Source organism: Sinohyriopsis cumingii, chromosome 15 (assembly GCF_028554795.1).
Source record: "Sinohyriopsis cumingii isolate HCF-2022 chromosome 15, ASM2855479v2, whole genome shotgun sequence".
In the NCBI taxonomy this organism is placed as follows: Eukaryota; Metazoa; Mollusca; class Bivalvia; order Unionida; family Unionidae; genus Sinohyriopsis; species Sinohyriopsis cumingii.
In genome coordinates, this window is record NC_142975.1 from 50567434 (window position 1) to 50842321 (window position 274888).

At 38.2% G+C, this 274888-nt stretch overlaps 1 protein-coding gene and 1 long non-coding RNA gene across 3 annotated transcripts; one reads left to right on the forward strand and one right to left on the reverse strand.

Annotated features, from left to right (window-relative positions):
* Positions 1 to 48393: 48393 nt before the first annotated feature.
* LOC149781783 (uncharacterized) lies at positions 48394 to 192004 on the forward strand. Of its 2 annotated transcripts, none has more exons than XR_016414784.1 (5): positions 48394 to 49226; positions 56512 to 56635; positions 127933 to 128091; positions 181517 to 184766; positions 188393 to 192004. XR_016414784.1 is itself a non-coding variant. In XM_089935943.1 (5 exons), exons 4-5 carry the CDS (start codon positions 181987 to 181989, stop codon positions 188400 to 188402), a joined length of 2616 nt encoding a protein of 871 aa, XP_089792069.1. In that variant the 5' UTR covers positions 48394 to 49226; positions 56512 to 56635; positions 127933 to 128091; positions 181517 to 181986; the 3' UTR covers positions 188403 to 192004. The 2 variants fall into 2 exon arrangements, 1 of the variants encoding a protein (XP_089792069.1); XM_089935943.1 differs by having other exon boundaries at positions 181517 to 184592.
* Positions 68232 to 76037, reverse strand: LOC149781784 (uncharacterized). Its single transcript, XR_016414527.1, has 3 exons — positions 75639 to 76037; positions 74785 to 74933; positions 68232 to 68667 (listed from the first exon to the last, which is right to left on the reverse strand). It is a non-coding gene; the product is annotated as an uncharacterized LOC149781784 (long non-coding RNA).
* Positions 192005 to 274888: the final 82884 nt, after the last annotated feature.

A 274888-nucleotide genomic window follows, 5' to 3' on the forward strand; every position in this document is an offset into this window, starting at 1 on the left:
ATGAAATTGTTGACGGGAGCTACTGCTTCAGTGTCTATATCACCTCCTACCTTATCTAGAACTTTGACTTTCAGGTACAAGTAACTGCTATTCAGATCGATGTAATCTTCGGGCTGTCCTTTGATTTCAAACTCGATGGGAGCGGAATCGGCCAATGAGGAAACGGGATGAAATTCCACCCATTGGGATTCTTGCATGGTCATCATGGTGGGGGGCATGGCAAACAGATCCAGTTCCGTCTTGGAACAGGCGCAAGACTCTCGGTGCATCATTTTTTTTGTTGCTGTGTCTCAATAATCGAAAACGTCTAAGTCTCGAACGGTTCTTCTTTTCTTGGCCTTTCTCGCTTGAAGTCTGGTGAAAGGGTGTTTTCTTCGTCGTCTCTTTCTGCCTTGTCCTTGCTGAATGCCTGATTCGGTAGCGTGCAGGGCATTTATAGGTGTGTCTCGTCGTCCCAAAATGTCTTTGCCCGTTTGCAGCAAGACATTTTTGTCAGCCCTCATGAAGGCTTCTTTAGGGTTTTGTTTGTCGATGATGACATTTTGGAGAAATTCTTTGCCTTGCGTCAGTGCCGCATCTTTCAAGGCGTGCAATCCGCGTGTCACCATCGGTTTCAACACCGGGGCCACCGAACGAAAGGCCGATTTTAACATGTCTCCTAAACCGTGTCCTCGCTGTCGTGCAACCCCTCGGTACACTGGATACATGACTTACTTACGAGTCGTGAGAGAACCGTTTTCGAAAATGGAGTTTCACCGTGACTTTTCCTTTGGTGAATAGAATATTTTGTCCCAAATCTCCTTTTATAGCAATGTTGACCGTGTCCAAATACGACTTGCTGACAGGCAAATAGTGAGGATGGACAAATTCGCGGTGGACGTGGTAAGTGTTTCCACCTTCCTCGTCAGCGTTCGCGGCAGAATCCACTTTGAAAGGAATGACACGCAGTAACGGCACAGAGGTGTGTCCCACCACGTTATACTCCACCACATCGGAGTACACGAACATCAAATTCAGTCCTTGGTTCAGTTCTACCGGGGTACGAAAATACTTGGCAAAAGTATCGTTGTCAGAAATGACTAGTAATTCGCCTTTTTGTTGTTCTACTATCTTCTTCAGGTTCATGTCACCGCCCAACATGTCAAACAATTCAGGACAAAATAAGAAAGATATTATTTTAGGCCCCTCAGGAAATTTTATCAGGAAGCGACGAGCTGTTTTGTGGTACTCCAGGGTGACACTTTTTTTGGTACTTTCCAAAGCTTTCAGAAACACACCATTAAACCTGGTGGCTATGGTGTTGACCAAATGTTGACCACTGAAATAATAACCTGGGGGAATGAACAAGTGATAGTCGGTCCAGTTTGGATTTTCTTTGTTACGGGTTTTCTTGTCATATTTGCTATGGGTATCCATCCACTGTTGCACTTGCTCGTCATGAACTTGCACCGTAAAAAAATTTTGATTGGGAAGGACATTGAGGACTTGGGTCGGGTGAATCATTTCTACCAAAGCCACTTCCCAATGGGCTTCGTGATCTAAGGGGATGGCTTGAGGTAATTTGGCCGTGTAACAGCACAACGTGTTATTGGGAAACACCTCCATGGAACTGTCACTGGGTAAGGTCAAGTAAAATTGGTTTTCGTGACTCATAATTCTAGAGTTCTGTGGCTGTCCGAGGGGATATTACTGGACGTCAGAGGCGTGTCTCCGCCCAAAATGGGGTTCTAATTGTGGTTGGAGTGGTGACTGGCACTGGCACTGGACACAAGGTTCCCGTGGTTCCCGTTCGAGGAGAATTTCAGGGAGGGATTGGGAAGCAGGTAACCGATGCAACTGCTCAATAAAATGGTCCACAATTGTTTGTCTCCTTGTTGCAAACTCAAATTGGCGATGGCTGCCCCGATGACACAATACACCACGAAGATTTGGCAGAAAAAGACGATTTGCGTTTTAGGCACACGTTCTCCACACCACACCCACAAGGGTTGTTTTTGTAAATCTTGCACAGAAGAACTAGGTGAAGAAGGAGTGGTCGACGTAGCTGCGTCTGCTGTGTGAAAGGGCATGATGGTCACTTCTTCTTTTTATAGTCGATGACTTGCGAAGCGTCGATCCAAGAATCGAAACTGGGTGGATATCCTTTCCAACGTACTTTGACTTCTTTGACACGTCGTTTGCCCACTTTACGGGTTCTGCGTTCGAGAATGCTTTCGATATCGTACACGTCGTCTTCTTTTTTGGTGACACGTTGTAACTCGGGTAAATAAAACGTTCCTTTGAGCACTTCTCCGTTCATGTCTTCCAATTTATAGACGGCAGGATGACGGCCATGCACTCGTCCAGTGACGCGAAACAGTTCGGTCGTCCAGTTAGGTAAGTAACCTTTGTCGAAAGTGCGTTTGGTTTTGCCAATGCGCACCCAATCTCCTACGGTCAACTCTCCACTTTTCTTGGGGACAGCCCTCGTCGGGGACGTACCAAACAGACGCTCAAACACCAGCACTTCGTTCTCGGGAGTCACGTCTTGCGGGGCACGTCCGATGCTTCGATGGTAAGATTGGTTGTACGCTTGCACCAGGTGCGGTAAGATGTCGATGTACTTCAGAGTGTGGTGATGCGTAAAATATTTCCACATGCGTTCTTTCAAAGTGCGTTGAAAACGTTCCACGATGCTGGCTTTGGTTTCGGGATTCTCGGTGGTAAAAAAATGAATGTCACGTTTCTTTAATTCTTTTTGGAAAGCTTGGTTCAGAAATTCGGTGCCTTTGTCCGTTTGCCATCGAAGAGGGTGACGACCGCTTTGTTTCAACACCCGTTGTAGGGCTCGCACTAACTCGCTGCTCGATTTGGAAGTCAAGGGCACGACCCAGGCAAATTTGGAAAAGACGTCGATGACACAAAACAAATATTTGTAGCCGCGATTGTAGCTGGCCAAATGAGAGACATCGGCTAAATCGGCTTGCCATTGATGATCGATGCCTTCCACTCGGGTGCGACTTCTGGCAAACTTGCGTCGAATGGGTTTGTGTAAAGTGTAGGTAGCTTGTTCTTGTAACCATCGTTGCACTTGAGGTAAACGGAGACTTTTCAGTCGCGTTTTGGCAGCACGATACAATTTTTGAACTCCTGCGTAACCTGCAGGATGCGAGGGATCGTAGTAAATGCTGGCTAAGACTTTTTCCATTTTGTTGGTGTGTTAATAAGTCACCCACTCTTCGGTGATGCTACTTTGGGTGGGTCGAAAGGGTGGTTTGGAAACGGATTTACGTGTCCGATGGGCTACGGGAGTAGAAGTCGAAGGTAGTGGTGGAGGTGGAGGTGGCAATGGAATGGCTTTGGCTTTCTTTTCTTTTTTCACTTCTGGTTTCCCTTCTTTCTTTTTCACTTCTGTCGAAGGAGGCGTGCACATCATCTTTTTAACCCAAGCTTTCATTTCTTCTCGTTGGGGTGTGGGGGACGGGGTCAACAAGGATGCTGCAATCTTACTCGAAATGGGAGCTGCTGACGGTGTTTGAAACACTTCGCGCATCTCTTCTTCCTCAGGTCTTTGTGGGGTAGCATCTCTGGTGACCCTTGGGGATGGTAGTGGTGGTGGTGGTAATGATGATGATGATGGTGCTGGACTTTTCATCAAGGTCTTAAAATCTTTTAGAGTGGGTAAAGCTGTTTCGTCTAAAGCTTTCTGGTGAAAGAGTTGCAGTCTTTGCAAGAGTTGACCGTACTTTTGCGATTTTTCTGTTTCGGACAAATCTTGGCGATCCATCAAGGATTGCAATTCGTGTTGTAACTGGGACATCTCGCTCAAATTGGGATTGGGAGGTAAATGCGGGGTGCGTTGTTCTTGCCACCGATGGTATTCCATCCATCGTTTGTAAGGCACTAAAGCTAGTTTTCGTCCTTCCATGGTGTTGTCAGGGGTGGATTCTGAGATCTTGGGACTTCCGAGGGCCTTTTTATCTTGCTCCCACCAGTCCTCCCAACATGGTTCCCAAGACTCCTTTCAGTATGGGGCCTAACAAGAGAGGTAAAATGCCTCCACGTTGGACCAACATCTTCTTTTTTTGACGAATGGGAATTTTCTTTTGAACCATTTTCCGAAGAACGTGACGATGTTTGCCTAAACATTGTTTCTGGTGTTTGGACAAAGGGATCGTGCCTTTCAAAACGTTCAAACAACATTCGCACACGGTATCGATGACCTCTTTGGAGGCCGTTTGAATGAGTTTTTTTCGTAGGGGTGGAGAAGCTTTGGACAGGACAGATAACATGTCCCCATGTTTGGCTAAACGTGGTGGTAGTCCTTTCCTTTTCTTTCCTTGGGGTTTTCTGGAGGGTGACATCTTTGCTTGTGGGTTCCGGGACATTCACCAAACAGACACTAACGTCGATGACTTAACACACACCCTTTTATCTTTTTTTTGGGACTATCGCTTTGTCATAAAGGTGACAATGTTTTTCCCAAAATCGCCAAGGAATCCTCCCCTTTGTTGACGCCTCTTTTTCTTGGAACGACTGTGTCTTTTCTTAGGGTAACGTCGATGCTTGGCGAAGCGCTTTGTCGGATGACGCGTCTGCCTTTGTCTCTTTCTTTTTTGGCTTCTTGGAGGTGACATCTTTTACAAGTTCACTGATACCCCTACTTGGTCACAGGCCTTTTTTATACTGGAACGCGTCGCCACTGATTGTCTTTACGGCGTATCAGTTTGAGGACAGGCATGACACGTCGTGCAGGGGTACGCAACGGACTAAATCGAGCCAGTTCTTGCTTGGACAAATCCAGTAAACTTTGTAACATGCCCGATCTTTCATGGACTTTGATTTTGGGAGAAGGTACTTTGTGAGCAGCAGCCACTGCCGCTAAATTGGAGGGTCCTGCCACTGGGGAAGTTCTTTTGGGGGTCAACGTCTCCAAGTACTCTTCAGTTCCTGGTGTCATCAACGGAGAAGTGGACAAACGTGAGGATGCCGGAGACGCAGTCACTGCCGTGGCAGGTCGTGGTTTGCGAGTGTAAGGTTGCGTCCTGGCCGAAGTGCCTCTCTTGCGACTAGTTTTCTTCTGTGGACTTTTCTTTTTCTGGGGACCTTTTTTCTGTTTCTTTTTCTGGGGGCTTCTTTTCTTTTTCCGGGGTGGTGTCTGGTCAGAGGAGGGTCCTGCCACTGGAGAAGTTCTTCTTGGGGACCTGGTCTTTTTCTTTTTCTTCTTGGGACTTCGTTGGACTTTTGTGTTGGGGATAACTTTGGGGGCATTAGGATCCCATCTTAAGAGTGAGCGAATGATGACCCCTCCTAGAGTACCGCTCCCTCCAGGTTTCAAAATGATTTGTTTTTTGGTTTGAGTGTCGATGCGGGGATCGGCCAGTTGGACCAAAGCGACTTTGTTTCAATCGAAAAAGCGTTTGGTTTGATGAGGAATCTGAATGATTCCTTGGAGTAATTGACGTGCCGTCACCGTGAACCATCGTAAGACTTCTTTGAGACTAGCTTCTAAGACACGGGCTCGTGTTTGTGGATTTTTTTCTCGACTGATGCCATACAAGGCACGAATCAATTTGACGGGAAGATGCGACTGAAGGGACGTCATGTTCACACTGTGTGAGACAGACGAAAAAGGGTCTGAGGTTTTTATAGATTTTTTTATGGGGAGTGAAATGAAGTCGAGGACGGAGACGTGTACAGGACAGGCCCTCCGTCTTGGCACCAGTGGTGAAACAAGCGGGTACGAAATCGCAAATCCTCGGGAATCGTAGGTTTCAAATCGACGAGTAAATAGGCGTGTGGCGTTTGAGTGGCATCGTCGTACGCCTGAGTCAGCCAAGGCGTTCCTAACTGTTTGGCTAGGACTTGCACTTGCGATTTATCTCGAGGGCTTTTAAACAAGACCACGTAATGCGCATTGAGACTGATGGTGCGATGGGCTTTACTTTGTTGAAACAAATTTTGGGTGATGTAAACGACACTGGCATTACGGTGATGCCCTTTGCGCGTGAACCACAATTTAATTTCTTCTTCGTCTTCTCCTAACATGTCGTCGAAAATGACCAAATGGGTTTGACGGGAGTCAGAGACGATGCCGTCGTCTTCTTTAGGAATGCCTTCCACAAACACGATGGAATCGCCTTGACTTTCTCGCAAGAGGCTGTACGCCGATTGCCACTCTTTGTAACACCACACGATCCGTTGAGGTGACCGATCGATCAAATGATGTTTATGTTCGATCAAACGTTTGACGAATTCGGTTTTGCCTGAACCGCTAGGTCCAGCAATGAGCACGTTAAAGGGATGGAGAAGATACAAAGCCTCCCAACTGGCACGATCTAAGTGTTCGTCGATGACTTTGACAGTAAAGGAAGAGGGAGCAGAGACAGTAGAGGTAGCCATGGTGTGAGAAATGTCACTTGTGACACGAAAACAAACAAGACAAGAGTTTATATACTTTTTCAGAACACGTTTATTGAATGTTCTTTTTTCAAACATGAATACGAAAGACAAAAATACATAAAAGCCAAAGGCTTAAGTACAAGGATAAAAGGCACATGATAACTATGAACGTGGAATAAACACAAGTGTCTGTACAACAACATGTTTTGGGTAATGTTCTAACCAGTTCTATAGTAGGGGGTAAGGTCACACAAGTGTCCTCCCGAAAGGGTCTTTCAGGCCACGACAGTCCTGTCCTGGGTGACGGGTTCTTCTGGCACCGTCACTAACACGGGTTGAAAAGTAACTTTTTTCCTTGAACAACTCTCGTGCATACTGGGCCACTTCTTGGGTCCAAGCCTCAAAACCCCATTCTTTCCAGGCACGGACATCTGTCCAATGGGGATGTAAGTCACAAGCTACACACACATCGTCATACACGTCTTGGGTAGCTAAAAGTTGACGAATCTTTTTTTCCTGTTGAGGTCGAGAAGTATCCAGATGAAAACGCAAGGCTTTGAGCAAAAGGAGTTTTTCGTGACCATTTAAGGCCATTGAGGTGGTAAGTACTGATCGTAAAGAGTCCACAAAGAATCGGCTGGTAAACGAAATCCCAGAAAACAAGTCACTAAGACACACACCACTTGTCGTCCCAAATTGAATGGATACAGTTCTTGTAATAATCGATGGTAATGATCCACGGTTTGAATATGGTCATTGAATTCCTTCCACGGAATCTGTTGGATGATATGTGACATAATCCGTGGCATGGCAACTTGATTTTATAGTGTCTTTGTTTCGGAAGCAATAAAGGTAATTTCTAACCAAACACGTTCGTTCTCCAGTAGGGAATTTAAATGTTACATACTGTAACTGAAACGTCAGAGTTTGTCTAGATGTTTCGTCTTTTTCTAAGCAGATTCCATGTAACAAATGTTGGTAATCCTTTAACTCGTCTTCCTCAATACGTTGCAGTAAGTGAATCTCCAAGTAACCAAAATTACGAACGTCTGGCCCATCATCATCATCATTCATATACTGAAAGTATTCAACAAGGTCTGACCAGTGAAAAAATTTCTGACGAATCAGTCCTCTTATACCATTCAGGTACCAGTGGTTAAAGATCTGGTGACGTAACGGATGCAATTGTTCTTTACGTTTCACTTGTATTTTCACCAGCTCTCGGTAAATCCTTTCTCTCAACTCCTCAGGCAAGCCCAAAATGTTCTCTTGTAAAGTATCCATAAGTATATACACTGTTTTTGGAATCGTTGGGTGGTGGCCAATAGCCTCGTTTAACTTTGTGCCTAATGTAATATCCACTCATAATCAGTCTTCTTGTACTTTGGAACATAGCATAATTTAAAAACGGACGAATCACTTTGAGTTTGCGTTTCACTTGTATTTTGATCAGTTCTCGGTAAATGCGTTCTCTCAACTCCACAGGCAAAGCACGAATGTTCTCTAGCAAAGTATCCATGAATAGGTCATACTAAATCCTCTTTGGTCTGACACAAGAAATGTACTCTTTGCACAAACATGGTTTTACTTCAGTGTCGAATTTAAATCGTTGAGTCACTAATCTACACATTACAATTCGTTCAGAAGTTTCCTCTTTCACTAAGTTGACATTGCGTTCAAGATGTTGATAATTCGTTAACTCTTCCTCTGGAATTCGATGCAGTACGTTTACAATGATGTAGGTAGAATCGTCCATACCAAACCAATCCTTTTTAAAACTAGAGGATCGTTGATCAATGTCTGTCCGATGGAACACTTTCAATTGAATCAATCCTTGTATAGCCTTCAGGTACCAGTGGTTCAAACACCGGTGACGTAACGGATGCAATTGTTCTTTACGTTTCACTTGTATTTTGACCAGCTCTCGGTAAATGCGTTCTCTCAACTCCACAGGCAAAGCACGAATGTTCTCTTGTAAAGTATCCATGAACAGATTATTATGGTAAGAAGTTACTTCAATGTCTCGGTCCCACTAAAGGTAAGTAATGACAATTCGGTGACCATCGAGCATGTTCTACGTAGGCCGAATCTTGCGGTTCCCAGTGGTGAAGTGACACACCGCAACTGAAGCACTTGACTTTATCTCCTTCGCCCAAGTAGAAAAATCCGGCTCTGGCTAATTCTTCGGGGGTCGGTCCTCCCAGATACTTAGGCCATTTTCCTTTGAACGATTGAAGACGATTTTCGAAGTCGCAGTATTCCGACAAACGCACAGGGAACGAATATTCGTTTTTCACAGGTTCGTTTCGATGAGGGTTGGGTGACAGGAACAGGAGTTTGCTCAGGGCTGGATGACATCCGTAGGGAGGTAAACGTGAAGGTGAACATTCCCCTTTAAAACGAAACCCAGTAAAATGTCCAAGAGGACGAGCGGCATCACTTTCGCATCCCTCAGGTTTGACACGCACAGCATCACTTTCCATGATAGGGGTAGGGACACTAAAGTTCCCATGATGCTTTACGGCATCGCTCAGGTCACAACGTACAGCATCGGTCCCATCGCAAGGCTCACAATCGCACTCGTCTGCAAACTCCGTTACGCAATTACAATGGTAACCACATGGACAATCGCAGTTTCCTTCCGGACATTTTCCGTCACAATGCCTGGGTCTTATCCATCCAGTATTAGTCACACTAGAGGAAGATACAACTTTTTTACAATCCCCAAACTGGAACGATGTCTCTTTCAAAGTATTCATCTTGTTCGCTCGGTCTTGGTAGTCACAATGAACTATCGATCTTGCCTAGGGTTCCATTTTATATACAGACCAATACCGACGTGACCGTACGGTAAGGTGAAATGATTGGGAAGTCGAACTCGCTTCTGGTATACAATTTGATAGACTTTTTCCAAGGGCCGACTGACGATGTGGTGAGTGGGTAAACGTACAATCTTGTTCGGTTGATAGGTGGTCACTTTAAAGTTTCCATCCTCTCCCGATTGCAAGGCTTCTTTCAATACCCCAAAATTGACCACTCGACTGGTACGATAATTCAGAGTCAGTCCTTTCACTTTGCACGTCGTGTGCAGTTCTCCTTGTTTGTCACGGTATTCGTAGCCGTAATTTTTGGGACCGCCACTGACGAAACTTAGAATCTTGTCGTCGGGATGCTCGTCTGTCCAGGCTCCTAAACGGTCTCCTTCGATGTTAGGGTGATGTTGAATCGGGTGATGGATGTAAATGCAACTGTCCGTGTCAAAGTACAGGACGCGTTCTTCTAACAGTTCTAAAGCTTCGTACAATTTTAAGCGAGCATGGGCTGTCACGTAAGCCGCAATGATGACATTTCCAAAAGGGTCGTCTTGTACAAAGTCCAGATCTTCTTCGTAATTGACCAAGATTAAATTCTCTCGAACAACGTCCACGTGTTTCATGTATTTGGTTTTGTCGTGAATCATCTGGAAGTAGCGGGAAGGTTCTGTCAAATATTCCGTCTTGGGTAAACACGGTCGTTGTGCCATTTTACCCCACAAGCAATTTAACATCACTTTGGCAAACGATCGCCTGCCTTCGTTTTTCTCGATGTGGTCTAAAGTGATGCCTTCTTGTTCGTAGTATTTCTCTTTGAATTTTATTTGGTCTTCGGGAGTGTGACACCAGGAAGGATAGCCGCTGGCTTCTTGCTTCAGTTTCAAAAAGGCATCCACGTAGTCGGCGAAAATGCCTTTCTGAGTAGGGTCACCCTTGCGGTATTGTTGTGTCTTGGGAAAGTGGCAAATTTCGTACACTTCTAACAGTTGGTATCCCATGTCCAGAGCTTTGAACAATTCTACGCTGACCCAGGTTCCCGTCAAGGCACGTTCTTCCTGGGTGTGCTGACAAGGTTGGTCTTGGTTGCACGTTTCGGCACAAGTACGGCACAAGGGAAACATCAGTTTGCCTTGACAATGGTGAGGTAAGACGGGATGGTATAGGTTCGTGGGAGGCAAAACTTTACACTTGATCAAGCCTTCGTATTGTCGAATGTTTTTCAGGTCAATGTGTTCCGTCAGCAATTGCGGGTGCCCTACAGGAAAGCGACAATATTTGCACACGTAGGGATACAGCGAACACACGTCCAAGTATTTGATTTCTTCTCCTTTCTCTTCGTCGGCTTGGTACAGCAAACAGGTGGCATTGGTCCTTCCTCCGTACAAACTATCCCTCGGGTTCAGCGGGTCCATGAACTGGTAACTTTTCACGAGGCGTTTAAACTCGGGATCGGTTTTCATACGGTGATCGTACTCGTGTTCCCACATTTCCACCACTTGGTATCCTTGCTGTTCTAACTTTAGGCGTCGCTGACAAGTGTCCTGGTACAAGTCTTCCATGGTTCGTTGTAAAAACTGATTTTTAGTGTCACGGTCAGGGTAACAGACGGGACATCCGTGAAATAAGCAACCGTTAAACTCGTACACGATCTTGGGGTTTTCTAAGTCCCAGCCATCGACCGAATACGTTCCGATGGTGTTTTCGCCCCCTCCGTTGCGGGCATGCTGAATCCATTTGTCTTCCTTGTCGCACAAGTAATGTAACCAACGTAGGGCTTTGACCGAGTATTGACGTTTGACATAGTGGGTCGTTTGAGGACTGATGACAGCCACGGTGTTTTCAGGCATGAATCGTTGTCGATACACTAAGGAACACGCTTTGGCAATGGTGCAAGCTTCTTTCAAAGGATCGACCCCTCCGTGTTCCATGAACAGTTCTCGAAATTTTCCACAGCAACGCCGTAAAATGTCCACGTCGGAACGACAATACTTTAGCATTTCTTCCTGAAAGTCGAAAGGGTCCGAGGCGTGAGCCTGGTACCAAGCGTAGAAAGCTTCTCGTTGTTCGGTACGCATGTTGTCGGGGTCGTAATAGTGAGCCTCAGGTAAATGGGGTAGAACGGCGTGTTGATTGGCTTCCGTATTGAAAAAGTGTGGAAAGTACCCTTTAGCCATTTCTATCATTCCAAACGTTTTAGGCATTCGACTCAAAGGCATGGCCAAATAGCTCATCGAATCTTTAAACTGTACTTGTCCCACTTGCATGAAAATGATTTTGGCTCCGTTCAAAGTCACTTTAGGACGCTCGGTGCCTTGTTCCGTATAGTACCTCAAAAGAAACTGTCCATCGTATCCGGAGAAATTGTGAGCCATCACCGTGGCATGACGATGACAATCTCCGTAACTTTCGATGTCCTCTTGGCTCCACGTCTTGTCGACGGGGTCTAAGACCCATTGGGCAAAATCGGCTAACGTGTTCGGCCCCCGAAAGATTTTTTCACGCCCTCCGGGAATCTTGCTGCAGTGAGGGCAATGACTGAAGATAGGTTCTTGAATGCACTTCTCGCACGCTCGATGAGCCACGCAGAAATTAGGAATGTGAATGCCGGTTTCTTGCATGCATTCGAAATCGAAAAAGATGAAATTGCCTTTCTTCTTGTGACCGTCCTCTTTCTCTGGTGGGGGTTGGTATTTTTGCACGTAACATTGGTGTTCCAAGTCCACGATGTGGTGACAAATGTGACATTTTTTCTTTCCTCGACATACGTGTGCCTTGGCAGCATTGGTACATATGACTTGTTCACACGTAGGGCACAATCTCAGGAGTTGACAAGCACATTTCTTCTGTGAACCTTGCGTTTTCAGATGTTGTTGGTAACAGGTAGGGCTGACAAACGTGCGCAGACAAGTTGAACAAGGCACTGGTTCTTCGCTCAGACAGGGTGAAGAGGCCAAACATCCTGAGCATTTCAATCCACAATGCTTGTGTTGCTCTCGATTATTATAACCATGGTCACATTTCTCACAGTAATAACCGTATCCCAGGAATCCGGTGATACTGGTAATGGTATCGAAATGGTCATCGTGATGATAGACATGAACGTATTTTCCGTCCTTAAAATCTTGCCCTCGAAACAACAGAGGCCCGCGCACTTCTTGAGGGTGCACTTTCAAGGTGTATCGTGGAGCTAGGGCATCTTGCAATTTTTGCATCTCAGGAATGCCACAGGGTGTGTCTTTGGACAGACCAGCTTGTTGCAACAGGAGTTCTGCTTCGTTTCGTTGTTTGGCTCTGTCCGATTGTCGAGTAGTTTTCCAGGTTCTTTTCCATTGTACATTGTCGTTCTTGTTGGCATAGGTTCGTCCCACCACGATGGCACGGGCTAAACACATCTGGTCATGAGGATTGTGAATTTGGACAAGGCTACGCTTAATGCTGCGAAGGTCGTTCACCAATAACATGTTTTTGCGTCCGGTCCCTTGAGGAGGAGAGACGTGGGTCATGTCCAATGTGGCTTTTCCATCGGTGATGTCAAACTGGTCATTAGATTGTTGCACGTGTTGAATCTTGTCCATGACTTTGGAAGCGGTCAATTCTGCAGGGGTGCTAAACTCGATCCAAACAGGGGATTTCAAACCGTCGTGTTGTATGGAAAGTCTCAAGCGATCGTCTTCTTTGGGTTGACATTGTTGCTTGAGTGCAGTGAGCAAAGAATCCCACACCTCAGTAATGAACACTTCTGCTTTCTCTAACGGCACTTCAGCCTTGAAATCTTTAAACTTCACTGTGTATTTGTAAGCCGTGGTTCTAAATTTTCTAGAGGAGCGCTTTTCCGTCTCTCGAATGGAATAGTACTTTTCAGGGTTGACTAAGGGTGGTGAACTTGGTTTAGAGGGTTCTGATTCTGGTTCACTCATGTCCTCTTCAAAATCACTGGCATGAATTTGTGCCAAGATTTCAGCCCTGGTACGAGGCGATAGATCACGTTTCTGCCTCTTACTTTCTTCTTCTTCTTTCTTCTGGAATGAATTAGATCGTTTCATCTTGAAAGCAAAAAGTCAAATGACTTAAGTTCAAACACCATGAGCTACTTTATAGTCATAGCAGACCAGCGTATATAAAAGGGTGTGTGTCTTGACCTTTCACTATTCATTTCACTCTCAAGCCGAGCACAACGATGGAAGAGACTAACCAGATGGAACGTTTCGTCAGAGCTTTGCGAGGGGTCATTAGAAAATTCTCTTCAGACCAGCCTACGGACTACTCTCCTTCCTTTCGAGATAAAAGTCAAGATACTTGCTATATCTGTCAGAAGAAAGGGCATTGGTCTTCAGAGTGTCCAGACCGTCAAAAAAGAACAAAAACAGGGACTAAAAAAGACAAAAGTCAAGATACCTGTTATTATTGTAAAGAAAAAGGACATTGGTCTCCAGATTGCCCAAAAAAGAAACAAGAGGAGTCAGAAGAAAAGAGGGATTCTTCAGAAGAAGAGAGGGATTCTTCGGAAGAAGAGAGGGATTCTTCAGAGGAAGAAGAGGAAGAAAGAAGACAATTCTATTTACAAGAGGCAAAGAAACAGGAGAAGAAAAAAAGAAGAAGGGAAGATAATGATTAAAAGACAGTGAAGAAATTTAAAAAAACAGAGAGACTAAACAAGGAGAAAGAAGAAGTCAATGAACTTTTTATTAAAGTGTTGTGTTGTGAATTGTGAATTGGATTGTAAAAAATGGATAAAAGAATAAATTAATGATATAAGGTAAGTGTCTTTGAGTTTTGATTTTAAAATAAGAACGTACACTCACGCACTCATACACAGACACGTACTATAAGGGTAAAATGGGTGGGTTTTTTTTGAGTTATTGGCAAATTGAAATTGTATTTCTTTTCGAGAAATGTGGGTGGCCCTGAAAAGGGCCTTTTTCTTCATAGTGAAGCGGTGAGTTTAAGCAATCAACTTTAACTGCCTTAAGCCTTTGCCACGGCCAAGGCCTACTTCTGGACTGCGTAATGTTGATGATGATGATAATGATTGGGTTGAAATCACTAAGGGTGGTACGGTAGGCTTAGTCACAGGGTTGACGTGTTTAGCTCGGGAAGGTCGTATTCTCTTCGGTCGTAATAAAGAAGTCTGATACATTTGTTTCAGACTTCTTAACTCCGCTAAAATGTCCAACAGTACCGTGACCGTTTGATTTTCACCCTCTTGTTTCTTTGCTGCTACCTCTTCTTGCTGTTGGTGCTGTTGTTTTTTTCTTACCTCTTCTTGCTGTTGCTGTAGGAGAAAAGCTTGTTCCGCTTCCTTTTGTTGTTGTATAAATTTCTCCAATTCTTCTTTCTGTCTCTGTCTAAAATTCTCCACTTGCGATAATGAAGAAGGTAACGCAGGTTCCGGAACAAATTCTTGCGAGAAGAGAAAATCCACAAAATCCCAATTCACCTCTTCTGAAAGTAAGTCCGGGTTCCCTTGGGCAGTCTCCCCTGTTGGTGCAGCCCAATGGATCGTTTTCTGAGTTTCCGTCATGTTGAATCACTGTCGCATAGATTGACTGCACACAAGCGCTAGCGAATCTATATAGACCAACAGACGTCACAGACTGCTTTCTTCGGATTGGATGCGGGCTGACTGAATTTTGTAACGCGTGTTCGGATTGGTGAATGAACTCAATCCGTTTCAATCCTACCTGTACCTATAAATAAGCGCAGTTCAGTGCATTGATTCACCTGTTCTCGTCGCTTCAAGATGTGGACCGATGTGCAATCTTCTACGCTTGTGTCTTCCATGATGTTCCGGACGGACATGCTCATGTATGTCCGATCCAAATGGACCGTTGTCCACAGGACAAACACCAGCCTGTGGATACGTAGGATCTACGTCGAAAGACAAGGATGCCTGAAAAGAGTCCTGATTTACGGACCAACAGTGAGACGCAGCCTAAGGACAAGAAGAAGACCAATGCGGTGCCCTTTATGTTAATGAATACATTAACATAAACCCAAAGGCCCTTTTCAGGGCCAGCCATATTTCTCGAAAAGAGATAGCCTTTCCATTGCCTACCCCTTTTTTAAATTTAAATTTAAATTTAAATTTAAATTTAAAAAAAAACTTTTTAAAAAAAAAAAATCCCATGTTCAATTTCCCTTGACGCTATACAGTCCCACCCTGTTTAAATTCCTTTGACGCTATACAGTCCCAATTCCCATGTTCAATTCCTCTTGAGGCTATATCGTCCCACGATTTTTCTCTGTTAAATTCCCATTGAGGCTATATGTTCCCACGATTTTTCTCCATGTTAAATTTCCATTGAGGCTATATGTTCCCAAGGGTGTTTTTAATGCTAATTCCCATTGAGGCTATACTATCCCTATTCACTACTTATGGGGGTGGGGGGTGGGTCTGACGTAAAGTTGAAATCTATAACATTTGTTACGGGAAAGGGCCTGTTGCAGTATAGAGGTTTTTACCGCAGGATTTATATCATTTTTAGTCAGTGTTCCAGACATTTCGCCGGGAGTAACGACTATCAGTGTTTAACCTGATCATAATTAACCCTAATTAGTTAACTGGTGTTTGGTTCATAGTTTACTGTTAATAATAAACTGATGTTAACCAGGCATTACCTTAACTAATCGAAAACCTACCTTGGGTGCCGGTAACCAGGGTTAACAAGATGTGAATGGGGACCGCCGGTTAAACAGACGCAATCACGACTTGCATGCGCCCTCCAACCCCATCGAAAATCATTACCCTATCGGACAGGATCATGATGATGACCCTGTACTGGGCCGCAGAACCGTGGTCAATACCACTGAATATTAACGTAAGGTCGACGACCGAATTCTTGATCACGACCATATGTTCAAGGTTGAAATAGTAGATGGGACTGAGGTCCTTAAAATCCTGCTGGCTGATCTGGAGACTCGTGCTGACGTTTTGGTGGAGATCGATGAAGTTCATCAGCTGGTGGTGGACACATGTATTATTTTTGCTGTGTGACCTTGCTTGATGTCTTCCGCGGGCACGTCGTGTAGAATGACAGACCTGACGCCAACATTGTCAAAAATCATCGGATTTTGATCTCTCTCTCTCTCTCTCTCTCTCGTACTTGCATGACCATATTAACTAAAAAAGTTAAATTCCCAAGTATCACCGGAAAGACTTACACATAACCATATAAATCCTGTACAATTTACAGAAAGCATACAGTATGAATTAAAATTTTCCATTGTAAAACTGATGCATTATTATTTTCTGGGTCTGTACATTTCCATAGCCGCTCCTTGCATTGGTCTAGGAGTAAAAGACAATCAACTTTAAAATGTACTTTACTTGAATAGCAGAGTTTCTCTCTCTCTCTCTCTCTCTCTCTCTCTCTCTCTCTCTCTCTCTCTCTTCTCTCTCTCTCTCTCTCGATGTATTTTCCAGAGCTATAAATAAGTATCTTTCGGGCATTTACTCCATATTACTGCGAACTGATTTGCCACGACAATTCGCCGTTTACTGTTAGATCCACCACGTTAGTGGTTACAACATGAAAGTACAGCTTGCTCCAGTTTCTGTACACGAATTTAAACAGGCACGCCTCATCTTCTAGCTCCGGTATCAATATCGTCATTAAAATTGTCGCCTTCTCAAGCGTCACACTACCGTTGTTGGCGCGAGGAGGGGCTTTCACTGTAGACACCGGGTGCTTGCCAAAAGGAATCGTTGTCGTAAATTGGAGGCCTTGTCGCGATGGTGTGCTTGGCACTAAGGATGAATTTGTTCATATCGGGGCAGAAGCCAAATATATGTGCCAGCTCGATGGCAGTTGGAAAGCAGCCGTTAGCACCCACCTGTGCCCAGGTGAAAATCAGACTTGAGTAATGCTGCTATTACACTGTTTACAGCTGTAAAGTCTGCTGCAAATGAGAGCTGGGCCAACACCCTGGTCTCCCTCGGCACAGCTTTGGGATGCTCTGTTGTGTCCTTCACAAACAGCATCGAGAGTCCGCGCTGCCGACATAGTCGTCGATGTAGCATGCACGCTTCATGAGTTTCCGTCTGTGATATAGCTAGCCGAGTTGAAAAGAGACATGATAACGCTATAAACAAAGTCGACCTTATAATTAGCATCGTACAGAGGCGCGCCGTACATATTTGTGAGCCTTCCGACGAACTCTCATGTCAAACTCAGGGTCGGAAACATCCTAAAAAGCTGCCGTTGTTGAAAGTCCAAAGGTGCGGATGCCTCTAAAAGCGTCTGCGACACAGGTCAAAACAAAAGACAATGTAGGTAGCCAAGGCGACCAGCTGTGTTGCGGACGCTTCGAATGCCGCCTGCCTGTTTGAAACGTGTTATTCCACCTGTGATGACGTACCGCCTTAAGGAACGACATTAATATCCGTAGCTGGCGTTAGTGCGAACTGGACTATCCTTTATTAGTGTTTTTGCGGGTTTATTGCAAGTAATCTGACGTTTGATACCAAAAAATGTACGCAAATCATCGGACCATAGAGGCACATGGAGAGAGAGAGAGAGAAACTCTGCTGTTCAAGTAAAGTACATTTTAAAGTTGATTGTCTTTTACCCCTAGACAAATGCAAGGAGCGGCTGTGGAAATGTACAGACCCAGAAAAAAAAATGCATCAGTTTTACAATGTAAAGTTTTAATTCATACTATATGCTTTCTGTAAATTGTACACGAAATATATGGTTATTTGTAAGTGTTTCCGATGATACTGGGGAATTTAACTTTTTGAGTTAATCTGATCATGCATGCCAAAACCCCATTGTGGTAGTAAAACATAATTTCGAAGAATGCTCCGGATCTTTTCGGAAGACATTTCTCAATAGCAAACGGTACAGATTGTATTTGATTTTTGATGTTCTTAAGTTAATAGTGAATCTCTAGTGACCTTACTTTTACGTTGTCGTATCCATATTTCAATTTACTCCAATAATAATAATAATAATAATAATAATAATTTGCTTCGTTCATTCGTGTTTGAACTATACCGTTATCTTATTTTATATATTTTGGCTTTGCATCAAAAGTTATTGTGAATTAATTGCTTCGATCAGAGCTGTATCTGGCCCAGAGTGTCAGGGCATTTCGATCTTTACCACACTCAGAATGTAATACCGACATCCTGTGGTGTACTCGTTTTGGTAATGTAGGCATACAACCCCGTAATGGACGGGTTGTTGACCATTTTGGGTGAGTTGCTAGGTTCACCGTTCCTCAAATGTTTTACTGGTGTAATTACATATGAATAATACTGTTTATTATATATTTCATAATGATATATTGAGATATATCAGTGGCAGGAAAATGTTATCACCGCAGTGGAGATATCACTTGCCACAGCAGTAGCGGTAAAATCGGAGTAAGACTTTTGCGACCTATAATACTTAAATTAACACACACACACACACACACACACAAATAACTCTGTAACCATCAGTTTGCAAACGCTCATCGTGTACCGAGAAAAAATAAAATCTATTTTAGTTATAGATTGATACAATATCAGCTTAGATTGCAAATCTATATCATTTTAAGCAAAATATTTATGGAATCCGTTCTACGCGTAGAACCTATAAGCTGACACATGTCCCGTCTCTGATACACTCGTACCATGCTTCCTATTGCGGAGTGGCGGAGATTTTATTTTTAAATATTTGTTCCGCGTGGAGAAATGTGGGATATTTAAATATTTTTACCATTTTTTTTCTCAAGCATCTTTAAAAGCGGAGAGAGTTTCAATGTACATCAAAAAGTTCTTACCAGATCGGACTAAACTAGACAGTAAATTATTGTTTCTTTTTGTAATAAAAATACCACAACCCCCAACAAACAAACAAAACAAACCCCAACATATTTTTTTCTCTTTTCTATCGTTCATGTCCTTTGACTACTGGTGAACTGTAAAACGAGACATTGGCGAAAGTGAACAGTTTTGCTGCTCTAGCGCAAATCGAAGGCAACCGCTCTTGTTTTTAATGCAAGCTTATAGTTTCTATCAGCTTGGCAGCCGCAGCAATTAGCTTTTGATCCACATAACTGGTTGGGCTACGGGTCATGCTTATAAATCCGATACATACCAGATATTTTAGGTTTGCCATGCGCAAGTAGTTATCTGATAATTACCGATATATATTTAGAAAAATAAAATATCCAGTAATTAACGGAATGAGAGCTTGCGAAAGCGGCGAGATTACGGACAAACCTGGCACAGATACCTGCCATATCCTTCATGATAGAGGCGTCCCACCTAGTGTTCCACATATAGCGACAAGCACATGGATACATGGTAGCTCAGCAAACACTTGTATCGTTCGAAGGACTCACCGCTAACTGGTCAGTCGCGGATTGTTTGCCGGTGTCCCGTCCGGAATGGCACACTGACTGGCGCTTATGGCAGCAGGCTTGTAGATCCCGGTCAGTGGACGACATGTGATTCCCATCAAACTGTTCACGGATCTCCTTTACAGCTCGCTCTATTTCTCTATTTCATCCAGGATGGAGTTAATCTCCTCATCTCTGATACGATTATCGAGAAGCGCACTTGACGTGGTGCTCGCGATCGTGTTGAACTTTGATTTCGCTAATACTCTGAGTACTGCGTGCTTGGAATTGCCTCGCTCGGCAGTCCTGTTCAAGGGACGGGGTGCTCGGTGGTCCATCTGGTATGCCTATTTTGAAGCGTTCCGTCTACACCTGACTCCGAACTGTTGAATGTTTCACAATCCATCATATTTCTTACAAAACTAGCGTCAGAGCCGCCGTAAATTCGGAAGGAACTGTTTCTCGCACTTCCATCCACTTGCCAGCCGAAGTCATTAGAATGGCTGAGATGTTTACATGGTTATTGCCTACCCATGATCATGAAGCATGCTAGCGTACATCAAGGACTGGCGCTTTCGCCAGGGACTATGCTAATAGAGCCTTCTTCTCTGACGTTCGCCGATTCGTTAGATTTGAGTTTTGTGCCATTGCTTCGACGCGACATTTAATATTCTTTTGAAGCAATAACTTCTATTGACAGTGAAAGCCGAGAAAACAAAAGTTGAATTATATCTGTATCAAGCTGAAAAACCCATGTCATTGAAAATGTGTAGTTTTCGACATGGTACACTTCACGCAGTGTGGTTGTCGAAACCAGAACACTGGCAGTTCTATCTCCAGTTACTGTTATTCAGGCCAGCTGCTTTCTTGTAGTAGAGCGGAGGATGGGATGAACATATCTTTCAAAGTCAGTACACTTGTACTTATCATTTAATTTTAGCTGCACGCTGGTGCCACATTGCCTTGACTAGTAAAGCGCCTTATGTACCCATCCACTTGAGGCTTAAATGTTTCATCGGTGCTGACCATGAATACCACACACGGACCCTTCAACGTTCAATCCTTCACATGACATTGGGCGGCTTTCCATTATTATCATTGTGAAGAAAGAAGCTAATGCCGGCACATTGCTATGACTTCGGCCTATCGCGCTTTCAACGCTCCATCTTCTGCCGGCTGAGCGTCGTTTGGCGTGCTACGTAATGTGCGTTCTGCTCCAGGGGAGGTTCCCTGAACACCCTGATGCATTGCATTTTCAACCGCAGACACTAAAAATGTCCTCTTGTTTTAGTCCGCATTTATGGAAAACGGACATTGTTCAACAACACTCAATCGAAATTAACCTGAGGCACTTTTTAATGTTGAACCGCCAACTGATTCACAAAAGACAAAAAAAGGCAAAACCTATACCTTTACGATTTTCCATATATTTGTCTCAAATTACTGCAGTCAATACATTATGCCTGTCCTGCGTATGCGGAACGCCCGAGCAGAGTGCTGGCTGAAAGCTTGGTGGCACTTTGCCATTTAATATTGCAAACATGTACTGTATAGATAATGTCCTATGTCAGCAACACACACCTGCGTCTATGAGGATTTTGCTTTCTGCCGGCGCCAATTACCACTAGGTTACATTTCAACAGGGTACCTTGCGACAGGGTAGCGATCTCTCTCTTTCTCTCTCTTTCTCTGCCGGCACCTGACTTTGCACCCTCTTTTCATCCGCGATCTCCGAGCATTCCTTAAGCCAGACGCCATCTCACCAGCTGCTATGATGCCCGCCACATCAAACACTGCCAGACGACTCGTGTTTTGTGCTGAAACGTAAAACCCCTTTTTACATATGATTTACGTCGACACTCGAAGAATTTAGGTCGAATGATGTGTCACTAAACATCACGAGGTCTTCAGGACGGCTTGCTTGTACCCGATCGCTGTAATAGCTCAGTTTCGGCCTTGTGGTGCATTTTGTCACGTTGGTCGTCTCCACCAGCAAAGCTCAACAAGCTCTAGTGACCTGGGCACCAGAGCGTCTGTCCGTTCTTTCGCCGCTCCCGTTTCTTTAGTCAAACAGCTCGTTCACAGGTCGGATTCTAAGTCCCAAAATGACCCGGTATTTAATTCGTACTACATCAGGTACAAGCATTTAAAGACACTCACTGGATTGTCGTAGCTTGTCATCCTGTTTTATGCATTTTATGAGTTTTGAAGATCGAACTGGGACATTTCCAGCTTCACAGCTGATAGCATCGTTATGACTGCTTAATGTCTCGTCGCCAGGTATAATGTCAATGACTACTGCAACATTGGATTTAACAGGAAACTCTACTTCTATATGTATCTACTTGACGTTTGTCACAATTACTATTTTCTCAAAATACAATGTCCCTAATGGAAATTGTTATCAAACTGTACACAAAATTCGTTTCTAGAATTTGTATGGTTAGAATGAAGGCTATATCTGCAACTCAACCCAAATAAACAAGTTTTCAAAAAATGACATTAGTAATTTAGGCTCAAACTCATACCCTCAATTACAGACAAAGGTCAATCACAATGAATTCCAGTGGTGTTCCGATTGAATGTGCTGATTTGACAATATTCTTAACTGTGCTGATGTACTAACAATCCTTATGGCTTACAATGATATAATCCAAAATGTACTTAAATGATTTCACAACAAGATAAAATAATGTTTTAATCGGAAAGTCAATAAATACTTTGTAATTTAAATGAATAATTTAAGTAAATAAATCCTCTAAAATTATAAATGAACACAGCTAAAAGACTGATTCAACTACAGGTATTGCAACATGAATGACTAAGTATGATGCAGAAACACACACACACAAAACACACTATATGTTCAATCGGAACACCAGTGAAATTCATTCTGAACAATCTATAACTTGAGCGTGTGATATAACCTTTACGCTATTTGTTCTATTGTCAGACCAAGTACCTCGTGCAAAGAGTATCAGGAGCGGCCGCACGTAGCGACCGGCGGCACTGAGCTAAAAAAAACACAGCGTTTTAAACTGTAGGTCACATCATACCTGTCAGGATTGGTTGCGGTACAGGTACGTTATCAACTTAGGGGACAGGCAGCATCAGTAGAAGTAGCGAATAGACTTCACTGTACAACAGAGGCGTAGCTATGATATTTTGCGCCCGGGGACGAACTATAAAATTGGCGCCCCAGCCCCCTCCCCGTTTAATCACATTTTTGAATATTAACCTTGTTTACTTATTATAATGTAACGTTGTAAGCCTCATTTTGGCGCCCCTGTACCTTGGCGCCCGGGGACATATGTACCCCCCTGCCCCCCCCCCCGCTACGCCTCTGCTGTACAAAGCTGTCTGCTAATGGATGGCGCGCTTTTAGTAGTGTCGACATCTACAACGAACTGGCGACCGGCCGATGCGCGACTACAACGCCAACAGCATTATTAAGCTAGACACGTCCGGCCAGCACTAGCCCGGCCATATCCTCTAATAATATACATGCACTGATTACAGCGCTGCAGATGATAGCGTGAGCTCGAAGCTTCGACGACCACTAGGTGCAGCCTTCAGGCGTTTTGACTACGTTGCAGTGACCATGATGGGGGTGGGGGGGAGCGGCCTATGAGGTCGCTGGCGGACAGTCAAAAGCAGACCCCCTAACCTGACTTCCTAGATGACCCGACCTTTTCTAGCTGAATCAAGCAGATATTGACTACTTTTATCCGACGTTATGGCGCTTACAGGACGGGTGATCTTGGTTTTAATGCGCGAATAATGCTCGAGACGGGTAGACTCATCAAATTACTTGATGTTTATGTCGCGCTCTGCCACGTTCTGATCTTTGCTCAGAAGGTCTAAATCTGCCACCTCCCATAGCTTGTCCATCAGGCAGTATACGCTGACATTTTTACTCACAGCTAGGCCTTCAATATATTTTGTGTTGATATTGGAGGTGCTGTCGTTTTCACGGTCGTGTTGCAAAATGGCGGGTATGCATACACGTATGCACGTCCCTTCCTCCGCCGTAGGGTCTCTCCATTTCTCGGTAAGACGCATGCTTGACAGGAAGATGATTAAATCTGTGTTCTGCCTGTAAATAACTGACAGCCTGGACTCCTTGTTGTTCCCAGTGTTTCAGGTATCCCTTCGCCTTCCGTCTGAAACACCTGGTTGAACGATTGTGCGTGTCGTCATAAACTACATACATGCCTCCCGGATTTCTATCATTGTTACACTTCGTTTTATGTGGCGATAATCCTGAAAGCTCATAAGCTTCAGTCGCCAAGTCCCCGGGATGGGAAATGGGAGGACTGACGTCAAGTTAGAATCTATGACATTATCAGGAAAAAGACCTGTTGCAGTGTAAAGTTTTTACCGCAAGATTTACATCATTTTTAGTCAGTGTTTCATGCGTTTTGTTGCGAGTGACGCCCTCCAGCGTTTCACCTGATCATCTTTAACTCTAATTAGTTAACTGATATTTGGTTCAGAGTTAACCCGTTAATAATATGCCGATGTTAACCAGACTTAACCCCCACTAATCTAAAACATATCTGGGGTACCGGTAACCAGGGGTTAACAAGATGTGAATGGGGACCGCCGGTTAAACAGACACAATCACGACGTGCATGCGCCCTCCAACCCCATCAAAAATCATTACCCTATCGGACAGGATCAAGATGATGACCCTGTATTGGGCCGTAACACCGCGGTCGAGACCAGTAACTATTAACGTAAGATCGACGACCGAATTCTTGATCACGACATACGTTCAAGATTGAAATAGTAGATGGGACCGAGGTCCTTAAAATCCTGCTGGATGATCTGGAGGCTCGTGCTGACGTTTTGGAGGAGATCGATGAAGTTCATCAGCTGGTGGTGGACACAGGTAGTATTGATTTTGCTGTGATCAAACTTGATGCCTGTTGCGTTCTCGACGTGTAGCATGACCAAAATTGTCAAAAAAAACCATCGGGTTTTGATTTGATCTCTCGTTCTTGATGTATTTTCTAGAGCTATAAACAAGTGTCTCCGGGGCATTTACGCCGTATTACTGCGAACTGATCTCCATGAAAATTCGCCATTTACGTTTAAATCTACTATGTTAATGGTTACAACATGAAAGTACAGGTTGCTCCGGCTTCTGTACATGAAATTAAGCAGACTTACCTCAGCTTTCAGCTCCGGTATCAATATCGTCATCAAAATTGTCACCTCCTCGAGCGTCGCACTTTCGTTGTGGACGCGAGAGTGACCATATCCTGTAGGCACCGGGTGCTCGCCAACGGCATCGTTGTCGTAAATCGGAGGCATCATCGCGATGGTGTTCTTGGCACTAAAATGAACTTGCGTATATCGCGGCAGAAGCAAAGATATCTGACAGCTTGATGACATATGGAAAACAGCTGTTTGCGTCCACCTGTACCCAGGTGAAAATTAGAGTTTAGTAATGTTGATATTCCACGGTTCACATCTCTAGGGTCTGCTGCATATTAGAGCTGGGCCAACACCCTGGTGTCTCTCGGCACAGCTTCGGGATGCTCTGTTGTGTCCTTCACAATCATCATTGAGAGTTCGCATTGTGGGCATAGTCGTCGATATAGAGTGCAAGGTCCAGGATGGTTGACGCGATGTCGCTGAGCTGAGAAGTGTTTTCGTCATGTTTCTGTCTATGATATAGTTAGCCGAATTGAAAAGAGACATGATAACGCTGTGAACAAAGTCGACCTTATAATTATCATCCCACAAGAGTCGCGCCTTCCTTTTTTTTGTGAGCTTTCCGACGAGCTCTTTGAAGTCCTCGGACGGCACAAAATAACGACACTTGTCTTGCACGCTGATCTCAAACCTAGCCCTCAGGTAAAGCTGGAGCTCGTCATAATAGTAAAACTATAGGTCGCGAAGCACATTGACCCTCATGTCAAACTCAGAGTAGGAAACATCCTTAAAGGATGTCGTTGTTGAAAGTCCAAAGGACGGTGTGGATGCATTGCCTCTAAAAGAGCTTGCGACACAGGCTATAACCCAAGACAAGGTAGGCATCCAAGGCGACCAGCTGTGTTTCGGCCGCTTCCAATGCCGCTTGCCCGTTTGTAACATGGTGTTCCACATGTGCCGATGTCCCGCCTAAGGAACCAGAGTAATAGCCGTAGCTGGCGCCATTGCGAACCTTTGGGTTAATAATACAACCCCAATCCGAAGTAACTGGTGGAAATCAGGCCCACTGTCAGCCCGGACAAAGGGAAGAAAGTACACCTTTTAACTTCATGGGATAAAAAAAAAACCTCACAGATTTGATGGATAAAAAAATAGAAAAACCATGCAAAAAATTTATAACGCATTATTGTTTTCTAACAACTACACTTACAGACCTCAGGGAAGGACGGGGGAAACCCACACTAAATACACTTTTAGAAAAACAGGATGTCATTTCTATGCTCTAACCAGCCATAATGCTGGGATGGGGCTAAGGAATGTCAATAAAGCCATTGCGAACTGGGCTTTTCCTTAACGGGAGGGGTCATTGACTGCGGCTTTGGATTGTGACGGCCGGTAAGACCAGATGGAACAGGAGACCCAACTGCTGAACTAGCGATATGCTTGATGGCCTCATTGGCTTACCCAGTTATGGGTTCTCCAAACGTTCGCAAGATAAGTTTTGCCTAAAATTATATGATAGATTTACGATCTGATCTGAGGTTCTATCAATCTATATCTGAAATGGATTTTTCTATCAGTACGTGACAAGCCTGTCCAAAAAGGTTGTTATAGGTCTTTTGGGGGTGGGGTGGGTGTTAATTTAAGGAAAAGGGGCAATAATCTCCTTTTTCTTTTTTTCTTTACCCTCTCTCTACAGGACGAATCTTAAAATGTGTCAAAACTGTTGACCATTGAGACCTTTAAAAGTGTAATTTGTGTAATCAACGAGAAGGCTCCATCAAAAATGAATAAACAAAGATAAACACCAAACAGCAAAAGTTAAGTTTCAGATATTAACTTTGTAGAGTTTGTTTTCCGCATGAATCGTGTCAAATTGTCAAAAGCTGAACTTACCTGTTGCTATTCGATATTTTGTGTCATCCATACATTATCGTATGCAAGTTACACTCAATGACAACCGATAGACATTTTTAAGAAAAAACTCTTCATTGCATATTGTGATACAATTGTTTAAGTAGCGAACACAATCATAATCATGTCAGAAGACAATGGAGACATCAAGCATTGATTAGTATCAAATACGAACCGAAATTTGTATCCAGTCTTTTATCGAAATAGATTACACGCTTGCAAACACACAAAAGACACCTCTGAATACCGAAATAAATCCTTAAAACATGTCGTTTAATGATAACGACGCCATGAATTCAGTTGGAGCAGTAGATATAAGGAAATATTACTTGTAAGTGGACAGATTTTTCATTGTTACCTGTGGCTTCGCCACTCCTGATAATACAGTGTTTGCACTTTACTCGTGAAAGATTTCCTTATATCCACTCAAAGAAGTAGATATCCTCAGATTGAACAATTATAATAAGGAAATAATATTCGCATTACCGTCTTCTAACACAACATATTTAATTTAAAAGATAGCAGGGCAGGAATTTAACATCGGGGTAATAGGTTTAGAACTTGGAGAATTCATATGTATGTATGTATGTATGTATGTATGTATGTATGTATGTATGTATGTATGTATGTATGTATGTATGTATGTATATATGTATGTATGTATATATGTAAGTAGTAAGGTGGGTCACCCTAGCCTCAATGGGAATTATCATTACAGAGACCCCTGGGTCACTCTAGCCTCAATGGAAATTTAACATGGAGAAAAATCGTGGGTCACTCTAGGCTCAAGGGGAATTTAACATGGGAAAAAGTCTTGGGTCACTCTAGCCTCAAGGGGAATTGAACATGGGATTTTTTTAAAAAATTTTTTTAAAATTTAAATTTAAATTTAAATTTAAAAAAGGGGTAGGCAATTGAAAAGTCATTCTCTTTTCGAGAAATATGGCTGGCCCTGAAAAGGGCCTTTGGGTTTCTTCTAACACTTCCACTTCTTCAACCATCTTCTCACTTTTGTCACTATTCCTGTCTTCTTTTTCTCCTTTTCTGGCATCCAGTCAGGATGACCTAGAGCTCTAAACTTTTCCTGAACTTTTATCCAATTCTGATTCAACCTCTCAAACTCTGCCTGTTTCTTTTTGTTTTCCACATCTTTTCTTTCTTCCCTCCATTTCTCTTTAATCTTCTCTACTTCTTCCTCCATTACTTTTCTCATCAGATCTTCCCCTTTCTTCACCTTTTCCAATCCCCATTTTACATTTCTCCACTCTGTCCAGTACAATATTTTTTCTAGGAAGCACCGGACTTTGATGACATTATCCAGTGCTTCCTTCAAACTTCCCACTCTGAAGTAAGGTGGGTTAATGAAGCCTCTTGACTTATTGACTTCTTCTTCAATCATCCCTGCTATGATATCTCTTGCTGTCTTTAGGCCTTGAACTTGACTCGTTACAAAGTCTTTCATATCTCCATGCCTCCATTCCTCTTCTATTCTTCCTAAAACATATTCTACATCCATTATCCAGAAATAGATGTCTCTCAATAGATTAAATAGAACTGATACTTGAGTCATTTTGTCTCAGTTATTCCTTAGAATGGTTCCAACATCAAACTTAGTGGGTTCTTATACTTAAAGCGCGTACGTGAAGGAAAACATCCCCCTAAAACATAAAATTGATCTTACCTAGATCATGACCAAACAACGCGCGGACGTGAAGGAAAACATCCCCACTTTTCTCATTTCATATAATAAAACCCAAACTATACTCTCCACATACGCTAAGAAACAATAAAGAAACTACTATTCACACAAACTTTACTTGAGCAGTTACAAACACAAACACAAACACTCGCACTATTAATAAAGAGTTAGTGTTTATATTCACACTACTCTACCTACACACATTGGCAAATTGATCGTTATTTCTTTTCTTGAGTATTGGGTAGCCCTTAAAAGGGCTGTTTTTTTGAACTCCAGATGCACCTATCTAATGATGGCACCTTCCTGGCCTGGCGCCACACACGCATCTTCTTCCCCAGTCTCCTTTCACCTTTCTTCTGGAGAGTGCAGAGGGAGGATGATTCGCTTCAACACCCCAATCCTCTGTCTCGGGAATATTGTACGACATCCTCTCTCCTATTTTCTTTTCCTCCTCTTCCCTCTGTCTTCTCTCCTCCTCTTCCTTCTTTATTCTTTCCTCTTCTACTATAGCCTCCGCGGCCAGTTCATTTAACAGGCGCCTGACATATTCCAGATGTATCTGGAGTTCAAGAAGTTTGCTTATTCTGCTATTCATTTTTGGTGTTGATCAATCAACAAGGGTAGTTAGACTGCCGAACGAGTTTCAATTTATAGTGAAAGCGCGGACGTGAAGGAAAACATCCCCCTAAAAACATAAAATTAATCTTACCTAGATCATGACCAAAAAACAATGCGCGGACCTAAAAGAAACACTCACTCACTTTTTAATGCTACCCATAACTATTTTAAAATTTTTTATAAATCACTTCAATAGACTATTTACATACGCAAAGCAATCTAACCCCAAATGTACACCTCAAACACCAAAAAAAACATGATTTTAATCTACTATCCACACCAACTTACGTGAGCGCTTACAAACACAAACACCCAAACTCACAAACACATACCCTCACATTTTTTAAGAAAGAGTTAGTGTTTATTTTCACACTACTCTACCTACACACATTGGCAAATGGATAGTTATTTCTTTTCTAGAGTATTGGGGTAGCCCTGAAAAGGGCTGTTTTTTTTTTGTTTGCTATGGCAATCTTTTTTTGTTTCTAAGAATGCGATGTCCTCTGAGGATAGACTTTCTGGCGATAGGTCTGCTTCTTCGGAAAGAGAAGAAGAACTCTTTGGTGTCGATACGACAATCGACAAAGCCTCTGTCAGCTTCAGGTTGCTGCTGCTACTGTTGTTGTTGTTGCTGCTGTTGCTGCTGTCTCTGAAGTCTGTACTTCTCTGTCCATTCTTCTTTTTCCCTGTTCATTTCTTCTCTGAAGAGCTCTTCTATCAGGTCTTCAGTGACTTTTAACATTCTCACATTCTCTATTTCTTCTGGCTTCAGTATCAGACTGTGTCTGACCCTATGCAAATTCACGTAGGCTTCGTTGAGCTTAGCTAGTTTGGAGCACATCTTCTTAGGAGGATGAGTCGACAATGGATGGTTAGACTGGAAACAACCACGGTTCTTAAAGTCAACGCGCGGACGTGAAGGAAAACATCCCCACACGGTTTTCGAGCCGCAACGTTCAGTGAGTGTCATGAGAGGGATAGTAAGAAATCAAAGAGCATCAATCCAACATTCTTATAGCTAAACAAAAGACAAAGGCATTTTTTTTCAAAACACAACATTTTTTATTCAAAAATCACTTAACACTAAACAACAACTCTAACATTTTTAACAATAATCCAACAATATAACATCAAACAATTTTTTCAAATCACAAACATTTTTTTCTCAATTGACAATCTACTTTAAACAGGGCTGACAACGTTGTGAATGAAATTGTGATTTCCACTGTTGGAAATCATTAGGCCATTGATGGACACTACGTTTCCTAGCTTGAGACAAAAGATAAGCATAATGGTCACAAAACCATCGATCTACTTTCACATCGTTTCTAGCAGAAGAACGAGGATCAAAATGAGTCACTAAATGTTCTAAGGAATAGTCCAGGCTGCGATGATGCAGAAAATACACACAGTACTGTCCACACACCAAGGAATCTGTGCCTTGTAATTTCACGTTATTGAATCGGGTAGTCTGAGCATTTCTTCTCATAAAGTCAATGATATCGTCTTCCAAAGGGGGCAATCTGTACGAATCGAAATATTCCACACATCCTTCTTGAGGAAAGTAGACGGCTACCCAGTGGGTTCCTGGGAGATGACTGTCGTCCGTGTTGATTACGTAAGCTTGATGGTCTTTAGGTTTGCGATGAGGGAGTTCATCTTTAGCACAGACGACAGGATTCCAAGAAGCCGTATACGAACTGTGGTTCAAAAGGTAATAAAGTTCCCAGGTATCCATGTTTTGTGTGTGCTTTTTTTCTTCTTCACAGGTAATAATAAGTCGTCAATTCGATCCTGACTTTTTGCTTGAAAATGTCTGACGAATAAACGGTTATTCGTTCTGTTTCCTCACTCTGATTCAGGAGAGCTTCGATACGATGGATCTCTTGAGTGGTTAATGGTGGACAAGAATGTTCACGCAAGTCTTTATACCACTGATGCAACACGTCTTTGTTCGAGATAAGACTCCAAGCTTCGTCCAGATACTCGTCCAATTTTTCTTCTTGACTCAGCATCAGGCATTTATCGTGTTGAATTTGACTGGGATGATCGTTTTGACATCCATAGCAATTTTTCTTGATCAATTCCGTCATTTTGTCGACCAAGTGTTTGGCAAAACAGGAGACTAAATGGGCTTCTTGTTCTGGCCATCTCGACTTCATCATGATCACTTCTTCTTCCATAGTTTTCTCACATTTCATGTCCAAAGTTTCTCCACTAGGTAAAGAGGGATAACAGTCTTCCATGGCTTCTAGTAATCTAGAATGACTTCTCTCAAACTGTTGATTTCTATGGTATTATCGAATTCTGCATACAGGATGACGTTCACCGTTTCATCAGGGTCTCGGTCTTTAAACTGAATTTCCACACGAATCTGGCCGGATTTTATAGGGTGGAAATGTCCCTCGTCGCTGCCTTGGTCTGGAGTGAAATCAAAAGCCCACAAAGCATAGCCTCATGCATAATCCTCGTACGTAATACCGTGACTGGTATTGGTTCCTAACTGTCCGGTGGCTTCGTACAGGGACAAGTACGAGCTCAAATAATTCTTCTTGGTAAAGTCAGGTTCAAACGGTCGGGTACACAAGGTTTTGCCATCGCGACTGACTTCGATTTTGGACACGCCAAAGTGTTGAAAGTAGAAAGGATTTTTTTCGGCAGCTCCGTTGAAGGCTGTATTCTCGACGATACCAACGATCAAACGTTTGGGTAACTGTCCTTGGAACAGATGATCTTCGATCATGGATCGCTGTCCCTTGGGAATGGTGAAGGTTTTCACTTCCACGCGTCGTATGGGATACTTGGCGGTCGTTCTGCTCAACGTCTGACTGATGTCGTTTCCCACTTTAGGTAACACTTCCACACGGCGTACGTAGAGTCTGGCTTCTTGGATTTTGGTTTTGTAACCGTCACTATCAGCCAATAAATGGAAAGCGGTACTGCTACGATTCAGTCTCAGGCGGACATCCACCCCGTTCAGCAAATACTTTTCCTGCAACCACATGTCCAAATGCAAACGATCCATCAGTTCTAAACTTGTGTCGATTCCCGTGATTCTCTTTCTTCGTTCTACAAATCCATCATTGTTGTCTTTCTTTTCATCAGTTTCCAATATTTCAAACTTGGTAGGTTCTTCAGCTTCCAATACCACACAGGCATTGAGATGAGTGTTCTTGGCATCTATTCCGTACGTCAAGAGATTTTCCAGGTAGGCACGATAAGGGTAAGTATCCATGCTGCTACTGACCAGTCTGTTATTCAAGTACAAGTCCACTCCACTGAACAAGGAATGCATGAAATTGTTGACGGGAGCTACTGCTTCATCGTCTATAGCACCTCCAGTCTTATCTAGAATTTTGACTTTCATGTACAAGTAACTGCTATTCAGATCGATGTAATCTTCGGGCTGTCCTTTGATTTCAAACTCGATGGGAGCGGATTCCGTCAAAGAGGAGACGGGGTGAAATTCCACCCACTGGGATTCTTGCATGGTCATCATGGTAGGTGGCATGGCAAACAGATCCAGTTCCGACTTGGAACAAGCGCAAGACTCTCGGTGCATCATTTTTTTTTTGTTCTTTCTCAATAATCGAAAACGTCTAAGTCTCGAACGGTTCTTCTTTTCTTGGCCTTTCTAGCTTGAAGTCTGGTGAAAGGGTGTTTTCTTCGTCGTCTCTTTCTGCCTTGTCCTTGCTGAATGCCTGAGTCGGTAGCGTGCAGGGCATTTATAGGTGTGTCTCGTCGGCCTAAAATGTCTTTGCCCGTTTGCAGCAAGACATTTTTGCCTGCCCTCATGAAGGCTTCTTTAGGGTTTTGTTTGTCGATGATGACATTTTGGAGAAATTCTTTGCCTTGCGTCAGTGCCGCATCTTTCAAGGCGTGCAATCCGCGTGTCACCATCGGTTTCAACACCGGGGCCACCGAACGAAAGGCCGATTTTAACATATCTCCTAAACCGTGTCCTCGCTGTCGAGCAACCCCTCGGTACACTGGATACATGAGTTACGAATCGTGAGAGAACCGTTTTCGAAAATGGAGTTTCACCGTGACTTTTCCTTTGGTGAATGGAATATTTTGTCCCAAATTTCCTTTTATAGCAATGTTGACCGTGTCCAAATACGACTTGCTGACAGGCAAATAGTGAGGATGGACAAATTCGCGGTGGACGTGATAAGTGTTTCCACCTTCCTCGTCAGCGTTCGTGGCAGAATCCACTTTGAAAGGAATGACACGCAGTAACGGCACAGAGGTGTGTCCCACCACGTTGTACTCCACCACATCGGAATACACGAACATCAAATTCAGTCCTTGATTCAGTTCTACTGGGGCACGAAATAACTTGCTAAAAGACTCGTTGTCGTAAACGATGGGTAATTCGTTTTTCTTCATCATGGCCATTCTCATGTTCATGTCTCCGCCCAACATGTCATACAATTCAGGACAAAATAAAATGGACATGACTTTACTTCGTTCAGATTTCATCGAGAAGCGACGAGTGCTTTGTGGTACTCCATGGTGACACTTTTGTTGACATGCTCCAAAGCTTTCAGAAACACGCCATTAAACCTGGTAGCTATGGTGGTGACCAAATGTTGACCACTAAAATGATACCCTGGGGGAATGAACAAGTGATAGGTGGTGTACTTTTGATTTTGTGTACGGGTTTTCTTGTCATATTTGACATTGCTATCCATCCACTGTTGCAATTGTTCGTCATGAACTTCCACATCAAAAAAATTTTGATTGAGAAGGACACTGAGGACTTGGGTCCAGTGAATGATTTCTACTAAAGCCACTTCCCAATGGGCTTCGTGATCTAAGGGAATGGCCTGAGGTAATTTGGCCGTGTAACAGCACAACGTGTTGTGGGGAAACACCTCCATGGAACTGTCACTGGGTAAGGTTAAGTAAAATTGGTTTTGGTGACTCATAATTCCAGAGTTCTGTGGCTGTCCGAGGGGTTACTGGACGTCAGAGGCGTGTCTCCGCCCAAAATGGGGTTCTGGTTGTTGTTGTTGGAGTGGTGACTGACACTGGCACTGGACACAAGGTTCCCGTGGTTCCCGTTCGAGGAGAATTTCAGGGAGGGATTGGGAAGCAGGTAACCGATGCAACTGCTCAATAAAATGGTCCACAATTGTTTGTCTTCTTGTTGCAAACTCAAATTGGCAATGGCTGCCCCGATGACACAATACACCACGAAGATTTGGCAGAAAAAGACGATTTGCGTTTTAGGCACACGTTCTCCACACCACACCCACAAGGGTTGTTTTTGTAAATCTTGCACAGAAGAACTGGGTGAAGGAGGAGTGGTCGACGTAGCTGCGTCTGTGTGAAAGAGCATGATGGTCACTTCTTTTTATAGTCGATGACTTGCGAAGCGTCGATCCAAGAATCAAAACTGGGTGGATATCCTTTCCAACGTACTTTGACTTCTTTGACACGTCGTTTGCCCACTTTACGGGTTCTGCGTTCGAGAATGCTTTCGATGTCGTACACGTCGTCTTCTTTTTTGGTGACACGTTGTAACTCGGGCAAATGAAACGTTCCTTTGAGCACTCTCCGTTCATGTCTTCCAATTTATAGACGGCAGGATGACGGCCATGCACTCGTCCAGTGACACGAAACAGTTCGGTCGTCCAGTTAGGTAAGTAACCTTTGTCGAAAGTGCGTTTGGTTTTGCCAATGCGCACCTAATCTCCTACGGCCAACTCTCCACTTTTCTTGGGGACAGCCCTCGTCGGGGACGTACCGAACAGGCGCTCAAACACCAACGCTTCGTTGTCGGGAGTCACGTCTTGCGGGGTACGTCCGATGCTTCGATGGTAAGATTGGTTGTACGCTTGCACCAGATGCGGTAAGATGTCGATGTACTTCAGAGTGTGGTGATGCGTAAAATATTTCCACATGCGTTCTTTCAAAGTGCGTTGAAAACGTTCCACGATGCTGGCTTTGGTTTCGGGATTCTCGGTGGTAAAAAAATGAATGTCACGTTTCTTTAATTCTTTTTGGAAAGCTTGGTTCAGAAATTCGGTGCCTTTGTCCGTTTGCCATCGAAGAGGGTGACGACCGCTTTGTTTCAACACCCATTGCAGGGCTCGCATTAACTCGCTGCTCGATTTGGAAGTCAAGGGCACGACCCAGGCAAATTTGGAAAAGACGTCGATGACACAAAAGAAATATTTGTAGCCACGATTGTAGCTGGCCAAATGAGAGACATCGGCTAAATCGGCTTGCCATTGATGATCGATGCCTTCCACTCGGGTGCGACTTCTGGCAAACTTGCGTCGAATGGGTTTGTGTAAAGTGTAGGTAGCTTGTTCTTGTAACCATCGTTGCACTTGAGGTAAACGGAGACTTTTCAATCGAGTTTTGGCAGCACGATACAATTTTTGAACTCCTGCGTAACCTGCAGGATGAGAGGGATCGTAATAAATGCTGGCTAAGACTTTTTCGATTTCTTTGTGTTTGTGTGTTAATAAGACACCCACTCGTGGAGGATGCTACTCTTTTTCTCTTGGGGTACTTTCTTGGATTGCAATGCTTTGCGTGTGCGACCGGCAATAGGTGTTGAAGAGGAGGATGTCTGAGCGGGGGATATCGGTTCTTGTTTCACTTCTGTCTTCACTTCTGTATTCACTTTCTTTTTCTCTTGTGATGAAGAAGGGGTGGCCATCATCTTTTTAATCCATCCAATTCTGGAGGTAGGTGGTGTTGTTAACTTGCGTACTTTTTCTGGTGGAGTTTGAAACCCTTCTTCTTCTTCTTCTTCTCCTTTTTCTGTCTTGGTCACTGGTACTGGTGGTACTGGTACTGGTGATGGTGCTGGACTTTTCATCAAGGTTTTAAAATCTTTCTTTGTTTCGTCTAAAGCTTTCTGGTGAAAGAGTTGCAGTCGTTGCAAGAGTTGACCGTACTTTTGCGATTTTTCTGTTTCGGACAAATCTTGGCGATCCATCAAGGACTGCAATTCGTGTTGTAACTGGGACATCTCGCTCAAATTGGGATTGGGAGGTAAATGCGGGGTGCTTTGTTCTTGCCACCGATGGTATTCCATCCATCGTTTGTAAGGCACTAAAGCTAGTTTTCGTCCTTCCATGGGGTTGTCAGCGGTCGATTATGAGATCTTGGGACTTCCGAGGGCCTTTTTATCTTGCTCCCACCAGTCCTCCCAACATGGTTCCCAAGACTCCTTTCAGTATGGGACTAACAAGAGAGGTAAAATACCTCCACGTTGCACTAACATCTTCTTTTTTGACGAATGGGAATTTTCTTTTGAACCATTTGGTGAAGAACGTGACGATGTTTGCCTAAGCATTGTTTCTGGTGTTTGGACAAAGGAATCGTGCCTTTCAAAACGTTCAAACAACATTCGCACACGGTATCGATGACCTCTTTGGAGGCCGTTTGAATGAGTTTTTTTCGTAGGGGTGGAGAAGCTTTGGACAGGACAGATAACATGTCCCCATGTTTGGCTAAACGTGGTGGCAGTCCTTTCCTTTTCTTTCCTTGGGGTTTTCTGGAGGGTGACATCTTTGAGTCTTCAGGAGCACCAAAAAAAACCACTGATACCCTACTTGGTCACAGGCCTTTTTTATACTGGAACGCGTCGCCACTGATTGTCTTTACGTCGTATCAGTTTGAGGACAGGCATGACACGTCGTGCAGGGGTACGTAACGGACTAAATCGAGCCAGTTCTTGCTTGGACAAATCCAGTAAACTTTGTAACATGCCCGATCTTTCTTGGACTTTGATTTTGGGAGAAGGTACTTTGTGAGCAGCAGCCACTGTCACTAAATTGGAGGGTCCTGCCACTGGGGAAGTTCTTTTGCGGGTCATCAACGGAGAAGTTCTTGGTGTGATCAACGTCTCCAAGTACTCTTCAGTTCTGGGTGTCATTAACGGAGAAGTGGATAAACGTGAGGCTGCCGCAGACGCAGTCACCGCTGTGGCAGGTCGTGGTTTGCGAGTGTAAGGTTGCGTCCTGGCCGAAGTGCCTCTCTTGCGACTAGTTTTCTTCTGTGGACTTTTCTTTTTCTGGGGACTTTTTTCTGTTTCTTTTTCTGGGGGCTTTTTTTCTTATTCCGGGGTGGTGAGAGGAGGGTCCTGCCACTGGAGAAGTTCTCCTTGGGGACCTGGTCTTTTTCTTTTTCTTCTTGTGGCTTCGTTGGACTTTTGTCTTGGGTATAACTTTGGTGGCATTAGGATCCCATCTTAAGAGTGAGCGAATGATGACCCCTCCTAGAGTACCGCTCCCTCCAGGTTTCAAAATGATTTGTTTTTTGGTTTGAGTGTCGATGCGGGGATCGGCCAGTTGGACCAAAGCGACTTTGTTTCGATCGAAAGAGCGTTTGGTTTGATGAGGAATCTGAATGATTCCTTGGAGTATTTGACGTGCCGTCACCGTGAACCATCGTAAGACTTCTTTGAGACTAGCTTCTAAGACACGGGCTCGTGTTTGTGGATTTTTTTCTCGACTGATGCCATACAAGGCACGAATCAATTTGACGGGAAGATGCGACTGAAGGGACGTCATGTTCACACTGTGTGAGACAGACGAAAAAGGGTCTGAGGTTTTTATAGATTTTTTTATGGGGAGTGAAATGAAGTCGAGGACGGAGACGTGTACAGGACAGGTCCTCCGTCTTGGGACCAGTGGTGAAACAAGTGGGTAGGAAATCGCAAATCCTCGGGAATCGTAGGTTTCAAATCGACGAGTAATAGGCGTGTGGTATTTGAGTGGCATGGTCGTACGCCTGAGTCAGCCAAGGCGTTCCTAACTGTTTGGCTAAGACTTGCACTTGCGATTTATCTCGAGGGCTTTTAAACAAGACCACGTAATGCGCATTGAGACTGATGGTGCGATGGGCTTTACTTTGTTGAAACAAATTTTGGGTGATGTAAACGACACTGGCATTACGGTGATGCCCTTTGCGCGTGAACCACAATTTAATTTCTTCTTCGTCTTCTCCTAACATGTCGTCGAAAATGACCAAATGGGTTTGACGGGAGTCAGAGACGATGCCGTCGTCTTCTTTAGGAATGCCTTCCACAAACACGATGGAATCGCCTTGACTTTCTCGCAAGAGGTTGTACGCCGATTGCCACTCTTTGTAACACCACACGATCCGTTGAGGTGGCCGATCGATCAAATGATGTTTATGTTCGATCAAACGTTTGACGAATTCGGTTTTGCCTGAACCGCTAGGTCCAGCAATGAGCGCGTTAAAGGGATGGCGAAGATACAAAGCCTCCCAACTGGCACGATCTAAGTGTTCGTCGATGACTTTGACAGTAGAGGAAGAGGGAGCAGAGACAGCAGAGGTAGCCATTGTGTGAGAAATGTCACTTGTGACACGAAAACAAACAAGACAAGAGTTTATATACTTTTTCAGAACACGTTTATTGAATGTTTTTTTTCAAACATGAATACGAAAGACAAAAATACATAAAAGCCAAAGGCTTAAGTACAAGGATAAAAGGCACATGATAACCATTAACGTGGAATAAAAGCAAGTGTCTGTACAACAACAACATGTTTTGGGTAATGTTCTAACCAGTTCTATAGTAGGGGGTAAGGTCACACAAGTGTCCTCCCGAAAGGGTCTTTCAGGCCTGTCCACGACAGTCCTGTCCTGGGTGACGGGTTCTTCTGGCACCTTCACTAACACGGGTTGAAAAGTAACTTTTTTCCTTGAACAGCTCTCGTACATACTGGGCCACTTCTTGGGTCCAAGCCTCAAAGCCCCATTCTTTCCACTTACGGACATCTGTCCGATGGGGATGTAAGTCACAAGCTACACACACATCGTCATACACGTCTTGGGTAGCTAAAAGTTGACGAATCTTTTTTTCCTGTTGAGGTCGAGAAGTATCCAGATGAAAACGCAAGGCTTTGAGCAAAAGGAGTTTTTCGTGACCATTTAAGGCCATTGAGGTGGTAAGTACTGATCGTAAAGAGTCCACAAAGAATCGGCTGGTAAACGAAATCCCAGAAAACAAGTCACTAAGACACACACCACTTGTCGTCCCAAATTGAATGGATACAGTTCTTGTAATAATCGATGGCAATGATCCACGGTTTGAATATGGTCATTGAATTCCTTCCACGGAATCTGTTCAATAATATGTGACATAATCCGTGGCATGGCAACTTGATTTTATAGTGTCTTTGTTTCGGAAGCAATAAAGGTAATTTCTAACCAAACATGTTCGTTCTCCAGTAGGGAATTTAAATGTTACATACTGTAACTGAAACGTCAGAGTTTGTCTAGATGTTTCGTCTTTTTCTAAGCAGATTCCATATAACAAATGTTGGTAATCCTTTAACTCGTCTTCCTCAATACGTTGCAGTAAGTGAATCTCGAAGTAACCAAAATTACGAACGTCTAGTCCATCATCATCCCCAAACTGAAAGTGTTTAACAAGGTCTGACCAGTGAAAAAATTTCTGACGAATCAGTCCTCTTATACCATTCAGGTACCAGTGGTTAAAGATCTGGTGACGTAACGGATGCAATTGTTCTTTACGTTTCACTTGTATTTTCACCAGCTCTCGGTAAATCCTTTCTCTCAACTCCTCAGGCAAGCCCAAAATGTTCTCTTGTAAAGTATCCATAAGTATATACACTGTTTTTGGAATCGTTGGGTGGTGACCAATAGCCTCGTTTAACTTTGTGCCTAATGTAATATCCACTCATAATCAGTCTTCTTGTACTTTGGAACAGAGCATAATTTAAAAACGGACGAATCACTTTGAGTTTGCGTTTCACTTGTATTTTGATCAGTTCTCGGTAAATGCGTTCTCTCAACTCCACAGGCAAAGCACGAATGTTCTCTTGTAAAGTATCCATGAATAGGTCATACTAAATCCTCTTTGGTCTGACACAAGAAATGTACTGTTTGCACAAACATGGTTTTACTTCAGTGTCGAATTTAAATCCTTTAGTCACTAATTTGCACATTGCAATTCGTTCAGAAGTTTCCTCTTTCACTAAGTTGACATTGTGTTCAAGATGTTGGTAATTCGTTAACTCTTCCTCTGGAATTCGATGCAGTACGTTTACAATGATGTAGGTAGAATCGTCCATAACAAACCAATCCTTTTTAAAACTAGAGGATCGTTGATCAATGTCTGTCCGATGGAACACTTTCAATTGAATCAATCCTTGTATAGCCTTCAGGTACCAGTGGTTCAAACACCGGTGACGTAACGGATGCAATTGTTCTTTACGCTTCACTTGTATTTTGACCAGCTCTCGGTAAATGCGTTCTCTCAACTCCACAGGCAAAGCACGAATGTTCTCTTGTAAAGTATCCATGAACAGATTATGGTAAGTTACTTCAATGTCTCGGTCCCACTAAGGGTAAGTAATGACAATTCGGTGACCATCGAGCATGTTCTACGTAGGCCGAATCTTTCGGTTCCCAGTGGTGAAGTGACACACCGCAACTGAAGCACTTGACTTTATCTCCTTCGCCCAAGTAGAAAAATCCGGCTCTGGCTAATTCTTCGGGGGTCGGTCCTCCCAGATACTTAGGCCATTTTCCTTTGAACGATTGAAGACGATTTTCAAAGTCGCAGTATTCCGACAAACGCACAGGAAACGAATATTCGTCTTTCACAGGTTCGTTTCGATGAGGGTTGAGTGACATGGGCAGGAGTTTGCTCAGGGCTGGATGACATCCGTAGGGGGGTAGACGTGAAGGTGAACATTCCCCTTTAAAACGAAACCCAGTAAAATGTCCAAGAGGACGAGCGGCATCACTTTCGCATCCCTCAGGTTTGACACGCACAGCATCCCTTTCCATGATAGGGGTAGTGACACTAAAGTTCCCATGATGCTTTACGGCATCGCTCAGGTCACAGCGTACAGCATCGTACCCATCGCAAGGCTCACAATCGCATTCCACTTCCGAAGCCTCACACTTGAATTGTGCCTTTCTAAACAACTTGTTCTGTGTTTCTCTGAAAGTATTCATCTTGTTCGCTCGGTCTTGGTAGTCACAATGAACTATCGATCTTGCCTAGGGTTCCATTTTATATACAGACCAATACCAACGTGACCGTACGGCAACGTAAAGTGATTGGGAAGTCTCACTCGCTTCTGGTACACGATTTGATAGACTTTTTCCAAGGGTCGAGTGACGATGTGGTGAGTGGGTAAACGTACAATCTTGTTCGGTTGATAGGTGGTCACTTTAAAGTTTCCATCCTCTCCCGATTGCAAGGCTTCTTTCAATACCCCAAAGTTGACCACTCGACTGGTACGATGATTCAGAGTCAGTCCTTTCACTTTGCACGTCGTGTGCACTTCTCCTTGTTTGTCCCGGTATTCGTAGCCGTAATTTTTGGGACCACCACTGACGAAACTTAGAATCTTGTCGTCGGGATGCTCGTCTGTCCAGGCTCCTAAACGGTCTCCTTCGATGTCAGGGTGATGTTGAATCGGGTGATGGATGTAAATGCAACTGTCCGTGTCAAAGTACAGGACGCGTTCCCCTAACAGTTCTAAAGCGTCGTACAATTTTAAGCGAGCATGGGCTGTCACGTAAGCCGCAATGATGACATTTCCAAAAGGGTCGTCTTGTACAAAGTCCAGATCTTCTTCGTAATTGACCAAGATGAAATCCTCTCGAACGACGTCCACGTGTTTCATGTATTTGGTTTTGTCGTGAATCATCTGGAAGTAGCGGGAAGGTTCTGTCAAATATTCCGTCTTGGGTAAACACGGTCGTTGTGCCATTTTACCCCACAAGCAATTTAACATCACTTTGGCAAACGATCGCCTGCCTTCGTTTTTCTCGATGTGGTCTAAAGAGATGCCTTCTTGTTCATATTATTTCTCTTTGAATTGTATTTGGTCTTCGGGAGTGTGACACCAGGACGGATAGCCGCTGGCTTCTTGTTTCAGTTTCAAAAAGGCATCCACGTAGTCGGCGAAAATGCCTTTCTGAGTAGGGTCACCCTTGTGGTACTGTTGTGTCTTGGGAAAGTGGCAAATTTCGTACACTTCTAACAGTTGGTATCCCATGTCCAGAGCTTTGAACAATTCTACGCTGACCCAGGTTCCCGTCAAGGCACGTTCTTCCTGGGTGTGCTGACAAGGTTGGTCTTGGTTGCACGTTTCGGCACAAGTACGACACAAGGGAAACATCAGTTTGCCTTGACAATGGTGAGGTAAGACGGGATGGTATAGGTTCGTGGGAGGCAAAACTTTACACTTGATCAAGCCTTCGTATTGTCGAATGTTTTTCAGGTCGATGTGTTCCGTTAACAATTGCGGGTGCCCTACAGGAAAGCGACAATATTTGCACAAGTAGGGATACAGCGAACACACGTCCAAGTATTTGATTTCTTCTCCTTTCTCTTCGTCGGCTTGGTACAGCAAACAGGTGGCATTGGTCCTTCCTCCGTACAAACTATCCCTCGGGTTCAGCGGGTCCATGAACTGGTAACTTTCCACGAGGGGTTTAAACTCGGGATCGGTTTTCATACGGTGATCGTACTCGTGTTCCCACATTTCCACCACTTGGTATCCTTCCTGTTCCAACTTTAGGCGCCGCTGACAAGTGTCCTGGTACAAGTCTTCCATGGTTCGTTGCAAAAACTGATTTTTAGTGCCACGGTCAGGGTAACAGACGGGACATCCGTGAAATAAGCAACCGTTAAACTCGTACACGATCTTGGGGTTTTCTAAGTCCCAGTCATCTACCGAATACGTTCCGATGGTCTTTTCACCCCCTTCGTTGCGGACATGCTGAATCCATTTATCTTCCTTGTCGCACAAGTAATGTAACCAACGTAGGGCTTTGACCGAGTATTGACGTTTGACATAGTGGGTCGTTTGAGGACTGATGACAGCCACGGTGTTTTCAGGCATGAATCATTGTCGATACACTAAGGAACACGCTTTGGCAATGGTGCAAGCTTCTTTCAAAGGATCGACCCCTCCGTGTTCCATGAACAGTTCTCGAAATTTTCCACAGCAACGCCGTAAAATGTCCACGTCGGAACGACAATACTTTAGCATTTCTTCCTGAAAGTCGAAAGGGTCCGAGGCGTGAGCCTGGTACCAAGCGTAGAAAGCTTCTCGTTGTTCGGTACGCATGTTGTCGGGGTCGTAATAGTGAGCCTCGGGCAAATGGGGTAGAACGGCGTGTTGATTGGCTTCCGTATTGAAAAAGTGAGGAAAGTACCCTTTAGCCATTTCTGTCATTCCAAACGATTCGGCTCAAAGGCATGGCCAAATAGCTCATCGAATCTTTAAACTGTACTTGTCCCACTTGCATGAAAATGATTTTGGCTCCGTTCAAAGTCACTTTAGGACGTTCGGTGCCATGTTCCGTATAGTATCTCAAAAGAAACTGTCCATCGTATCCGGAGAAATTGTGAGCCATCACTGTGGGATGACGATGACAATCTCCGTAACGTTCGATGTCGTCTTGGCTCCAGGTCTTGTCGATGGGATCTAAGACCCATTGGGCAAAATCGGCTAACGTGTTCGGTCCTCGAAAGATTTTTTCACGCCCTCCGGGAATTTTGCTGCAGTGAGGGCAATGACTGAAGATAGGTTCTTGAATGCACTTCTCGCACGCTCGATGAGCCACGCAGAAATTAGGAATGTGAATGCCGGTCTCTTGCATGCATTCGAAATCGAAAAAGATGAAATTGCCTTTCTTCTTGTGACCGTCCTCTTTCTCTGGTGGGGGTTGGTATTTTTGCACGTAGCATTCGTGTTCCAAGTCCACGATGTGGTGACAAATGTGACATTTTTTCTTTCCTCGACATACGTGTGCCTTGGCATTATTGGTAAGTATGCCTTGTCCACAGGTAGGGCACAATCTCAGGAGTTGACAAGCACATTTCTTCTGTGAACCTTGTGTTTTCAAATGTTGTTGGTAACAGGTAGGGCTGACAAACGTGCGCAGACAAGTCGAACAAGGCACTGGTTCTTCGCTCAGACAGGGTGGAGAGGCCAAACATCCTGGGCATTTCAATCCACAATGCTTGTGTTGCTCTCGATTGTTATAACCATAATCACATTTCTCACAATAATAAACATATCCGAGGAATCCGGTGATAGTGGTAATGGTATCGAAATGGTCATCGTGATAATAAACGTGAATGTATTTTCCGTCCTTAAAATCTTGACCTCGAAACAACAGAGGCCCGCGCATTTCTTGAGGGTGCACTTTCAAGGTGTAGCGTGGAGCTAGGGCATCTTGCAATTTCTGCATCTCAGGAATGCCACAGGGTGTGTCTTTGGACAGACCAGCTTGTTGCAACAGGAGTTCTGCTTCGTTTCGTTGTTTGGCTCGGTCCGATTGTCGAATAGTTTTCCAGGCTCTTTTCCATTCTGTCGTGTCGTTCTTGTTGGCATAGGTTCGTCCCACCACGATGGCTCGAGCTAAACACATCTGGTCTTGAGGGTTGTTAATTCGGACGAGGCATGTTTTGGTGTTGCGAAGGTCGTCCATCTTTTTGCGTCCAGTCCCTTGAGGAGGAGAGACGTGGGCCATTTTCAGTGTGGCTTTACCATCGGTGATGTCAAACTGGTCATTAGATTGTTGTACGTGTTGAATCTTGTCCATGACTTTGGAAGGGGTTAGTTCTGCGGGTCTGCTAAACTCGATCCAAACAGGGGATTTCAGACCTTCGTGATCTATGGATAGTGTCAAGCGATCGTCTTCTTTGGGTTGACATTGTCGCTTGAGTGAAGTGAGCAAAGAATCCCACATCTCGGTGATAAACCCTTCTGCTTTCTCCAATGGTACGTCGGACTTGAAATCTTTAAACTTCACTGTGTAGGTGTAAGCCGTGGTTCTAAATTTTTTAGAGGAGCGCTTTTCCGTCTCTCGAATGGAATAGTACTTTTCAGGGTTGACTAAGGGTGGTGAACTTGGTTTAGAGGGTTCGGATTCTGGTTCACTCATGTCCTCTTCAAAATCACTGGCATGAATTTGTGCCAAGATTTCAGCCCTGGTTCGAGGCGATAGATCACGTTTCTGCCTCTTACTTTCTTCTTCTTTCTTCTCGAATGAATAGGATCGTTTCATCTTGAGTGCAAAACGTCAAATGACTCAAGTTTAAACAGCATAGACTAATTTATAGTCATGGCAGACCAGCGTATATAAAAGGGTGTGTGTCTTGTCCTTTCACTATCATTTCACTCTCAAACCGAGCACAACGATGGAAGAGACTAACCAAATCGAACGTTTCGTCAGAGCTTTGCGAGGGGTCATTAGAAAATTCTCTTCAGACCAGCCCACGGACTACTGTCCTTCCTTTCGAGATAAAAGTCAAGATACTTGCTATATCTGTCAGAAGAAAGGGCATTGGTCTTCAGAGTGTCCAGACCGTCAAAAAAGAAAGAAAACAGGGGCTAAAAAAGACAAAAGTAAAGATACCTGTTATTATTGTAAAGAAAAAGGACATTGGTCTCCAGATTGCCCAAAAAAGAAACAAGAGGAATCAGAAGAAAAGAGGAATTCTTCAGAAGAAGAGAGGGATTCTTCAGAGGAAGAGAGGGATTCTTCAGAGGAAGAGAGGGATTCTTCTGAGGAAGAAAGAAGACAGGTGAAGAAAAAGAAACAGGAGAAAAAAAGAAGAAGGGAAGAAAGCGAGGAGGAGGAAGAAGAGGAAAAGAGTGTGACGGTGAAAAAATTCAAAAAACAGAGAGACTAAACAAGGAAACAGAAGAAGTCAATGAACTTTTAATTAAAGTGTTCTGTTGTGAATTGTGAATTGCATTGTAACAATGGATAAAAGAATAAATTAATGATACAAGGTAAGTGTCTTTGAGTTGTGATTTTAAAATAAGAAGATACACTCACGCACTCATACACAGACACGTACTATAAGGGTAAAATGGGTGGGTTTTTTTGAGTTATTGGCAAATTGAAATTGTATTTCTTTTCGAGAAATGTGGGTGGCCCTGAAAAGGGCCTTTTTATTTTGGTGTAGGGGTGAGTTTAAGCAATCAACTTTAACTGCCTTAAGCCTTTGCCACGGCCAAGGCCTACTTCTGGACTGCGTAATGTTGATGATGATGATTGGGTTGAAATCACTAAGGGTGGTACGGTAGGCTTAGTCACAGGGTTGACGTGTTTAGCTCGGGAAGGTCGTATTCTCTTCGGTCGTAATAAAGAAGTCTGATACATTTGTTTCAGACTTCTTAACTCCGTTAAAATGTCCAACAGTACCGTGACCGTTTGATTTTCACCCTCCTGTTTCTTTGCTGCTACTTCTTCTTGCTGTTGTTGCTGTTGTTTTTTTCTTACCTCTTCTTCTTGCTGCTGTTGCTGTAGGAGAAAAGCCTGTTCCGCTTCCTTTTCTCGTTGTATAAATTTCTCCAATTCTTTTTTCTGTCTCTGTCTAAAATTCTCCACTTGCGGTAATGAAGAAGGTAACGAAGGTTCCGGAACAAATTCTTGCGAGGTAAGAAAATCCACAAAATCCCAATTCACCTCTTCTGAAAGTGAGTCCGGGTTCCCTTGGGCAGTCTCCCCTGTTGGTGCACCCCAATGGATCGTTTTCTGAATTTTCGTCATGTTGAATCACTGTCGCATAGATTGACTGCACACAAGCGCTAGCGAATCTATATAGACCAACTGACGTCACAGACTACTCTCTTCGGATTGGATGCGGGCTGACTGAATTTTGTAACGCGTGTTTGGATTGGTGAATGAACTCAATCCGTTTCAATCCTACCTCTACCTATAAATAAGCGCAGTTCAGTGCATTGATTCACCTGTTCTCGTCGCTTCAAGATGTGGACCGATGTGCAATCTTCTACGCTTGTGTCTTCCATGATGTTCCGAACGGACATACCCATGTATGTCGGATCCAAGTGGACCGTTGTCCACAGGACAAACACCAGTCTGTGGATACGTAGGATCTACGTAGAAAGACAAGGATGCCTCAAAAGAGGCCTGATTTACGGTCCTACAGTGAGACGCAGCCTAAGGACAAGAAGAAGACCAATGCGGTGCCCTTTATGTTAATGGATACATTAACATAAACCCAAAGGCCCTTTTCAGGGCCAGCCATATTTCTCGAAAAGAGAATGACTTTTCAATTGCCTACCCCTTTTTTAAATTTAAATTTAAATTTAAATTTTAAAAAAAATTAAAAAAAAAAATCCTATGTTCAATTCCCCTTGAGGCTAGAGTGACCCAAGACTTTTTCCCATGTTAAATTCCCCTTGAGCCTAGAGTGACCCACGATTTTTCTCCATGTTAAATTTCCATTGAGGCTAGAGTGACCCAGGGGTCTCTGTAATGATAATTCCCATTGAGGCTAGGATGACCCACCTTACTACTTATGTATGTATGGCAGTTCCGTGTGTTTCGTGATTTAGTAATCGACAACTATTTCCCTATGATATTTTTAATAGTCATGTATTGGTTACTATATACAGTTTTTAAAATATTGTAGAACCCCTTACCAGTGGAGTAGCTGCTGCTCAAGCATCCTCCGTAACTGCAGGGGTGTGTGGGTGGGGAGAGAGCCAAAAATTCCCATCAGTTTTTTTAATTTTTTTTTATTGAGAGTTGTTCGCATAATTAAGGGTTGCAGAGGAGGGGCATACTTTCTAACCACGCTACTACTCATCATATCCACTTGATTTAAAATCTGTACCTGACCATTAACATTTTCATTTAGATTCCCTCTATTTTTTAAATTAATCCCGTCTTTACTTGGTCAGGGTAATTGGACAGGCAAGGGACGGACGAGGGGGGTTGGTGGGTTGTCTGAGATTTCTTTTGAACCACGATATTTGTTTTATCTCAGAATATTTTGTTTTCAAATAATATTGTAGGTATAATGGGCTATTTTCTTCTTCTATAAATTCGACCAAGAATAGTTTGTTTCAAGACAACTGATGACTGAACTTTATATTTTAAATAATTGTTTGCACACTATCATTAAAACACATATCTCTGAAAAACTGTTTTTAACAGTTAACAAATGACCGGTCCTGAGTTCGTCTACGCTTATTTTGTTTTCTGAAAGAAAAGAAAAAATTGTTTCAGAGACAAAGGCATACAATAAATTTGTCGGATGTGTCTTTACATGATAAAATAACATGAGCACATTTGTGCAATTTCGTTTAGGAATTAGGCTACTAAGCATTAGGGCATTTCAAAATCAAGACAATCACACGCACACACATTTTTGTGTTCTCTATGATAGCACTATTTCAAAATCAAAGCACACGCACACACACAGTTTTGTGTTCTCTATGATATCACTAGTTCAAAATCAATTCACACACACGCGCGCGCACACACACACACACACACACACACACACAGAGTTTTGTGTTCCTCTATGTAAGCACTGTATTGTCCATGCCATGCTCGGGAGAACAAACTATAATCAATGCTACATTAGCACTAACACCCTGCAGGAATCAGATGAAGTAATGGTGATAAATGGAACAGGCTATACTCAGTTTTACAGGTATGGCTTTTAGAAAAATCGCACACGGTAGGTAGAAGTAGGTGCTATCTATGTATCTATCAGAGAAGGGAGGGCTGTTGTTGGTATATACAGCTAACACACATTCAGCGATCAGACTGACAGGCGAAAGAAGATAGATCACCGCCAAGATTGTACTAACTGCATTCCTGGAGTTTCTCTCTCTCCCCCCTCTGCATGACGGGTTGAGTTATACGTATATGAACTTAATCTGTCAGTTTAAGAGGACAGGGTCGCAAGATACATAGATGATTGTTCCTAAAGCAATTGAGTTATTTTGTTTTTTTGGACCCAGTATACCACTGTTGTCAGTGTGATGCCATTCAATCTACGCCACGGTCAAAAGACGAGATCAGACAATTTATGTTAAGTAATAACGTCGCAGTGATCATTATGCATTGCTAAAGATCGTGTTGAGATTATATATGTGTTTTATTTTTACCGTTCTATAAGTAAACAAGACGTTTTGTTTACGGATGTACTTACCATTCCTTTGATCAGCTGAATACATGATGGACGTACCGAACATAATTTACCTGTGGTGAAAGGATTTTGTTGATGGCTTATTCATAGCTGTGGTTTGTTTACGACGTTTTCATGAGATTGAATTGGAACCCGATACATGAAAATGACACCTTGATACCTGTAATTTATGAATTATATCAGTGTTCACTTTTATTCTGCATACAACTCAAAAAATATCCCTGTCACCTTAAGGGACTGTACTTGATGCAAAATATAAATGTTGGGAAAGGTGAACAGAGGAAAACGTGATGCGTTTTATTTAATCCAGAGAGAATGGGATTACAATAGCTATGTAAATGTAAGTATAGATTGTTGAAATGTTTATGTATGTTATACACAGCATATAAATCGCTGATGCAGCTTGTGATTCAAGTGATCAACAGACAATAGAACCAATTTTCTCATAAAAAGACAAGATACGAAAGGTATTTAGTGTAAAGGTATATACATTTCGTGTACAAATTTACTTACATATGACTTTTAGGATTGATTGAATAGATCTAAACCATACACGTAAACAGGTAACTTTTTATGAATATTGTTCATTAATGTTTAGAAGATTGGGAGGTTTAATTGTGCTTGTGATCCACAATTGTGTATTGTACATTTTACTAATGTTCCTTTAAAAAAAAAAAATTCTTCCTTTAATACGAGTCTGATTTTACATTATCACATAATACAATAATTCCAGCCTAATGACCACCATGTTAGTTTCTATACTGATACAAAAATGTCATCACATAATACAATAATTCCAGCCTAATGACCACCATGTTAGTTTCTATACTGATACAAAAATGTCATCACATAATACAATAATTCCAGCCTAATGACCACCATGTTAGTTTCTATACTGATACAAAAATGTCATCACATAATACAGTAATCACAGTCTAATGACCACCATGTTAGTGACTATAGGGATTTAAAATTATCACATGATAGAGCAGTCCTGACCTAATGAACACTGCTAGTGGCTATACATGTAGTGATTGAAAATTATTATCACATGATTCAGGAATCCCACACGATACAATAGTCCCATGTAGTGATTGAGAACCATCATCACCTGATACAGGAATCCCACATGATACAGTAGTCCCATATAGTGACTGAAAATTATTATCACATGATACAGGAGTCGCACATGATCAGGCCCAGCCCTAGGATGTGCAGGGCCCAAGGCAGCAAGCAGTTAGCATGGCCCCAAGCAAAAGAATTGCATTGTGGAGTTGATTTCCTGAAAGCACCAGGTCCAAGGCGGTTGCCTCGTTTCGCCTTGCCCTAGTGCGGGTCCTGCACATGATACAGTAGTCCCATGTGGTGATTGAAAATTATCACATGATACAAGAATCCCGCATGATACAGTAGTCCCATGTGGTGATTGAAAATGATTATCACATAATACATACTTCTGGTCTAATGACCAATGTGCTACTGGCTGTAAGGATTGAAAATTATTATAAAATAATGCAGTAATCCTGTCCTAATGACCATCACACTAGTGGCTATAACGATAGAAAATCATTATCAAATGGTACAGTATTCCCACCCTAATAACCACCACACTAGTGGCTATAGTGATAATAATTTAGTTTTGAAGCATTTTTATTTCTTTAGTAATCACAAGTTTAAAAGCACGAAAGTGAAGGTGAACTTGATATATAGATTATGACCAGTAAATCCTGACCCATTCGATGAATCCAATAAATTTTATTCCCCACCAATGCAACCAGAAATGGTTATTCAGTCAGTCATGATGTAATGTTTTACAACACAAGTGATGCTCACCCAACGATGATGACCTTAAAGCAATAACCCTTGTCAGTCATTAGTAACACTACTTATATTTGCAAGCAGTTGATGTTACTACTTGCAGTACAGAAGCTTGGATAATTGAATCCCATAGTTTGCGGAACAATTCCGTGATCAATTGTCTATGCAACAGACTTTTAAGAAAATCACAGCTATTTTAGAATTGAAGAATGAAATAAAATTGATGTCAGGTCTAACTGAACAAATTTTCTCAAATATTAAACTGTAATAAAATCCTATGTATACATGCCCGTCTATTTGTATCAGAACACACACACACACACAGCTGAATACTACTATTGGGGCCACACCGCTAAAGAGACCACTTTCCTGAAGTCCCAGTAGTGATTTAGCTTGTGTTTCAATGTTTCAATGATTTCTTTTTTACATAGATGTATTAATGAAGACTGTATTTACATTAACATTAATATGGTTTTTCTTCAGTTGTGAACAGTGCTAAATTATATACAAATCTGCCAGAAATGTTGCAATCCATTCATTAATATTATTTACAGTAGTCTAATAATTTCTTATCATTAAATTTTCAGGGTCTATTCTTGATAAAGTGATTTTGAGATCGATGCTGATTTCTACAATATCTCACTCAATAATCGGCCAGCAATGCAACAATCACTCATCATTTCCTACCTCTTGTTTCATCTGTTTACTCATGTATTTATAATTTTCTTCCCCTTTTTTCTGAAGAATGAAATTTCCTTTCATAATATTTATTTCTAGAATAGAACCTGGGTACCATGGAAGTTGCTTATTGTCAACTAGATTTTATAAATTTGTGGAAATTGTGAAGTTGTAAAAATGATAATAAGCAATTTTTCTTTCTCATTTTTTTGAAGAAATATTTTTTCAGCAAATGAATTCAACTTTTGCCATTTTGTTGAACATAAATAGGTTTCACAACACACAGTTTCCTAAATGGCTAACGATAGGCAGCAGTCTTTCTAACAATGTATCTTTAAAATATGATACATTTACATATTTCCAAGGCAAGAAGACTTCATTATCCACCAATTTCAAGACCTAGATCTCCATTGCAGTCCCCATTCCATATCTTTATCTATTGTTGTAATATTGAAAGTGAATTGAAAATGTAATGCCTAAACAAAAAGTAACCCATTGTGCCAAAATTGTTGGTGAAAGGGATTGTTTTACAAATTACGTCAGGCATACAGTATTGACCCATGTCCAGTATGTGCCAGTTGCAAGTTTTATTTGTAAAATACACCTGTAAATCTGGCAGTTTTGACCAGGTGTGTAAGCTACAGTATGCACTTGCTTTTAAGTAAAGTCCATCTGCAGACAGCATAGACCCTGATCTGTCACTGCATGATGAACTAGTAGATCAGGGTCTGTGTTGTTTGTTCTTTTGATTCCTTCTAACAAGCTGCACTGGCTTAGATCTGCTGGTGCATTATGTGATGGCAGATCTGGGTCTGTGCAGTTTGATTTGGACTAAATTTATATGTGAGTATGTATAAGTTTGTTTTTATACTTTGATTTAGTTGCAATTTATGAAGCACAGACATTGAATTCAAAACAGGTATTTCGTTTGAATGCCTCAATTCCACAACTGTGATTTTATTGACCAAGTGCACAGCATCATATTCAATTTCAAATATTGATTGTTCTGTTTGTACCTATAACATTTTATTGTTGTTTCAAGCATGGTACATGGTTTTACACATTACATGATGTATTGGCATGTCAGGAAATGCCTAATAGTTGTTTTCAATTAGATCAAACACATCTTGTAATGTAAAATTCCTGCCATTCAGACATTTCACTGTTTTAAAGTAATATCATAAGAATGTTAAACCACATTTTTTGGCAGGCATTGAAACTGATTTGTCAAAAACAAAATATGTGTGTTTCCAGTTGCCAAATAGTCCCTGTTTTTTTATTACTGACCCTGGCAATTTTTTCCCCCAGGGTAAAAAGAGAAATCAATTGAAAAGTCCCGAAATTGATATATATATATATATATATATATATATATATATATATATATATATATATATATATATATATATATATAATGTGGAGAAAACAAATTCTATCTACCCTAATTTTAAAACAAGCACAGTAGGAAACATATTTTTTGGGCCTTACTTTATCACAGTGTATTTATGATTTATTTAGTTCAACTCTTCTGTTATGTCCAGGCAGATCATTCAGGGTCTATCAGTTAATTTTATATATAATTTTTTAAAAAAACAACACATGCTGTAGACCCGGATCTTCCAATCTAGTATAGCACAGAATATCTGTGTATATAATGTGTGCGGGTACATCTGTGTTTTGCACATACAGTATGTATATGGTATACCCAAAAAAGTGCAGAAAGTAACGTAACACCCCCCCCCCCAAAGTCTATTGTACAGTTTTGTACTTTATGCTGATTTGGTTTCACATGCTGGGATAATTAAATCACATCATTCACAAAATAATTCTAAGATCAATTGTCTATGGATTCTGCAACCATTTAGAAAATTGCATATAGTTCAGAATTAAAGAATAAAATTAAATTTACATGTTATGTTTGGTAAAATATATATGTTTGATACAATTTCTATTTAATATTAATAAATGCAGTGTTACAAAACGCTTTCTACATATATCTAAAATCCATCCATCCATGGCCCATCAATGGATGGATGGTAATAGGTCCCAGAGCATCGCTATAGAATATCATGCTTGGACTGTAAAATCAGGGAGCTATGCCCTTTTCCAGTCATGCATTCATATCTCCTTCCAACCTTCTTGTAAGGTCAGTGTCATTAAAAATCTAGGTAAAGGTTTTGGTTCAAATTATACTGGATTATCATCAGTCCCAAACATGGGGAGGGAGGGATATCATATGCCCCAAACACAGGGACTGACATACGTCCCAAACATGGGGAGTGATGGATATCATACATCCCGAACACAGGGAGGGACATACATCCCAAACATGGGGAGGGAGGGATATCATATGTCCTGGTCACGGGGAGAGATGGATATCATACATTCCAAACACTGGGAGGGATGTCATATGTCCCAAACACTAGCAGTGATGGATCTCATGCATCCCAAACACGGGGAGGGCAGGATATCGTACATCCTTGTTTTGGATATCATATGTCCCAGCATGAGGAGGAATGGATATCATGCATACCAGACATGGGTAGTGATGGATATCATGCGTCCCAAACATGGGGAGGGATGGATATCATGTGCCCCAGACATGGGGATGGATGGATATCACACGTCCCAAGTATGGAGAGGGATGGATATCATATGTCCCAAACATGGGGAGGGAGGGATATCATATGCCCCAAACACAGGGAAACAGGCCTCCTGTATAATTCCATGAAATTTCTTTTTATGGATTAATTATATATATACTACAAATTAGAGTGGATGAAAAATTACCTCAACATAATTTGGAAAGTAAAGACCCCTGTTATTATACATGTTTTCAGTGTTATTAAATTGATTTTGTTGGATACAACGACAATTCTTCACAACTTTTATTTCGTAGGCAAAGCTTTATTGATTGATTGATTGATTTTGTTTTTGTCCTGTAGCTTAATTATGAAATGATGCTACTTATATAAAATTGAATTAGTGGAAATGTAGCACTTTAGAAACACAAGGCTGTATCAACCACCATCTAGGCATGGATGAATCTACATTTGTTAACTGCTAAAAGCAGTTTTTCAGAGATCTGTGTTTTAATGATAGTGTGCTACCACTGGTCAAGTATCTACACCATGTATACCAGCAACTAGACTATGTATACAAAACTCTGCACCCCAGAAGAAAGTTTAAAAAAAAATAACATTCAAAGTCACTGCCAAGTCCAGGTATATTATGATCCTGTTGGGTAGTAAAAGCTACAGACTGCATACTTGCAGGAATTGGTTTTGACTGCTTGCAGACTCTTGCTGCTGTGGCACTGGATGAGTCAGTGGAGTAATCTGTCTGTTTTTAACATTACAGGTTACCAGGTAATATTGTAGCATATGAGGTAACCACAGCATAGAGTATTGATGTACATGCAGAATGTTACATTAGGAGCTGGATCAGGAAACTAGGAAATTTATTTGAGATTTAAGTTTATATAAATATAGCTGTATATGTTGAGTTTTGAATCTCTGATTTATAAATATAGATAGCTTTTTAGGGGGATATATGAAAGTAATAGACACAGAGAAAATTGACAAAATTATTATCATTATTATTGCTGCCATTGTTTTGTTGTTGTCAACTCCGTATTTTGTAGAACATAAAAAAGGCATTAAGATTGTAACAAAAATGACAAATTTGTACAACATGCTACTTTGCTCAGCTTTTTGTTGATTTGGCGTTTTGTGGCACAACAACACAAATAGGTTATGTAGTGCTGGGGAAGTGGGAGTAAAGTACCTTATCAGTGCTATGCAACCAAGGTTGACCTTAATGTAGGATTCCGATAAGTAACTTATGATCATGGTAGCCAACCCAGGTTGATCTTAATGTTGGAGTCAGATCAGTAACTTATCATCATGGTAGCCAACCCAGGTTGATCTTAATGTTGGAGTCAGATCAGTAACTTCTCACCATGTTAGCCAACCCAGGTTGATTTTAATGTTGGAGTCAGATCAGTAACTTATCACCATGTTAGCCAACCCAGGTTGATTTTAATGTTGGAGTAAGATCAGTAACTTATCACCATGGTAGCCAACCCAGGTTGGTCTTAATGTTGGATTCAGATCTGTAACTTCTCACCATGCCAGCCACCCAGGTTGATCTTAATGTAGGATTCATATTGATAACTTATCACCATGGTAGCCAACCCAGGTTGATCTTAATGTTGGATTCAGATCTGTAACTTCGATTCAGATCTGTAACTTCTCACCATGCCAGCCACCCAGGTTGATCTTAATGTAGGATTCATAATGGTAACTTATGACCTTGCTAGCCAACCCAAGTTGATCTTAATATTGGAGTCAGATTGGTTACTTATCACTATGCTAGCCATCCCAGGTTGATCTTAATGTTGGAGTCAGATCAGTTATTTCTCACCATGCCAGCCCACATATGTTGATCTTAATATAGGATTCAGATCAGTAACTTATCACCATGCCAGCTAACCAAGGTTGATCTTAATTTTGAATTCAGATCAGTAACTTAACACTATGCCATCCAATCCAGGTTGATCTTAATGTTGAATTCAGATCAGTAACTTAACACCGTGCCATCCAATCCAGGTTGATCTTAATGTTGGATTCAGATCTGTAACTTATCACCATGTTAGCCATGCCAGGTTGATCTTAATGTAGGATTCAGATCTGCATTCTTTTCATTGTGAGTTCTGACTATGACTCCTATGCCACCATCACTCTTCAACTCCAGTTCAAAGTGTGGAATAAGCTAAGACTACTCATTACAGATTGCAGTGTAATCTGATGTTTATTTTAGATTCTTATTCTAACTCATTGTTATTGTTGCCTTGTTGCCATTTTTAATTTATTGTCACCTTTGATGTTAACCCATCTCACTATGGTTTTAACATGATATACTCTGTAAAACAAGAAGGATATAGATTTTTTTCTTTAGTGCAGAGAACTTGATGATGCAGAATGTAGCCTATTATATATATATATATACATGTATATATATATATATATATATATATATATATATATATATATATATATATATATATATATATATATATATATATTACTTATATATTATATTTTTTTTTCTTTTTTTGTTCTCTCCAGACATTATCATGGAATCGTACCTGGTTTTGATCAAGAACCAAGAACTACATAGGAATTGCTGCATATTGTAACAGGGCATCAGAAAATTGTGAAGGCACATGGGAGTGCTAAAAGCAAACAACAGGTACAGTGTAACTTTACAGTTTTCATATATTGAAGCAATATATTCATCAAATACTTTTTCAGCTGAAGAAAATCAACCATGTTATATTTGTAAAAGGTTTTTGATATCCAGTCTTTTGTCAGTATTTATGACCCATGATGTGTGGAGAGGGCATAAGTGTAACCCATGTCCATTCGTCTTGTCTCTGTCATGTAGCATTATGTAATGGCACTTCATATTATGTACTCAGGTAATGTGTCCTGTACAAAATTTGTTTCCGCTTATGAACTTTTGAAGGATTTCATGGAATGATATAAAATTTGTTATGAGGTTTTGCACTATGAAGACCCCAGTTAAGTATGTTATTTCCCATTTTCCATCAGAATTTATTCTGGCAATGGCCCTAGTTTGACACAGAACTGTTTCCTTGTTTTGTCGGAGCTCAGTGAACATTTTAAGGACATCTTAGATTTGAAAACATATTTGTTATGATGTGGTATTATTAGGATCAAGTTTGATTTTTACTTTCTTATTGCATAATTTATTTTTGACTCAGACCTTTGTGATTTTAATTGCATTATTTTGGTGGTGAAGTCAGGGTGGATCCATTTTACATTTGGGCAAATTAGGTACTCCAATTTAAATTGGCAAATCAGGTATTTCGATGTAAATAGTTCAAAGTATATTTTTCTAATTTTTTTGGATATAATAGTATTAGATTCTTTGATTTTGGTATCCCCATAACAAAACAGTATGTAAATAGATATTTTGTTTATATCTTTGTGTCTTTTTAAGTGTATATTTGTTGCTGTCATCCACTGAAAATAGTGACCTTTATCACTTGAAAGGGTTTGGACAGTTTTTCTTATACTGCATTTTGAAAAACAAGAGATTTTAAAATAAAAAGGAGCAGAATTTTTACTTGTTCTATCCCCACATTACAGAAACCAGTGGGAACCAGTTTACTGGGGTCTGGAAATGTTATACAGGTGCAGTGATGTGTGGCTGAGTAATCACATTAAGAAGGCTAACATGTGTACACAACTAGCTGTTAATTGATTACCTTATAATTACTGTTGTAATATTGAATGGTTATGGACAAATGTGAAATATTTAATGTCAGGTACAACAGAAAAGTTGCCTCCTTGCTCATGATTATTCAAGATTATTATAATTTTCCCTTATAAATATCATAGAGTTCCAAATGTTCAGCTTATACATCACACTGCCTTCATCAGTAAATACTGTTGATCACATGACTTATAATGGTCAGAAAAAAATTAGAAGGAGACAATACTCGGAATAGATGTAACCTCCTTATTGAACATATCTGCACCTTACTGAGACTGTACATCACATATTTTATCTACAGAGGGCAATTTTACCAACAGAGAAAGGGAGCAGTCTGTAACCAACAGTTGCCAATTTATACATGGAGCTTTTGTTTTGAAGAAGCCCTTGGAATAAGTCAGGAACCTACTTTCAGTGTTCAGATATGTGGATGATACTGTGATTGAACTAAATGAACACCATGTGCAGGTGTTCTCAGATCATCACAACTTCATTGCTCCACATATTCAGTTCCCTTCAGTTCAACCAGAAGAAAGTTGCAAACTACAATTCTTGTACATGTGTATACAAATAAATGATGATGGATCAACCCAAGTCACTGTGTAAAGAAAACCAACCCACACTGAGCAGCATGATAGCTTTTTTCCAATCACCATCTGGAACACTGTTTCAAGAGGTCTGCAGAGTAGTGAGATCTTTATTGCACAGAGGTTACTCTTAGAGGGATCAAACTGAAGATCTGGAGCATGTGAAAGCTGCATTATGGGTAAATGGCTATCCAGGGTGGCTTTTCAAACTCCCAGAGAAGAAGAAAACAATATGAAATAAAACTGGTGGTGGCCAAATAAAACCAATATCTGTATGCCATACATCTGCAGTTCATCAGAAGTCCAAGCTAGACTGTATTCAGATGAGTTGGAATTAATATATATATTAAACTTAAATTTCTTTAACAGACCAACTTATATATGTGAGGGACAAAACAGAAAATTTGAAAAAAATATGGTGTGGTTTTATCATATTAATCATAGTGGTTGTGAGAATGACTATATTGGTGAGACAGGAAGAGTGATAGAAATATCAGTAGAGAGAGTCATCTGTAATACATGAACTTTGTAGGAAAAAGGGACATTCCATCATTCCCAGTCAGACCAAGGTCATCACATCTGAGGACAACACAAGAAAAAGGAAGGTGAAAGAGGCAATTGAAATATGACAGCAGAAGCCAACACTAAAGAGGGACAATGGGTTTGAATTACCACCCATCTACAAGTCATCTTGTAGGAGGTGACCATTATAAATCATGTGATCTACAGTAGTTGCTGATGAAGGCAGTGTGAAATTGCTGAACATCTTGATATTGCTCGAAAATAATAAAGGATTCCAAGTTGATCCATGATGGCTTTTGTGTTTTTGGATAAAAAAACAAGCCCACCTTTGATGGAGGTGAGATGACATGGAAACACTGGAGTTAGTATTTTGAGTTCTGGTATTGTTTAATCATCATGGCATTATTTAAGGTATTTCTTGAGGCTCATTGAAGGGAAGATAATATATTTTTTTAATTCAATTCATGACATAGAAATATGAGACTCAGAAATACTTCTGAACTCAGGAACAATTTTCGTGGGGTCAGTGTAGATTGGAGGAGTAATGAAGAGCAGTCAGCTGGATGAAATATGAAATTTGAACTTTACAGACTAAGAATGGTTGTTTTGTCATTGCCACAAATGCTGATGCAGAGAGTACATTCACCATTCTTCATTCTTAGGAAAGTGATTCAGGGGGACAATTTGGACCAGGTAACTATTGGGAGCCAGTGTTCAGTTTGAAACTTAATAAAAACAATGAAATTCATTAATAATCACAGTGATCTTCAGAAAGAAAATAAAAATGATGGCTGACTTTATAAAAGAAGTCTCAGCAGTAAACTATGAGGTATGCAATTTTCCTTTCGCACTTAATTGACAATAAACTGACTGGAATTTATTCATTATTATAGGTTCAAAACTTTATGTTTTATTATAGAGAATAGATTCCATATGTCCAAGAATTCGCTTGTTTTCTTTTCAGTCCCCTTAAAAAACATACGGTTTATCTCAGTATAAAAATCTGCTGGTTTCGAAGTCAGTCTCTGATCATAATTTGTAAATGAATTGGTTTGATCTATTAGTTTGATGTCATGGTTCTGTCATATATATACACATACACACACAGAGATATATATATAGATATATATATATACACACACACACACACACACACATACATACATACATACATCACTTGAATGTTGTTGTTGTTGTTGTTGTTGTGGGGTTTAACGCCATTTTTCAGCACGATAGGCTATACATGGCGGCCAGTATTAATGGTGGAGGAAGAACCTGGAAAACCCCGGAAAGAACCACCGACCCACGAGAAGCTACTGGCAAGCTTTCTCACATGCCCACATTGGCTGAATCTTAGACTCGAACCGCCGCAGACAGAGGTAAGATATCAGTGATCTGTAACGAAGAGCACTTTAGACCACTCGGCCACTCGGGGCCCCTCACTTGAATGAGTCACATTGTCCCTGTGTATTAAGCATCCTCTTATTTTTGTGTCATGCTTGTACATACTTGGAGCATAAGATAACAGAGTTAGGTTAGATTAAGTCAGGCCCAGGCAAAGTTTCTGATTGGTTGTAAACCATTAAATTATAGTCCTAGTTCTATTCTGATTGGCTGTAAACCATTAAATGATAGTCCTAGTTCTATTCTGATTGGCTGTAAACCATTAAATTATAGTCCTAGTTCTATTCTGATTGGCTGTAAACCATTAAATTATAGTCCCAGTTCTATAAAGAAGGATAGGTGTAACTAAGTAACCTTCAGGCTATTAAGGTAATGTGGTCATTTTTAATAAACTAATTGTAGGTGTAACTTATTCATTAATTTACACATTGGCATGTCAAGAAGGAGAGCTGATGGTGATCCATCCGTGAGTGTCTTTGAAATTGTGTGGCTGCCTCAGGGATCACACCTTGGCACACCTGTTTCAGGTTCACTTGGGCCACTTTCCAACAGACAAATCATTACCTGTAGTTCACTGATTTGATAGCCTAAGGTTAAGTCACCTGCATACGTTATGCATTATCATCAGCATCTACATGGACATTGAGCAACCTGATATCAAGTTAGCTTTTCATATCTACAAGACTGTCTGGAGGTGAGGCCTTTCAGCCATTGGTTTTTATATGCCCTATGTTGCATGTGGTTTTCCCTGTCCATCCAGCTGGTTAATTTATGCATTGAGGTAAGTTTTTGGGGCAGTAGAGGGGAGAAATTTTGCTCTCATAATTTATTTCTATTTTTGGAGGTTGAAGGGTTGTATGCATTAAGATAGTTACTGGATTTATTTACTCTACATTTCAATGAACAAAAAAAAAGGGATGATGCTTATTTGAAGTGGGATAGATGAATATACATTTATTTGCTGTAGTGGTCATAGACCAGAAGAGCTTTTCAAATGGTGTATTGTCCATTGTCCATCTGCCATCAGCTTGTTATTGCTACACCTTTTAAACTACTTAAAGGATTGCCATAACACTTTACACACACATTGATCCCATTTTCTAGTTGGTCCTAAATTTAAATGGTGCAGCTTGGGTCCAATATGGCCACCATGGCAGCCATCTTGAAATTCTTGCTAATGCAACTCCTTTTGAATGGATGATCATATGAAAATGGGGTTTTCCCTAAAATAAACTTATTATGATGTTTGATTGGTCCTAAAAGAAATGGTGATGATCAGATGTCCAGTATGGCCACCACTGCAGCTGTCTTGAATATCCTGTTATAGCCATTCATCCTGTATTGATAATCATAACAACATGGGATTTTCACTGGAAGACTTCTTATGACATCTAGTTGGTCATAAATGAAAATGGTGTGAATCGCACATTTTATATGGTCACCTTTACAGCCATCTTAAAAATCTACTCCTGCTGAACGGGTGGTCATGTTTACATGGTTTTGTTTTACTAAAAGACTGAATATCTTATGATATCTAGTGTCCTAAATGAAAATGTACAGATCTGATACTCAATATGGCCACCACAGTGGTCAGCTTGAAAATCTTTTTATTGCTACTTCTATCAATGTGGAGTTTTTGCTAAAAACTTCTTATGATATGTACGTGGGACTAAATAAAAATGATTTTGATCTGTCTTCTGAAATAAACCTTGTTGTCACAATGCAACGTGAACAGAAAGTTATGTTAGTGTATGGTTTTATCAGAAACTTCCTGTGATGTCCAGTTGGTCCTAAATGAAAATAGTGCTGATCTGACATCCAAAATGGCCCCCACTTGAGCCATCTTGAAATTCTTGTCATTGCTACTCCTGAGTGGAAAGTCATCTCTTGGCCATAGTATTATCTCAGTTTCTTGCAACAGGGGTGGCTAATTATCATCATTGGGTTTTCACTTCTCATGATACAGTTGGTTGGTCTTGAATTGGAAGGCAGTATCAACATGGAGGTTTCACTTCTTGTGATACAATCGGTTGGTCTTGAATTGGAAGGCAGTATCAACATGGAGGTTTCACTTCTTGTGATACTTAGTTGCTACTAAATGAAAATGGTGCCAGTCGTACATCCACTATGACTACCATGACAATTGTTTTAAAAATCATGTTGTCACTACTTCCCCTGAAAGGCTCATCATTATGACGTGTGGTTTTCACCAAAGTACTTTAAATGATGTCCACTTTGTCCTAAATGAAAATGGTGCCAGTCGTACGTCCACTATGACTGCCATGACAATTGTTTTAAAAATCATATTGTCACTACTTCCCCTGAAAGGCTCATCATTATGACGTGTGGTTTTCACCAAAGTACTTTAAATGATGTCCACTTTGTCCTAAATGAAAATGGCACCATACTGTTATCTAGTACATGCACCACAGCAGCTAATTTGATAACTCTGAAGAATGTCCAAGATGGTTTTAAAACTTGACAGATAAAAGAAAGAAACGGTCTTATCTTGAATTCCTAGAGATTTTGTTTACCAAGTAGACGGTTGCACACTGTGAGAGACTCTTATTTAACCTATTGACAAGAATAATGATCCATTGAATTTCAGTCTAACGCAGTAAAAAAGTATATGTAATAAATTGTCAAATGTTTGAATTTAGCACCTGATCAACACTGAGTAAAATGTTTGAGGGACATTAGTGATTTGGTTAAATTTAATATACTGAATAAATGTGATTACATTTCAAATGCAAATTATATGCTTTAAATGGAAATTTTTAAAACCGATGTTGGAGACATGTATTATATACAGTACATGTATAAAATGGAAGAAAATGTTGATGCATTTATTACCTAATGCTGAGAGTGTCAAGTAGAGATATGACAGTTGAAAAAGAGGTTTAAATTTTTGTAATTTTTTTTAAAAATTCAAGCATCTAAAGTTCCATATTTGCCATTGTGTTTCATTTACAATGGGTATTGTAATTGAAGTTTTTATCACATGTTTACTAAATTTGAAGGTCTTCTGAAAACATTCCAAGAATTCTTTCTACTTTCTTTACATATGTGACCTATTTAGCACACAAGAAAGTTTTGTCTGTGATAAAATAAGTAAAAGTTGAGTGCCTTGATCGTTTGTACAAGTCAGGTTATTTTCTGCTCAGCAAGACTTGGATTGTTCTTTGCCGCTATACAAAATACACCCATTATTTATTGCTCATTCATGTCAGATAACTTGGCAGATAGCTTGGTGCAAGGATGTTGGAAATAATGTAATCTTCTTTTGATCAGGGGATTTTATTTCTACTTTTGTTAACTTAAAAGTTTACTGTTTTAACTGGAATATGGGTTTGAAATCTCTGAGCACTTTCTGGATCCACTTTTGCATCTGTACTTGTAAAACCCAATAGTACACTTTAATTATTGTGTATACTTACTTATAAGTGCAGATGGCATATACTCAGAACTTTGGTGAATAAAGCAGTTTTGTTAAGAGTAATTTATGGAAAAAACAACATAGACCCTAATTTGCTGTTCATTCTGTGATGGCAGATCAGGGTCTGTGTTGTTTGTAGTTTTACTTAATGCATAAATGAATATATGTGGTACATTTATATTGCTAGTTGTCCAATTTATGTTATATGCATTTTGGAGTTCATAATTATCCAATTTATGTTATATGCATTTTGGTGTTCATAATTATCCAATTTATGTTATATGCATTTTGGAGTTCATAATTATCCAATTTATGTTATATGCATTTTGGAGTTCATAATTGTCCAATTTATGTTATATGCATTTTGGAGTTCATAATTGTCCTGTTTAGGTTATATGCATTTTGGAGTTCATAATTGTCCAATTTATGTTATATGTGTTTTGGAGTTCATAATTGTCCAATTTATGTTATATTTGTTTTGGAGTTCATAATTGTCCAATTTATGTTATATGCATTTTGGAGTTCATAATTGTCCAATTTACGTTATATGCATTTTGAAGTTCATAGTTGTCCAATTTATGTTATATGCATTTTGGAGTTCATAATTGTCCAATTTATGTTGTATGCATTTTGGAGTTCATAATTGTCCAATTTATGTTATATGCATTTTGGAGTTCATAATTGTCCAATTTATGTTATATGCATTTTGGAGTTCATAATTGTCCAGTTTATGTTATATGCATTTTGGAGTTCATAATTGTCCAGTTTATGTTATATGCATTTTGGAGTTCATAATTGTCCAGTTTATGTTATATGCATTTTGGAGTTCATAATTGTCCAATTCATGTTGTATGCATTTTGGAGTTCATAATTGTCCAATTTATGTTATATGCATTTTGAAGTTCATAATTGTCCAATTTATGTTATATGCATTTTGGAGTTCATAATTGTCCAGTTTATGTTATATGCATTTTGGAGTTCATAATTGTCCAGTTTATGTTATATGCATTTTGGAGTTCATAATTGTCCAGTTTATGTTATATGCATTTTGGTGTTTATAATTATCCAATTTATGTTATATGCATTTTGGAGTTCATAATTGTCCAATTTATGTTATATGCATTTTGGAGTTCATAATTGTCCAATTTATGTTATATGCATTTTGGAGTTCATAAATGTCCTGTTTAGGTTATATGCATTTTGGAGTTCATAATTGTCCAATTTATGTTATATGCATTTTGGAGTTCATAATTGTCCAATTTATGTTATATGTGTTTTGGAGTTCATAATTGTCCAATTTATGTTATATGCATTTTGGAGTTCATAATTGTCCAATTTATGTTGTATGCATTTTGGAGTTCATAATTGTCCAATTTATGTTATATGCATTTTGGAGTTCATAATTGTCCAATTTATGTTATATGCATTTTGAAGTTCATAGTTGTCCAATTTATGTTATATGCATTTTGAAGTTCATAGTTGTCCAATTTATGTTATATGCATTTTGGAGTTCATAATTGTCCAATTTATGTTGTATGCATTTTGGAGTTCATAATTGTCCAATTTATGTTGTATGCATTTTGGAGTTCATAATTGTCCAGTTTATGTTATATGCATTTTGGAGTTCATAATTGTCCTGTTTATGTTATATGCATTTTGGAGTTCATAATTGTCCAATTTATGTTATATGGTGTTTCAGGCGCAAAGCTAGTGATATGGACTGTTTCATAATTGTCCGTTTATGTGATATGCTGTTTAAGGCACAAAGCTAATGATATGGGCTGTTTAAGGACCACAGCTAATGATATGGGCTGTTTAAGGGGCAAAGCTAAAGATATGGACTGTTTAAGGGACAAAGCTAATGATATGGGCTGTTTAAGGGACAAAGCTAATGATATGGGCTATTTAAGATACAAAGCTAATGATGTTAACTATTTAAGGGTAAAGCTAATGATATGGGCTATTTAAGGGGCAAAGCTAATGATATGGGCTATTTAAGGTGCAAAACTAATGATATGGGCTATTTAAGGTGCAAAACTAATGATATGAGCTATTTGAGAGGAAAAGCTAATGATATGGACTATTTAAGGGGCAAAGCTAATAATATGGGATGTTTGAGGGACAAAGCTGGTGCTATGGGCTGTTTGAGTTGTAAAGTTTGTGCTATGGGATGTTTGAGGGACCAAGCTAGTGCTATGGGCTGTTTGAGTTGTAAAGCTAGTGCTATGAGATGTTTGGGGGACAAAGTTAATGGTATGGGTTGTTTAAGAATCAAAGCTAATGATGTGGTCAGTTTAAGAACCAAAGCTAATGATATGGGCTGTTTGAGTTGTGAAGCTTGTGCTATGGGCTGTTTAAGAATCAAAGTTAATGATGTGGGCTGTTTAAGAATTAAAGTTAATGATATGGGCTGTTTGAGTTGTAAAGCTTTTGGTATGTGATGTTTGAGGGACAAAGCTAATGATATGGGATGTTTGAGGGACAAAGCTAGTGCTATAGGGTGTTTGAGTTGTAAAGCTAGTGCTATGGGATGTTTGAGGGACAAAATTAATGGTATGGGTTGTTTAAGAATCAAAGCTAATGATGTGGTCAGTTTAAGAATCAAAGCTAATGATATGGGCTGTTTGAGTTGTGAAGCTTGTGCTATGGGCTGTTTAAAAATCAAAGTTAATGATATCGGCTGTTTAAGAATTAAAGTTAATGATATGGGCTGTTTGAGTTGTAAAGCTTGTGGTATGTGATGTTTGAGGGACAAAGCTAATGTTATGGGCTGTTTAAGAATCAAAGCTAATGATGTGGGCTGTTTAAAAATCAAAGCTAATGATAAGGACTGTTTGAGTTGTAAAGCTTGGGTTATGGAATGTTTGAGGGACAAAGCTAATGTAATGTGCTATTTAAGAATCAAAGCTAATGATGTGGGCAGTTTGAGAGGCAAAGGTTATGCTATGGCTTCTTTAAGGGGCAAACTAATGATGTTGGCTACTTAAGGGCAAAGCTAATGATGTGAACAGTTTGAGGGGCAAAGCTAATGATGTGGACAGTTTGAGGGGCTAATGTTATGGCTGTTAAAGCTAATGATATGGGCTGTTTGAGGGACAAAGCTAATGATATAAACAGTTTGAGAGGCAAAGCTTATACTGTTGGGTATTTAAAGGGCAAAGCTAATGATGTGGGGTGTTTAAGGGGCAAAATATGGGATGTTTAAGTGGCAAAACTAATGATATGGGCTGTTTGAGGGGCAAAGCTAATGCTATGTGCTGTTTGTGGGCTGTTTATGGGGCATAATTTGGATCAGTATGGTAAATCCAAAATGTAAGCATTTTCTATGTAATATCAAATTAAGTCAATTGGACTGACTGTAAGATCCATATGCTCTCCATTCTTCTTTGGCAATATTTAATTGTAGCAAGGTATGAAGGCATGTATTTTTTTTCTCCTGTGTTTAAACATGTTGGGTGTACAAACAGATTAAGATGGCAGGTAAACAGGTTAGTTGCCTACAGGTACTACCATATATATTAGAGAGGTTCATGTAACTTATATATTCAATCATGGAGGAGGGGGGCAACCTGCAAAAATTACAAGATATAATAGCTGTCTGAGATCAGCATGCATACAGTATAGATGATTTTGATTGTTCAAGATGGTTTCACTATAGAGAAGATTTTGTTTATTAGAGATGCTCTCAATATAGAGAGGATTGCTTGTCAGAGATGGTCATAATATAGAGAATTGCTTGTCAGGGATGGTCTTAATATAGAGGAAGTTGTTTGTCAGGGATGGTCTTAATATAGAGGAAGTTGCTTGTCAGGGATGGTCTTAATATAGAAAATTGCTTATCAGGGATGATCTTAATATAGAGGAAGTTGCTTGTCAGGGATGGTTTTAATATAGAGAATTGCTTGTCAGGGATGGTCTTAATATAGAGGAAGTTGCTTGTCAGGGATGGTCTTAATATAGAGAATTGCTTGTCAGGGATGGTCTTAATATAGAGGAAGTTGCTTGTCAGGGATGGTCTTAATATAGAGAATTGCTTGTTAGGGATGGTCTTAATATACGTGAAGTTGCTTCCCTGGGATGGTCTTAATACAGAGGAAGTTGCTTGCTTGGGATGGTCTTAACATAGAGAATTGCTTGTCAGACATGCTCTCAGTATAGAGGGTTTTGCTTGTAAGAGATGGTTTCAGTATAAAGGATTGATTATCGGAGATGGTCTCAGTATAGAGAATTGCTTATCAGAGATGGTCTCAATATAGAGAGGATTGCTTATTAGAGATGGTCTCAGTATGGAGGATATTGCTTATGAAAAATGTTCTCAGTATATATACAGGATTTTGCTTGTCAGAGATGGTCTCAGTATAGAGAGGATGTTTGGATATGTATCATTTACAGTACCACAGGGATATTACTTAGTGATGTAATTTAAAGTATGTGTAAATCTCAGTTATGTAACTTAAATTGTGGTACATTGTATTTCTAGTGAGACTGCTACAGTGTACAGTGTGACTCATTTCAGAGTTGACTCTGGAAGAAATTTTAAGACCATTCATTGTACTTTTTTTTCACTTTAATCTATTCTTTTGCTAAGTGATAATAGATGATTTCATTCACCAGTTGGGTGGATGAAATTTCAGCTGGTTTATTTACATAGTAAGTAATGAATTATTGCAGGAAAGAGCATGGTTTGATCAGAAAAATCAAGGATAGCATAATGGTATAGGTCCACTTAGGTACAATAATGTCAATACATAGATCTGAGTCCATTTTGGAATGTAAACATATACACTGTTGAATTCAGGTGTGCAACATAATCACCTTTGAAATGACACCTGCTGAACTACCAATAGTCCTGGAAGGGTACTTGATGTAGTCCTCTCACAGTGATATCTGGTATTTACTATTTACAGACCTCATTTTATTCCATGGTCACAAGTTACAGGTGTCAGTCCACTGCTCTCCTTGATCATCTGTGTCCGCCTGTGATGAGAGTTCATTGTTGCTCATGAATATGCATAAAACTGCTTAACCAATCACTGCAAATGTGAGTAAATGTAGTTACTATTGTGGATCAACATGGCCCATTTGTTATATTTTAATGAACCAATCAACATTTCTCATGCAAGCACAGTTAGATATTGATCAATAAAGCAAGTACTTTTATTGATATGTAGGAAGCTTGTTGCATTGTGTTGTTGATGACATATTTTTTTTTATGTGTGCTCATGAAAAATGAGGAAATCTCAGCACAGTCACGAGTCATTAAGGAGAGTAACAGATCATAACCCATGGCTTGCAACAATGAATTTATCCATGTCAAACTCTAACACCATTCTCTACATCTCTATAATTGCAAAATATCAGTCATTATTCATCCATTGTTCGTAATTTTTTCTTGATAATCGAAATTCTCGTTTTCTCTGATAATCGTGCTTTTTGTTTAAATACCAGTCATGGGAAAGGGTGTTACTGTCAAAGTAGAATTCATTAAATTTAGGAAGAGAAGGATGTAATTATACTAAATATTTAATCTGTCTTCTATACGTTAATTGTGTGCATGCTATTTAGTACATATTCATTGTCATGCAACTTGTTAAAACAGGTTAATGGAGTAAGAGACTTAAGTATTAGATATGGTAGGGTCAAACTTGTGTTATAATCATGCTATTAGAGGCATGTTATAATCATGATACTAGAGACATGTTATAATCATGCTATTAGAGGCATGTTATAATCAGGCTATTAGAGACATATTATAATCATTCTATTAGAGACATGTTATATCATGATAATAGAGACGTTATTAGAGGCAGGTTATAATCAGGCTTTTAGAGGCATGTTATAATCAGGCTATTAGAGGCATGTTATAATCAGGCTATTAGAGGCATTAATCAGGCTATTAGAGGCATGTTATAATCAGGCTATTAGTGGCATGTTATAATCAGGCTATTAGAGGCATGTTATAATCAGGCTATTAGAGGCATGTTATAATCAGGCTATTAGAGACATATTATAATCAGGCTATTAGAGACATGTTATAATCAGGCTATTAGAGACATGTTATAATCAGGCTATTAGAGGCATGTTATATCATGATATTAGAGATGTGTTATAATAATGATATTAGAGATATGTCATAATCATGTGGTTGGAGAAAGGTTATAATCAAGATCTTAGAGAAAAGTACCTTGCCCAGAATTAAACCCATTTTGATCTGGGCAGTATTATTTTTGTTCAGTAAGATCAGATTACAGTTAACATTTTGGAATGAAGTTGTTTTTGTAATTATCGAAACTTTAATGGGTAACTTTGGATTATTTAAATTTCTTGTGTATACATGTATGTATGTACTAATTTCTTTCCTATCTGATAACAGCACATATATTTGTTGTTTGATACTCAGTGGACTCTAATTGAATATCCCACCCTCTCTCTATGTCAATTCTCCATTGGCTAAGTCATACCAAAGACTTTCAGAAATGGTAATTGCAGCTGCCTCATTTTTCGCTGAGCATAAAGAGGTTAGTGATATGACTGATCGGCCTGGTGTCAGGAGACTGTGACTTGTTAGGACATGGGACATGATTCCACGTCTGTGGCATGATGCCCATTGGTAGACATCGCTATAAGCTGCCACACTGCAGATGTAGCAATATGAGTAAAGCTGCATTTAAAACACACACACACATACACACTCCTGGGTATGTTCATTTTAATTAGCAATAACTATATATGGAATTTACAGGGATTTATCTCAATGTTAGCTATTCTTACATTGCATGCACTTTGTTGCCATTGCATCCTGGTCAAGTTGGTAGTAGTTACTGCTGTATTGTAATGAGAATGTAGGAGTTTGGCCATCTAATGGTCATTTGATAGAATCACCATTTGTAAGAAGTTTGCTTCAGGCTAGACATGTCAAATCAAGAATCTTGACTGTCATGCAACTTAAATTTCAACTCAAAATTTGACGAAAATTGTCATTTACACCACACTCCCAAACCCTTTGAGAGATTATGGTAAATGTTTGAGAAATCAAAGATTCACTACTTATACTAACATATTTTTTCACTGTACCTGTATATTGGTAGCTTCTGTCAGTAAGGAATGTACAGAAATTCCAGAGTGATCTTTTTAAAATTTAATGGTATTAATAGCTTGTTTTCTTCTTGACAGAACAAAATTCCAAGAATAAATAACTTTTTTTTACAAAATAGTTGTAATATTACAAATATCATATTTATGATTTTTTTCAATCACATGTTTGTCATTTACACCACACTCCCAAACCCTTTGAGAGATTATGGTAAATGTTTGAGAAATCAAAGATTCACTACTTATACTAACATACCAACTTGACCAGGATGTACTGTGGTGGCCAAATCGAATGCTGTTAAAAATATTCTGGAGAAATCCAACTTTTGGAAAAATTTCAGATGTAAAACAAAACAAACAAACAGGTAATTTTTTAGTGCTTTACTAGTTTTGCTAATGTGTGAAGTACACACATATTCCTTTGTAAGACTGACAGTCTAAGATTTTAAGGACAGCAGTCATTGTCTGTTTTGAAGCTTACACAATTTTGTAAGTCCACTAAATATTTTCTTGTTTGTTGAGTAAGTGTGAAGTGTTTTATGTTTACAGGCCCTCTGTGATACATATAGATCCACATGTGTTGGCATCCCTCTCAAAGTTTCTCTGCCTATTATTTTAATAGTGTTGCTAGAAAATTGTAGGCTTCATGATTAGCACTTCCAATTTGTATCAACAAGCTCTCTAAAATCAGCACATTGTCTTTCACAGGGTATCAGCTTAAGTGTAAGATTAATCATTCCACATTAGTGACAGTTTATTTTTATTGCAATGTAAGCAACAGTTAACATCAAACTTATCTGCTATAGGGTACTGACCACGTAATTTGGGAGGAGTATGTGTGTAGATTTTCTTTGGAGCAGAGAGAGTTTAGTTTTGTTTTGTCTCAGAATAATAATTTTTTCTGGTACTGTAATGGATATAATATAGTATTTGCTATAAATCAGAGTAAGATATTTGTTTCTCCAAGTATTGATCCAAGTAAGTGACAAACCCCTGCCTCAGAACATTAAAGTGTAGGTCCCTAATAAAATTGTGGCCTACCATGGTGTGTTCATAAATACCAAGATACAGAATTTTTCATGGTACCCTGCTCTAACTACTTGTATAAAAATATGACAAAATTCTGAAGAAGAACCCACTGAGATGTAAGTACATGTATGTATCAACAAATTGCTGTGTATTTTTTTAAATTTTGTAATCATACCAGCAAATGAGCCATTCACAGCTATCTACAGTCTGAAAGCAGCATTTGGTTAAGAATTTTAACATTTAAAAGCCAAGGTGATATAATTTTGGTATTTATGTTAGGGGTGGGCAAAATATAGCTTATAGGTCAAATCTGACCTATGACCTGGTTTTATCCATTTACTAAGGGTAAATGGTGCCTGGTGCAACAATGATTTTTTTGGCCAATGATATTTCTGCAATTTCATTTTTATGAGCTGTTTGGTACCCAAAGACTTCTGGTGCCTGGGGAAAACACCCCTTCCCCATCTACATTAGTACACTGTTGTCTACAACACATACCATTTCATACTTGAAACATATAGCTTTTGAAAATTAAAAATGAAAGAAAAATGGAGGAAAATCTCTGGTATTTGTTTGCATTTTCTTTGCACATTACAAAAACCAGTCAGCTGGGGATTTTGACTGACATGCGTTGATTAAGACAGATTGGTGCTGATTTGCACTGACATGTGCTGATTAAGATTAATATGTGCTGATTAAGACAGTATGTATTGATTTAAACTGACATGTGCTGATTAAGGCTATATATGCTGATTAAGACAAGATAGGTGCTGATTTTGACTGACAGGTGCTGATTAGGACTGACATGCACTGATTAAGACTAGCATGCACTGATTTAGTCTGACATGCTGATTTAGACTGAAATGTGCTGATTAAAACTGTTATGTGCTGGTTAAGACTGATATGTGCAAACAAAAATCTGTAAACTAATTACCATATTGTTGTAATTTTTGATAGTTTATGGTATGATTTCTATTGATGTGTTATGAGCAATCAAGTGGTCCAAGTTGGCAGAAATGCTTACATTTTTGGGGTCTTGTTTAATTGTTTTTGTGCTTTTCAAGAACGAACATTAAAGGGCAGAACGTTATTTCTTTTCATAAGTTCAGCTGTGTGTGTAATTCATGGTGTTAATGGATGAAGACAAGTTGCAAAGAACCAGTGTTTGCACTGTATGGTTTTTGCAAAGTGGATTTGTTAAGATAGTAATGAGGAAACAAACTATATCAGCAGGCATTTGCAGAAGTTCTGTCATTGCCACATTCCATTCTTTTGAAAAATAAAGATTGATTCAAGAGAAATTCTGGACCAGAAACCTGATAATCAGAGTTGATGTCATCAGTGATTACCAGGTAGTATACTTGTAAAGGAAACAGAAATAAAGCTGCAAAAAAAATGAAAAGAACTTATATCTACTTATATCACTTCCATTGGCAGATTTGCTATTAGCATGAATGAAAGATCTCATGTTACTAGAGACCGCTCCTGTGGCCTAGTGGTTAGAGCATATGCCTTGGATGCAAGAGGTCGTGGGTTCGATCCCTGGCCAAGTCATACCAAAGACTTAACAAAAATGGTACTAACAGCTGCCTCGCTTGGTGCTCAGCATTAAGAGTTTAGAGTTAGGATTGGTTGGTTTGGTATCAGGATAATGTGACTGGGTGGGACATCATGCTACATGTCTGTGGCATGATGCCCCAGTGCTAGACATCTCTATAAACTGTCACACTGCAGACATCATAGCGATATGACTGAAACATTGTTAAAGCTACATTAAAAATCCAAAATCACACACACTCACCTTACTAGATGCAGTACTGTACATTGTTAGCAGTTAGCATTTAGCAAAGAAAGCTGAATGAAATCCGGTTGTTTCACACTCTGGGAGATGAGCTATTTTCTACATGTAGGCCACTTTAATCAGTTGATAGAGTCCATGATGGGTACAGTACTTGTTTATTATATCTATTTGTGTACATATGAGAAAAAGAGTTTAGCAGATAATTAATCTTCTACATAGAAAAAAAGCCAAAAATCACACATCTGTCAAAAAGCAAAATCTAGTAATGAGGACAAATACCATCTTCAAACTTAAAGTTATTGTGGGTTTTATATAAGAAAAAACTGTGTTGAACTAACTGTGAGATGTTTACCTAATTCTTTTTCATTTAATTGATAATACCTGTACTTGTGTTAATTATTATTGTAACATTTACCATCAGAATCTGATTCATGTTGAGAATACATGTCAATAAATGCACTTTTATTGTTGTCAGTTTCCATAAGATGCATAAAATTAATGTTGATCACAAATCCTGCTGCCTTAGAAGCAAATTTACTGATTAATCTTTTTTAATCTACTGATTTGATGTCATTGTTAATGTCACATTTATGAATGACCAGAAGAAAGCATGTTTGTTTCCCACCATAGCAGTGTGTCCTTGAGTGTGTCCTTTACGTACAGAGGCACATTATAACCTTTGAACTTCTAACCAAACCAGTGAATCAACATTGCCAGTCATATTCACTCAAACTTCACTATACCAGACACTGATCATGATGGGACAAAAAAATTCAGGTCATTTTGTGGAGGTGGTCAAATTATGGAAATTAAATTAGTACAAGACTAGTCAGGATGGGCAGCACTATTTGGTCATGCTAGAGGTTGCCTGCCAATACAGGTAGTTGTGGGGGGTGGGAGTAGGTATATATATATATATATATATATATATATATATATATATATATTGGGAGTAGGTATATATATATATATATATATATATAGTGGAACCAAATCTGTTGGGTGGAAAGATTTACTTGGTCCAGAATTTATCATTTTTTTCTCTCCAATAAATCAAGACATCTGCAGAAAACTGAAACCAATTTGGGTTTCAATTTATTGTCCTTTCCCCACTCCCCAATCGAAACACACTTCAAATTTGGAAAAGTGTTGTAGCATCTAAATTCCATAAAACATACTTATTTATGATCCAGAAATATCCTGCAGTAATGCTTTAAGTAAAACACACCTGAAACATGCCGTGCCAGATTATTGACAGCTAGCAAATACCATCATGAGTCTCTGAAATGTCCCAAGGGCATGCCTGGTTAAAACAATGCTTGACATGCCCCAACACAGATTAGGGCTCAGATAAAGGCTAATCCAATGTCTTTGCACCTGAAAGAAGAGTCAGGTATATTGTTAATAACTAAATGCTTGCAGAAAAGCCTATTAAAGAAGATTATGTTTACCTGCCTTATTATCTAATCATGGATCTTGATGTTTGTTTCTAAAAATGGTCAATATACCTGTATCTAATATTAAATACACTGTTTTAATAACAAGACGGAAAAAACAATATTCAGAAGGAATATGTGTTATTCAGCAATATTTTTAAAAAAAATGTTAAAAAAGCAAATAACTTGTTAAATATTTTGCTCTCACACACAGACACAGATGTTCTCTGACAATTACATTCTTTCTGTCATGTCATATAATTACATTCTTTCTGTCATGTCATATAATTACATTCTTTTTGTCATGTCATATAATTACATTTCTGTCATGTCATATAATTACATTCTTTCTGTCATGTCATAATTACATTCTTTCTGTCATGTCATAATTACATTCTTTTTGTCATGTCATATAATTACATTCTTTCTGTCATGTCATAGAATTACATTCTCTCTGTCACTCTTCTTTTTTCACATGCAAAGACAAGCAAAATTCTCTCTCGATCTGCCTCAAAGCATGTGAAAAATATTAGTTTCGTGGTTTAAAAAATTGTTGGTCATATAAACTAAGGCTAGTGTTAATGGCCATGTGTTTGCATATCTACTTGTAAATAAAATACTTATCTGGTACTATTTTATAACTAACCTTGACTGTTGCATTTGACTTGCAATGAGTCATTGCCTGGAAAGACAATTACAAAGCAGGTAAAAACAAGACAAGCAATAAACATGAAATAAAATGTTAAATTTACATGACTGTTTAATGGAAGTGTTGTTGGATTTTTTATAATAGATGTTGTGCCTTGAACTCCAATGAATACCAACTAGGTTGCAATTTTTTTCAGGTTAGTACCAACTAGGTTGCCATTGTATTATCAAAGTTCATTAGCTAATTAGGCATAAAATGTAGCCATGTGTTTTTATTCCAGTACCCTGTTCATTACCCCACCATTCAATATATTTGGTATCCCACTCTACCTGTACCCTATTCATCACCCCACCCCATTAATATATTTGCTAACCAACTCTACCTTCACCCTATTCATCACCCCACCCCCTTCAATATACAGTGTTGTGTATTTGGTACCCCAGTTTACATGTACCACATTCATCACCCCACCCCTTCAATATATTTGTTATCCCGCTGTACCTGTACCCTATTCATCACCCCACCCCCATCAGTATATTTGTTATCCCACTCATCCTGTACCCTATTCATCACCCCACCCCCTTTACTATATTTGATATCCCACTGTACCTGTACCTTATTCATCACCACACCCCCTTTAATAGATTTGATATCCCACTCTACCTGTACCCTCTGTATCACCCTATCCCCTTCAGTGCAATTGGTATCCCCCTCTACCAGTACAATTTTTTTCATCCCAACCCCTTAATTATATTTTGTTTTCCAAGCATGTAATCTAACAAAAAGAAATCTTTATGGTTATGTAAGTCTTCTGTGATCTTGACCCAAAAAGTGGCTAATTTTGATATAACAGTTTGAAAATAGTTAGTGTTACCTATAGAAAAATTAATATGATATATTTCAGAATTCTTCAACTGCATTTGAACTGGGACTTACAGTAATGATGTCACATTTTTCTCACATAAATCTGGGTCTTCCTTGCAGATAAGTAAAATATAATTAGGCTTACCTGCCCCCTGCCTGCAAATGATTGCTACCTGGATTGCTTTGTAACACAATGCAAAACAGTTTGATTTACCTGTGGTTTGAACAAGAAAAGAAGAAAAAATTCTTGTGAGTCACAACCAGTCGAGTTCATGTCACCTTTATTATATATCGCCACACTTTATACAAACATCAGATATTTGTGATACACTCTGTCTGTCTGTCTGTTAGTTTATTGATCTGTCTAAGCTGTGTCCATATCCTGCTAAATCACTGGGTGGAATTTGAAACATAATTTGTAGTTATATTGTTCCTGTATTAACCAGGTGTGAAAGGGATAATTGGAATGACTATGGGCTTTTACATTAAGTTAAGAAGAAACCTTGGATGGTGATTCATTGCCACTGAGAACTGTATTCTGAACTGCTTTTGTATACATGGAACAATTTGGCAGCAGGAGACATTTAGTCACATTTGAAACAATCTCTCTCTCTCTCTCTCTCTCTCTCTCTCTCTCTCTCTCTCTCTGTGCTTGCTGTCATAATATATGTAGTGCACTCACCAAGCAAACAAAATTTATGTGTGTTTCTACAACTACTTCTGAGTTATTTTTCATGATGTGACAGAATCAGCAGAACAGTGTTCTGATTGGTGATAGAGAGTGTCTTCCATGGCTTTCACCCCCTGGGATCCCTGAGATATACAAAGGTTTGTTGTACAAATAGCTAATTTATTTTGACATTTTAAAATATTTTCTGACCAAATTTCATACCTACAGTCATAGCAGAAAGGTGCATAATATATGTGATGGATTTTGCATTCAGATCCATGTGTCACTATGGGCAGGGTGTGTACCAGGGGCCCTGCATTGGTGTTTGAATAGTATGGTTATTGTGGGTGTGTGTACCATGGGCCATGCATTGGTGTTTGAATACTAGGGTCACTGGGGGTGTACCATAGGCCATGCATTGGTGTTTGAATACTATGATCATTCACAGTGGGTGGGTGTACAAGGAGCCCTGCATTAGTTTCTGAATACTATGGTCATTGGGGGGGGTGTACCAGGGGCCATGCATTGGTGTTGGAATACTAGGGTCACTATGGGGGTGTACCAGGGGCCATGCATTGGTGCTTGAATACTATGGTCATTCACAGTCGGTGTGTGTACAAGGGGGCCTGCATTAGTTTCTGAATACTGTGGTCATTGTTGGGGTGAGTTCCAGGGTCCATGCATTGGTGTTTGAATACTAGGGTCACTATGGGGGTGTACCAGGGGCCATGCATTGGTGTTTGAATACTAGGGTCATTGTGGGGGGTACATACAAGGGGTCCTGCATTAGTTTCTGAATACTATGGTTATTGTTGGGGGAGTGTACCATGATTCTTGCATTGGTGCTTGAATACTATGGTCATTGTTGGAGGCGTGTACCAGGGGCCATGCATTGGTGCTTGAATACTATGATCATTTTGGGGGCTGTACCAGGGGCCATGCATTGGTGTTTGAATACTAGAGTCATTGTGGGGGTGTACCAGGGGCCATGCATTGGTGTTGGAATACTAGGGTCACTATGGGTGTGTAGCAGGGTCATGCATTGGTGTTTGAATACTAGGGTCATTGTGGGGGTGTACCAGGGGCCATGCATTGGTGTTTGAATACTAGGGTCATTGTGGGGGTGCATACAAGGGGTCCTGCATAAGTTTCTGAATACTATGGTTATTGTTGGGGGAGTGTACCATGATACTTGCATTGGTGCTTGAATTTTATGTTCATTGTGGGAGGCGTGTACCAGGGGCCATGCATTGGTGCTTGAATACTATGGTCATTGTGGGGGGTGTACCAGGGGCCATGCATTGGTGATTGAATACTAGGGTCATTGTGGGGGTGTACCAGGGGCCATGCATTGGTGTTGGAATACTAGGGTCACTATGGGTGTGTAGCAGGGTCATGCATTGGTGTTTGAATACTAGGGTCATTGTGGGGGTGTACCAGGGGCCATGCATTGGTGTTTGAATACTAGGGTCATTGTGGGGGTGCATACAAGGGGTCCTGCATAAGTTTCTGAATACTATGGTTATTGTTGGGGGAGTGTACCATGATACTTGCATTGGTGCTTGAATTTTATGGTCATTGTGGGAGGCGTGTACCAGGGGCCATGCATTGGTGCTTGAATACTATGGTCATTGTGGGGGGTGTACCAGGGGCCATGCATTGGTGATTGAATACTAGGGTCATTGTGGGGGTGTACCAGGGGCCATGCATTGGTGTTGGAATACTAGGGTCACTATGGGTGTGTAGCATGGTCCATTCATTGGTGTTTGAATACTATGGTCATTCACATTGAGTGTGTGTACAAGGGGGCCTGCATTAGTTTCTGAACACTATGGTCATTGTTGGGGAGTGTACAAACAGGACCAGCCTTAGGCTGCTTTGACTGATTTGGCTCTCAGGGTTCCCCTGTGCTAGTAATTAAAAATAATATATCTAAAGAGATAAAGTGGTGAATGATCCAAATTTGGCCCAGCGTTTGCTAAGGCCATCAATGTGTACCAGGGGCCCTGCATTGGTGTCTGAATACTATGGTCATTGTGGTGGTCGGGGTACCAGGGACCCTGAATTGGTGACTAAATACCAGGGTCATTGTGGGTGTGAGTATCCAGAGGCTCCCTATATTGTTGTTTAAATATTATGGTCATTGTGGGGGTAAATACCAGGGGCTATGCATTGGTGTTTGAATACTAAGGGTTACTGTGGTTGTGTGTGTACCAGGGGCCCTGCATTGGTGTTTGAATACTAGGGCCCCTGATGGCAGACATGGGTTTGTGCATTTTGCAGTTGGACTTGTCTTATAAGCATATATATACAGTAATTGGCTGCAAGAAGGCAAGTTAAAGTGTTTGGTTTCTAATGTGTTATATGAAACTCCTTATTATTAAGGGAAATTGATTTTAAAAATTGATACCTCAACCACAAAATTATCTCCTGCTGATACCATGTATAAATGAATTTATTGCCAGAGAGACACACATACACTCTTGAGTACCTAATTTTCAGATATGTATAAACAGCTAACTGCTTTGCCGGAACAGCTGCTACCATAGACATGTTCCGATCTTGTATAAAAGTTTTAAGATTTTAGTACCAGTTAGTCAGAGTACTTCACACTTTTACATGCACAAATAGTACACACATGCACAAATAGTACATACATGCACAGATAGTACACATGTACATGCACAAATAGTACACACATGTACAAATAGTACATACATGCACAAATAGTACACAGATACATGCACAAATAGTACACACATGTACAAATAGTACATACATGCACAAATAGTACACAGATACATGCACAAATAGTACACACATGCACAAATAGTACATACATGCACAAATAGTACACACATGTACAAATAGTACATACATGCACAAATAGTACACAGATACATGCACAAATAGTACACACGTACGTGCAAAAATAATACACATATACATGATAGATAGTACACACATACATGCACAAATAGTACACACATACATGCACAAATAGTACACCTACATGCACAAATAGTATTCATATATGTACCAATAGTACAGACATACATGCTCAAATAATATACACATGCATGCACAAATAATACACACATGCACAAAAAGTACACATATATGCACAAATTGTTACACATACATGGACAAATTGTATCCATATGCATACACAAATAGTACACAAATGCACAAATAGTATCAATATACAAATGCATAAATAATAGACACATATATACACAAATAGTTCAAGCATACTTGCACAAATAGTACACTAATACATACATAAATATTACACACAAACTGCACTCTTGCAGAAACACTTTTTAAAATCTGCTTTGCCTGGTATGGGGTTTGGCAAATTGCCCATTTGATATTGGCATAAAACTTGGAGTTGTATTTTAATGTTAAAGTTATTGCAAATTTATGTATATAATTAAAATCCATGAACAGAAATTGTCACACAACGTGTGTATGTGCATATATGCATGCATGTGTGTGTTTACATGGTGTATTGTGCCCATATATTCTAATACATGTACCAGTTGAATGTCCATATACTGGCCGCCTGTATAAAATGATCCATAGATTTTATACTGATGGTATCTGGTTTTGGGATGTTGGTATCTGCACGTACATATAGCTGAGTATTACACTGTTTGCCTAGCTGGTAAATTCTTATGTTTATCAAATTCTTGACCTTGGAATTTCTTCCATCCCGTTTGGGGGGCTGAGCACTTGGATGTGTGGGTTTGGGTTGCTGGAGAATGATAGGTACATGGCTGGAATTTGTGTTTAGTAGTTACATTTTTTGTGTTTAGTAGTTACATTTTTTCATGAGTGGAACAAATATTTGCTTGCAAAATCCTATTGCTTGTTTCATTTTTTTTTTGGACCAATCAATCATACTGTAAAGCAGGGGTTTGTGAGTAAGATGGAAGTACAGCAGTTGAATAAAAAAAAGTACATGAACAGCGGAATTTTTTTCTTATTTTTGCTGAAGTCTGCTTTTTAATGAGCATGAAAATGTGGTATGCAATTTCAACAACCAAAAAAAAAATGCAATATAATGCAAATGAAAGGAAAAAATAATCATAAAATTAATATGCCATATTACTTAAAATGAGCTTCTTTGCAACATCTTGACCAAAATAAAATATTTAGGCATCACAATTACTTGTGTTCTCTGGGTTTTGTAAAATCCTACTGGAAGTACTTGGATGGAAAATGTTTCCTTTATGTACCTAATGTGAGTTAAAACTTCAGCAAAGATTGAATCAAACACTAGTACTTAGATATTCTGAATGTTCTAGGACTTTCACAAGAGTGTTTCCTGGATCTGACACCAATAGGGGCAGGGCTTAAAATTGGCAGTCAAGTCTGTAGCCCAAGGCTAGTAAATATTGTGTCAGATGAGTAGTTTTCATAATTTCAATTAGTCTGATGGCTGGTAAAGTTTCACTTGTTGCCAATCTGCATTTGATGGGAAGGACTAGTGCAAATTCAGCAGGACTACTAAATTTTTCAGTCAACTTGTCCATCTGGCTACAAGGAAATTCATGTTAAATCTTTCAGTGGTATTCTTGCAGGTTACAGTCACCTATTAATAGACTATTCTAAAATATAATCTAGGAGTGTAATAACGACTGTGTTGTATGATAGGGTATAATTGTTATGGGAAATCACCTAAGAATCGATTATGTTAAGAAGAAAATTATTAACTGAGTAAAAATGTAAATATTTACTAACATAATCAAGTTCAAGATCATACCTGTGGTGCAAGAGTGACTGTTGTTTTAGTGCAGTGGTTCCCAACCCCAAGTCGTGACCCAAATCTGGGTCAAAAGTATGTTCTGGAGGTTTGCTGGAACTTTTTTGAGGGTGGCAAAAAATGTGGAAATTGGGTCATGAGGCTCAGAAAAATAATTTTTTAGGGTCTTGGCCTAAAATGGATGGTAGCCACTTTATGAGAATCTGGTATAATAGTGACTGTGGTATATAGAGGTATGTGATTATATAGAGGTATGTGATTATATAGAGGGATGTGATCTATGAGACTGTGGTATAAGAGGGACTGTGTTATATAGAAGTGCCCTGTAGTGAGGGAAGAATGTTCTAAGACTGTAGCATGAACTGTCAAGTATATAAGGAAAAAAATGTGCTACAGTAAAGCTCTTGGTGGACACCTTTATAGAAAGTTAACAAGATCATATAGAATAGTCTGTAAACCCCTTTCTGAATTTCCATTTTCACTCAACCTTGGTTTAAATGATATTGCCCATAATTATAGTATGATTCCCATGATAAGACCACTGGCCCAGCCTAATACTGTATATACACACTTCTAAGTCCAGCCTTAACTTCAAACTACCTGTTTCCAGATTTGCCATCACCTAATGCACCTGTTGATCTGATTCTATGCAGTTTTGTTAGAAGCAATCAGTAGCCACATAAAATACCCTGATCTTCCAGCACATTATGGGATGGTAGATCAGGGTTTGTTTTGCAGGTGGACTTAACTTATAAGTGAGTATGGACGATTTATCAAAAGGTAGTCATTTTTTTTATTCAAACACGGATAAATATTTTCCAAAATCTTTATTAATGTGGGATTGTGGGTGGGAGGACTTATCATTTAACATGGGTTTATCATCAGATAAATACAGTATACATGTACTTTGTAGTTTTCCACTGGGTAGTTTTTCGCTGGATATTGTGGATGAGACAGTACGCTGGATCCAGTTTGCTGTACCTCACCCCCCCCCCCATATTTTAATGGTAATTGAAATTTGTTTTTCACAAAATTTAAAAAAATTCAGTTGTAATTTAGAAGAAATGTTGTCTAAATTTTCATCATTCAGTTGCACATACTGTAAACACAGAGTTTGACATGGCATTTTGTTTATGTACTGTTGCATCATGCTAAACTTTCTGTGATGTAGCAACATGCTTATTAGGTCATTCCTGTGCTAATTATTACAGCACCCAGTTAGCGCTTGACCACATGCAAAACAAAAAATATATTGCATAAAATATTAAATATTCATGAAAGACAGTCTATAGTGTAGGACTGGAAGTTCCTATCAGTGTAAGAAGGTAGGGACTATTTGTTTTTAACAGTTGTTTTGTTCCTGTTGCATGTTTGGTTTGGGATTGAGTTTTCATTCAGGATTGACTCTGAGATAAACCTGACAAACTTGATTTGCATACTGATTAAATGGACTTTTGTATGACTGTATAACAAGAGTTCATTGTGTGCATATGCATCTTTCAATTTGTGATAAGCATTTTTAAATATATGTTGTACTTTTAGAAAATTTGTAGATCCAGGACTGATAATAGTTCACTGGTACTGTGTGACCTTTCTGCAGGTGTAAGGCTTTTTTCTTCTTCTTTTTTGTCTATATTGATGGTGTAAGGCTTTTTGTTTCATTGTTGTCTATATTGATGGTGTAAGGCTTTTTGTTTCATTGTTGTCTACATTGATGGTGTAAGGCTTTTTGTTTCATTTGTTGTCTGTATTGATGGTGTAAGGCTTTTTGTTTCATTGTTGTCTATATTGATGGTGTAAGGCTTTTTGTTTCATTGTTGTCTTTATTGATGGTGTAAGGCTTTTTGTTTCATTTTTGTCTATATTGATGGTGTAAGGCTTTTTGTTTTATTTTTGTCTATATTGATGGTGTAAGGCTTTTTGTTTCATTGTTGTCTATATTGCAGATGTTCAGATCATTTTATTTTGGCAGATGAGTGCTTGGCATACATATTGCCTGACAGAAGATACCAAAATATTATTTAGAATCAGAGGTACAGGAAATTTACCATCATATTCCTTTCCCTTTTACCAAAAATCCAGATTAAAGACCAGAGATCCCAGTGTGCCTTGGGTCACTATGCTGATTGGCATTTGCATAATATGTTTAGTAATGGAAGCAATATTTGGTGAGGGTTCAGCATTGTATGTTCAAATCGGAAAAACTTTACTGTTTGAATGCTTTTTATCAAATATTGTCAAATTCTTTGGAGTCATTATTGAGAAGTGACAGTCTGTTTTTAAATTTTTTATTGTTAATTGTGGCATCCAGATTTGATAGCAGCCATTGAGATTTGTACAAACATTATGTTCAGTAGTTTAATTTTTAGAATAAGTTGTTAAAACAGCTTTGTCTTTTTTGAAACACTGGTTGTATTGGAAGTTAGTTTGGCATTATTTGTGGCCAGAATTGTTAATTTGTGAAGGTTTGAGAACATAAATTTCATGATATAAATTGATGCTGCATTGTCATGGTTTACATCCATCAAGAGCAAGCATATAAAACTATGCTTTGTTCCGAGTCGGTGGAAAGAATGAGTTTAATATGGCATTTGGATACAGAAGGCATAGTGAGTAAGTTTTTTCCACGGCTTGGAACAGAAGAGTAATGCCATTTTATATTTTGTATTTACCCTATTCTTTCAGAGTTCATTGTTGTAGAGTTAATGGAATTCAAAACAATGAAATTTATTTCAAGTTTGATTTGGTCTATTTATGAGTTACAGGAATCAGTGAAAACAGAGATTTATTCAAGTTTGATTTTCATAATAATATTGAAGTGCTTGTATGAATGGGTGTTAAAGAAAAGCCTTAAATTGTTTGAGAATTTTTAAGTTTGATTTAGTTCTGTATAGACTTGCTTATAAGTCGAGTCAAACAGCAGACAACAATAATAATGTGCCTGCAGATCATAGTTTGTGTTGTTTTGTTCTATTGATTACTCTAAACAAACTGCACAGACTCAGATCTGCTAGTGCATTGTGCAGTGTCAGATCTGGATCTGTGCAGTTTGCAGTTGTACTCTTCTTTTAAGCGAGTATATATAGTATATTAAGAGGCATCAGTGATAACCCCAAAATTAGACTGAGTCTGAGTGTGCGAGACAGAAATACGGATAGTACGTCCATATCAGAGCTGGATTGGCTGTGAACACTAAATGGATTAACAAAGAAAATTCTTGTTCAGAGCAAAAACAAACAGTTTGATTTACAGGATACACATTTTCTATATTTACATGCTACTTTATTTTGTTGTGAAAAAAGGAAAAAAATCGTGTGATTATTATGGCATTGTATAGTCATTGTGACTACAGCAGGGTTCAAATGAGTGACATTGGCACAATGAAAAGGTCACTGCCTCTTAGAAATATCTTGTTGCACCAGAGTGGTGCATACAAATTTAAGTGAAGTGCTACTTGAATTTACCACTGCCTAATTCTTTTCTGAACATTACAGTCACCAGTATATAAAGCATCTATGTCATTGAGACACTAATTAAAATTTTATGTAATTGAAGCAGTCGGAGTAAGACACAATTAAATTTCATTGTTACAGTAGTCAGATTACAAGATATATCGTTGTTTTCACTCAGTATAACATGTCAGGTGGAGCTGTTCTATAAGCAAGATCAGCAATCCACAATGCAGAGAAGGCAAACAGTCATCTGTCTTTTTGTGTGTGTCAAATTCAGCAAAATGATCATTCAGTTCGGCAGAATATAATAAACCACATTAGCTTGATGCCCGATACTGAGCGCTTTTCACCCGCATCATACCCTTTATATAAAAAAGACAAGGATCACAGAATGATCATTCATCTGGTTTTCTACTGGACAGTTTTCAGCTCTGTCCCTTTCTTAATGTCATCATTTGTGCATGTGTCCAAAGGAGTGTCTGGTATTCTTGAGTTCCATCTATGGCCACTCTAAAAGTGCGACACTTGCTATCTCATTCCCTTAATCTTTCATGTGGATAAATACTGGTCAAAGATCATATTGCACAAGGACCCTAAATACTGATCATGTGGATAATACTGGCAACAGATCAATTCCACAATGACCCAATACACTGATCATGTGGATAATACTGGTAACAGATCAATTCCACAATGACCCAATACACTGATCATGTGGATAATACTGGTAACAGATCAAATTCCACAATGACCCAAGACACTGATCATGTGGATAATGCTGGTTACAGATCAAATTCCACAAGAACCCATGACACTGATCATGTGGATAATATTGTTAAAGATCAAATGCCACAAGGACCCATGACACTGATCATGTGGGTAATACTGGTAACAGATCAAATTCCACAAGAACCCATGACACTGATCATGTGGATAATACTGGTAACAGATCCAATTCCACAAGCATCCAAGACATTAGTTGTGTGGATATGACTGGTAACAGATCAAATTCCACAAGAACCCATGACACTGATCATGTGGATAATACTGGTAACAGATCAATTCCACAATGACCCAATACACTGATCATGTGGATAATACTGGTAACAGATCAAATTCCACAATGACCCAAGACACTGATCATGTGGATAATACTGGTTACAGATCAAATTCCACAAGAACCCATGACGCTGATCATGTGGATAATATTGTTGAAGATCAAATGCCACAAGGACCCATGACACTGATCATGTGGGTAATACTGGTAACAGATCAAATTCCACAAGAACCCATGACACTGATCATGTGGATAATACTGGTAACAGATCCAATTCCACAAGCATTCAAGACATTAGTTGTGTGGATAATACTGGTAACAGATCAAATTCCACAAGAACCCATGACACTGATCATGTGGATAATACTGGTAACAGATCAAATTCCACAAGGATCCAAGGCATTAATTGTGTGGATAATATTGGTAACAGATCAGATTCCACAAGGACCCAAGACATTGATTGTGTGGATAATATTGGTAACAGATCAAATTCCACAAAGACCCAAGACATTAGTTGTGTGGATAATACTGGTAACAGATCAAATTCCACAAGAACCCATGACACTGATCATGTGGATAATACTGGTAACAGATCAGATTCCACAATAACCCATGACACTGATCATGTGGATAATACTGGTAACAGATCAAATTCCACAAGAACCCATGACACTGATCATGTGGATAATATTTGTAGCAGATCAAATTCCACAAGGATCCAAGACAATAATTGTGTGGATAATATTGGTAACAGATCAAATTCCACAAAGACCCAAGACATTGATTGTGTGGATAATGCTCGGTAACAGATCAAATTCCATAAGAACCCATGACACTGATCACATGGATAATACTGGTAACAGATCAAATTCCACAAGGATCCAAGACATTAATTGTGTGGATAATATTGGTAACAGATCAAATTCCACAAAGACCCAAGACATTGATTGTGTGGATAATGCTCGGTAACAGATCAAATTCCACAAGGACCCAAGACACTGATCATGAACCAGTGGGCATGTCAGTCAAAACATGATAAAAGACATCCATATGGATAGTTGACCAAGCCCACAAGTACCCATGACACAAGTAAAATTAATACTGTACTATATTCAAAAGAATCATTGTAGTGAATTTTACTAGGCTCAGACATTTTTGGATGATATAATAATTTTGATTCACTCTTTACAATATCTACAAACAAATAATGGCTTCTGCTATTAAATTGTGTATGTGTGATTTAGATTTTTAACCTAGTTTTAAAACTTTTTTCAGTCATATTGCTACACAATCTGCAGTGTGGCAGTTTAAAGTGATGTCTAGCACTAGGCATCATGCCTCATACATGTAGCATGATGTCCCACCCGGTCACATTATCCTGACACCAGGCCAACCAGTCCTAGCACTAACTTAATGCTGCGCACCTAGTGAGGCAGTTGTTAGTGACATTTTTACAAGTCTTTGGTATGACTCAGCTGGGCTTCGATCCTGCGACCTCCCATATCTGTGGTGGATGCTCTAGTCACTAGGCCACCAGAACAGTTTAGAGGAATAAATAAAGTTGCAATTATAATTTTTGGGTGGGACATCTGTTATATTGTCTTCATGGAATGGCTTATCTCAGTAGCAAAGAATGAATATTGGGCAATGTCAGAATTATTGGTGGCTCTTTTAGATTACATGTATATTGATGGTTTAGTGGCACCATTATTCTGAATTCTAGATGAAACTCTGATAAAGTACATCAAAAGTAACACTAAGATTTGTGATAAATGAGATGTTATTTACACCATTGTTGATGAAATAATTCAGGGTACTAAAAAAATTCTTGACCTTGCCTGTTTGACACTTTGTTTTTAGAATGTTGATAATTGGACTTGGCACTCTAACTGGGTAAATGGTCTGCAGGCATCATACCTTATTAATCCTTCTGCATTGCACAGACCTTCATGTAATCTGTGTAGAACTAGTCACCAACAAGTAGGTGTATCAAGGATAAAAACCTACTTGTCCAAACCACTTGTCCTGTTTGAGAAGTGGGTTGGTGGGTAAGGACAAAAAAGCATTTTCAAGAGAAAAATATATAAAGAATCTATAATCACCTTATCTTTTTGTACAGCAAACTAAGTCGCAATTAAAAAATACTTGGAGACTTGTTGCATGTTAAATTGGAGCATATATGGTAGTGTGGTTTGTTCAATGATCTAATTAGGCGAAGAGCTTTCACTTTATCTGTCATTTCCCTTCTCAGGTGTGTGATTTTTTTACATTCAGTGCATTCTTTTCATGACAGAGAACACAGTGAAGTGATGATCACATTACAGTTCAAAAATATCATTGGTGACAAGTATTTGTTGGAATGTCCAATTGAATTAGGGATTCTAAACATAAATGTACCTTAAAATAGTATCTTGTTTATTGTTTTCTCTCTCATTTAACAATATTTGATACTGTGTGCTTGTTTTGTGCATTCTTCAATAAAGAATTACAAGTAATGTAAATGCCAGTGGCTTTATATTTTGTGGCATTTTCAATGGACAAAACTTTTCTTTTTCACAGCATGGAGAGAGGTGTGTATAACTATATATATGTGTTTTAAATCCACTCCTGTGCATGTACATTATTCGATACCTCCCAATACAAGTGGTGATTTAGTGTTATACATTTATTTACATTACAAGGTTTCAATTGTCTTCTGAAATTCCTTAAGTAATGAAATGTTTCTGATTCAACTCATAAATGTCTGATTCTGTGGAAAGATTCACTACCCTAAATACTCACTTAAAAGATAAGCCCAATTGCAAACTGCACAGACCCAGATCTGCAGTCACATAATGCACCAGCAGATCTGTGTCTGTGCTGTTTGTTTGGAGTAATTAACAGAACAAAACATCATAAACCCTGATCTGCAAGTGCATTGTGCTATGGAAGATCGGGATCTTTGTTGTTTGCTGTTTGACTTGACTTATAAGTGAGTACATACAGTATATTCTTTCAGTGTTGCATGAGGCTGTTTGCTTCTTAAGTATTGTTGTAAATGCAGACACCGCTCTCTCATCTGCAAGCCATTTAAGGCTTGGGAGTGCTGAGTAAACATTTGTGGTTTGCTCAAAACCACTGATCAGGGCTATAAGGAGTCAAACAAACTTCTTGAGAAAAAAAATGCAAATATTGACTGAACACCTTTGAGTGCTAAAGTGAAAAAGTCTTCTATGATCAAATGAATAAAATGCAGCTCAAATTTTGCAGGAATTTTCCTCCATTTTGTTTGGTTATTTTTAATTGCTTATAGCTCTGTCATGTAACAACCTTTAACCTTTGAAAAAGCACATTGTACAGAGCATGAAATGACTTCCTAATTGTGTATATTATTTATAGACCCAAGGATATATCATTTGATAGACATCTCACCCAATTTACATGTACACAAAGATTATGGACCTAAATCTTTCAAAATGTTTTCTCTTTTTTTTAGTTTGGTTTTGAAAAGAGGGAGGAAAAGTATTGACAAAAGTGTGTGTGGACAACTTTTAAGTTAGGGAAGAGTCTGTCAACTAGTTCATATGTGTAGCATTCAGATATTTAGAAAAAATTATATTAAATCATTCTCCTTTCTAAGGTTCATTGGAAACACGAAAGAGTCAGGATTAGTCAACATGGCAGTACAAATTATGCTGACAACCAGCAATATTGGCACAAGTTTTCAAGCATGGTGGGCTGCTTGAGCATGATGATAATAAAATTAGATAAAAATGAACCATTTTAGCCTTTCACTTAATTTCTTTTTGATAGTTTTGTGCTTTGGTAAAAAATTTATTTGGACTCCCCACTCCACTTCCTTGGTTTTATATTTGCATGTTAGGCTGTAGGACTCTTGCCAGCCAAGAACCTTTTACAACATGTATATCGATGTGTATTCTTCTATCATGTACTTGCCTTCCATAAATCAAATGTAGCTCAGTGGTTTCCTTTGTATAAGTCAGAACTCTGGCATGGAAAGGAAAATCATGCCAGGTTTAGCAAAGATCTTTGATGTGATATTGCTGTACGACACAGCAAATACATGATTCCATCAAGTCTTAATTTGATTATTTAACAAAATAAAGTTTGGAATAAATGAAACTTTGTAATGTTGATATTAAATAATTTTATTTGATTTACAGTTTTTGTTTTCATGTGATAACACAAGATCAATATTTTCCCTGTAAACATAGATTAACCAGAATTTTTGGCGGTAGCAAATTTGCACAATCACTTGATATTGAAAATGTAGTTGTTCATGAAAGCTATATATAAGTATATTTTACCAAATATTAACCATAAAACCTTGACCATGATCATTTTGCCTATAGTGCATTTTACATTCGCAAGGTCCCCAGGTAAGCTTGTATGCTTAACATAAAAACAGTGCAAAAAAGTAATTTGCAAGTTCTGTTGGAAGCCAATTAAGCAAAGAAGAAAAAAAAACCACAGAGACAATGGAAACAATGTTATCAAGACAACATATAGTATACAATCATAGATTATAAAATGAAGAAGTTATTTATTCATCAAGTCCATAACTTTTGACTTGCCTCAAAGGAACATCATGGAACTATAAGTGGTCAAGTGTTAACATTGTCCAGCTGGCATCGCCTTTGAATAAGGCTTTTGAAGTGTAAGTTCTATCCACAAGATTTGCCCCATGACAGTTAAGTGTTCCCACACTTTGGATGTCATTCATCAGAGAACCTGGAACATTTAACATGATGTTGAAACCAGAAGTAGGCCTGGATCACTAAGTGCACATTATGCTGACCTTTGTTTGAATTGAATTCTAAGCATGAATCCTTTCTTTTCATAACAACTGAGGTCGCCAACTTAAGTTGTAATATTTACCAAAATGTCTACACATGTACATGGTTTACAATGACTGAAACGATGCCATTCAATGGAAATGATTAGAAACTCAGTCCTTCCTGTATCTACCCATTAGGCTTACTCAATAGCTAGCTGTTGTATACCTCTCTCAACTTGTCTTTCATTTGTCTTTCATTTTGATAGGATATAATTTTGTTACCTGTCTTTTTGGATATATAGTACAAGATCACTATGATTAATGTGATGAAAAATTGACAAAAAGAAAAAAGATATTTTAATTGTTCTTACTGCCTGGAATACTTTTATAGGATCTAAATGTACAGTGACCAAGAAGTCATGAATGCAGTGGCTTCAAAACTTAAAACTGCATTACTTATAATAAAATGGTTCTAGTCAAAGGTTCTGTTAAGAAACAAGTTGTTTAAAGGGAAATTTTATAGTTTCAAGAAATTTGGTATCAGCTTTAAATCAACCTGATGTGTAATGTTATGTAATGTGTCATATAACAAAGGTTTGAAATAAAACTTTGGCTTTTTCGTGGTGAAATTAAATCATATATATATGTTGTAAAAAAAGAAGTAGTGCACACACACACACACACACATGCATGCACGCATGCACACGTGTGTGTGCACACACACACACACGGCTGCAGTTATCTTTTAAAGTATTACATTTAATTCGGAAGTCAGTTTAAAGGGACAATCCATTGACAATTTTGTCCATGGAGATGCATCGTCTTTGTGTAAAGTCACAAAGCTCTTTGTGTGAAAATTAAATGACAATTATTCTTACCTAAAAAGAAAAGTAAACTTTTGTTAAACTTGGTTACCAATTTAAGATCGAGGTATATTTAATTTAACCACACAATTTAAAATAGGAAATGTTAATTTCATAGGTGTCCTTTATGTAATCAGTCAGTCGTGATGCATTCTTTACATAGATTTATGTGAAACATCAATTTAGAAAGCATGTTGCTGGCAGTTCAGTTGTATCTAAATTATCATGATTTTAGACTGAATGCTTTATTCCATGTTGCTCATTAAACAGTTATGTTATTCCACACCCCATTAATGATATAATTGAATTGCTCTAATAGTAATGGGCTGTGGATTATGCCATGATAAACTGAATTTTTGAAGTGCAGAAAATAGTTTTTCTCATCCTTTTATGTGCTGATGGCTTTCCCATGGTCTGTCAAAAAGAGATGCTGATTTGTTCTCCTCATGATGTTTTTATTTCTCACACTCAGTTTTTACAGACAGGCATGAGTATAAAGACAATCTAGTATCTGATACTGTGTGGGATGTACATGAAGGAAATTGTCTTGAGTCATTCCTTTGAGTGCCGGGAGTTATATTTGTTCTACTGCTCTTAATTGCACCAGTTTTAATCTTGGCACATTTACAGGCCAGCATTCCTTTATATCCAGTTTTATTGTGGATACCAATCCAAAGATGAGTGTACTAAATTGTGTTTGATCCTACATTCATTCTTGGCATGTTTAATTTCTTTCTTTGCATCTAAATTTGGTTGACTAGTCTTTAGATCTGGTGTGAAAATAAGCCTACCTTTATGGCAATAGAACTTAATGGAATTCCTACTTTCCTACCCTCATGTTCAGTTGAATCAGTTGATCTGTATATGAATTACTCTGTTTGAGTATGGCTTGTATGTATGCGTTATCTGCCATACTCATATGGAAATGATGTTACTGCCATTGGGATGTATTATTAATGGATTTGATGCCATAAAGACAACAGCAAAAAATACAGATCTTTGATATCATGTAGATTTGTCTATAAATTATCCATAGCCATCTCCCAACCTCTGCCCATACCCATGTAAATCCATTTCCAGTATACTGCAATACAGTGCACTAAGACAGAGTAACATATTGATTATAATTGGCTGTGTCCTCAGCATTAGTTCGTTTTAATTGATACATGTTTGCCAAATATATAAAACCCATGATTCTGAATACGATGCCCAGCCAACAGAGTTGCTTTGACTTCCTTGGCCAGGCATGTCTTCATTGTGTCTTATAGAGAATTTGCAAAGAGAAACGAAGTTGTTCTGATTGTGGAACTATACAAAACTGAATACAGAAGAAGTAGAAATGGATAGATATCTTTTTCATTTACCCCAAAAGCGTTATTCTCATTCCATGCATTGGTGCAGATAATCTAGTCAGAACGGAAACTGTAATATAATCCTCAATTAAATGGTATCCAATTTTCAATTTCATCATTTCTAAATTATTCAATTTATAGTTATAAATCTGGTGGCAGTTGCTTCTGTATTCTATGTCACAATGTTCAGTGACATTCTAATGGGTGAGATAAATGAAAGATCTAAACCAAACATGGTTTAATAATAAAATACTGTCATTAGTAAAAATCACTCTTTGCAAGATGATTTTTCAGTTTGATAACTCTTTTACAATTCTAAATTCTACCACCATACTGTTTTCCATGGAGATGGAGATGGCATATAATTGGTCATTTCCATCGCATCCAGTCATATCCATTTTGGGTTTTGTTTATTAACTTTTAAAGAACTGTATTGAAAAGTAAAGTCTCAATTGGGCTTGTATAAAGATCTAAGTCAGGTTTGCATTTCACCTACATGTATTTCCATTGAAATTTGACTGAGTTATGGCCCTTTAATCTCTTAGAAGTTTCCTGGGTATCATTTAGCTTATTTACACAAAATTGCTTTTGACAGGATTCAATAGAATGAAACCAGATTTGGTCTTGTATTGACAAAATGTGTTTTAAGTTTCATTTTGATATACATCTGTTAGAGCTTTACTGAGTTTTGGCCCTTGTCTGACTTATATGTTTTATTCCATTATTAATTCCTTTTCCACTCTGAAACTTTTGCCAAACTTCATGGATTGAAATCAGATTTCCTCAAGGACTTTCTGTTGACAAAATGTGTCAAGTTTGAATTTCAATCTCCTTTTGTCACCTAGCCAGAAGGCCAAATGAATATCCAAGGTATAATCTTTTGTCATGCATACATTATTCTTGTCATGTATTGTCAGTTCACAATTGTTTTTTACAACTTTTCTCAGAAACTGCTTGACCACCATGTATATAAGTTTACAGTTAGAATTCTGGCCTCAAGGCCTTGTACATTTTGCTCATTCGTTGCCAATCTCATTTGATAATTTTGTGTGAGTCTCTGTTGTCTGATACAGCAGTTACACTTATTATAGCTATAACAACAATCACTACAAAAGCATCTACTATAACGACAATCACTACAAAAGCATCTACTATAACGACAATTACTACAAAAGCATCTACTATAACGACAATCACTACAAAAGCATCTACTATAACGACAATTACTACAAAAGCATCTACTATAACGACAATCACTACAAAAGCATCTACTATAACGACAATTACTACAAAAGCATCTACTATAACGACAGTTACTACAAAAGCATCTACTATAACGACAGTTACTACAAAAGCATCTACTGCAACAAGAGTTACTACAAACGTTTGAACCTAGTTGAAATGAAAACACTGCACAGAATTTAACCAGATTTAATAGAAAGCATTCTGGCTTAATCTTTCAATTTTTAGCTCTCCTGGTCTTAGACCAAGAGAGCTTGTGTGATGACCTGTTGTCCCTTGACCATAAGTTAGCAGAAGTTTTGTTATCACTAATCCTTCTACACTACTTGGAAGAATGCCATGAAGCTTGACACAGGTCAAGTTGGTCTTATATGAAAATGGTACTGCTTAGACATCCTTTATCACTGCCACAGCTGCTGTCTTGAAAATCTTGCTAAGCTACTCATCCAGAATCGATTGTCATATCAACATGGAGTTTTCACTAAAATACTTTTTATGATGCCTAGGTCATAAATGAAAATGGTGCCAATCTGATGTCCAAAATTACCGCCACAGTAGCCATCTTGAAAATCTTATCACTTCTTCTGAATGGATCCAATTTGTCCACCACAGCAACTAATTTGAAAAACTTCTTTTATTTTTAAAGAATATTAAAGATTATTTCAACACTCAGTGATTGAAAGGAAGGCATGGGTTTTATCCTGAAATCATGACCATTCTTTTAAGCTACTAGTCAAGGTTTAGTCCCTTTGAGGGACTCTTCTTGTGAAAATTGGACTATATACTCATCTCATGAAGATCTCAGACATGTTCAGTAATGAGTGAGCTCCATATATATTAATGAGGTTACTTGCATTTAATTGGCTGAGCTTCTTACCACTCTGGAGGCCATATTTCTGATCCCGTTTTGATCCAAGTCAGACATGTTCAGTAATGAGTGAGCTTCATATATATTAATGAGGTTACGTTACTTGCATTTGATTGGCTGAGCTTCTTTCCACCCTGGAGGCCATATTTCTGATCCAGTTTTGATCCAACTCAGAATATGTAAGCAGCAGGGAAGTTCTACAGACCCCCTGGCACAGACCAAATTAATCCTTCCAAGCAAACAATCTCCGTAGAAGCCTCAGAAAGCAAAAATAAAGCCTCCTACGAAAAATAATCCGCAAAATTTCGATCTAAGATGCATTTTCGGGCATAAAAAAAAACAACAAAATTTAGGGGGGGGTCATCTTCTCCGTGACACAAAAATAATCCTCGACAAAGGAAGTTGTACAGACCCCCTGGCTCAGATAATTTTAAGCCTCCCACCGAATATTTCTCCGTAGAAGCCTCAGAATTCAAAAATAAAGCCTCCTACGAAAAATAATCCGCAAAATCTTCCCCCAAATTGCATTTTCGGGCATAAAAAAAATGGCAGCTTTTTTGGGGGGGGTATTGTAAAATTTGTTTGTTATTGCAAATTCGGACTGCGGATACTAATTTTATTTCACAATAAAACAATATTGTTGAAAATAAGATGAGTCGAAAAGTTAGCACAGTTGGAGAACCTCATTCGGCCAGATTAGCACGAGAGCAATTAGCGACATTAAAGAAGTTCATTCCGACAAAACAATTATTTAAGAGAAATGTTCGTGGTTACGAAGATATGCAGCATGGAATTTCAGAAACTTCGGCAAAATGGTTGAAGCCAGTGACCGGAACAATTGAGCAGGTTGTATATGGCGACGAAAAAGATCCAGATGCTAGAAAACGTGGAATCTTTCCTATGTTGAAAGGTATTGAGGATCAATCACGAACATTACCCGAGCGATTAGCAATAGCAGCAGCGGCGCAACAACTTGCAATTGCTGATGGAGGAAAACCTGGAGATGGAAAACCGGGAGGAAGAAAAATCTCAATGATAAAAGGGAAGTTTAATATCGATAATTTAAGAGAAAATTTCACCGATGAGGGATGGGAAATAATATCGCAGCCCCTCTCGACATTGTATAATATAGATGAGATTGGCCAATTTGCGGAGGAATATTTTAGTAGTCGAACTGAATTTTTGACTGCAGTGGGGAAAAAAAGATATGCAACTCGCGATAGTTGGTATGATATGGTATATAAAATTTACACACAAACAACATCAATAAGGAAGACAACGGATCCGCGTTACAGAAGATTTTTAGAAACAGCAAGAGATACACAAAAAGATATTGTGCAAAGGGAGAAAGACAGAAAACAACTGGAGAAAGAAAGAAAACAACAGGAAAAAGAAGAAAGAAAACAACTGGAAAAAGAAAGAAAACAACAGGAGAAGAAGGAAAAAACTAAAACACGAGGAAGAAAAGCAGCACCACAGGAAGATATTCAACCACAGGAGCCAATATTTCAACCAGAGGAATTAGGAGCTAGACCAAAGGAAGATATTCCACCACAGAAAAAGGAAAGAAAATCAAGAAGGAAAAAAGATCAGAGTGATGAACCGATAATTGTTCCCGAACATGTATCATCACCGGCTATTAGTGTGTTTAAAATTGATCCTAGTGTAACAGCGGATATTTATTTGAATCCAAAAAGATTTTATTTACTTGGCGACTATGATTCAGTAGTTCAAATAGCTGCGGATGATTCTACGAAAAATAAAAGATTCTTTTTGCGAAAAGAATTTGATGCTGATAAAGTTAACATACTTGATTGGTATGCGATAATGTATTTTGGTAGTTTAGGAAAACCAGTAAGATATTCCGATGAAGATTTTGCGAAATTTTCATCGGATGTTGGTAATTACAGAATAAAGTTATCAGAGGGAAAAGCAAGATTATCAACTTTAATAACACCTAAACAAGATAGTCCTGAAAAGTTTAGTCCTAGAAAAATTTATAATCCCACAGAGGAACTTATTTCTAAATTAACATACCCCCCGCGTGTAAAATCACTTGAAGAAGTTTCTATTTTACAACCATATGCTCCTCTTGAAAAAGCTGCTATAAGCCCATATCTTACTATAAAGGAAAAATATCCTAAACAAGATAGTCCTGCAGGGGATTTGCCACCGAGGTCATCGTCGTCAGGGTTATCTTCAACGCCGTCAGATGAAGTATTCTACGTAACCCCATTGGAATCTCCAGAACAAAAAAAAACAGGAAGCGGATATTCAGTTTGTCCCGATAGTGTTGTCAACGATGTATCTCGCCTCGAAGTATTAATCGGAGGAAAGCGAGCTGGAAATAACTCTCGTGAGATAGTCAACGAAGCATCAGATATTTGTCAGCGATTATTCCGTGGTGGTATCATCGATTCTCACATTTATAAAGAGTTTGTCGATGAACTCATCGATTAAATCAACACAATTGAAATAATATGATTGTTCATAAACATCAACGCAGACCTAATCAGGTCCGCATAGTAAACTCTCGATTGCCAGTATACAAATATATTCACGGTAATGGATTTGGCGATATCATTGGAAGTCTTGTCACGCGAGTAATACCTAAAATTGGACCAATGGTAAAACAACTAGGATTAAAAGCAATAGGAAAGATAGGTGAGACTGCTGTTTCTGGTATCGGTAATTTGGCCAGTAAAGGCTTCAACGCTATCAAAGATAAAATATTAAGTTTAGTACGTAAAAAGCAACCCGTCAAATTACCCATTACCAGCGAAATGCCACCTGAAGTCAGTAAGGCCATAAATGATGCGGCAAATAAAAAAATAAATGATCTAGCACAGGAAGCTGCTATAACAAATCTAGCACAGGAAGTTGCTAAGACAAATCTAGCGCAGGATGTTGCTAGGACAAATCTAGCAAATACAAGTTTTGTTTCAGGCGATGGTCTTCGTTTTAGACGATATTATTAATAATAAATGTTCTCACAAGTGTCAAATGAAGTATTTGACATGGATGAACCAGTAGGTAGGGATACATCAGTGCGAGATTTCCAGTATTTCTCGTACGACACAGTTACACCAAATACTGATAATCGCCTGGAAATTCAAGTTCACGATACAACAAGATATTTTCTTCCATCTGAGGCATATCTCGAAGTTACCGGTGAAATTACTAGAGACGACGGTGTTACTCTCTATGGAGCAGATTTTAGAGTCGGATTTGTTAATAACGGTATTATGGCATTATTCAAGAGCGCCACTTACATGATTGATGGAAAAGAGATTGAGTCAATTACCAATGATGTTGATTTAGCAACAACGATAATAGGTCTAGCGAGATACTCGGATGATTTTACCAGATCAGCTGGTCCGGGTATGATGTTTGCCAAAGATAATTCTGATCGTCCCGATAATAGACCGCTTGATATTAGACAACCCAACGATCGCGCCGCCCCCCCAGTCCTCGCAGCTATTCAGGATATTCCAGTTGGCACTAATCCTGATTATAATCTTGGATTTGCCACGAGAAAATCCATGTTGTGGGATATACGTAGAAAATTCTCTTGTGCTATTCCGTTATCTCATATATTTGGATTTTGCAGGCATTTTAGAAAAGTTATTTACGGAGCAAAGCATACCGTAACATTTATTAGAAAAGCAGATAGTAATGATGCTATTTGGCGAGAAGGTGATATCAATTACCAAACGAACGTGGTAGGTGCAAATGATACCACGAATCATGGAGGTAGGGTAAGATTACTAAAATTTACCTTGTGGATGCCAGCGATGACTCCATCATTAATCGTGGAAGAAAAATTATTATCATTTATGAATCAAGGTGGTAAATCTATCATGTCATGGCTAACAACAACAACAGATTCCACAACTACTGATATTGATGGTGATTTTACTTGGCGCATTGCATCGCAGCAAGGTACCTCTGCGCCACGTCATATCTTTGTCGCTTTTTTGCATACACGAAGATATCATCAATTATATAGCCACATGATATTCGATAATATCAGCGCAACAAACGTGTCACTGAGAGTAAATGGCCAACAGGAGCCATCCGAGGAAATATCCATCAATTTTGAAAATTATTCGACAGCTCGCGCATATCATCGATTGTTAAGTTTCATGGGTCGCGATCAAAATATCGATACTGGATTGCAAATATCACAACTAGATTTTAATAAACTTTATCCTATTTATTACTTTTCCTTGGAACATCTCGATTTGATAAAGCAATCCGTCGTCGATATTCATTTCAAAGCTAGAATTCGAACAGGAAATAATTTATATAAGGTATTCGCAGTTATTCTCAGCGATAGAACAATGATCCTGGAAGGCATCAGTGGTAGAATGAGAGTCATCGATGCACCCGTAGAGAACATGTAATAAATTCTAAATTTAGATTAAGTGATTATTAATATGCCATACGATCACGTCAGCGTAACTCTGACCCCCGGTCAGGTGAAAAAACTTCAATCAGCAACAGCAGCACGACGAGGTTTAAGTTTAACTTTGAAAAGTAATCAACTTCACGGTGGACCTAACAAACTATCGTTAACTAAAAATCAACACGGACATTTCACCAGAGCCAGATCAGCAAATACTGGTATTCGCTTGAATCTCTCGATAGGTGCAATCAGAGATATGATCAAAGTAGGTGGTATTTTTCCTTTATTCGCCGCTATTCCAGGATTAATAGCTGCAGCGGCCCCCATGATTGCAAAAACAATAGGATTAGGTGCACTCGGTGGGATAAGTACCGCATTAGGAAAAAAGATCGTCGGAGGAAGATATCGTAAAAAAAAGGGAGGATTTATCTCCCCCTTCTCTCTTCTAGCAAAAGTGCTGCAGACGCAACAAGGATCCGGCCTTTACCTAAGACGACCCCCGTACGGATCCGGTCTAAGTCGAGCCTACCAGCCTCAAATTTAGATTTAATAAGTGAAGCAAAAAAAAAGAAAATAAAATTTTTCAGAGGCGTATTTATGCGAGATCAACTACCAGATAAACCAAATCCCACCGAGACAGGAATAATAAATCTCGATAAAAATTCCGGCCCTGGCACTCACTGGGTTGCTTACGCGATTAATCCTCGCGAAGTTATTTACTTCGACTCATATGGATTAGCACCGCCAAATGAATTTATCAAATACGTGTCAAAACTAAAACTTCCGGTTTGGTATTCAACGCTTCCAACACAAACATTAGCGGATCCACCAATATGCGGCCCGGAGTCAATTAATGTCCTTGATGCAATTTCAAAATCATCCAATCTTTATCGCAAAATTTTATTTGAATATACCGTAGATAAATATCATGGTTGACATTTACGGTAGGTCTCTCTTTAGGAAAGAAAAAAAAGATGCAGTCGACATCGATACATCAAAGTTTGCAACCAAGAGTGATATTAATAATCTTTTATCGCTGTCAGAAGTTGATCCTGGTGAAGTTGCTGTATTTCAAAATACAGAAGGGCGATTACAAACTAGCAACGTCAAAATAACTGATATAATCAAGCGAGACGAATACCGCGATCACATTAGTCAGTTTACTCGCCAATCGGAGATGGTATTAAAATCTATTGCTGATATCGCCGATATTATAGCAAAGTTACCCCTGAAGGCCGATAAAGCATTACACGACGATCTTCAGGATAGAATGACAAAAAGACTTAATAGGCTAAATAATGACCTTAAAAAACTTGACGATGCTTTAGATAAATTTAGCAAAAAATTTGACGAGAATATAAAAACATCCAGTGATACTTCCTCCGTATCAGATAAGAAAGCCGATCAAGCATCACATGACGATCTTAGCGAGAAAATAAAAAAAATCAACGAGGAAATTACTAATATTCTTGCCGAAATTAACGAAGTAAATATCTCGATGAGTCAGAAAATCGATAAAACATCAATCGACGATCTCAACAAAAAAATAAAAAAAATCAACGAGGAAATTACTAATATTCTTGCCAAAATTAACGAAGTAAATATCTCGATGGGTCAGAAACTATCGATCGACGATCTCAACAAAAAAATCAACGAGGAAATTATTAAACTCGGTAATGTTGTTGTTCCTGAATTTACCAGGGGGATTAACGCGATGCAAGTACAAATAAAATCCATCAACGATGAAATTAACGTGGTACGTGAATTAGCGCGTCAAAAGTTAGATACATCAACGTACGACGAAAAAATTCGAGATTTAAACACGAAACTTCTTACTGCAATAACAAAAATTGATCAATCCTCCGATAAAACTGATCACGCCACTGACGTAAAGCAATTAGGTAAAAAAATTGACGATATCAACACAAAAATATCGTCAATGAAACTTGGAAAATTATCGCGAATTTCGATACCAACGGAGGTAGAAACAAAAAATATTGTCTGCAATGTGCCATTTGTGTTTAAGACATACAATTATAATTGGGACCCTGAAAACGGTAGTCTCGGATTTTATTTCACTGTGCCAATTACCGGCATATATCGAGTATATGTTATTTCCAAGATAAAATTCAGCGTGATAATGGAACATGGCAATAGAATTCATGAATTCCATCCTGGATTTTTTATTATTTCGCTAGAAAAAGATGTCGGTATATCATGCCGTCTGGAACCGCCAGATAGAACCACCACAGGACCGGTGGATTATTTTGTAATTTTCGAATATTTATCGGGATTGGAAACAGTTGGTATTCCAGGATAAACATGATAATCCCGTAATTGATATCGTAGATTAATAAATGACCGCATCGGATTACCGATACAATCAGGCGCGATCATGGCAGGATTCGTTGCGAAAACAACTTGACGATTATCAAACAAAAATAAATAAATACCAGCGCAAATTAGTTATCATTGATGTTGCAGTGTACGCGGTATCTGCGGTAGTCGCTGGTGCAGGAATAATTCTATCCGCGGTAACAATGATAGCGCCAATCGTAGCAACAATAATAATCTCGTCAACAACAGCAATCGCGGGTGTTCTTAATATCATCGCGAAAAAGATATCCTCTTGCACAAGTGAAAAGTTATCTTCGTACAAAAGTAAACTAACTAAAGTTAGTGACGCGTACTCGAAGTTATCATTGTTACTTTCTGAAAGTCTCAACGATGGTATTATATCCGATCTAGAATTTTCTACAATGATTAGTATTTACTCGGAGATTGAACAAATGAATATTAATAATGTCCGAGTTAGCCCAGATCGTGACAAACACGACACCGCCAACAACAACGTTAATATCGCTAAGTTCAACGAAACCCGAGTTTAGTATTAATTTCTCAACACCAATTAACGTTAACGAAATTGCATTAACACAATTGCGCGTCTACAATAGCTGGCCTAATGTGAGATCGAAATCATTTGGTAATTTGATGCCAAATAATTCACTTGTTTTTGCAAATAAGAATAAACCCGATGGAACACCCGATTGGATCGTCGTTGGTATACCAACGGGCAGTTATGAAATTGATCAACTGAATAATGAGTTTACCACTAGAATATCAAATTTAACCGGCGATGCTACTCCGGGAATAAAGATATCTTCACATGATCCAACACTATCGTCAATGATAGAAGTGAAATCACCGTACGTGGTAGATATTTACCAATCATCGATTAGAAATATATTAGGTTGGCCCGAGGTTGCACCTCTGATAAAACCAAAGAAATCGGATGTTATTATTCCAGGTTGGTATGATGAAACCCTTCCAGAACTACCGGAACCAAAAAAGGAAGATTTTACAACCAACGAAGGATGGTATGGAGATATCAAACACAAACCTTTGATCCACAGCGCCATCAATCTCATGAATAACCACAAATTTAACCTGGTAATGTTCGCTTTCACTTTTATTAACGAAAGAATTCTCTCATGGCTGCCTCTTCCTAAAATCCCCCCAGATGTGAAAATCTTCGACGCTACCCACATTAACAGGATAATAGCCCCCATAGACGGTATCTTGGTAAGAAGAACACTAGACGAGTTTATTCAAGAACACGAATTACAATTAAATTTATTGCGAGGATCATTTCATGAATGCATCCTAAATAAATCTGGTTCATGTAGCGAAATTATAAAGCACATGAAAATTTTAAATCAACTTGCGAATGATATTGAATATTATCATGATATGTTTATTCGGGCGATAATCGACGATATATCAATTGCCGACTATGTTCTTCCTATTAGCAAATTCGAGTTGATCAAGAACTCGGGTGAGAAACAAAAATTCATGAGAGTATTTGAATTAACCGAGGAAACACTGCCAAATTTCAAATTTCCCAATTCTGATTTTGATGCGATGAGAAAATCCGTCACTGATACCATCGATGATTTATTTCCGAAATTACATGCCTCATGGACCAAAAAAATACATTCAGAATTGATTCTTAAACACAATAACGATCCTGACAAAGGTGGACGACATATATCGCCGGGTATCGTTAATATAACGGAAGTTATCGCGATTTATCTTCACGCGGATGTTGTCGAGGGTAGCTACAACGTGGATTCGTCAGAGTCAAATCAAGCTCATCAGGGTTTTATATTGTATTCATTTTCACCTAGCGCATCTCCCGGTTATTTGATAATCAAGGAGCCAATGAATCCGTTTTACCTGCGATGTCATAATCGATTTTTGTCAAGAATAAATTTCAAATTAACGGATCAGAAAGGAAATTTACTTGATATACGAGGAGAAACTGTAAGTATCAATCTTTTGGTGAAATCGTGAGAATCTCTGATTCCCGATTTTTAAATCGCAAGTGAGATTTTTCAAATCTGTATCCCAGAAATATTTCTGGGGGAAAAATGGGCGAAAAAAATAAATAAAAACCAGGGGAATGTTCAAAATTAATCTTTTTTTTTGTTTTGCAGAAATTATTCAGGATATAGATGATTCCCTAATTTTACTTTCATCGACAAGTTTTTTCAGTTGCCTGACACGCGAACTTGTAATTTTTCGTGATTCATAAGCGTCTGATAAAATCAATCTAGCATTTTCTACTAGCATCGATAATTTAACAAAATCCTCGATGCGATCATCGCTGACTGTCGCAAGTGATTGATATATCGCGATTTGGATTTTCTTTATTAATTTATATTCCGACGGCAGCGTATATTTATATTCAAGTTTCCCTTGAACAATTGTTTCAAAATCCGATCTGATTTTATTTGTATCTAGATCCGATGGAAGATCTATCTTTTTCCTAAGATCATCAATCGCTGCAATGATGTCGTTTATTATTTCTTCATTCATTATACTAATTTTGTAGTATTCAATTATTCTTCGTCGTCATCGAATATTATTGGAATATAGGAGAATCTGATCCACTCGCCGAGATTATATGAAAATGTCGCATGAATTTTTCCTTCTGCTACTCGCCATATTGATACTGAATTAATTTCATAATACTTCGCAGCAGCATTTACCGACACAAATATAATTTCTTCATTTGTTTCTTGATTTATCGATTTGACGGCTTTAGCTGGTCGCTGCCCACCACCAGTGTTACCAGTCCTACAATTTTCACTTTGGGTTACCGCGCGAAGATTAGAAAGTTTATTATTGAGTTTATTTCCATCGATGTGATCGATAACCAAATTATCCTTGATGAGTCCGTGATAACACTCGAATACAAATCTGTGAACGAAGTAACTTGTTCTTCTTCGTTTATTATTCTTGTTGATTGAAATTTTGAGATAACCATTTATATCAGTATTACCAACAAATTTCTTTGTCCTGATGTGTCTCACACTTCCGTCCTTGAACGCCTCATAATCATCAATGATGGGATGCGATTTATATTCTCTCATAGGAATCGTTGATTTTACTTCCATATATGATATTTTATACTTCTAAATCGAAATTTGCTCTGAATCGATTAATATAATCTTCTTCACAAGAAATTACTGAGGAAGATTTCTTTTCATAATATCTCCGTAACTCACGATATTTCTTTCCTCCACAAGAGAAACACAACCTTGTCTTTCCCCGAGTTCCAACTTGACAAACTAAACACCGTTGCGGTCCTTTGTTGCCTCGTCGAATTTCGTATATATGAGCGCCACAATATTCACCTCTACAAGATTTGTCACATGACTTTGTTGATCCAACTATTATCCATTTGCATTGCATATTATATAATTAGATATTTGTCTAAAATATAATAATGGATTTATTTGATCTTGATGAGGCAGAATATATAATTCCTGAAGTAGATCGTGCGAAGAAGGAATTTTTTGACGATGGCGCGATTCATGTTTGGTCAACTTGGAAAACTAATTTCATTGATGCTACGATGAATCTAGAGCGAGCAAAGAAGATAATCGATCATATAAAATCTGAACACAAAGATGAGCGATTTATATTTGGAATAAAATTTATTGCACAAATGCCCGATGATACTTGGATTATTCGTGATAAACGAGACCCAGTACGCGGCGGTAAGAAAAACGTCGTTCTTGATAAGAATTCGAAACCGGGATTGTTATTGGGAATTGATGGTCCTTATTATGCTAGGGCGTATCCTTCTAGTGCTGTTGTTTATGGAATTTATCGACTGAATAATAATCCTGATGCGAAAAATCTACCAGCGATGAAAGAGTCTCCGATGATAAATTGCGTTGCTGAGAGAGTTATCGAGCACATGAAAAATGCTCGTCGCGGATCTGGTCTAACTCAATTGAGATTGGATAAAATTAATTTATGGGCAAAGACAGTTGTTGATGGTGCATCAATTGACGATGTTGCTGCGCTAAGTAAAAAACTTAAATTTCCTATTACGGTTAAAACGCTATCGGGTGAAATATTATACTCGTCGCCGTATAAATCCCGAGGAACTCCAATCGAAATTGTTGATCATAATTCACACGCGTGGACTCAGTCAGTGATGATATTTCCACGAGATCGTGTTGTTAAATTCTATCCCGTTAATGGCGCTGATGCAATGTTCCGATATATCAAACTATTAGCCAAGTCCGATCCAATATCAGTTTGGTTATTTTCCAGCGAAGAAAAATATGATCAATTTATATTGCCGTGCGGAGATATTTACCGTGATGAACTATTACACGATTCGATGAAAAATATCGCGGAGAAGTATTCGTCAAATCCAAATAAATTGCTGACAAATTGCTTTACTGTTCCTTCTGTTGCCGCTCACGCCGCAAGAGAAAGAAATTCGTGGAAACCTACAAGGAATGAGTTTCTTAATGATATTCAACTTAGCTGTATCGAATATGGTCACGGAGGATTATGGAATACCAAATACAATTTCGAAGATATGATCTCCGTTGATATGAGCGCGTGCTATCCTGGAAGTTTTCTCGGATACGGCGATTGTGCGGATTACTTTGCTAAATTTGGTCACCCTACTAGCGAGATGACGAGAGTGGCAATTAACGGACCGTTACCCGATTTTGTTATGACCGGATTCGCTCATGTTACTTCATTCGAACTTGCTGAGAATTTGCATAGGATTTGTTATATTTGGTTTGGTCGGTATTTATCTCAGCGAAGATGGATTCCTATAGTGTTGTTGAGATATATGCTGGATTCGTCGATGTTGATATCGCTGACAGTAAGTGAAGCGATTATATCGTATAGGAAACAGACCGAAGTGTGGTTGCCCACGGACTGTGAAAATGCGAAAGATATCGGAAGAAAAATAATTGGTAAATTTACTCAAGGAGGATCAGTTGATCATAAACACCGTCACGCTAGATTATTTATCAATGATGCTGAGATGGATTTTATTATTGCCGATACGGTATCGCGTGGAATATTTTGCAATAGAGAAAATATTATTATTGATGGAACGAAATTAGGTACCGTGATAACTTATCTCGATGGAGAATCAGCACAGTATACTCATTTAAGATCATCGATGCTCGCTTATGTGAGTATTAATTTGTTGTCGATGATAAATAAATTTGCCGATATCGCGGTAAGGGTTGCAACGGATTCATTTTATATTGATAAAAAATATCAATGCAGATTAGAAAATTTAATCGCCAATGGGTCTTGGGGAACTTGGAGAATAAAAAACGAGGATATTCTAGATTATTGCGAAGACGCGGATGTGGAAGATTGTGATAAGTTTCACAAAGACCAGCGCGATGAGATATCAACGGCCGCATCTGCGTTTGATCCGATTTCACGAAACAAATTTGTTTATCTTAATGGTCCTGGCGGCAGTGGTAAAACAACAAGAGCAATAAACTTATTTTCAAATTCTGATATGATCGTGTTAACTCCAACTCACAGATTAGCACGAGAAATAAAACAACGTGGTGTTAATTCTTGTACTTATCACAGTTATTTCAAATATAGTGGTGGATTGTGGGATCCAGCTCGAATGGGAAATAAATATATCAACAAGATTATAATATTTGATGAAATTTGCACAGTAAATTTAGTTGTATTAAAATTATTCCTGGGTTGGCTAGAAGAAAAAAATACCGCAGTGATAATGTGCGGCGATCATGGACAACCTGATCCTATTGATGGTGAATCTCCGCATGGATGGCTTAGAAACTTTGTAGATTATTATGAAGAGATTGATGCCGATTATAGATCCAATGATAATTTATTGACTGAGTTTAAAAAACTAATTCGGTTACAACCTAATAAAATTCAATGTGATGTGATGAGAAAAATAATAGATGAAACTTCGATGGATAAATTTCTAAATTTGTGGCGTCCGGATCATTTGATAGTTGCTAGTAGGAAAATTATTCGCGATGCTATTCAGGAAATACTATTTAAGCTTCACTGTGAGAAATTTCCAACGTTGCAGGTTCCGTTATGCTATAGGCCAGCTGATACTAGAAAACAAAATATCAATGTTACTTTACCATGCGGAGAAGAAAAAATAATGGTTTTGAACGATATTATTTTCGTTGATATTAATCTTGTCAATGATGCGATAAGTGCAGAAAGATCACCGTGGAAACTCGGATACGCAGCAACAATTCACTCGTCACAGGGATTAACAGTAGATGGCCAAGTCTGGATCGTCGATGATAGAATTTCCTGGTCAAATTTAGTTTATCTAGCTGTTTCTCGAGTAAGAAAATTATCTCAGTTAGGTAGGATTAAATTTCACATTAACGAAGATGGCGGTAATTGAGTATCATTTGGAATTATTTGTAATTCCTCCTTGGTAAATCCGCGTTGTGGCGCTAGTGAATCTAGAAAATAAATTGCTGGTCTTCCTGATGATCTTGTTACGGCCGATATTTTATGTGTTGTAACACTCCAATTTGGATCGGTTGCTCTTTTTCTGCCACCTTCGGCCTCGCCTTCTTTATATAAATATCTAACCGTGACGCTACCTAACACAGGTGGAATAGTAGAACCTCGCTTTAGTGGTATTTTTGTCTTTGTAATTGCAATTGCGGGTTTCATTGATATCGTTCGTGTTACTTCGTTATTTAGTGCGTTAATCACGTGAGGTAATCTTGTTACCCAATCGCGAGATCGTTTATCTTGAATAAATTCTCTCGCGTACTGATATCCGAATAATCTTTCTGCAAGAGTTTTATTGAATCTCTCAACGATAGCTTGATTGTGATGAACACCTACAATACCGCGACGGATTTTAACATTATTCTTTTTCATCAGTGAAGTAACCGCGCCAAGAAATTCTCGACCTGGATCAACCTGGAGAAGCTTCGGCCATGTTAATGGAGATCGTGAATAAATTTCGCTAAACGCCTTAGCAATATCTGTTGCTGTTTTATTTGATAGCGGTTCTGCTTCTTTGTATCTACTAGCAATATCAACAATTGTCAAAACATATTTATATGTGACTCCGTCGACGGTATCGTAAGGAAGAAACATAAGATCAGCCTGATGGACTTCATTAGGGACGCTGACAGAGAAACTCGCATATGATATTTTCTTAGGCGGAGGAAGATAAATTTGCCAGACTGCTTGTCTCGATAGCCACGATTCAGCGACAGATTGCTTTACTTTTGCTGCCTTAGCAAGTTTGGCTATTGCTGATTTTCCTCGCCAAAATCCTCGCGGAGAATAATATATTTGCTCCATTATAAATTACCAGCACCTAGTACTAATTTACCTTTCATTGCTCCTTTTATTAACCAAGTTGCCAATTTCTCTTTGAAATTTTTATCAGGAATAGCATCTATTGCGTGAATTAATTTAATATCAGCGAGATGTCTTTGTTGTAAATCTCCGCTGCGATATGCAAGATCGTGATAGTAGCATGCGTTATCGATGGCGTTTACTGGATCCTCGCCAGGATTTGGTTGATTATTATCGTTAAGTCTTATATCTAGCCTTGTACCAGGTCCGCAGTAATTATATCCTGGTAGATGCTTCTCTCCGGGATATTTCGCCCAGGGAGCTCCAGGCAGATTTGTTAAGGAGGTTGCGATGTCTCCTCCGGTTCTACTTTTTTTTTTACAAATCTAAACTTAATTGTCTTGCAAACTTCACATTCTCCCTTGATTGCATTCCTGTTGTTGCGTGTAACGACTTCGATTGGATTTATCGTAGCAGTTCGAGTGCGACACTTAACACAATATGAATCCATAATATTCTAATAACATGAATGTAATTGATTTTTCAGCCACAAAGAAACGCGAGCAAGTAAAGCACACCGAGGCATTACCAAATTCGATTAGAATGATAATTATTGGACCATCTGGTTCTGGAAAAACGCAATTGTTGTTGAATTTGATAATGAGATGGCTAAAATGGGATAAATTATATTTGGTTGCGCCATCCGTTGATGATCAGCGATGTTATAAAGTACTAAAGGAATTTAGCGATAATACTGAGGATGGCACAATAGAATTTATAACGGATATCAATGAAACTCCATCAGTGGAAAATTTAGACGGTGATGCTAATAATCTTGTTGTTTTCGATGATGTGATGCTAGACAAGCAAACTAACCCAGCTAGGATATTCTCGCGTGGCCGACACAAGAACACCGATGTGATTTACGTGACGCAGCGATATACGCAAATTCCGAAGGTAATTAGAGATAATTGTAATATTTTATCAGTGTTCAATGGTGTTGATACTCACACGCTGAGGAATATTCATCAAACTTGGTGCAATGGCGACATGGACATAAATAAGTTTAAAAATTTCTTTAGTCACGCTCAGGCAACTCCGCACGGTTTTGTCACGATTAATCTTCATGATCCGCGTAGTAGATATCGAGTCGGTCTTGATCAAATTTACTCATAAAATTGCAACCGGAATTTGCAATAACAAACAAATTTTACAATACCCCCCCCAAAAAAGCTGCCATTTTTTTTATGCCCGAAAATGCAATTTGGGGGAAGATTTTGCGGATTATTTTTCGTAGGAGGCGTTATTTTTGAATTCTGAGGGTTCTACGGAAATTATTTGTCTGGAAGGATTAATTTAGTCTGTGCCAGGGGGTCTGTAGAACTTCCTTTGTCGAGGATTATTTTTGTGTCACGGAGAAGATGACCCCCCCCTAAATTTTGTTGTTTTTTTTTATGCCCGAAAATGCATCTTAGATCGAAATTTTGCGGATTATTTTTCGTAGGAGGCTTTATTTTTGCTTTCTGAGGCTTCTACGGAGATTGTTTGCTTGGAAGGATTAATTTGGTCTGTGCCAGGGGGTCTGTAGAACTTCCCTGCTGCTATATGTATCACGTAAATTCAATAATAAATGACATCAATGCATAATAATGACTTTTTTATGCAGTTGATTGGCTGAGCTTGTTTTCAGTCTGGAGTTATATTTCTGGAGCAGTTTTTATCACACTTATAATGTGGACTTGTATAAATCAAGTTCTTAGATGAGTGTGTGTTCAATGAGATCCAGGCATATGAATAAGTCGTTCTTGCAGAGAGCTTGTTACCATGCTGAAGATATTAGTAAAACTTTGAATAAAGACTTAATTGATCAAGATCTCATTCAAGGTGAATAATGAGCAAGATTTTAAACATTAAGCTCAGATTGACAACTTTTGACCTCTATAAAGACCATATTTTTCATCTGATCTTGGGTAAACTTTCTATTGAAACTTAGGAGGATATCAAATGAATTATGGGTAAAGTCTATGGATAATAAATAAACACAGCACACTTAGAAATAGTTATTAAATCTTGTGCAATTTATACAAAGTGTTAGCTCTACTGGATATAGACCAGAAGTACTATTATGGAGTGGTCTTTCATCTCTCTGTCCCCCGTCCATCTTTCTGTTACCACAAGTTTATTATAGCTACACATCCTTAACTACTTGGAGGATTGCTATGAATCTTTACACATATATTCATCCAATGGTCTACATGGTCATCCAATGGTCTACATGGTCCATAAAGGAAAATGGTGCTGCTCAAACACGGCCAACATGAAATTTTCGTTATCACTACTCCTCCTAATTGAATGGTCTTATCAACATGGGGTTTGCAGCAAAAGACTTCTTATGGTTGGTTCTGAATTAAACTTTTACCAGTCTGACAGCCAGCATGGTCACCACAGTGGCCATCTTGTTATTACTATGTTTTCTAAATTGATGGTCACACGAACATGGAGTTTTCAGTAGAAGACTTCTTATCATGTCTACCTGTTTCTAAGTTAATATGGCCTCTTCAGCAGCCATCTTGAAAATCATGTTTTTGCTACTCCTCCTGTATGGATTATCATATCTGTATTGGGTTTTAAGCAACAGACTTCTTATCATGTCTAGCTGATTGTAAATGACAATCTATTATGGCTGCCTAAGTAGCCATCTTAAAACAATTGTTATCACTATGCCTGATTAGAAATCAGACTGACCTGTTGTTTTCACCAATCTGATGTAGTATACACATTGAAAATCTTGTTATCATCACATCTGAATAATGCTCTTATCAGTAAAAGAACTCTTACAATGTTTTGTTTATCCTAAATTAAAATGGTTCTGATCTGACATCCAATATGTGTTCATCTGGAAAGTCATTTTGAAATGGGGTTTACACCAAAAGAGTTCTTATGGTGTCTGGTTGGTCTTTAATGAAAGTCACTAACCTTCAGTTTGGCCACCATGGTGGCTGACTTGAAAGTATTGTTATCTCTGCTCCTCCCAAGTGGAAAGCTATGTCAACATGGGGTTTTCACCAATAGGACTTTTGATGATGCTGGGGTTGGTCCTAAATGATAATGGTGATAGTTGTGCATCCAGTATGGCTGCCCATGACAACAGTCTGAAAAATTTTGTTGTCACTATTCCCGCTCAATGGATAATCATTATGACATCAGGTTTTCACCAAAAGACTTCTAAAGATATTTACTATACTTTTTGTCCTATTTTACAAAATCCTCTCAAGCTGAAAGCCACTGTTACATCTGTCATTGCACCAACTTGTTCCTATGTTACATGTTTAGGCTTGAATAAACAGTAACAAAAGAAAGAGTGAAAACAACAAGCTTTGAAAAATTTAACAAATAATTTATTTACCTGAAAAAACACTGTAAAAATTGAAAAAATAAGAACTTATAGTTTTAAGAATCAAATCCAAAAATAATCCAAGAATAATCCATGAATTACTTTTTAGAAGTCCTAGTAATGAAATGTTCTAATGAATTCAAGTTCGAGTCCCAATGAAAAATCCAAAATGGAAGGCGATGATGTATACTGTAGTCAGTACATAGCTGATGTGTACAGTCCTTTGTGAACTACATTAAACAATATTCTTTTGTTTGAATTCTGAATAAAATTTAAATAAATGTCTTGTCCAAGAATTCTGTATGAGCACTCAAATATTTCCAGGAAAAAGAATTAATCTTTTAGAATCCAAATAATTTGAATAAAAATTAACATATAACTCCAAACTGCCACAACAGACACTTTCCAGTGTAAAGAATAAAAGTGCAACTAAGAAAGATCTCTATAGACAGCAGTATAAAACCTGACTACTGCGCAATTTCAGAAAACCCAGAATTGCAAAATAGAGGCAGTTTACATATAAAAAATCACTTACTTCTAGTATGACCTTGATAAAAACCAATCATTTTACTTGAGAATAAAATAAAAATAAAAAGGTGTTTACTTGACTCACAATCAAGGCCACAAAAGTAGGTCAGAAGTAGATAAACTGTGTTTCTCTTATTAGGTATTTATGAAAAGATTCCGGTCAAACTGAATTTTCCAGAAAACAAAATTACATTACATTGACAGGTAATGAAATTAAAAATAAAAAAGATTTAAAACTTACAAACAGAGAATTAAATTAAATCAACTATAAATTAAATCAAATATACATAACAGTGTCATGAACATATGCAAAGTGCAAATGTTTTGCTGAGACTCATCAGCTCCATTCGCAAATATCTTTCAGTTGATACCACTAAAACACTTGTGTTCCTCAGTACTTTCAAGACTGAACTATTTTAACTCAGTTCTGTCTGGTTCATCTCAATCTCTCCTCCAGAAACTTCAAAAAACAGCTGCTAGATCATCCTTAGAGTACCACAGTCAGAGCACACCTCCCCCTGCTCTGTACCCTACACTGGCTATCCATCTGATACAGAATCAAACACAAAATGTGTTCTCTGTGCTACCTTTCACTGATGGGCTCCAGTCCAACATACCTATCTGACCTCACTCATGTGTACACACCAGCAAGATACTTATGGTCCTCTTCTGACAATCGTATACTCATTATTCCCACTATGAAAAACAAGTCATATGGACAACGTTCTTTTACATAACAGGGCCCAGCATTGTGGAATGAATTGCCTGCTGAACTTAGACACAAAGATACAGTCATCTCATCCAAGAGCGCTCTTAAAATTCAACTATTTCAACTGCAAGAACAAACTTAAAGACCTAAAATGTTTCCTTACCTTAAATATTTTCAGCATGTTTTCTGTTTTCTAATTTCATGGTGTTTGTTTTTTGTAATCATATCATTATATATGTTTTTTATGTATTGTCTAATGTTGTAAAGTGTTTAGAGCTTCTAAAGATTAGGCACTATACAAAGTCATTATTATTATTATTATTATTATTATTATTATTATTATCACAGCAGCTGATTGGCAAATCTTACTATCACTGAAAAATGTAAAGAAAGTTTCAACACTTGGTAGTTAAAATGAAAAAATGGTCTTACATTGGATTCCTGAAGAGTCAGTCCCTTTGAGGGATTCCTGTTTTTGTTTTGAACACCTGTTCTGGTTCACTAAATTAAATATAAGCATGATGAATAATGCATGATACATTACCTGCTGAGAATCACATTTTTGGCATTACAGAACTTCTGCTGAAAAAAGTATCAAAATCAGTAGCAAGAATACAGATGCACAAATTTCAATAGAACAGCTTAATATTTATTAAAATTATGAAAACAATATACTTTAGGGATTAAACAGAATAATTTGTTGTTTATAAATGAAGAAAAGTGTAAAATGAAAATATTCTTTGAGAAAATGTACAATTGCTAGCTAGCATAAACTTTTTTTAATGTTGTAATTAAAGATCAGAATTTCTTTGTGTCTGTAAGGCATCCAGTTAATTGTATTTTTTCTTCAAATTTTAAATTTGTTCCATTAAGATCACATTTCTTGTAAGCACCATGAATAAGTTAATAAATTTGTTTGCAAAGAATTATTTATCAAACTTTTTCTACAGTGAAATATCAGTTATCTTTACAGAGGTTATCTGGATTAATTACCAGTACAAAGTATGTATGTGTACCCTCAGATTTGTTGTTGTAGGGTTTAATGTCATTTTTCAGGACACGATAGGCTATACATGGCAGCCAGTATTAATGGTGGAGGAAGAACCCGGGAAAACCCCGGAAAGAACCACCGACCCACGAGAAGATACTGGCAAGCTTTCTCACCTCAGATTTGTACTTTTTACAATATACATGAAGGAAGAAATTTGCCAATGATGACATCAGTATAGATACATATCATTTTAATTACAGTAGTATTATGAATAAGTTATCTTTATAAAGTGAAAATAAAATGTACGTAGCTAGGAGAGAAGAAATATTAGATACAAAGAGAGAAAGATTTCTCAAACCAATTTGTCATTCGGTGGGTTTCCGTATGGCATATGTAATTTGTCATGCAAAAATCCCAAGCTGATCAAGCATAATTAAAGCCAATCAAGCACAATTACAGATTCATGATGCTAAGATCAAAGGCATCTAGTATTCCAAACCTATGTAATTAACTGTCAATCAGTGATCAATGTTGACTTAAAGGGTGATCAAAATGAATCACCTATCAACATTGGTGTGAATAGAATCCATGTCAGCTAAGTATACCTTGATCAAGGCCCTTTAACACTTGTGTTTACAAAACTAGAATTACAGCCCATTATAGTAATGTTATCATTCATCGTTCAAGGTTCTACTTTTTGACCACAAATGAAATCATCCAGATGACCGATGTCCAGATAAAACCTATCCCTGATGAATCTGAATAATCGTTTAACTGTATTTGATAGCATGTTTGATATACTTCTCTGAACATTCAATTTTTTACTGTATTACTTGTTTGAACAGTATTTTTTCAAGAAAACATTTTTCATGTATGATTCGTAACAATATAATCTGTATTGGTATTCAGACTGGATGCTTCTTCTTTATTACAGATAAATTTTAACACAGTAATTGTCTACCAATTTAATGTAGATAAATCATATACAAATATAGAAGTATACTTGGTCGGTTCCGTTATATACAGTTGTTTCAAAGAATGTGAAGAGAACACAATTTCTTAGAGTTTTATATTTTTGGAATTCCAACAGAGTGTTCAGCTGTATATTTGTGAGCACGTGCAGTACCTATTGTTAGAAACATGATATTTCTATCATTATTTAAGCCACAGCATTTGATTCTCAGTCACGTATGCTGACCTTGATACATCCGATCACCAATAAAATAGTATGAAGGAGTTTTCTGTTCATTCAGATTATGATAAGTTTTAAAATTTTGAATGGATGGGTTAAATTATTTAAATTGGTTATGTATTCCACAGTTGAATTGTGGAAGGTAGAAATGATTTTTGATAAAATGTCATTCGGCACAAAGGAGGTCACAGTATTCGATGATCAAGTGGTATAGGTATCTTTATTACCAAATAGAAGTTGAATTATAACTTGTAAGTAATTTGGAGCAAAACTGTGGTATATTTTAACAGACCTGCCAACTCTTACGATTTTGCCATAAGTCTTATGAAAATTACCCTTAAAATATAGACTTACGGCATATTAACAAAAACTACAGAAAAATTATCATTGCCAAAAAATCTGGATAATTGGTTCATCTGTGTTTTATTTGGATCCAGGTTTCATCTTAGACTATGTGAAATTAGTCAGGGAACCAGACTAACTTTAAAACAGCACCCCAGATGCTTTAAACTGCACCTATTTGTTCATGCGAAGCATCTGCATGATCAGATTGTTTATTATAGAATTTTTTTAAATGGCTCTCAGAAAGAGATGCGTGTTTGGGATGAAAGGGAAAATAAGCTTCTAGAAAAGTGTTAATAATCAACACAGAAGAATGAAAAGGAGTATTCAGATTCTTGTGAATAAAAGCTGGAAGGGACAAAATTATGTTTATTGGACATCACACGCCAATTTGAGTATGTCTCCTGGCAGGAGATATGATTGCCTTCATCATGTGAAATGGAAAAGAATTTCCAAGAATTAGAAATGTCACGTTGAGAGATAGCAACAAGCCATTGAGCTGCATAGGGTTTGGAACTGAAGTTTGTGCAACAGTACTAGTGGTAAATAAAGTAGACTCTGCTCATACTTTACAAACTTTTCAGTTGAACATAATGTTTATTGTCGACGCGTAGAACTTTTAATTATGTTTTCCAGCTTTACAATGGCAGTTATTAATATTTTGTTATGCCTTACCGAAAACTGGTCAATCTTACAGGAAAAAATCAACTACCTTACTGAGACGGACTCATCAGGGTTGGCAGGTCTGTTTTAAACAGTTGAATTGATTTATGTTTATAGCATCCTTGGTTCAGGTTAAAATTTCTACCTATTTCCCCATTTAATAATGTCCAAGCCACATTCTTGGTAGCAGTCACATTATTGTCATCAAATTTTTTTTTTTGTGATTCTTTTTCTTGCATATTACAGTTATCCCAGATTCAGTCAGCATAGTCAGACATGGGAAGTATAAAAGATTTTTACATTTTTTTCCAAGGACAAACCATTATTTAAAGTCTTCAAATATTAACTTTCAGACAAATGCTAGATATGAGCTTGCAGTGCAGCATCACGAGTCGATATAGTACCTAAGTACTTATGTTGGAACACTTCTTGAATGTCTTTATGGGGCATCTGCAGTTTAGGATAATTATTTGGATTTGGCTTTCGTGTTATGTGCATTGACTCTGTTTTGTCTGGGTTAAAGGTCACTCGCCAAAGATGGGACCCTTTCTGTGATTTTTGAATGTCCGAATTTAGAATTTGGCCTGCCTCATTTGGATTTTCAATGATTCTATATAGTGTAGTATCATCAGCAGATAATCTCAGTCATGATTGTATATCATTTATAATATCATTTTTATGTACTAAAACCAGTAATAGTCAAAAGAATCAATTCTTGAGGGACTTGTGTATTTATAGATTGATAATCCGATAGTTAGGAATTCAGGACAACTCTTTGTCTTCTGAATGACAAGTACTCTTCTAACCATGACAGCAGACTACCTCAGATGCTGATCTCCTTAAGTTTAACAACTAATCCAGAATGCTAAGCATGATCAAGAACTTTACTAATGTCAAAGAAAACAGTTCTAACTTCCTTTCCATGGACTAGAGTTAAAACAAGTCATATTATAAATATCTAATAACTGTCTTGTTGTTGAGTCAGTGTGTGCAAAGCTTGATTGATTAGGTGCAATCATATTATGTTGAAAGATATAGTTTTGCAAATATTTGTCAACACATTTTTCAAACACCTTGGACAAAATACAAAGGTGTGATTATGAGTGATACTTTAAAACATTTATTGTACATCCTTTCTTGTATAATGGGATCACATTTGCTAATTTCCAAGAATCTGGAAATCTTGAGGTATTAAGGGAAGTGTTAAAGATACAACACAGTGGATGCTTAATTGAACATGCAATTCTTTTATGTCACTGTAAGCATGTTTGATATTTATTGAATCTAACAGATACTAGTAGGTATTACCTTCTTAAAGTGCCTGAAACATTTGTTATTTATATTACATGTCCTGTACATTATTTTATGTCATTTCATATATTCAGTGCCATTTATCACAAGTACAGTGGTACCTCGGGTTACGAACGCCTCAGGTCACGAACAATTCGGGTTACGAACAACAACTTCAAAAATTTTTTGTCTCGGGTAATGAACAGTGCCTCGGGTTATGAACGAAGGCGAGAGAGAGAGAGAACGAATTAAGTTCGTAACCTGAGGTACCACTGTAATATGGAATTTAGATTTTAGTTCCAATAATCATCTACCAGGAGAACTAATGGGCTAGTCTGTTGTCTATAGACAACCCATTAGCACAAGTTTGTTATCACTACATGTACTCCTCCTAAATTATGTGGAGAATTGCCATGAAACTTAAGACAGTCATGTATCAATCCCATGGTCTATTTGGTCCTAAAAGAAAATGGTGGTGCTCAGACATACATTTCGGCCACCATAGTGGCCATCTTGAAAATTTTATTATTGCTAATTCTCCTTACTGGATGGAAATATTAGTATGGGGATTTTAACAGAAGATGTCTAACAATGTCTTAATGTTTGAAGATAAAAAGGGTGCCTATCTAATATAACAACAACATCTTGAAAATCTTGATGTCACTTCTTCTGCATGAAAAGTCATGTTGACAATTTGTTTTCATCAGAAGATTTCTTACGATGTATTATTGGTCCTAAATAAAAATGTTGCCAATCTGATATCCAGGACGGCCACAACAATGGCCATCTTCAAAATCTTGTTATGGCTACTTCTCCTGAATGGATGAACATATCAGCAGGGAGTTTGCACTAAACAATTTCATATGGTGTCTAGTTGGTCCTAAAGGAAAATGGTAACAATCTAAATTCCAATATGATGCCACAGTGGCCATCTTGAAAGTCTTGATGTCATTACACCTGCTGAATGGGAAGTCATATTGTAATGGGGTTTTTCACCAGAAGACAGTCTTCCATCATATATGGCCACTGTTACTAATAAAAAGAAAAAGATTTGCTAAGCCTTGAATAATAAATCTGCTCAATAAAATTAGACCAGCTTTGACATAAAGCAGCCTGGCATAGAAGCCTATAGTACTGAACCATGGTATAGAGGTCTATAGTAGTGTACCATGGCATATTAGGTATGTAGCATTGTATTGTAGCTTAGAGGCCTATGGTATTGTACCATGGTATAGAGGCCTATAGTATTGTACCATGGCATAGAGGACTATAGTACTGCACCATGGTATACAGGTCTAATGGTATTGTACCATGGTATAGAGACCTATATTATTGTACCATTGTATAGAGGTCAATAGTATTGTACCATGGCATAGTGGCATATAGCATTGTAATATAGCTTAGGGGCTTATGATATTGTACCATGGCATAGAAGCCTATAATACTGTACCATCATGGCATTCATGTATATACTATTGCACCATGACATAGAGGCCTATAGTATTGTACCATGATATAGAGGTCTATAATATTGTACTATGGCATATAGTAATATGGCATTGTAATATAGCTTAGAGGCTTATTATATTGTACCATGGCATATATGCATATAGTACTGTACCATGTCATTGAGGCCTATACTATTTTAACATGGCATAAAGGAATATATTATTGTACCATGGTATATAGGTCTGTATTATTGTAGTACATGGCATTGAGGCATGTAGCATTGTACCATGGCATAGAGGCCTATAGTATCATACCATGGCATAGAGGCCTATATTATTGTACCATGGTATAGAGGCTTATAGTAATGTACCATGGTATAAAAGTCTTTGGTTGTTGTTGTAGGGTTTAAGGCCATTTTTCAGCACAAGATAAACTATACATGGCATAGAGGTTTATATCATTGTGCCGTGGCATAGGGGGATGAAATATTGTACCATGGCATATAGGACTATATTATTTTACTGTAGCTTAGAGGCATGTTAAATTGTATCATGGCACAGAGGCCTGTGGTATTGTACCATGGCATAGTGGTCTTTAGCATTGTACCATGGCATAGATGTATATAGTATTGTACCATGGTATAGAGTTTTTAGTATTGTACCATGGCATTGAGGCCTATATTATTGTACCATGGTATAGAGGTCTATAGTATCATACCATGGCATAGCAGGCTGTTGTATTGTACCATGGTATAGAGGTCTGTAGTATTGTACCATGGTATAGAGGTCTATAGTATTGTACCATGGTATAGAAGTCTATAGTAATATACCAAGACGTAGAGGTCTATATTATTGTACCATGGTATAAAGGTCTATAGTATCATACCAGGGCATAGCAGGCTGTAGTATTGTACCATTGTTTAGAGGTCTATAGTATTGTACCATGGCATAGAGGTATATTGTATTGTACTGTAGCTTAGAGGCCTATATTATTGTACCATGGCATAGTGACTTATAGTACTATGGCATGGTGGCCTAAAGTATTGTAACATAGCATAGAGGCCTATAATATTGTATCATAGTATAGAGGTTTATATTGTTGTACTGTAGCTTAGAGGCCTATGGTATTGTGCCATGGCATAGAGGCCTATGGTATTGTACCATTAATTGTGGCTGAAGATACAACAAAATAGAGAAGCCTTGAAACCATAACATATGAAATCAACCACATTGGAAGAAATTTCAGCAAAATGTTGACAAGGTGATTTGGTCAACAATTCACATTTTTGAGTATTAATCAGATGTTATCCCTCTGTTTTCATGGCATTTGATACTTGGGTATTATGCAGATGTCAGTGCCCAGTTTAGATGCCATTGATACTTGGGTATTAGGCTGATGTTAATGCCCACATTAGATGCCATTTATACTTGGGTATTAGACAGATGTTAGTGTCCAGATTAAATGCCATCTATAATTGGGTGTTAGGCAGATGTCAGTGCCCAGTTTAGATGCCATTGATACATGGGTATAAGGCAGATGTTAGTGCCCATATTAAATGCCATCTATACTTGGGTATTAGGTAGGTGTTAGTGCCTGCTTTAGATGTCATCGATACTTAAGTATTATGCAGATGTCAGTGCCCACTTTAGGTGCCACTGATACTTGGGTATTAGGCAGATGTTAGTGCCCACATTAGATGCCATTGATACTTGGGTATTAGGCAGATGTTAGTGCCCACATTAGATGCCATTGATACTTGGGTATTAGGCAGATGTTTGTGCCCATATTAAATGCCATCTATACTTGGGTATTAGGTAGGTGTTAGTGCCTGCTTTAGATGTCATCGATACTTGAGTATTATGCAGATGTCAGTACCCAGTTTAGATGCCATTGATACTTGGGTATTAGGCAGATGTTAATGTCCAGATTAAATGCCATCTATACTTGGGTATTAGGCAGATGTTAGTGTCTAGTTTAGATGGCATCAATACTTGGGTATTAGGCAGATGTCAGTGCCCAGATTAGATGCCATTGATTCTTGGGTATTAGGAAGATGTTAGCCCCCAGATTTCTTGGCCATGTTTACTTGGGTATTAGGCAGATGTCGTTATCCCTCAGATTTTGGTATTAGTAAAATGCTAGCCTGTTGATTTATTGGCCATCTATACTTGTTTTTTTGGCGGATACTAGCCCCCAGATTTCATGGCTATGTACAGTACGGTATTGGGCAGATGCGATCCCACCAGATATAGACATCTTTACTTGGTATTGGTCATATGTTAGCCCCCAGATTTCTTGCCATTTGTACTTGGGTATTAGGAAGTTGTCACCCACCCATATTTCTTGGCCATCTATATTTGGGTATTTGGCAGATGTTGTTAGCCCCCAGATTTCTTGGCCATCTAGACTTGGGTTACTATTAGCCAGTTGTTAGTGCCCAGATTAGATGGCATCGATATTTGGGTATTTATGCAGATGTTATCCCTTTTGAATTCTTGGCCATTTATATTTGAGTATTAGGCAGATGTTAGCCCCCAGATTTCTTGGCCATCTGTACTTGGATATTATGCATATATTAGCACCCAGGTCTCTTGGCCATCTAGACTTGGGTATTAGGAAGATGTTACCCCCCACCTTGATTTCTTGGCCATCTGTACATTCATATGTCTGTAGGTCAGGTGTCAGCCAGGCGAGTGATCTCTGGCCCACTTGAATCTCATGTTATGGCAAAATTAGAGTTATCACTTTTGTTTTGAACTTGAAATTTCCTTTGCATCATGAATATTTCCACTCAGTGACTTGTAGGACTTGATAGATTGAAACTGAATTTGGTATGGACCTTTGTGTATTGACAAAACCTAGGACAATATTGATTTTCACTGAATTCTGTTAACAGTTGACCAGTTTATTGTCATGGTTGATATTAGAGTTTAACATTGGTTTTAGAATAATTGTATTGGCAGATACACATTTTTAATTTATCTATAAATTTGCTTTTTCTTAACACCGTTTTAATTTGTTTTCCACCATTTCAAAACACCTTGCTTTACTATGTCACATTTGCCTACTTGTTTGCTACAGTGATTATATATACCTTTTTATTTGGTTAGCATCTCCAACAGTGTTACTTGTGCATTTATGAACCTTAATATGCATTTGCATCCTGTGGAGCACTCTCCCATACTCCCACATAGGTGGATCTAAACCAGTTCTCAGGTATGACACCTTCTTTGTCCAGCTTTTCTGATGAGGGGAATTTTTTAGACATTGTTAGTTGTACATTGCCTTAAAAATATATCAGATTGATATTGTCATAAAATTTGTTAACGGTTTTCTTCGTGGTATTAATGAAGTCACATTAAACACCATGACATCATAGTTTATGATTAAATTTGGCATTTTGATAATCGGAAAGTGTCAGATTCAGTTAGTTTAGAATGATAGCAGCTCTTTTAAAAGTAATTATCGCCCTCGGGGAGCCTCAGTAAAAAAGCTAAAGAAGGAGTTGTACTCTTGCACCTCTCTAATTAAACAAATACCCTAGGGTTGAAATTCCATACATTCCACCTGTGACTTTGGTTGACAGCTAAACATGGGGGCTCAATTCGGGTCGTTACTCACTCCAAGAAGTTCACACTGTATGACCCAATCAGAAACATTGTAACAGTTATCTAGAATAAGTTGAACATATGTAATATGAAGAAGCCATCATGGGTCATTGATTATTATCTAGTCTAAGAAAAGTAGATAAATCTGTGCTACTTGATACACTGATGTTGGGGGTAAAGATTAAACAAGCAGATAGCTTTTAACATTAAACCAGCTTTAGAATCTCAGTATTCCTACCTGACATTAATATTCTGAGAGATTACTAGTTATTTAATTTTTCTAGTTACTGAGCCAAAGAACTTTAATTTACTAGGTTTTTAATGTACCCTATTGTCAGAATTAATTATCATCAACATATTCGGTAGATATAAGCTTAAAGGAGAAATTTCAGTTATTATATTGCACTTAGTGTAATCTTGAGTTCTGTCCCAAAAAAAATAACTCGGTTAACATTTAAAAAAGTATATTTTAATCTATCACTGAGAAGCAAGTAGAATCATTTTAATTTTCAGAGCTGTTTTGCTTGGGAGAACATTAAAATCAGTTCAAAATCTGTTTACTTTGTTCCACTTTGTTGTATGAGGAGTAATGTATGACAAGCTTGAACTCCAGTGGTTTTCAAACTCTTTCTTGCAACAGAGTTGAAGAAAATGGTTTATGCTCACATTCCTGCAGTAATATATTTTGACTAGATTTTTATAAAATCCTAATTTCGCAAGAAATCAAAATCCTAATATTGCAAGAAATCAAAATCCTAATATTGCAAGAAATCGGAATCAGCAAGGTCATCCAGTGCCTGACATACATTGAATACTGGGTCATGACCTGTATACTGCAACTCAGTGTACTGCTGCATGTTTTAATTATGTATAATTAAGGAGGCTGTTTATGATGATTAATGACTATGATGCATGATTTTCATTGGCGACAAATGCAATTTATCAATCAAAAACCACACAAAGCCATAAAATCTTTGAATTTCTTTGCATTTCTTACTTAGGTAGTTAGGAAGGTAGGTAGGTTACTAAGATAGGTAAAGTTCCAAAATTGTAAATATATTAATACAGTCAGAGTTGCAGTTTAATCACCAGAATAGATATAACATTGGAACCACTTTTAGGCTTGTTGTTGAAAAGTTTATTTTCTCCCTAAATTTCTTACTTACTAAGTAGTCTAATATAATACAAGACTGTCAATGGGAGTCAAAGGGTATACCATCTGAGACCATCTAATATAATACAATTTTTGAATGGGAGTCAGAGTATACCATCTGAGACTGCCTAATATAATACAAAGCTGTCAATGGGAGTCAAGAAGTGTACCATCTAGACCACCTAATGTAATACAAGGCCATCCATAGCAGTCAAAGAGTTTACCATCTGAGACCACCTAATATAATACAAGGCCATCCATAGGAGTCAAAGAATATATCATCTGAGATCACCTAATTTAATACATGGCTGTTCATAGGAGTCAAAGTGGTATACTATCAGAGACCAGAGATAATAAAGAATCTGTTGCTTCAGATTTTATCAAATGTGGATTCCATGGATATTTAAGGCAATACCTTGGCCCAAGGTTAAATAAATATATGTTAGCTCAGGCTCAGCCCACCGTTCTAATATTGTATCAGAAGCAAACCAGACTGTCAAAGGAAGAAAAATATCATATTTGTTACCATAGCAATATGACCTGTAGATTGATGCATATTCATATAGATACATGGGCTATTCCATGTGCTGGAGAAACCAGAAAAGAGAAATGGATGCTCATCATTTTTTTTTTAAGTATAGCTTTGAAACAATTTTTCTCTTGGTTTTGGGGAAGTATTAGTAGAATTCATCTGCAAAGTTCCTGTTCTCAAATTTTGACCCTCTACTGGATTTCCTAATTCCACACCAATGCATGTGCAAAGTTCCTGCCACATCAGTACAAATGGTAGATTATTTTTTCTCTAATTGTTTAGTGGAAATAGCAGTTGGTAAGAAGGCTCCATATCTTTGGTAGCGATACATTTTGTTTCCAAGAAAAAAATCCTTCATTAGAAAGTAATTTATGACATAGTATTTCTCATAAACTTGAATTTGTTACTTAAGTAACATTGAAACCAGCTTTTCCCAGAAAGAAGTTGCCAGAAATATTGCAGATGTTAATGATGTTTTAAGCATGAAAGGTATAATGTCATCAAGTGTGTATGATGATGTCATTAAGTGCATAGGATGATGTTATCATGTGCATATTATGATGTCATCAGGTGTGTATGATGATGTCATCATGGACATAGATTTGTTTTAGATGACATATATTGGTAAACTTTGTCATTCACACTTCAAATTGAGAGAAATTTATATTACAGTTTTTTTTCTTCTCATCTTTTGGTCTGAGGTGATCCAACATGTAGGTCAAGGTCAATGATGAAGTCTAGGCAGTGTATAAAAATGGAGCAATAAAATCTGTGTCAAGTATATTTATTATAGGATAAGATTTTGGTTTGTCACTACATTAGATACAAATATTTAGATTCATAAATCAGAGGCCAGTATTAACCCTTGTTGTATTCAGAGTGTTTGATATCATTAGGTCCAATAGACGATAAACCTATATATTAAAAAACTGACATATCCATTTTACTTCAAAGGCTGATTGTATAATTGGTCGACAAGCCAGTTTAGTTGAGGTAGAGTTGGGGAAGAATCACAAAGGAAGATATACCAGCACTGATATTAGGCAACAGTTGAACAGTATTAATCCATGCAGGAAAGATGTTATCTTCTGATTTAGTGGTATTTTGTTTGGAAAACCTTCCCTCAGTTACATGTACATGTAAAATATTTGGCTTTGACGTAGGATATGCATGATTTCAGGAGCTTCCAGCAAGCAGAGGGTTAATTAGCCAGTGGGGTGAACATTTTTCTTCTGAGTGGGTCTGTATTTTAGAGGGTAGTTAACATTTTTCTTCTCAGTGGGTCTGTATTTTCGAGGGTAGTTAACATTCTTTTCACTGATTAACATTTTGTTTGGAAAAAGCTACTGGTTAGACAGATAGCAATTTTTTTTCTTTCTCTTTTCCATGCATTTAATGGAGCATTCTAACACTTGTGTATATATATATATATATATATATATATATATATATATATATATATATATATATATATATATATATATATATATATATATATAGTTTTCATGATTCCCAGAGTGAGTATTAAATTAATTTTTCATTACAGATTTGCTTTATAGATCAGATACAGGCTGCAAGATGTATACAAAACAAGAACTGCCCCCCCCTCCCCAGCAACAAAACAACAAATTCTGTTGGAATAAATTGAGTGGCTGGAAATATGGAAAAACTGGGCAGACTATTCAACATTAATGGCCTATTTCCAAGTTTTTTAGTTACATCTGTGGAATTTTTAAATTAGAGCTTTACAGTGTGTAATCGCTTAAAAGACGAGTCCAACTGCAAACTGCATAGACCCAGATCTGCAGTCACATGATGCACCTGCAGATCTGTGTCTGTGAAATTTGTTAGGAGTAATCAGTAGAACAAACGACATCGACCCTTATCTGCAGATGCATTATGCAAAGGCAGATTAGGCTCTTTGAGTTTTGTTGCAATTGGATTTGACTTATAAGTGAGTATAGATGGTAGGTATTACAATCTGTTGTTTGTTTTCATTTTAAAATTTCTTATTAATTCTTTTGTTGAATGTTAAAGAGTTTGGGCAGTACATTGCTTGTAAAATGCCTTTGAAGAGTGAAATGGATGTTCTTTGTGATTTCAGTTAGATAATACTGTTTACACTCTATACTTGCTTATAAGTCAAGTCCAACTACAAACTGCATACTCTGATTTACTCTCACATACAATCTAGATCTATGCAGTTTGTAATCACTTGAACAGACTGCATAGACCCTGACCTGCTGGCACATTTTGTTGTCTTTGTTGTTTACTATTGGACCCAAGTTATAAGCTTTTTAAATATGGCATGTTTCCCTGTGGTGATCCCATGTATTGGGAAAAAAATTTAGAGTTGAACTTTCCACTTGAGATATGTGTGGAATGTGCACACCTGTTGAAATGTGTAAATGGGATAGTGTATCTAATGTTACACATCTTTGTTTCAGGAGCCCAGTCTGACCTAGAATCTGAACATCAAGGAAGCTGATTGATCCACTTCACCTTTAACTTATTTGATCTTTGACCTTTAGTTACTGTTTTGCTGTCAGTCAAAACTTTCCTGGATAAAAGAGCAAGAGAAAGAATAATGATGGCCAAAATCAAAGGTAGATATAAATACCTATAGTCTACTGTCATTTCAAACAATTTGTCTGAAAGAGTTGGATACAGCTCTCTTTACATGGACATTTTTTACAAAGGAATACTTGGGGTTCCAGCAGAAAATTGATGGCAACAGACATCTTCCATGGTAAATTTAATCTTTATGATAGAATAATACTCAGCTTCCAAAACTCCATCAGCAGTTTACTTGTGAAAATCATGCACATTTTCTGTATGTATTGTTCTTTACAGTGACATTGCTATTTCTTACTTTTACCAGGAATACTGTATTTCAGATGATAATATAACTTTTCTGAAAAAAATTAGCTTTTAATGTATGAGGTTTTAAAAAATAATTTCGATAATATTAGAAAAAAATTAATTTTGGGTGAAATTTTAGCAAAATTGAATGAAGGAGAAAGATTGACTAAATCATCAAGGGAGGTGAGTGGTATTCTATTTCTCTACATCCACATGTATAAGAACCAGGTTAAATTTTGTCATAGAAACATATCATTGTAAAGATTGTACATTTAATTTCTCGAGTTATCCTCATTAAATTAGCTTGTGCAGTGTAAGAAGGAGAACAACGAGTCAGAAGGAGAATGTATCCAAATATCCCATTGGTTTGGGATGTAATACAAATTGATATGCCCTCCAGAATGTCTTAAAACTAAAGGATGCAGGAGTCATATTGGGTTAGAAGTTACCATCAGAGAATGGCATCCAGAAGGGTGTGGATTTGAATCCTACCATCAGGTCATCGTGGGTCAGTTACAATGTTGTATCTTTGGCCAGGGTACTTTTCATTGCCACATCACTATACAACCTATTCATTTTACAGTGCTTCAAGTAACTTTCATATCTGAGTAACCATTTGGCAACCGCCTTTAAAAATTTTAGTGGCTATTTCAATTCTTAGGCTACAATGCCGCAAGAATTTGTGGTTAAATTAAAACCGGGATGGGGGGATCAGGCATTTTGTAGACACTTGCTGTATTTTCAGACAGTATATATTTTCAGATGCCATCATTTTTGGGTTAAAATAATTGTTCTTGTCTTTGCTATTTTGAGAGATTGTTATGAGTGAATTTGTTATATCCCTTAAGTTCTGTGACACTGCTGTTGTTCTCCAATGATAAGACAATGATGACAGACTAATAGCATTTTGAAAAGTGGAGGTAACTTGATTATCGTCAGAAATATCCTCAGCATAAAGATAGTCACATTGTCAAACACTAGGAAAACCTTTCCACATTGTGCATTAATCAGCTGGTGGGAATTAATAAATATTATTTATTTAAACTATAGTACTTGCCTATAGGGAAAAAAAAAATTCAATTGTGAAAGCATTAGAATATTTTACCAATAAATCTTCAGTTATTGACCAGATACATCCACTAAAACATGTCGTTTGATAAGAAATAGACCTTTGGATTTTGAGGTTCAAAGGTCAATTTCCAGGGTCACAGTGATAGAAAGATGATAAATGGTTTCCATACCATAACATGAATTTCACATGACAAACTTGGACAGAATATCGTGGATGGCTTGCATTAGGGTAAGAGAAAGCCAATTGATATTTTTGTTCAGAAGTCACTGACAGAAAGGAGTCAAAAGGTTTATGCACAAAAATTTCAGTACCTTCATCAAAGTTTGTGAATAACTTACAAATTGTGTGAGAAAGCAGCTTTTGAATTTGGGGTCCAGAGGTCAAGGTCACTGTGACTGAGTGTAAAAACAATGGGATTTGCATTATAACCTTTATTCTTGACATGTAACCTTGACCAAAGTTTGTGGAGGGCTTGCTTTTAAGGTATGGAAGAGATCTCTTAATATTGGGATGAAACAGTCAGTGGTTAGGGCCATGGTGGCTCCAACAAAAAAATGTTCTCTAGAATAACTTTTATTCTAGAGTAAAATTTTTGACCAAGTTTTGTGAATAGCTTGCTCTTAAGGTAATAAAGAAACCTATGGATTCTGGGGTCTAAAGGTCAGAGGTCACTGTCATATTAAGACTAAAACAAAATATAAGTTTCTGCACATTTAGTTTACAGGTGGTTCAAGGCCACATATCTTGATCAAAGGTTGAGGTCTCCGAGTCCCATTGGACAGTATGCTTCAGAGTCAACCACACCCTACTTAAGCCTACACAGAGGACTGTTAAACATGGGGCAGGCATAGAAAAAAAGATAATGTGCCATACACAGTACTCTTGGATACAACTTTGCTGGAATTTAAAAGAAAGCAACCATGATGAAGTTTTGTGTAGAAACGTAGAAACATGTTATTTCAACTCTTATCTGTTGAAATTATCATGTATTTTTATATTGAATAAGAAATAAGACATTAAAATAATTAAGGAATAATTATGTTTAATCTAGGGTGCCTTAAAAGCTCCTATTCTTGGAAATTCAAACCTTGAGTTCATTCCAGGGCATCCAAAATTATCATTTTCTTGGAAAGCTGGAGAAAACAATGATGGCATGACAAAAGTAAAGAGGACATGTCAGTTACAGACATTAATAAAAAATATGGAAATAGATCACATCTAAAAAAATTGATATGAGATGTAGACCAAATAATATAATTTATGACAAGTTTATATCATTTATGACAAGTTTATATCATGACAAGTTTATATCATTTATGACAAGTTTATATCATTTATGTTCATATCATTTATGACAAGTTTATATCATGAGAAGTTTATATCATTAATGACAAGTTTATATCATTTATGATAAGTTTATATCAGAAACCTTTAAAACATGTTGAGTGGTTTTGAACATAATTACTATATTGATTACATTACTCGAGTGGCTTTGAAGTTAGTGACTGTATTACAGGACAAACTGTTTCTTCTGAGACTGAGACATTAATGCCTGTATTTTATTTGGTTTTTTTTACTGCAAACATTCTAACAGAAACCCTTTAATTTTACACTTACCAAATAATTTGTTTTTAGCTCTAATGGCCATAAGCCAGAAGACCTTATGGGCTGATCTTTTGTCCATCTGTCCATTGTCACTACTCCTCTAAATGACATGGATGTTTGCTATAAAATTTAACAAACACATTCATCCCAGGGTCTAGTCGGTACTAAATGAAAATGGTGCTGCTCTGTTATCCTATATGGCCAACACAGTGGCTGTATTGAAAATCATGTCTTTGCTACTCCATCAGAATGGATGGTCATATAGACATCTGAATGGATGGTCATATAGACATGTGAATGAATGGTCATATAGGCATATGGATGAATGATCATATAGGCATCTGAATGGAAGGTCATATAGACTTGTGAATGAATGATCATATAGACATCTGAATGGATGGTCATATAGACATCTGAATGGAAGGTCATATAGACTTGTGAATGAATGATCATATAGACATCTGAATGGAAGGTCATATAGACTTGTGAATGAATGGTCATATAGACATCTGAATGGAAGGTCATATAGACATGTGAATGAATGGTCATAGACATGTGAATGGATGGTCATATAGACATCTGAATGGAAGGTCATATAGACATGTGAATGAATGGTCATAGACGTGTGAATGGATGGTCATATAGACATGTGAATGAATGGTCATATAGACATGTGAATGAATGGTCATATAGACATGTGAATGGATGGTCATATAGACATGTGAATTTTCTAAAGACATTTTAGGGTGTCTAGCTGGACCTAAATTAAAATGGTTTTAATTTGATGTTCAATATGGCTGCCAGAATAGCCATCTTGAAAACCTTGTTATTGGTTCTCATCCAAAATGGATGGTCATTTCAACATTTTGATTAAATGACTTCTTAGGATGTATTTAAAGTTGGTCCAGAATGAAAATGTTGTCAATCCAATGATCAGTATGGTCACAACCATATATATCCAGAAACTATAATTACCACTACTTGTCATGAATGAATGGTCATATTAACATGTGGATTTTTTTAAGTAAATGACTTCTTATGACTACTTGGTCCTAATCGTGCTATTGAGGCATTGAATGTGTGACATTGGTCATCTTGAAAATTTTCTTAATCACCTATTTCTCTTGAAATAATAATGATAATCACCATAAGTGTTTCACTGAAAAGCAGCTTGTGATGTCTAGTTGGTCATAACAGCTTGTGATATCTAGTTTGTCATAACAGCTTGTGATATCTAGTTGGTCATAACAGCTTGTGATATCTAGTTGGTTATAACAGCTTGTGATATCTAGTTGGTAATAACAGCATGTGATATCAAGTTGGTCATAACAGCATGTGATATCAAGTTGGTCATAACAGCTTGTGATATCTAGTTGGTCATAACAGCTTGTGATATCTAGTTGGTCATAACAGCTTGTGATATCAAGTTGGTCATAACAGCTTGTGATATCTAGTTGGTCATAACAGCTTGTGATATCTAGTTGGTCATAACAGCTTGTGATATCTAGTTGGTCATAAATGAAAATGCTGCTGATCTGACTTTTAATGTAATCACAAAAATAATCATCTTGAAAGTCTTGTTATCACTATATTTCCAAGATGGCTGGTCACATGAATATTGTGCTTTTATATAAAACAATTAAAAATTCTCTTCATATGTAATTGGTACTAAATGGAAATGGTGCCAGTCTGATATTGAACATGGCCACCTTGGCACAAATCTTAAAAATATTATTATCACTGTTTCTGCAAGACAAGAAAGTCGTATCAGCATGGGAATTTTGACCAGAATACTTTGTATGATGCCTTGTTGGTCATAAATTAAAATGGTGCCAAATTTACATCCAGTATGTCCACCACAGCAGAATGACGAATGTCAAAAATTGTTTCAACACTCCACAGTTAAAAATAGGAATGGCCCTGAATTCGTGGAAATTTTATTCAGCCAGTAGAGCATCAGTCCCTTTGTAGGACTCTTGTTATTGAATTAATTGCCACTAGGAATTCTGATTGCCATAATTGCCATAGGTCATAAAAAGTATTTAATTGTGAAATCATTATGATGCTATTAACAGATTATGCATTTCAAAATAACAATTTCAACATTTAAGTGTTGCTGTTTTACATGTATTATTTGAAACTTTTGACTAAAGAAATATATTGCCTTCACTTGTAAAATTCTTCAGTACTCCTATTTTGAATGCTTATCTTTGAACCAAGTTTTACATTGATTGTTATGCATTCATTCTGATTAATTAACTGAATTACTGAAGGAATGTTCAACGAATTCAATAATTTAATAATAGCACAGGCAGTGGAGTGTTAATTTAATTCTATAGCTACTGGTGTAATCAGCATTCAGTTCAATAGATGTGAGTGTTGACATAATAAGCAATATGCATTTCACCATCCTTGAACCAAGTGCTGTTTTACACATTTAAAAGTAATTAACTTTTAAGATTGCTTTAAATTATTAAACTTTTGGACAAGAAACCTTGTGATTCATACAATTCGAACAGGCAAATAAAACTTCAGTTCTTTTGTAAGCGAACTTAAAAATTTCTTTTATATTTACTCCTATTCTCTGATAACAGGACCTAAGAAAGAATTGCCATATATATATATATATATATATATATATATATATATATATATATATATATACTTAGAATGAGGATAAAGGTGATGCTTTGGAATAAATAGTTGGGAACAGCTTGATTGATTAAGGTTAGCATACAGAACTGCTTGTACAAATTAAATGAATCTGGTGAATTGTAATTTTGAGCAAATTGAGTGATAACTTTAGATTTGATCAAGTAAGTAATGTTTAGGAAGTAATAGGAGGATAATGGTCAACTTGAAGACACAGTTTGCAGGTCAGTTTGAGAGATAGTTTGAAGGTCACTTTGAAAGACACAGCTGTTGGTCAGTTTGAGAGATAGTTTGTATATCACTTAGACAGTTTTGTAGGTCACTTTGAGGGATGTAGTTTGGTGGTCAGTTTGAGACACAGTTTGTAGGTCAGTTTGAGACACAGTTTGTTGGTCACTTTGAGAGACACATTTTGTAGGTCAATCTGAGAGACACAGTTTGTAGGTCAATCTGAGAGACAAAGTTTGTAGGTCAGTTTGAGACAGTTTGTAGGTCACTTTGAGAGACACATTTTGTAGGTCAATCTGAGAGACACAGGTTGTAGGTCAATTTGAGAGACATTCTGTAGGTTCAGATAATATCTTATATACTCACTTGTAAGTCAAGTCCAACTGCAAGCTGTACATACCCACATATGTTGTCACATAGTGCTTCAGCAGATCTGATGAGTCTGTTCAGTTTGTTGGGAGCAATCAGTACAAAAACAGCATGAATCCTAAAATGCCAGCACATTATGTGATGACAGATCATGGTCCCTGTTGTTTAGTTTTACTAAAACCAATAAGCAAGTATATATGGTAAATTTTTAAATCTAGATTTACTTTATTTTCACTTTATCTGTGAATAACTGAGTAATTTTTCACAGGATCACCAGAAATTTAATACATTTGGCAATATAAGAGACTGGAGTAATCTGTGCTTGAAAAGTGGTTGTTATGCATCTTAATGAGGAATCAATGTTAATTACTTCCCTTGATACCACAAGGTGGCAGCATAGGCCACCCCATTCCTAAGATTTTTTTTCACTATAGCATCTACATCCATGACTGTACTGTATATATTGGAAAATTGCAACTTAAAATGCCATCAATCTTCAGTTTGCTTTCATAGGAGGATCTGAAGTCAAGTATAAGAAAGAAATGAAAACATTTCAGGAAAGAAGAAAGATGCAATAGATAGGTTTGTTAAATCATTTATAATGATATTAAATACAAAACTCCTTTGAAATTCAGTAGGAAACATAATGTTGCAAATATAATTTCAGCAAATATATCAACCTACCACAGTTTTTTTTGTAATTTTTTAAATTATTTGTTGTCTTTAAGAACATTTTCTTCAAGTACAAATTAATCCTTATGCAGAAGACTCCACAAAGAATTGATTACTCATATTTGAAATCTGTGTTATGGAGATATTTTTATCGTAATTCAAGGATTAGTTGTTTTATGTGCAAGTTATTGTTTGTTTCTAGCTAGAAGTATGATAGGGACAGGGATCTTAAAGGCAATTCACAAGTATAAAAAAATTAAAGAACAGTACAGTTTTACATGATTCTTTATTTTAAAGCATAAGTATGCTAAAGATTAGGACCAATACATATTTTTACAAGAAAAAGATAAAATCTTGTAAGTCCTTATTAAAAAAATTTTTAGAAAAGGGAGATTTTTGAGCCCTCAGTTTTCTCTACTGTGTCCTTGAAAAATAAGTTTCTTTGCAAAATTATTGCTTCATGATGCTGGATACTGCCTGTGCTGGAACAAAAACAGTCCTAATTTGCTTCTTGAGTATTTGACTTCAGTGATATGCCTTGCTCATCATGGGAAACATGTTTGACTTGAGTGGTATGTCTTGCTTTTCATGGTAAACACATTTGACTTGAGTGGTATGTCTTGGTCATCATGGAAAACATGTTTGACTTGAGTGGTATGTCTTGCTCATCATGGGAAACACATTTGACTTGAGTGATATGTCTTGCTTATCATGGAAAACACATTTGACATGAGTGATATGTTTTGTTCATCTTGGTAAACACATTTGAGTAGTATGTCTTGCTCTCATGGGAAACACATTTGACTTGAGTGATATGTCTTGCTCATCATGGGAAACACATCTGACTTGAGTGATAGTCTTGCTCATCAAAACATTTGACTTGAGTGATATGTCTTGCTCATTATGGGAAACACATTTGACTTGAGTGATAGTCTTGCTCATCAAAACATTTGACTTGAGTGATATGTCTTGCTTATCATGGGAAACACATTTGAATTGAGTGGTATGTCTTGTCTATCAGGCCAAAAATATATTTCTGGTTGGTTAACCATCCCAATTTCTCATTGCCAACCTTAGCACTTTTTAACACCATGTACAAAACAAATCTTCAGGCCTACCCTTATTTTAAAATCATTCCAATAGGAAACACACATTTTGTGCTTTGGCCTCATGGAATAGATGTATACTAGAGTGGTATGTCTTGTCCGTCAGTGATACAAATATACTGACCTGAGTGGCATGTCAGTAGCTCCATGAGATATACCTATACTGACCTGAGTGGAGTGTCAGTAGCATCATGGGATATACCTATACTGACCTGAGTGGCATGTCAGTAGCTCCATGGGATATACCTATACTGACCTGAGTGGTGTCAGTAGCATCATGGGATATACCTATACTGACCTGAGTGGCATGTCAGTAGCTCCATGGGATATACCTATACTGACCTGAGTGGAGTGTCAGTAGCATCATGGGATATACCTATACTGACCTGAGTGGAGTGTCAGTAGCATCATGGGATATACCTATACTGACCTGAGTGGCGTGTTAGTAGCTCCATGGGATATACCTATACTGACCTGAGTGGCATGTCAGTAGCATCATGGGATGGATACCCATATATAGACTTGAATGACGTGTGTATAGCTTCATGGGAAATTTGAGTGACATGTCAGTTGCATCATGGGATGCACCTGTACAGACATGAGTGGCATGTCAGTTGCATCATGGGATTCACCTATACTGACTTGAGTGGCATGTCAGTTGCATCATGGGATTCACCTATACTGACGAGTGGCATATCAGTAGCTTCATGGGATTCATCTATGCTGACTTGAGTGGCATGTCAGTAGCGTCATGGGATTCACCTGTACTGACATGAGTGGCATGTCAGTAGCATCATGGGATTCACCTATACTGAACTGAGTGGCATGTCAGTAGCATGATGGAATACACAAATATTTTAAACTTGAAAAGCATTAGTCTTTAGCATTTTTAGTAGTGTTTTGCAACTGAAGAACAGAATCAATACAAAGTACTTTAGGTATAAAAAAGTTGGATTTATAAAATATAAAGGGCAAAAAATTATACATATGGATAAGTGAAATTCATTAGAAGTAGAATTCAGATTTTTTAAAGACTTAAATGCAATATGGAGAGAGAGGAAAGAGATAGGAGGCATTTAATATGCATATTTTCCAGAGAATAATGAGGCAGGTTTACACAATATTGATTTAAAGAGAATGTCTGTCTAAAAGAATGAGAGTCAGAGATTCACTGATTGCTGATTGGCACCTAGCACTGGCTGGGTTTCTCAATGGTGCCCCACTGACATTGTGAGTGATAGAAATAGTGACCTATCTTTTAAAGATATCACTACAACAGTTGAGCTAATTAGATGCTATTTCATCCAGCTATAGTGCATAAAATATATTTTATATATTCTCTCGTATTTCTAATGGAGACTTACTGACCAGTGGAGACCAGTACTAGTTTTCAGTAACACTGAAGCATGACCATATCCTAAACAATAAATATATATTGAATTCAGCATGATAGATTTTACATTGGCTGACAGATCTGTCAGGTGTGATTTTGTCTGTTCTGAAAAGGTCACTTTTACTGAAAGTGTGGGTAATTTAATTAAAATGCAGTTTGTGCCTGAAAATGATGCATAACCTAGTTACTTTTTGTGTGTTGTCAGAGTTAGCATAAAAGTTGGATTGTTGTCATTTAGGTCGAACTGAAAAAATGATCTTGGCATCATCAGAAGTATGGAATGATACATGTTAATGAAATATTCAAGGAAATTAAAAAGTGGGGTAATACCTAGCATAATGTTGCAGTATTCTGATTGAAGTTTCCACAATGCATTAAGTAAACAGGTGACATGCCGATATATAGCAATGTAGTGACCAACCACTAGGTGACATGCAGATATATGGCAGTGTAGTGACCAACCACTAGGTGACATGCAGATATATAGCAGTGTAGTGACCAACCACTAGGTGACATGCAGATATATAGCAGTGTAGTGACCAACCACTAGGTGACATGCAGATATATGGCAGTGTAGTGACCAACCACTAGGTGACATGCAGATATATGGCAGTGTAGTGACCAACCACTAGGTGACATGCAGATATATAGCAGTGTAGTGACCAACCACTAGGTGACATGCAGATATATGGCAGTGTAGTGACCAACCACTAGGTGACATGCAGATATATATATAGCAGTGCAGTGACCAGTCGCATAATCATCATCATCATTTAAATTTATTATAGACCTTTTTGCCCATACGGGCATGTACGTATGATTAATGTCCATAAGCGGACTGTTTAATTGATCGGGGGAGAGGGGGGAATTAGAGCCTCATCCCCAGGCATTACTGTGCATAAAAGGCACTATTTAATTGAGCCATCAGGTCTTTGGTCAATTTTGGCTGGCTTCATAGACCCTAGCGACCTGAATGTAAGGCTATACTCGAGTGGGGATAGACCCAGCACACACTTGAATTAAAGGTAGCAAGGTAGCCAGTCACAAGGTGACATGCAGATATATAGTAGTGTAGTGACCAATCAAAATTAGGGTTGAGCTGAGCCATGAATTAGAGAAATTTAGAGGAAAATTGGCAATTACCATCTACCATATATACTCACTTATAAGACAAATCCAACTGCAAAAAGCATAGACCTTGATCTGCTGTAGCATAATGTGTTAGTAGATCAGGATCTATGTCATTTTTACTATTGATTAATCCTAACAAGACCTGTCTGTTGTCTGTAATATTGATTAATCCTAACAAGACCTGCCTGTTCATTAAGTGATAACAGATCTGTGCAAGTGCATTTTGCAGTAGAACCTGACTTTTCAAGGAGTATAAATGGCAATTTACATCTGGAAAGTTTTAAACATGAAGAACACTGTTATTTTGTGGAATCAGAGAGCTATAAGGAATAGGGCTACATGTATAGGATATGTATGATTCAAACACTGGACTGGTGCAGATTTGTATTCAGCTTCAAGCACTAGATTTGATTATCAGACTTGTAATCATTGGGCTCCATGTGGATTACAGATTGTTCTTGACCTTGGTCTGAATTATCTGGACAAGAAACAGTCCAAACAAATTTTATATATTCTACAAGTCTGGACAAGAAACAGTCCAAAATTTTTTTATATATTCTGCCAGTCTGGACAAGAAACAGTCCAAACAAATTTTATATATTCGACCAGTCTGGACATGAAACAGTGCAAACAAATTTTATATATTCTACCAGTCTGGACAGGAAACAGTCCAAACAAATTTTATATATTCTACCAGTCTAGACAGGAAACAGTCCAAACAAATTTTATATATTCTACCAGTCTAGACAGGAAGCAGCCCAAACAAATTTTACTATATGTTCTCTACATTTGTTTCTCAGTACTGACCTTTCCACTGTGTGACAACCAATGCAAATCATATGTTAATCTAAAATACCTTCAAAGATGACTTAACGGTGAAGTTCTTATCAAAGGTTGACCGGCTCTTTTTTGAGATGCTGGACTGTCAACATAGCATCATGTAAACAGAACACAGATTTCACTTCCGGATCATCGCCAAGGCCTTATTACTCACCGTGCACTGTTGCCGAAATACACACAGACAAGAACACCCTGATCTCATATTATCAAGAATAAACAATTACCTTTAAATCCCTACCAAAAATGCATAAATAAAACTCTTCTATCACCACCAAAATGAGAGGAAAAAATGTTCTAAAAAGAGACTAGAACTACATTCGTGGGTACTGAACTGGAAGTACTAATTGTGACCCAATTCCATATATTTTACCAGTCAGGACAGGAACCAGCCCAAAGAAATGTTATATATTCTACCAGTCTGGACAGGAAGCAGCCCGATTTTTTTATATATATTCTATCAGTCTGGACAGGAAGCAGCCCCAAGAAATGTTATATATTCTACCAGTCTGGACAGGAAGCAGACCAAACAAATTTTATATATTCTACCAGTCTGGACAGGAAGCAGCCCAAACAAATTTTATATATTCTACCAGTCTGGACAATCACTATAGTAGACCTTGAGACTCCATTACTTTAATTTAAACTTTAATAAAGATTATAATTGGAAACAGGAGAAATCTTTTCGTTTATAGTTAGGTAATTACCATTTCTAGTTTTTATTTGGCAGAGCACGTTAGGGTCTACATTTTTTGCTGTTTAATACAGACATATGTGGTAGTCTGTACGAAATTTTTTGGGGAAAAATATGGTACAAAATTAGTGTAGCACATACCTTATATATTCACATATAAATTGAGTCCATTACTACACACAATACAACCCTGATCTGCCATCACATAATGCACAGGGAAATCAGTATATTTTATTTGTTGCATAAGCACAGGGAAATTAGTACTTTTGTTAGTTTGGTGCATAATGCAGTAGATACGGATCTCATCTGCTATCTTATAAAGGTGAATGTATTTTTTTTTAAAAAATTGCATGAAAATGAAGTCTTTTAAATACTTTGAGTTTTTAAACCAGCCTTGTGTATTGCAATTTAAACACTATTATATCCATGTCCTCTTACAATGAATTACTTGTCTAATTTTAATTCTATCTCATCTTAGTCCAGGTGATCTGTATGTTTATTGTGGTGGTGGTGGTGGTGGGGGAATAAGTCAGTCTTGCAGGAATGAGCTGATTCATATCATTCACCTGGTTCCAGATATGCCCCTCCCCTTGAAAAAAAATTGGGTTGCATCTTTGGTATTCACAGTTTCGCAAAAATAAACTCATCCAGCATCCCAGCATGCATTTGTATGAAGCTAGCCCTGATCACCAAGAGGCCTTTGGGGTTCCAAATTCATGGCATGAGATTAGCATTAGCAAAAGCATTGACTTCAAGTCAAACTAGATATGATCATGTTTGTATGGTGGTAAATTGGAAGGTTGGTTGAAAATCATATTTATGTATAATGTTTCAATATTGGGATTTTATTTGGTCAGATGCAGTTTGGGTTATAAGCCTTAGGTAATCTTCAAGAAAACAATAATTATGATGTGTGTATGCTTGTGTGTGTGTGTATGTGTGTGTATGTGTGTGTGTGTGAACATATGTATATGTATGTATGTATGTATGTATGTATGTATATATGTATGTATGCATGTATGTATGTATAAGGAAAAATATGCTGATAAAATTCCCATAAAAATACATATAAACAATTACAGATAAAGGTAAAATTGGTAAAATAGTTAAATACAAGGTCAGATGTTTTCTACATAAATCACTACAATTTGCAAAGTTCAAGAATTCACTTGGAACATTATCACAGGCAGCATGTCAGACATGTAGGTTTCTTCGTTGTTCTAATCCCCAAGCATGCGTGGGTTTTGTAATGTTAACCTTTGTTCCTGTTCAGAATTATTAATGTAATACAAAATTGTTTTGTTCTTTGATAAAATTTCCTCAAAAGAGGGGAGCTGTGTTAGCTTAGTTGGTTTAGGGTGAGGGATGTAATCCAATAGTTGAGGTTTTGATATATGCCCTGGTCAGTTGCCTCTGTGTGTCCTTGAATGACAGGAAATTAGATTCTATTTCCTGTGTCCCAAAAAGCCAATACAGTTTTCACGAAGTGGCTAAAACCAGGGAACAGAAAATAAGCATCCTTAATAAAACTATTTCGTTAATGTGTGCAGGCCTTTCTAAAATAATTACCTTTTTTACTTGCATGGGCTTGATTCAAATACCTACAAATAAACACATATTATACACCTATCTATCTCTAGCCCTGCTAAATTTTCAGACTTGAATCTGAAGAAGCAAACTTGTATTTTATTTTCTATTACACATACATCTGTAATCAGCTGAAAACATATGGTGATTGCCAATTCATGCAGCATAAATCTTAAGAAAGATTAAAGCAACAGTCTTCCCTATGTAAAACCCCAACATTATTTGCTTTGGTCGATGACTCAGAAAATATACAAGGGAAGAACTGCTTACATGGGAGTATAGTAATAACATCGACCCCAATCTGTCACCATATAATGGCCTGTCACATCAGGCTATGTGCTGTTAACTTGAGATCAGGAGTAATACCATTGACCCTGTTCTGTTGTCATACAGTGGGTTGTCAGATCAGGGTTACCCAGTAACACTGTTTACTTGAGATCACAGGTAATAACGTTGACCCTCTTCTGTTGTCATACAGTGGGTTGTCAAATCAGGATTACCCGGTAACACTGTTTACTTGAGATCACAGGTAATAACATTGACCCCATTCTGTTGTCATACAGTGGGCTGTTAGATCAGGGTTACCCGGTAACACTTTACTTGAGGTCACAGGTAATAACATTGACCCCGCTCTGTTGTCATACAGTGGGCTGTCAGATCAGGGTTACCTGGTAATGCTGTTTACTTGTGATTACAGTAATAACATTGACCCCATTCTGTCGTCATACAGTGGCCTGTCAGATCAGGGTTACCTGGTAATGCTGTTTACTTGAGATTACGGTAATAACATTGACCCCATTCTGTCATCATACAATGGACTGTCAGATCAGGGTTAATGCTGTTTATTTGAGATCATAGTAATACAATTGACCCTGATCTGTCTTCACATAATGGCCTGTCAGATTAAGGTCAGTGTTTTTCTTTTGAACTCATTGTGTTAACGTAGACACAGATCTGCTATCACATAATGGGCTGTCACATCATGTAGTTTTTTACCTGAACTCATAGTAACTTTATACATAGACCCCAATATGACGTCACATAATGGGCTGTCAGTACTATTTATTTGTGCTCAGAGTAATAACAAATCCAGCTCTGTTGCCACTAAAATGGGCTGTCAAATCAGGGTCTGTGCTGTTTACTGGAGATAATACTAATGATATAGACCCAAATCTGTTGTCTCCAAATTTACTGTCAGATCAGGGTCAATATGCTGTTTACTTGAGGCCAATTAATACAATAGACCTAAATCTACCAGTGCATTATGATTAAGCAAACACCATAGACTGTGATTTGTTGGCACATTATATGGTGTCAGATCTGGGTTGACTCAGTTCATATTTTGGTTGTGTTATGCACAAGTAAATATGATACTTTTTAAAGTATCAGTGTTGAATCCTACTTATAACACAACTCAACTGCAAACTGAATAATCAATAGAACAAATAACATAGACCCTGATTTGCAGTCACATAATGCTTTGGCAGATCAGGATCTTTGTTGTTTGCAGTTTGACTCGACTTATAAGCCAGTATATATTTTAGGTAACATAGCAGTCCACTTCAGCCCTTGCTGACTGTAACAGAAAATCAGTGTCCAATCCTGACATCCTCTTTTTGTCAGTTAGATAAAGTTAGTTCCAGCCCTTTCTATCCAGAAAGTATCATTGTCTATTAATAGGATAATTTAGAAAACATGAATGGAAATGTACTCATTGAAATAAACAAGACAGGAATATATTATATTGCCAAGAATGTGGACCATGAGAATAGAAAAATGAAATAATGTTTGTATTCATTGTGTAGGATGTCACCACACACAGACACACACACACTGAAATTTGGATATAACTGTATAATATTTTGCCTTGGTTAAAATGATATAGTTATGATTTTGGGTACACTTAGACTTCATTCATATAATGTAATACACACACACACGTGTAGGGAAACATATCTAAATACAATTTTTGTTCAGACTACATTTTTTGTTTAAAGAATTCTAATGTTTGTACTTAATTTTATTGATGCCATATCATTTGAGTTGGATTATGGACAGCAGATAAATTATTCTTTATTTTGACCCTGAATGACTCTAGCTAATTTTTTGTATGCATTGAACCAGCCAGCCTTAAATATAGTATTGATAAAAAAAAAATTTAATCTGTTGTACAAGATATAAATTAAATTTCTCAAAAGATAATCACAGTGATATAATCATAGAAAAAAATACTTTTGTTGTTATCAATCGTTCAAATTACACTGTAGAATTCTGTGAATTTTTAGTGAAGTATTAGATTTCATAGAACAGTGGATGGTTTCTTTGACTGAGTACTTGATTTTACGAAACAATGCAGGGTCACTTACACTAAAAAAGGTGCAATTTTAACATTTCATTATTTTTCTCATTTCACTGGTGACAAGAACTCTTAATTAAAATTCCACAACATAAAATCAGACTATTGTGGCAGCATAATATCGGATATATATTGGAAAATAAGGAACGATTTTCAGATTGTACATTACAATAACCCAGATAGCCCAAGGAAATAGTCTCATTTAATAGCTGTCATAATCAAAATTAATGGATTGCCCTACCTACTATTTGGCTGGTTTTGTCAACTTAATAGAATTTGAAATCAGGTCGTAAGGAGTCCTCATTGCTTTCATCGAGTCTTTATTGTGGTTTAAAATGGGTGCAACCACTTAGTTTTATGTTGTATTTAGCCACATACACTGTAATTATCACTTCTTTGGTTCATTTCTTTTCAAAACGAAAATGGCCACCAGCGATTACTAGTTGTGGGATGATCACTGTATTCCGTCAGATAAACAGAATGACCATTTCGCTGACAAGGAACAACAGTACAGTGCATGCAAGTGTAGATAATAAATGACTATGAACAGTGCATGTGAAGTTGGATAATAAATATTTGTAGCCATTTTCAGATCAGTTACTTTTGAAACGTTGTGGTATTCCCATTAACTTTTTTTCTTTTTGTTGTACTTGTTCATTCACTCATTAAATGCCATATGGCTTACAGGGCTGAAGTTTTCAAAGTAGAGGCTTTATTGTGACAGGAGAATGCTTCAAGTAAACAGAGAAATATGTTTAAATAAAATAAAGGCCCAAACTAGTGTGACTCATATTTCCAATTTTTTATTCTTCCTTCTCACCAGATATGAAAACATTTAAATTAAAATTGTTGATTCTAAATACACTAATTTCTCACTTGCTCACATTACCTAAAGAGACAACGAATGAAGAACAAAACAAACTTACATTCAAAGTACAAAATTAACATTTTTAGATTTGGTCAGTCAGTAGGTATATACTGCAGTCCGGGACAAATGATAAAAACTATCAAGATTATTTTTACTCCAGTATGGTATGGAACGTTCAGTGGTCAGAGTAACTTAACAATTGCAGAAAGTTGAAAATTCATATTTTAGAAATTCTGTGTGGCCCATGAAGTTGAAAATTCTTATCTTAAAAATCTTGTTTGGCACAGGAAGTTTAAAATTAATATTTTAAAAATCTTGTGTGGCCCAGGAGTTGCAATAGCTCATTTGATAGAGCGTCATAGTCAAAATCCAAGAGACAGAGGTTAGATACCCAATAAGACAGGTTAGATACCCAACGACACAGGTTAGATACCCAGTGACACAGGTTAGATACCCAACCAGGCTAAATTGGATCGCCTGCCTAGGTGTGTCCTTGGGAAAAGCACTTACCTTTCCATTCTTTTGTGTTACTTAGCCAAAAATGTGTTAAAAGTGCATTTAAAAACAAGAAAACCTATGTGACCTATATTCAGGTATGTATGGTATGATCCATCTGATAGCAGGTAAAAAAAATGTACATGTCTTCCAGAGCAATTGTAACTTATTGCTATCAGATTGGCTCATGTGTTTGTTTGTCATCCTGTCCTAATCATGCAGAACTGATTGATTCTGCCATTAATGGATTGGCTTCCACATTAGTTGACAATGTATGAAAAGAGGTTAGATCTTTTGTAGTTATATATATGGAGATGTACACTGGTAGACAGTAAAGGGATATAGTTAAGCCAGTTATGTTTTTAATCTAAATGAGAGAGAGATTAATATAAAGATTTAAAGGAAAACAAACTGTTATTTTCATATGTGCCAGTCTTGAATAAATATACAAAGTGAACAGAAATAAATTACAAAATGAATCTAAAGAGTGAATAGAAATAAATTCCAAAATGAATATACAGAGTGAATAGAAATAAATTCCAAACTGAATATACAGAATGAATAGAAATAAATTACAAACTGAATATACAGGGTGCATAGAAATAAATTCCAAACTGAATATACAGAATGAATAGAAATAAATTACAAACTGAATATACAGGGTGCATAGAAATAAATTCCAAACTGAATATACAGAATGAATAGAAATAAATTACAAACTGAATATACAGGGTGCATAGAAATAAATTCCAAAATGAATATACAGAGTGAATAGAAATAAATTCCAAACTGAATATACAGAGTCAATAGAAATAAATTCCAAACTGAATATACAGGGTGAATAGAAATAAATTCCAAAATGAATATACAGAGTGAATAGAAATAAATTCCAAAATGAATATACAGGGTGAATAGAAATAAATTCCAAACTGAATATACAGGGTGAATAGAAATAAATTCCAAAATGAATATACAGAGTGAATAGAAATAAATTCCAAACTGAATATACAGAATGAATAGAAATAAATTCCAAAATGAATATACAGGGTGAATAGAAATAAATTCCAAACTGAATGTACAGAATGAATAGAAATAAATTCCAAACTGAATATACAGGGTAAATAGAAATAAATTCCAAAATGAATATACAGAGTGAATAGAAATAAATTCCAAACTGAATATACAGGGTAAATAGAAATAAATTCCAAAATATTTTTCAGATCCAATAGAGCAGTTCTAATGATGCTGTTAAGTAATTTCAAACATTCACATTGCTGGCTTATGAAATCCACCATGATGGATATAGTTGTGAAGTGACATCACTAAGTTGAATCCTATCTGTTGTAGATATATTGATCTACCCATTGACTGTTGCCCTAAAGTTCCAATGGGATCTGTTGAAAAAATCACCCAGGATAATGATGCATGTATTTAACTAGAATCAGTGATATCAAACTAGGATCAACACACAAATTCAGTCACCTCAATGATATCAAACTGGGCTCAACACACAAATTCAGTCAGCTCACTGATATCAAACTGGGCTCAACACACAATTTCAGTTACCTCAATGATATCAAACTAGGATCAACACACAAATTCAGTCACCTCAATGATATCAAACTGGGCTCAACACACAAATTCAGTCACCTCAATGATATCAAACTGGGCTCAACACACAAATTCAGTCACCTCAATGATATCAAACTGGGCTCAACACACCATTTCAGTTACCTCAATGATATCAAACTAGGATCAACACACAAATTCAGTTACCTCAATGATATCAAACTAGGATCAACACACAAATTCAGTTACCTCAATGATATCAAACTAGTACATATGTGCACATTCAGCCACCTCAACATGTCAGATGCAGTGTTGATCTTGATGATATTATCACCTTTTAAATGGAGCAGATCAGTGTATATCTTCCTAATGAATATTGTTGGCAAATGGGGGTGCGATATTTTGTCATTTTTTATTCAGGCTGACGTCTGCAAATTTTTTGCAGAGAAGCAGTCTTGGCAGGTTGATACTCGATATGCAGCCATATTTCAGTGTCATGCTGCACATTGTCATGTTATACAGAGATATGTTACACTGTGAATAGATTTTGAATACGTTCACTATTCAAGTAATTATTGAGCGTGTGTGATCTGGATTTAGTCATATCAATATGATGTCTGCAGTGGCAGTTTACAGTGATGTCTTGCACTGGGGCATCATGTTGCAGAAATGTAGCATCATGTCCTACCCAGTCACATTATCCTGACATCAGGCTGACCAGTCCTAACACTAACCTCCTAATGCTGAGCACCAAGTATGGCAGATGCAAGTACCATTTTAATAAGTTTTTGGTATGACTTAGCCAGGGCTCAAACCTACAACCCAACGCATCTGAAGCAGATGCTCAGATTATTGAGATTACATGCATAAACAGTTGAAAACTTATTTGCATGTGACCTTGTGACTCAGAAATCCTCACTCAAGGCAATTTCTTCCAGCCATTACAGTGACTGACCAATAAAATAGAGAAGCCTGTGCATTGACATTGATTGGTCAGTCTCAAGATGTATGCAGAAATTCATACTTCTGCATCATTTAACTAAATATGCACTGAAGTTAGCAAATACCAAGATTAAAGTGCATTGAAATATTTGATTTTAAATAAATCAAAATATTATGCATACCCTGTGAAATATGTTTTTCTAAAGTTTCCATGAAATTTATAATAGAAGTATTTGAAATGTATTTGCTTAAAAATATGTGTTCATTTTAATTTTTTGTGTGATTATTTAACTGTCTATATCATTTTGTTTAATCTGTATTGGCAAATTAAAGACCTTTCATTTAAACTGCACAACCACTTCCATTTTTTAAATTACACATGTAAATTTAGATATGGTCATTTAATTTCACACATTCATGTAAATAGTCTGGGCTGCAATAGTTGCCATGATAGATGTAGATGTGATGTGACTAAGTTACAGTCAACGTATCACCAATATTTTGGTTAAAAAGATTTACTGTTACCATGAAGTTACTTTTTGAATTTTTAAATACTTAGTCACAGTGATGATCAAGTTTTGAATAAAAATGAAGATGATTTTAAATAAATATGGATCAGTGATGATAAACTTTGTAATAAGAATGAAGTTGTTTTGAGATGATGGGGACACTAAAGAACCAGTTTATTAGACAGTACGATTCATGCAGTCTCCTCCAAGTTCCTCCCACTCTTCATTACTGCAAGAAATCCATAAGTATTTCAATATGTAGATAATTTTTATCAGGATATTTTACACTGCTGTTAAGATATGTACTTTTGAATATGAAATCAAATTAGATGCAAAGTTAAATCCAAACTTTCAGACAAGAATCCAAACTTTGAGTCACTTTCAATGGACTGTCATTTTGTTGCATGGATTTACAGAAACTTTGTGCTTTCATAGGCCAAGAGCTTAAAAATATGGTGATGTCCTGTGCATCAGGAAGGTTGAGCATTGTGAAGAAGAAATCAAGAAATTATCACTTACAAATGTACAAAAAAGTAAACTTTTGATAAATACTGAATTGTCAACAGATTTTACCTTTAATTTGGATGTCATTAACAGCTCCTTTAATTTAGTTTAATACAGGAAAGGTAGAAAAAGTAAATTGCTGTAGAAAAAGTAAATTGCTTTCGAACAATTACACTGTTGCAGCTAAATTCAGCTTGTTATGTATTTAGGCTGAACCTCATTTGCATATCAAAAGGGAGTGGGAGATATCTGGTAACTGTGCTATATATTATCACTGATCTATGGAGTGTCCAGTCTCTATGCAGTATACTGTCTCTGATCTATGGAGTGTCCAGTCTCTGTGCCATATACTCTTTTTGATCTATGAAGTGTCCAGTCTCTGTGCTATATGCCATCCCTGATCTATGGAGTGTCCAGTCTCTGTGCTATATGCTATCCCTGATCTATGGAGTGTCCAGTCTCTGTGCCATATACTCTTTTTGATCTATGAAGTGTCCAGTCTCTGTGCTATATGCCATCCCTGATCTATGGAGTGTCCAGTCTCAATGCTATATACTGTCCCTGATCTATGGAGTGTTCAGTCTCTATGCTATATGCTGTCCCTGATCTATGGAGTGTCCAGTCTCTGTGCCATATACTCTTTTTGATCTATGAAGTGTCCTGTCTCTGTGCTATATGCCATCCATGATCTATGGAGTGTCCAGTCTCTGTGCTATATGCTGTTCCTGATCTATGGAGTGTCCAGTCTCTGTGCCATATACTCTTTTTGATCTATGAAGTGTCCATTCTCTGTGCTATATGCCATCCCTGATCTATGGAGTGTCCAGTCTCAATGCTATATGCTGTCCCTGATCTGTGGAGTGTTCAGTCTCTATGCTATATGCTGTCCCTGATCTATGGAGTGTCCAGTCTCTGTGCCATATACTCTTTTTGATCTATGAAGTGTCCTGTCTCTGTGCTATATGCCATCCATGATCTATGGAGTGTCCAGTCTCTATGCTATATGCTGTCCCTGATCTATGGAGTGTCCAATCTCTGTGCATTATACTGTATCTGATCTATGAATTGTCCAGTCTCTGTACTGTATGCTGTCCCTGATTTATGGAATGTCCAGTCTGAGTGATATGTGCTGTCCCTGATCTATGGAGTGTCCAGTCTCTATGCTATATGCTGTCCCTGATCTATGTAGTGTCCATTCTCTGTGAAGTATACTGTGTCTTATCTATGGAGTGAAGTATACTGTGTCTTATCTATGGAGTGTCCAGTCTCTGCACTATATGCTGTCCCTGATCTATGGAATGTCCAATGTTTGTGCATTAAACTGTCACTGATCTATGCAGTGTCCAATCTCTTCAATGTATACTGTGTCTGATCTCTGAAGTTTCCAGTTTCTGCACTATATGCTGTCCCTGATCTGTGGAGTGTCCAGTCTCTATTCTATATGCTGTCCTTGACCTATGGAGTGTCTAATCTCTTACTCTATACCGACCATGATCTTTGAAGTGTCCAATCTCTGTGCAATATATTGTTCTCAATTTCTGAAATGTCCAATCTCTGCATTATATATTGACCCTGATCTCTTGAGTATCCAGTCTCTGTGATATAATTGCCATCCCTGATCTCTGGAGTATCCAGTCTCTGATATAATTGCCATCCCTGGTCTCTGGAGTATCCAGTCTCTGTACTATAATTACCATCCCTCATCTCTAGAGTATCTAGTCTATGTACTATAATTGCCATCCCTGATCTCTGAAGGATCCAGTCTCTACTATAATTACCATCTCTGATCTCTGGAGGATCCAGTCTCTGTACTATAATTACCATCCCTGATCTCCAGAGGATCCAGTCTCTGTATGATAATTACAATCCCTGATCTCAAGAGTGTCCAATCTTTTTTATATATACTGTCCCTGACCTTGGGAGTGACCAATCTCAATACTATACTTACTATCCCTGATCTCTGTAGTGTCCAGTGTCTATAGTAACACTGTCCCGATATAAAGGATTCTGTTATTGAACCAATTTACATGATACCCATCCTCTTCATATTACTCATGTGCATGTTTGTGGTTTAGTGTTTGTAGATTATGGGGAAGTAATATTAGGGCACGTTGTAGTTAATGTCACATTTATTTTAGTGGATACATTCAGCTCAGGGAAGTAGGTCATAAGTGTCACATACATTTAATGCTGAAATGAAGCTTAATTGTGATCCATGCTTAATGAAGTGTTGAAACTGGGTTACTTTCCTCAAGGTATGTTTGGCTGTAATGCTTTGTGTAATCTGACTAAATATTAATTGAATTTAATTGCATTTTTCTTTACTTCAATTTTTATATAAGCTTGAATTTGTATTTTTGACTAAATAGGTACATGGTGGCTTATGATTGTCCATTGTAGTTGTTGTTGTTGTTATGGGGTTTAACACTATTTTCAGCACATGATAGGCTATGCATGGCGGCCAGTATTAATGGTGGAGGAAGAACCCGAGAAAACCCCAGGAAGAACCACCGACCCATGAGAAGCTACTGGCAAGCTTTCTCACATACCCACAGAGAGCGCTTTAGACCACTCGGTGGCCCCCTTGTCCATTGTAACATAGTCACATAGTCATCTCTTCTGACAAGTCCAACTAATTTGATTCTCAGAGAGGTAATCGGTAATATGGTAATTCGATTTCAGTAGCCTCAAAACTTGTGCTTAAGTTGTTATTTGTGATGACATGTTATTGAGTACTTATGATGTCAATGAAGTTGGTACAATGTAATAACAACCACATGCTAGAGGGCAGTTCATAATGGCCACAATTTACATCTGAGGTCATTTTTTAACATGCGGCAGAAAAGGTTGACTATCCTCGGATTGAAGATTTTCCTCAACTTGGAGGAAACCAATGAACATTTGAAGAAGCCATACACAAGTCTTGGATGAATTAGGTCACTGATTCTTTCATGTGCTGGAAAAGGAGATTGAATTAGAATTATAGGTGAAAAGTGTTACCGCTGCACCATACAGGTTGCATCTGCATGGAGAAAGTTCTGATTGTAAACAGTTTAAAAAAATATGTACCATATGCACAGGAGTGCAGGAATCCATTTTATTGTCTGAGTCAGATATTTATTCTTATTGACAAGCAACCTTTATAAGATTACTTGTCCGTGGACAAGTAAATTGTGGCCTGTAACTATAAATAGCAGTAGATCCTGTTCTGTCTGAGCGATGTTTACGCAGGTGCCATTCATACTTACCAGCGAGTATCATACGAGTGCATTGTATATTTATACAGTTTATGCTGAAATGTACCGATTTGGACTGAAACCAGCCACAGCTTCTATGGATATAGCCAGTACTGGCTTTGATAATATAGATGGTTACATAAGAATGGATTTTGTTGGCTGGAGGATAACTACCCCAAGGAATCTGGTGTTTTTAAAGCTAATTCTTAACTCTTTGAAACCATTTTTGTGATTACGATTAATTTTCTTGGGAATGCATCTAGATGAATTATTTTCTTATTTGTGTCGGTTAAAATTTGATAATGAAAAGGCCAGATCGGAAGAAGAAAAAAGTTGTATGTGATTTTGACAGTAATCGATAAATACAATGTGAGCCTAACCAATATTAAAAGACGCTGTTTAAAATGCAGCATATGCCATAACAAAGTAACAGACAACTTTTTCAGACTTTGAATTTCTTTGTGAGGCTCAAATAAAAAATGCAGTTGAATTTGGAAATGATCAGTCAACAGGACTGCATGCTAAATTCATGTCCATCCTCTCAGATGGTAGCATTAATTTGGCAGTTACATACCAAGAATGTTTTCTTCTTAGATTTGTAGACTCTGATCATGCCAGTCCAAAAATAATGAAGGTCTCCAAGACGAAAATGTTGTTTGTACAATAACTTAGAATTTCATCACAGACCTTGACTTACCTTTGTGGATGGCAATGCATCTGGAATATTGAAGAAGCTTATTGATTTGTGGGTGAAAGATTAAGGTCTCTGTGGCATAGAAAAATTAAATTTGGTATCAGATCCTCTTATACAATCCCCATGGCCAAGCATATCTGCATCCTCTTAATCTATCCCAATGGCCAAGCAATGATATCCTCTTATTCCATCCCCACGGCCAAACAAATCATTATCTTCTTATACCATCCCATCGCCAAGCATACAAGTATCCTATTAAACAATTCCCATGCCCAAGCATACAAGTATCCTATTAAACAATTCCCATGCCCAAGCATACAAGTATCCTTTGAAACAATTCCCATGGCCAAGCATACAAGTATCCTATTAAACAATTCCCATGGCCAAGCATACAAGTATCCTATTAAACAATTCCCATGCCCAAGCATACAAGTATCCTTTGAAACAATTCCCATGGCCAAGCATACAAGTATCCTTTTAAACAATTCCCATGGCCAAGCATACAAGTATCCTTTTAAACAATTCCCATGGCCAAGCATACAAGTATCCTTTTAAACAATTCCCATGGCCAAGCATACAAGTATCCTTTTAAACAATTCCCATGGCCAAGCATACAAGTATCCTTTTAAACAATTCCCATGACCAAGCATACAATTAGTATCCTTTTAAACAATTCCCTTGGCCAAGCATACAAGTATCCTTTTAAACAATTCCCATGGCCAAGCATGTCAGCATCCTCTTAATCCATCCCCATGGCCAAACAAATCATTATCTTCTTATGCCATCCCATGACCAAGAATATCAGTATCCTCCTATTCCATCTCCATGACCAAGCATATCAGTATCCACATATACATCGCTCCGGTGGCCTAGTAGTTAGAGCGTCCAGGAGGTCGTAGGTTCGATCCCCGGCCAAGTCATACCAAAGACTTAAAAAATGATACTAACAGCTGCCTCGCTTGGCACTCACCATTAAGAGGTTAGTGTTAGGATTAGTCAGCCTGGTGTCAGGATAATGTGACTGGGTGGGACATCATGCTACATGTCTGCAGCATGATGCCCCAGTGCTAGACATCACTATAAACTGCCACATTGCAGACATCGTAGCAATATGACTGAAAAATTGTTAAAGCTACGTTAAAAATCCAAATCACATCACATCACATCCACTTATAGTCATTCTCCATGGCCAGGCATATCACTATCCTCATATACAATCTCCATGGCCAAGGTATCAGTATCCTCATATACAATCTCCATCTGGCCAGCCATATCAGTATCCTCATATACAATCTCCATGGCCAAGGTATCAGTATCCTCGTATACAATCTCCATAGCCAGGCATATCACTATCCTCATATACAATCTCCATGGCCAAGGTATCAGTATCCTCATATACAATCTCCATCTGGCCAGCCATATCAGTATCCTCATATACAATCTCCATGGCCAAGGTATCAGTATCCTCATATACAATCTCCATAGCCAGGCATATCGCTATCCTCATATACAATCTCCATGGCCAGGCATATCAGTATCCTTGTATACAATCTCCATGACCAGGCATATCAGTATCCTTGTATACAGTCTTCATGGCCAGGCATATCAGTATCCTTGTATACAATATCCATGGTCAGGCATATACTCAGTATCCCTCCTAACTTTGTCAGTGTCTGTTACAGGCACCTATTTCATTCAGTACATACATATTAGGTATATTTAGCACATGCAAAACATTTACATTAAAGAAGATTCACAGCTTTTTAAATTTCTTTATCTTAAGTCAGAGTGTATTTGGTTGATATTCAATTTTGTTGAACAGCAAAGTTAATTTTGGCCTTCATCAACCATAATTAAATTTTCAGTTATCTCATGTACCACATTTTGAGTCTGCTTGTAAAAATATAGTATAGTACATGAGCAATATTTCCAAAGTGGATCAATGAAGTTTCTTTTCAATTTACATCTTTTGACTCATGGGTTCGAACCCCTCTGGGGTCATACCAAAGACTTTTAAAATGGTACTTACAGTTGCCTCGCTTTGTGCTCAGGTTGAGACTGGTAGGCCTGGTGTCAGGATAATGACTGGGTGGGACATGATGCTATGTGTCTGCGTTATGATGCCTCAGTGCTAGACATCACTATAAAACTGCCACACTGCAGACATTGTAGTGATATGACTGAAAAAAATTTCAAGATACATTAAACATCCAAATCTCTCTCTCTCTCTCTCACACACACACACACACACACGACTTTTGAAGTTATCACAGGTTTCTTCATTTTGTCTGCTTTTGGCAGAGATTTGGAACCATTTGCCTGTCTTGTGACTTTACATGGTGTCTTGATTGAAAAGAACTTACACCGATTTCTAATTCAGTTGTTTTTTGTGTGTCTTCTTGGTTTACTCTTTGTTGGAGATCAGATTGTTGTCCTGTTTGGTGATTGAAGCCATAATAAGGGTTCTTTAACATCTCATATATGAATAGCACATCATTTAATACCAATGATTACATTATTGTGTCCATGATTTTAGAAGATTAAAGGACCGATAAAATCCAATACAACACATAAATTGCTGTTTGACCGGTTTGATATAATAAAATGGATAATATCAACCAGATTAATTACACACATTGTAACTAGTAATCAGCAACTAAACTTGAAAAATACGACTAAATTATTCAAGATTGGTTTTGATCTACCTTTGCAAGTAGTGGCAAGAGATTATTGATGTACAATAAGGGTGAAATTTAATGATGGATAAAAGTTGCACTCTTGCAAGAAAGTGTTCAAGCAGTTGTAAAATCCTAAATGTATTTATCACACATATTAGATGTTTCAGAGACCAGGCAGACAGTATTTTTCTTTTTGTAACAACATTCTTGAAAGAATACAGCTTTAGAGAAGAAAATGGCCAAGTCTTACCTGTGGTGATGAGCATATTCATTGTATCCACAACACTAGGGTTAGCATCATTTTATCTTATGTGGGAACACCTGTCTCTTACCTGTGGGAACACCTGTCTCTTACCCGTGGGAACACCAGTCTTTGAAAATTTATGACTGTTCTTATTAGTTTGTTGTTGATCTTAACTCATTTTTTCAGTAAGGGAAGGAAAAAATAAAATAACCGGTGTGAAGGCTTGAATGTACAGTAGCATTACTCACTTGTATTCCTTCTTGAAATTTTAGCTATTGGCACTTGCACTTCTTTTGACAGAAATCATGTAATGTTAATGAAGGTTTTACACAAACTGTGTACAGTGTTTATTTGTTGTTTAAACCCCATGCATTTTTTTTAAAAGCATTGGGGATATTGGTACATCCCCCATGTGTCTGTCATATATGGCCTTTTTGTCTGTCTCCTTCCACAGCTAATCCAGAACCATTGGATAGAATTTCACAAACTTTGTTGAGAACCTGTTCTTACAGAAACACAGTTTGCTTATAAAGCTGGACAAAGTATTCTGTACTGTTGGCTATGTAGTCACTTTGACAATAAAGGTAATGAAAGAGCCGATAAAGCAGCCATAGCTACCTTATGGTCAGTTGTGTCTGAATGAAAGATTCCAAATAATGACTTTTAACCTGATCTAAAGATGCCTGTTCTATATAACTGGCAAAAAATATGTGGAATGAAGACTCCATGTCAAACTTAAGATCATCAGTCCCATCACTGTAGGGTGGCATTGCTCCCATATAGAAACAAAGCACAGAGTTGAGTTGGTATTGTGTGGCTTGTATTAATATGGTACACATACCAAGTTCATATTATGTGGCTTGTGTATATGGCACACATACTAGTTGGTATTGTGTGGCTTGTGTGTATGGAACCACATACTAGTTGGTATTGTGTGGCTTGTATATATGGCACACATATGAGTTGGTATTTTCTTGCTTGTGTATATAGCATACATAGCTGACCCATGCATACACCTTGAGGTAGCATGGAACAACCATGACTTAGAGTGCATGCCATACCAATGTCTGCTGGCATACACCTTGATGCATGAAATCATGACCAGAGTGCATTCCATGCCATTGTCACTTCACATCTTGAGGCATGGAACCATGACTAAAGTGCAAGTCATACCAGTGTTAATTTACATGCATCTTGAGGCATGGAACTATGAACACAGTGTATGCCATGCCATTTTCATTTGACATCTTGAGGCATGGAACCATGACCACAGTGTATGCCATGACATTGTCAATTGACATCTTGAGGCATGGAACCATGACTAAAGTGCAAGTCATACCAGTGTTAATTTACATGCATCTTGAGGCATGGAACTATGAACACAGTGTATGCCATGCCATTTTCATTTGACATCTTGAGGCATGGAACCATGACCACAGTGTATGCCATGACATTGTCAATTGACATCTTGAGGCATGGATTACCATGCCCAGAGTGCATGCCATGCTATTGTCAACTGAAATACATGTTGAAGCATGGAACCATGACCAGAATGCGTGCCATGCGAGTGACAGTAGAACACAGTTTGTCAAATGTATTAACTTCCAGCCTGTGTGACAAGTTTTTCAATGTGAACTCATTTAAAACACTTTCTGATTATATACCACCAATGAAAGTCTTGGACTATTTCAAACAGTGCTGTTTATATAAAGGAACAGCCATTTAAGTTTTTGAGGGTTTTGGACTATTTTAAAAAGATTTTCAGGCCAACAAATAGTGTGATAAAATATTTTTATTTAGACTTGTAGAAAAAAAGTACCAATTTAAATGTTATTTTAATTATATAGTAGTTGAAAAAAATGAGGCAGATGCAGGAGGTCGTGGGTTTGATCCCTGGCCAAGTCATACCAAAGACTTGTAAAATGGTACTAACAGCTGCCTCGCTTGGCACTCACCATTAAGAGGATTGGTCAGCCTGGTGTCAGGATAATGTGACTGGGTGGGACATCATGCTACATGTCTGCATCATGCCCCAGTGTTAGACATCACTATATACTGCCACACTGCAGACATTGTAGCGATATGACTGAAAAATTGTTAAAGCTATGTCAAAAATCCAAATCACACACACACACCTTGTAAAATTAATTGGTCCGTCCCTTACAGATATTGCCCCTCTGTCTTAATTTTTCTATTATCTTTCACCATTAACTTTTGTTTTATATACCATTCAAATAATTTTATAACCTTCACTTTTTACTTTTTATTTCATGAAACTGTTTACTTTTTGGAAGGGTTTTTGTATCGAAAGACTTTTGCAATATTTTTGTCTTTACGTTTTTGTAACTTAAACCATTAATAAGCTTTGTATAGCCAGCATACCTACCTGCCTACTGCACTTGTCTACTTACCTACCTACCTACCTACCTAGCTAGCAGTGACCATCTAATCAATACCTCATATCAAAAGATACCCCATCATACTCATATTCGTTTTAATCTCATTTGATTCATCTGTATGCTTGCTTTCTTAGTTTATCTGTTGATTCAGTTTGTTGTACTCATCCGTTTATGAGATTCAATGCGATCCATACCGTACTCTTACAAAAAAGCACTGTCCGTACCTACCTTTGGAGTTCACATCCTGGTTGTATAGAATTTCACTTTCCAAGAGTTCAAGAACATAAACTACTTCAGAGAGACTGAATTATTCCCACAATTATAGCTCACCCCCTTGTCCTTCTTGTCAAACGTCAGCTCAAGTTGTGTAATTTTAGGAAATTTATGACAATTTTATGAACCTTAGTTACACATATCACTGTATTTGGAAGAAATTGTACACTGTTTACTGCAGTAAAACTTCTAAATGCATTGTGTTTGGTGAACATTTTTTGTCATTAAAAGGATTAAAGTGAAAATATAACAGCTGTACATAATGAAGAGAGACATTTATATTTTTTATAAAAATAAATCTGAAAAAATGTCATATGCAAGATTCTGTGTTTTCTGATTAAAGGATTTAGAAAAGATTATTATCTTACTGTATCAAATTTTAAAACATGAACCTAATTGACAGTACTATAACATAAGCCTATTGGACAATATGAAAACACACATCTAACTGACAATTTAAAAACATGAGTCTAATTGACAATTTTCAGACATAATCATAATTGATAGTTTTAAAACATAAGCCTAATTGACAAGTTTAAAACAAGCCTAAGTGACAAGTTTAAAACATAAGTTTAATTGACAAGTTTAAAACATAAGTCTAACTGACAAGTTTAAAACATGAGCCTAATTTACAAGTTTAAAACATGAGCCTAATTTACAAGTTTAAAACATGAGCCTAATTTACAAGTTTAAAACATGAGCCTAATTTACAAGTTTAAAACATGAGCTTAATTGACAAGTTTAAAACATATGCCTAATTGACAAGTTTAAAACATGAGCTTAATTGACAAGTTTAAAACATGAGCTTAATTGACAAGTTTAAAACATATGCCTAATTGACAAGTTTAAAACATATGCCTAATTGACAAGTTTAAAACATGAGCTTAATTGACAAGTTTAAAACATATGCCTAATTGACAAGTTTAAAACATATGCCTAATTGACAAGTTTAAAACATGAGCTTAATTGACAAGTTTAAAACATGAGCCTAATTGACATGTTTAAAACATGAGCTTAATTGACAGGTTTAAAACATGAGCTTAATTGACAAGTTTAAAACATATGCCTAATTGACAAGTTTAAAACATATGCCTAATTGACAAGTTTAAAACATGAGCTTAATTGACAAGTTTAAAACATGAGCCTAATTGACAAGTTTAAAACATGAGCCTAATTGACAAGTTTAAAACATGAGCTTAATTGACATGTTTAAAACATGAGCCTAATTGACAAGTTTAAAACATGAGCCTAATTGACAAGTTTAAAACATGAGCCTAAATGACAATTTAAAAACATTAGCAGAACTGTTTTTTCTTTAGGTAGTTAACAAAAAAAGCCTGAAGCAGAAATTACAGCCATACAAAAAGTTTGAGTTACATTACTTTTTTCTCTGATTCTCATTCCACACTGAAATCTTTATTGTCAATACCTTCAAGTTGACCTGTTACCATCCCAAATCTTAGAGAAACAGGATTTGATCCAACAGTCAGGACAAATATTCTGCACTGTACCTAAATCATGGTCACTGTTTGCCTGCCTTCTAGGGTTTATTGAAAACACTTGAAAGAAAAGCCTTGTGGCACAGGAGCTGGGGTATCTTGTGTGCTTCACCTGACTAACAACTCTAAATTGCATTTAAATTCAAATGTTTGCCACTTCATAAATGGTAAATATTGTGAACATTTATGCTACCATTCTCCCCCCCCCACCATTTTAATCTCATCCAACATTGCATGACTTGAAGCATTTACTTAGCAAATATAAATAACTCTTACAAATATCATTTTTATTGCTTTATCACTTTTTTATATACCTTTTTCAGAAAGATTTACACCATAACCTTTGTCTTTTCCCTTGTAGTACACCATGTTTACATTTATTTGGAAGGGTTTGTCTTCCCAACGTTTTTCTTTCTTCTGTTCTTTATCTTTACTATTTTAGACCTTAACTTTAATTAGCTCCTTATAACCAGCAATGTGCTGGTGTGCTATTAAACCCTACTTACATGCATACATACACACTTACTAGTCAACAGACCATTTATCAACAAATCTACAATATGTAATTAGTTTTTGAAGAGTAAAAAAAATATTTTGTTGATGTTGCATACTCACTGATACATTCAAATTACCATATTTAAGTCACTCCTGGTCACTTTTTTTTTAACCTGCCATATTTTATATTTGCTGTCTCATTTTTGTCATTTTACTGATAGTTGTGCTTATTTGTTTTTTTGTATGGCTTGTTGCAGAAGAAAAGTAAAGGGTTGTTACTGTGTTTAAGTAGAGATAAAGGTCAGAAGGAAAAGAAATGATGACAGTTGGTAGCAATGGCACATTATATACTGTACATACTCAGGAATAAGTTAAATCCAATTGAAAACTAAATGTACCCAGATCGGAAATCACATGAAGTGTGTCTATGCAATTTGTTAAGAGTAATCAGTAGAACAAAACAACATAGTCTGTGATATCTGACAGCACATCAGTGATGTCAGATCAGGGTCTATGTTGTTTGCAGCTGAATATGTCCTACAAGCAAGGATATGCAATGCTAGAGATGAATCACTATAAGTTCTCTGTTTGATAATGTATTTTAATAAGTACAGTTACTATCAGTACTTGATATATTAAGTATTAGTAATGTTTACAAGAACGTTTGTTAGAAAACATATTGAAAGTGGTGTTGCATTACATATAAGTAGCACTTTGGTGCACTAAATTAAGGGCTTAAGTAATAATATAAGCACATACATAATATATTGTACAATATTGTTCTAATATGTATGGCCATGTGCTCATCATTACAGATCACTTACACATCTTATAGCTGTCACCGAGTTCAAGTCTTGACCTTACCAGTAAAAGCGAATACCAGTAACTTCCCATGGGTAGGTGGTAGTTCCTGGGGACTTCCTGGTTTCTTCCATCACCACATAAAATGTCTGTCACTTGTTGCATCAAGCTGCATAAAATCAATTTAATACTGTATAAACTCACTTATAAGACAAGTCCAACAAGACCCAGATCTGCCATTACATAATGCACCAGCAGATCTGGGTCTGTGTTGTTTGAGTGTAATCAGTGCAGCAACCAACATAGACCCTGATATGCAGGCACAGTATGCTACAGCAGATCAGGATGTATAGTGTTTGCAGTTGGACTCAACTTATAGGTGTGTATGTACGATATGTGTAATGATAATGCTACAGTCATCAGAGGGAAAAATCTAACATACACTTTAATGAGAAATATCAAAGAATGATGATGGCCATTTGGGTAAACACAAATCTTGCAAGGTGAAGTATAATGGGATATATACTGTAGGTTTTGTTACATCTAAGTTTTGTTGTAATATACATACAAGTTGTGAACAAATTTAGGAATGTGTATTGTTAGCCCTATGGCTTGATCACACCTAAGAGGATTAGTTCCACAGCCAAAACTCCATTGATGGAAAATATAATAATACAAATAATTGGGCAGTTAGTGGGTTAAATCTACCATCAAGTGCTGTATGGTCAATTAGACTGGATGGCTGAGTCCATGAGGCTATTTGGGTGATAGTAATGACTGAAAGCTTGGCTTACAAAATGCTAACCTGCCTGACCACTATGGCAGCTGTGAAGTCCACTGATTATGGATAATTCTACTAAGTGACTAGATAATTTACCAACGAGTTACTGTCAGGTAGATATATTAGATTTTCTGGGGAAATAGTTATTTTGAACACTCTGAGACACTTGTATCTCCAAGATCACATATTTTTACGACAATGTAACTTTATAATTATTTGTGATCTTCAAGGATGAACACTGACCCATGGATATAAGATCAATATTGGTGGAAGCTTTCTCTTTCTGCATTGTCATACTGCTTCCAGTTTTGATTTCTTTCATCTCTCTGCTTTTATAACTCTTTCCTCTCTCGTGTTTTTTGTCATTTTTTTCATGAAATTGATACTAATCTGAATAAACCCTGAGATGTAAAGATAATGTTGACATAGCAGGTATAATTCACCTGCATCACTCTGTGAACTTTTATCTCATTAAAAGACAGCTGTATTTTTTGCTATATATGGCAAGACACTCTTTAACACAAGCTGCACCTAATTTTGATTCTTTATGACATATATTTTAGAGAAATGCAAGGTGATAACATTAAATGTTTATTTTTACAATCCCATTTCTTCTGTAATAGTAATAATAATAATAGTGAATTTATTTAAAGAGAATGAAACATTTAAATGGAACTATTTCTCCTTCGTGGCCCTTTATTATTTAAATAATTATGAGCATGTACTATTATTTACATATTTACAATCATGTACTATTAGTTACATATTTACATGCACGTACATGGTACATGTATAGCTGCACATTCAGTAAAGAAAAAACATTGACAACTCTTTCTTTCTAGTGAAAATGTTCATATCAAACAGATAGCATTCAGAAGTAATAATGCTGTAATTATTCTAATATACTTACCTGGGGGGGGTCAGTTTCCAAGGGTTGGGGGGTGGGGGGAATCAAATACCATACATCACTGTTTGACTGAAGATGTTCATAAATTGTTTTGATTTTTCTAACAGTCATTGGGTTACTCAAATGCTGTTTTAATTAACTGGAATACCATAATGGATATATTTAGATATATAAGTCTCGATCAGGTAGGAATTTCTTTTTTGTGGAAAAAAAAGAGGGGTCAATTATTTGAAAGTGAGTTTCTGTTAGACTATGGTATGTTACAATTCAGTATGAAGTTAATACACCTAAACTGCTATAAAAGCACAGTAGGGTAGTGACCATGGTAGAGTGATTATTTTGCAGTTCAGTTTTATGTGTACATATGGTACTGGGTAGAGTAGACTGTCCCTACTGATAAATGTATATTACATAATGAATTAATATGGTTTGAGCACAGCAGACTGACTGGTTCTGCTGCAAGAGTTGGTGTATATGGCATATGAGTAAATATGGTAGTGAGTCACAACAGACTGGTTCTGTCACCTTTAAGAGTTGTGTGTATTACATAAATGAGTAAATGTGGTCCTGTTGTCAAAACAAATACTCATGATAGATAAAGTCAATTTAAATGCTGAAAGTATTGCATGCTATTATTTTGTAAGCCCTTCAATGACAGGAATGGGCATATAGTCTTACCCTTGTCTATATCCATCACACTATCATTAGGATTTGAGTATATGTCATTTTTCCATCTCTGTGATGGGGCATCCATGTTGTACAAACACATTTCTTGTCATAGTGTAAGCATATTATTAGTTCTACTGGTCTAGACTGGAAGAACTTATGGGATGGCCTGCTGCCTGTCATTCCTTGTGTGTTGTCCATCCATCCATCCCTTAGTTGCTACTCAGACATCCAATATGACTACCACAATGATCATCTTGAAAATCTCATCACTACTCTTCCTGAATGGATGGTTATTTGAAGATGGGGTTTTTAATAAATGACTTTCTATGATCTCTAGTTGGTCCCAAATGAAAATTGTGCCAATATTTCATATAATATTCACCAAAAAACTTTTAATAGACTCTGGTCGTTTCTAAATGAAAATATTGCCAACTTTACAGTCAACATGGCTGCCATTGTGGCCATTTTGAAATTACTCTCTGAATTTATGGTCTTAGTGAAATGGGATCTTTTTTATCATCTAGTTGGTCTTAAATGAAAAAGGTGCTAGTCTTACAGCCAGTATAGCTGTGACAATTATGGGCAGCTTGAAAATGGTGATATTGCTACTTTTGCATAGTTTTCACCAACGACTTCTTATGATGTTTAATTAATCCTAAGTGAAAATGGAGATAATCCTACATCAAATGTGGCCATGATGGTGGCCATCTTGAAAGTCTTGCTGTCACTCAACAATATCACAGGTGGTATCAGCACTCAGTACTTTTAGATATGGTCTTATCTTGGATTTCGGGGTAGTTCTCTTAGATGGTGCCCTCATGGGTTTCTTGTTTACAAGATCAAACTCATTACACAGATTTGAGATTTTCTGTGGAGCACATTAATATTAAATGAATCCTCAGCAAAATAAACAGATGGGTTTCTGACAAAATTTGACAAAATTTTGGTATCGGCTAAAAATTGTATGCTAAACGTACATTACTACTTTTCTTAAAACAAGATCTTTGCATATCAGTGTGTATGACACTCGTTCTTCGTGTTGGGATTTGCACAAGGGAAATCGTGCAGGTTATAGGTATAAGAGTGATATATATCTTACTTTTTACATCAGGTACATTTATACACAGGTTATAACAGGCATGAGATTTTATAAGTGGGCCATCAAAGATGCCCTCAAGAGACCCAGCCATTTCATATCAGACGATAGACTAAATTGCGAACAAAATAATTTTTTGAAGTGGAGGTGTACATGTAACTTATATATAGAGTAGAAAATTGATTTTCTGGACCCATCAGGTTTTATCTGGATTATCAGTAATTAGAATGATCAAATTATGGTCAACATTTAGAACTGTGACATAAGAAGGTGTGATAAATGGTCATTTTACGAGTGGTTGTCTTGTGGATGCAAGTGTTAAAGAGCTTTGATCAATGCAAACTCAGCTGACATGGATTCTGTTCACACTTTTAGATAATTTACATTTTTTACTGATTTGTTTGCTTTTAGTTATTGATTAACAGTTAATTATATATTTTTCATGAATGGCATTTGGGGGTGGCAAGTGGGGCGACCGCCCCAGGCCCTGCTCTTGAGGGGGCCCCACGCTTCAGGCCTTAAGGTCATCCTTTTGAGTTTATCAAGCTATATTCTCTGGAAAATTGGAAATGCTGATACAGGCTGCATGTAATGCACGTAAAGTGACGTTTGTGTGTGGAAGACTCGTATATTGATATATAGCCTAGTCATCTGCTCTTTATTGCATGTCTGATATTGACTTATGTAATGAGTTATGACCAAGACATTTACGTTCAAAGTACACTTGCAGTTAAGCAAATGATTGTTCTTAATTCATGTCTTCATGTTATTTGAAAAATGACAATAATAATCAGTTTATTAGGCCAAAGGCATTGTTGTCATGTTGTTATTTCGATTAAAAAACCCGTTGTCCACTAACAGGATTTTAAAAAATGAATAATGAAAAAACTAAATTTGTGTGCCAAATCGTGAAAGTTGATCATCTAGACATAATCACGGTTTGGAGTAGCATACCAATCGAGATACCGATAATCTGGTCCCGCGCAGTCATGGTCAGTCCTCAGCCCTGTGTACTCCTAATGCATCTCTGATATTAATTATCAGTAATCATAATGATCAAAGTTTGGTCAAAATGTAGAACTGTGACATAGGTGTGATTGATAAATGGTCATTTTATGAGTGGTTGTCTTGTGGATGCAATTATTAAAGGACTATCATCACCATCGACTGAGCCGACATGCATTCTGTTCACACTTACTTTTATCACTGATTTGGTTGCTTTTTGTTGTTGATTGACAGTTAATTATATAAGCTTTGACTAAAGAATGTCTTTTCAGACCATTATGCATCTTTATTCATACTTGATTACCCATGGGCTTCATTATGACAAATTTTTTATTGTCATAGCAGTACAATGTACACAGTGATAATCAGGTCAAAGATTAAATGTAATCTCTTTATATCTCACTGTCTAACTCCCTATCTAATGATTACAGTATTACTACTGTCTAAAAATAGTTTATTTATGATACCATTGTAATTAACTTGTTATGAGATTAAGTTTGATTATTTTGTGTTTCTGATTTCTGTTACAAATTTTAACAGACCTGTGTTCACAAATTAATTTCATTTATAGATAAATGCTTTTTCTAATAAGTGAAAATTGGGGGGGTGGGGGCATGGTAGTAGTCCATATAGCAAGTAATTGAGCTAATTGGCAGCCCTGTAATCAACTTTTTCCCACAGATGCTTTGTAACTTCTTAGGTTAATTTTAAAGCTCCTTTGATGTAGTAATTGTATGGTGTTAATTTTATGGTGTTTAATCTGGTGCATTGGAGTATCAGTCTCTACAGAGTACTGTATTGCTTTAAACAAAATGCAGGATAACATATTATGTGTGCAGCCTTGTGGGTTTTCAATTGCCAAATATAAATACAGCATTAATAGCATAATCATCATTGACTTGACAAGGTAGTATGACTCAGATCATGACAGTGCCAATAGCATAAGCATCATTGTCTTGACAAGGTAGTATGACTCAGAACATGATAGTGCCAATAGCATAAGCATCATTGACTTGACAAGGTAGTATGACTCAGAACATGATAGTGCCAATAGCATAAGCATCATTGACTTGACAAGGTAGTATGACTCAGATCATGGCAGTGCCAATAGCATAAGCATCATTGACTTGACAAGGTAGTATGACTCTGAACATGATAGTGCCAATAGCATAAGCATCATTGACTTGACAAGGTAGTATGACTCTGAACATGATAGTGCCAATAGCATAAGCATCATTGACTTGACAAGGTAGTATGACTCTGAACATGATAGTGCCAATAGCATAAGCATCATTGACTTGACAAGGTAGTATGACTCTGAACATGATAGTGCCAATAGCATAAGCATCATTGACTTGACAAGGTAGTATGACTCAGGTCATGTAGTATATGGTAAAATATGTATTATCTGGACCCATCCGAGAACTTGTAGCTCATCCAGATAATGGCTTGTCTAGGTGATTGAATTCTGACTTAAACCTGGTGTGCTAATGTTAAGAGTTAAGGGCATGGATTCATTTTCTGTCACAATTTCTTATCTGCTGTCAAGATTATGTGGCAGTATTTATAAAAATTTCCAACACTTTTTTCCCTTTAAAACTTGAGTGTTTTTTTTTTTATATCAAGTGATGTTGTTATACTTATGTATCATCACTAGATGAGTGCTGTATATTTGTATATTGTATTTAGCTCCCCATCTTCAAGGTCAGTGTTATGTGTTAGTATCACAAATTTTCCATCAAACATTCTTTCCACCATTGAGATTAAGGGATGAAGCTGGATATACTTGCACATCAACATCAAAAAGGTGTGTCACTGACAACAGTGGGGATGTTATCTTCAGGGTCAAGTTCACAAGCCAATATTTTAGGTTTTCCAGCACTTTTCTTGCACTCTGTAAGTTGAGACTCATTTGAAATTAATTTGTAAAACTTGACAAACTTCTGTATCATCACTAAACATTGTGTCATGCACCACACAGATCCCAGTTTTTAAGGTCAAGGTCACATGTTATTAGCTTAACTTTTCCGTCTTATTTTCTGTTCTTGTCAACAGCATACCGTATTGGGGGTCTTACCTTCAAGGTCTAGATTATAGGTCAATATTTTGGGTTTTAGTCACATTTTTCCCTTTCTGAACAATAACATAAATCACTGTCAAGATATGTACAGTGTCCCCCACCCCCAGTCCCTTCTGCAATTAAAGTATGTCCTTAACCCAGAGGTAACATCTGAGGTGTAGGACTGGAATGCACTAACCTGGTTAAGGATATGGTAGCCTTTCTTCAGGGGGGTCCTTTCTTGATAGGGGCCTTATAAGAAGTCGACTACAGTGTAGAAAGGTTTTCATGAAAAATATGGAATAGGAAAGGTGAAAATAGATACACAAGTACACTAAAAAGACCTAAGAATTCTTACACACCAGAGAAAACTGGGTGAAACATGTCTTTTTAATCACTCCATACCTGTCCTTCTGTAATCATGAAATGATTTGTCATTCTAGAGTGGTTATTGATGTCATTTTCTACATTCCTTCCTTAAGCTTGGCACTATCATAGCTACATACTGGAATTCTTTGTTAGTTATACATAATACTTATGTACTTATACAACATTTTAGGTAAAAGGTAAAAGCAAAACTATTCAGATCTCTACCAATTCTAAGTAGGTGTTACTTGACATGAAAGGGCAATTTGCTTTGTTAGCTGTATTTGTGGAATTGACATCTTTTTTGCAGTCCCTTGGTCATATCTTTTATTCATAGACATTCACAGGATGTTTTCCTCTTTGGATGCCCATGCTTATATTGTGACTACTCATATGACCATAATTATGAAACCAATGGAAAGTTTGGATGCTGAGCCGAAGAGTGAGACATAATGCTCTGTGAAACAGTTGTTGATATGAAAATAGATCCTCACTTACAGTATGTAACAAAAGCCAAAGAGTGTGATAGAATGGAACATCTGTTGAAGTGTAAATAAACTCTGACTTGAAGTACATGTATGTAGCAAAAGTCTGAGAGAGAGAGAGAGAGAGAGGGAGAGAGTAGAACTCTTGTTGAAATTGAAATGAAAACATATCCCAGCTTAACAGTATGTAACCTAAGCTAATGAGCGAGACAAAATGGAACACGTAAAGCATGTAGCGAAACCCAAAGAGTGAAACAGAATTTCTGTTGAGCACTTATTAAAATGAACACAGACCATAACTTATACAATGTAACAAAAGCAAAAGAGTGTTATAGAAAGTTCTATGGAACACATTGAAATGAACACAGACCATAACTTATACAATGTAACAAAAGCCAAAAAGTGAGATAGAACGTTCTATGGAACACACTGAAATGAACACAGACCATAGCTTATACAATGTAACAAAAGCCAAAAAGTGAGATAGAAAGTTCTATGGAACACATTGAAATGAACACAGACCATAGCTTATACAATGTAACAAAAGCCAAAAAGTGAGATAGAAAGTTCTATGGAACACATTGAAATGAACACAGACATAGCTTATACAATGTAACAAAAGCCAAAAAGTGAGATAGAAAGTTCTATGGAACACATTGAAATGAACACAGACCATAGCTTATACAATGTAACAAAAGCCAAAAAGTGAGATAGAAAGTTCTATGGAACACATTGAAATGAACACAGACATAGCTTATACAATGTAACAAAAGCCAAAAAGTGAGAAAGTTCTATGGAGCACATTGAAATGAACACAGATCCTGACTTACAGTATATACAAACTTCTATTTCTTTAAATATCACTTTAAGAAAGCTTAACCAAAGAGATTGTGAAGGTAAGTATGCCTGGAACTGAAATCATTATACAAGTCAGAAAAATTCATTTGGATGAAATAGATTAGATAGCTCCTGTTAACAATTGTAGGTACAAAGATGGCTCCCAGGGTGGGACTAATCACTGTGTTATGAAGTTAATAAAATTGCTGTATTGACACGTGACTTAATACCGCTTGAATAAGTTTCTTGATATTTTGTCAATGATATGTTGTCATTTTGTTTGTAGAATGTTTAAACACCTGCTGGTCTTCAGTGTAAAATAAATAACTTTGTCAGGTTAAGATAAAAATTATTGAGTAGTAACTTCAAAACTTTAATCTTTAGCCAGATCTTAGACAAGTCTACAGTATTTTGTTATAGTGTTATGTTGTAAATGAAAACATGCAGCTTTGACTTGAATTGTTTTGGGTTTGAATTAGGAATGTGTATTCACAATGCCCAAATAAATACAAAATGTATAATTGAAAAAATTACAAATAGTACTGTAACATATGACCTTACTCTGTGTATGTAAAGGTTGAATGTTACCTATTTGCAAGCCCAAATATGTTGTAGCATAACTTTGACTTTTTGCAAGCCCATATCTAATGTAGCATAAATGTGACATACTTGCAAGCCCATATCTATTGTAGCATGATTGTGACCTCTTTGTGAGCCTATATCTAATGTAGTGTAAATGTGACCTGTTTGCATTAGCCCATATCTGTTGTAGCATAGATGTGACCTATTTGCATCAGCCCATATATATTGTAGCATAACTGTGACCTATTTGCAAGCCCATATCAAATGTAGCTTAAATGTGACCTATTTGCATCAGCCCATATATATTGTAGCATAACTGTGACCTATTTGCAAGTGCATATCTAATGTAGCATAAATATGACCTATATACATTAGCCCATATCTGTTGTAGCATAACTGTGACCTATTTGCAAGCCCATACCAATTGTAGCATAACTGTGACCTATTGCAAGACCATATCTAATGTAGCATAACTGTGACTCATTTGCAAGCTCTAAGTGATTGTCAAATATAGTATCAACATTGTACAGGTTACATAATTACAAGAAATTTTAATACAGTTCTTTGTTTCGTACATAAGATATGCATTTTTATGCAGAATCAAACACAAAATTTGTTCTCTGTGCTACGTTTCACTGTTGGACTCTAGTCCAACATACCTATCCGATCTCACCCATGTGTACACACCAGCAAGATACTTATGGTCCTCTTCTGACAATGGTATACTCATTATTACCACCATGAAAACAAAGTCATATGGACAGCGTTCTTTTGCATAACAGGGCCCAGCAACGTGGAATGAATTGCCCACTGAACTTAGACACAAAGACACAGTGATCACATTCAAGAGGGCTCTCAAAACTCACTTATTTCAACTGCAAGAACAAACTTAAAGACCTAATAATGTTTCCTACCTGAAGTATTCTCAGCATGTTTTTTTATTTTTTAATGTTTTCTTTTCTGTTTTTTTTTCTTCTTCTAATTTCATGGTGTATGTTTTTGTAATAATATTATTATATGTTTTTTATCTTATAGGTGTTGTCTTATGTTGTAAAGCGCTTAGAGCTTCTAAAGATTAGGCGCTATACAAAGTCCTCATTATTATTATTTTTATTATTATTATATAATGTTTTTTAATTAGCAAATATAATTTATTTATCTGTTGACCAATGAAGTCTTAAACAAAGAATGAATGTTTCTTCTTATTTTCAATTCCAAAAACTGTATATTTTTATTTTGCTAAGTCCTTTTCATTACTTAAAACTGATTAGTCTGTGCCTGCTTAACACTGTAGAGATTTATACCAACATGTATTAGTATGAAATGTATTGATGTATTGTCAGTCAAATGTGTTGTCTCATTATGCATGTCAATATCATATTTATTCTTTGATAAGCCCCACCACTTTTTTATGCAATATTTTGGCAAATATTTACTATGTTTGTATCTGATAATAAGCCAATCCCAAATAGTTTTACATTTTAAATAAGGCATTCCTCTTGGTCTTATCATGGGAGATAACATTTTTAAATTTTATTCGGTTTTCCCCTTGGTCTTATCATGGGAAATAAATTTTTTGCATTTTATTAGGCTTTCCTCTTTGTCCTATGATGGGAGATAACATTCTGTATTTTGTTAGGCTTTCCCTGGGTCTTATCATGGGAAATAACTTTGTATTTTTTTAGGCTTTCCTCTTTGATTTATCATGGGAGATAACTTTGCATTTTATTAGGCTTTCCTCGTTGTCTTATCATGGAAGATAACCTTTTTACATTTTATTTGGCTTTCTTCTTTTTGTTATGATGGGAGATAACTTTTATGCATTTTTTAGGCTTTCCCCTTGGTCTTATCATGGAAAATACATTTGTTTGCATTGTATTAGGCTTTCCTCTTTGTATTATGATGGAAGATAATTTTTTGCATTTTTTTAGGCTTTTCATTTGGTCTAATCATGGGAAAAATAACTTGGTTTGCATTTTATTGGGCTTTCCTCTTTTTCCAATGATGGGAGATAACGTTTTTGCATTTTATTAGGCTTTCCCCTTGGTCTTATGATTGATGTGCTGTATGAGGCCTGTTTTCAAGGTGAATAGGACAGCATTTAGTCTTGTACCATGTAAGCCTTCTAAGCATGTTTATTAGTATTACCATCCCAAGTAGAGAATACTTATAAAGACGTAAATACTGTCCCTGAATGGAAAATTTGACCAAATCAGCATTTAATTTGTGCTTTCTTTGCATTTTAATTTGCATTCTGTATGCACTTCATTCACATTTACATTACATTTTGTCATTTTAATTTATGGCCTGAAAAGAAATGCCATCTGATTATGCATTTATCATTTCCATTCATCATTTCTTTTAATTTTCATTTATTTGGTATGCTTTTACCCAAGTCAGGATTTCCCTTTTCAGCAGTATTTACTAGAGTTCCTTTGCTATATGTACTTTCTTATAAGTTGAGTCCAACTGCACACTGCACAGACCCAGATCTGCCTTTACATATTGCATCAGCAGACCGGGGTCTTTGCACTTTGTAAAGAGTAATTAATAGAACAAACATGTATTCTAATCTGCAGGCACATTATGCAATAGCAGATAAGAACCTTTGTTGTTTACAGTTTGATTTAAGTATATATGGTTGATGTTGTTGTTGTTGTAGGGTTTAACACCATTTTTCAGCACATGATAGGCTATACATGGTGGCCAGTATTAATGGTGGAGGAAGAACCTGGGAAATTCCTGGAAAGAACCACCGACCCTCGAGAAGCTACTGGCAAGCTTTCTCACATACCCACATTGGCCAAATCTGAGACTTGAACCCATGCATACAGAGGTGAGATGGCAGTGATCCGTAACGGAGAGCGCTTTAGACCACTCGGCCACTTGGGGCCCCAGTATATATGGTACCTTCATATCTTGTCAAATTGAAGAGTGCTTTAATACATTAAAAATCCTGTTGCTAGAACAATGTTATGGCTCAAAAGTAGTAACAAAATTGACAGAATGCAAGAACAGGTCCCTCATTTTATTACAAACAGCATAGACCATGCTGATCAACCACCATACGGTGCATTAACAGGTCAGGGTCTATTGCTTATAGCATGCTACGAGTAAATCTTCTGGTAAATCCTCACTGTTCTTCCATGGAAAAAGCCGTGTGTCTGTGTGGGCGAAGAACCATTTCATTTTTCTGTCTGTTCCTTTGTTTTCACTTTTTATTTGTACCAGTCATTTTGAATTACAGTACATCTCCATCAGTGTGACCACTGAAGGACAGATAGTACTAATTGTATGGAAAAATGGGAATCAGCCTGGAAATGGGTGAACATAAAATTGAGTATATATGGATTTGTCTGGCCAGTATTGGTTAATAATGTAAGTTATTTTTTGTGGAAAAAATTTTTCTTGAGAGCTTATCCTAGTTGTAAGTGAAAAAAAATTAGAGACATTGATTTATTGATGGAATTTCACTCCTTTAACAGTCTAGATCTTGGAACATTCATTACTGAAATCAGCACCTGAATCTTTGGTGTGGAATTGAAGCACGTGTTTCAAACACATACAGGTCCAGAAAATGCAGCAGCTGATATCCTTTTCTCAACATAGAAGCTGACATTCAGGTTTCATCTGTACTGATAAATATAGGTTTGATCATGAGCACTTAGAAATTTTAAGTTATTGAATTTTTAATATCATGGTGTTTGCATAGGTTATTATGGGAACTGAATTAATACCATGAGTCCTAAAGGATGCACTATACCAATACTTATTTCTTTTCTTAAGGTCAATATTTTTAAGTATCAATTTGTAATACATATATTTTCTGTACCTGTTGCATCTTGAGAAGGGGCCTAATCACAGCGTGAGCTTGTTTCTTCCTTGTGTTGTATTTCATTCATGCCATCCAATTCATTGCAAGTTTCATCCTGTGTTGTATTTCATTCATGCCATCCAATTCATTGCAAGTTTCATCTTGTGTTGTATTTCATTCATGCCATCCAGTCCATTGCAAGTTTCATCTTGTGTCCGTAACTTTTGTATTGAAAGACATGGATTAAAATTAGCTTTTTTCAAGATGTTTAATTTACATTGAAAAGATGTGGGTTCCAGTTCAATTTTCACCATTTTCCAAGAAAATTTAGGCCAGTTATGGCTTCCATTTGACTTAAAATATGAGATTACTTGTGTTGATTGTCTCATTTTTAGTTTAAAGCATATATAAAACTAGAATGGATATCAGTGGTCAAGTTGTCTTTGGTGTTAATAGCACTACACTGCTTGCATGATTGTCTTTGGTGTTAATAGCAGCACTACACTGCTTGCATGATTGTCTTTGGTGTTATTAGCACTACACTGCTTGCATGATTGCCTTCGGTGTTAATAGCACTACACTGCTTGCATGATTGTCTTTGGTGTTAATAGCAGCACTACACTGCTTGCATGATTGTCTTTAGTGTTAATAGCACTACACTGCTCACATGATTGTCTTTGGTGTTAATAGCACTACACTGCTCACATGATTGTCTTTGGTGTTAATAGCACTATACTGCTTGCATGATTTTCTTTGGTGTTAATAGCACTACACTGCTTGCATGATTGTCTTTGGTGTTAATAGCACCACACTGCTTGCCTGATTGTCATTGGAGTTAATAGCACTATACTGTTTGCACAGTTGTCTTTGGAGTTAATAGCACTGCACTGCATGCTTGATTATTTTTGTTGTTAATATCACTATACTGCATGCATGATTGTCTTTGGTGTTAATAGCACTGCACTGCTTGCATGGTTGTCTTGGGAGTTAATAGCACTACACTGCTTACTTTATTATTTTTGGTGTTGATAACACTTCACTGCTTGCATGATTGTCTCTGGAGTTTATTGCACTACACTGTTTGTATGATTGTCTTTGGAGTTAATAAAACTACTTCTAGCTTGCTTGATTATTTTTGGTGTTAGTAACACTACACTGCTTGCATGAAAGTCTTTGGTGCTAAGAGCACTTCACTGCTTGCATGATTGTCTTTGGTGTTAATAGCACTACACTGCTTATGTACTGAACAGACCATGGTTCAAAATTTCTGGGGAGAACTCTCGTCTTATGGGAATGTAGGTCAGGGTCTGTGTTGTTCCTATGATTGGCCATTGTTATTTTATTTACAGTGGATGGTATAGGTCTTCTGGCATGTAATACTGATAGAAAAATGCAGTACACAAACTGCCACAGCTTAAAGTGTCTTTAGCTTCATTCATAGAAATACTGTATGATACATATTTTGAAGCATTGGTTTTTAAAGTACCATAATAACATTCAACATTACAAAATTCTGTTTTGAAACAAACTGACCATATCAACTTGTTGATATTTAGATTTATCATCTGTAGATCTGAAATTCAAAGAAAATGTTTTTTAAAGTGTGATTATTGTTGTATAATTGTGGCACTGTATTGTATCGACTTGATTGAAATGGAAAATAAATGAATGTGTGCATTTGTAGGATGACATGTCACATTGAAGTTCCTACAGCTTCAGATTTGATGATCATATCAACACTGGGTTTCACCAGAAGACTTCTTATGATGTCTGGTTGGTCGTAAATAAGAATTGTGCCCTGTAGACATCAAATAAGGCTGCCAAAATGAACATACTGACAATCATATCGCTAAATCTCCTGTATAGATGGTCATATTGGTATGGAAATTTAATCAATCTTCTAATGATGTCTATTTTGTCGTAAAAGAAAATTATGCTGAACTTAAATCCACTGCGCCGATCTCAGTAGCTGATTTGAAAATTGTGTAGCTGGCAAAGAACAGAGATGGTTTCAACACTGCAGTTATAAAGAAGACATGGTCTTATCTTTGAATTCCTGGAAATTCTTTTCAGATGATAGATCATCAGTTCCATCATGGGACTCTTGTTTAGAGTTTTGTTTTTAGGCACAAATTTTTAGCAAGGGTTCCATGGAAGACAGCTTCTTGGCACATTCAGAGTTTTGGGTCTAGTGCTAAAACAAAAAATTGGCTTGCACAAATTCTTTGATATTGAGTTTCTGCTGTCACCGAGTGCTATTTACGACTTTTTCTCTGAAAAGGCTGGACAGAAATGATGTTCAACAAATTGAATTATACATCATGCAGGCCAGATTAATTGATTGTAGATTTTTCTCCACATCTGGATAAAACTCTAGAATATGACTTTATAATTTCTTTTAATTCTTTTAAAAGTTTTTGACAGACAAGGGTTGTCATAGTAATTTTCCACAAACATTTTAATTTGATTCAGAAAAGTGACAATAGCAGTGCTGTACATCATGGGTAACAATTTTGATATTTTATGGTACAAGACCTATACATTAAACAGTTGATCATCATACTGAATTACATGGAGAAATGTTGATCGGCTTGAAACCTTTAATGTTGGAGAACTGCGAGTTTTCTTTTCAAGCAGAGATGTTGCTCCAGGACATTTTGTTGATTTTCATTTTTATCCAATTATTTTTCCTGATAAGAGGAATTTCCCAGGGCATTTTTGGGACCAACTGTGAGAGATATGGAAATTTTTATGGTTCATAGATTTTGAATAAATCCATTGTAAACAAGCGATGACCAAGCTTACAGGCTTTGTGGGAGTAGCATAGGCCTGGCATGAGGAGGGGGGATGTTGCTTACAATACTGTATTTCTATCATATTAAGACAAAGTGTACTCCCAAATATATTTGTCAGAATGTAGGGGTGGGTATATTATCAGACAAATACATACTTAGTAAATATTTACCATATTGTTTTAAAATGAGGTGAGAGGGTTCATCAGATCAATACAGTATATGTGTGCTTATTGTTCCCTTGAAAATGTTTTCATGAAAAGCAGGGAACATAGTTCATCTATCCAGCCATGTGTTTCTGTTTTCATCTGGCCATCAATATGTTCATCTGTCTCTCTCTCTCACACACACACACACACACACACACACACACACACACACACACACAAAGACACACACATTATGATTATTTGCAGGCCATTTTGAGATAACCTTATAATACTTGGGAAATGTAAGGTTACCGTCAAGCTGATTAAAGCCAGATCTCCACTGCCATACATGAAGTTCTGACAGTGACCCCTTATGGGTCATGTTCTGGTGACTTTTGTTATTACTATAACTGCTAATTTTATCAGCCAATCAGATGAAGTCTTAAATCTTCATGTTTGGGAGACAGAGCAGCGTTGCTGAAGAGCATCATTGTGTGCTGAACTGATTTTATTCACTTTCAGAATTTTTCAAAGCCACATTTCCATTGGCTAATTCAAAGATCATCAGAACATGACCCCTACACAGTTGCTGTCAGATCTTCACATAGGAAAGTGGAGGTCTGATTTAAATCAGACTGAGTTTACTGCATGCTGTATGCTTAAGATCCTGTCTTTGAATTTAGAGTCAAAGGTCAATGGTTTGGGTCTCTAAACAACCACCAAAAAGTAGTGTGTGTAATGCTATGATGTTGTCTGCCTGATTGTGTATCTGTTTGTTACCTTTTTCATTTCTGGGGCTGAGTGGTCTCAGCTTTACAGATCATCACTCACATCTCATCTCTGTTTATGTGGGTTGAGTCTCAGCTTGACCAATGTAGGTCTGTGAGAAAGCTGCCAGAAAATTCCCATGGGTCAGTGGTTCTTCTCAGGTATTAAACCACCATATATAGCTGCCACCATGTATAATCTGTCATGTGCAAAAAAAATGGCATAAAAGCCTCACAAAACCAAACCAAGCCTTTTCATTTCTGCACAATAATGTTTTTGTTTTCCTCCATCTTTCTTTACCAAACTTTGTGTATAACTTGGTGGAAGTCTCACTCATTAGGTGTGGTCTGTCTGACCTGTTGGGTCTTTCTGTTGACTTCGGTGTGAGGCAGGAACCAGTGGTTCCTAATGAAAACAATAAGTCATATTGCAATCTATGGTTTATGTCCAATATACATACTAAGTTCTGTCCACCTCTCCAAATGCTACACTAATGTTTATCTACATTGTTTCTCACTATCTTTGTCCACTCACAAAATTTATCACTACATAATGTCAGTTAAGTATCCTTTCTCTTAACTCCCCATCTTGTACATCTCATTCTTATTCCCAACTACATCTTATCTCAGCTGTCCCTTTTTCTTTCAGCTATCTCTGCTTTCTTTCTGCTTTTCTTTCTGCTTTCTGCCCCCTCACTATATGTCGTATCTATATCCTACACCTTTACCCACATACAGAATATGATTGGCTAACCATTACTAGATGAGTGACAGCTCCCTTCCCCCAGATCATACCATAACCAAATGGTGCTGAAACAGCAGGAATGACCCAGTGATCCAGATATGTCATGATGCTGACCTGTTTACCCAGACTTGTCAAAGCCTTCCTGAACCCAAAAGCTTTACTTTATTGATATGTTTTCCCCCTGTTCATACACCCAACTTACATTTGTTTCTATGACTCTGACCTAGTTACCCAGATTTATCATTGCTTCCCCAACATCTATCTTTGAAATTCCCATATTCACACACCCAGTGTATGACTAGTTAGAAACTTGATATTGGTACTGCTATATATTTTACTTGTTCCTACACCAAAAACCCTTTGGTCATATGTACTAAGAATCCCTTTGGTCGTATGTGCCATATGTACTAAGAATCCTTATGGTCAAACAAAGGAGGAAGTCTATTGACTTTGGGGTCAAAAGTTCAAAGGTCAAGATCACTCTGAATTAAGATTTACTTGGACTTGCAGATTGATTGCACTTGACAAAGGAAGAAGCCTGTTGATATTAGGGTCAAAAGGTCACTGTAGCTGACAATGGGAACATGTTTTTTGCACATACACACCTCATTTCTTGACCCTTTACCATAACCAAAGTTTGTGAATGACTTGCACTTTAGGTAAGAAAGAAACCATTTAATTTGATAGGCCAGTGCCCAAAGTCACTGACTAAAGGAAGAAAAAATGTTTTCTGATTAATACTTTAGTTCAATACCATATATTTTGACCAATGATAGGAAAGGGCTTACATTTAAGGTAAAAAGAGGTATGATGCTTTTGGGGCAAAAAAAAATGATCAAAGGTTAATGGTATTGTGACTTAGAGACAAATGGATTTTGCAAAACAGCATCTGTTGTTGAGTATGTTCCTTAATGGAATGCACCTAGGCTAAGTAAGCAACCTTTTGATTTTGAGTCAAAGGTCAATGGTGAAGATCAAATCAGAAGTGACAAGCAGATAGTTGGGGACAGCCTACCTTGACCTACCTGTTAAGGTCATGGTCATTGAGACCTATTGGTCTGCTATTTTCAGAGTCTGCTTCTAGAGCCTAACATTGTTTCATTACTGATTTAGTGAAACATTTATATTTAGACCAGCACTATTTTCTGGGTTATTTAGTCTTGCTCACTTGTATATCACATGTTACAATTGTACCTATTCTAGAAGATGGGTTAGGAGCTGTCACAGTTTGGGTCATAGCCTTAAGGTCTAAATCACAAATCAGTGTATTTACTCTTCTGTATTTTTTACATGCTAGGTGGGTTTTATAAATTCACCAGATTTCATGTTAAACAGTGGGGGTTGAATGCATTAAACACATCATTTAGCTCAGAGATATTTTTCTCAAGAGTTTATCTTTCCCAGTCCATCATGAATGTTTACCTCTACTAGAAATACAAATTAATTACTGCTATCACATGTTAATCTACTCAGATTTATTCATGCCATCCTACTAATATAACAGGTGTTGAAGTTATGAGTTTAATTTATTAACTAGTCCAATGTACTAATGAGAATAAACACTAGCCCACCTCACTGTTTTCAAGCCTAAAATTATCCCCATGGCCTGTCAAAAATTGGTCTGACAGTGACATGAAGTGGTAGTACATGGTCACTCCACCCATATTTCCATCATAGCCCTGTCATGATTATCTTGTTTGGAAGATTTATTGAAGAAACAAGGATCATAAAATTAAAAGTCCATTATATGATAGGCAGGCATGATAGACTGTATAAATCATGTTGGGCATAGAGCCTTTGGAATGCTTCTATTATTGGGCTTTCTCTTGACAGGTGTAATAAAATGACAGTTTAATTTTGTGTAACAATAAAGATCGCTGGAATAACACCAATGGTGATCTGTTGGTGAGTCAGAAAAGTGTAATTACATATGGCACAGAGATTCCTGTGACACTGTAGCTATCTATCTACAATATGACATTCTATTACAGCCACTTTGGCTTTGAGACCCCCCTCCCCCTTGTGCTTGCCAATTTAGTATTTGTATTTAGACCACCACACCTTTCTGGTCATGATGAGTTAGTCCTGATCTAGTGTTGACATCAGCATGCTTGGTGACTAAAGAGATTCATAAAAAGGATCAGCACTCACTTTTTCTGCCTGCTTGTATCACATAATGTCCATATTCACACTTTTATACTGACAGTTAGCACAAGTTTGTTATTGTGCCTATGTAGAATTGCCATGAAACTTTAAATACACCATGACCCCAATTGTCTAGTTGCTCAGATCCAGAAAAAATTTGTATTGTTACTCCTGAATGGATGGTCATATCAACATAAAATCTTCACTGAAAGACATCTTATGATATCTAGATGGTCCAAAAGGAAAATCGTGCTGATCTCACACCCAAAATGACTGCCATGGCATCCATCTTCAAAATTTTATAGTCACTAATCTCTTGAACAGAAAACATGAACATGGAGTTTTCTCCAGAATTTTTGTAATGAAAATAGTTCATCATGGAAAAATTCATATGACCATCATTGTGGTCATCTTGAAAATCTTGCTATACTCCTCCTTTGGATAAAGTCATAATGCATGGGGTATCACAGGAAGACTACTCATGCTGTTTAGTTGGTCATAAATGTAAATTGTAACAGTCTGATATGGCAACCACAGCAGTTATCTTGAAGAGCTGGTAACTACTCCTCGTTAGTTGAAAGTGATATCAACATTGGATTTACACCAGAAGATGTCTGGTTCATACTAAATGAAAATGGTGTTGATCTGACATCATGTATGGTCACCATGGCAGTGAGATTGAAAGTACTGCTGTTGTTAATGTAAGCCCCTAAATGGAAGGAAGTATCATTACATGGTTTCTCTAGAATACTAAGTATGGCATCTAGGTGTCAATCTGAATTCAAATGTGACTGCCACAGTGATCATTTTGAAAATCTTACTACTAATTTCTCCTGAATAGATGGTTGTATTAACATGGGATTTTCACCACGTCTTGTAACAGTGTCCTAAATAAAAATGGTGCTGATCTTGCAACTATTATGTCTACCACAGCATTTAAAAAGAAATCAAAATGATCTTGTCATGAATTCATTTTCAGACAGTAAAGGGTCAGTCCCTTTGAAGGACTCCGTCCTTTAAAATTAACAGATAAAGCTAATTGCATTCTTTTCTGTTTTTCAGTGAAATATTATGTCCAGTGATGATTCTTGTCAACATGCGACCATATCTGACATCAAAGCAATGGCTTCTTCAAATTCCATGGGCTTTTGGGTGTCCGCTTCGAGATTGATTTTTGTGACATCTGCTAGCTGCTCTTTAAATGTGGATTACGAGGATCATTTGAATATGTGTAATACATGAATTTGCTTACCTGCAAGAGATAAGATTCCATAAAAATTAAAAGAAGACTTGATTTGCAATATTTTCCAGCAAGGGCTTCCTTATATATTCAAGACCACGGATAATATTCATTGACTGTGAGAACATGTTCCTCTTGAAAATACTACATTCTGATATGGAATTATTATAATGAACAATTGAGTTAATTGTACACGGAGAATTAAAAATTACAGATTTTAAAGTAAATGTAAATGTGTGAATTTAAAGTCAGTTTGAGTTTTGTGAAATCTGTGATTATTTTTTGAAAAGACATGGCTTCAAGTAATACTTACCGTGCAAGACCAGTCATTATAACTGGGTCGGAAGCTCATGCCAATCGTTCATCAAACTTACATGAGAAATATTTTTCTAGTGTGAATGATGAAAATACTGTTTCTCATATGGATGCTAGACATCGGCAGGGTAGTTCGTCAAAGGTGACATTTGGTAGTGCAAATCAGCAATCTGGAGAAATAGCTCGTACCAGAAATGTAAAAAGGGAAGAGACAGGGCAGTCTGCTGGGCAAAAGGCTCCAAAAATTCATGAGCCCCAACCTTTTGCACGAACAAATGTCACAAAGCATGATGATATTTGGAACAAAGAGTCCGATACATCTAGAGACACATCAGATCATTTGTCCCCACCAATGAAATATATCACTCTTCAAACAGCGGAAGAGCTCTGGAAAAATTTTGATCCAATGGATGTGTTAGATTCTGCAAGCGACAGAAGTGATTCTTCAACAGACACTATAATAATGATGACAACTGAGGAAGAGCAAAAAAATAAAGAAAAGATTAATCATAGTTTGAAAAGGTATGAACAGAAACATGTGGTACAGTCAGGTTTCCACAGTGATACTCATCTTGGTGAAAACAGGGATAGAACAGTGGCTGAAACAAATCGCCCAACTCAGGAATCTCAAATTCGACAGCCAGTTAAAGTGTTTATAAATCAAGGTACTAATATACACGGGGATCTTAGTCCAGATGATGGTTATGGAACAAATTCTAGCTCAGGAACTGTGTCATCACCATTTTCATTGGGTTTTCCATCATTATCAACAAACGCGTCAGCAAACCCTGAGAATCATGGGACTGCAAATCAAACCAAACTTCCTAATGGTGCAATAAAACCAAAAGGTCAGACTTCAGTGCGTGACACATGGGCAGTGAAACGTAAGGCTCGAGTTCATGAAACTCATGATGATACCTTACAAGAGAGATTGCAACAGTTAGCAATAATTGAGGAAGAAGAGGGTTCAGTCATGTCAGAAAATCAGGGAAGCGTTCATCGGAAAGATTCAGTGAACCAGCCTTCTAACAGAAATAAAAAAATTCAAAGTGATACTGATGTCCACATAAGACAAACAAATGGTACAAATGGAAGTAGGTTGCAACCGTCAGAGTCAGATAGAATCAAGCAAAGGCAAAAGTTGCATCATGATTTAGTTAGGAATCAGCAGCAACTTCCAGATTCAGGGTATATAAGGGATCAGACTCCTAGGTCATATGATCAAAGTGCTAAAAATAGAAACAGGGATCAGGGTCAGGACAGGCCCAATCCACAATTAGGACATGACACTGGAACCCTTTCACCAGTTGACACTGATAGTCAAGGCATGAGGATGGTAAGCACAAACCCAGTGTACCCAAACAGGAATGTTGGACAAATAGGTGTTGGTCAGAGATCAGCTTTTCAAAATGTGAATGGTGGTGTAAGTGGCAGGGATGGCAGGAATGGCAGAAAGGTCCCGGTAGTGGGACATGTTCCAGTAGGTCAAGTCGATGTTTCAGCATCTGGACAACCAATTTCCCCAGTAGTCGGACAACCCAATCCTGTAGCATTGGGATATTCAGATGTACAAAGATTTGGAAAATCAATTGTTCCAGCAATGGGACAACCAAGTGCCCCTGCATTGGAACCATCAAATGTCTCGGAAGTCCAGGGCTATTTGGATTTGGAAGAAAATGATGGAAACAGGAGTCCAATATCCCCTTCATTGCAGGCAATGAGAGGAGAACTCTTGGAAAAATGGAGTGATATGGATCGAAATTATCGGAATTACTGTGGCTTTGATGATAGTTTAGATGGAATGTCATTACCTGATGATATAAAAGTAAATTATTTTAAAGATAAAGTTCTGAAAAACAGTTATGGTAATGATAATTATTATCAACCAGATTCATACACTAAAACAGAACCTTCCAATCAAGCTGGGAGTGCAGTAACTACCTCAAAAAGTTTTGACAAAGGAGGAACACACAGCACCTCTAAAAATAAAATTTTTCAGTTATTACCCAATATGTTTAGACCTGCCTCCTATAGGAAAACAAATGCAGAAATAGAAAAAGAACAGAACACAAAAACACCAAGATCAACATCTGGTTCTACATCTGATTTGAAAAGGCGGTCACTGGAGCCTGAGTATGTGAACATCAATGACCTGGACATTCCCATTAGTACTTTGGGACGCCATGTTTCAGTGGATAATCTTCACAAGCGGCCAGTTTTTGCCAGTTCGAGGGATATTTGTAAATTGTTCCAAATGTCAGGGCAAGGTCAGGATTTATGGTCTCGACCAGGTTCTCAAAGGCATAGTTTTCATGCAATGCCTGCATCGTACAGAAATGTGGAAAATGATCAGAATCTGCAAACTGAGATGAGACCCCGTGCATCATCAACGAGTGTAACAAGCAGCAATAAAACACAGATGATGCAGTCTGTGGAAAGTCGAATGGCAGTGATTCAACAAAGGACCAGTAATAGTCAAGTTCGCAATGTACAGGGGCTTCAAGGAGGGAGAGGCCCTACTATAGACCCATTGGCAGCTAATCAGAGAGCTATGTATTCAGAAAGGACTACTAACTCTTCAGGGTCAGTGAAAACACAGACTTCACCAGCAGACTCAAAGTTGTCGACACTAGTGTAATACATTTACAAGCCTCACAAACCCTCCTACAGTAAAACAAATCGGAATTAAAAATTCATGGTTAGAAGCCTACCATAGATGGGTCTTCATTATGTTCAGATGTAGGATTAAATTCTGAGGTGATATTTATAAATTTTCATTATAATAATCTTTAGGGTTTTTAAAGTTATTGTAGCATGTAGGAATACGTCATTTGTATACTGTTATGGGCTTTTGTTTGAATTCATTACATTGATTTATTGAGGTGTGAAGTATGATGCTTACTGACACAAAGTGGCCATCTTGAAAATCTTGTTGCTGATTACTAATCTTTAATAGATAGTAATATCAGCTGGGTTTTTCCGTGAAGACTTCTTGAGATATCTAGTTGGACTTAAGTGAAAATTGTGCTGATCTGACATTTATATTGGCCACCATGGCGGCTATCTTGAAAATCTTGTTATCGCCATTCCTCCATAACAGAAAGTCTTCTCAAAAAATATGAGGACTTCATCTGAGAGTTCTCATGATATCTAATTACATGTACATGTAGTTCTAAATTCCAGTGGCATTCACTTCCAATATGGCTGTCATAGTGACCATGTTTAAAGTCTAGACCTCTTGGATGGTCATAAAATGACATGGGATTTTTTCCAGAAGACTTCTTTTTGTATCTGCATAGTCCAGAATGAAAATGTTGCTGATCTGACATCCAATATGGCCACCAAAGCAGACATCTTTAAAATATTGTTAACATGCAGTTTTCACTAAAAGACATCTAATGATGTAAAATTTGTCTAAACAAAAATGGTGCTGATCTTACATCCAATATGACTGACACAGCAGCTACTTCAGGACTATTGATATTACTCAAAAATATCAAAGCTGGTTTTAATGCTCAGCAGTTACAAAGAAAATATTAAATTTTAAATTTTAAATTCCTGGATATTCTTTTATGAAGGCCTTGCAATGCATTATGGTGAAAGAAGTCTGATTAATGTATCCCATTATAACACAACCTGACATATAACATAGTATACTTTATGACTCCTTTGAACAGCATTAAAGGCAAAAGATGACTATAATGTACCCCTTTATAACACAACCTCATACATAACATAGTACACTTTATGATTCCTTTGAACAGCATTATAGCAAACGATAACTATAATGTGCCTCTTTTTAATACCTCACATATAACACATTATTTATTATGACTCCTTTGGATAGCATTTTAGTGGAAAATGACTATAATGTACCTCACTTTAGTACAGCCTTGCATATAACACATTACACTTTATGACTCTTAACTAGATTGCTAGCTTCCTCCTTCCATTGCCACTTGCGCAGTCATCTGTATGTGAATACTTCTAAACTTGTGCTTACATGTACTAATGATACTTTTAGAGTACCAGACTGTGAGACTTGACACAGTATCCTATGAGATATGCATAAATTCTGTCCAATTTTTATGCTCTGATGCAAAATGCAAATCAGTTGTAATTTGGCTGTCTTGCACCTTATGATGCAGATTGTATGGGATATACACATGTTCTAGACTGAATTCCATAAACTGATTTACTCACGTGGATCTTATTATAAAAACATGCACTTGAAAAATATGATAATTCAGTTCAAAATTATTTTCCACAGAAAGAAATTAAACAAATAAATTAAATTAAATTATTTGAAACCACGAATATATGAAATGAATCTAAAGGACTCGGTTATAAGTAAGAAATTCTGCCCCCTCCCTCAGAATTTGTTCTAAGTCTCTCCAAATAGTTGATGGGAAATTCAGGGCCAGTCCCAACCATAGAGTTATAGGGGTTGCTGTGTCACTGCAGGGAGTGAGACTAAAATGGCCCAAAATTGTGAGATGGCCCAAAATTGTGAGATTTGTCCTAGCACTGTGAGCCATAACAGGTATCCATTTTATATCTAACTTTGTAACTTGCTGAGCTTTCATACCATTGCAATGGGCAAATAACCCTTTCAACTGTTGTTGCTGTAGTACAGGTATAAGGGAATGCCTGTTATTATGTATATTGGATATGTTACTGCCTTTGGTGGAAAAGAAGAGCACTTGTGTTTTCACAATCATCGTTAATGCATTTTAATGGTGAAAACATTTCTCTCAAAAAAGTAGAATTTTATAACAATAATTAGTACAGACAGAAGCTGTTAAATTATATTTTTTGTAATTTACAAGTTCTGCTTTATTGGTGTGTAGGTATGAGAAAGATAACAATATTATTTTTTGTGAATCATATTTTTTTAAAAACGTTACCCATTTCTGTAAATTGCATTTATTAATATTTTAATCTGCTTGTACAAAGTACAAAATTTATACCGTAACCTTATTGTGTTGTCAGATTGTTCCCTAATTAGCCTTCAGTTTTATACAAGTTATGCTTAGTCACAGTTATTGGTCAGTATTTTGTCTTGCCACATAAAATGTAACCATAATAAAATAGTTTACATACTGTTTAGAAAGAATGAACTGTGATAATAAATACATGGAAAAGGGGGTGGAGAAAGAAAGAAGCAAACATGACACCTACTATATACAGCTGTTATTTAATCCAAAAGCACCTCTTTTAAAAACTTGCATATTTTAGCAAAATATTTAGTTTCTGCAGAAAAACTATTTTAAATATTGCATCAAGTATGTAATTTATTAAAGATTTAATTTTTAGTAACTTTTCATAGTAAATTATCATACATTTTTTCTAATTTATTGAAGAAATTTTTATAAATTTCTTAATATTGAAGTTCATAATTTCTTTCAAATTATATTTATTACTACATTAATATAGCACCATGTAGCCAGTACTGTGTTTAACACATTAACCCCTAGCGACGACTTAACGGGGCAGGAGGTAGTAGCCTACTGCCAAGCTCTGTAGCATCATGGTCATGCATGATACACTAAAGTGGGTGGTATTATAAAAAGGTAGACAGGTGTAGCTCTACAATGATACCAAATAATCTGGAATATCTAGTTGCACTACAAAATACAGATAAAAAAACCTCATGTTTTGGACCCGACTTTTTTAAAATGAAAATTTGCCCGTGGTCGGAATCCGATTTTGTGTCCGGATTTTAGACTTTTTGGTCTCAGATCTAAGGCAAACCAGTATGAACTGCAAACAGACAGATGAGCCTTTGCAAAAAGTAGGATAAGATGGGAATTTGGAATAAAGAGTGGTCTCGATACAAAAATAATGGCTTCATTTAGCACCCAAAAAATGTAAAAAATTTTCTTTCTTTTACCCTTCTGCTCATGCACGAGTCAAATAGCCAATGAAAAACAATGTTTCTAGCACAACTAGACAGTATGTTATTGAAAGATCACAGGAGATTTGGTGTTTTCGAATCTATTTAGAAATAGCTTTTAAAATGTGTATCATACTCGATTTTCAGGCAAAAATGACAAAAACCTCCAGGGGTTAATGTGTTAACAAATGTACACTGTAGTTTGTATTCTGACAATATTCATTTAATAATTGACATTGAATGTATTTATTTAAATCTGGCTAGATAGTTAAATAAGATGTACACCTTAATATCACAGTTAATATTGACAGGATTTCAGAAAATAGTTTTGCAGTTTTATTTGGGTTAAAAAGTATATTTTTCTACTTTGCCATGCAGTATTTAATAGTTTAAGGAAGTCTTTTAGGCATCACTTATTATGATTATTATTATTATTATTATTATTATTATTAGCAATCATATATTCTTTCAATATATTCTTTTGTAGGCAAGTATGAAAAAAAAGAATGTCTAACAACTACTCAGGCCAGAGTATTCCTAGAAATTGAAGATACCTGTTTCAGGGGAAGTAATTCTTGGTGGATAAAATACAATATTGTTAATCTGTCATTTATTAGATTTTATTATTAAGGAAAGTGATTCATTGCAAATATTATTATTATTATTATTATTATTATTATTATTACTATTATTATTATTATTATTATTATTATGGGGGGGTAAATTTGTATGATGTTTTTAAAAGCACAGTTGTCTTTGGATTTCAAAAACATGACTGAAACAAAAGACAGAAGCAATTTCATCTCACAAAGGCACTCCTAAGTAAAGTGTATTTATATTTTACTTATGCATTATGCACAACATCAATAATAATAACAACAACAATTATTATTACTATTATTATTATTATTATTATTATTGGGTAGCTCACTTAGTACAATAAAAAGTAGCCCCCCTCCAATCTCAAAGATACAAAAGCATGGTTCAGACAGTGTTATAAAAAATGGGATGACGATGCATATATATATATATATATATATATATATATATATATATATATATATATATTTACAGTAACAATACTTACAAAAGTTAAAATAACACATGCCAAGATATTTTTAACCATTTTCTTAAAACAGGCCAATTGAGGTTAGAATCAAGCATTTTTACATTCTTACATCATGATTAAATTAGAATTGGTGAACTAGAATAATTTTCATAACGTCATTTTTCTACTTGTGTGTGAATGTTCACTGACATATATGTCAATCAATTTTCTGTTCATAACTAATGTTTCATTATTTTTGTCCAGTTTGAGTTTAAAAAACTCTCATGCTTAAGTTTAATGAATATAAGACATAGGATCCAATACCACCCTATACCCATGTGCAACATGCCACAAACACAATTATGCCATTACAGATCAAGATCCAATACCACCCTATACCCATGTGCAACATGCCACAAACACAACTATGCCATTACAGATCAAGATCCAATACCACCCTATATCCATGTGCAACATGCCACAAACACAATTATACCATTACAGATCAAGATCCAATACCACCCTATACCCATGTGCAACATGCCACAAACACAACTATGCCATTACAGATCAAGATCCAGTACCACCCTATACCCATGTGCAACATGCCACAAACACAATTATGCCATTACAGGTCAAGATCCAATACCACCCTATATCCATGTGCAACATGCCACAAACACAATTATGCCATAACAGATCAAGATCCAATACCATCCTATTCCCATGTGCAACATGCCACAAACACAATTATGCCATTACAGATCAAGATCTGATACCACCCTATACCCATGTGCAACATGCCACAACCACAATTATGCCATTACAGATCAAGATCCAATACCACCCTATACCCATGTGCAACATGCCACAAACACAATTATGCCATTACAGATCAAGATCCAATACCACCCTATATCCATGTACAACATGCCACAAACACAATTATGCCATTACAGATCAAGATCCAATACCACCCTATATCCATGTGCAACATGCCACAAACACAATTATGCCATTACAGATCAAGATCCAATACCACCCTATACCCATGTGCAACATGCCACAAACACAATTATGCCATTACAGATCAAGATCCATACTGTTATTTTACTTGTGATTTCATGTGAGAGATCTTAGTCTGCCTGCAGATCTTTTGTTCATAGACCTCCATATTCACTTCATGCAGTTAAATTTTTGTAAATGTGCTTCAAGTAATTTATTATTGCATTTATAATTATTATTTTTGATAGAAACAATGAGGCATCTGCATTACACAGCTTGGCTAGGAACTAACCATACAGCTTTTTCTTGTGTCTAAATGCCCTTAAAAACCAACCAAACACCACATACATCACATGTTTATGTCGTTATAAATACACCACTTATTTATCTCATTTCAAATACACCACATATTTATCTCATTACAAATACACCACATATTTATCTCTTTACAATACACCACATATTTATCTTGTTACAAATACACCACATATTTATCTCTTTACAAATGCACCAAATATTTATCTCTTTACAAGTCAACACCAATCTGTAAAAAGAATCATAAAGCCTCATAGAACTGTATAATAAGTTGACCGTTAAACGTTACGGGAAGACCCTGAGACCTTTAGCCATTAAAGGTGGCAGGAAGACGCTAAGAGGCAACTGGATGGTTATCAATATGGTTAGGTGCAACATCTTGTTGCTATGGTTGCTTCTTTATAATACACATTCAGCTGTAAACAGGTTAGACTTTGATGTGCTGGCATCTTATTTATGACTTAAATTTTACTTCTTTGTGCTAATTCTTGTAAACAGTTACTTGTATGTTCATGTATATGGATGCAGGTTGGCAGAATATTCGTGCATTTACAAATAGTATCATTTCATGTTTTGACATGTGAAACTGATTAGCCAACATAATTTATTACACCCATGCAATATCTTAGAAGATGCATGTACTGTAGTATTACTTATGTCCATAATTACTGCATACTTAATTTTGTCCTGAAAGTCATATTGCCCCTTACTTAAATAGACCAAGGTACCTTTTTTCCTTTGATGCAAGAGTAGCATCCCTTTGCAATAACTTGCCAGGCCAAAAATAAATGACCAATGCTTAGATGTAATTTGAGTGAACACTTGTGATAATAAGCAGAATTTTATCTATGCTTTGTAAAATGTATGCTTACTGTAAAATTGGACCACATTATTTCATGTTTTGTTTATTTTTAATTTTGTGGATTCATTTCATTGAAAACCCATTAAGAATAATCCATTGTTTTCCACATTGACCTCTGACCCATTGCAGGCTATGTAATCCTTACGTCAACTTTTAGAATATGGTGCTTGTGATTTGGGTTGGGAATTTTATTGTGCTTAAGAACTGTGAAGGACAGATTTGATTAAAACCAAAAGCTAGTATTGAAACTTCTCTTTCAAGATTGATGTTCAGCTTATTCCATCAGTGATGTTTGTTTATTTTAGCATCAAGTAATTGACTTCTATCACTTAAGTCCATGTTTCTTTTGTGTACATGGTATAGTTAGCTTGTCAAATCAATCTTCCATGACAATTTTATAATTTGAATAATTCTAACTGGTATACAATACATAGTCAGTAACTGAAATCTTGAATAATCTTGGTCATATTAGACTGAATATTTCAAATGTGAGATGCAGAACATTTTTGTTTTAACTGTTTCTTTTTTGAATTTTATAATTTAAAGGATGGATTATTAAGTTGAAAATTTGTTGCTGTGTCTAAAACATGTACGTATTAAAATTAATTTTCATTATTCATATTTTAAAGAGTGAATTGTTTTTCATAAATTTCTTCCAGCTTATTTCTCGATTACATTTGTTCTTCTTTCTTACTATGAGGAGGTAATAATTAATAATTAGCATTATGTTCTACATAACATATTTGTACAGTTATTTAAATTATGACATTGCTAAATGTTTTATTTAGTATCCTTAATGAGATGTATATTTTTTACATTATGGAATGTTAATTGAGTACAAATGCAATAAATTATTTCCATAGCTGAAACAGTTTTCATACTTTGTTAAAACCAGTTTAATTATAGTTATGTTTTAATTTAGAAATATTCACTTTATAATTCTTATACTATTTCATCCCTGTTACTATATTTATGGTACATTTTGCAATCTTTTGACATAACAGGATGATTTTGCTTGTTTTCTGGTCCTTGTACCTTTTCTTTTCTAGAAATAGACTTTCTCACATTATACCATTACACACAAATCTGTCTTTTATTTTCGGTCTTACTGTCACTATGTGTGTATTGGCATGTTTATGTTCATGAATGGAATTAATTTTGTTGCAGACATTTGAAAATGGTCTACTAAAAGAAGGCCATTCACACTTACCTGTGCGTGTGTGTGTGTGTGTGTGTGTGTGTGCATATGCACGTACACACACAGGCAGACATGTATGTAAGTAGGAGCCTCATTGGTGCAGTAGCTAGCATTCTGGACTCCAGACTGACAGGGCATGCATTTGAACCCTATTTGGCAAAGCACTTTACTTCAATTGCCTCTGCACTAAATAACCTACTTGTGTTGTTGTGCTATTCAACACCAAACTTATGGATGGATGGCTTTACTTTAGAGTAACCACTTGAAAATGGTATACTAAAAGTGGCCAAATATATATATATATATATATATATATATATATATATATATATATATATATATATATACACACACACACACACCCATGTCTGTCTTGATAATAAGGATGATGAAAGTACAGATAAAGCAGCAACAAGCGCTACTGTCTGGTAACCCATCTTTTCAGTGAACATTCCAAATTCTGGCATCAGCATCTTCTTCATACTTGACAACATATGTAGAATATAAACTTCATCAATACATTTGAGGACATCAAACCCACCATTGGAGACTGGCATCCCTGATGTAGAACATATTGCAGAGATGTGGTGGTATTGTACCTACTATGTAAAAGACATACTCAACTCATACCTATAGGACTCACATACCCAACTCAGGGAATTTGAACAACTCACATACCCAACTCATGCACATATGACTCACATACCCAACTTATGGATTTGGAACTTGCATACCCAACTCATGCATATAGGACTCATACCCAAGTCATGCATATAGGACTCATACCCAACTCATGCATATTGGACTCATACCCAAGTCATGCATATAGGACTCATACCCAAGTCATGCATATAGGACTCATACCCAACTCATGCATATCAGGACACACATACCAAACTCATCCTTATAAGACACACATACCCAATTCATGCATATTAGACAAACATACCCAGATCATGCATGTAGGTCACACATACTCAAAACGTGCATAGAACACACATACCCAAATCATACATAAAGGACACACATACCCAATGCATCCATTTAGGATACATATACCCAATACATGGATATGGGACATACAACATGCAGAAAATATGCACATACCAAACTCATCGTTATAAGACACACACCCAAATCATGCACATAGAATATGCATACACAAGTCATACATATAGAACACATATACCCCGGTCATACATAAAGGAAACACAGCGTACATATAGGACACACATACCCTGTCATACATATAGGACACACATACCCAAATCATGCACGTAGGACACATGACATGCATATAGGACACACATACCTGCCTCATACATAATGTAAACACATATCCAAGTCATGCAAATAGGAAACACATATCCAACCCGTGCATTTTGGATACACATACCCGTCATACATATAGGACACACATACTCAACTCATCTATATGGGACACACATACAAAACTTGTGTACATAGGACTGACATATGCAGCTCATGCATATAGGACCCACCCAAATCATGCATATAGGACCCACCCAAATCATGCATATAGGACACACATATCCAAGTGATGAATATAGGACAAACAAACCCAAATCATGCATATAGGACACATATACCCAAGTCATACATCTAGGACACACAGACCCAAGTCATGCACATAGGACATACATACCCAAGTCATGCATATAGGACACACATATCCAAGTGATGAATATAGGACAAACAAACCCAAATCATGCACATAGGATACATATACCCAAGTCATACAAATAGGAAAAAACATACCCAAGTCATACATATAGGACACATATACCAAGTCAAACATATAGGACACACATACCCAAATCATGCATTTAAACACACATACCCAAATCATCCTTATAGGAAACACATGCCCAAGTCATACATATAGGACACATATACCCAAGTCATGCATATCGGACACACATACTCATGTCATGCATTTAGGATACACATACCCAAGTCATACATATAGGACATGCATACCCAAGACATACATATAGGTCACACATACCCAAGTCATGCATATAGGAAACATATACCCAAGTCATTCATATGGACATGCATACCCAAGTCATACATATAGGACACACATATGCAAATCATACATATAGGACATACATACCCAAGTCATACATCTAGGACATACACAAGTCATGCACATAGGACACACATACCCAAGTCATGCACATAGGACACACATACCCAAGACATGCATATAGGACACACATACCTAAATCATGCATATAGGACACACATACCCAAGTCATGCATATAGGACACACAACACACATATAGGATATACATACCCAAATAATGCTTATAGCACTCACATACCCAATGCATACATTTAGGATACATATACCCAATACATGGATATGGGACATACAACATGCAGAAAGGATGCACATACCAAACTCATCCTTATAAGACACACATACCCAAATCATGCATATTGGACACACATACCCAGATCATGCATATAGGACACACATACTCACATCATGCACATAGAACACACATACACAAGTCATACATATAGGACACATATACCCAAGTCATACATATAGGAAACACAGCATACATATAGGACACACATACCCCATCATACATATAGGACACATACCCAAATCATGCATATAGGACACACATACCTACCTCATACATAATGTAAATGCATATCCAAGTCATACATATAGGACACACATACTCAACTCATACATATAGGACACACATACAAAACTTGTGTTCATAGGACTGACATATGCAACTCATGCATATAGGACCCACCCAAATCATGCATATAGGACCCACCCAAATCATGCATATAGGACACATATACCCAAGTCATACAGATAGGAAAAACATACCCAAGTCATACATCTAGGACACACAGACCCAAGTCATGCACATAGGACACACATATCCAAGTCATGAATATAGGACAAACAAACCCAAATCATGCATATAGGACACATATACCCAAGTCATACAGATAGGAAAAACATACCCAAGTCATGCATCTAGGACACACAGACCCAAGTCATGCACATAGGACATACATACCCAAGTCATGCATATAGGACACATATACCCAAATCATCCTTATAAGACACACATACCCAAATCATGCATATAGGGCACACATACCCAAGTCATACACATAGGACACATATGCCCAAGTCATACATATAGGACATATATACCCAAGTCAAACATATAGGACACACATACCCAATTCATGCATTTAAACACACATACCCAAATCATCCATATAGGAAACACATACCCAAATCATGCATATAGGATACACATACCTAAGTCATCCATTTAGAACATACATACCCAAGACATACATATAGGTCACACATATCCATGTCATACATATAGGATACATATACCCAAGTCATCCATTTAGAACATACATACCCAAGACATACATATAGGTCACACATATCCATGTCATACATATAGGATACATATACCCAAGTCATACATATAGGACATGCATACCCAAGTCATACATCTAGGACATACATACCCAAATCGTGCATATATGACTCACATACCCAATGCATACATTTAGGATACATATACCCAATTCATACAGATAGAACATACATACCCAAGTCATATATAAAGGACACATATACCAAAGTCATACATATGGAACACATATACCCAATGCATGTATATAAAACAAACATAACCAAGTCATATATATATGACACACAACACACATATAGGACAGAGGTACCCCAAGTCATACATATAGGACACACATATCCAAGTCATACATATAGGACACACATATCCAAGTCATACATATAGGACATACATAACTATATCATACCTATAGGAGTCACATACCCAAGTCATACAGATAGGACACACATACCCAAGTCATACAGATAGGACACACGTACCCAAATCATGCATAAAGGACACACATGCTACCATCATACATATTGGATGCACATACCCAAGTCATGCATGTAGGACACACATACCCAAATCATACATATAGGACACAAATACCCAAGTCATACATATTGGGCACATATACCCAACTTGTGCATATAGCACACACATACCCAAATCATGCATATTGAGTCATACAAAAGACTTACAAAAATGGTACTAACAGCTCCCTTGCTTGGTGCTCAGCATTAAAAAATTAGTGTTAGGACTGGTCGGCCTGGTGTCAGGATAATGTGACTGGGTGGGACATCATGCTAAATGTCTTCAGCATGATGCCCCAGTGTTAGACATCACTATAAACTGTTATACTGCAGACATCATAGCGATATGACTGAATTTTTTTTCAAGCTACATTAAAAATTAAAATCACACACACCCACACACACACACACACACACAATGTGTTGGTTTTCACTTTTCTTCTTTTACTTTGTATAAGACCAATGAGTTGCAATAATATCATTTGGATTAATATGACCCCTACTTTCTTTAAAAATTTGCCTGGAGCTACTCATATCACAGCGAGTGTCATTTCATCACGTATGTATTATTGCATGATTAACAATAACCATGGAATAAGAAAGTCAAATATTTTATTATTTTATATGTTTAGGATTATGTTTGAGAATTATACTGTAATTAGTCTAAAGGCTTGTGTTTCATATGTTAATTCAATTAATTGTGTCTAATCCAACAAAACAAAATAACAAATGGAAAATCTAAGCAAGTTGTAACACTATGTTTGTGTTTCTACAAAACAAATATATTAGTGTATGTTTGTTTCTATGCATGTGTGTACTAGCATGTGTAAGTAGGTATGTTTGTGCATGCATTCATTCATGCATGTATGTATGTGTTTATGTATGGTTGTGTGTGCACATATGTATTGTTATGTATGTATGTATGTATGTATGTATGTATGTATGTATGTATGTATGTATCTATATGTATGTATGTATGTATGTATATAAGACTTCTGGGTAGGTAGGTTGGTAGGTAGGTATATGATTCATTGTATAGCAGTCACTTGCAAATGACCTGCAACAATAAAGCATATATACCTACCTATATGGATAGAAGTACTTATTGACCTGTGTGCAAGATTTGTTTGTTACTAAATACCAGTCTGTGAACATTCTGTGCGGGATGGGTTTTAGATATGATTGGAAGAAAAGAACATTTAAAATGCTTTAAAACAAGTGGTTGTTGGCAGATGTGTAGATGATTAATTAAGTTCCTATCTCATCCATTGCACTCAGTAAATGTGAATATGTGACAGTTTTCTTCTAATGATTAACTATAGTGTTATTTCCCATGTCAATAATGGGGGCAGAACAGTAGTGCAAACTGAACAATGCTGAATCATAACAAATTCAACCTTATTTTGATATATTTTTCAGTACCTATAGTAACAAAAAAGGAAAAGTATCTTTGGATTGCCCATAAATATGAACAAGATTTTGTTACAGTTGATTACCTTTATAACTCACAAAAGAAGTTTGTGTAATTACTCACTTAATGATTCTCTAAATACTCACTGTATAAGAACCACCCCACAAAAAAAACGATGAAGCTGTTCAGTGGGTAAAACAAACTGTGAACCAAGGGAGGCAACAACTACAAGCCACTGAATATAGAAGCGTTACAAGTTAACTCCTATTTAATGACTTGTATTTTTTGCAGAAACTGAGACGTTTTAGATGATAGCAGAACGGATCAAATGTGTAATTGAACTAATTTATGTTCGAATCTGGTTTCCCGGGCCAACTGGGCTATACTGATTTTGGTAGCTCCAAGAAAGGCCTTATGACTGCGGATGCGGGCAAGTTGTTCATGAAGTCGATCAGACGTCGGTGCCTTCAGTAGTTTATTCGTGGTACGAGATGGTCAGCTAGGCAGATGTTTTTGCTAGATGTCGTTCAACTGACCTAACGGGTAGAGCTCTTTCATTTGGTTGAGGATAGCAGCACATGATCTACGTACAGACCTCCACCCCTCCCTCTGACGTTATTTGTTGCTTTATTCCAGTGGGGTTTTGGAATATTTTCTCTAGACCTAGATACACAACGTCCATCTTTTCGGTATTGTTGAAAGCTTACTTTCTTCGCTTCATCAATAGGCGCCTCTGTGCCATCTGTCGATGCTATAGTTGGTCGTTTCTTGATCACGTCTCTCTTGCCTTTGCTCTGCATGTTTGCCCTTTTCTTTATCCTCTCTCTCTCTCTCTCTCTCTCTCTCTCTCTCTCTCTCTCTTCTTCTGCGCCAGCATTTTTTAATTTTTTATTTCTCCCGTCGGGTATTTTGATTGCAAATTCTCTAGCGATGTGCTAGCCTGTTTCTTGTTGCAGTTTTAAATGAGAATTGGCAAGACGGGTGATGTTTGGATTTTAATCGTGTTAGGCTGTTGGACTATTTACGACTATTCAGATAAAGAAATAGCATATATATATATATATATATATATATATATATATATATATATATATATATATATATATATATATATATATAAAGTAGGACCACATAATACTGGAATCGTGAATTGAAACGCCATTTATGTTCTCTTTGTCAAATCTAAGTCAGTCAGTCCATGTCGTGCTAATTATGTGCTAGTAATTTATTAGTTCTAATAATCGTGACTAGCTGAAACTGCATTCAAATTTACAGGGTGTACTTATGAGTTATCCTTAAATAAATTAGTGACCAGAGTTGTTTTTGTAAGTTTATGTTGAAATCATAATTATGTCTGTAGACGGATGGTCAAAAATGTCAAATTTTGTAATGTTACAGAGTTGAAATCGAAAGGAGTTATCAAAGCCAAACGGAAATCCATCATACAATCATCCATTTCTCTGAGCAGCCGGTCCCTTGTGATTACTTTTTCTCACTATTTCCGTACAGCTATTATATATCCAAATATTCTTTAAATGAATGTTTGAGCACTGCTATTCCAACAATTGATTATATTAAATAAGTGAATCAATCCTTTCACATAAGTCATCCAAGACCATTATTAACTTCCCAAAAAATATAATAATTCTGCGTAATAATTATATTATATACAAAGCTAACACGCAATAACCAGAACCCAATACAGGGCTTTGAATGAACCACTCTTGTTATTTCCAAAGACTATCAATAAATAAATCAGCTGATACACACTGGGTAATCAGGAAATAGACCAGGAGACCTTTTAGAAAACACACAACCTCCATTCGTAGGAACTAATGTCAGTAGTTAAGTGGGATACCCTACGTACAATGGGAATTAGCATTACAGGGACCCCTGGGACACTCTACGTACAATGGAAATTTAACATGGCGAAAAATCGTGGGACACTCTACGTACAAGGGGAATTTAACATGGCGAAAAATCGTGGGTCACTCTACGTACAAGGGGAATTTAACATGGGGGGAATAGAGTTTGGGTTTGTTTAGGGACAAGGGGAATTGAACATGGGATTTTTTTTTTTTTTTAAATTTTTTTAAATTTAAATTTAAATTTAGGCAATTGAAAGGCTATCTCTTTTCGAGAAATATGGTTGGCCCTGAAAAGGGCCTTTGGGTTTATGTTAATGTATTCATTAACATAAAGGGTACCGCATTGGTCTTCTTCTTGTCCTTAGGCTGCGTCTCACTGTTGGTCCGTAAATCAGCACTCTTTTCAGGCATCCTTGTCTTTCAACGTAGATCCTACGTATCCACAGGCTGGTGTTTGTCCTGTGGACAACGGTCCACTTGGATCGGACATACATGGGTATGTCCGTCCGGAACATCATGGAAGACACAAGCGTAGAAGATTGCACATCCGTCCACATCTTGAAGCGACGAGAACAAGTGAATCAATGCACTGAACTGCGCTTATTTATAGGTAGAGGTAGGATTGAAACGGATTGAGTTCATTCACCAATCCGAACACGCGTTACAAAATTCAGTCAGCCCGCATCCAATCCGAAGAGAGCAGTCTGTGACGTCAGTTGGTCTATATAGATTCGCTAGCGCTTGTGTGCAGTCAATCTATGCGACAGTGATTCAACATGACGGAAACTCAGAAAACGATCCATTGGGGTGCACCAGCAGGGGAGACTGCCCAAGGGAACCCGGACTTACTTTCAGAAGAGGTACATTGGGATTTTGTGGATTTTCTTACCTCGCAAGAATTTGTTCCGGAACCTTCGTTACCTTCTTCATTACCGCAAGTGGAGAATTTTAGACAGAGACAGAAAGAAGAATTGGAGAAATTTATGCAACGACAAAAGGAAGCGGAACAAGCTTTTCTCCTACAGCAACAGCAACAGCAACAAGAAGAGGTAAGAAAAAAACAACAGCAACAACAGCAAGAAGAAGTAGCAGCAAAGAAACAAGAGGGTGAAAATCAAACGGCTACGGTACTGTTGGACATTTTAGCGGAGTTAAGAAGTCTGAAACAAATGTATCAGACTTCTTTATCACGACCGAAGAGAATACGACCTTCCCGAGCTAAACACGCCAACCCTGTGACTAAGCCTGTCGTACCACCCTTAGTGATTTCAACCCAATCATCAGAAGTAGGCCTTGGCCGTGGCAAAGGCTTAAGGCAGTTAAAGGTGATTGGTTAAACTCACCCCTACACCAAAATAAAATGGCCCTTTTCAGGGCCACCCACATTTCTCGAAAAGAAATACAATTTCAATTTGCCAATAACTCAAAAATAAACCCCACCCATTTTACCCTTATAGTACGTGTCTGTGTATGAGTGCGTGAGTGTAGCTTCTTATTTTAAAATCAAAACTCAAAGACACTTACCTTATATCATTCATGTATTCTTTTATCCATTTTTTTACAATCCAATTCACAATTCACCACAGAACACTTTAATTAAAAGTTCATTGACTTCTTCTTTCTCCTTGTTTAGTCTCTCTGTTTTTTGAATTTCTTCACCGTTTTTTCCTCATTTTCTTCCCTTCTTCTTTTCTTCTCCTGTTTCTTTGCTTCTTTTAAATAGAATTGTCTTCTTTCTTCCTCTTCTTCCCCTGAAGAATCCCTCTCTTCTTTCGAAGAATCCCTCTCTTCTTCTGAAGAATCCTTCTTTTCTTCTGACTCCTCTTGTTTCTTTTTTGGGCAATCTGGAGACCAATGTCCTTCTTCTTTACAATAATAACAGGTATCTTGACTTTTGTCTTTTTTAGCCCCTGTTTTTTTCTTTTTTGACGGTCTGGACACTCTGAAGACCAATGCCCTTTCTTCTGACAGATATAGCAAGTATCCTGACTCTTATCTCGAAAGGAAGGAGAGTAGTCCGTCGGCTGGTCTGAAGAGAATTTTCTAATGACCCCTCGCAAAGCTCTGACGAAACGTTCCATCTGGGTAGTCTCTTCCATCGTTCTCCTCGGTTTGAGAGTGAAATGAATAGTGAAAGGACAAGACACACCCTTTTTATATACGCTGGTTTGCCATGACTATAAATTAGTCTATGGTGTTTGAACTTGAGTCATTTGACGTTTTGCACTCAAGATGAAACGATCCTATTCATTCGAGAAGAAAGAAGAAGAAGAAGAAAGTAAGAGGCAGAAACGTGATCTATCGCCTCGTACCAGGGCTGAAATCTTGGCACAAATTCATGCCAGTGATTTTGAAGAGGACATGAGTGAACCAGAATCCGAACCCTCTAAACCAAGTTCGTCACCCTTAGTCAACCCTGAAAAATACTATTCCATTCGAGAGACGGAAAAGCGCTCCTCTAGAAAATTTAGAACCACGGCTTACACCTACACGGTGAAGTTTAAAGATTTCAAGGCCGACGTACCCTTGGAGAAAGCAGAAGGGTTTATCACCGAGATGTGGGATTCTTTGCTCACTGCACTCAAGCGACAATGTCAACCCAAAGAAGACGATCGCTTGACACTATCCATAGAAGTAGTGAAGGGGGATATTATAGCCTCAATGGGACTTAGCATTAAAAAAACCCCTGGGAACATATAGCCTCAATGGAAATTTAACATGGAGAAAAATCGTGGGAACATATAGCCTCAATGGGAATTTAACATAGAGAAAAATCGTGGGACGATATAGCCTCAAGAGGAATTGAACATGGGAATTGGGACTGTATAGCGTCAAAGGAATTTAAACAGGGTGAGACTGTATAGCGTCAAGGGAAATTGAACATGGGATTTTTTTTTTTTAAAAAGTTTTTTTTAAAATTTAAATTTAAATTTAAATTTAAATTTCAAAAAGGGGTAGGCAATGGAAAGGCTATCTCTTTTCGAGAAATATGGCTGGCCCTGAAAAGGGCCTTTGGGTTTATGTTAATATGCCCTTAACATAAAGGGCATCTGTGGAATCTTCTTGTCCTCAAGCTGCGTCTTACAGCAGGGCCATACATCAGAGTCCTCTTGAGGCAACATTGTCTCTCTATGTAGACTCTTCTTATCCACAAACTGCTGGTGGTCCTGTGGACAACGGTCCACTTGGATCGGACATACATAAGCATGTCCGTCCTGAACATCATCGTTGACACAAGCGTTGAAGAGTGCACATCGGTCCACATGTTGAGGCGCCGAGAACAGGTGAATCAATGCAGTGAACTGCGCTTATTTATAGGTACAGGAAGGATTGAAACGGATTGAGTTCATTCACCAATCCGAACACGCGTTACAAAATTCAGTCAGCCCGCATCCAATCCGAAGAGAGCAGTCTGTGACGTCTGTTGGTCTATATAGATTCGCTAGCGCTTGTGTGCAGTCAATCTATGCGACAGTGATTCAACATGACGGAAACTCAGAAAACGATCCATTGGGGTGCACCAACAGGGGAGACCGCCCAAGGGAACCCGGACTTACTTTCAGAAGAGGTGAATTGGGATTTTGTGGATTTTCTCTCCTCGCAAGAATTTGTTCCGGAACCTTCGTTACCTTCTTCATTACCGCAAGTGGAGAATTTTACACAGAGGCAGAAAGAAGAATTGGAGAAATTTATACAACAACAAAAGGAAGCGGAACAAGCTTTTCTCCTACAGCAACAGCAGCAAGAAGAAGAGGTAAGAAAAAAACAACAGCAAGAAGAAGTAGCAGCAAAGAAACAAGAGGGTGAAAATCAAACGGTCACGGTACTGTTGGACATTTTAGCGGAGTTAAGAAGTCTGAAACAAATGTATCAGACTTCTTTATTACGACCGAAGAGAATACGACCTTCCCGAGCTAAACACGTCAACCCTGTGACTAAGCCTACCGTACCACCCTTAGTGATTTCAACCCAATCATCATCATCAACATTACGCAGTCCAGAAGTAGGCCTTGGCCGTGGCAAAGGCTTAAGGCAGTTAAAGTTGATTGCTTAAACTCACCCCTTCACCATAAAGAAAAAGGCCCTTTTCAGGGCCACCCACATTTCTCGAAAAGAAATACAATTTCGATTTGCCAATAACTCAAAAAACCCCACCCATTTTACCCTTATAGTACTTGTCTATGTATGAATGCGTGAGTGTACGTTCTTATTTTAAAATCAAAACTCAAAGACACTTACCTTATATCATTCATTTATTCTTTTCTCCATTGTTACAATCCAATTCACAATTCACATCATAACACTTTAAAAAAAAGTTCATTGACTTCTTCTGTCTCCTTGTTTAGTCTCTCTGTTTTTTAAATTTCTTCACCGTCTTTTCCTCATTTTCTTCCCTTCTTCTTTTCTTCTTCTCCTGTTTCTTTGCCTCTTCTAAATAGAATTGTCTTCTTTCTTCCTCTTCTTCCTCTGAAGAATCCCTCTCTTCTTCCTCAGAAGAATCCCTCTCTTCTTCTGAAGAATTCCTCTTTTCTTTTGACTCCTCTTGTTTCTTTTTTGGGCAATCTGGAGACCAATGTCCTTCTTCTTTATAATAATAACAGGTATCTTGACTTTTGTCTTTTTTAGTCCCTGTTTTGGTTCTTTTTTGACGGTCTGGACACTCTGAAGACCAATGCCCTTTCTTCTGACAGATATAGCAAGTATCTTGACTTTTATCTCGAAAGGAAGGAGAGTAGTCCGTCGGCTGGTCTGAAGAAAATTTTCTAATGACCCCTCGCAAAGCTCTGACGAAACGTTCCATCTGGTTAGTCTCTTCCATCGTTGTGCTCGGCTTGAGAGTGAAATGAATAGTGAAAGGAGAAGACACACACCCTTTTATATACGCTGGTCTGCTATGACTATAAAGTAGCTCATGGTGTTTGAACTTGAGTCATTTGACTTTTTGCTTTCAAGATGAAACGATCTAATTCATTCGAGAAGAAAGAAGAAGAAGAAAGTAAGAGGCAGAAACGTGATCTATCGCCTCGTACCAGGGCTGAAATCTTGGCACAAATTCATGCCAGTGATTTTGAAGAGGACATGAGTGAACCAGAATCCGAACCCTCTAAACCAAGTTCGTCACCCTTAGTCAACCCTGAAAAATACTATTCCATTCGAGAGACGGAAAAGCGCTCCTCTAGAAAATTTAGAACCACGGCTTACAAATACACGGTGAAGTTTAAAGATTTCAAGGCTGAAGTGCCGTTAGAGAAAGCAGAAATGTTTATCACTGGGGTGTGGGATTCTTTGCTCACTGCACTCAAGCAACAATGTCAACCCAAAGAAGACGATCGCTTGAGACTTTCCATACAACACGACGGTTTGAAATCCCCTGTTTGGATCGAGTTTAGCACCCCTGCAGAATTGACTGTTTCCAAAGTCATGGACAAGATTCAACACGTGCAACAATCTAATGACCAGTTTGACATCACCGATGGAAAAGCCACATTGGACATGACCCACGTCTCTCCTCCTCAAGGGACCGGACGCAAAAAGATGTTATTGGTGAACGACCTTCGCAGCATTAAGCGTAGCCTTGTCCAAATTCACAATCCTCATGACCAGATGTGTTTAGCCCGTGCCATCGTGGTGGGACGAACCTATGCCAACAAGAACGACACGGCAGAATGGAAAAGAACCTGGAAAACTATTCGACAATCGGACAGAGCCAAACAACGAAACGAAGCAGAACTCCTGTTGCAACAAGCTGGCCTGTCCAAAGACACACCCTGTGGCATTCCTGAGATGCAAAAATTGCAAGATGCCCTAGCTCCACGCTACACCTTGAAAGTGCACCCTCAAGAAGTGCGCGGGCCTCTGTTGTTTCGAGGGCAAGATTTTAAGGACGGAAAATACATTCATGTTTATCATCACGATGACCATTTCGATACCATTACCAGTATCACCGGATTCCTGGGATACGGTTATTAATGTGAGAAATGTGACCATGGTTATAATAATCGAGAGCAACACAAGCACTGTGGATTGAAATGCTCAGGATGTTTGGCCTCTTCACCCTGTCTGAGCGAAGAACCAGTGCCTTGTTCAACTTGTCTGCGCACGTTTGTCAGCCCTACCTGTTACCAACAACATCTGAAAACGCAAGGTTCACAGAAGAAATGCGCTTGTCAACTGCTGAGATTGTGCTCTACGTGTGAACAAGTCATACGTACCAATAATACCAAGGCACACGTATGTTCAGGAAAGAAAAAATGTCACATTTGTCACCACATCGTGGACTTGGAACACCAATGTTACGTGCAAAAATACCAACCCCCACCAGAGAAAGAGGACGGTCACAAGAAGAAAGGCAATTTCATCTTTTTCGATTTCGAATGCATGCAAGAGACTGGCATTCACATTCCTAATTTCTGCGTGGCTCATCGAGCGTGCGAGAAGTGCATTCAAGAACCTATCTTCAGTCATTGCCCTCACTGCAGCAAGATTCCCGGAGGGCGTGAAAAAATCTTTCGGGGACCGAACACGCTAGCCGATTTTGCCCAATGGGTCTTAGACCCCGTCGACAAGACGTGGAGCCAAGAGGACATCGAACGTTACGGAGATTGTCATCGTCATGCCACGGTGATGGCTCACAATTTCTCCGGATACGATGGACAGTTTCTTTTGAGGTACTATACGGAACATGGCACCGAGCGTCCTAAAGTGATTTTGAACGGAGCCAAAATCATTTTCATGCAAGTGGGACAAGTACAGTTTAAAGATTCGATGAGCTATTTGGCCATGCCTTTGAGTCGAATGCCTAAAACGTTTGGAATGACAGAAATGGCTAAAGGGTACTTTCCACACTTTTTCAATACGGAAGCCAATCAACACGCCGTTCTACCCCATTTACCTGAGGCTCACTATTACGACCCCGACAACATGCGTACCGAACAACGAGAAGCTTTCTACGCTTGGTACCAGGCTCACGCCTCGGACCCTTTCGACTTTCAGGAAGAAATGCTAAAGTATTGTCGTTCCGACGTGGATATTTTACGGCGTTGCTGTGGAAAATTTCGAGAACTGTTCATGGAACACGGAGGGGTCGATCCTTTGAAGGAAGCTTGCACCATTGCCAAAGCGTGTTCCTTAGTGTATCGACAACGATTCATGCCTGAAAACACCGTGGCTGTCATCAGCCCTCAAACGACCCACTTTGTCAAACGTCAATACTCGGTCAAAGCCCTACGTTGGTTACATTACTTGTGCGACAAGGAAGACAAGTGGATTCAGCATGCCCGCAACGGAGGGGGCGAAAAGACCATCGGAACGTATTCGGTCGATGGCTGGGACTTAGAAAACCCCAAGATCGTGTACGAGTTTAACGGTTGCTTGTTTCACGGATGTCCCATCTGTTACCCTGACCGTGGCACTAAAAATCAGTTTTTGCAACGGACCATGGAAGACTTGTACCAGGACACTTGTCAGCGGCGCCTATAGTTGGAACAGGAAGGATACCAAGTGGTGGAAATGTGGGAACACGAGTACGATCACCGTATGAAAACCGATCCCGAGTTTAAACGCCTCGTGGAAAGTTACCAGTTCATGGACCCGCTGAACCCGAGGGATAGTTTGTACGGAGGAAGGACCAATGCCACCTGTTTGCTGTACCAAGCCGACGAAGAGAAAGGAGAAGAAATCAAATACTTGGACGTGTGTTCGCTGTATCCCTACGTGTGCAAATATTGTCGCTTTCCTGTAGGGCACCCGCAATTGCTGACGGAACACATCGACCTGAAAAACATTCGACAATACGAAGGCTTGATCAAGTGTAAAGTTTTGCCTCCCACGAACCTATACCATCCCGTCTTACCTCACCATTGTCAAGGCAAACTGATGTTTCCCTTGTGCCGTACTTGTGCCGAAACGTGCAACCAAGACCAACCTTGCCATCACAGCCAGGAAGAACGGGCCTTGACGGGAACCTGGGTCAGCGTAGAATTGTTCAAAGCTCTGGACATGGGATACCAACTGTTAGAAGTGTACGAAATTTGTCACTTTCCCAAGACGCAACAATACCGCAAGGGTGACCCCACGCAGAAAGGCATTTTCGCCGACTACGTGGATGCCTTTTTGAAACTGAAGCAAGAAGCCAGCGGCTATCCTTCCTGGTGTCACACTCCCGAAGACCAAATACAATTCAAAGAGAAATACTACGAACAAGAAGGCATCACTTTAGACCACATCGAGAAAAACGAAGGCAGGCGATCGTTTGCCAAAGTGATGTTAAATTGCTTGTGGGGTAAAATGGCACAACGACCGTGTTTACCCAAGACAGAATGTTTGACAGAACCTTCCCGCTACTTCCAGATGATTCACGACAAAACCAAATACATGAAACACGTGGACGTCGTTCGAGAGAATTTAATCTTGGTCAATTACGAAGAAGATCTGGATTTTGTACAAGACGACCCTTTTGGAAATGTCATCATTGCGGCTTACGTGACAGCCCATGCTCGCCTAAAATTGTACGAAGCTTTAGAACTGTTAGGGGAACGCGTCTTGTACTTTGACACGGACAGTTGCATTTACATCCATCACCCGATTCAACATCACCCTGACATCGAAGGAGACCGTTTAGGAGCCTGGACAGACGAGCATCCCGACGACAAGATTCTAAGTTTCGTCAGTGGCGGTCCCAAAAATTACGGCTACGAATACCGGGACAAACAAGGAGAAGTGCACACGACGTGCAAAGTGAAAGGACTGACTCTGAATTATCGTACCAGTCGAGTGGTCAACTTTGGGGTATTGAAAGAAGCCTTGCAATCGGGAGAGGATGGAAACTTTAAAGTGACCACCTATCAACCGAACAAGATTGTACGTTTACCCACTCATCACATCGTCAGTCGGCCTTTGGAAAAAGTCTATCAAATCGTGTACCAGAAGCGAGTGCGACTTCCCAATCATTTCACCTTACCGTATGGACACGTTGGTATAAAACATTGGTTGTAAGAGGATAGTTACCCCACCAGAAAGATGACTTCGCCACAGCAAGAATCGAGTGAGAAACCCGATGAGAACTCCAAGTTCAAACCCTACCATTTTCCAGTCTTCTTACCTGACTATTGTGATTGTGCCCGTCGATTGGACACGTTTCAGAAATGGCCTACGGATAGGGAAGGATTACCTTCTTCGCATGTTTTAGCTAGAACAGGATTTGTCTACTTGGGACCTGAGTCAGGATTGGGATACGAGGTACAGTGTTTCGCTTGCGGACTGAAGTTACGAATGGATCTATGTATCTATAAAGATTCAGCTATTCTGGAACATACTCGATGGTCTCCGCACTGCCCTTACCTTTCTATGGCCTTTCAACCCATCACACTACGGTACAATGTTGACGGTACCTTAGAGACGGTACCTTCCGAAACAAGACATAAAAAACGTAAAAAAGGAAAGATGTACAAGCTGGAGACTGCATTGCGACTAGTATAAAAAGGGGGCTATGGTCAAGATCGATAGTTCATTGTGACTACCAAGACCGAGCGAACAAGATGAATACTTTGAAAAAGACATCGTTCCAGTTTGGGGATTGTAAAAAAGTTGTATCTTCCTCTAGTGTGACTAATATTGGATGGATAAGACCCAGGCATTGCGACGGAAAATGTCCGGAAGGAAACTGCGATTGTCCATGTGGTTACCATTGTAATTGCGTAACGGAGTTTGCAGACGAGTGCGATTGTGAGCCTTGCGATGGGACCGATGCTGTACGTTGTGACCTGAGCGATGCCGTAAAGCATCATGGGAACTTTAGTGTCCCTACCCCTATCATAGAAAGTGATGCTGTACGTGTCAAACCTGTGGGATGCGAAAGTGATGCCGCTCGTCCTCTTGGACATTTTACCGGGTTTAAAGGGGAATGTTCACCTTCACGTCTACCCCCCTACGGATGTCATCCAGCCCTGAGCAAACTCCTGTTCCTGTCACCCAACCCTCATCGAAACGAACCTGTGAAAAACGAATATTCGTTTCCTGTGCGTTTGTCGGAATACTGCGACTTTGAAAATCGTCTTCAATCGTTCAAAGGAAAATGGCCTAAGTATCTGGGAGGACCGACCCCCGAAGAATTAGCCAGAGCCGGATTTTTCTACTTGGGCGAAGGAGATAAAGTCAAGTGCTTCAGTTGCGGTGTGTCACTTCACCACTGGGAACCGCAAGATTCGGCCTACGTAGAACATGCTCGATGGTCACCGAATTGTCATTACTTACCCTTAGTGGGACCGAGACATTGAAGTAACTTCTTACCATAATAATCTGTTCATGGATACTTTACAAGAGAACATTCGTGCTTTGCCTGTGGAGTTGAGAGAACGCATTTACCGAGAGCTGGTCAAAATACAAGTGAAACGTAAAGAACAATTGCATCCGTTACGCCACCGGTGTTTGAACCACTGGTACCTGAAGGCTATACAAGGATTGATTCAATTGAAAGTGTTCCATCGGACAGACATTGATCAACGATCCTCTAGTTTTAAAAAGGATTGGTTGGTATGGACGATTGTAGTTACATCATTGTAAACGTACTGCATCGAATTCCAGAGGAAGAGTTAACGAATTACCAACATCTTGAACACAATGTCAACTTAGTGAAAGAGGAAACTTCTGAACGAATTGTAATGTGTAGATTAGTGACTCAACGATTTAAATTCGACACTGAAGTGAAACCATGTTTGTGCAAAGAGTACATTTCTTGTGTCAGACCAAAGAGGATTTAGTATAACCTATTCATGGATACTTTGCTAGAGAACATTCGTGCTTTGCCTGTGGAGTTGAGAGAACGCATTTACCGAGAGCTGGTGAAAATACAAGTGAAACGTAAAGAACAATTGCATCCGTTACGTCACCAGATCTTTAAGCACTGGTACCTGAATGGTATAAGAGAACTGATTCGTCAGAAATTGTTTCAGTGGTCAGACCTTGTTCAATACTTCCAGGCCCCCGATGATTCACGTGTTGATCATTTTGGTTACTTCGAGATTCACCTAGTGCAACCCATTGAGGAAGACAAGGTAAAGGATTACCAACATATTTTCCGTGGAATCTACTTAGCGGAAGAGGAAACTTCTAATCGAAATCTGAAGTTCAGGTTACAGTATGCAAGATTTACATTCCCAACTGGAAAACGAACATCACTGGCTAGAAAGTACGTGTATTCTTTTCGAAACAAAGAGACTATAACAACAGGCTGTTATGCCACGACTTATGTCGTATGTAATCCAACAGATTCCGTGGAAGGAACTCAATGACCATATTCAAACCGTGGATCATTACCATCAATTATTACAAGAACTGTATCCATTCAATTTGGGACGACAAGTGGTGTGTGTCATAGTGACTTGTTTTCTGGGATTTCGTTTACCAGCCGATTCTTTGTGGACTCTTTACGATCAGTACTTACTACCTCAATGGCCTTAAATGGTCACGAAAAACTCCTTTTGCTCAAAGCCTTGCGTTTTCATCTGGATACTTCTCGACCTCAACAGGAAAAAAAGATTCGTCAACTTTTAGCTACCCAAGACGTGTATGACGATGTGTGTGTAGCTTGTGACTTACATCCCCATTGGACAGATGTCCGTGGCTGGAAAGAATGGGGTTTTGAGGCTTGGACCCAAGAAGTGGCCCAGTATGCACGAGAGTTATTCAAGGAAAAAAGTTACTTTTCAACCCGTGTTAGTGACGGTGCCAGAAGAACCCGTCACCCAGGACAGGACTGTCGTGGACAGACCTGAAAGACCCTTTCGGGAGGACACTTGTGTGACCTTACCCCCTACTATAGAACTGGTTAGAACATTACCCAAAACATGTTGTACAGACACTTGTGTTTATTCCACGTTCATGGTTATCATGTGCCTTTTATCCTTGTACTTAAGCCTTTGGCTTTTATGTATTTTTGTCTTTCGTATTCATGTTTGATAAAAAACATTCAATAAACGTGTTCTGAAAAAGTATATAAACTCTTGTCTTGTTTGTTTTTCGTGTCACAAGTGACATTTCTCACACCATGGCTACCTCTACTGTCTCTGCTCCCTCTTCCTCTACTGTCAAAGTCATCGACGAACACTTAGATCGTGCCAGTTGGGAGGCTTTGTATCTTCGCCATCCCTTTAACATGCTCATTGCTGGACCTAGCGGTTCAGGCAAAACCGAATTCGTCAAACGTTTGATCGAACATAAACATCATTTGATCGATCGGCCACCTCAACGGATCGTGTGGTGTTACAAAGAGTGGCAATCGGCGTACAGCCTCTTGCGAGAAAGTCAAGGCGATTCCATCGTGTTTGTGGAAGGCATTCCTAAAGAAGACGACGGCATCGTCTCTGACTCCCGTCTAACCCATTTGGTCATTTTCGACGACATGTTAGGAGAAGACGAAGAAGAAATTAAACTGTGGTTCACGCGCAAAGGGCATCACCGTAATGCCAGTGTCATTTACATCACCCAAAATTTGTTTCAACAAAGTAAAGCCCATCGCACCATCAGTCTCAATGCGCATTACGTGGTCTTGTTTAAAAGCCCTCGAGATAAATCGCAAGTGCAAGTCTTAGCCAAACAGTTAGGAACGCCTTGGCTGACTCAGGCGTACGACGATGCCACTCAAATGCCACACGCCTATTTACTCGTCGATTTGAAACCTACGACTCCCGAGGATTTGCGATTTCGTACCCACTTGTTTCACCACTGGTGCCAAGACGGAGGGCCTGTCCTGTACACGTCTCCGTCCTCGACTTCATTTCACTCCCCATGAAAAAATCTATAAAAACCTCAGACCCTTTTTCGTCTGTCTCACACAGTGTGAACATGACGTCCCTTCATTCGCATCTTCCCGTCAAATTGATTCGTGCCTTGTATGGCATCAGTCGAGAAAAAGATCCACAAACACGAGCTCGTGTCTTAGAAGCTAGTCTCAAAGAAGTCTTACGATGGTTCACGGTGACGGCACGTCAATTACTCCAAGGAATCATTCAGATTCCTCATCAAACCAAACGCTTTTTCGATCGAAACACAGTCGCTTTGGTCCAAGTGGCCGATCCCCGCATCAACACTCAAACCAAAAAACAAATCATTTTGAAACCTGGAGGGAGCGGTACTCTAGGAGGGGTCATCATTCGCTCTCTCTTAAGATGGGATCCTAATGCCCCCAAAGTTATCCCCAAGACAAAAGTCCAACGAAGCCCCAAGAAGAAAAAGAAAAAGACCAGGTCCCCAAGAAGAATAACTTCTCCAGTGGCGGGACCCTCCTCTTAATAGACACCACCCCGGAAAAAGAAAAGAAGCCCCCAGAAAAAGAAACAGAGAAAAAGTCCCCAGAAAAAGAAAAGTCCACAGAAGAAAACTAGTCGCAAGAGAGGCACCTCGGCCAGGACGCAACCTTACACTCGCAAACCACGACCTGCCACGGCAGTGACTGCGTCTCCGGCAGCCTCACGTTTGTCCATTTCTCCGTTGATGTCACCAGGAACTGGAGAGTACTTGGAGACGTTGATCACACCAAGAACTTCTCCGTTGATGACCCCCAAAAGAACTTCCCCAGTGGCAGGACCTTCCAATTTAGTGGCAGTGGCTGCTTCTCACAAAGTACCTTCTCCCAAAATCAAAGTCCATGAAAGATCGGGCATGTTACAAAGTTTACTGGATTTGTCCAAGCAAGAACTGGCTCGATTTAGTCCGTTGCGTACCCCTGCACGACGTGTCATGCCTGTCCTCAAACTGATAAAACGTAAAGACAATCAGTGGCGACGCGTTCCAGTATAAGAAAGACCTGTGACCGAGTAGGGTATCGGTGTTTTTTTGGTGCTCCTGAAGACTCAAAGATGTCACCCTCCAGAAAACCCCAAGGAAAGAAAAGGAAAGGACTGCCACCACGTTTAGCCAAACATGGGGACATGTTATCTGTCCTGTCCAAAGCTTCTCCACCCCTACGAAAAAAACTCATTCAAACAGCCTCCAAAGAGGTCATCGATACCGTGTGCGAATGTTGTTTGAACGTTTTGAAAGGCACGATTCCTTGTCCAAACACCAGAAACAATGCTTAAGCAAACATCGTCACGTTCTTCGCCAAATGGTTCGAAAGAAAATTCCCATTCGTCAAAAAAAGAAGATGCTGGTCCAACGTGGAGGCATTTTACCTCTCTTGTTAGGCCCCATACTGAAAGGAGTCTTGGGAACCATGTTGGGAGAACTGGTGGGAGCAAGATAAAAAGACCCTCGGAAGTCCCAAGATCTCAGAATCGACCCCTGACAACCCCATGGAAGGACGAAAACTAGCTTTAGTGCCTTACAAACGATGGATGGAATACCATCGGTGGCAAGAACAACGCACCCCGCATTTACCTCCCAATCCCAATTTGAGCGAGATGTCCCAGTTACAACACGAATTGCAATCCTTGATGGATCGCCAAGATTTGTCCGAAACAGAAACATCGCAAAAGTACGGTCAACTCTTGCAACGACTGCAACTCTTTCACCAGAAAGCTTTAGACGAAACAGCTCTACCCACTCTGAAAGATTTTAAGACCTTGATGAAAAGTCCAGCACCATCATCATCATTACCACCACCACCACCACTACCATCCCCAAGGGTCACCAGAGATGTTACCCCACAAAGACCTGAGGAAGAAGAAATGCGAGAAGTGTTTCAAACACCGTCAGCAGCTCCCATTTCGAGTAAGATTGCAGCATCCTTGTTGACCCCGTCCCCCACACCCCAACGAGAAGAAATGAAAGCTTGGGTTAAAAAGATGATGTCCACGCCTCCTTCGATAGAAGTGAAAAAGAAAGAAGGGAAACCAGAAGCGAAAAAAGAAAAGAAAACCAAAGCCATTCCATTGCCACCTCCACCTCCACCACCACTACCTTCGACTTCTACTCCCGTAGCCCATCGGACACGTAAATCCGTTTCCAAACCACCCTTTCGACCCACCCAAAGTAGCATCACCGAAGAGTGGGTGACTTATTAACACACAAAAAAAAAATGGAAAAAGTCTTAGCCAGCATTTACTACGATCCCTCGCATCCTGCAGGTTACGCAGGAGTTCAAAAATTGTATCGTGCTGCCAAAACGCGACTGAAAAGTCTCCGTTTACCTCAAGTGCAACGATGGTTACAAGAACAAGCTACCTACACTTTACACAAACCCATTCGACGCAAGTTTGCCAGAAGTCGCACCCGAGTGGAAGGCATCGATCATCAATGGCAAGCCGATTTAGCCGATGTCTCTCATTTGGCCAGCTACAATCGTGGCTACAAATATTTGTTTTGTGTCATCGACGTCTTTTCCAAATTTGCCTGGGTCGTGCCCTTGACTTCCAAATCGAGCAGCGAGTTAGTGCGAGCCCTGCAACGGGTGTTGAAACAAAGCGGTCGTCACCCTCTTCGATGGCAAACGGACAAAGGCACCGAATTTCTGAACCAAGCTTTCCAAAAAGAATTAAAGAAACGTGACATTCATTTTTTTACCACCGAGAATCCCGAAACCAAAGCCAGCATCGTGGAACGTTTTCAACGCACTTTGAAAGAACGCATGTGGAAATATTTTACGCATCACCACACTCTGAAGTACATCGACATCTTACCGCACCTGGTGCAAGCGTACAACCAATCTTACCATCGAAGCATCGGACGTGCCCCGCAAGACGTGACTCCCGACAACGAAGTGCTGGTGTTTGAGCGCCTGTTCGGTACGTCCCCGACGAGGACTGTCCCCAAGAAAAGTGGAGAGTTGGCCGTAGGAGATTGGGTGCGCATTGGCAAAACCAAACGCACTTTCGACAAAGGTTACTTACCTAACTGGACGACCGAATTGTTTCGCGTCACTGGACGAGTGCATGGCCGTCATCCTGCCGTCTATAAATTGGAAGACATGAACGGAGAAGTGCTCAAAGGAACGTTTTATTTGCCCGAGTTACAACGTGTCACCAAAAAAGAAGACGACGTGTACGACATCGAAAGCATTCTCGAACGCAGAACCCGTAAAGTGGGCAAACGACGTGTCAAAGAAGTCAAAGTACGTTGGAAAGGATATCCACCCAGTTTCGATTCTTGGATCGACGCTTCGCAAGTCATCGACTATAAAAAGAAGTGACCATCATGCCCTTTCACACAGCAGACGCAGCTACGTCGACCACTCCTTCACCCAGTTCTTCTGTGCAAGATTTACAAAAACAACCCTTGTTGGTGTGGTGTGGAGAACGTGTGCCTAAAAGGCAAATCGTCTTTTTCTGCCAAATCTTCGTGGTGTATTGTGTCATCGGGGCAGCCATCGCCAATTTGAGTTTGCAACAAGGAGACAAACGATTGTGGACCATTTTATTGAGCAGTTGCATCGGTTACCTGCTTCCTAATCCCTCCCTGAAATTCTCCTCGAACGGGAACCCCGGGAACCTTGTGTCCAGTGCCAGTGCCAGTCACCAGTCCAACCACAACCAGAACCCCATTTTTGGTGGAGACACGCCTCTGACTTCCAGTAATAACCCCTCGGACAGCCACAGAACTCTGGAATTATGAGTCACCAAAACCAATTTTACTTAACCTTACCGAGTGACAGTTCCATGGAAGTGTTTCCCAACAACACGTTGTGCTGTTACACGGCCAAATTAACTCAGGCCATCCCCTTAGATCACGAAGCCCATTGGGAAGTGGCTTTGGTAGAAATGATTCACCCTACACAAATCAAAAACATCACTGAAACTCAAAACACTTTTGACGTCGAAATTTTGGACACAGCACTGCATCAAACCATGACGGGCAGTCCTCAACATAACTCACATCTTGCAAAGGAGCTATTACCACGCAGCAGTGACTCTTCTCCTCCTCTTTTCGTTTATCGCTTTAAAATTAATTCAGGCCATTATTTTAGTGGTCAACATCTGGTGGAGACCATCGCTGACAAATTCTATGCAACCTTTGACAAAGTTCTGACCAAAGTAAATAAACGTGTCACCATTCAGTACCATCAACAGTCTCATCGTCTACTCATCAAATTTGATAGTGAGGAAAGAAGTATACGTATTAAATTTTGCCCTGGATTGTATGACATTTTGGGTGAAGACCTCAATTTGGTCACGGATAAGCAGACCAAAAAAATTAAAATGGCAGAGATTGACAACGACATGCATTTTGCAAGGTATTTTCGTTTCCCGGTAGAACTGAACCAAGGACTGAATTTGATGTTTGTGTACTCCGATGTGGTGGAGTACAACGTGGTGGGACACACCTCCGTACCATTACTGCGTGTCATTCCTTTCAAAGTAAATTCTGCCACGGTCACTGACGAGGAAGGTGGAAACACTTACCACGTCCACCGCGAATTTGTCCATCCTCATTATTTGCCTGTCAGCAAGTCTTATTTGGACACGGTCAACATTGCTATAAAAGGAGATCTGGGACAAAATATTTCATTCACCAAAGGAAAAGTCACGGTGAAACTCCATTTTCGAAAACGGTTCTCTCACGACTCGTAAGTCATGTATCCAGTGTACCGAGGGGTTGCTCGACAGCGAGGACACGGTTTAGGAGATATGTTAAAATCGGCCTTTCGTTCGGTGGCCCCGGTGTTGAAACCGATGGTGACACGCGGATTGCACGCCTTGAAAGATGCGGCACTGACGCAAGGCAAAGAATTTCTCCAAAATGTCATCATCGACAAACAAAACCCTAAAGAAGCCTTCATGAGGGCAGGCAAAAATGTCTTGCTGCAAAGGGGTAAAGACATTTTAGGCCGACGAGACACACCTATAAATGCCCTGCACGCTACCGAGTCAGGCATTCAGCAAGGACAAGGCAGAAAGAGACGACGAAGAAAACACCCTTTCACCAGACTTCAAGCTAGAAAGGCCAAGAAAAGAAGAACCGTTCGAGACTTAGACGTTTTCGATTATTGAGAAAGAACAGAACAAAATGATGCACCGAGAGTCTTGCGCTTGTTCCAAGACGGAACTGGATCTGTTTGCCATGCCCCCCACCATGATGACCATGCAAGAATCCCAATGGGTGGAATTTCATCCCGTTTCGTCATTGGCCGATTCCGCTCCCATCGAGTTTGAAATCAAAGGACAACCAGAAGATTACATCGATCTGAATAGCAGTTACTTGTACTTGAAAGTCAAAGTTCTAGATAAGGATAATAAAGCAGTAGAAGACACTGAGAATATAGCTCCCGTCAACAATTTCATGCATTCCTTGTTCAGCTCAGTGGACTTGTACTTGAATAACAAACTGGTCAGCAGTATGGATACTTACCCTTACCGTGCCTACCTGGAAAATCTCTTGACGTACGGAATAGATGCCAAGGATACTCATCTCAATGCCTGTGTGCTATGGGAACCTGACGAAGCGAAGGTGTTTGACGAACTAGATAAAGACAATGACGGCTTTGTGGAAAGACGAAAGAAAATCCTAGGTGAACAGAGTTTAGAACTGATGGATCGTTTGCATTTGGACATGTGGTTGCAAGAGAAATATTTGCTGAACGGGGTCAATATCCGCTTGAGACTGAATCGCAGCAGTACCGCTTTCCATTTGTTGGCTGATACTACTGCTGGCAATCCTAAAAGCAAAATCGAGGAGGCCAAACTCTACGTACGACGCGTGGAAGTGTTACCTAAAGTAGGTAACGACATCAGTCAGACGTTGAGCAGAATGACCGCCAAGTATCCCATACGACGCGTGGAAGTGAAAACGTTCACCATTCCCGCTAACCATCATTCCATGATCGAAGATCATCTGTTCCAAGGACAGTTACCCAAACGTTTGATCCTTGGTATGGTCTCGAATTCAGCCTTCAACGGAGCCTTCGATGAAAATCCTTTCAACTTTCAACACTTCAACGTGAAGAAAATCGAAGTCAGTCGCGATGGCAAGACCTTGTGTACCCGACCTTTCGAACCTGACTTTACCAAGAACAATTACTTGAGATCGTACTTGTCCCTGTACGAAGCCACCGGCCAGTTAGGAACCAACACCAGTCACGGCATTACGTACGACGATTTCGCAGGAGGCTATGCTTTGTGGGCTTTCGATTTCACTCCAGACCAAGGCAGCGACGAGGGACATTTCCACCCTATAAAATCAGGCCAGATTCGTGTGGAACTTCAGTTTGCAGATAAACTACCAGCGACAGTGAACGTCATCCTGTATGCAGAATTCGATAATACCATAGAAATCAACAGTTTGAGAGAAGTCATTCTAGATTATTAGAAGTCATGGAAGATTGTTATCCCTCTTTACCTAGTGGAGAAACTTTGGACATGGAATGTGAGGAGACCGTGGAAGGAGAAGAATCTCAAGACAAAGACGAAGAAGTGATCGTGATGAAGTCGAGATGGCCAGAACAAGAAGCCCATTTAGTCTCCTGTTTTGCCAAACACTTGGTCGACAAAATGACGGAATTGATCAAGAAAAATTGTTATGGATGTCAAAACGATCATCCCAGTCAAATTCAACACGATAAATGCCTAATGTTGAGTCAAGAAGAAAAATTGGACGAGTATCTGGACGAAGCTTGGAGTCTCATCTCGAACAAAGACGTGTTGCACCAGTGGTATAAAGACTTGCGTGAACATTCTTGTCCACCATTAACCACTCAAGAGATCCATCGTATCGAAGCTCTCCTGAATCAGAGTGAGGAAACAGAACGAATAACCGTTTATTCGTCAGACATTTTCAAGCAAAAAGTCAGGATCGAATTGACGACTTATTATTACCTGTGAAGAAGAAAACAACACAAATGGATACCTGGGAACTTTATTACCTTTTGAACCACAGTTCGTATACGGCTTCTTGGAATCCTGTCGTCTGTGCTAAAGATGAACTCCCTCATCGCAAACCTAAAGACCATCAAGCTTACGTGATCAACACGGACGACAGTCATCTCCCAGGAACCCACTGGGTAGCCGTCTACTTTCCTCAAGAAGGATGTGTAGAATATTTCGATTCGTACGGATTGCCCCCTTTGGAAGACGATATCATTGACTTTATGATAAGAAATGCTCAAACCACCCGATTCAATAATGTGAAATTACAAGGCACATATTCCTTGGTGTGTGGACAGTACTGTGTGTATTTTCTGCATCATCGCAGCCTGGGCTATTCCTTAGAACATTTAGTGACTCATTTTGATCCTCGTTCTTCTGCTAGAAACGATGTGAAAGTAGATCGATGGTTTTGTGACCATTATGCTTATCTTTTGTTTCAAGCTAGGAAACGTAGTGTCCATCAATGGCCTAATGATTTCCAACAGTGGAAATCACAATTTCATTCACAACGTTGTCAGCCCTGTTTAAAGTAGATTGTCAATTGAGAAAAAAATGGTTTGTGTTTTGAAAAAAATATTTGATGTTATATTGTTGGATTATTGTTAAAAATGTTAGAGTTGTTGTTGGTTAGTGTTAAGTGATTTTTAAATAAAAAATGTTGTGTTTTGAAAAAATGCTTTTGTCTTTTGTTTAGCTATAAGAATGTTGGATTGATGCTCTTTCATTTCTTACTATCCCTCTCATGACACTCACTGAACGTTGCGAATCAAAAACCGTGTGGGGATGTTTTCCTTCACGTCCGCGCTTTGACTTTAAGAACCGGTTTGTTCCCAGTCTAACCATCCATTGTCGACTCATCCTCCTAAGAAGATGTGTTCCAAACTAGCTAAGCTCAACGAAGCCTACGTGAATTTGCATAGGGTCAGACACAGTCTGATACCGAAGCCAGAAGAAATAGAGAATGTGAGAATGTTAAAAATCACTGAAGACCTGATAGAAGAGCTCTTCAGAGAAGAAATGAACAGGGAGAAAGAAGAATGGACAGAGAAGTACAGACTTCAGAGACAGCAGCAACAGCAGCAACAACAACAACAACAGCAGCAACCTGAAGCTGACAGAGGCTTTGTCGATTGCCGTATCGACACCAAAGAGTTCTTCTTCTCTTTCCGAAGAAGCAGACCTATCGCCAGAAAGTCTATCCTCGGAGGACATCGCATTCTTAGAAACTAAAAACGAATGCCATAGCAAACAAAAAACCAGCCCTTTTCAGGGCTACCCAATACTCTAGAAAAGAAATAACTATTAATTTGCCAATGTGTGTAGGTAGAGTAGTGTGAAAATAAACACTAACTCTTTTATAAAAAATGTGAGGGTATGTGTTTGTGTGTTTGTGTGTTTGTAAGTGCTAACGTAAGTTGGTGTGGATAGTACATTAAAATGATGTCTTTTTTGGTGTTTGAGGTGTATATTTGGGGTTAGATTGGATTGGTTTTGCGTATGTGGATAGTCTATTGAAGTGATTTATGAAAAATTTTTAAAATAGTGATGGGTAGCATAAAAAGTGAGTGAGTGTTTCTTTTAGGTCCGCGCGTTGTTGTTGTTTTTGGTCATGATCTAGGTAAGATCAATTTTATGTTTTTAGGGGGATGTTTTCCTTCACGTCCGCGCTTTCACTATAAATTGAAACTCGCTGGGCAGTCTAGCTACCCTTGTTGATTGATCAACACAAGAATGAATAGTAGCAGAATAAGCAAACTTCTTGAACTCCAGATACATCTGGAATATGTAAGGCGCCTGGTCAATGAACTGGCTGCGGAGGCTATAATAGAAGAAGAAAGAATAAAGAAGGAAGAGGAGGAGAGAAGACAGAGGGAAGAGGAGGAAAAGAAAAGAGAAGAGAGGATGTCGTTCAATATTCCCGAGACAGAGGATTGGGGTGATGAAGCGAATCATCCTCCCTCTTCGCTCCCCAGAAGAAAGGTGAAAGGAGACTGGGGAAGAAGATGCGTGTGTGGCGCCAGGCCAGAAAGGTGCAATCATTAGATAGTTGCATCTGGAGTTATAAAAAAAAACAGCCCTTTTCAGGGCTATCCAATACTCTAGAAAAGAAATAACTATTAATTTGCCAATGTGTGTAGGTAGAGTAGTGTGAAAATAAACACTAACTCTTTTTTAAGATCGTGTGAGGGTATGTGTTGGTGTGTTTGTGTTTGTAAGAGTAAAGGTATGTTTGTGCGAATAGTAGATTATGGGTTTCTTTATTGTTTCTTAGCAAATGTGGAGAGTATAGTTTGGGTTATATTATATGAAATGAAAAAGTAGGGGGATGTTTTCCTTCACGTCCGCGCGTTGTTTGGTCATGATCTAGGTAAGATCCATTTTATGTTTTTAGGGGGATGTTTTCCTTCACGTACGCGCTTTAAGTATAAGAACCCACAGTATTCGTCGTTCAAACCATTCTACATAGAAGATGGCTTCAAACCACCTGGATAAATTTCAATCATTGCAAGACGTCCTTGACAATTTGGGCATGATAGAACAAATGCTCGTACGACTCGTTGAAGACCACTATTCTTATAGTCCGCATAGAGTAAAAATTGAAATTAACAACTTAAGAAAAGCAAAGGACATGATCAGTGGTGTGATGAAGGAAATAAAGGAGGAGAAGGAGGATGAAGAGGAAAAGATAAGAATAAGAACATGGAACGAAAAAATTGAAAAAGAAGAAGAAAATGAGAAGAGGAAGAAAGAAGGGGAGGAAGAGAAGAAAGAAGAAGAGGAGGAGAAAAAAAGAAAGAAAAGAAGAGAAAGAGTGTTGGAGATAAAATAAGAAGTTGGTGGAGGAAAAGAAGAAATTAGAAGCAGAAGAAGAAGAAGAAGAAGAAGAAGAAGAAGAAAAACCAAAGGCCCTTTTCAGGGCCCCCATATTTCTCGAAAAGAGATAGCCTTTCCATTGCCTACCCCTTTTTCAAAAAAAATTTTTAAAAAAAATCCCATGTTCAATTTCCCTTGACGCTATACAGTCCCATCCTGTTTAAATTCCTTTGACGCTATACAGTCCCAATTCCCATGTTCAATTCCTCTTGAGGCTATATCGTCCCACGATTTTTCTCTATGTTAAATTCCCATTGAGGCTATATGTTCCCACGATTTTTCTCCATGTTAAATTTCCATTGAGGCTATATGTTCCCAGGTTTTTTTTTTTAATGCTAAGTCCCATTGAGGCTATAATATCCCCCTTCACTACTCATAGATCACGACGGTTTGAAATCCCCTGTTTGGATCGAGTTTACCAGACACGCAGAACTGACCCCTTCCAAATTCATGGACAAGATTCAACACGTACAGCAATCTAATGACCAGTTTGACATCACCGATGGTAAAGCCACACTGAAAATGGCTCACGTCTCTCTTCCTCAAGGGACAGGACGCAAAAAGATGTTATTGGTGGACGACCTTCGCAACACCAAAACAAGTCTCGTCCGAATTAACAACCCTCAAGACCAGATGTGTTTAGCTCGAGCCATCGTGGTGGGACGAACCTATGCCAACAAGAACGACACGGTAGAATGGAAAAGAACCTGGAACACTATTCAACGTTCCTATCGAGCCAAACAACGAAACGAAGCAGAACTCCTGTTACAACAAGCCGGACTGTCCAAAGACACACCCTGTGGCATTCCTGAGATGCAAAAATTGCAAGATGCCCTAGCTCCACGCTACACCTTGAAAGTGCACCCTCAAGAAATGCGCGGGCCTCTGTTGTTTCGAGGCCAAGATTTTAAGGACGGAAAATACATTCATGTCTATCATCACGATGACCATTTCGATACCATTACCAGTATCACTGGATTCCTGGGATACGGTTATTATTGTGAGAAATGTGATTATGGTTATAACAATCGAGAGCAACACAAACATTGTGGATTGAAATGCCCAGGATGTTTGGCCTCTCCACCCTGTCTGAGCGAAGAACCAGTGCCTTGTTCGACTTGTCTGCGTACGTTTGTCAGCCCTGCCTGTTACCAGCAACATCTGAAGACGCAAGGTTCACAGCAGAAATGTGCTTGTCAACTCTTGAGATTGTGCCCTACCTGTGGACAAGGCATACTTACCAACAATGCCAAGGCACACGTATGTCGAGGAAAGAAAAAATGTCACATTTGTCACCACATCGTGGACTTGGAACACGAATGCTACGTGCAAAAATACCAACCCCCACCAGAGAAAGAGGACGGTCACAAGAAGAAAGGCAATTTCATCTTTTTCGATTTCGAATGCATGCAAGAGACTGGCATTCACATTCCTAATTTCTGCGTGGCTCATCGAGCGTGCGAGAAGTGCATTCAAGAACCTATCTTCAGTCATTGCCCTCACTGCAGCAAGATTCCCGGAGGGCGTGAAAAAATCTTTCGGGGACCAAACACGTTAGCCGATTTTGCCCAATGGGTCTTAGACCCCATCGACAAGACGTGGAGCCAAGAGGACATCGAACGTTACGGAGATTGTCATCGTCATGCCACGGTGATGGCTCACAATTTCTTCGGATACGATGGACAGTTTCTTTTGAGGTACTATACGGAACATGGCACCGAACGTCCTAAAGTGATTTTGAACGGAGCCAAAATCATTTTCATGCAAGTGGGACAAGTACAGTTTAAAGATTCGATGAGTTACTTGGCCATGCCTTTGAGCCGAATGCCTAAAACGTTTGGAATGACAGAAATGGCTAAAGGGTACTTTCCACACTTTTTCAATACGGAAGCCAATCAACATGCTGTTCTACCCCATTTGCCTGAGGCTCACTATTACGGCCCCGACAACATTCGTACCGAACAACGAGAAGCTTTCTACGCTTGATACCAAGCTCACACCTCGGACCCTTTACACTTTCAGGAAGAAATGTTAAAGTATTGTCGTTCCGACGTGGACATTTTACAGCGTTGCTGTGGAACATTTCGAGAACTGTTCATGGAACACGGAGGAGTTGATCCTTTGAAAGAAGCTTGCACCATTGCCAAAGCGTGTTCCCTAGTGTACCGCCAACGATTCATGCCTGAAAACACCGTGGCTGTCATCAGTCCTCAAACGACCCACTATGTCAAGCGTCAATACTCGGTCAAAGCCCTACGTTGGTTACATTACTTGTGCGACAAGGAAGACAAATGGATTCAGCATGCCCGCAACGGAGGAGGCGAAAAGACCATCGGAACGTATTCGGTCGATGGCTGGGACTTAGAAAACCCCAAGATCGTGTACGAGTTTAACGGTTGCTTATTTCACGGATGTTCCGTCTGCTACCCTGACCGTGACACTAAAAATCAGTTTTTACAACGGACCATGGAAGACCTGTACCAGGACACTTGTCAGCGACGCCTAAAGCTAGAACAGCAAGGATACCAAGTGGTGGAAATGTGGGAACACGAGTACGATCACCGTTTGAAAACCGATCCCGAGTTTAAACGCCTCGTGGAAAGTTACCAGTTCATGGACCCGCTGAACCCGAGGGATAGTTTGTACGGAAGAAGGACCAATGCCACCTGTTTGTTGTACCAAGCCGACGAAGAGAAAGGAGAAGAAATCAAATACTTGGACGTGTGTTCGCTGTATCCCTACGTGTGCAAATATTGTCGCTTTCCTGTAGGGCACCCGCAATTGCTGACGGAACACATCGACCTGAAAAACATTCGACAATACGAAGGCTTGATCAAGTGTAAAGTTTTGCCTCCCACGAACCTATACCATCCCGTCTTACCTCACCATTGTCAAGGCAAACTGATGTTTCCCTTGTGCCGTACTTGTGCCGAAACGTGCAACCAGGACCAACCTTGCCATCACAGCCAGGAAGAACGGGCCTTGACGGGAACCTGGGTCAGCGTGGAATTGTTCAAAGCTCTGGACATGGGATACCAACTGTTAGAAGTGTACGAAATTTGCCACTTTCCCAAGACACAACAGTACCACAAGGGTGACCCTACTCAGAAAGGCATTTTCGCCGACTACCTGGATGCCTTTTTGAAACTGAAACAAGAAGCCAGCGGCTATCCTTCCTGGTGTCACACTCCCGAATACCAAATACAATTCAAAGAGAAATACTACGAACAAGAAGGCATCTCTTTAGACCACATCGAAGAAAACGAAGGCAGGCGATCGTTTGCCAAAGTGATGTTAAATTGCTTGTGGGGTAAAATGGCACAACGACCGTGTTTACCCAAGACAGAATATTTGACAGAACCTTCCCGCTACTTCCAGATGATTCACGACAAAACCAAATACATGAAACACGTGGACGTCGTTCAAAAGGTTTGATCTTGGTCAATTACGAAGAAGATCTGGACTTTGTACAAGACGACCCTTTTGGAAATGTCATCATTGCGGCTTACGTGACAGCCCATGCTCGCTTAAAATTGTACGAAGCTTTAGAACTGTTAGAAGAACGCGTCCTGTACTTTGACACGGACAGTTGCATTTACATCCATCACCCGATTCAACATCACCCTGACATCGAAGGAGACCGTTTAGGAGCCTGGACAGACGAGCATCCCGACGACAAGATTCTAAGTTTCGTCAGTGGTGGTCCCAAAAATTACGGCTACGAATACCGGGACAAACAAGGAGAAGTGCACACGATGTGCAAAGTGAAAGGACTGACTCAGAATCATCGTACCAGTCGAGTGGTCAACTTTGGGGTATTGAAAGAAGCCTTGCAATCGGGAGAGGATGGAAACTTTAAAGTGACCACCTATCAACCGAACAAGATTGTACGTTTACCCACTCACCACATCGTCAGTCGACCCTTGGAAAAAGTCTATCAAATTGTATACCAGAAGCGAGTGCGACTTCCCAATCACTTCACCTTACCGTACGTTCACGTCGGTATTGGTCTGTATATGAAAAGGAACCCTAGGCAAGATCGATAGTTCATTGTTCATTGAAGTAACTTACCATGTCGTTGACGAAGAAGAAAGCAGATTGGTTAGGAGTCAAATGTTGGACATCACCGAGACCAGGGTTTTGAGGCTTGGACACAAGAGGTGGCCTAGTATGCACGAGAGTTATTCAAGGAAAAAAGTTACTTTTCAATCTGTGTTAGTGACGGTGCCAGAAGAACCCGTCACCCAGGACAGGACTGTCGTGGACAGGCCTGAAAGACCCTTTCGGGAGGACACTTGTGTGACCTTACCCCTACTATAGAAGTGGTTAGAACTTTACCCAAAACATGTTGTACAGACACTTGTGTTTATTCCACGTTCATGGTTATCATGTGCCTTTTATTCTTGTACTTAAGCCTTTGGCTTTTATGAATTTTTTGTCTTTCGTATTCATGTTTGAAAAAACATTCAATAAACGTGTTCTGAAAAAGTATATAAACTCTTGTCTTGTTTGTTTTTCGTGTCACAAGTGACATTTCTCACAACATGGCTACCTCTGCTGTCTCTGCTCCCTCTTCCTCTACTGTCAAAGTCATCGACGAACACTTAGATCGTGCCAGTTGGGAGGCTTTGTATCTTCGCCATCCCTTTAACATGCTCATTGCTGGACCTAGCGGTTCAGGCAAAACCGAATTCGTCAAACGTTTGATCGAACATAAACATCATTTGATCGATCGACCCCCTCAACGAATCGTGTGGTGTTACAAAGAGTGGCAATCGGCGTACAGCCTCTTGCGAGAAAGTCAAGGCGATTCCATCGTGTTTGTGGAAGGCATTCCTAAAGAAGACGATGGCATCGTCTCTGACTCCCGTCTAACCCATTTGGTCATTTTCGACATGTTAGGAGAAGACGAAGAAGAAATTAAACTGTGGTTCACGCGCAAAGGGCATCACCGTAATGCCAGTGTCATTTACATCACCCAAAATTTGTTTCAACAAAGTAAAGCCCATCGCACCATCAGTCTCAATGCGCTTTACGTGGTCTTGTTTAAAAGCCCTCGAGATAAATCGCAAGTGCAAGTCTTAGCCAAACAGTTAGGAACGCCTTGGCTGACTCAGGCGTACGACGATGCCACTCAAACTCCACACGCCTATTTACTCGTCGATTTGGAACCTACGACTCCCGAGGATTTGCGATTTCGTACCCACTTGTTTCACCACTGGTGCCAAGACGGAGGGCCTGTCCTGTACACGTCTCCGTCCTCGACTTCATTTCGCTCCCCATAAAAAATCTATAAAAACCTCATACCCTTTTTCGTCTGTCTCACTCTCAGTGCGAACATGACGTCCCTTCAGTCGCATCTTCCCGTCAAATTGATTCGTGCCTTGTATGGCATCAGTCGAGAAAAAGATCCACAAACACGAGCTCGTGTCTTAGAAGCTAGTCTCAAAGAAGTCTTACGATGGTTCACGGTGACGGCACGTCAATTACTCCAAGGAATCATTCAGATTCCTCATCAAACCAAACGCTTTTTCGATCGAAACAAAGTCGCTTTGGTCCAACTGGCCGATCCCGCATCGACACTCAAACCAAAAAACAAATCATTTTGAAACCTGGAGGGAGCGGTACTCTAGGAGGGGTCATCATTCGCTCACTCTTAAGATGGGATCCTAATGCCCCCAAAGTTATCCCCAAGACAAAAGTCCAACGAAGCCCCAAGAAGAAAAAGATCAGGTCCCCAAGGAGAACTTCTCCAGTGGCAGGACCCTCCTCTGACCAGACACCACCACCACCCCGGAAAAAGAAAAGAAGCCCCCAGAAAAAGAAAAGTCCACAGAAAACTAGTCGCAAGAGAGGCACTTCGGCCAGGACGCAACCTTACACTCGCAAACCACGACCTGCCACGGCGGTGACTGCGTCTCCGGCAGCTTCACGTTTGTCCACTTCTCCGTTAATGACACCCAGAACTGAAGAGTACTTGGAGACGTTGATCACACCAAGAACTTCTCCGTTGATGACCCCCAAAAGAACTTCCCCAGTGGCAGGACCTTCCAATTTAGTGGCAGTGGCTGCTGCTCACAAAGTACCTTCTCCCAAAATCAAAGTTCAAGAAAGATCGGGCATGTTACAAAGTTTGCTGGATTTGTCCAAGCAAGAACTGGCTCGATTTAGTCCGTTGCGTACCCCTGCACGACGTGTCATGCCTGTCCTCAAACTAATACGACGTAAAGACAATCAGTGGCGATGCGTTCCAGTATAAAAAATGCCTGTGACCAAGTCGGGTATCAGTGGGTTTTTTTTGGTGCTCCTGAAGACTCAAAGATGTCACCCTCCAGAAAACCCCAAGGAAAGAAAAGGAAAGGACTACCACCACGTTTAGCCAAACATGGGGACATGTTATCTGTTCTGTCCAAAGCTTCTCCACCCCTACGAAAAAAACTCATTCAAACAGCCTCCAAAGAGGTCATCGATACCGTGTGCGAATGTTGTTTGAACGTTTTGAAAGGCACGATCCCTTTGTCCAAACACCAGAAACAATGCTTAGGCAGACATCGTCACGTTCTTCGCCAAATGGTTCAAAAGAAAATTCCCATTCGTCAAAAAAAGAAGATGTTAGTGCAACGTGGAGGTATTTTACCTCTCTTGTTAGGGCCCATACTGAAAGGAGTCTTGGGAACCATGTTGGGAGAACTGGTGGGAGCAAGATAAAAAGGCCTCGGAAGTTACAAGATCTCAGAATCGACCCCTGACAACCCCATGGAAGGACGAAAACTAGCTTTAGTACCTTACAAACGATGGATGGAATACCATCGGTGGCAAGAACAACACACCCCGCATTTACCTCCCAATCCCCATTTGAGCGAGATGTCCCAGTTACAACACGAATTGCAGTCCTTGATGGATCGCCAAGATTTGTCCGAAACAGAAAAATCGCAAAAGTACGGTCAACTCTTGCAACGACTGCAACTCTTTCACCAGAAAGCTTTAGACGAAACAGCTCTACCCACTCTGAAAGATTTTAAGACCTTGATGAAAAGTCCAGCACCATCACCAGTACCAGTACCAGTACCAGTACCACCAGTACCCGTGACCAAGACAGATAAAGGAGAAGAAGAGGAAGGGTTTCAAACTCCACCAGAAAAAGTACGCAAGTTAACAACACCACCTACCTCCAGAATTGGATGGATTAAAAAGATGATGGCCACCCCTTCTTCCTCACAAGAGAAAAAGAAAGTGAAGACAGAAGTGAAGACAGAAGTGAAACAAGAACCGATATCCCCCGCTCAGACATCCTTCTCCTCTTCGACACCTATTGCTGGCCGCACACGCAAAGCATTGCAATCCAAGAAAATACCCCAAGAGAAAAAGAGTAGCATCCTCCAAGAGTGGGTGTCTTATTAACACACCAACCAACACAAAAAAGTGGAAAAAGTCTTAGCCAGCATTTACTACGATCCCTCCCATCCTGCAGGTTACGCAGGAGTTCAAAAATTGTATCGTGCTGCCAAAACGCGACTGAAAAGTCTCCGTTTACCTCAAGTGCAACGATGGTTACAAGAACAAGCTACCTACACTTTACACAAACCCATTCGACGCAAGTTTGCCAGAAGTCGCACCTTAGTGGAAGGCATCGATCATCAATGGCGAGCCGATTTAGCCGATGTCTCTCATTTGGCCAGCTACAATCGTGGCTACAAATATTTGTTTTGTGTCATCGACGTCTTTTCCAAATTTGCCTGGGTCGTGCCCTTGACTTCCAAATCGAGCAGCGAGTTAGTGCGAGCCCTGCAACGGGTGTTGAAACAAAGCGGTCGTCACCCTCTTCGATGGCAAACGGACAAAGGCACCGAATTTCTGAACCAAGCTTTCCAAAAAGAATTAAAGAAACGTGACATTCATTTTTTTTACCACCGAGAATCCCGAAACCAAAGCCAGCATCGTGGAACGTTTTCAACGCACTTTGAAGGAACGCATGTGGAAATATTTTACGCATCACCACACTCTGAAGTACATCGACATCTTACCGCACCTGGTGCAAGCGTACAACCAATCTTACCATCGAAGCATCGGACGTGACCCGCAAGACGTGACTCCCGAGAACGAAGTGTTGGTGTTTGAGCGCCTGTTTGGTACGTCCCCGACGAGGGCTGTCCCCGAGAAAAGTGGAATGTTGGCCGTAGGAGATTGGGTGCGCATTGGCAAAACCAAACGCACTTTCGACAAAGGTTACTTACCTAACTGGACGACCGAATTGTTTCGCGTCACTGGACGAGTGCATGGCCGTCATCCTACCGTCTATAAATTGGAAGACATGAACGGAGAAGTGCTCAAAGGAACGTTTTATTTGCCCGAGTTACAACGTGTCACCAAAAAAGAAGACGACGTGTACGACATCGAAAGCATTCTCGAACGCAGAGCCCTTAAAGTGGGCAAACGACGTGTCAAAGAAGTCAAAGTACGTTGGAAAGGATATCCACCCAGTTTTGATTCTTGGATCGACGCTTCGCAAGTCATCGACTATAAAAAGAAGTGACCATCATGCCCTTTCACACAGCAGACGCAGCTACGTCGACCACTCCTCCTTCACCTAGTTCTTCTGTGCAAGATTTACAAAAACAACCCTTGTGGGTGTGGTGTGGAGAACGTGTGCCTAAAAGGCAAATCGTCTTTTTCTGCCAAATCTTCGTGGTGTATTGTGTCATCGGGGCAGCCATCGCCAATTTGAGTTTGCAACAAGGAGACAAACAATTGTGGACCATTTTATTGAGCAGTTGCATCGGTTACCTGCTTCCCAATCCCTCCCTGAAATTCACCTCGAACGGGAACCCCGGGAACCTTGTGTCCAGTGCCAGTGCCAGTCACCACTTCAATCACAACCAGAACCCCATTTTAGACGGAGACACGCCTCTGACGTCCAGTAACCCCTCGGACAGCCACAGAACTCTGGAATTATGAGTCACCAAAACCAATTTTACTTAACTTTACCCAGTGACAGTTCCATGGAGGTGTTTCCCAAGAACACGTTGTGCTGTTACACGGCCAAATTACCTCAGGCCATCCAGTTAGATCACGAAGCCCATTGGGAAGTGGCTTTAGTAGAAATGATTCACCCGACCCAAGTCCTCAATGTCCTTCCCAATCAAAATTTTTTTGATGTGGAAGTTCATGACGAGCAAGTGCAACAGTGGATGGATAGCAATGTCAAATATGACAAGAAAACCCGTACACAAAAGTACACCACCTATCACTTGTTCATTCCCCCAGGCTATTATTTTAGTGGTCAACATTTGGTCAGCACCATAACCTCCAGGTTTAATGTCGTGTTTCTGAAAGCTTTGGAGCATGTCAACAAAAATGTCACCATGGAGTACCACAAAACAGCTCGTCGCTTCTTGAAGAAATTTGAACGGAGTAAAATCCTGTCCATTTTATTTTGTCCTGAATTGTATGACATGTTGGGCGGAGACATGGACATGAGAAAGACCATGATGAAGAAAAACGAATTACCCATCGTTTACGACAACGAGTCTTTTAGCAAGTTATTTCGTGCCCCGGTAGAACTGAACCAAGGACTGAATTTGATGTTCGTGTATTCCGATGTGGTGGAGTACAACGTGGTGGGACACACCTCCGTACCGTTACTGCGTGTCATTCCTTTCAAAGTGGATTCTGCCACGAACACTGACGAGGAAGGTGGAAACACTTACCACGTCCACCGCGAATTTGTCCATCCTCACTATTTGCCGGTCAGTAAGTCGTATTTGGACACAGTCAACATTGCTATAAAAGGAGATCTGGGACAAAATATTTCATTCACCAAAGGAAAAGTCACCCTGAAACTCCATTTTCGAAAACGGTTCTCTCACGACTCTTCAGTCATGTATCCAGTGTACCGAGGGGTTGCTCGACAGCGAGGACACGGCTTAGGAGATATGTTAAAATCGGCCTTTCGTTCGGTGGCCCCGGTGTTGAAACCGATGGTGACACGCGGATTGCACGCCTTGAAAGATGCGGCACTGACGCAAGGCAAAGAATTTCTCCAAAATGTCATCATCGACAAACAAAACCCTAAAGAAGCCTTCATGAGGGCAGGCAAAAATGTCTTGCTGCAAACGGGCAAAGACATTTTAGGCCAACGAGAAACACCTATAAATGCCCTGCACGCTACCGAGTCAGGCATTCAGCAAGGACAAGGCAGAAAGAGACGACGAAGAAAACACCCTTTCACCAGACTTCAAAGGAGAAAGGCCAAGAAAAGAAGAACCGTTCGAGACTTAGACGTTTTCGATTATTGAGAAAAGTGTCACAAAAAAAAAATGATGCACCGAGAATCTTGCGCTTGTTCCAAGACGGAACTGGATCTGTTTGCCATGCCCCCCACGATGATGACGATGGAAGAATCCCAGTGGGTGGAATTTCACCCCGTCTCCTCACTGACCGATTCCGCTCCCATCGAGTTTGAAATCAAAGGACAGCCCGAAGATTACATCGATCTGAATAGCAGTTACTTGTACCTGAAAGTCAAAATTCTAGATAAGACTGGAGGTGCTATAGACGATGAAGCAGTAGCTCCCGTCAACAATTTCATGCATTCCTTGTTCAGTGGAGTGGACTTGTATTTGAATAACAAACTGGTCAGTAGCAGCATGGATACTTACCCTTATCGTGCCTACCTGGAAAATCTCTTGACGTACGGAATAGATGCCAAGAACACTCATCTCAATGCCTGTGTGGTATGGGAAGCTGACGAACCTACCAAGTTTGAAATATTGGAAACTGATGAAAAGAAAGACAACAATGATGGATTTGTAGAACGAAGAAAGAGAATCACGGGAGCCGACAAAAGTTTAGAACTGATGGATCGTTTGCATTTGGACATGTGGTTGCAAGAAAAGTATTTGCTGAACAGGGTGGATGTCCGCCTGAGACTGAATCGTAGCAGTGCCGCTTTCCATTTGATGGCTGATAGTGACGGTTACAAAACCAAAATCCTAGAAGCCAGACTCTACGTACGCCGTGTGGAAGTGTTACCTAAAGTGGGAAACGACATCAGTCAGACGTTGAGCAGAACGACCACCAAGTATCCCATACGACGCGTGGAAGTGAAAACCTTCACCATTCCCAAGGGACAGCGATCCATGATCGAAGATCATCTGTTCCAAGGACAGTTACCCAAACGTTTGATCGTTGGTATCGTCGAGAATACAGCCTTCAACGGAGCTGCCGAAAAAAATCCTTTCTACTTTCAACACTTTGGCGTGTCCAAAATCGAAGTCAGTCGCGATGGCAAGACCTTGTGTACCCGACCTTTCGAACCTGACTTTAAAAAGAAGAATTACTTGAGATCGTACTTGTCCTTGTACGAAGCCACCGGACAGTTAGGAACCAATACCAGTCACGGTATTACGTACGAGGATTATGCAGGAGGCTACGCTTTGTGGGCTTTCGATTTCACTCCAGACCAAGGCAGCGACGAGAGACATTTCCACCCTATAAAATCCGGCCAGATTCGTGTGGAAATTCAGTTTAAAGACCGAGACCCTGATGAAACGGTGAACGTCATCCTGTATGCAGAATTCGATAATACCATAGAAATCAACAGTTTGAGAGAAGTCATCCTAGATTACTAGAAACCATGGAAGACTGTTATCCCTCTTTACCTAGTGGAGAAACTTTTAGTGTTGCATTGTTGTTAAAAAATGTTAGAGTTGTTGTTGTTTAGTGTTAAGTGATTTTTGAATAAAAAATGTTGTGTTTTGAAAAAATTGTTTGATGTTATGATGTTGGATTATTGTTAAAAATGTTAGAGTTGTTGTTTAGTGTTAAGTGATTTTTGAATAAAAAATGTTGTTTTGAAAAAAATGCCTTTGTCTTTTGTTTAGCTATAAGAATGTTGGATTGATGCTCTTTCATTTCTTACTATCCCTCTCATGACACTCACTAAACGTTGCGACTCAAAAACCGTGTGGGGGATGTTTTCCTTCACGTCCGCGCTTTGACTTTAAGAACCGAGTTGTTCCCAGTCTAACCATCCATTGTCGACTCATCCTCCTACGAAGATGTGCTCCAAACTAGCTAAGCTCAACGAAGCCTACGTGAATTTGCATAGGGTCAGACACAGTCTGATACCGAAGCCAGAAGAAATAGAGAATGTGAGAATGTTAAAAGTCACTGAAGACCTGATAGAAGAGCTCTTCAGAGAAGAAATGAACAGGGAGAAGGAAGAATGGACAGAGAAGTACAGACTTCAGAGACAGCAGCAACAGCAGCAGCAACAACAACAACAGCAGCAGCAGCAACCTGAACCTGACAGAGGCTTTGTCGATTGCCGTATCGACACCAAAGAGTTCTTCTTTTCTTTCCGAAGAAGCAGACCTATCGCCAGAAAGTCTATCCTCAGAGGACATCGCATTCTTAGAAACTAAAAAAGAATGCCATAGCGAACAAAAAAAACCAGCCCTTTTCAGGGCTACCCCAATACTCTAGAAAAGAAATAACGATCGATTTGCCAATGTGTGTAGGTAGAGTAGTGTGAAAATAAACACTAACTCTTTTTTAAAAAATGTGAGGGTATGTGTTTGTGTGTTAGTAAGTGCTTAAGTAAGTTGGTATGGATAGTCGATTAAAATGATGTCTTTTTTGGTGTTTGAGGTGTATATTTGGAGTTAGATTGGATTGCTTTGAGTATGTGGATAGTCTATTGAAGTGATTTATAAAAAATTTTAAAATAGTGATGGGTAGCATAAAAAAGTGAGTGAGTGTTTCTTTTAGGTCCGAGCGTTGTTGTTTTTTGGTCATGATCTAGGTAAGATCAATTTTATGTTTTTAGGGGATGTTTTCCTTCACGTCCGCGCTTTCACTATAAATTGAAACTCGTTCGGCAGTCCAACTACCCTTGTTGATTGATCAACACCAAAAATGAACACGAGACTGGAGAAACTGTTGGAACTTCATGTGCATCTGGAATATGCCAGGCGCATATTAAATGAACTGGCCGCGGAAGCCATTGTGGAGGAGGGAAGGATAAGAGAGGAGGAGGAAAGAAGAAACAAAGAAGAGGAGGAGAGAAGATATAAAGAAGAAGAGAAAAGAAGATACAAAGAGGAGGAGAGAAGATACAAAGAAGAGGAGGAAGAGGAGGAAAAGGAGAGAAGAAGAAGAAATTTCAGAATCCCAGAGAGCGAAAATTGGGATTCTGAAGCGACATATCCTGCCTCTGCTCTCTCCCCCCAAAAGGTAAAAAGTAACTGGGGGATAAGATGTGTATGCGGCGCCAGGCCTGGAAGGTGCCACCATTAACCAGGTGTCCATGAAGTTCCAAACAAAAAACAGCCCTTTTCAGGGCTACCCAATACTCTAGAAAAGAAATAACCATCAATTTGCCAATGTGTAGGTAGAGTAGTGTGAATATAACTCTAACTCTTTTTTAAGATAGTGTGAGGGTATGTGTTTGTGTGTTTGTGTTTGTACCCGCTCACGTACGATTGTGTGAATAGTAGATTATGAGTTTCTTTATTGTTTCTTAGCGTAGGTGAAGAGTATAGTTAGGGTTTTGTAAGCGCTCACGTACGATTGTGTGGATAGTAGATTATGGATTTTGTTTATTGTTTCTTAGCGTATGTGGAGAGTATAGTTTGGGTTTTTATTATATGAAATGAGAAAGTAGGGGGATGTTTTCCTTCACGTCCGCGTGTTGTTTGGTCATGATCTAGGTAAGATCAATTTTATGCTTTTTAGGGGATGTTTTCCATCACGTACGCGCTTTCACTATAAAACTAACAGTGTTGGTCATTGGAGCCCATTCTACGGAATAAGCAAACAAGAAGATGCCAGCAGCTTCAGCTTTATACAACGATCTTATGGGAAGTTGGTATTGGATGGTAGATGGATTGAGTGTAGCAGAAAGGGTTGAACAGGAATGGAGGTATGCAGTGACAAAAGACTTCGTCTCAAGACAAGTAACCAGCCTACACTTATCAGTAAATATTGTAAAAGAAATGATAGAGGATGAGGAGAAGAGAATCAGAGGTTTAATTAACCTACCGTATGTGAAAGTGGGTAAGTTAAAAGAAGCAATAGATCATGTGACGAGTGCAAGGTGCTTTCTAGAAGACATTGCAGAATGGACAGATTGGTGTTTCGCGAAGTGGGGGTTAGAAAAACTTAAGAAAGCTGAAGAACTAATGAGGAATGTGCTGACCGAAGAGGTCAAGAAGATCAAAGAAAAGTGGTCAAAGGAAAGAAAAGAAGAAGAAAATAGAAAAAAGGAAGAACTAGAAAAACTGAACACAAACTGGATGAAAATCCAAGAGAAGTTCCGGGCCATGGGCCACCTGGACTGGATGCCGGAAACAGAAAAGAAGAAAAAGAAAGGAATGATGGAAAAAATAAGAGGATGGTGCAAAAAGTTAAGAAGTTAAAAGAAGAAAAAACCCAAAGGCCCTTTTCAGGGCCAGCCATATTTCTCGAAAAGAGATAGCCTTTCAATTGCCTAAATTTAAATTTAAATTTAAAATATTTAAAAAAAAAAAAATCCCATGTTCAATTCCCCTTGTCCCTAAACAAACCCAAACTCTATTCCCCCCATGTTAAATTCCCCTTGTACGTAGAGTGACCCACGATTTTTCGCCATGTTAAATTCCCCTTGTACGTAGAGTGTCCCACGATTTTTCGCCATGTTAAATTTCCATTGTACGTAGAGTGTCCCAGGGGTCCCTGTAATGCTAATTCCCATTGTACGTAGGGTATCCCACTTAACTACTAATGTCCTTGTTGCGTTTTTACTTGTATTTAACAGTATGCCTTAACCAGCAGCAGGGAGGGCGAGCCGACCTAAGGGTTCCGACAAAAAATAAACCCTCCACAGAAATCTAATCCGGAGTAAGGTTCTATTTACCGAATAGAGGCTTCCTGGAAGAGTTATATCTTTATTGACCCTCAATCCGAAAATAAAACCCTGGTTCGAAGATCTAGCTGCAGAATAATATGTTCATTATTTTTTATTTATCTCTGATTATATTTTGACGACCGACTTGAGGTAGAGGCCCTCCCTGCTGCTGTCGTGTTTAAATGGATTTTAAGATTCTCAGAGTGTATTAAAATATTCTATATCAGAGTTTCACAAAAATTTTAATTTTAAATTTCAAGATACAAATAAAAATAAAATAACATGGATGTAGGGGAATCACTTAGATCAAGAATAGCACGAGAGCGACTAAAAGCAATAGAAGGATACCTACCAGTGCAAAAAGCTGTTAAGAAAAAAATACGAGGTATTCAATACGCAAAAGAAGGATTTGCGGAGGCGACTCAGGAATTATTTAAACGAGTGACCAAAAAACCAGAAGAGATTCTTTTAGGTGATATAAAAGATCTTGAGGTGAGAAAACACGGTATCCTTCCTGTGTTAAAAAAATTGAGGAACAAACACGACCGCAGCCTGCTGCTGATGCACCTGTTGTACCGGTAGTGGTTAGGGCTAAAAAAATACAACGTCCTGCTTTACTTGCAAAAAGATTTACTGATCAAGGAATAGATGAAATGAGGATAGGAGAACCACTAAAAGATGTTGAAGACGCGTTTGAATTTGGTCGATTCGCAAGTAAAAAGGTTTCATTTAGGAGACCTTATTTACATCCTGAGCATTTTGTTGACACTCGAAAAGAATGGATAGGTTTATTATTTAAGGCGAAACAAAATGTTAGCAAACTAGATACAAGTGATGAAAAGTATAATGCGTATATTGCAGGATTTAAGCGCGAAGAAGATGATCGGAAGGAAAGGAAAGGATATCAAGAACAACAAGAAAGGGAATATAAGGAACAACAAAAAAGACTTAAAGGACTTGAGAAAAAAATGAAGGAGGATAGAAAAGCAAAATAAAAAGAACAAAAACAATTAGAAAAAGAACAAAAAAATTAGAAAAAGAACAAAAACAATTAGAGAGAAAACAGAAAATAGAAAAAAGTAAAGAATTATCAGAATAAGGAAAACCAGAGGAGGAAAAGAAAGAAGAAGAAAAAATATATCAATCTGATCCTGTACCTCAGGGAATACCCGTAAATTATTCCGAAATGTTTTCAAAATCTGCTATTGATACAATTCGTGCTAGTGAAAATTTAGCAGCTGATATCGCAGCTTTTAGTTATGAAAATAGAGACGTTTATTTGAGATCAGGATATGTTGATTTAGTGCCAGAACATTTATGGAATCAAGTAATTTATTCTGTTCATAAAAATAAAAAAATAGAACCTAATGATCCGGATTTTAAAAATTTTCTTAAAAAAGTTAACGAGAAGAAACAAAAATCTCTCTCACTTGGTGCTACAGGTGGTCCTGGTACTAAGATAGCTTCATCTAGTCAAAGTACTCCCTCTACTTCTCCTGTTGGTGAATTGTCGGTCTTGGATCATTATAAAGATTTACTTATTGATGCGGTTATCCGGAGAAATCAAAGTAGCAAAGAAAACGCAATTACAATTGCTTCTCGTTATAAAATGAAAGATGAGTACATAAAACCAAAACATCACGATAAATTGATATTAGAAGATTTATGGCCATTCATAGTATATACTGCGTATAAAAATAAAGAAATTGATTCTTCTGATCCAGAATATAAAGATTTTTATGAAAAAGTAGAAGGAACAAAAAAAAGGGAAGGATTTTTACGACCTCCTCCTACTGGTAGTGGATATAATTCTACCTGCCCCGATAGCTTCGTCAACGATGTATCTCGACTGGAGGTTCTTGTGGGGGGGGGGGGGGGAACGGGCTGGAAATAACTCACACGAAATAGTTAATGAGGCAACCGACATCTGTCGAAGATTGTTTCAGGGAAAAATCATCGACGTATCTATTTATCGCGATCTTATTGATGAACTCATAGACGATCATCACAGTGATTGAATAATTGGATTATAAAATAAAATGATCGTGCATAAGAGTCATCAGAGAGCGATACAATCTCGTATCATGAATTCAAGGTTACCTGTGTATAAACTCAAATACGGATCGGGGATAGGTGATTCGATTATCAAATTTTTCACTCGAATAGCTCCTAAGGTTGGTCCGTTAGCTAAGCAGCTATCGTCGAAAGCCATAGGCGTTGTTCGCGACAAAGTCATAGGTACCGTTGGTGATGCTACCAGCAAAGCATACGACGCTATTAAAGATAGAATACTGCGATTGGTGAGAGGGAAACCAAAACCTGTGGATAAATTGCCTGTTACGGCTGAGATGCCTGGCGACATCAGCAAGATTTTAAATGACGCGGCTAATCAAAAACTAACGTAGCTAGCGTTAGAACAGGTACAACAACCACAACAAGTAACTAGTACCTCTGCATTCGGAGGGCGTCTTCGTTTTAGACGATAAAACTATCTTATTAATAAGCATGTTTTCGCGGACATCTAATGAAGCTTTTAAGTTGGATGAACCAGCAGAGAGAGAGACGACTCAGTGCGAGACTACCAGTATTATTCGTACGACGCGATAACACCAGACAGCAGCAGCAGAATCGAATTACAAGTACAGGATACAACAAGATATTTTCTACCGCGTGAGGCATTTATCGAGGTTGTTGGTAAAATCATGAAAAACAATAACAATAATTACGATGCTGGCGTCAAGGTTGGATTAGTCAACAACGGTATTATGGCGCTATTCAAGAGTGCCGCATACATGATCGATGGTAGAGAAATCGAATCAATTAACGACAACGTCGATGTGGCAACCACGATCACAGGCTTAGCGAGATACTCAGATGATTTCACCAGATCGGCTGGTCCTAGTATGATGTTCACCAAGGATAATTCAGATGCTGCTGAGGATGTGCATTTTCTCGTGAGACGACCAAAAAAAACCAGATAATACCGATGCTGATGTTGAGAGTATGATTATAACTGAAAACGCTGGCTACAATCTCGGATTTGCCACTCGTACAGCTATGTTATCGGGTGACAGTAAAAGATTTTCATGCGCTATCCCGCTGTCACACATCTTTGGATTCTGCAGAGATTTTAGAAAGGTCATATTTGGAGCTAAGCACACAGTTGTCTTTTATCGAAAAGGCGACAGCAACGACGCTATCTGGAGGACGGGACATGACGACGGCAGGGTTGTGTTAGAAAAACTAACGTTGTGGATGCCTTCGATGACACCATCGATAGAAGAAGAGAGAAATTTGTTATCGTTTATGAATCAAGGTGGTAAATCAGTGATGTCGTGGCTGACGACGTTCACAGATAGCATCCAGAATAACATCAAGGGCAATTTTACCTGGCATATAGCGTCTCAGCAGGGTATATCTGCACCAAGACATATCTTTGTAGCTCTTCAACAAGCTAATCGAGTAGGTGATCAAACTAAAACTCATATGATTTTCGATCATTTTAATGTCAGCGATGTATCACTGAGGATAAACGGACATCAAGAACCAATTGAAGAGATTCAGCTGAATTACTCAGATGGCTCAGTAGCGCGTGGTTATCATCGTTTGTGGAGCTACATGGGTCGAGATCAAAATATTGATACTGGATTGCAAATATCTCAGTTAGATTTCAAAAAATTCTATCCGATCTATTATTTTTCACTGGAACACATTGATCTGATAAAACAATCTGTTGTTGACATTCATTTTAAGGCAAGAGTCGGTACACTCGATACAGGTCATCCAGATGCAGTTACTCAATACAGAGCTATTGCTGTTATACTCATCGATAGAACCATGATTCTCGAAGGTATCGAAGGCAGAATGAGGATCATCGACGCTCCTGTAGAGAAAATGTGATTTAAATCAATCGTAGATTTTATAAATGTCGTATGAACATGCCAGTGTGACTCTGACTTCGGGTCAGATAAAAAAGCTACAATCAGGATTAGCGAAAAAATGTGGGACAAAATTAACGCTGAAACATAATCAGATTCAAGGTGGTCCAAATAAAATATCGATAACAAAAACACAGCAAAAGCATTTTGATAAAGCTAAATCATCTAACACCGGAGTACAAATTGCGCTATCTCCAGCTGCTATAAAAGATATGGTTAAGGTAGGTGGATTTTTCCCGTTATTATTTGCGTTACCAGCATTGATTGCAGCAAAGGCAGCTGCGTTACCCGCATTAGTCGCCGCGGCCGCACCAGCTATCGCAAAGACTGTAGCACTGGGTGCTGCTGGTGCTGTGGGTTCGAAGGTCATTGATAAAATCAGCGGTGGTAAATACAACAACAAAAAAAGGACGAGGACTCCGATGACCAGGAACACCTCCATGGTACTACGGGAAAGGAGTTCCTCTGCCAGGAACCCCCGCGGTATGGTACAGAAGATAACACCGATGTCGAATTACGATGTAATTAATGCTGCCAAAAAACAAAAAATAAAAATTTTCAGAGGTGTATTTATGCGAGATCAATTACCGGCTCGTCCGAATAAATACGAAACAGGGATTATAAATCTCGACAGCAACGCCGGACCAGGTACTCATTGGGTAGCGTACGCGATAAATCCGCGCGAGATTATCTATGCTGACTCATACGGGTTAGCCCCACCTAGAGAGTTCTTAAAATATGTAGCTCAGCTGAATACTCCAACGTGGTACTCTACGCTACCGACACAAACATTAACCGATCCACCGATATGTGGTGATGAAGCAATCAATATTTTATCAGCGATATCCAGGTCAAAAAAACTCTATCATAAAACAGTACACGAGTATACATCAGATAAATTAGATCAAAAACAAAGAGTATAATGGTTGACATCTACGGTAGATCTCTGTTAACAAGAACAATAAGAAAAATACTAGAGAGAGAAAAATTTGATACCGGTGATTTATTGAGATACGCCACGAAGGACGACGTTAACAATATTTTATCGCTAGCAGAAGCAGATCCTGGTGAGGTTGCTGTTTTTCAGGATGAATATGGAAAACTAAAGACGAGCAACGTAAAGATAGGCGATATAATCAAACGAAACGAATACGACACTCACGTGGCTGATTTTAACGTCGCCAAAGAAGATACCAGGAAAAATGCTAACGCCATCGAGAGAAATAGCGGATACATCAAGATCATGTCTGAGCAGATGATTCAAAAGGCTGGCGTAGATGAAACAGATAAAATAAATAAAAAACTCGCCGTCGTTAATACCTCAGTCAATGGTAAAATCGATCTTAGCAAAATTCCATCAGCAATGAAGGATTTATTCATGAATCTAACACCTGTTGTTGCATCAGATATATTTAGGTGGACGAATATATCAAATGTTTCTTTCAATTATACAGAACCTGCTACCGGCGCATACAGAATAAATATTTTTTCCTCAGAGAGATTCAGAATCACCTGAAATAAATATAAATGGAGACATCACTCAGATAGATTTCTCGGCGTGCTAAATATTTTGTTAAATAAAGATATCGAAGAAACATTTAAATTCGAACCCACTGACGCTAATAAACCAACACCATCACCAGATACACCCATATGGTGGTGCATAGAATTTATCGCTGAGACACCTCCTTCATTTAGTTTTTGATCGATAAATATAATGGAATACAGGTACAGTCAAGCTCGTGCGTGGCAGATGTCATTGAAGAGTATCATCGACGTCTATCAGGTAAAAATAAAAAAAATATCAACGCAGATTAGTTATCATCGATGTTACTGTTTATTCTGTCTCAGCGGTCATAACTGGTGTTGGAATAATCCTATCCGCGTTAACGATGACCGCTCCTATTGTTATCACGGTTATTGTTTCGACAACCACCACGTTATCTGGTGTATTCGGCATTATAACAAAAAAGATATCTTCGTGTACTAACACAAAATTATTCGCATATAAAGATAAATTAAATACAGCAACAGCAGCGTACTCTAAATTATCTTTATTGCTATCAGAGAGTCTCAACGACGGCGTTATATCCGACGTAGAATTCGCGTTGATATCTAGGATTTACAATCAAACGATTAAAGATATCAATATAAATAATGACCGAGTTACTGCAACAGATTGCAACAAACACGACGGTGACAAGAACAACGATGATCTCAGCTAGTTCAACTAAACCCGAATTCAGTATCATTTTTCCTACTCCTATCTCCATCAGCGAGATAGCATTAGCTCAGTTACGCGTTTATTACAGCTGGTCAAATATCAGATCAAAATCATTTGGTGGACTGCATTCAAATAATTCCCTTGTTTTTGCGTATAAAAACAAAGACGATGGTACTCCTGATTGGAATGTGGTTGGATTACCAGCAGGTAGTTACCAGATTGATCAGATCAACGATGAGCTCATACACAGAATAAAAAATATAACAGGATCCGATCCCGGAATAAAGATAACTGTACACGAACCAACATCGAAGTCAATTATCGAGATAAGCTTGAATTACCAGGTAGATATTTACGCTAGTTCAATAAGAACAGTGTTAGGTTGGCCTGAGGTTAGACAATCACCACCACCGATACCACCAGAACCTAAAAAATCCGACTTTATCACAGACAGACAATCAACGTCAACGTTAACTGTTTTTGACGATATAAGGGAGACAGCTAGATATTCTGTTAAAGATTTTAGGTACTATACAAGTCATCCATCATTTGGTGGTAGAACCATGAAATGGATATTTACAAAGTATTTACCAGGGGGGAAAATAATTTATAGAGAATATTACACCAATGCCGTCACTAAAATATTTAATGATATGAGTGAAAAATATCGTAATGAATTAGATCATTTGAAACGACGCTTTGATGAGTGTATTTTTGATGTATCATCAATTTCATGGAGCGAGATTATTAAAAATGTGGAAACGATGAATTATTTAGCATCCAACATGGAATATGTTCATCGATTACTAAATCAGATAATAATTGATGAAAGAACAGACAGTAAGGAAAATTTTATAAGAGCATATCGGATAACTGAGGCTGAGTTACCAAATTATAAATTACCCGGATACAACGTAGATGAATTGAGAAATTCTCTCACTAAAACCGTTGATGAAAAGTTTTCTGAATTACACGCTGCTTGGAGAAAAAAACTACCACCATCAGCTATTCTTAAACGCGACAACGCCGAGAATGGCACTGGCAGGCATCTCTCGCCTGAGATAGTCAATATAACAACCACCATCGCGGTCAGTCTCAATTGTGATATCGTCGAAGGCAGCTACATCGCCGATGCATCTGTTTCTGATCAGGCAAAACAAGGATTTGTTTTGTATTCGTTTTCACCAAAGGATCCACCAGGATTTTTGCTGATACAAGAGCCAATTAATCCTGTTTATCTTAGATGCCACAATAGATTGTTGCAACAAGTGAATTTCTCCCTGACTGATCAATCCGGACATCTGCTAGATACACGTGGAGAAACGTTGAGTATAAATTTATTAATAAAATCATAAAAATAAAAAACATTTATAATCTGTAGATTCTAGTGAATTTTAGTGATTTTTTGTAAAATTCAGTGAAATTTGACTGTTTTGGTCGATTTTTTGACTGTTTTGGTCGATTTTTTGACTATTTTGCCCATTTTACCCATTAGATGAGTTACCCAACCTGGTCGATTCTCTAATTGATTTCAATTAGAAGAAATACAAGAGTCAACAAAAACAAGTAAAAATCAACCAAAATCGACCAAAAATCAACAAAATTAACTCAGAAAACAGCCAAAAAAAAAAAAACAGTCAAAAAGGTCAAAATTTACTGGTTTTTATTGACTCTTGCATCATCTCTAATTGAAATCAATTAAAGAATCGGGTATCTTACTTAACCTATCTAATGAGTGAAATCGACCAAAATGACCAAAAATCGACCAAAATGGTCATTTTTTCGTCCAAAATAGCCAAAAATCACTGAAAATAACAGAAAAAAATATTTACAGAAAAATAAAATATTTACAGAAAATAAAATAAAATATTTATTTTTTTTCAATATCTATCAATCTTCGCAATTGTCGTGCACGTGTATCTATTGTTTTTTTGGACTCGTATTCATCAGATAACGATGATCGAATCTTTTCAACGACACGCGCCAACGGAGCAAAATCACCTATGCCAGCTTCATCAATATTAATGAGCGATTTATACATCGCAGATTGTATTTTTTTGATGAGTCTATATTCGGACGACAGCGTGTATCCATTTTCTTGTTTGTGTTGCGTTATTGTATCAAAATCCGTAGTGATCTTATCAGAATCTAGATCATCAGATAGCGGTATTTCTTTTGTTTTCAGTATCTTAATAGATTTGATAATCTCATTAATATTTTCTTGATTCATATTTTATAAATAATTTATTTATCTAATACGAGAGGAAAATAACTAAATTCGATCCACGATCCAAATTTGTATGAGAAGGTTGATTTTTGTATTCCCTCTGCAACAAGTCTCACTGAAATATTATTGAAGCCAAACTATTTTGCAGCAGAGATCATAGATTGAAAATATAAATCTTCACCTGTCTCTATATTTATTGGTTTTACAGCTTTAGAAATCTTTTTTCCGCAACAAATATTACCTTTCAGAATATTCTCACTTTGTGTTATTGCCTGAAGGTTATCTATGGAATTATTTAATTTATTTCCATCGATATGATCAATCACTAATCCGAGTTCGATTGGTCCATGAAAACACTCAAACACAAATCTGTGATTGCTGTAATACGTTCTTCTCCTACCAAAAGTAAAACGAAGATAACCAGTATTATTAACACTGCCAACCTTATTTTTTGTTTTGCAATGTCTGACTGTACCATCAGCAGATGCTTCATATTCATCAATGATCGGATGCTTCCTGTATTGGGAATTCATATACTATATTCCATTTGTCTAAATCAAAGTTTGTCTGAGAACCTACTCAAATAATCCTCCTCACACTTGATAGCAATATTGCTATTAGGTGATTTTTTATCATAATGCCGTTTTAACTCTCTGTATCTCTGCACATATTCTAGTTTTTCCACGAATTCCAATGTTGCATCTGATGCATCTCGTAGGAACAACTCCACCTCGTCGTATGTAAGCTAAATGTATCCCGCAATATTCTTTCCTACACGATCTGTCGCAACAAGTACACGAACCAACCATGAACCATTTGCAGTTATTCATTATATATTTAAAGATATACTTGTTTAAAATATAACAATGGTATTTGATCTCGACGAAGCAGAATATATTATTCCTGAGCTAGATCAGGCTAAGAAAGAATTTTACGATGACGGAGCAGCTCATGTATGGTCGACATGGAGAGCAGCTGATATTGATAACACGATGAACGATACACGAGCTAAAAAGATAATCAGCTCACTTAGTAACGACAAATACGTATTCAGAATAAAATTCATTGTAAATAACGAGAACGATGTTTGGATCACTCGTGATAAACGCGATCCTGTGATCAATGGTAAAAAATCTGTGACGGTGAGCAATAATTCCAAGCCGGGATTATTGACAGGTATAGATAAACCGTATTATGTACGAGCATATCCTGTAGCAGCCGTTGTTTATGGTATCTACAGACTAAATAAGCCCGTTGCTGAAAATCTTACTAAGATGAAAATGTCAGTGAAGATAAATTGCGTAGCTGAACGAGTCATATAACATTTCACGAACATTAAACGTGGTAACGGATTAACAGACTTAAGAAAAGAAAAAATAAATAAATGGGCAGAATCAGTTGCTGATGGTGCATCAATAAGTGACGTTGATGTGTTATCAGCGAAATTAAAATTCCCAATCACTATGAGAACGATATCTGGTGAGATATTGTATTCTTCTGCGTATAAATCCAAAGGATCTCCTATCGAAATAATTGATCATAACTCACATGCTTGGAGTAGCGCAGTAACCGTTTTTCCTCGGAATCGTGTTATTAAATTCTATTCTACCGCTGCGGGAAATATATTTGATTTTATTTATAAAATAAGTAAATCAGATCCAGTATCTGTTTGGTTGTTTTCCAGTGATGATCGATACGATCAGTTCGTCAGACCCAACGGAGATACTTATCGAAGTGAATCTTTGCACAACTCGATGACGGAGATAGCAGAAAAATACTCAGTAAATAAGGAATTGCTTGTTAACTGTTTCACGATTCCATCCGTTGTTGCACACGCAGCAAGAGAGAAAAATTCATGGAAACCAACCAGAAAAGATTTTCTTAAAGATATCCAACAGAGTTGCGTTGAATACGGTCATGGTGGATTGTGGAACACAAAATACAATTTTATTGATATGATCTCGTTTGACATGATAGCGTGTTATCCAGGTAGTTTCTTAGGAATGGGAGAATGTAGCAAATACTTCACTCAGTTTGGTCATCCATGCGACGAGATGACAAGAGTATCAGTTAATGGTCCGTTGCCAGATTTCCCCCTAACAGGATTCGCTAAGGTCACATCATTCAAGTTTGCTGCAGGGTTGCACAAAATATGTTATCTTTGGTTTGGAAGACACTTATCAGAACAAAAATGGGTTCCGATAGTTTTATTGAAATATATGTTAGATTCTGCTATGTAAACATCGTTGACGGTCAGCGAAGCAATTATTTCGTATCAGAAGCAATTTAGCGTCTGGCTACCTACCGAACACGATGACGCAAAGGATTTAGGTAGAAAAATAATCGGCAAATTCACTCAGGGTGGTGCGTATGATCATCAGAGACGTAATTGTAGATTGATCATGGATGAGGCTGTTAGATTTTATAATAGCCGATACCGCTGAGATAGGTATATTTTGTAGCACAGAGGATGTTTACGTCGCTGATGGAACGAAATTAGGTACCGTGGTCAATTATCTTGAGGGAGAATCACCTCAGTATGTTCATTTAAGATCGTCAATGTTAGCATATGCCAGTATAAATCTTTTATCGATGATAAATAAATTTCCTGATACCGCGGTTAGAGTAGCTACTGATTCGTTTTATATTGATAAAAAATACCTACCAGAGTTAGAAAAACTGACCGGAGACGGATCATGGGGTACGTGGCGAGTGAAGGATGAATATATTCTACATCACTGTGAAGATGCTGACGTATCTGATGAAGAAAAATACCACTCAGATAGCGTATCGGAAATATCGACAGCACCATCTGTTTATGATCCCGTCACAAGATATAAAATGGTCTACATAAACGGACCAGGAGGATCAGGAAAAACGACCAGAATGATAGAATTATTTAAGAACTCTGATATGATTGTCTTGACACCAAAACATCGGTTAGCGCGGGAGATGAAACAGCGAAGAGTAAATTCGTGTACCTATCATAGTTTTTTCAAGTACAACGGTGGTACGTGGAGTCCGTCTAGGATGGGAGAAAAATATGTGAATAAAAAAATTATATGGGATGAGATTTTTACAGTATTTGCTGGTACATTGAAAATGTTTCTAGAGTGGCTATCAACAAAAAATACTGCTGTGATTATGTGTGGCGATCACGGCCAACCAAATCCTATTGATGGTGAATCTCCTCACGAGTGGCTGAAGAATTTTGTTGACTACTATGAGGAGGTCGACACTGATTATAGATCGCTAGATGGCAGATTGAGTGAATTTAAGAAACTAATTCGATTAAAATCAAATAAAATTCAGTGTGATGTAATGAGAGAAGTAATTCCAGAAACATCAATGAAAAATTTCTTATCGATGTGGACACCAAATGATCTGATAGTTGCCAACAGAAAAATAATCAGAGAAATTCTTCAACAAAAACTATTCAAGATACATCAAGAAAAATTCCCTCTGATGCCTGTTCCGCTGTGTTATAGACCAATCGATACCAGACTACAAAATATTGACGTCGATATACCAGGACGAGGTAAGCAAAATCTTGTATTGAATGATATTGTCGTCGTTGATATTGATTTCGTTGATGATATGCTAGGCGCGGAAAAATCACCGTGGACACTAGGATATGGTATGACAATACACTCCTCACAGGGACTAACTATCTCAGATTGTCGAGTTTGGATTGTAGATGACAACATAGGATGGTCTAATCTGGTGTATTTAGCTGTATCTAGAGTGAGAAAAATATCTCAATTAGGTAGAATCACCTTAGATAGATCAGTTATTAACGACGAAACAAACGAATACGTGATTAAAAAAAATTATTCAGCGATAAACAGTCTGATAAGAAGAATAATCACGAATTCGACCTGGATGTGGATTTCATTTTATCGTTGAAAGAAAAACAAAATAATCACCGGCTGTAATTGTGTTATGACTTGGACGTATCAAAAGAATGATTCAAGACAATTCACCGTGGACAGAATAAACAATAATCTGGGACATAACATAAAAAATGTTGCTCTAGCCTGTTTAGAGTGTAACAGTTGCGGAATTGATTATTTGAGTGACTAAGGAGGTAATTGAGTATCAACAGGAATTACTTGTAATTCTTCCCGTGTAAAACCGCGTTGAGGAGCGAAAACATCGAGTGTGTAGATAGCTGGTCTACCTGATGATCTTGTTACAGATACTATTTTGTGTGTCGTTACACTCCAAATAGGATCTGTTGCTCTTTTTCTGCCTCCCTCAGCTTCACCGTGTTTATATAAGTACCTAACGATAACATCACCAAGTACCGGTCGAATTGAAAAATATTTTCTACGGATCGGTATAAAATTTTTTGGTATAGCTATTGCTGGTTTCATGTTTATCGTTCTTGTTATCTCGTTATTTATCGCTGAGATAACACTCGGTAACCTGACGACCCAGTCGCTGGATCGTTTATCCTGAATGAATTCTCTCGCGTATTGATAGCCAAATAGTTTTTCGGCCAGTGTTTTGTTAAATCGCTCAGCAATAGCCTGATCGTTGTGGATGTTGACTTTACCGCGTCGTATAGCTACATTTCTTTGTTCATCAAATGAGTAACAGCACCAAGGAATTCTCTCCCAGGATCAACCTGAAGCAATCTTGGCCACGTTAACGGACCTCGTTGATATATTTTCTCAAAGGCATTAGCTACCTCAGATGCTGTTTTCGTTATTAACGGCTCGGCTTCTTTGTATCTGCTAGCGATATCTACCACGGTTAATACGTATTCGTATGTTTTATCGTTAACGGTATCGTGTGGCAGAAGCATTATATCAGCCTGATGAACCTCATTTGGAACGCTGACATCAAAATGTGCTTATTCTATTCGTTTGGGTGGTGGTAAATAAATCTGCCAGATAGCCTGTTTAGATAACCACGTAGCAGTACTGATGGTTTCACCTTAGCAGCTTTTGCTAGTTTTTTGATTGCTGATTTACCTTTCCAAAATCCAACAGGAGAATAATAAATCTGTTCCATATAACTAATTGCCACCTAGAACTAATTTGCCTTTCATAGCGGCATTTATCGCCCAGCTGGCTAATCTTTCCTTGATGGTCTTATTTTTATCGAATTTATTGCATGAAGCAATTTGATGTCAGCTAGATGTCGCTGTTGTAGATCCTTACTTCGATATTCAAGATCATGAATATAACACGCCCGATCAATTGCGTTCACAGGATCCTCACCAGGATTCGGTTGATCTTGATCGTTTAATCTGATATCGAGTCTAGTACCTGGTCCGCAGTAATTGTATCCTGGTAGATGTTTTTCTCCGGAGTATTTGGACCAGAAGAATCCTGGTAACGACGATAACCCTGAGGCAATATCACCTCCGTATTTTCTTCTTTTTTTTTTAATGGTTTTTACTTTAACTGGTTTTTTGGTCAGTTGAAGAGAATCTAAATTTTTTTGTGCCACATATTTCGCATTTGCCAGTAACAGCCGATCTATTATTTTTTGTAACGACCGTAGCTAGATCCACAGTTGGAGTTCGTGGATAAACAATCGAATCCTGCTAGAATCTTCTCACGTGGACGTCATAAAAATACTGATGTTATTTATGTAACTCAGAGATATACTCAAATTCCAAAGGTAATTAGAGATAATTGCAACATGCTAGCGATCTTTAACGGTGTAGATACACATACTCTGAGAAACATTCATCATTCTTGGTGTAGCGGCGATATGGATATAAACAAATTCAAAAATTTCTTTGGACGAGCTCAATCTACACCGTATGGATTCGTGACAGTCAATTTATGCGATCCACGAACCAGATATCGAGTCGGCCTAGATAGAATCTTTTAATATTCTGAAAATCTTAAAATCCATTTAAACACGACAGCAGCAGGGAGGGCATCTACCAACAGTCGGTCGTCAAAATATAATCAGAGATAAATAAAGAATCATGAACATATTATTCTGCAGCTAGATCTTCGAACTAAGGTTTTATTTTCGGATTGAGGGTCAATAAAGATATAACTCTTCCAGGAAGCCTCTATTCGGTAAATAGAACCTTTCTCCGGATTAGATTTCTGTGGAGGGTTTATTTTTTGTCGGAACCCCTAGGTCGGCTCGCCCTCCCTGCTGCTCTTAACCTTTAAACTTATAAATGAATGGATCAATGCATTTGATACATGACTCATCTTACAGTGCAAAATACCATCATAGGTGTGTGTGTGTGATTTAGATTTTTAACGTAGCTTTAACAATATTCACGTCATATCGCTACGACGTCTGCAGTGTGACAGTTAATAGTGATGTCTAGCACTGGGGCATCATGTCGCAGACATGTAGCATGATGTCCCACCCAATCACATTATCCTGACACCAGGCCGACCAGTCCTAACACTAACCTCTTAATGCTGTGCGACTAGCGAGGCAGCTGTTAGTACTATTTTTTTAAAGTCTTTGGTATGACTCAGCCGGGTTTCGAACCCGCGACCTTCCGCATTCGGGGCGGACGCTCTAACCACTAGGCCACCGGAACGATCTCCATTAAATTAAAAACGTTCTTCAGACTGAAGTTTGTGTTTTCTGACTGAATCATACTTAAAATATTTTACCAGGTGGGTAAATCTTTTGCTCAACAAATATTGTCTTTATGAATTATTTTCTTAGCTACTTATATAAGGTGAGAAAAAAATTATATTTCTTGAGGTGTTTTAGAAAGAACAAAATCTGTGCTCATATGCTGTAAGTTTTTATTCAAAATTTAAATTTCAACAACAACACACACAACAACAAAAAAGTGTGCGTATTCAGCGATTGTTTATGTACCGGGAAAAGTAGCGAGGTCAAAGAGTTGCCAAGGGAAATAACTCCCATTTAAACCAAGAGTTTTCGGGTGTAACGTGACTATTTATCAACATTTATAAATAATTAGCAATACACGTGGGAGCAAGACAGTTCGACCCCAAGAAAATTCCCAAGACATTTCGACCCCAAGACACTTCAACTCCATTCAAGGGACAATTCACCCCCAATTCATGTATACTTAAAACGGTAATTAGCACTAATAAACTTAAAGACCTAATAATGTTTCCTACCTGAAATATTCTCAGCATGTTTTTTATTTTTTAATTTTTTTCTAATTTCGTGTTGTATGTTTTTGTAATACTATGATTATGTTTCTTATCTTATAGGTGTTGTCTAATGTTGTAAAGTGCTTAGAGTTTCTAAAGATTAGGCGCTATACAAAGTCCTCATTATTATTATTATTATTATTTTTAATTTCCACTAATCACACCATTATTCATTGACGTCTGCAATTAAATAAGATACCAACGCATCTCTATGTTGCTGAAAAAGATGTCAACAGATAAATATGATTCACCTTTATTAAGTTAATGAATGCACACTGTTAATTATTATTTCCACTAATCACACGGTTATTCATTGATGGCTGCAGTTATAATAAAAAATGATGTAAACAGTTAATTATAATTAAAGCCACTTTTATTAAGTTAAGCAAAGCAAGCTAATTTGAATGAAAAGAAGAAGGTTTAAAAATTAAATGCACCACATGCTTTAAATTTGTACAAAAAGGCCAATACATTTTCATTACATGCCAATTTTTATCCTAAGCTTTAATAAAGGTGTTTGGCATACTTGTGTGTAAATTTTGGATTAATTGATAGCAAATACAGTTTATATTGTGACATTTCGATCGGAAATTGTTTGGTATACTATGAAATGAACTGTGCTAATTGTGACAATGGAGTTTTATCCTTGTCAAAAAATATAATAGGCCTCGCCAGCTTGCTTTGTCTTTCAATAGATGCGGGAAATGGCAGCATCGTATTTGCGATACAGGTTAGTGTAATGGTTCATTATATTTTTTATTCTATTAGTCTTAGATGTTGCTTGTGTATTAGTTTATATATTAGGTCTTGCGCGTGTTGTGGTTTCCAGGCAACGGAAAGTTTTTGAATGTTATTGATGGACTCTGCATTGACATTAGTCAAATTCACGCGTTCAGTATTTTTGAAGCTAGGTTTTTGAAAAAATATTTCTGAAATCTTGGTTTCAATTTATTTATAAATTATGGTGCAAATGTCGGATGCTGTTCATTGATGATTCTTTCCAGAAGTTCCGATCGACTTTTAAAATCTATTGTAGTATTTGCGTCTGTGATGCCACCGGTACCAAATATTTGGGTCATTATTATATGACTTTCACCCATTTCCACCCATATTTTATTTTGAAGGAAGTGCCTGACAGTATCCTTCAGATGTTTAGTGCAAAGATAGCGTGTAGTCGAGGGGAATACAGGCTCTATTGGCTTGGTTATACTCTTATCAGCATCACTTCCACATTCTATTATTTCAGGCACTCTTACTTGCACGGAATCAACACCTCTATCTAGCTCTGTAGCAATATGTTCCAGAAAACTCGTTTAAGTTCTGTAAGAAGCGTCTGTGTACAGAAGGACATGATCAATACATATCGGATGTTCGTTTGTATGGTTTCCGACGACTCTTTGATTTGTTATACTATCGTTTTACTCATCAATAACTCTTTGATACTTTATATTGTCGTGTTACTCGTCAATATATCTTTATGCAATTTTTTTTGTGTAAATATAATGCGAAGAAAGCACGATTTGCTAGAGAACTCAATAGTCAATAAATATACATTGTTGTTTGATAGTGTTGATAATGGCCTGATTTACGTAAAGTTAATTTTATATTTTCTTTATGGAAACATTGGAAAGTTATTTTGGTAAAAATAAATGTAAATGCGATAGCTCATATCTTTTTTCTGATTTCATCTAGAAACTTGCTATATTAAATACATTTAAAACTATGAAAATCTACCTTTTATATTATATTACTATGTTTGCGAAAACATTAATAACTTTTAAAATAAACCAGTTAGGTGTCTTTCATCGATTGTATTTCTTCTTTTAATCAGATTGTAATTTGGGTCATATTTTTACATGTCCTCTCAATTCGCTATTGAGACAGAGTAATTCATATACTGATAGAAAGAAAGTAACATAAATAAGACCTCTAATTTTATTTATTTCAGTAAATACGTCTTAGGATAAGTAATACATTTTATTTTTCAATATACAGCATAAGAAGAGTAACAACATGGCGGAGGGTTGATTCTCTCTCTCTCTCTCTCATTATATATATATATATATATATATATATATATATATATATATATATATATATATATATATATATATATATATATATATATATATATATATATATATATATAAGGTAATCCGTCGTCTGGTTACATATCATCCCATCCGCTCGACTAAAGGTTTTAAAGCACGAATTACTAATTTCTCAGGTAAACAAGATTATAAAGCCGTCTACTTGACCTATGTCACAATTAACATTTTCTGGAAATAATACTACTTAATGGAATTTTCCATTCTAGAACATTCTGGGTTCTCATCAAGATAAAATCAGTTTTAAAATTATAATACAAATTAAAGTGTACGCAAAACGGCCTTTTTTCTTCTTTAATACATGAATATTAGATTATACATATGAATATGTATCCAATAGTAATACTTGATTAATGGAAAGAACACATATTGTGTACTTATTATATATTAGTGTCTTTAACTGATCTGGCAAGCAGCAGAGGGGGCGAATCCCACAACTTTTAGAAGCCTCCAAACGCCGAAATAAGCCCTTTATAAAACCCGCGCTTCATTGTAAACGCAATTGTTGCTGCGTTTTTGTTGTCGTCGTCGTCAGAAGGGGCACCGCCTACAACTTCCAAACGCTGAAATGGAGGGCTCTAACCCTACGCCGTTGTAAACGTAATTGTCGCCGTTGTTGCTGCGTGCTGTTGTCGTCGCCCCCTCTGCTGCTCTCTAGCTGAAAATCGTATCTAACCCGACTCGATACCGTGTTCGAGGATCATGTAAATTTATCGTTACAAACCCATGTGGTTTTGCCTGAGCAAAAGAAATGTTTAAACTTATTTATATCCATATCGCCGCTTCACCAAGTCTGATGTATATTTCGTAACGTGTATGTGTCAACGCCGTTAAACAGCGCAAGAATGTTACAGTTGTCCCTGATCACTTTCGGGATTTGTGTATATCGTTGAGTTACATAAATCACATCCACATTTTTATGTCTGCCGCGTGAGAATATCCTGGCAGGATTTGATTGTTTGTCCAACATCACATCGTCGTACACGACTAAATTGTTAATTCTCCGATCGATATCATCGATACTTGGTGATTCATCAATACTAGTAATAAATTCAATAACATCATCACCATCGTTTAGCGACTTTGCACGCTCATTAAAATCTTTTAACACGCTGTAGCATCGCTGATCGTCCACAGATGGAGCTACCAAATACAACTTATCCCACTTCATCCACTTCATTATTAAATTAAGTAACAACTGCGTCGTACCACTCCCAGATGGACCTATAATTATCATTCGAATTGAATTTGGTAGCACTGAGTTATGTTTGATTGGTTCTCGTTTCCTTGTAGCAGAAAAGTCAGTGATCTCCATTAGATATATTATAAAAGAATATGGATTTATATTGTGTGAAATGTAGAGCACGTACCCCAACTTCGGACATAACAACCACTACAACAAAAAATAATCGACAAGCGCTTACAGGCAAGTGTGAACGATGCGGCACAAAAAAGTTTAAATTTATTCGGTCAGGTGGAGCGCCGAAACCAAAGTCAGCGCCAAAACCAAAGCCAAAATCAAAGTCAAGTAAAAAAAAGAAAGGTAAAAAAAAGAAAGGAGGTGATATCGCAGCCAAGTTAGGAAAGTTACCAGGAGCTCCGTGGGCTAAATACCCAGGAGAAAAACATCTTCCAGGATATAATTACTGTGGTCCTGGAACCCGACTTGATATCAGACTTGATGACCAGAATCGACCAAATCCCGGAGAAGAACCAGTAAATGTCATCGATAGCGCATGCTATGTCCATGATGTAGCTTACCGAAGTAAGGATTTGCAACAGCGCCATCTCGCGGATGTGAAATTAATTCACGCGTTAAATGTCATCACTGATAAATCTTTCAAGGAGAGGTTAGCTATCTGGTTAATAAAATCTGCAATGAAATCTAAGCTTGTATTAGGCGCTGGTAATTAATTATAATGGAGTCGATTTATTATTCCCCAAGAGGATACTGGAGAGGTAGCGCAGCAATTAGTAAACTTGCCAGTGCAGCAAAAGTCACACGTGATACTGCGGCAGATTGGTTATCCCGACAAGCAATATGGCAAATTTACCAACCACCGCCTAAACAAATTCACTTTGCACATTTTGATGTTAGTGTACCAAATGAAGTTCATCAGGCTGATATATTATTTCTGCCACATGATACCATTCGTCGTCGAACATACAAGTACGCGTTAACTGTAGTTGATGTTGCAAGTAGATACAAAGATGCGGAACCGTTAGCGACTAAAACAGCATCTGAGGTTTCTTCTGCGTTTGAACGAATTTATCAACGAGGTGGTCTACGATGGCCACAGCTGCTACAAGTTGATCCTGGCAAAGAATTTCAAGGCGCAGTATCATCACTGATGAAGCAACATAATGTCGCCATCAGGCGAGGACATACTGCAATTCATCGTGATCAAGCAATTGTTGAGCGATTTAATCGAACACTTGCTGAGCGGTTATTTGGATATCAGTACGCGAAGGAATTCATTCAGGACAAGAGATCGTGCGAATGGGTTGCAAGATTACCAAGCGTGATAGCTGCGCTAAATAATGAAATAACTCGAACAACCAACATGAAACCTGCCATCGCGGTCACTAAAAACATATACCTGTGCAACGACGTGGTTTTTCAGCACAACCAATACTGGGTAATGTCACTGTGAGATATTTATATGAACCAGGTGAACTTGAAGGTGGTAAAAAAAGAGCGACTGATCCTATCTGGAGTATTGCCGCACACAAGATATCTAACATAACTAGATCTACTGGTAGACCAGCAATCTACAGGCTGGATTCAACTGCTCCTCAACGTGGATTCACACGTCAGCAATTACAAGTAATTTCCGAGAACACACAATTACCACCCAGATCACTTAACTAGCACCCAAGGCGCTGGCGCCTCTACGTCGATTACACTCAAGACAGGTCAGCATCACATTTTGTCGTGTAAGACCGAGATTGTTATCTTTTCTGTCTACGGTAAATTGTTTTGGGTGTTTACTCGAATACTGCCATAACATTACACAATTACAGCTCGCACAGTGATTATTCTGCTGTTGTTTCAGCGCGTTAATATATTCAACATCAAGGTCGAAATTGTGATTATTTTTTTGTCACTCTGTTTGTAACCGGCGAGTTTTTTTCTTATTATATCATTGTTGTTTTCATTATTATCAGCTATTGACTCTTCCAAGACAATTCTCCGCAGTTGAGATATTTTTCTGACTCTGGACACAGCCAAGTAAACTAAATTTGACCACTCGATTCGATCATCAACGATACAAACAGTTGTATCACTGATAGTTAGTCCTTGAGATGAATGTATCGTCATTGCGTATCCTAGCGTCCACGTGGATTTACTCATGCGCAGTGCGTCTTTAGCAGCAATAATGTCAACTAGCACAATATCAGTCAATACTAAATTCTGTTTCTCGGTCTGTCCTGGTATATCAACATCTATATTCTGTAACCGCGTATCAGCTGGTCTATAACACAGCGGCGTTGGCAACATTGGAAACTTTTCTTGCTGTAATTGAAATAACTGCTGTTGAAGTGTGTCTCTGACTATCTTTCTACTTGCCACTATCAAATCGTCTGGTTTCCATGTTTTCCAAAAGTCGCTCATTGAAGTTTCAGGAATCATTTCGCGCATAATTTCACATTAAATTTTATTCGGTTGTAATCTGATTAATGTTTTAAATTCCGTCAGCATTGCATCAAGTGCTCTATGATCATCAGACACTTCTTCATAATAATCAACAAAATCTTTTAACCATAAATGTGGAGATGGACCAACAATAGGTGGTGGCTGACCGTGATCGCCGCACATTATCACAGCTTTATTTTTTGTTAGCAGCCAGTCCAGGTACAATTTTAATATATCTAACGACACTGTGTCTATCTCATCCCAAATTATTTTCCCATGAATATATTTTGTTCCCATTCGATCTGGAGTCCATACACCACCGCTGTATTTGAAAAAACTGTGATAAGTACAATAATTAACTCCTCGTTGTTTCATCTCCCTGGCAAGTCTGTGTGTTGGTGTTAGCACAATCATATCTGAATTTCGAAATAATTCAATCGCTCGAGTTGTCTTACCAGACCCACCCGGTCCGTTCAAATAAACGGTTTTGTGTCTGGTGATTGGATCATTTACAGATGGTGCAGAAGACATTTCTGATAATTCTGATTTGCAATAATTATCTTTGATAGCAACATCAGCGGATTCACAATATCCATGTAACATTTCCTTTTTTATTCTCCACGAACTCCATGATTCATCGTTGCTTGTAAAACGAGCCAGTGATTCTGGATATCTTTTACAAGCAACGACGAATCATTGAGTTCGTGGAGAATAAAAAAGGAAATGTTACATGGATATTGTGAATCCGCTGATGTTGCTATATTTTAAAATGAACCTGTTGCAACTCTAATTGCAGTGTTGGGATATCGATTTATCATTGATAGCAAATTTATAGAAACATAAGCCAGCATCGAAGATCTTAAATGTGTGTATTGAGGCGATTCTCCATTAATATAACTTACAATTGTGCCTAACTTTTTCCCGTCGGACAAGAGCGCGTCCTCCCGATTACAAAATATATTTCTCGCAGTGGCATCAGCAATTATAAAATTTAATTCAGCGTCATCGATAATCAATCGTGAATGATGTAGTTTATGATCATATGCGCCACCTTGAGTAAATTTACCGATTATTCTTCTACCAAGATCTTTTGCTGTTTTTTTTTGACTATTGCTGAGTTTAATTTTAAGAACTTTAGGAGCTTCTTTAATAATGACATCCATGGGAGTATTTGGACTGCGAGTTTTTTCATTTGTTGTTGCAGAGACTCCGTCCGGTATAATTCACCGTTAGATCTTACAAATTGATCATACTCGCCATCTTCGGAACTTTTAAACAACCACATCGACACAGGGTCATTTTTACTTATTTGATAAATAAAATCAAATATATTTCCCGAATAATATTTCACAACACGATCCCGCGGAAATATCGTAACTGCGTTAGTCCAAGCGTGAGCGTTATGATCAATGATATTTATTGGAGCTCCGTATCGATTATATTTCGATTTGTATAATACTTCCTCTGTTATCGTTGTTACGGTTATGGGAAATCTTAATGCTTTTTCTAGCTCGGCGACATCGTTTATTGACGCTCCTATATCCTTGACTCGCTCAGCCCACGCTGCTATCTTGGAACGTCTTAGATCAGTTAGACCGTTTTCGCGCATTGCATTTTTTAAATGTTCCATTACTCGCTCGGCCACACAATTCAGCCTTGACAATCTCATTTGGGTGAGTTTATTGATTTTTTTTTTTTTTTATCGGATAGATTCCATAAATGACTGCGGTCACAGGATACGCTCGAGCGTAATATGGTTTATCAATCCCAGTCAGAATTCCTGGTTTGGAATCTCTACTTAACAGAACGGTTTTTCCGCTAGCAAGGATAGGGTCATTTTTGTCACGGATAATCCACGTATAGGAATCTGCTTGCACAATAAATTTTATTCTGAAAAAATATTTCTGATTATCAAAGAGGTAATTAAAAATTGTTTTCGCTCGTGCACCATTCATTGTAGCATCAATGACTTCGTCAACATTGACTATAATTTTAAATGACGACCACACGTGAAATGCACCGTCGTTACGAAATTCTTTTTTGGCATTCCTGATAATATCAAACAGATCAGTCAGGGCCCGTCTCCGCGAGTCAGGGTTTAGTCTGTCAAGATCGAATCTGGAAGCTTTCCCAGTGCCAATGGCAGATAATTTTTCAAACTCCTCCATATTATATTTAAGACAAACATTTAAATAAGAAATATTATATATAATGAATAAATGCAAGTGGTTTCAAGTTGGATCCGAAATTCCTTGTAATAAATTCTGCAGGAAAGAATTCTGCGGGAACCATTCCCAAAGCGTCCGAAGGGGAAGTTTAGGACCAATACCGTGTCTGCGATGTGGTGTTGGGGTCAGGGATAAAACACAGTTATGTGCAAGTGGCGGAGGAAAGAGATACCGTGAACTTAAGCGATATTATAACACAAAAAATAACGACGTTGCACTAAAATGCGAGCGTGATTATTTAACTAAGTTTTCAGACAAGTTATAAATTAGACAAATACATTATTTTATAAATGAGACAAGAATTTGTCCCACATCCTATCATCAATAAATACGAAGCGAATCGTGAGGGAATAGTTAGGAATTGTAGGCGGAAAAAACAGTTGGTGTTGTTAGTAATACTGGTTATCTTAGATTTACTGTTGGGAAAAAGAAGTATCTTAATCACAGGGTCGTGTTCGAGTGTTTCTTTGGAGAGATCGAAGACGATCTTGTAGTTGATCATATTAACAACAACAAACTTGATAATTCTCTTCAAAATTTACAGGCTATCACACAACGCCGAAATCTTGCACGTGGGAATGCTGGGGGAAAGAGAGAGTCTAGGGCAGTTAAATCTCTCAACATAAATACAGGTGAAGAAAAAATATTTCACTCAATGAACTCAACTGCCAAGTATTTCGGTATTAAATCCACGGGGGTACGACGTGTGGCAGATAATATAACCAAATCTACCTTATCAAAAAAATATCAGCAGAAAATCACCTTCCAATATCAGTAATGGAGATAAACTATCAAGTAATTACGTAGAATTATATTTATTTAATTTTTTCTATAATGTAAAATGGGAGATAACTCCGTTAAGCATATCTCATGCAATTAGTTCCCTCCCCTTGCGCAACACTCTTTGAGATATCCAACGCGTCAGAGCGGTATACAGCCAATTGTATACACACTGCGTCACAGTCTACAACACTTCCGCGTTTGTCAGTACAGGTAACACGGTCTCTAATTACTTCCCTTTGATTTTATCAAGGTGATTTTATCAAAAACTGTCAGCACGGGCGGGTGTACAATAAATAATATTTTTTTTCACAGATGAAATACTTATTTTATTACATTCGTTTGGTTTTATGGTTCATCTGTATTTTTTCTGCGATTATATTTAAGAAAACAAGTACGAAAAACCGAGTGAGCTATTTTTGAACTTCCAAGTATCAGTCGGTTTATATACTATAGCGTCCGAATTATGTACGGGGTTTCGAAACCCAACAAAGTTGCACAACTTTCCGCGTTATCACCCTGACGGGGTGTTATTTTGCACTCCGCGGGAATGATTTTGGGGGAGGGTGTGCAACTTGGTTGAGCGTAGAATATAACCCCGTATCTGTCTGTGCCGTCCTTAGTTACTATATATCCTACTGTAAATACATGTAAATACTATGTGTAATAGTGTAAATACTATATATCCTACTGTAAGCTTGCCCCGTATCTGTCTGTGTCGTCCTTAGTTACTATATATCCTACTGTAAATACATGTAAATATTATGTATAATACTATATGTTGTACTGTCCTACTGTAAGCTTGCTAAAATGCGGTGGTTCCTTAGAAGCTTTACAAATGTAAAAACATGTAAATATTATGTATAATAGTGTAAATACTATGTCCTACTGTAAGCTTGCTAAAATGCGGTGGCACTTTAGGAGTTTACAAATGTAAATACATGTAAATATTATGTATAATAGTGTAAATACTATATGTTGTATTGTCCCTATATGAACCTGCTAGCATATCATTTGGGTAAGCTAGGGGCTCAACACGGGGAATGTCTCGTCTTTCGCAAACAGACCCTCTGGGCTCTCTAGACTGTTATTTGACAGGTTAGGGGCTCACATGGGGGTTGTGTTTCCGCTCCTGAGTTTGGTAGCCTATCATTTGATAAGCTAGAGACTCAAGGAGATGTGGTGTCCATTTTTTTCTTTTAAATATATAATATTATATTAATGAATTAAGAAAATATCAATGATGTGATTGTTGCTATTAAAAAATTAGAACAGCGCGGATGTAATATATCACTAAATTCTGAAACAATTTTGTCTGATTTTGAATCACTACATGAAGCTAAATGCGCAGGGCGTTATATTCTTCCCGCTCAGTATCGATTTATAAAAAGAATTCAGAACAATTTGTTTAATCGCTGGCTTCAGTAGAAGAAGCACAAATAAATGAATTTGCTTCATTGTCTCGTGCAATTGAAAAGATTAGGTTAGAATTAGCTCAAGAGTATGAAACAAAAAAGATAATAAATACTCGGGTGAAAAGATTAAAGGATTGTATGTCAGCTGACGAAGTCAAGGACGACGAAATCAAGGAAGTAAATACCTCACCTTGACAAAGTCAAGCATCAAGGAAGCAAAATACCTCACTTTGATTAAGTCAAATACTTGGAAGTGAAATTGAAAGTAAAAAAATATATGACTTTCTTTTTACTTGCATCATCCTTGACTTCGTCAAGGTGATAATATTCTCCTTAGTCGGTGGGCTTTAATGCAGGAGTGTGCATAATTGAGAATTTGATCTCTGCCACATACAATTGAAATAATATGCTCGCGTCTGAGACTATCTAACTGTTGCTGTGTTAGTAAGAAGTCTTCGTCTCCGTATTCGTCAATAATAAAGTTAACGTTAATTTCTTCTTGTGCAAATGCAGCCCTAACTGCTTGCTCGAGCTCTTGTTTGTCATACACGAAAACATCTATGTGGTGGTACATATTCATAAATCTAATCTAAGATCTAAATACGCGTATATATTCTAAAATTTGATGTATACTGCAATGCGCGATCACAATATGATCTTTTTTAGTCGCTGTAGTTGCGTATCAGTCCGTATAAAATCGTCATTGCCGTATTCATCAACAATTATTTTTTTCCGGGGTAACTTTTCCGGTTTTGACAGCTTCATCAAGAAGTTCTTTGTTATGAATGAAACATTTCACGCTGTGGTACATTATATAATACTTGCTTGATTAATTGTGAAATCGTAAACGATTTTTCAGTAAAAAATATATTTATTTTGCTTTTTACTAAATTCGCATGATTTTTACTAGTAAATTACCTTTCCAAATTGAGAAATTGGTCGATTTCTGTGATTTTTTACTAGTAAATTACCCTATAAATTTCAGTGTATTTGTCAGCGTTGCAGAAAATATAAAATAAAATTAATTTTTCACTGAAAAATCCCTAGGATTAAAAGTCCTAAGACTGAAAATCGTTTACGATTTCACTAGCAGACTAATATGTAGTGTTTCACCTCGAAAATCAAGAAGGTGACCACGCTGGTCTGTCAGCGCGAAATTGACTTCCTTGATTTCGTCGTTGACATCAATGACATCACGACTGACCGCGACCACTTCGGTTATATTTACGATGCCCGGGGATACATGCCGGCCATCGCTGATTTGACTGTTATTGTGTCTGAGGATAGTTGGCGTTGGCAGTGTTCGCCTGTGTTGTGCAAGTATATCGTCAAAGGACTCATTGATGAGGTCAGTGACGAATTTTTTATTCTCTGCTGGAGGAACATATCCGGGAAGTTTAAATGTTGAAATATCTTCTACGCGTATTTTATACACATCTGCAAACTCGGTTCTAACAAAACCCTCTTTGGCGTCTAATACAGCTTGAATAAATCGTATATTAATATATTCCATGTCATGTGCAAGCTGATTTAATATTTCTACGCGTTTGATGATCTCGCTGCGTGAACTTGTTATATCAGAAAGATGTTCTTGGAAGCGCTGCCGTTATTGCTCAAGTTGTTGTTTATAACCCTGACTAATGTGATTAAAAAATCTATCGATGGCGAATGTGTTTCTTATATCCCGCAGCTACTTTGGAGTACTAGCAATCAAAGTCAAAGCTGACTCTTGTATAAGATAATGATCGTGATATGACTTATTGTCGGTGACATAATCAGACTTTTTTGGTGCTGGTGGTATTGGTGGCGCCGGTGGAGCAACTTCAGGCCATCCTAACACTGTTCTGATCGAACTATTATATATATCCACGGCGTAGTCTGGGGTGTTTATTTCAATGGCAGAAGACAGCGTTGGCTTATGAACAGTTATTGCTATTTTGGATTCCTTTGTTGTGATATTTTTTATTCGACGTTGCAATTCCTCATTGATTGCTTCGATTTGATAAGACCCGGTTGGTAATCCAGTGACGTTCCAGTCTGGTGTGTCATCGGGTTTGTTTTTATATGCAAACACAAACGAATTATTTGCTGGCAATCCACCAAACGACTTTGATCTGATATTGGGCCAACTGTGATATACTCGCAATTGTGCCAACGCGATCTCGCTTACTGGAGTCGCAGTTGGAAAATTAATATTGAATTCTGGCTTAGTTGAGGTTACTGTTATTAAAGAAGTTCGCGCTGGGCTTGTATTTGCGACTATCTGTTGAAGTAATTCCGTCATTATTTATCTGCTGTCGTTTCAAATCGAAGTACTTTATACGCTGAGTTTAGTCTTCATACATCTTTGCCATTTGCGCGAATTCGGAATCTGATATTGTTGTATCGTCAAGACTGGATGATATCAACGACGACAAATTCGAATAGGTGCTCGTGGCTGCGCTGTTTAACTTTTCATACTCGTGCAATTTTGTTAGCGCACACGAGGATATTTTTTTCGCGATAATATTAGCAACTCCTGCAATTGTCGTTGATGTTGAAACTATAATTGTGACCGCGATTGCAGTTGTCACTGGTGTTAGCGCTGATAATAATACTCCCGTAGATGCAACTATCGCGGACACTGAATACACTATTGTGTCTAACATGGTTACACGCCGCTTGTATATTTTTACCTTTGCTGTGCATTTGTTAATAGTATTTTCTAACTCTGACTGCCATTCGCGTACTTGATCATATCTGTATTGTTGCGCATCCGATGCCATTTTATTATTTTACGCAGTAACCAATTGAGGCGTTTCAGCTACGAATTCCAAACACCACCAGTAAGATGTTGCGGTTAATTTCTTGTCGGCGGATTCCAGTATAAATGTTTCTTCGGTTCCCTTGTTTAATATGATAGTTACAACCCCGGAAAACTTGTCAGTGGAATGTCGCCAGGGATACGTTGTGAAAATTTCAAATTTTGCAGCACTGAACACAGACAGTCTGTACACTCCAGTGACTGTTGCTGTATATTTGATAGTATTATTTTGTCGAGACCATGTTGCAAATCCAGATGATATCGTGTACACTATGTTGGTAATATGCCCGGGAGTAACTCCAGTGGTGACTTTAATCAAACTGGTTTTGTTAACGATATCAGGAATCCCCGTTACGATATCTTGCTGTGTTTGATTGATCGTGTCAATGCTGGTCTTGATATCAGAAAGCTTCATATCGATGACGGGAGGAGTTCCAAAGAACTTATCTGTGGTCTCATCGGTTTTTCTAAAGTTTCTACGGAGATTTGTAAACGCGTTTACATGAACATCATACTCGGCTCGCAACGTGGATAGTTTACCGTCAATGGTGTCAATATATTGTTTGTTTGCGGCATCTTCCGGGGATGTTGGATCCGCTAACACGGTTATTTTATTTCCGTTAAGATTGAGTTCACCTGTCATTGTGTCGCCGGTATTTCTTAAACGAGTATTGAGTATGTCTCCGACGGTTGTAAATAGCGCGTCAACATATTGTTTGTTTGCGGCATCTTCCGGGGATGTTGGATCTCTTAAAACGGTTATTTTGTTACCGTTCATGCTAAGTTCACCTGTTATTGTATCACCGGTCTTTTTTACTGAAACTTTCTGCATATCATCTCGCAACGCCGCGATTGATATCAGCGAATCCATGATTTTTCCGCTGTCAATGAACACAGGGATGTTACCCGGAGTAGCTCCAATAACCCTACGAATTATTTCATGCCATTTGATATCACTGGTTTTTAGTTTTCCATGTCGGTCCTGAAAAATAACAACCTCATCTGGATCTATCCCGGTCAGACTTAAAAGATTATCGATTTCATCTTTGGTCGCATATTTTGATAAATCCACATCGGTGCGCTTCACTTTTCTATTGAGAAGAGATCTTCCGTAAATATCAACCATTATTTGATAGGAAACTGTTCAAATCGACCCGTGGTATACTCGTGCACGACTTTGTGAGGTGGTTTGGTTGACGCTGATATCGCATCAAGAACATTCAATACTTCACGGCCACATATCGGAGGATCGGTTAATGTTTGTGTTGGTAGAGTTGAGTACCACACTTTCGTCGCGGGGATGTCTTTTGTATATTCGAGAAATTCAACTGGCGGTGCTAACCCATACGAATCAAAATAGATAATTCCACGTGGATCGATCGCGTAAGCAACCCAGTGAGTTCCTGGACCATCACTGTTATCAAGATTAATAATTCCGGTTTCTGGATTATTCGGTTGTCGTGGTAGCTGATCTCGCATAAAGACGCCTCTGAAATTTTTTATATTTAATTGTTTAACAGCATCGAGCAAATCAAAATTGGACATCGGAGTAAAAACACTTGGAACCGTTGATGGTGGAGTTCCTGGAAGTCTTAGCCCGCGTCCCTTTTTTTTGTATCCTTTCCCTGTGACTTTCTTTAATGCCATTCCAGGAGCTGTTCCAACAGCTCCTAGCACAGCGGCTTTGGCAACAGCTGGGGCGGCAGCAGCTATCAACGCTGGTATTGCCGCGAGAAGAGGAAATATACCGCCAGTCTTAACCATGTTCTTGACAGCTGCAGGAGAAAAATCAAGTTGAGTTCCAGTCGCTGCTTTCTTTGCCTTATTAAAATGATTAAGTTGTGTTTTAGTCAATGACAGTTTGTTTGGACCGCCATTAGCGATTTGATCATGTTTTAGTGCTATTTTTGTCCCACATGTGCTCGCGTTCTTCGATTGTAATTTCTTGGCCTGGCCAGGAGTCAGAGTGACATTAACGTGACTGTATGACATTTCTTATAACTTTGCGATTGATCTAATTGCTCACATGTTTTCGGAAAACTATAAGTTTTCTACTGGTGCATCAATGACTCTCATTCGGCCGCCAGCACCTTCAAGTAACATTACTTTGTCGGAAAGTATGACCGCGATTGCTCTGTAATTATCTATAACGCCTGCTCCTACTAGGGGTCTATTCACGGTAGCCCGAAAGTGTATATCAACGACAGACTGTCTAGTTAAATCAAGATGCTCTAACGAGAAGTAATAGATTGGATAATGAGATATAAAATCCAATTGTGATATTTGCAAACCAATATCGATATTTAGATCACGCGCTAGATATTTCGCCAATCGTTGATATACACGTGCAACATGATTATTATCAAAATTTAACAGTATGTTCTCAAACGGTTCTTGATGTCCGTTTATTCTCAGAGAAACGTCAGTGATACCAAGTTGATCAAATATAATATGCGAACGTGTTTCATTACCTACTCGTGTAGCATCCTGAAAAGCAATAAAAATATGTCGCGGCGCGGAAACCCCCTGCTGTGATGCTATATGTTATGTAAATAAACCGTTATTGGCACTTTAAATACTATCTGTGGTTGTTGTAAGCCACGATAACAACACTTTACCACCTTGATCCATAAAAGAAAGCAGTCGCTGTTCTTCAGTAATTGCAGGATTCATTACCGACATCCACAGTGATAGTTTTGTTATTTCTACCTTACCAGCGTCACCTATAGGTCGCCATAAAGCATCATTATCGTTATTTTTTCTAACAAGCACGACCGTATATTTTGCTCCAAAAATTACCTTTCTGACATCTCTGCAAAATCCAAAGATGTGCGACAGCGGAATGGCACATGAAAAATTTCTACGATTACCTTTCAACATTTGTCTACGTGCAGCGAAACCTAAATTAAATTCTGTATTAACGCTAATAATCATGTCTTCGACGTCGATATCAACAGGATTAGGGACAGCACGGTTTTTTGGTCGTCTAATAATAAACTGATCACTGTTAGGATAATTAGAAGTGCCCTTGGCAAACATCATTGATGGGCCAGCTGATCTTGTATAATCATCAGAATATCTTGCTAGACCAATTATTGTTGTAGCAACATCGACATCCTTCTGAATCGATTCGGTATTTTTTCCATCAATCATGTAGATAGCACTATCAAACAAGGCCATAATTCCGTTATTGACAAAACCGATTTTAACCGCATCCCCGTATACTGTATCATCTGTTTTTATAATTTCACCTTCTACTTCAATAAATGTTTCAGCGGGCAAGAACTATCTACTTGTATCCTGAACCTGTAATTCAATTCGTCCTCGTTTATTTGGTTCTCGTGGGTCATAAGAATAATACTGATAATCACGCACTGATTCATTTTTGGGGACTGGCTCGTCTATGTCGAATACTGTGTCGGATTCCCGTTTAAACATTTTATTATAGAAGTTATCGTCTAAAACGAAGACCACTTCCCGCCAACAAACTTGTGTTTATTTGTTCAGGATTTATCAGCGCTGCCAGTTTTTGATTTGCGGCTTCGTTTATTACTTTACTAACATTTGTAGGCATGTCTTCGGTGGCTGGTAATTTTACCGGTGGAGGTTTTCTGCGTATTAATCGTGCTAGTCTGTCCTTGATTGCCAGGAATGCTTTACCGGCAGCGCTATCAACAGCGCCAGTAGCTTTATCCCTGATAACATCCATAGCTTTCATTGATAATTGTTTTGCGATTGGTATTGCTTTAGGTGCCATCGCCGCGAATAAACCCACATCGCCGAATCCATTTCCATAAGTCATCCTGTATACTGGTAGTCGTGAGTTTACAACTCTGACCATAACTGGTCTACGATGAGAATTGTGTACGATCATTTTATTCAATTAGTTATTTATCTAACTAGTCGCTGTCAACAAGTTCATCAATAAGTTCTCGGTAGATGTGAGCATCCATGATACCACCTTGAAATAATCGCTGACAGATATCAGCCGCTTCATTAATTATTTCTGGCGAGTTATTTCCAGCCCGCGCTCCTCCTATGAGAACTTCTAACCATGACACGTCATTGATAATATTGTTAGGGCAGGGAATAAAATCACCCCCTCCCCCCAAACCACTGCCAGTTGCTCCTTTTTCTGTTGTGCTTTTCTTAGATAGGGATCTTGCTTTTTTAAGAAACTCATCTTTTCTAAGTTCCGGCGAAGAAGACTGTTGTTGTTCTATCTGTTGCAGAGGTGGCTGGGGCTCTAGTTGTTTTATTTTCTCTATATAAAGGCTCTTTATTTTTTCATCAAGAATTCTGTAATTTAAATCATCATCTCTGGCCTGTTTTTGTTTTCATATATGCGATATATCCACTTAATAAGATTGTCGTCGGTTACTCCTTCAAAACCGGATTTTAAGGTATTAGGTTTATCAAATATACTAATTAATATTTTTTCAGGCAATTCTTCTCTTTTAGTATTTCTAATATCTTCAATAAAATCCCCCCTAAATTTTGCAATCAGTCCAATATTTTCCTTTACTGGTTTAGACGCGAGTTCAGTACGAATTTGTTCAATGCCTTCAAGTACTTCTTCACCGGGTTGAGCTGCAGCTATGTCAGTTGAAAGGTCTTGTAAAAGTTTTTTTGCTTTTTTAGTTCTTCTAGCAATTTTTTCAGTCTGCTCGACGGTTTGTTTTAGCACTGGAAGAATACCCTTTCTTCGTTCCTCTTCCTCCTTAATATCATCCTTAGGATCTCCCAGTAAAGCTCGTTCAGTGACCACCGCAGCTTTTTCAGTAGCTGTCGTAACAGGTCTAAATAACTGTTCTGCACCTGTCGCAAATTCAGCTTGTGCTTCCTGCCGCGCTTGTAATTTTTGTCTTACAGAATCTCTCACAGGAAGAAATTTTTTTATTGCTTCTAGTCGCTCTCGAGCTAGTCTAGCGGAATGTGCTTCTCCAATGTTGGCCATTATTGTTAACTTAAATTTTTAATTCAGAGCAGCAGAGGGGGCGACGACAACAGCACGCAGCAACAACGGCGACAATTACGTTTACAACGGCGTAGGGTTAGTGCCCTCCATTTCGGCGTTTGGAAGTTGTAGGCGGTGCCCCTTCTGACGACGACGACAACAAAAACGCAGCAACAATTGCGTTTACAATGAAGCGCGGGTTTTATAGAGGGCTTATTTCGGCGTTTGGAGGTTTCTAAAAGTTGTGGGATTCGCCCCCTCTGCTGCTTGGCATCATTAGATAAACTTTCAATGGAACATATGGGATGATTTAAGTGTATTTGAATTAAACGGCTTGGTGGTTTGTGTGTTACTGTTGATAATTAATTGTCTATGTGACTGTACCAATCATTAAATGACCTATGTATTCAGACAGTTTAGATAAATTACGTCTGATATGTCAAGCATGACACTGATGTAAAATCAAGGGAACTATAGAGCAATTTTCCTTCCCGACTACTTAAAATCAAAAGAAATCACTCCCGTGCAGTGTGCAACACTCTTTGGTCGTGTATTCTAAACGTCTGTCAAAAATTTTGATGCATGATTTAAAATGAAAATTTGTATAAAAACCGTTTAAAACAAAAGTAAATAATAAGAGAAGTATGGTGCATTGCCACTTAATAAAGAAATTGTTCAAAAAATATAATATAAAATTAAAGAGATTTGATGCACAAGAATTAGTTTCCATAGGTTATTGGAAATAGGGACATCAACCAATACTATTAATCATTGATAGTAACAAACAATGTCCGTATGTGTGTTTACTTTTTTCGTTTCTTGGTACGTTTTTGAGAGCTTTGGTGCGAATATATATAATATTGGGGTGTTCTTGGAGTCTTGGGTGTCTTGGCCTGTTTAGAGAGACAGACCTTTGCTAGACTCGTGAAACAGTTAAATTTGCAATATTTTCAAACTAGGCCCAATTTAGCATAAAGCTGAAGGTTTTTATACTGCAAGGATGTAACATTTCTCTCTTCGATTTTCAAAATATCAGAACTATTGTGCTTCGAAGTTGTGCGCTGTACATGGAGTGTCAGTACATGTTGAGATTTTTCCCCCTGTAAACGTGTGCTTGAGTGTCTTAAACATTCTGAAGAAAAAACTCAGGACATAGAAACGCTTACATTTATTATATTATCCTCTTAAATAAGAATCAAAATTAAATTTCAAAACTCATTACAAAATCAAAGTTTTCTTCTTTAACAGTCTTTCATTTTGAATTTCTTCACTGGATTGGGTTTTTCCCTCGTTTGTTATGATTATCATCCTGTAGTTTTCTTTCTTTACATGATAACAGGTATTTTGACGTTGCCCCTTTTTTTTCTCCCCGTCACGGAGGTTCCTTTTCTTTGATGTTGTGGATTGTCTGTAGTCCAATGTCCTTTCTCTTCACAGACCTAACAAATATCTTTACTTTTGTCTTGATAAAAAGTAGTCTGAGGTTTCTCCAAAAGTCTTGTTGTTAATTGCATGTTTAAATGACTGTCTGTCAATCTGTAACCAGAAATGTAATCTGTTGGTGGCTCGTTCATCATCACAGATTGAAACTGCTCGATTGTATTCTCTGGCGCAGACATATATGGGACAGGGAACTTTCATGTCATTTCTTTCTTGGAGTAACAAATTTACATTTAAAAAAATAAAAGTTCCTGCTTTCATTCTTTCATTAGTCACGCACAATGTCTTTGGCATAATCAGTCAGACACTATATCTTTGGCATAATCAGTCACACACAATGTCTTTGGCATAAGTCACACTATATCTTTGGCATAATCAGTCACACACAATGTCTTTGGCATAATCAATCACACAATGTCTTTGGCATAATCAGTCACACAATGTCTTTGGCATAATCAGTCTGACACTATATCTTTGGCATAATCAGTCACACACAATATCTTTGGCATAATCAGTCAGACACTATATCTTTGGCATAATCAGTCACACAATGTCTTTGGCATAATAAGTCACACTATATCTTTGGCATAATCAGTCACACACAATGTCTTTGGCATAATCAGTCACACAATGTCTTTGGCATAATCAGTCACACAATGTCTTTGGCATAATCAGTCACACACAATGTCTTTGGCATAATCAGTCACATACAATGTCTTTGGAAAAATTAGTCACACACGTCTTTGGCTTAATCAGACTCCTCTTGTTTCTATGTGTAGAATCCAAGCCTTCTGCAGTCACGTACATCCATCCAGCCATAAATTTATTGGTGTTTCCAGCTGGGTTTACACACTTTTTGGAAAGTATGAAGTGTGAATAGTGAATTGCCACAAATGGTTTACTCACACTGAGGTACAGAAGTCATATTCAACATTATTCTTTGTACTTTTTACATAATGCATTTTTTGTGCACAGATAAAAGTCTTTCTGATTATATCTTTGCATGTACTGTATCAATTGGCTGTATTAATTTAGGATTTGATTATTACTTTGAGTTTAAAAAAGGCTCCTGACTTTGTATAGTCTTTGCCAAAGTCCATGACAATTTCATAAATTTTAGTACTTCTTTCAGTCTAAGCACACCGCTCCGGTGGCCTAGTGGTTAGAGCGTCCACCTCGAATGCGGGAGGTCGTGGGTTTGATCCCCAGCCGAGTCATACCAAAGACTTATAAAAATGGTACAAACAGCTGCCTTGCTTGGTGCTCAGCATTGAGAGGTTAGTGTTAGGATTGGTCGGCCTGGTGTCTGGAGAATGTGACTGGGTGGGACATCATGCTACATGTCTGTGGCTGGGTGCCCTGAATGCTGCATTAATAAAACATTGTCTTGTAAAGCTTTTCTTGATGACCCACATCCTGGCTGTTTCTAATGGTTGGGTGCCCTGGATGCTGCATTTATAAAGTACGAGCATGAAGATGTCTACTTATTAATCCATGTCCACGTATACTTACTTTTAAGAGTTGTGGTAGTAACATGTTTTCTTGTTGACCACAACAAGTTATATCTGCTTTTAATTGTTGGAGGTCTTCAATGCTTGCAAAATTTGACACCTGTAAGCACCATACATGTATTGTTGTGTCACAGTTTTCTTCCATAACTCTAGCACTAATCTTTCACCAGTTATTAAACTGTTAAAAGATCCTTTGCATCCATTGACTTTAAGATCCATTTTTTGGAAAGGTGTTGCATAGATAGAAAAAACATGCAAACGTTTTATAATGAATCATTACATAAATTTTAAGCCATATAAACAAACTTTAAGCAAAATTGTATATAAGTCTCCTGAAAAATCATTATAATCATGTACTAAGTTTATGTAGAAAACACGCTTTATCTAGTCTATATATAACTTTCAACTATGACTGAAAGTAAAGAAGACTCCAATAACCGTGCACCAAGCATGTTGATGTCCTAAACTTGAGCACTGTATTACGTTGCTCACATAATATTCCTTTAGATATCTGAATCAATCTTGATTATTTGATCCATGTTTAAAGTTCAGAAAGGGTGCAAGACATTTCAACCCCAGACATGTTTACCCTAAGAATATGCCCAAAACATTTCAACCCCAGCCATGGGACAATTTGACCCAAATTCACATATTTTTAAAAACACTAATTAGCACATTGTCAATGGTCATTTCCACTAATCACATAGTTATTCATTGACATCTGCAATTAAAGATGATACCACTAAGTCGCTGAAAAAAGATGTCAAAGGTTAATTATAATTAAAGTAACTTTTATTAACTTGAATAATGCCTGCTAATTTCTATAAAAAGAAACCAAACATACCCCACACTGTACAAATGAATAAAAGAACTTAAAAAAAGTTTTAAAACAATAAGTAGAACATTGCTAATGGTCATTGCCACTGATGACAGGGTTATTCATTGTTGTTTGCAATTAAACAACATGCTGACAGTACCGAGCTCTTTAATTTTACATTATTACATTGATAATTGTAATCTGAACAAAAACTGTTAAGTTGAAAGAAAAAAAGAGATGTCAACAGTTAAGAATTAATTAAAATTACTTTAATTAAGCTAATGAAATGCACACTAATTTGAATGCAAAGAAAGATGTATGAAAATCAAATGTACCACACAGGTAATTTGTATAAAAGAGCCGGAAAATTTCATTCCATACCAGCTTTTATCCTACACTTAAATAAAGGTATTTGGTATACTTGTAATTTTTTTGTAATTAATTTATATCATATAAATTTTATATTGTGACATTTTGACTTGATATGTTTTGGTATAATACTAACTGAATTGTGTTAATTGTATATTATATAA

Excerpts from the sequence above, each read along its gene's own strand:
- LOC149781783 (XM_089935943.1), top strand. The coding sequence starts at position 181,987 with ATGGCTTCAAGTAATACTTACCGTGCAAGACCAGTCATTATAACTGGG.